This window comes from Phacochoerus africanus, chromosome 10 (genome assembly GCF_016906955.1).
Source record: "Phacochoerus africanus isolate WHEZ1 chromosome 10, ROS_Pafr_v1, whole genome shotgun sequence".
Lineage (NCBI taxonomy): Eukaryota > Metazoa > Chordata > Mammalia > Artiodactyla > Suidae > Phacochoerus > Phacochoerus africanus.
In genome coordinates, this window is record NC_062553.1 from 109,947,506 (window position 1) to 110,191,298 (window position 243,793).

The following is a 243,793-nucleotide window of genomic DNA, read 5'->3' on the forward strand; positions in this document are numbered from 1 at the left end:
ATTCCTCAATCTCAAAAGACCCGGTTACAGTTGCTGCTTTCTTTTGGGGCGATCTGAGTCTAATACTATTAATTGCACTCAGTTCCTGAAATAATATAACATACTGTACTTCATTTTATGGATTTTTTTTTTGGGGGGGGGGGTCTTTTTAGGGCTCCATGCCTTATGGAGGTTCCCAGGCTAGGAGTCGAATTGGAGCTGTAGCCACCGGCCTATGCCACAGGAAGAAGGATCTGAACCACGTCTGTGAGCTACACCACAACTCATGGCTATACTGGATCCTTAAACCCACTGAGTAAGGCCAGGGATCAAAGCTGCCTGCGTCCTCATAGGTACTAGTCAGATTCATTTCTGCTGAGTCATGATGGGGATTCCCATTTTAGGGATTTTATAAAAAAGCGAATGCAGTTATAGACCGAGTTACTGCTTAAATTTGGATATTGACTATATTTGAAATATTTACAGAAAAATAGAATCACGTCACCAAAAAATTGGAATAACTTTAATAAACTTCATCAGGCTTTGCCTGTTGTGCATAATTAAAGTTTAAAATAATCATTTAAACCTATTTGAAAGTAATAAAATATAATAAATTCATTTAGAGTCAAACATGTCAACAATTTTTCCTATTTTACAAAATTTCAGATGAAATAAAATATTATTGAACAGTAAAGCATGTGCAAAAGCTAAAGGACATTTGCATCTTTCCAACACAAGAAAAATAATGATGTTTTTCTTGATCCAGAAAATCATGCACATTAGAAAGAGGCAGGTATCTAAAGGCATTTTCTCGCCCCAAATGAATTACCTCTACAGTCCAAATAACATTTTCTTTGTACTCTCCTTTTATTTGCATCATATGTAGGAGATAAGCCAAAAAAGCAGTCTTAAGTACAACACAAAATACTGCTCTTTAAATATATTTAGAAAACTACTCTTCAGTAGGATTTTTTCATTCTTCTTAATTACTGTACATTTTAATGATGAACAAAACCTGGCCATACATGCTAATTTAATTGCCATCCCAAATATGTGTAACCTTAACTAAGAACTTCCAAAATATCTTAGCAACTGTAAAGTTGAACCTTCAGTAGATTCTTTTCAAGGGATGAAGAGAGGAACAAGGGTGGGTCAGAGGGTAAGATCAATACTGTATTGCAAAAAAAAAAAAGTTATTATAGTTTTATGTATGAATTTATATTTGATGTTTATGTCTTATTACCTGTACAATAGGTATATATGTAATTTTTCTTTTTCATAATTAGGGAAATATATGACTGGATCACTTCGGTGTACAGCAGAAATAGATAGAACAGTATAAATCAACTATAATAGACAAAATAAAAATCTAAAAAAAAGAATTAGTCAGGGAAGAAGTATATAATGAAGGGGGGAAAGTAGTAAATATGACTCCCTATTTATAAATATAATAAGGAAAGACTATTTTAAAAGAAATCCCAGGATTCCAAGAAAAAATTATTTGATCACACATGACAAGTAATAATAAAAAAAAGGCCTCACAAGTCAATTAAAAAGAGCCCAAAGCACCAACAGAAAATGCCAAAGGCTGTGAACAGACATTCACAAACAAGGAAAATATGAATGGCTAATAAACATACAAAAATATGTTTAACCTAACAACAAATGAAGAAGTAAATGTCAACCCAATGAAATATGTTTGGCTATAAGATTGGCAAAGATAAAAAATGAATGGAAATATTTAGCATTGCAAGCATTTGATGAAACAGACATTCTCATATTCCTTAAGCGGAAATTTAAATTTGTGAGGTAACTGTAGAGGACATTTTGGCAATATATTAAAATTAAAGATACACATAGTCTGACAGATATTGGATTTCTAGGATCTCATTCTAAGGATATTATAGGTAACATAAAAACTGGAAACAATGGAAATGTCCCCAAAGAGTAGAATTACCCATTAAATGTAACCCTCTGTAGGCATTAAGTAAATGCATTTGTGCTATTTTATCTAAAATATTAAGTGAAGGAGTTCCGGTTGCAGTTCAGTGGTAACAAATCCAGCCAGTATCTATGAGGACGTGGGTTCAATCCCTGACCCCAATCAGTGGTTTAAGAATCTGGCGTTGCTGTGAGGTGCAATATAGGTCGGTCACAGACATAGCTCAGATCCTGAGTTGCTGTGGCCCCAGTGGCTACAGCTCCAATTTAATCCCTAGCCTGGGAACTTCCATATGCTGAGGCACAGCCCTAAAAAGACAATATAATAATAATAATAATAAATAAATAAAGTAAAATCAGATAAAATATTCAGTGAAAGATATAAGCTACAGAATAATATACATCTACATGTGGTGTTGGTTTAAATAACATACATGTGAAAAAGCTGGGAGACTGTATACTAAGGAAGTTATCTTTAGGCAAAGAACTATAAAAGACTTGTACTTTCCTTTAATATGCTTCTACAGTGTTTGAAGTTTTTACAAGAGTGTATTATGCCGTTACCAGAAAAATACTAATTTTTAAATAAAATTCACTGTGTAGGACTGATAATGATGCAGCAAATAAAGTGACTCCTATAGGAGTCCACTATAATGGACCTATCAGGTATCAGCCATAGACTGCGTGTATTTTCATGTTTCTGTCCCAAATGAAAGAAAGGATCACAGAACACCATTTAAATGCTGAGACTGGAGAAGCAGCCCATTTCCTGACAACAGCATTATTGCTTTTTCAGCCTGAGGAAGATTAAAGTTCCATATTCTTTATGCAAAAGATCAGAGTCAACCTTTGCGCTTCGACCTGATTTGAGGTAGCCCTGTACAGCTCCAAAATCTGTTTGTGGAATTTTGCATCATCTGGCATTTCATTTGAGGGGATGTGAATTCAATATTAGTTTTATCTATTTATTTTTTTTAAGAAGAACCAAAGTAAACCTGATCATGTTACTTCTCTACTTGTAAATCTATTACAGAGAACCATTGTTCAAAGGATAATGCCCAAGCTCTTCCTTATCAAGGCAAACAGGCCCTTAACATTCTGGCCCCAACCTACCTTAATCAGCCTTATCTCGGGTCCACCCAACTCCACACCCAACCTACACACACACACACACACACACACACACACACACACACACACACACTCAGTGAAAAGTTCGATGAGGAGAGTGCTAACATAGGGTGGACTTCATCTCTACTACGAAGCCCTCCCTAAGTTTGTGTGGTACTTAGCACGTTTTATTTCACCTGTCTAAGTGCTTATTCTATGCTCTAAACAGTGACTTACTCAAGTAAAATGTAAGAAAAATGCTTCAAGAATTGTTTGAATAGAACGCCAACTTTAAAGATTCCCAAACCAGCCATCTCACAGGAACTATAATGAAATCCAAATGAAACGGAGAATAAAAAATATAGTTATAAAATTATGTCCAGAACAAAAACCTGACTGTAAATGCTTACACTCGACCATTCTGCAGACCCCCAGCCTTGAGTGAGTGGGCTGTGGCAGGGGACAGCCAGTGGCTCTGCTGCCCGCACTTCCCAGATCCAGCCCTAAGAGAGCATAGACAGAACAGGCTTGCCTTGTCCAGATGAAGGACACGTAAGGAAACAGAAGCTCTCTACCTGCGTCAGACTTATTGGAAAGAAGAAGCCTAACAGGAAAGTGCTTTTGCAAAGAGCAATGCCTATAGGTGAGGGAAAAACCCAGTGGGAACTATTAGATCACTGAACAAAAGGGAATGATGCTCATCTGTTTCTCCTGGGTGTTCATGCCCATGCCTGGGTGAGAAAGGCAGAGCTGGATCTGTGGATAGACAATCACAGATAAATGGTTGTTGCTAGAGAGAGAACAGTTGTCATATGTGATAACAGTCCTTTGAGAATAATGCTCTTGCCACTTTGGTAACAACCATTTGTTTTTGCTTTTCCTTTTCTCCCAACCCTGGACTACAAATACTGACAGCTAACCACATTTAAAAGGAACAGGTTGGTGGTGGGAATTTGAAAAATAAAACAGCCAAGCGAGAAAAAGTAGCCTGCAACCAAGATTTTTCTTTCTTTCTTTTTTTTTTTCTGTTTTTTGTTTTTATGTTTTGTCTTTTTTTTTTTTTTTTTTTTTTTTTTTTTTTTTTTTTTTTTTTTAGGGCCGTACCCACGGCATATAGAGGTTCTCAGGCTCGGGGTCTAATCAGAGCTACAGCTGCCGGCCTACGCCACAGCCACAGCAACACCAGATCTCTGCTGCATCTGCCACCTACGCCATAGCTCACAGAAATGCCGGATCCTCAACCCACTGAGAGAAGCCAGATATAGAACCCGCAACCTCATGATTCCTAGTCGGATTTGTTTCTGCTGTGCCATGATGAGAACTCCAAAAGACAACTTTTTTTTTCAAGATTTTTATTTCTTTTTTTTTCTTTTCTTTCTTTCTTTCTTTTTTTTTTTTTTTTTTAAGGCTGCACCCATGGCATATGGAGATTCCCAGGCTAGGGGTTGAATCGGAGCTGTAGCTGCCAGCCTACACCATAGTCACAGCAATGTAGGATCTGAGACACGTCTGCAACCTACACCACAGCTCATGGCAATGCCAGACCCTTAACCCACTAAGCGAGGGCAGGGATAGAATCTGCATCCTCATGGATGCTAGTCAGATTCATTAACCACTGAGCCACAATGGGAACTCCTAAGATTTTTATTTATTAAGAATGACTTTTGGGAGTTCCCGTCGTGGCGCAGTGGTTAACGAATCTGACTAGGAACCATGAGGTTGCGGGTTCAGTCCCTGCCCTTGCTCAGTGGGTTAACGATCCGGCGTTGCCGTGAGCTGCGGTGTAGGTTGCAGACGCGGCTCGGATCCCGAGTTGCTGTGGCTCTGGCGTAGGCCGGTGGCTACAGCTCCGATTCAACCCCTAGCCTGGGAACCTCCATATGCCGAGGGAGCGGCCCAAGAAATAGCAACAACAACAACAACAAAAAGAAAGACAAAAGACAAAAAAAAAAAAAAAGAATGACTTTTCCCATGAAAAACATTACCATTCATTTAACAATTCAAGTCACATGTATCTTGTGCCGTCTGTGCACCACGCACCATGCTAGAAACTGGGGATAAAATGAATAAGGTATAGTCTGTGCCCTCAAGGATGTTACAGATGTTAAGACAAAGAAATGCACTAAACTCTTAGAGGCAGCAACAAGGAAAGCTTACAAAGGTGGAGGAGGAGCACAAAGAAGGACAAATCAATTCAACCTGGGAGACTCAGAAAAGGGTCCCATAGAGGGGTGACTCTTAAGATGACTCTAGAGGGAGTTCTCGTTGTGGGTCGGCAGTAACGAACCCGACTAGTATCAATGAAGACTCAGGTTTGATCCCTGGCGCTGCTCAGTGGGTTAAGGATCTGGCGTTGCCATGAGCTGTGGTGTAGGTCACAGACAAAACACAGATCCTAAGTTGCTGTAGGCCAATGGCTACAGCTCCAATTCAACCCCTAGCCCAGGAACCTCCATATGCCGCAGGTGCAGCCTTAAAAAAAAAAAAAAAATGACTCTAGAGGGAGAAGTAGACTTTCTGGGTGACTGGAAGGGGAAAACTTGGAATTCAAACAAAGGAATTTATATGAAAAGCAAAATTTGCATGGTCCATTCAGAGACCTAGGGCCCTGCTCAAGAGGAGACAAGCTAGACCCTGAAGGATCTTAGAAGCCTTAATAAGAATTTGGATTTTTTTTCATATTCTTTTCTATTGTGGTTTATTACAGGATATAGTTCCCAGTGCTATACAGTGTGACTTGTTTATCCATTCTATATATAATAGTTATATCTGCTAATCTCAAACTCCCAATCCATCCCTTCTCCCACCCCTCCCCCTTACCAACAACAAGTCTGTTCTTGATTGGACTTTATCTTAAAGGCAATAAAGAATCATTGAATAGTTTCAGGCAAGGAAATGACAGGATCAAATTTGAGTTTTAAAAAGATCTCACTGGCAGCTAAGTAAAGGATAAAACAGGAGTTCCTGCTGTGGCACAGTGGGTTAAGGAAGCGATGTGGTTGCAGCTGCGACAGCTGAGGCTCAGATTCAGTCCCTGGCCCAGGAACGTCCATATGCCACAGGTGTAGCCAAAAAAGATAAAAATAGTCGTCACTAGAGAAAGGCTAATAAGAGATAAGAGAGCAAGAAGAGTAAAAGAACAAAAGTGACATGTAAGAGATGTTACCTCATTATCCTAGCTGGGGGGAAAAATACCAGGATTTAATAAAGGATTAAATGTTAATCTATTGTTTTAGTTTCGAAATGTTTGTATTGTATAGTTCTTCTCCCAGCCCTGAAACACCAAGCATACTTTCCTGATAAATCCAGAAGAGAGTATGTAGGTGTTTTCTGACCCTGCATGAGCATTAATGCTAATTTTGGCACTGGCATCTAAAGTAGACCAGGTTTCGAATTCAGGGCAAACTGTTAGTCTCAGGGAAAGAAGTAAACAGTGAAACCACTAATTGAAAAATGAACCTGACATCTACCTGGGCTTTCTTAGAGCTAGAAAGAATCTCCTAACAGTGATCCAATCCACTGGGAGTATGTCGAATTTCCCACATCCTTCTGAAGAAAATACGGAAACACAAGGTCATACTAATGAGATTGAAGACTATCCTAAGTATCTATCGTTGAATCAACTAGTCAATTGTTTAAACAAAATATTTGAGATATTTGAGACACAAACCTTAAGTATATATAAATATAAAGTATATTTATACACACACACACACACACATACTTATTGGAGTTCCCATCGTGGCACAGTGGAAACAAATCCGACTAGGAACCATGAGCTTGTGGGTTCGATCCCTGGCCTTGCTTGGTGGGTTAAGGATCCGGCGTTGTGGTGTAGGTTGTAGAGGTGGCTCAGATCTGGCTGTGGCTGTGGCTGTGGTGTAGGCTGGCAGCTATAGCTCCAATTAGACCCCTAGCCTGGGAACCTCCACATGCAAGAAAGAAAAATAAATAAATAAAATATATATATATGTATATATATATATACACACACACATAAATATATATTATACACACACACATAAATACATACATACACACACACATATAAATATATATATATACTTTTTTTTTGTCTTTTTGCCATTTCTTGGGCTGCTCCCATGACATATGGAGGTTCCCAGGCTAGGGGTTGAATCGAAGCTGTAGCCACTGGCCTACGCCAGAGCCACAGCAACGGGATCCAAGCCATGTCTGCAACCTACACCATAGCTCACGGCAAAGCCGGATCCTTAACCCACTGAGCGAGGCCAGGGATCGAACCCGCAACCTCACGGTTCACAGTCGAATTCGTTAACCACTGAGCCACAACAAGAGCTCCAAATATATATATATATTTACCAATAAATAAATAAATAAATATGTGTATATACACACACACACACACACACACACACACTTACCAATATTTATTTAGCTCCAATTAGGTTCAGGGGAAATGAACAGTGTGAAACTGTTGTTAACCTGGCATCTTATTGTTTCCTTATGTTCCTTCACCCACTATAGCCAATTCATCAGGAAGTCTGCAGCTGTCTCCCAAATATGTTCAATAATCATCCACTTTTCTCTAACTTCACTGAAAGTACTCTAATCCAAGTTACCATGATCTCTTCCATGGATTGCTATACTATCTTAACAAGTCTTGCTAACACTCTTGTCCTTATTCCATCTAACCTCCACCCAGTAGTGAGTGAATTTTTAAAAAATTAATTCAGACGATGTCTCACCTACATAATATCTTTTGATGTGGTGACTGAGAAGCGACTCCGCATGGAAATTCATCTTGACAGTGGCCTTCTGTCCAACAGGATAAATATTGCAGTTTTAGTCTACTTAATATTTCCATGGATGTGAAACACTACCACCTCTTTCCTTCTTAAGCATTATTCGGTCTCACTTCATTTCCTGTCTCATTATTCCATATTACATGAAGTCTGAAAATGATTCAGCTGCAGGGGATGTTAAAGGTCATAAACTCCAATGGCTTTTCAATTTTGTTTTTAGCTGTATAACTCAAATGAACAATTAAGTAGCAACCTATATATAAAGTGATATGAGCTGTATTTATTAGAATAAGTGTGCTATATAAGTTGAAATTTTTTTTTTTTTGTAAAGACACTTGGTAAGACTTGAAAGAAAGAAAGAAAGAAAGAAAGAAAGAAGAAAGGAAAGAATGTAGTTCCCTTGAGGCACAGTTCAATAAGGATCTGGCATCATTACTGCAGCAGTTCCAGCTCAGATTACTGCACAGGTTCGATTCCTGGCAGAGGAATTTCCAAGCGCTGTGAGCATGGCCAAAAAATACACAAATAATAACTTGGAACTGGCTATGTGCTTGGCTGTACCAGGTGGACAGAGCACACTGGTGCAGATGGGAGCTTGTGGACGTTCTCTCAGTGAATCCAGAGACAAGGTGAGAGTGAGGGTGAAGGAGGAGATATTAGAAGTTTAAGAGAACGGAGAAACGAAATTAGTTTACAAAGTGTAGGGCCCAGACCAATAGCATTAGCATCACCTGGGAATTTATGAGAAACGACAAATCTTGAGACCCACCAGACTTATTGAATCAGAAGCCTTGGAGGTGAGGTACTCCTGCATGTCTTGTTCTAACAAGCCCACCCCTCCCCGTGCCCACTGTGACAGTGCTAGGCTCTGAAATCTGAGTACTTGGGCTGAGGGAAGTGCAGTGGCATTTCTGGGCAGCATTAAGAGCCCTGGAGGTGCAGGATTATGAATCTAAAGGGAGGCATTCCAGTCGTGGCTCAGTGGTTAATGAACCCAACTGGTATCCATGAGGACGTGGGTTCAATCCCTGGCTTTGCTCAGGGGCTGTGATGAGCTGTGGTGGAGGTCACAGACAAGGCTCAGATCTGGGGTTGCTGTGGTGCAGGCTGGCAGCTATAGTCCAATTCTACCCCTAGCCTGGAAACCTCCATATATGGCAGGTGCGGCCCTAAAAAAAAAAAAGGGAATCTGAAGGAAAACCAAGTACTACTGTTGCATACTCTTCTTTGGCAGATTTTACCTGTGGGGTGCAGGCCTGAAGTAAATGGAGATTTTGGTTTACCATAAATTTGTAGTTTCCCATTATTGTACTTTTTATTAATATATGTCAGTGTATGCTTTTTTTATATTTAAAAATTAAACTAATACATTTGAAAAATAAAACCCAAACCACATATTTTCATTCCTAAAGCAGAAATATAGTATGAAACCTAAACTACCAGATCTAATCCAACTTCATGACACAGGTGACTATGCCAAAATAGGTGACGAGGCCCCTATTTTATTCTAATTGATAAGAATTCCTACTTTGAATATGAATACAAAACTGGACAATGGTTACATACATTCAGTGTCCTGCTGAATAGCATAGGGAACTATATCTAGTTACCTGCAATGGAATGTGATGGAGGATAATGGAAGAAAAAGAAAAAATATATATATGTATGACTGGGTCACTTTGCTGTACAGTAGAAATTGACAGAACACTGTAAATAAAGTATAATGAAAAGATGAAAACTATAAAATAAAAAAAGAAAGAATAAGGAGAAAAAGATATTTTTAAAAAATCCCCACAAAGACAATGATGTTTTCAAGAAATATTTTTTTCTGGAAACTTCTTAGCATATTTCAGTTAAATCGGTGGTTCTCTAATATTTTCCTCTGCTAACAAAAGAGAAGGCAACACTGGAGTTTCCGTTGTGGCACAGCGGAAATGAATCCAACTAGGAACCATGAGGTTTCGGGTTCGATCCCTCTCCTTGCTCAGTGGGTTAAGGATCTGGCATTGCCGTGAGCTGTGGTGTAGGCTGTAGATGCGGCTCAGATCCAGAGTTGCCGTGGCTCTGGTGTAGGCCGGCAGCTACAGCTCTGATTAGACTCCTAGCCTGGGAACCTCCATATGCCCTGGGCGTGGCCCTGAAAAGAAAAAAAAAAAATTATAATTTAAAAATTTTTAAAAAGAGAGAGAGAAGGCAACACAGACTTATCAGAAAGAGTGACTGGAGAGGAGGAAGGAGGAAATTGTCTCTCCCCCTCCAGGGACCATAAGGAATTTGGTAATTTAGCATAAGGGGGTGTGGGCAGAGCTGTTAAAAAGCTTTAAAAGCTTCCATCCCATGCATATGTTTTACCTACTTTTCTTAAAAAGTGAAGTATAGTTGATTTATAATATTATGTTAGTTTTAGGTGTACAGCCAAGAAATTCAGTTATACATACATGTATATATAACTCCATGTACATTTGCCTCTCCCTCTCTGGAATCACTTGGGAATTTTACTGATAACCTTAAGGTCAAAGGGTCAATCCCGAGATCCATGAGCATCAAATGCACTCCACTGTGCTTGCTGTTTTGTAAGTACCCACCCATGGCTCTAAGTCAGAGAGCAGCAGAGAAGCAGTACAACCCCACTCCCCATCCTTCACCCCGAACTACTGCTACAGAAAGGAACCACTCACCACTCACCTCACTCACTCACATCCTTGCTGCCACTCCCAGCCCTAAGTTTTTTCAGCCGGAATGCTTCCTCCCCTGCACCTTACCATTTCAAGTGTTTCACATGATTTAGTATCCAGACAAAACAGACTTCTCCTTAGATACTTTAACTCTGCTTCTCTCCTTTCACTGAACTCCTCCTATAGAATGTATTATTTTTTTTAACCTCACAATTCGGATTTTTCCTGAACCGACAGTTAAGATCCCTGCTAAATGCTGGCAGCATGTAGCTCACCATTCTTAGGGCACCCATCTGACCACAAGTCAATAAAAATCACTGTTTAATTGTCTGATGCATGCTCTATTAAGGCAAAGATCTTACATATTTTGTTTAATTGTATATCCCCATTTCCTACTAAAAGCCCTGGCACAGGCTAGATGTTCAAGAAATATCTGTGGGAACAATAAATGAATACTCTCCTATACACCAAGGGTAGTCAAAAATTTCTATTAGATGAAAGGTGTGACAGTCTGTGACATCAGTGAACCCTGAGGAACCACACTTCCTGCTTTTCACATCCTTTTCTCGAATCCAACACATTTTAACCAATACAATACAGCAGAAGATGCTCTGAGCCAGTAACTAAGCCTAAGGCTTAAGAAAATTAGCAGCTGGGAGTTGCCGCAGCAGCGAAGTGGAAACGAATTTGACTAGTACCCATGAGGATGTGGCCTGTATCCCTGGCCTCGCTCACTGGGTCAGAGATCCAGTGTTGCTGTGAGCTGTGTGTAGGTCGCAGATGTGGCTCAGTCCCAAGTTGCTGTGGCTGTGGTATAGGCCAGCAGCTGTAGCTCCAATGTGACCCCTAGCCTGGGAACTTCTATATGTTGTGGGTGTGACCCTAAAAAGCAAAAAAAAAAAAAAAAGTAGGAAAAGAAAGAAAGAAAGAAAACAGCCTATTTGGAAGCTAATCCCCATGTACATAGTCCATCTACCGTGAGACCACCAAGCTAGCGGAAGCCCAAGTTATCCCCATGCTGAGGTCAGTCAGCTGGAACTCAGCTGAGCAAGAACCAAATCTCCTTCCCAGCCAGCACCAACTTCCCAGGCACGTGCGTGGACCATCTTCGAAGGGGCCATTCAACCGCAGTCAAGCATCCCTAGTTGATGCCAAGGGAACCAGGACAAGCTAATAGGCCAAGTGCCCCACAAATGGTAGAATCATGAACCAAAACACCCAACTGCTGAAGTTTTAGTCCACTAGATATTAGAACAGTTTGTTACACAGGAATTGATAACTAAGATAGTTGATAGACACTAAATTTCATACAAATAACACCCAATAAAGAATAAACCCAATAAATAAATATATATACAAGCATACTCAAAAGATGTGCTTCAGTAAAAGGCAGAAAAAATTTACAGGAAAAAAAACGTGTATATTTCCTGGACGGACCTACAATAGTCTGATGTATTGGTTTGTTTTTGTTTTGTTGGGATTTTTGTTTTTGGCTGCCCTGCGGCATCTGGAGTCCCCAGGCCAGGGATCAGATCTGTGCCCCAGTTGCCTCGTATGTTGCAGCTGAAGCAATCCTTTAACTCTCAAGGGATGGAGAGATGCAGAGATGCTGCCAATCCTGTTGTGCCACAGCAAGAACACTCGATGTGGTATTAAATCAAGCATTGTAAAGTGTCTGCACTTTGTAGGCATCAGTTCATCCTCACAACAGCTCTATGCTACACATATTACCCCCAGTTTACAGATGACAAAACTGAGGGTTAGAGAGATGAAGTGAACGGTCCAAGATTACATGGCAAGCAAGATTCAGTGCCAAGATTTGAACCCAGACAATGCATCATCAGAGCCCAAGATCTTAAAAACACTGCAGTGACTTTCATAAAAGAGCCACCACAACCTCCACCCTGACACTCAATCATCAGAACCATTTAACTGTGCTCCTTAAAGGAAGAGAACAGCAACCTGTCACACTAACCACTTCTTTCTCTCCAGCTTCAGCAGAGCTCATCCAGGGCAACTGGTCCAATACTGGTGATATGTTACCTCTAAAAAAAGGGATATGTTACCTCTAAAAAAGAGAAAGAGACTTAACCTTGCCAACATTCAGCATATACGGAAATGATGTGATTGCAGAGAAAACCTGTCTGACTAAAAATGTCTTCCCCAACTGGTAGGTGCCCAAAACGCACCAGCCCAGAGGGGAAGTGACACTGATCCGTCACAGATTTTTGCAAACCACGTTCTCTGGACTCAATTTCCTCATGTATAAAATAAAATAACTTTTTTTTTTGCTTTTTTTTAGGGCTGCACCTATGGCATATGGAAGTTCCCAGACAAGGGGTCGAATTGGAGCTGCAGCTGCCGGCCTACACCACAGCCACAGCCATGTGGGATCCAAGCTGGGTCTGCTACCTACACCACAGCTCACAGCAACACCAGATCCTTAACCGACTGAGCAAGGCCAGGGATCGAACCCACACCCTTGGATGGATACTAGACGGGCTCATAACCTGCAGAGCCACAAGGTAAACTCCCAAAAACTTTATTTTCTAAAGTCTATGGCTCTATATTTTAAATTTCTTTAAGATAAATTTAGCAGCTATGTCATTCAGTTAGGTAAATTAAGTAATCTGGCCTATGTCATTAAGTTAGGTAAAGCACTATAAAACATCATGACTTAATTAATTAATGAAAGCTACTGGTAATACAAGGGGCTTATTTCTATTCTGAAACCTAAAAAAGGGGGGGAGAATTTAGGGAATACTTAGTACAAATGCCTTCCAGACAAATTATTGACATTCAATCTGCCAGCAAATTTAAAATTTGTTGAGGAAAAAAAAATGTTTAAACCCAGGAATAAGAAATGTTACATATAAGTAGCCTTCACGGCTTTACCAGTATGCCTGCCTGACACATATGGGTCAAATCTGAAAATCTGGGAGTTCCCGTCGTGGCTCAACAGTTAAAAAACCCAATTAGCATCCATGAGGATGCAGGTTTGATACCAGGCCTTGCTCAGTGGGTTAAGATCTGGCGTTGCTGTGACCTGTGGTGTAGGTTGCAGACTCGGCTCAGATCCTGCGTTGCTGGGGCTCTGGCGTAGGTCGATGGCTACGGCTCTGATTCGACCCCTAGCCTGGGAACCTCCATATGCCGCAGGAGTGGCCCTAGAAATGGCAAAAAGATGAAAAAAAAGAAAGAAAGAAAGGAAAAAAAAGAAAATGTAGGCGTTTCTGTGTGGCTCAGGGGTTAAGGATTTGACCTCACTGCAGTAGCTTGGGCTGCTGCTATGGCATGGGTTCAATCCCTGGCCCAGGAATTTCCACATGCAACAGGTACAGCCAAACAAAAGAAAATGTACATGACAATATCTTTTTTTTTTTGGCTTTTGTCTTTGTTGTTGTTGTTGTTGTTGCTATTTCTTGGGCCGCTCCCGCAGCATATGGAGGTTCCCAGGCTAGGGGTCCAATCGGAGCTGTAGCCACTGGCCTACGACAGAGCCACAGCAACGCGGGATCCGAGCTGCGTCTGCAACCTACACCACAGCTCACGGCAACGCCGGATCGTTAACCCACTGAGCAAGGGCAGGGACCGAACCCGCAACCTCATGGTTCCTAGTCGGATTTGTTAACCACTGCGCCACGATGGGAACTCCCCGACAATATCTTTCAGGTACCTGAAAATCTGGTAGGAAAGAAAAGATGCAAATGTGAATAATTAAAATCAAGGAAAATATAAATATATGAAATGCCAGTCACATAAAGAGAAATACTATATGATTCTACCTACATGAGGTACCTAGAGTAGCCAAATTCATAGAAAGAAAAAGTAGAATGGTGGATACCCGGGGTTGGGGGAGACGGGAAAATGTGGAGTTTTGTTTGTTTGTTTGTTGTCTTTTGTTGTTTTAGGGAAGCACCCGAGGCATATGGAGGTTCCCAGGCTAGGTGTCAAATAGGAGCTGCAGCCACTGGCCTAGCCAGAGCCACAGCAACGCCAGATCCGAGCCACGTCTGTGACCTACACCACAGCTCATGGCAACACCAGATCCCCAACCCACTGAGCAAGGCCAGGAATTGAACCTGCATCCTCATGGATGCTAGTCAGATTCGTTAACCACTGAGCCACGATGGGAACTCCTGGAGCTTTTTTTTTAGTGGGTATAAAATTTCAGTTTTGCAAGTTGAACAAGTTCTGGAGATGACGGCAAAACAACATGGGTATGCTTTACTGAATTGTACACTTAGCATTGGTTAGGATAGTCAGTTTCATGTTATGAGTTTTTTTAATCACAATTTTTGTTTTAAAAAGGAAAGAGACTATAATTACCTATGAACTATATAGATAGTAAGTAGTACAAGGGGTTAAAGAAATGAGAGATTCATTGGTTTGGTGTGGATGTTAGTGTGATAAGGAAAGGCTTCTTGTAGGAAGTAAAATTGGTGGCAGTTTTTGAAGGTCACTTCAGTCTTGATAGGTAGAGATAGAAAAGATTGAAGAGATGAGAAAAACTGGGGAAACAAATGGCTACAGTGTATTAGGGCATGAGAGGAGAACCATTCTGATATTGCAGAAAGCAATGAGCCTTGAGGAGAAATGCTTAGAGAACTACAACCCAGGGAATTTTAACTTCATTGTAGTTAGAGTTGTATTTCCACTGTGTGGCAATTCATAATTGAGATAATCCATGAGACTGCCCTAGGGAATACACTTTTTATTGCTTCAGTCTAAGATTGATAAGAACACGTGATGATGTATCATTAGTAACAGCTAATAACAGTAATGATTTAATAAGTGTAATGCAATCTAAGACACTTCACAAATAAACAGAAATTAAACCAAACTGGGCAAAATGCCCAGATTACTTCCTACTCACAGCAACAAAGTACCACACAAGTAAAAATGGAAACAAGTGTCTCACAATAATGGTGGTTGTATTTCGGGTGGTACAACAATGGAAGAATTTTTTTTTCTTCTTCCCTATATTACTTTTTATTTCTGTTTTAAAAATAATCATGGAACTCTCTTGGGGCACAACAGGTTGAGGATCTGCCATTGTCACTGCAATGGTTTGGATCGCTGCTGTGTCTCGGGTTCAATCCCTGACTTGGGAACTTCCACATGCCATGGGTGTGGCCAAAAAAAATAAATAAATAAGCATGAACACCTTTTCTAATAGAAAAATATTTAATGAAATAAATTTCCATTATAATAAATGACATTGTGGAGTTCCCTTTGTGGCTCAGCGGTTAACAAACCTGACTAGGATCCATGAGGATCCAGGTTCAATCCCTGGCCTCACTCAGTGGGCCAGGGATCCAGTGTTGTCTTGAACTATGGTGTAGGTTACAGATGCAGCTCGGATCCTGTGTTCCTGCGGCTGTGGTGTAGGCCTGCAGCTGTAGCTCTGATTCAACCCCTAGCCTGGGAGCTTCCATATGCCGCAAGTGTGGCCCCAGAAAAAAAAAAAAAAGACATTGGAAAATGAAAGAAATATTCCTTGAGGTCCTGCAGGGAAAATGATGGAGATCCTCCTTGATAACATGAAGGGACACATTCTCTTGGTCAGATTCCCCAAAAGCTTGCTTGGTTACTCGCTTGCTTGCTTGATTTTTAATGATTTTTATTTTTTCAATTCTAGTTGGTTTACAGTGTTCTGTCAATTTTCTACTGTTTAACAAAGTGAGCCAGTCACATATACATATATGCATTCTTTTTCTCAACCTCAAAAGCTTTCTCAGATCACTCTCTACATCTGTGTATCACCAAGCAAAGCAAGGATTACAGCGGCACGGTGGCAGGTTACTTGTCTTTCATTGATTTTACATATGTCTAACAGAGTTTCTTCCCAACATACTTTCTCAGTAAACAGCACTTGGCGATTAATGACTTTGAACACAGAAGACAGAAAGCATTAAGCCATCCCTGGGGCGCATTTTGGCCCTGAACTTAACTAGAAAGAGGGAACAGCAGGAATGTTCCCATCACTTATCAGGCTAAGTAGAACGTTTTATATAACTTGTCAAGTCCCATCAGTAAGCCAATTTGGGGAGTTAGCTCCCTCATCCAAAAAGTAAGATACGGCATCTCCTTTTAAGGAGAGACTGTGCACAGGCTTACAACTGAACTCAAACTCTTCATCTCTAAAGGAAAGCAATGTTATTAGGTTTTCCCATTTTCTACCAGATTCTGTATATACATACATGCTTATCACATCCCATCCTATAACTGATCTGTGTCTAATCTTCCAACTTCTTTCCACCTCTAATATATTCAACTTATACCCATAATATTAATCCTTATTGGAGTTCCTTTCATGGCTCAGTGGTTAACGAATGCGACTAGGAACCATGAGGTTGCGGGTTCGATCCCTGGCCTTGCTCAGTGGGTTAAGGATCCGGCGTTGCCTTGAGCTGTGGTGTAGGTTGCAGATGCAGCTCGAATCCACGTTGCTATGGCTCTGGCATAGGCTGGCGGCTACAGCTCCGACTGGACCCCTAGCCTGGGAATCTCCATATGCTGCGGGAACGGCCCTAGAAAAGGCAAAAAGACAAAAAAAAAATTAATCCTTATTGATTTGAATTGAAATTGAATCAAAGAAAATATCACTTATTCATTCAACAAATGTCTAATTTGAGCTAGATGCTGAGTCTATACTAGTGAACCAAACAGAAACAATTTCCGTTCTCACAAAGCTTAAAGTCCAACTTTAATTGTGATAGGTTATTAGTCTAAAACCTACCTACTTTGTGCAAAAAATATGCATGAATGAAAAAACTAGAGAAAAATGACCAATGGATTCAAATACTAATCACCGATAGAGCTATAGGTTAGACATGGAGCTGACACTGAGTCTCCAAACATCATGGCCATGAAGCAGACTGGATAGGCTTGGTTAAATAAGAAATTTTATACCTGGAAGACATTTTAACTTTTTTTTTTTTTTTGTCTTTTTCCCATTTCTTGGGCCGCTCCTGCAGCATATGGAAGTTCTCAGGCTAGGGGTCGAATCAGAGCTGTAGCCACTGGCCTACGCCAGAGCCACAACAATGCAGGATCTGAGCCGCATCTGCAACCTACACCACAGCTCATGGCAACACCGGATTCCTAACCCACTGAGCAAGGCCAGGGATCGAACCTGCAACCTCATGGTTCCTAGTCGGATTTGTTAACCACTGCGCCACGATGGGAACTCCTGGAAGACATTTTAGATATAATCAAATCCAAATTATTTACTTTTTTGATGAGGAATCTGAGTCTCAGGAAAAACAGTGAATGCTATTTAGATGCAGAGGGAGATCCAGGCTCATTCCACTCCAGAGTAGACCATACTGTCTGGTTTTGATAAAGACCCACGTAAATGACTTTCAAGAGTACATTCCATTTTGGGATTGGCATGTGCACACTGTGGTATGTGGAATGATTGGCCAACAGGGACCTGCTATATAGCACAGAGAACACTACCCAATATTCTGTGATAATCTATGTGGGAAAAGAATCTGAAAGACAGTGGGTGTGTGTTTATGTCTAACTAGATCACTTTGTTGTATAGCAGAAATGATCACAGCCTTAGCAATGATAATTAATTATACTTCAATTAGAAAAAAAAAAAAAAGAGCATGCTCCAACCTTTAATTGTGAGGCTGCATTCTTTTTTGTAGAAGACACTGCAAGGAGAGAACATCTCTTTGGAAATAATTAACATTGGCAATGCAAAGAGTTCGAGGCCATGAACTGCAGAGTTTGAGTATTCCCTATAAAATCCCTACTCTGCTACTTATCATCTGATTGACCAAGGGCCATTGACCTTAACTTCCCTGGCCTCTGTTCCCTCATCTGTAAAATGAGAATGATAACGGTACCAGTTTAATGAAGTCTTTTTTTCTTTTTAATTTTATGGCGCACCTGTGGCAGATGGAAGTTTCCAGGCCAGGGGCTTGAACCTGAGCCGCAGGTGCAACCTGCAAGATCCTTCAACTCACTGAGCCAGACCAGGGATCAAACCTGCAACTCCACAGTGACCCGAGCCACCACAGTCAGATTCTTAACCCACTGGGCCACAGCAAGAACCACTATGGAGTCATTTGAGATTAACATGGGTTGATACACACCCAGTGGCATGATGGTAAATGTTTAACAACTAATCTGCTGGATAAGGTTGCTTTGTAGAGCTTGCCTACAACATAGAGAATTTCAAGTCACCAGCATAGAGACAAATGGCTCACAGAATTCCTGATATTTTAGAAACTGGCTCTCTCAAGCTGGTACATTGCTCACTGCTATACGTAATGCATTATAAAAGTGTCTGGTACTTTGTAAGCAATATATATGTACATATATATGTATATATACACATATATATTTGTATATAATATGATACCATAGATACTAATGTAATATATATGACAGCATTTTCTCTAATTTAGTTTTTTGTTTGTTTGTTTTTTGTTTAGTTTTTGGCCATGCCTGTGGCATGTGACAGTTCCCAGATTAGGGATCAAAACCGAGCCACAGCAGGGACAATGCCAGATCCTTAACAAGCAAAAGCGAGATAAGGGATTTTTGTGGGTTTGTTTTTTGTTTTTTGTTTTTTGTTTTTTGTTTTTTTTGTCTTTTTGCCATTTCTTGGGCCACTCCCCGAGGCATATGGAGGTTCCCAGGCTAGGGGTCGAATCGGAGCTGTAGCTGCCAGCCTACGCCAGAGCCACAGCAACTCGGGATCTGTGCCGCGTCTGCGACCTATACCACAGCTCACAGCAACGCCAGATCCTTAACCCACTGAGGGAGGCCAGGGATGGAACCCGCAACCTCATGGTTCCTAGTCAGATTCATTAACAACTCCGCCACGATGGGAACTCCCATTTTCTCTAATTATGAATCATTAAAATATGCCATAATTTTCAGAATAATTAAATATATACTGGTGCCTAAAGAGCCCTACTTCTGAGGAGGCCTCCCAAAACATAAAACCTAACAAAAATAGTATGTTTACTATGCAAATGCAGCTCAAGATAAATCTCCCCAGTGTCTCTGCCCCTTCTAGTCAGATTTCCACCCTTATTCCCCTCCTAGACAGAGTAGAGCCCCTATAAATGCATGAATGATTCCTATTTGAATGACGTCATTAATGATAATTTAATAGCAATTAATTGTGTATCCTGTGTGCCTCACTTACAATATCTCAATGAATCCTTACAGCACCCATGCTGGGTGGATATTATTCCCAAGTGAAGAAACTGAGGCTCAGAGAGGATTCATACTTTCCAAAGAGTATATATCCAGTAAATAATATACATATTTAATCTAGTCTTTTGAGGCTAAACCTTAGGCTTGCTCTACTATCACACATTATTTCATAATTAGCATAGGGTTTTGGGGGGAGTTTGTTTATTTTGCCTTTTGGGCCTCACCCATGGCATACAGAAATTCCCAGGCTAGGGGTTGAATCGGAGCTACAGCTACCGACCTATACCACAGCCACAGCAACGTGGAATCCAAGCTATATCTGCAAACTACACCTGCAAACTACACCAAATTCAAGGCAATGCCAGATCCCCCACCCACTGAGCGAGAGCACGGATTGAACCAAAATCCTCATGGATACCAGTCGGATTCCACAAAGGGAACTGCAAGCAGAGGGTTTAGTATCTTGTTTTTTGTTTTCCTTTTACGGCTGCACCTGCGACAGACACATGGAGGTTCCCAGGCTAGGGGTCAAATTGGAGCTGCAGCCACCAGCCTAGCCACAGCCACAGCAACTCAGGATCCGAGCCGCATCTGCAACCTACACCACAGCTCATAGCAACACTGGATCCTTAACCCACTGAGCAAGGCCAGGGATTGAACCCACACCCTCATGGACACTATGTCAGGTTCTTAACCTGCTGAGCCACAACAGGAATTCCCTATAATAGTATTTTAGCAATAACCCTCTATTCTGTCTACTATAGCAACTATATACTGAACCATGTATGTGCTATTTAATTTTTATATGTAAAGTCCATAGTAAGCTATAACAGGATATTTATAAACACTGAGAAAACTCATCTTAGTATATATTTTCTAATGAATTACCCACAATACTGAAATAATAAAGATTATACTTTGATTTCCATAATTTTTAACTTTTGCAATAATGGAATTTTTTTTTTTTGGCCTTTTGTCTTTTTAGGGCCGCACCTGCGGCATATGGAGGTTCCCAGGCTAGGGGTCTAATAGGAGCTGTTGCTGCCAGCCTACGCCAGAGCCATAGCAATACCAGATTCGAGCTGCATGTGCAACCTACACCACAGCTCATGGCAATGCCGGATCCTTAACCCACCGAGCAAGGCCAGGGATTGAACCCAAATCCTCATGGTTCCTAGTTGGATTCGTTTCCACTGTGCCACGATGGGGACTCCTGGAATTCTTAAACTAAACTTAATTTCTGACTCTGAATATATAAACACAATATTAATTCTGTAATTCGAAAATTCTGAGAAAATATTCCTTTAGAAGAATGACAAGAGGGGGCAGAGTTGGGGGCCTGGAGGTGTGAGGAAGAATCATACTGAATATAGTTTAGGGAATGTTTAAGTCAATACAAATGTTCTCCTGTTGGAGTTCCCATCGTGGCTCAGCAGAAACTAATCTGACTAGCATCCATGGGGACGCAGGTTCGATCCCTGGCCTTGCTCAGTGGGTTAAGGATCCGACATTGCCATGAGCTGTGGTTTCCGTGGCAGAAGCGGCTTGGATCTGGCATTGCTGTGTCTGTGGCATAGGCCAGCAGCTGCAGCTCTGCATTCAACCTCTGGCCTGGGAACCTCCACATGCTGCAGGTGTGGCCCTAAAAACACCAAAAAAAACCCAAAAACAACAACAACAACAAAAGACAAAATGTTTTCCTGTTAACTGTAGAGGTATAGAGAGTGAAAACACATTTGATTTAGGTCAATACAATCATATGCCTTCAAACAAACCGACATTGACACCGTGCCTACAATTACAGAGAAATGTAATTCCCACATACATGCTCAGTGTCATAGCCTGAAATACGACCTGTCCATCCCCACTTCTCTGAGATCACATACCTCCACTCTCCTCCTCACCTACCTTGCTTGAGCCACATGGGCAATCTCCCTACTCCTGGAACACACCAAGCTGGTCCTACCTTTGGACCTTCCCATTAGCTTGAACATCTGCCTAAAATGCTGTTCTCCCAGAGGTGTGTCCCCTCCCTCCTCTACTTCATACCTCTGCCCGACTGTCACTCATTAGGAAGGTCTTCTCAGACCTCCAAATACAAAATATCAATCCAAGCCCTCCCCCGGTCCCTCTTTCCCAGACATCCCATGTGTTCCCACACTTGTCTTGTTTTATCTTTTTCATTGCCCTTATCATCACATGACTTTTTTAAACTCTTAACCATTTTTTAGTGTTCAATTCAATTCATCTTCCCAACCTGAAACTTTATATCCAATAAAAAACATTCTCCCCTTCCCACAGCCCCTGGCAGCCACAATTCCACCTTCGGTCTCTATGAATTTGACTACTGTAGGTACTCATATTAGTGGAATCAGACAGTATTTGTCCTCTTGTGGCTGGCTTATTTCACATAACGATATCTTTAAAGTTCATCCATATGGTAGCCCCTGTTAGAGTTTCCTTCTTTTTTAAGGCTGAATAATATTTCACTGTATGTACCATCAGCCCTCAACATCTGTAGATTTCACATGCATGATTCAACCAAACACAGATCGAAAATATTTGGAAAAAAAAAATCCAGAATCTCCAAAAGGCAAAATTTGAATTTGCCACATGGCAGGCAACTATTTACATAGCATTTGCCCTGTATGAGGTATTACCAATATTCTAAAGATGATTTAAAGTATACAGAAGGACCAAAAATAAATAAATAAAAACAAAGTATACAGAAGGATGTGCACAGATGATATGTGAATACTACACCATTTTATAAGAGACATGAGCATCCTCAGATTTTGGTAACCGAGGAGGTCCTGGAACTGATTTGTGCATATCAAGAGATGACTGTATGTATCATATTTTGTTTATCTATTATTCCATTGATGGACACTTGGGCTGCTTTCACATTTTGGCTATAATGCTTCTATGAACAGAGATGTACAAGTATCTGTTCTCTGTTCAAGTTCCTGCTTGTAATTCTTTTGATTATACCTAGAAATGGGATTGCTGGATCATATGAAAATTCTCTCTTTTTTTTTGACTGAGAGGCATGCAGAAGTTCCTGGGTGAGGGCTCAAAACTAAGCCTATACTGGGTCCTTGACCTGCTAAGCCACCAGGGAATGCCTGTTTTTAATTTTTCGAAGAATTACCATACTAATTTCCATAGTGGATGCACCATTTCTCTATATCCTCAAAAACAGTTATTATTTTCTGCCTTTTTTTTTCCTTTCCACAGCTACACCTGGGGCATATGGAAGTTCCAGGGCTAGGGGTCAAGTAAGAATTGCAGACAACACCACAGCCACAGCGACTCTAGATCTGAGCCCCATTTGCGACCTACACTACAGCTTGCGGCAACGCTTGATCGAGGCCAGATATCAAACCCACATCCTCATGGATACTAGTCAGGTTCTTAACCCACAGCCACAAAAGGAACTCCTTCTGCTTTTTGACAGAAGTCATCCTAATGGGGGTGAGACGGCATATATTTATTTTTATGTCTTCGTTTTCTATCTTTCCTACCTGCTAGAATATAAGATCCACGAGGGCAGGGACTCCATTTTTGTCACTGCTGTTGTCCCAAAACACTGCCTGATACATAGCAGGCATCCAAAAAATATTTGTTGAATGAACTAATGATAGCCCACCTTAAAGATTTCACTGCATAACTTTCAAACTGAAAAGATAAGAGAATAGTTATGTAAGAATTATTATATAGACTGTCTCTAACAGATTCCCACAGAAGGTTGATTATAAAATTGAGGCTCATCTCTACTGTTGATTTTTTTTTTTTTAATTTTATGGCCACACCTGTGGCATACGGCATATGGCCATGGATTGAATCTGAGCCACAGCAGTGACCTACAGTGCAGCTGTAGCAATGTGAGATCCTTTAACCCACTGCACTGGGCCAGAGATGGAGCCACTGCTTCCACAGCAGTCAGATTCTTAACCCACTGCACCACAGCAGGAACTCCTCTATTGATATTTTAAAATTTAGAAGCAGGTATAACTTCAGAAATGCAATGCATGTATAACATCAATTGAATAAATTCTTTCAAAACACATTCTCAGCAATTGACAAGAACCATATTTGTTTGTTCCTGTGATCATCTTCTGAACTTGTGCCTTTGCTGGTAAGTTTTAAAGGAATGCTCCTAGATGACAATGTTTTTGATCACCATGAAAACATCAACCATGAAGTTTATATCAAGCCCTCGTAGAAAGAGCTAAACAGAAAAAGAATTTAAAAACAATTTTTCCCTCCATAGAGGTAGATAAATTGAACGTAAGGTTCAGTCTTTAAACCTAATCGTGGCAAATACCCAGTAAATTAATTGCAGATTCAGGAGATCTAAAATTCAATTAACATTTGGAATGGATAAGCAATGAGATCCTGCTGTATAGCACTGGGAACTATATCTAGTCACTTGTGATGGAGCATGATGGAGGGTAATGTAAGAAAAAGAATATATATATATATATATATATATATAGATTTGTGACTAGGTCACTTTGCTGTACAGTAGAAAATTGAAAGAACACTGTAAACCAACTATAGTGGAAAAAATAAAAAATAAAATTCAATTGAGCAGTTCCCATTGTGGCTCAGCAGGTTAAGAATCTGACCAGTATCCATAAAGATGGGGATTCAGTCCTTGGCCTTGCTCAGTTGGTTAAGGATCCAGCGTTGCCAAGAGCTGTGGCATAGGTCAGAGATGTGGCTCAGATCCGGTGTTGCTATGACTGTGGTGTAGGCCAGTAGCTGCAGCTCCAATTCAACCCCTAGCCCAGGAACTTCCATATGCCACTGTTGTGGCCCTAAAAAAACTAAATTAAATTAAATTAAGTTCTAGCTATATAGAAAGAGCAAATATTATTGGTTGGCTACCGAACATCTTTATTTTTTTCCCAACCATTTTGGTTGGATGACTGTGTACCCACCCCCAACACACGGCATCCTTTTCATTTTTAGAGATTGTTCCAAGGGTAGGCAGACACATGATCCAGCTCTAACAATGAAATGTAAGGAGGCTTTGCAGGATGGCTTCTAAGACAAATTCCCCTCCCTTAAAAAAGAAGCATGACCAGACAAAGGCCTGGTCACCACCTGTCACCCTCTCCATACCCAGCTTTTGGCTTTGGATACAACATAAGGACATGATGCTTGGAATTCTGACAGCCATCTTGTGACCAAGAGAAATGACATAACACCCGAGGACTGCAGAGGAGAATGATCAGAGAAGCTTCAGTCACTGGTAACATTATTGAACCAATTAACCAACTATCCTGGGACTAATAATTTCCACCCAATTCGTTCGGTAAATGGTAGATATCTGTATGGCTTAAGGCACTATTAATTGAAACATCTTGACGTGTGTGTCTATTTTAGGTAGATTCTTCCATAAAAGAGCTGTGATTCTACACTACAGCTTAATCATTTGCAAAGAGAGAGAGAGAGACAGAGAAAGGGAGACTATTAGGTGGTTCAAATTTATAAGCCTTGGGGACCAGAATTAAGGATGAGTTAAAAGACAGTTGAAGGCAGAGTTCCCGTGGTGGCTCAGTGGTTAACGAATCCGACTAGGAACCATGAGGTTGCAGGTTCCATCCCTGGCCTTGCTCAGTGGGTTAAGGATCCGGCGTTGCCGTGACCTGCGGTGTAGGTCGCAGACGCGGCTCAGATCCTGCGTTGCTGTGGCTGTGGTGTAGGCTGGCAGCTACAGCTCCAATTCAACCCCTAGCCTGGGAACCTCCATGTGCCTCGGCAGTGTCCTTAGAAAAGACAAAAAAAGAGAGAGAGTCGAAGGCCAAACACAAGAAAAACTGCAACTACATTATATTTGCTGGAACTGTCCCTCCAGCCTTGAAGCAGTTTAGAGCATACCAAAGGGTGGAAGCTAGTTAGAAAGCACTCAAATACTATGTCTGCATATATAGGAATCTGTGGACATAAAAGTAAATAAAGCAAAATCCTTCTGCACCTGTAGTATATGGAAGTTCCCAGGCCAGGGATCGAATCTGAACTGCAGCGTGAACCTATGCCAAGGCTGCAGCAACGCCCACTGGATCCTTAACCCACTGCACCACAGTGGGAACTCCATAACTGCCCCAGGTGTTGTTTTGTTTTGTTTTTTCAGCCGCACCCGTGGCATGTGGAAGTTTCCTGGGCCAGGGATCGAACCGAGCCACAGCAGTGACAACTGGCCCGAAATCTTTAATAAAAGTTAATTTAAAAAACCTTTTATAAGATCATATTTTTTTCTGTTAAATGTGAGGACAACAAATAAAATCCAATAGTAATACATGCAAGATATGCAAATTCCCTCTCTGATGCTTTCACTTCTCTTCTAGGAGAAACTTATTTCAATCATTCTGGATGCCATGAGTTTTAGATCAGTGCGATTCCAGATGAATCACTTACTCAAACAACGGTTTGCTTTTGATATTTTTTCTATTAAAGCTCACAATGCTGCTTCTCTCACCTGCATGCAGTTGCTAGCTAGACAGGAAAAATCCTCACACTTTCACTTCAGGATTCACAATTTGATTGTTACCCTCCCCCTTTGATAAGAGCAGTAGCTTTAGCACTTTTCACTTCTCCCACATTCTAATTTGGAAGCTCACAGCCTTTTTTCCAGGTGTAAAGACATTGCCTTCCTCAGGACACCCAAACTCCTGTTCAGCTCCAGGATGACAAAGGACTCTCTTTTACTTTCATCCATTCTACCCTTTCCTCAGCATCCTTCCTCCCACCCAACCTTTCATGTACCCAACCTTTCGAGTGGCCTGGGAGCATGGCTTTTTAAACATTAATAAGACAGTAAAAGGAGACCCCAAAGCTGAAGGGGTTGGTATGGGTGGTTGTTTGTTTATTTGTTTTTTGGTCTTTTTGCCTTTTCTAGGCCCACTTCCACGGCATATGGAGGTTCCCAGACTAGGGGTATTATCAGAGCTGTAGCTACCGGCCTACACCAGAGCCATAGCAACTCGGGATCTGAGCCGCGTCTGCGACCTACACCACAGCTCACAGCAACGCCGGATCTCTAACCCACTGAGAAAGGCCAGGGAGCGAACCCGCAACCTCATGGTTCCTAGTCGGATTCGTTAACCACTGCAGCACGATAGGAACTTCTTTTTTTTTTTTTTAATACTGAGATAATTCCATAGAACTTTTCAGAAAAACAACAGGTAGGCAAAATATCTTAATTATGGATCTGTTATAGCCTTCATCCCTCACTAAGAGTCACAGCCAGATTTAATTTCTTTTTCAGTACATAATGCTTTTCCATTTGCCATCACAACCTCTAGACAACACATATTTGAGTTATCCATCACATAGTAAAGTGCTCTAAAATACCTTAATAATTAAAAGTACATTATAAAACCAAATTCTATTTTTTCCTTCTATCTGGTCCACATATCTGAGACTTTTTGTGGGGTAGGGAGCCAACAGTGACATTCTTTTAGGCATATTAGGTTTGAAGGATCTGGAGAATAAAATGGAGAAGGTTTACAGAGGTCAGATGAAAATATCAAGTCAAGAGAAGGGTTCATATGGAGTTCCCGATGTGGCTCGGTGGTTCATGAAGAACCCAACTAGTACCCATGAGGACACAGGTTCCATCCCTGGCCTTGCTGAGTGGGTTAAGGATCCGGCATTGCCATGAGCTGTGATGTAGGTCACAGACTCAGCTTGGATCCTGCATTGCTGTGGTTATAGCTGTGGCTGGCAGCTACAGCTCCAATTTGACCCTGAGCCTGGGAACTTACATGCACCTCAGGTGCGGCCCTAAAAAGACAAAAAAAAAAAAAAAGGGGGGGGAGTGAGAGAGAGAAGGGTTGATCCTAAGATAGTCATGGGAGAAAGATCAGCATTTGAGTGGTAATGAAGGCTGTAGGAGTGGATGACTGGGTCTGGGAAGAAGTATAAATACATAAGAGAAGAAAATCAAAGATTGAAAGCAGAACTCTGAGAGACACTAATACCTAGATAACAAGGACAGGAAGAGGAAGTGGTGGACGACAAAAATAAAGAACTGCCTGGGAAAACACTACGAAGAAAACCACAAATGAGTCATGATAATAAACACGGCTTTTTAGGAGTTCCTGTCATGGCTCAGAAAAAACAAATCTGATTCGTATCCATGAGGATACAGGTTTGATCCCTGGCCTCGCTCAGTGGGTCAGGGATCCAGATAGGTGTGGCATAGGCCAGCGGCTACAGCTCCAGTTCAACCCCTAGCCTGAGAACCTCCATATGCTGCACATGCAGCCCTAAAAAGACCAAAAAAAAAAAAAGGCTTTTTATGATCTCTGGCTCTAGACTGACTCACTGGTCTCCTCTCTTGTGATCTCCAAAGTCTCTGTTCCAGCCGTTCAGAACTGCCAATGACTCCTGAGAATCCAATGTGCTTTCTACTTCTGTGGTTCTGCACCTGCTCTTCCTCCTTTAGTCATGTTGCAAACTTTTACTCTTCCTTTAAACACCAGCTTCTCTTTGAGGCCTTTTGCTGAATTCCCTTACCAAATAAAAGCCTGCACTGCATTGGATCATACCTCCATATCAAAAGCATCACCATCCATCTGTTTTCCCTATAATATATACATGCTATATAACTATACCATAAGTTCCATGAGTACTGAGTGTTTTCACCTTTGTATTTGAGGTGTTTTCACCTCTGTATTTCCAGTCCCTACCATGGCACCTGGCACGATGAAGTGGTATCATATGCTCCGTTTAAGGACACGAGTTCTGATGCCTAACACACACGTGAGTATGAATCTCTCACTCTGCCATTTACTAAGCTGTGTGATCTTAAGCAAACTATAAAGCCTGTCTCTTTATCTTTACATTGGGGTAATTATTGCACCCATCTCATAGAAAGGATGAGAGAATGAAATGAAATAATACACGTAAAGAACTTGTCACAGAGCTTGGCACACCCTCAGGCTTCATTAAGTGTGCACCTCATTACTTCGGAAGAGTTCAGTATCCCGTTGAAAATGTGGACGGTGCTCTACATTCCTATAGAGAAGAGATTCAGGAAGGAGAGAAAGATCAACAGAATCAAAACTGAAAAATCTACGAGTTCCCGTCATGGCACATCGGAAACGAATCAGACTAGGAACCATGAGGTTGCAGGTTCGATCCCTGGCCTTGCTCAGTGGGTTAAGGATCTGGCATGGCTGTGAACTGTGGCATAGGTCACAGACGTGGCTCGGATCTGGCATTGCTGTGGCTGTGGTGTAGGCTGGCAGCTACAGCTCCGATTGTACCCTTAGCCTGGGAACCTCTATATGACACAGGTGCGGCCTTAAAAAGAAAAAAAAAAAATCTACTGAGAGGTCGAGAAGAACTAGGGCTGTCAGTGTGCTAAATTCTCAACCAAAGCACCCTTCTCTCCCTTCCACAGCAGCTGGGTTTCCTTAACCTCAACATCAGGCTCACCCGTGCCTCAGTCTCTGCAACAATGAAAAGCAACTCCTGGACAGTCAAGTTCTACAACAGGCAAAAGACATTTGATCAAGGACAGGATAATTCTTCCTCTGAAATAGGAAGGAAGAAAGCAAGAGTATGTGGAGTATGTGAAAACACGATCTTTGGAGACAGAAGTGTGTTCCTGGTTTTCTTTTATAACTGAAGAAGGTGGCCATGAAAGAGACATTCATGAGTAAAATATTTTGTACTCTCAGATGAAAGAATTAAGTCAGTGATACAACAATCCAGGCTTTTATCAAAATAGAGATCGGATTTTCTAAGTCGGCATACAAGGTCTTTTATCCAATTAGTAGTCTGATTTAATCAACGGCCTTGTTATTCTTGTATGTTAGCTTCTTATATTTATAATTCGTGTTTTCTTACAGTAAATATTTATTCATTGGTATTTTTAAAAATGTATGAGAACTTCTAACAAAGCTATAGAAATACCTGATAACTACCATGGACAGGGGATAACACTGAACTTACTGATTTACTGAATATTATTTTTAGCTCAATGGTGCAAATGTATAAAGCAGATATTTTTCTTTTTCTTTTTTTCGTTTTTCTTTTTTTTTTCTTTTTTGTCTTTTAGGGAAGGACCCACAGCATATGGAGGTTCCCAGGCTCAGGGTCGAATTGGAGCTAGAGCTGCTGGCCTACACCACAGCCACAGCAACTCAGGAATCTGAGCTGCATCTGCAACCTACACAGTTCATGGCAACGCCAGACCCTTTACCCACTGAGCAAGGCCAGGGATTGAACCTGTGTCCTCATGGACACTAGTCATGTTTGTTAACCACTGAGCCACAACGGGAACTCCCAGATAGTTCTTTATAAACTGGCATTGTGAAAGTGATTAGTCCATACAATTTATGGGAAATATACCTGTTATTCCTAAATCCACAAGCTCACACAATTTAAGCAATATTAAAATTCCATGCATATAACATTTTTGCTCATGTTTGTGATAGTCCTGTTCATGATAATTGGCCATTTCATGGGGCAAATTGGTCAAACCAGCTCAAATCTAGTTCCAGAAAAGGTTTGACTTTCTTTTATTTATTTATTTATTTATTTTTGTCTTTTTGCTATTTCTTTGGGCCGCTCCCGCGGCATATGGAGGTTCCCAGGCTAGGGGTCCAATCGGAGCTGTAGCCACCAGCCTATGCCAGAGCCACAGCAACACAGGATCCGAGCCGCGTCTGCAACCCACACCACAGCTCACGGCAATGCCGGATCGTTAACCCACTGAGCAAGGGCAGGGACCGAACCTGCAACCTCATGGTTCCTAGTCGGATTCGTTAACCACTGCGCCACGACAGGAACTCCAACGTTTGACCTTCTTGATCCTCAAATAAACTACAGTAAAATAACCTTATGATATTAAAGTAAAGACAGACATCAAAAGAGAAATGCGGTATTCATAAAACCTGTGGGAAGATTGCTTTTAGTTTTATAAGCCTATCCTTTGGGACAGTGAGAAAAAGGTCAGAAAACCCAATTTATATTAGATCATAAACTGTGGATAGACAATGTGATCTTTCTATATTTATTACCGTAAGAGTTGAATAAAGTTTAATGAATTTGAAAAACTGCACTTCCTGGAGTCTGATTTTTAATACCACGTAGTTGCTAAGTTACCATGTATTAAAAAGGAAAACTGTTGAAATAAATAACCTGTATACAAAATAGGGTAGAAGAGTCAATGAGATTTGTTACTACTTTAGGCTACATGAAATAAAACATTTAAGAGAACAAAACTATTTTCAGACCTGCTCAGGTAAAATAAAAGACTGTCTGTTTAGAAGTTCCCGTTGTGGCTCAGGGGTAACGAACCCAACTAGGATGAAAGTTTGATCCCTGGCCCCGCTCAGTGGGTTAAGGATCCAGCATTGCTTGAACTGTGGTGGAGGTCGCAGACTCGGCTTGGATCTGGCATTGCTGTGGCAGTGGTGCAGGCCGGCAGCTGCAGCTCTGATTCGAACCCTAGTCTGGGAACTTCTATATGCTGCAGGTATAGCCATAAAAAGCAAAAGAAGAGTAAAGAAGAATGTCTAATTTCCATTAAAAGAAAAAAATAGGAGTTCCCATCATGGCTTAGTGGTTAACAAATCCGACCAGGAACCATGAGGTTGCGGGTTAAGGAGGATCCATAGTGGACGTGAGCTGTGGTGTAGGTTGCAGACGCTGCTCAGATCCCATGTGGCTGCGGCTGTGGTGTAGGCCAGAGGCTACAGCTCCTATTAGACCTCCATATGCCGCAGGAGCAGCCCTAGAAAAGGCAAAAAGACTAATAAATAAATAAAAGAAAAAAATAAATTTCTGACAAGAACTCAGATCTTGATGCTTCCTCTAATTTTTTTCACTTATGAGATACCATTCTCAATGAGCATGATTGCATCTTTGGCTTCTCATCGGGCTTCCATTCATTCCCTAAACTTGGGCATTTGGGCACATTCCCAGAGATTCTGCATCGGATCATGTGTGACACAAGGTACCATCAGTCTGCCCAAGGGGTTCTGTTAACAGCCTAGCTCTCATCAAGAAATGACCTAGATCAGTCTCTCAAGGCAACAGAAATAAAAAAACAAAAATAAACAAATGGGAATTAAACTTACAAGCTTTTGCAGAGCAAAGGAAACCATAAGCAAAACGAAAAGGCAGACTACGGAATGAGAGAAAATAGTTGCAAATGACGCAATCAACAAGGGCTTAATCTCCCAAATATACCAACAACTCATACAACGCAACAACAAAAAATAAACAACCCAATCAAAAAATGGGCAAAGACCTAAACAGACTTTTCTCCAAAGAAGACATAGAGATGGCCATTAGAAACGTGAAAAGATGCTCAGCATCACTGATTATTAGAGAAATGCAAATCAAAGCTACAATAAGGTGCAACCCCACACCAGTCAGATTGGCATATTAATTTAAGTCTACAAATAACAAACCCTGGAGAGGATGTGGAGAAAAGGGAACCCTCTTACATTCTCAGTAGGAATGTAATTGGTAAAACTACTGTGGAAAATAGTATGGAGGTTCCTCAGGAAACTAAAAATAGAATTACCATATGCTCTAGCAATCCCACTTCTGGGCATATATCCTGACAAAATTATAATTCAAAAAGATAATGCACCTCTATATTCATAGCAGCACTGGTCACAATAGTCAAGACATAGAAACAACCTAAATATCTATCAAGAGATGAATGGATTAAGAAGATGTCCTGCACATACACACTGGAATACTACTCAGCCATAAATAAGAATGAAACAATGCCATTCACAGCAACATGGATGCAACCAGAGATTCTCATACTAAGTGAAGTACATCAGAAAGAGAAAGGCAAAACCCTATGATAGCACTTAGATGTGGAATCTAAAATATGGCAGAGTTCCCATTGTGCTTCAGCAGCTTATTGATTGCTGTAGGCTGGCAGCTGCAACTCTAATTCAGTCCCTAGCCTGGGAATTTTCATATGCCGAAGGTATGGCCCTAAAAGGCAAAAAAAAAAAAAAAGGCACAAATGAACCTGTTTACAAAACAGAAACAGACTCAGAGACAGAGAGAACAGACTTGTGGTTGTCAAGAGGGAGGGAGGAGGAAGTGAGATGAACTGGGAGTTTGGGGTTAGTAGATGCAAACTATTACATTTAGAATGGATAAGCAATGAGGTCCTACTGTATAGCATAGCGAACCATATCCAATCTCCTGGGATAGACTATGATGGAAAATAATGTTTTTTTCTTTCTTTTTTTTTAATTGTTATTTCCCCAATACAATTCTTTTTTTCTACTGTACAGCATGGTGACCCAGTTACACATACATGTACACATTCTATTTTCTCACATTATCATGCTCCATCGTAAGTGACTAGAGAAAATAGCAATTTTTTTTTGTCTTTTTTTGTTGTTGTTGTTGTTGTTGCTATTTCTTGGGCCGCTCCTGCGGCATATGGAGGTTCCCAGGGTAGGGGTCGAATCGGAGCTGTAGCCACCGGCCTACACCAGAGCCACAGCAACACAGGATCCGAGCCGTGTCTGCAACCTACACCACAGCTCACGGCAACGCCGGATCGTTAACCCACTGAGCAAGGGCAGGGACCAAACCCGCAACCTCATGGTTCCTAGTTGGATTCGTTACTGCGCCACAACGGGAACTCCAGAAAATAGCATTTTAAAAGAAAGTGTAGGAGTTCCCATCTTGGCGCAGTGGTTAACGATTCCGATTAGGAACCATAAGGTTTCATGTTTGATCCCTGGCCTTGCTCAGTGGGTTAAGGATCCGGCGTTGCCGTGAGCTATGGTATAGGTTGCAAACTCGCTCGGATCCCAAGTTGCTGTGGCATAGGCTAGCAGCTACAGCTGCGATTAGACCCCTAGCCTGGGAACCTCCATATGCCGTGGGTGCGGACCTAGAAAAAAGACAAAAAAAAGAATGTGTAATATATATATATATATATATATATATATATATATATATATATATATATAAAACTGAGTACAGCAGAAGTTGGCACAACATTATAAATGAACTATACTTGAAAGAAAGAAATTACCTAGGAGCTCCCATCATGGCTCAGCGGTTAACAAACTAGACTAGCATCCATGAGGACATAGGTTCAATCCCTGACCTCGATCAGTGGGCGAAGGATCTGGCATTGCCACGAGCTGTGGTGTAGGTCACAGACGCGGCTCAGCTCCCTCATAGCTGTGGCTATGGCATAGGCTAGTGCCACAGCTCCGACTGGACCCCTAGCCTGGGAACCTCCATAAGCCATGTGTGCAGCCCTAAAAAGACAAGAAAGAAGAAAGAAAGAAAGAAGAGAGAGAGAGAGAGAGAGAGAAAGAAAGAGAGAGAGAGAGAGAGAGAGAGAGAGAGAGAGAGAGAAGAAAGAAAGAAAGAAAGAAAGAAAGAAAGAAAGAAAGAAAGAAAAGAAAGAGAGAGAGAGAGAGAAAGAGAGAGAGAGAGAGAAAGAGCAAACGAATCTAGAAAGCTGTAACTTAAAACATCCTTTCCATCACCTACAGCTCACTAAATGATGATCATGGCCAACTATGCATTCTCAAGACAGGAGACACTGATTAGAAATATCATTAACAGGAGTTCCCGTCGTGGTGCAGTGGTTAACGAATCCGACTAGGAACCATGAGGTCACGGGTTCGGTCCCTGCCCTTGCTCAGTGGGTTAACGATCTGGAGTTGCCATGAGCTGTGGTGTAGGTTGCAGACGCGGCTCAGATCCCGCGTTGCTGTGGCTCTGGCGTAGGCCAGTGGCTACAGCTCCGATTGGACCCCTAGCCTGGGAACCTCCATATGCCGCGTGAGCGGCCCAAGAAATAGCAAAAAGACAAAAAAAAAAGAAAGAAAGAAAGAAATATCATTAACAGGTAAACAGATATATAATAGTAAAAGATTTGCAGAGTAAAGTGACAGAGGCAAAATACCCGAGAAATCAGATGATAAAATTTAGCACTTTAAATAACATTTAAGTTAATTTTTAATTAATTAAACAACTTTCAAATTAAATCACACATTAGCATCAAATAAGATTAATATGCAGATCATGACAATGGCCTTAAAAATAAACTTATCAACCACAGCACAGACATTTCTGGGAAAGATTTGGGATTCAGAATGTCATCAGGCTGTATCTGGAAGAAAGGAAATCCAGACAGGACTGAGAGATAATGAAGAGGCACAGAACTTCATATCAAAACCCCACTGAATAGTATTGATAATTGCAAAAATGTGCTTAACTTGTACCTTTCAACACATGTAATTTTCATTACATACTGTGAGTTCCATTATTCCCTATGCATTCTTTTAGTACCTTCATAAAGCTCTGAATTAAAGAACTGTTTTTTTTCTTTTTAGGGCTGCACCTATGGCACATGAAAGTTCCTAGGCAAGGAGTGGAATCGGAGCTGCAGTTGCCAGCTTAGGCCACATCCACAGCAAGGCCAGATCCCAGCCATATCTTCAACCTACACCACAGCTCATGGCAATGCCAGATCCTTAATCCACTGAGCAGGGTCAGGGAGCAAACCTGCATCCTCATGGATATTACACCGGTTCGTCATACTGAGCCATAATGGGAACTCCCCTAAAAGACTTTTTAAAGTACTGTTACAAAAAGATATCGAGTCTAATTCCCAGAACTTATACAATATTTTGGTTCTCAAATGAGCCAAACCAGATACGAAGTAACTTACAGTGTTCTTTTTTTCCTGAGTTTTCTACAAGTTACATTTTTACAAAAGGATCTTAGTAAGAACAATGATCTGAAATCTATTATTGTTCAGCCTTTGAAATAAATTATTCCTTCAACTAAAATCCCAACATGCAGTGACAGCTCCAGAATTTCTATTCAAGAGAAGGCAATCCGATTAGAAGACAGAAAGAATCTAAGGCAGCATGGCATCAAGTTATCTGTGCAGAGAGTAAACACATTGTTCTTAGATTTATGTTACAAAATCGATGAAAATAGCAATGTTTCCTAAAGTTACTTTTTTTGTTTGTTTGTTTGTTTGGTCTTTTTGCCTTTTCCGGGGCCGCACCCATGGCATGTGGAGGTTCCCAGGCTAGGGGTCCAATCAGAGCTGTAGCCACCAGCCTATGCCAGAGCCACAGCAATGCGGGATCTGTGCCATGTCTGTGACCTACACCACAGCTCACGGCAACGCTGGATCCTTAACCCACTGAGCAAGGTCAGGGATCGAACCACAACCTCACAGTTGCTCAGTCGGATTCGTTATCCACTGAGCCACCATGCAAACTCCTAAAGTTACTTTTAAGCACGGTTTAGTTAAGATTGTGAGAACATGGCTTACCCATGATTAGGTGAGGATGATGATGGCTATTTTATTTGAAGGTATCGGAAGATGAGAGGGAGGTAAAAAATAAAGCCAAACCCTAGTTGAGGTATTTAGATTCTAAAGAACAAAGACCAAACTCTGGTAAACTGAAGACTCTCCATAATGTTATGCCAATTATCTTTCCTGTTTTATCTTTCACTAATCACTCTTGTCTCTTACTCTGTAACCAACCGGGATTGATGCCTAGCCATTCTGCCTACCTTCCAATATTTTCCCATCTCTGTGTGTTTTTTCATGCTGTTCATTCTGGATCTGAAATGTGTTTTATCTAATCTCTACCTGTCAAAATGAAATCCATTCTTCAATATCCCAACTCAGATTCAACTGTTTCACTAAATCTAATATGATTTCCTCCAACCAAAATAAACACCTTTTATCTGTCCTCCCATTGTATTTTGTATTCAATTATTGTACTTACCATATTCTGTCTGTTTTACAGTAAGCTGTGTACACTGCTTGATTTCTTCTTCTATGGGACTCTAAGATTTTTGAGAGCAGGGACAGTTCGAACTTCCTTTCCAGGAAGAATTCTCCAAATAAACCATAATTTATTTTATATAATGATGGGTTTTATTTTGAAAAATCTGAGGAAGTCATCTCCTAAACCACTCAGGGGTATTGTACAGATTACAACTGAAATGTTAAATTTGATTTCTTATTTTAAGAAATAAGAGAGTTCGGGAGTTCCTGTCATGGCTCAGTTGACGCACCCTACTCGTATCCATGAGGACAAGGGTTCAATTCCTGGCCTCACTCAGTGGGTTAAGGATCTGGCATTGCCATGCGATATCGTATAGGTCACAGACACGGCTCGGATCTGGCGTTGCTGTGGCTGTGGCGTAGACCGGCAGCTGTAGCTCCAATTAGATCCCTACCCTGGGAACCCCCACATGCCGAGAGTGCGGCCCTAAAAAGCAAAAAAAGGACTACTCCTCATATATACAAGTATATACTGTCTATATCCAAGTGAAAATGTAAAGGAACATTACATTATTAGCATACCTTCTACCAAATGATGGTTAAAATTGAAAATGTGATTGATCGCTATCTTGTTTTTTGAAGTGAAATAAAGTTCTGTTGGTTAAAGAGCAAATAATTCCTAATCAGGCCTTGTTCAGACTGCCATTCATTTGCTAGGTAACCCTGAGCAGATTATTTATATTCTTTGTGCATCCACTTAACTAATCTGACATCTAAAGACATGGATTATCTGCTTTCCAAGTTGTTACATATTGATCATTAATTGTTTTTAAGAATTATAATGAAAGATTCTGAAAAGTGAATAGAAATAGTACTTGTTGGTAACATTCTGGAACTTGAATAGTCTAAAGTGATCTAAGGAAAGAATCCAGTTAAATGAATAAAAGATTTCAGCCAAAGTACATGTAATCCACAATGAAGCATTACAAGATTATGATGGCTCTTTTCCTAATGTGTTGACATTTGCTCATGTTAACATTTAAAAGTACAGGAAATAAAAAAGGATTAGCAAAATATAAAGCTTGATTGACAAGTATATACCTAAGACCAAAACTGACATAATTGAGATTGCTACTCAGGGTTTTCTACATTGTTGGATATAGTACTCAAAAGTGAGAGGGCGTAAAAAGCAGCCTTCGAGTTCCCCTCATGGCACAGTGGAAATGAATCCGACTAGTAACCATGAGGTTGCGGGTTCGATCCCTGGCCTTGTTCAATGGGTAAGGATCTGGTGTTGCCATGAGCTGTGGTGCAGGTAGCAGATGCAACTCGGATCTGGCGTTGCTGTGGCTGTGGCATAGGCTGGCAGCTGTAGCTCTGAGTTGACCCCTAGCCTGGGAACCTCCATTTGCTGCAGGTGCAGCCCTGAAAAGACAAAAGACCAAAAAAAAAAAAAAATGTGCTCAAAGTCCCATTTATACACACACATATTCTTAAATACAAATGTACGAGTTGCTCACTGCAACAAAATACTACAAAGAAACTAAATGTCTATTCATAAAGAATGAAATCAATTATTATATGTGTGTGTGTGTGTGTGTGTGTGTATTTTTTTTTTTGGCCCACACTGTGGCATACAGAGTTACAGGGCCAAGGATCAGATCCGAGCTGCAGTTGTAACCTACGCTATAGCTATGGCAAACCCAGATTCTTTAACCCACTGTGCTGGGCCAGGGATTGAATTGGCATCCTGGCACTGCAGATGCAGAGATGCCACTGATCCCATTGCACCACAGTGAGAACTCCACTCCTTTCATTTAATAAAAAGATGAGCAACAATGAAAGATGAAGCGTGTGTACCAAATTGGAATGATGACAAGAATAAATTTTTATGAAAGCAGCAGAGTATCGAGCAATATGAATAGTAGGCTCCCATTTATGTAAACAGAAGGGGGAATATGTACACAGATAAATGTTTCTATAAACACTGACTATTTCTAGAGAGAATACATAGGAAGTGGTTGCTTCAAGCGTAGGGGATTGCAGAATTTGGGTTTGGAGTAAGGTTTACTTTTCACATATACCCATCTATAAAAATATAACTTTATTACCACTTCCTTATATGACTTCTTCAATTAAAAAAAATAAACATAGTAGGAGTTGCACTGTGGTGCAGTGGATTAAGGATATGGCATTGCCACAGCTGTGGCATAGGTCCAAGCTACGTCTCAGATTTGACCTCTGGCCCAGGAACTTCCATACGCCACAGATGAGGCCAAGAAAAAAAAAAGTACAATAGAATTATGTTTTTATTTTGTATTTATTTGTTTTTCTTGTTAGGGCCACACCAGTGGCATATGGAAGTTCCCAGGCTAGAGGTCGAACCAGAGCTACAGCTGCTCCCCTACCCCACAGCCATAGCAACACTCGATCTAAGCCACGTCTGTGACTTTCACTGTAGTTCATGGCAATGCCAGATCCTTGACCCACTGAGGGAGGCCAGGGATTGAACCTGCATCCTCATGGATACTAACTGGGTTCTTAATCTGCTGAGCCTTTTAAACTGTTAGAAAAAAGTTCACTTGGTTAACCAAGATGCTTAGGTTGCAAACAACTCAAATCAAAATTACATGCTTTTTCGCAATAACATATACATCTCGGAGTTCCTGGCGTAGCTCAGTGGTTAACGAATCCGACTAGGAACCATGAGGTTGCGGGTTCGATCCCTGGCCTTGCTCAGTGGGTTAAGGATTCGGCGTTGCTGTGAGCTGTGGTGTAGTTTGCAGACGCAGCTCGGATCCTGCGTTGTTGTGGCTCTGGTGTAGACCAGCAGCTACAGCTCCGATTCGACCCCTAGCCTGGGAACCTCCATATGCCACGAGAGCGGCCCAAGAAAATGGCAAAAAAAGACACACACACACACACACAAATATATATATAATTTTGCTGTTTAGAAAGTACTTGCCCAGGCGTTCCCACTGTGGTGTAGTGGGTTAAGAATCTGACCACAGAAGCTTGGGTTGCTGCAGAGGCACAGGTTCAATCTTACCTCAAAGCAGTGTGGTTAAAAGATCCAGAGTTGCACAGCATAGGTTAGAGCTATGCGTTGGATTCAATTCTTAGGAACTTCCATATGTCACGGGTACAACCACTAAAAACAAAAAAAAAAGGTACTTGCCCAAATACTATGTCATTGAAGTTCAATAATGGGTTTATGAGATAGAATGGTAATTATTTGCATTTTATAGATTATAAAACTAAGGCTTAACAAGATTAAATAATTTACTCAGAATTATTCAAATAGCAACCAGTGTAGCTGTATAAGCCTGATTTCTGACTTTCTATGCCTACTCCTCAGGAAAACGAATCTCTCTTCCTCTAGAGCAGTTCCCAGGAAAGGGAAGATATTTGCTAAATATTTATTGTATAACAGCAATAGCTAAAATTTTCTAGTCTTTACCAAGTGCCAGCATTGAGCAAAATGCATTGTGTGTGTGTGTGTGTGTGTGTGTGTGTGTGTGTGTGTGTGTGTGTGTGTGTGTGTGTGCATGTGTGTTTTAAGGGCTGCACCCATGGCATATGGAAGTTCCCAGGCTAGGGGCTGAATTAGAGCTGCAGCTGCTGGCCTAAGCCACAACCACAGCAACACCAGATCCAAGCCATGTCTGCAAGCTACACCACAGCTCACGGCAAGGCCAGATCCTTAACCCAGTAAACAGGGCCAGGGATTGAATTTGCAACCTCATGGATACTAGTTGGATTCATTACCTTTGAGCCACAATGGGAACGCCATGTGTTATTTAATTCTTAAGCTAACTTTTTGCAATGGATACTGCTATGATCCCCATTTCATAACTAAGTACATATAGGTTAAGTCGCTTGCCTAAGATCAGAGGGCTAGTAAATGACTAAACCAGATTTTGCACAAGACATATGGATACCCTAGCCTCACTGTCAGGCTCTGTCTACACCCCTTAAAAACAGGCATCCCTAGGCCAGCAGTGCACACGCTGGCCTCACAGTCTGCCCTGAGGAGAACAGACTGGGAGGAATAGCCCAGTCCAGTCCAGGAAGCAGAGCTGAGGACAGCGGGACCAGACCCTCTAGATGCTGACTTCCCAGAGCATTGTTTTGATAATGATGCTGGCCCAACATGAACAGGGGCCCATGCACTCCTTATTCAGTAGGAAAGGGTACCAGAGTGGGAGGCTCTAGCGTCTTGTGTCTAGCGGTGGTACTGTGTAACGCCCTCCAAACTCCAAGGGCAAAACCCAAGTCCAGGACTATTGAGCAATGGAAAATCAGACAACACGCAGAAGTACAGTGTTTGCATACAGTGGGAAAATATTTTCTGTGAAATGCTTTTTAAACTGGTTCTTTCAAAACTAGTTCTGATCCAATGACAAAAATAATGTGTTGAATATAGCAGTTTTTCTTTTTTGTCTTTTTGGGGCTGCGCTCACGGCATATAGAGGTTCCCAAGTTAGGGGTCGAATCAGAGCTGTAGCCGCTGGCTTACACCACAGCCACAGCAACGCGGGGTCCGAGCCGTGTCCGTGTCTGCAACCTACACCACAGCTCACAGCAATGCCAGATCCTTAACCCAATGAGCAAGGCCAGGGATCAATCCTGCATCCTCATGGATGCCAGTCAGATTTGTTTCCGCTGAGCCACGACAGCTTATTTTGATTAACTTAGTTCTCTGGGGTAGATCATATTTTCAAAAGTGCTCAAATATCCCATCTCACATGCAATCTTACAATGTAATGTTGATAGTCATCCCTCTCATAGAGTAGCGGGGTCTACTCCCCTCCCCTTGAACCTGGCTGAACTTCTGTGGTTGCCTCAACCAAGAGAGTATGCCAATAGTGACTCTATGTGATTGCCAAGACAAGGTCATCGGACATCATTTACCCCTGCTGTGATTTCTGGGAACTCTTACTCTTAGAATCCAGTCACTGTGCTGTGAGGAATATAAGAAGCCACATGAAGAGGACGCATAGAGATGTCCCAGCCAACAGCCCCAGCCAACATCTCATGGACCATGAGACACATAAGTGAGCAAACCTGAGATGATTGCCATCCCCAGCCATGAATCCACCTCCAGCCCTCCAGTAACCCCTGATTCCCAATGTCCTCATCAAGCCCTACTCAAATTGCAGATTAATGAGTAAAACATATGATTATTGTTGTTTGAAACCACTATGTTTGAGATTGTTTGTTATGCAGCAATAGATAACAAACTATATATCACTGCAATAAAAGCTAGGTTACAGACTATTGAAATTAATGCCTTATGTGTCACTAGGCACAGATAATTAGCTCCCTAATATACTATAATCTGGAGTTCCCATTGTTGTTCAGCAGTAATGAACCTGACTAGTATCCATGAGGATAAGGGTTCAATTCTAGGCCCCACTCAGTGGGTTAAGGATCTGGCATTGCTGTGAGCTATGATGCAGGTCACAGATGAGGCTTAGATCTGGCATTGCTGTGGCTTTGGCATAGTCCTGACCCTGTAGCTCCAATTGGACCCCTAGCCTGGGAACTTCCAGTGCAGCCCTAAAAAAAGACCAAAAAAAATTAAATATATATATATGTGTATATATATATACACACACTATAATCTACCCATATAGTAACTTTTTATCAAAAGATGAAATGCTAATCCTCTCCAAAGCCTACAGTGAATGAAGCATAAAGTCCCCATTTATTGCTGATCTCATTTCCATATTCAAAATAGCTGATTTAGAAACTGTTTTCTTAAAGCCTCTGCATGCAAACTCTTTGTATTCGCCAAATAGGGTAACAATGTGACATGTTTTCTTGTCTTTTTTTTTTCTGTTTTTTTTGTTGTTGTTTGTTTGTTTGTTTGTTTGTTTTGGCTGCATCTTCAGTGGCTTTATGTGGGATCTCAGTTCCCAGACCAGGGACTGAACATCGGCCACAATAGTGAAAGTGCCAAATCCTAACCACTAGAGCACCGGAAAATTCTCATTCCACTTTTCTTCTTTTTTTTCCTTTCTTGGCCACCCTTTGGCATATGGAGTTCCTGGGCCAGGGATCAGATCTGAGCCATAGTTTCGACCTAAGCTGCAGCTGTGGCGATGCCAGACCCTTAACCCACTGTGCTGAGCCCAGGATCAAACCCACACCTCCACAGTAAACTGAGCTGCTGTAGTCAGATTCTAAACCCACTGAACCACAGTGGGAACTCCTGGACTTAAATTAAAAACCTTTGCTCTAAGGAAGACACTAAAAAGACAATGAAAAAAGAGAAGAAACAGATTAAGAGAAAATATTTTCAAATCATATATCTAACAAAGAACTTGTATCCAGAATGCAAGTTCTAAATTCAACAAAAAGAACACATCAACCCAATTTTGAAAAGATGGCCAAAAATAAAAAAGACGGCCAAAATATTTGGATACTTCAACAAAGAAAATGTTGGTAACAGTTTCAATATCTCAGTCATTAGAGAAATACAAATTAAAATCACAGTGAGATACCTCTACACATGTAATAAAACAACTAAAGAAGAAAAAGACAATACTAAATGTTAACAAGGATGTGGAGCAATAGGAATTCTCATTTATTGTTGCAAGGAATGCAAAAGTAGTATAGCCTTTGGAAAATAATTTGGCATTTTCTTATAAAGTCAAACATATGCTTACCATATGATTCGGCAATCCTATTCCTAGGTATACACCCAAGAGAAGTGAAAACTTTTGTTTAGGAGTTCCCATCATGGCACAGTGGTTAACGAATCCGACTAGGAACCATGAGGTTGCAGGTTCGATCCCTGGCCTCACTCAGTGGGTTAAGGATCCGGCATTGCCATGAGCTGTGGTATAGGTTGCAGATGTGGCTCAGATCCCGAGTTGCTGTGGCCAGTGGTTACAGCTCTGCTTAGACCCTTAGCCTGGAAACCTCCATGTGCCATAGGTGCAGCCCTAGAAAAAAGACAAAAAAAAACACTTTTGTTTACAGAAATCCTGTACACTGATGTTTAATAGCAACTACATTCATAATTGCCCCAGCCTAGAAACAACTTGAATGTCCTTCATCTGAATGGTGAAACCATGGTACACACATACAATGAAATACCAATCCACAAGAAAAAAGAACAAAGTATAGACAAATGAAAGAAATTAAATGGCTATTAAAGATATTAAGCTGAGTGAAAAAAAAGGTGAGTATCAAAAGATTATATTCTGGATGATTCCAACCATATGACATTCTGCAAAAGCCAAAAATAGGGACAGAGGACAGCTCCAATGGCTGCCAGAGGCTGGAGGTGGGAGGATTTGAGTACAATGGAATTAGCACAAGGGAATATTTCAGGGAACTAGATTGTCATGGTAGATACAAAACTTTAAATATTTATCAAAACTCATTAAACTGTAAAAAATGTAAATTTTACTGCATGTAAATTAAAAAACAAAATTAAAAAATCTAAACCAATTACATCGACATATCTCTATATTCACTTCTTGATTTTTCTCTTATCCCTTCACTGTCTAAAGGAAATCATTCTCTTTGTGGACACTTAAGAACTTTGCATAACATGAAAATTCAAAATATAACTTATCTTGGCAATCATAAAGAATGGAATTAATATTGGAAGAAACTGAAAAACTTGTAAAAGTCTACCCTTTATTTATGCCTGTTCAAGAAGACTCTCCATTAACCCAGCTCATTCTCAGATTTATTTTTCTCAGGACCATCATGGAAACTAGAGGAAGAGTTGAGGAGCTCCCAGTAGAAGCAAAAGCTAAATAAAGGCCTTAGTCTCTCCTCTCAGCAACCATGAGGCTGGAGAAATGCTCTCTTAGAGAATATAGAAGTGGAAATAGAATTTAAGTTATTCTCATTTGATGAATTAAGAATAATGAAAATTATGGAGTTCCTGTCGTGGCTCAGTGGTTAACGAACCCAACTAGCATCCATGAGGACGAGGGTTCAAACCCTGGCCTCGCTCAGTGGGTTAAGGTTCCGGCATTGCTGTGAGCTGTGGTGTAGGTCACAAGTGCCGCTCGGATCCTGTGTTGCTGTGGCTGTGGCATAGGCTGGCGGCTACAGCTCGGATTGGACCCCTAGCCTGGGAACCTCCATATGCTTCAGGTGTGGCCCTAAAAATAAGACCAAAAAAAAAAGGAGTAATGAAAATTATTTCAACTTTGTTGTAAATACTACAGCTAATCAAGGCAACCTAAAGAATTCCTGAGAATGGTTATGTGGCTCAAAGTAGTAAGAGTGCCAAGAAAATCTCCGCCAATAGTCACAAATTAGAAGGGGAAGGAGTTCCCCAGCAGCCTAGTGGTTAAGGATCTGGCCATTTCCACTGCTGTGGTGCAGGTTCTGCCCCTAGTCTGGAAATTTCTACATGCCCTGGGTGCAGCCAAAAAAAAAGAAAGAAAAAAGTTAGAAGGGAAAGACAATAAAATAATAGTGATCATGAAATGAGGCATCAAGATCAAGTTTTAAATCCCTGGGTTGCAACTTACTAGTTGCAACTCACTAGCTTCGACCTTTAGAATGTAATTTAGTTTCTCTAAAACCCCATTTCTCATCTGAGAAATGGGAATAATAATATCTCCTTCATAGAGGACTATTGGGAAAACTGTGCTTCATCACACCTGGCCCATTGTAAGTATGTTATTATTACCATATGGGAGTTCTCTGAGTTTCTACAGCAAAATAAGAAGGAACACTGGTTTGGTGCCATAAATGAAATAACACTAACACCAACAAGATCTTAGAGAAGGATTGATCATGAAACAAGAAAAAGACACTAAATTTTATTGGCACCAATTATAAAGGATGTCTTATAGCTCTCCAATTCTCAAAACAATCAATGCCTTGGAAACTCCTGTCATAGATCATCAGAAAGTTAAGGCCCAGAAAGATTCTAGCAAAGTATCTTAACTTTAAGATACCAATAAACGCTCATTTAATTAATTGATTTAAGTTTTCTGGCAATGACCACAGAAATCATATAGATCCATAATATATGTATAAACTATTTAAAAACCTAGTTGCAAATTTACCTTAATCTTTTCTCTTACAAAGTCAGAAAATGAATAAACACAATGAAATCCAGGAAGTTTGTACTTTGGTAGCTAATTTGACTTAAATGTTTTTTAAAAGTAGTGAAACATCTGTATCGTAATTATCTTGTGTATAAAATAAACATAACCCTTTTCTTAAAAGATGGAAAAATTAAATATCTAGAAATTTAAGAGCCTGAGAAGACAGAAAATATTAACTTTTTTTCTCCCTTAACATGACAGAATGAAGTTGAAGCCCATTTTCCCTTGATCTTTTCATTTTTGAAAACCTAGATTTTTTTTTTTTTTTGGTCTTTTTGCCATTTCTAGGGCCGCTTCTGTGGCAAATGGAGGTTCCCAGGCTAGGGGTCGAATCGGAGCTGTAGCCACCAGCCTACAACCAGAGCCACAGCAACGCGGACCCGAGCCGTGTCTGCAACCTACACCACAGCACATGGCAATGCCGGATCCTTGACCCACTGAGCAAGGCCAGGGATCGAACCCACAACCTCATGGTTCCTAGTCAGATTTGTTAACCACAGAGCCACGATGGGAACTCTGAAAACCTAGATTTTAACTGCACTGTGTAAAGGCATGGAGCTACTTTAGCGATTTCATGCTATAGCAGCATTTTCCAAAAGCTCTAAAAAAAACAACTTGGTCCAAAAGATCAAGTTGTAAAAATAATATATATACAGTTTCTGATATATCATTCTAATAACATTTTAAACAACTAAAGGGGAACAGAAATATCTTGTATATCAAGGAGATGCAAATATTATTTCAGTCATACAGTGACTTTTTTTCCGAGTTCGAACCCAAGCCGCAGCAATGACAGTGCCAAATCCTTAACCATGAGGCCACCAGAGCTACTTTGTAGGTATATGCAAACTCAAGTATTATTTAAACTCATATTAGACGAATGGTCAAAACAAAAAGTGGAGCCGTCCCCAGGAGCCCTTAGAGACCGAGTCCCTGGCAGCAGTGGTGGTGGCAGGGGCAGCGCTCTGGCAGGCCAGTGAGCACCGAGTGGTGGGCTCAGATGCATTTGATCACCTAAAACCTGGTAACGGTGGGCCACACAGTCTTACTGATTTCAGGTGAAAACCATAACTGAAGATGTCAAGCAAAACAACCAGTACCAATAACATCGCCCAGGCAAGGAGAACAGGGAAGCATTAAGAGCGGAAGCCTCCATTGAAAGAATAAAGGTTTCAAAGGCATCAGAGGACCTCGTGTCCTCCTGTGAGGAACATGCCAGAAATGACCCTCTGCTGATGGGGCTACCAACATCAGAAAACCCTTTCAAGGATAAAAAAAAAAACTTGCATCATCTCGTAGAGGAGAAATCAAGTGATTCCTCACCTCTTCTCAACAAAGCAAATTATGAGCCACTCCTTGAAAAGATTTACCTTCAGCTTATTTGGTAACCACTGCTAATCACTAAAATGCTCTTAACTTGGAATCATGGACTCTGAAGTCTTTATTTTTTCCCAGCTGTCCTTTCTCTAAAATACACTTTACTGAATTAATCCAAAATAATAGTCTTGTTTTCCATTTCGTAACTATGGTATCACATTGGGTTACTGCTGAAGGAAAGTTGGTCTGGCCTCTTAAAAAACACAATTAAATATATGAATGATACAGTAAGGACTCAAATTAACTAGGCATTCGTCTAGATTAAAATGTCAAGATAACTTGAGTCCTAAAACCTTTCTGTCATAGTATTTTTTTTTTTTTTACTTTTTAGGGCCGCACCCATGGCATATGGAGGTTCCCAGGCTAGGGGTCGAATCGGAGCTACAGCTGCCAGCCTACACCACAGCCGCAGCAATGCCAGATCTGAGCAGTGTCTGCGACCTACACCACAGCTCACGGCAACACCAGATCCTTGACCCACTGAGTGAGGTCAGGGATCGAACCCACAACCTCATGGTTCCTAGTCGGATTTGCTTCCGCTGTGCCACAACAGGAACTCCTATCATAGCATATTCTTAATAGGGCTGTGCCAATCTGTACAGTATACATGGGTGAGGAGTGGGAGTGTTGTGTATATATATCTGCGTGTTTGTATATACGAATCTCAAAGTTTATTTCCGAACTGAAATGTCTCTCTCTCCACACCATCCATTCCTCAACTCCAGAACTTAAAGGTTTATCTTGAGCTATGTGTAGGTGTAATTAAATTCTTTTCTTGTAGTTATTGTGAAAAAACTCAAGAACACCCTTAAGACTGTATTCATTGTAATTGAGTAATGAAATCACCTGTCTCTTCTCAAAATCTTGCTGACTTTCTAGGCTACAATAAACTGTGCCAATTAAAAATTTTTTCAAAAGCCGAGAAATAAATATATTTTAAAAGAATGCGGAACTGGTCTCTACAAGCAACTCAAATTTCAAATACTTTAATGCTTGTCATCATTAAAAACACCTACACCTCAGAGTTCCCACGTGGCACAGTGAGTTAAGGGCCTGGTGTTGTCACTGCAGTGGCTCTGTTCACTGCTGTGGTGTGGGTTCCATCCCTGGCCAAAGAACTTCTGAATGTCATGAGTACACCCAAAAAAAAAAAAAAAAAACAGAGAGAACAATAATTCAGATTTTAATTCAATTCAGATTCAATGCAAATTCGATCTGAAAAAGAACTACTAAAGTACAAGGAGAAATATGTCAGGGAACAGTGACACAGTTAAAATATACTGGGACTGGAACCTAAAATAGTTCACCACTTTGCCCGAAAACACTGTTATCCCTTCTGTTTTTTTATTTCTAATTTGCTCAAAATCACTTGCAGGAAAGTGGTGATGCTGCAGTCAGAGATTATCAATACTTCTGTTCCACCTGACTAGATGAATCAGGTAGACTGGAATGAGCAATAATTCCAGCAACCTATTTCTACATCCTATGCAAATTAATGCACCAATCATTAAGAGTGCTTCAGTAAGGTCATATAAATGAAAGGCTGAACAGAGGACAGAGGACACCAGTCAATTACTTGAATGTTGCAGCATGATGTCATTTACACAGATTCTAATTATGAGGTCCTCTAAGTAGAGTATCTATTCTGCAAAATAGCAATGACCTTTCATGCCAATTTTTTCTAGTAACTATTTTTATACATACTATTTCTTAGACCAGTAGAATTATCCTAACTACAGAATGAAATTTATAGGTACATACATTCTATTTAAATTAACATTTTATTTCTTCAATGCTTATATAACTATATGCACACACATACATAAACTATATACGCATACATACATACATACATATTTAGCCAAATAGGTATAAAAATGATCTTTCATATAGGACATGACTTTTCTAATTCTGCAAACAGCAATAATTTCACCTTCATTCTTAGACGCATAAAAATCACAAATACAGATATAATGATGACGGCCACCACAATTTTTCAGGAAAAAAAAAATAGCTCCAAGTGCAATTTAAAATGCATTGCCATAAATTAGAGTCTTGGATTCTATAAGAGTTTAAAACACTAACAATTTCATTGAGACAGAGTGTCATTTTTAAAAAAAGTACACATCGATTTTTAGACACTGCATCAAAAATGCACACAAAAGCTCTCCCAAAAATGTGGTAAAGACCTTGTTAAGTGTCAACCAAATTTAGCACAAATTCTAAAGCTTCTGGGTTTTTCAAATTTTCCACAATGCCTTGAAGAAAAACCATTCTGTTGGGAATTATTTTCCTGCTCCATCAACCAAATGTACCCTATTTCTTAACAGGTGTTGGATTCTCTTTGGTAAAGAGGTTGCCTATTTGCAATCAGTGGATCATATTCTCACATCCATACACTACCCTGAACTGGGCGAGCTGACACTTGTGTTACTACCGCAGTACCCTAAAGTGCTAATGCTGTAGCTCCTGGCAATGGCAGGAGAAAAAAAAAAAAAAAAGCTCTTTTAGATACCAAATCACAGATCATAACCAGATGGAGTACTCCCATGTTTTAATATTACCATAAAAACAGAAAACAGGGCTTATTCAGGCAGCCAAGGAAATGTGCATCACCCTCCCTCCCACCCCGCCCCTTGCAGTGCTGGGGAAAACCTTCTCTGCAGACGTCGGGAGAGCAGGAACACATGTTTTCTAGTACGAATGTCTAATACAGGGCTGCAATTGTTGGGTGTGCTCTGTCCGAAAGTTGAGAACTGGTAAGCAACCTCTAGACACGGTTCCTTTTCTCCCATGGGTGAGAAGTGAATGCTTCCAGCAGCCCCTCTCAAGGTCCTCAGGGCTTTGGGGTCTAAGGTGGATTTCCCCCGAGGGCACCACCGGCTCCTTCTAATGGGGTAGCTCCGCAGTGAGTCATGTGACAGCTGGGCGTGTGCCTGTGTGCGGTGGGGGGATGAGTTTGCGGGGTGTGTATGTGCGTGTGCGTGTGTGTGTGCAGAAGTTACACGCCAGGTTTTGGAAAACGTATTTTTCTAGGAGTGTTTGTATGTGTGCGTGTTTCTGTGTCCGTGGGTGAAGCGAGATTGAGAAAGAGGGATTCGGAGAGTGGTCCTGGGCCAGGCGATGCGGCCAAGTATGCCCGTGTCAGTCCCACTCCCAGGTCACTCTCTGCCCTGGAGCGAGGTCCCGGTCCTTGGGGGAGGCAAGGACAATGGGGTGCGGCGCCCCTCCCCGCACTTTGTGCACCCACCTGACGAATCCGCGGCGGGTTCGGCGGGGTGGAGGCCCCGCCTTCCGGGGCTGGGGAGGTGGGAGAAGCCATCTTCCTGGTGCTCCGGTTTCTTCCTGCTGTCACGCCCGGGTCGTCCGGCTCTTCGGCGACTCCTCAGCGCCCGGCCTGCGGCCCGCTGCCCCAGATGGGCCGGGAGCTCCGCAGCTGCCGCGCCCGCGGCCCCGCCCGGCTCCTCCGCCGCAGAGTGCAAGGGGCGGCTGCCCCCTGGTCTCGCCCGACCGGAGCCCTGGCAGGATCCTCTTGCCCCTTCCCGCGCCCACCTACCTCCCGGCGGGGAGACTCGGGGCCATGGCGAGCCGGGGTCGGGCGCGACCTTGGCCGCGGGGCTGGGCCGGCGGCTGCTCCTTCCCAGCGCCGCGCGCGGCGCGTGTGTCTGAATGTGGGAGCGGCGGGGCTTATTCTAGCGGCGCCGGGAGAAATGAGGCTGCTTCCCTCGCGGCTGCCGCTATCGCCCGGAGAAGGATGAGCTCATGGACAGCTCCCAGAAATATGTCTATATGCACCACTGACTGCTGGAGTTTGGGAGGTGGGTGGGGATAAGGAGGCTCCTCGGCGGGCGCTCCCGCATCATAGGCAGACGTCCCCTCGGGAGGCCCCCGGCCGCTGGGGCGCGTCCAGCTCTTCCCTGCCGGTCGCCACACGCACTCGGCGCTTTCCATTCATACCGTGCACACATTCTCTATACACACGCATTCACCCCCTTCGCGTTGTGATAGGCACCCACCCACCACTAGCCTCCACAGACGCACATTCTTTGTTCTGCCAACCACTCCCTCTAGAGAAGGAGGAATTAATTTCTGGAGTGAACGCGGTGTGAAATGCCACTGCGACTTCAACCCATGTCAGATGGGGGCTGGTGAATGAAAGGACTGAAGCGGTGTGTCTTCCAGGCTTTGGGCGTTTCCGCCCACCTAGAGACCCAGCTTCTGCCTCTCCACCTTCTTCACTAGAGAAAGCACCTTCCAGCTACTGGACAGCACAGTGACGGCCCCATCCGCACTAAGGCGGTCAGCAAGTCTTCTGGAGCCCTGCGAAGAACTTGAACAGCAAGACCAGGTCTTGCAGACCTCAGTCTGTGCCAGGTCTCGTGGCAGGAGGGCTGCAACCCCACACAGGGGCAAGCCTCGTGTGCATCATTTTTTCAGGGATGTTGTTGGAGCTGTCATTGACTGAGTGCAAACCACTTTACAAGACCTGGTCGTTATCTCCCTTCATGGGCATTATTATGGCTTTTTACGGATAAGGAGATGACGACCCTCAAGGGATTATTTGTTCCCTCTCTAATGCATTAGTTTTCCCTCTCTTGTGGATCTCCATGTAAAGATACTCTCACCTTTGAAAAAGATTTGATTTTGGAGTCCCTATTGTGGCTCAGTGGTGAACGAATCCGACTAGGAAACAGGAGGTTACGGGTTCGATCCCTGGCCTTATTCAGTGGATCAAGGATCCAGCGTTGCAGTGAGTTGTGGTGTAGGTCGAAGATGCTGCTTGGATGCTACGTTGCTGTGGCTCTGGCACAGGCCGGTGGCTACAGCTCTGATTAGACCCCTAGCCTTGGAACCTCCATATGCCACCAAAAAAAAAAAAAAAAAGATTTTATTTTACCACAGACACCATTCTCCATAGCCTCCCCTCTAGCTAGTGTTCCAGACTGTAACAAGATCTACAAAATTTTAGTATCTCCAGATCCTCTTTTCACATTCCCCGTTGAACCCACTCCATTTAGGCTTTCCTCCACCTACTCCAACAAACTTTTTCTTGACAAGGTTCCCAGGGACACTGCCCCCCATCTATGTTACTACAGCTAATGATCAATTCTCGGTCCTCATTTGGTTTGACCTCTAAAAACAACATTTTTTTTTTTAACTGACTCCTTTCTTTTTTCTTTTTTTTCTTTTTTGGCTGTGCCTGCAGCATGTGGAAGTCTCTGGGCCAAGGATCAAACCAACGCCACAGCAGCAACCTGGGCAGCTGCAGTGACAATGAGTTAACCCACTGTGCCAAGAAGGAACTCCTCCCTTTCCTGCTTGAAAATGTCTTCCCTGGCTTTTGGACATCATTCCCTTTTGATAATCTTCTTACCTCACTGGTGGCTCTGCCTAAGTCACCTCATCTTCCAGACTTGTCAACTTTGAGGTGTCAGAGTTCAGTTCTGGTCCTACTTTTCTTCTCTATCTGTATTCATTCAATTGTTGGGTTTTTTGTTGTTGTTGTTGTCGTTTGTTTGTTTGTTTTGTCTTTTTTAGGGCTGCACCTGCGGCATATGGAGGTTCCCAGGCTAGGGGTCTCATCAGAGCTGTAGCCGCCGGCCTACACCACAGCCACAGCAACGTGGGATCTGAGCCTTGCTGCACCCTACACCACAGCTCACGGCAACATGGGATCCTTAACCCACTGAGCAAGGTCAGGGATCAAACCCACAACCTCATCATTCCTAGTCGGATTCGTTAGCCACTGAGCCACGATGAGAACTCCTCAATTCTATCTCACAGTTCCCCAGCTTTAACTAGAATCTATATTCTGATATGTATTTCCAAATGAGTGACACCAGCCTCAGTCTTCTCCATTAAGTTCAAACTTCCATTGCCAACTGCCTTCACCACTACTTGATTTCTAGGAGTTTCAAACTATGTACAAAATTGAGCTCCTTTTTATCTTCCCCACCAAATTAGCTGATAGAGCTTTTCCCACCTTCGGGTGCTCAGGACGAAAACCTTCGAGCTCTTAATTCCTTGTTTGTTCTACAGAGCACATTTGCTTTACCAGCAGTTCCTACAGAATCCGACCACTTCTGTGTTTCCTTCACACTCTCCAGCCCAAGCCACCGTTATCTTTCACCTGCCTGATAGCAAAATTCTCTAACCAGTCTGCATTCTTCTCCCCTTGCTCCTTGCAGGTGGCTTGCCACAGAGCAAGCTAGCAGCACTCAAAGCCCTCCTGTGTCTTCCCTTTTCATTCAGACTAAGAACTGAGGCCTTTCCATCTTTTTCTTTCCTTTCCATCTTTTAATGAAAGATGAGATCTATGTAACCCCTCCTCCATCTTTGCTTACCATCCTTCTCACCTTATTTCCAGCCTTCCCCTCACTCACTCTCCTGGGCCACACTGGCCTTGTTTCTACTTCTTCAGCATTCTAGGCCTCCTCTGGTCTCAGACTCTTTGCATCTGGACCACCCCTCCCCCAGATATCTGTTCAGATCATTCCCTTACTTCCTTCAACCCTCTGTGCCAATATCACCTCATCAGTGAGTTCTCCCTGGTTGCCCTATATTACGGGATAAACTGTGTCCCCTCCAAAAAAAGTATGCATATGTTGAAATCGTAATCCCTAGGACCTCAGAATGTAACCTGATTTGGAAATAGTTGTTACAGATGTCATCAGTTCAGGTGAGGTCAGATTGGAGCAGGGTGGGTCCCCAACCCAGCATCACTGGTATCCTTATGAAAAGGGAAAATTTGGACATAGACACAGACAAAGGGAGAATGCCATGTGAACATTAAGGCAGAAATTGGGATGAGGCACCTACAAACCAAGGCATGCCAAAGTTTGCCAACAAACCACCAGACTCTAGGAGAGTAGCATGGAGCCGAATCTCCCTCAGAGCCCTTGGAAAGAACCAGCCCTGTAGAAATTGCTCTCAGACTTCTAGCCTCCAGAGCTGTGAGACGATAGATTTCTGTTGTTTATTATTTATTTTCTTGGGGCAGCCTATGGAAGTTCCCAGGCCAGGGATCAAACCTGTGCCACCACAAAGACAACAGCAGACCCTTAACCTGCTGTGCCACAGCGGGAACTCCTAGATTTCTGTGGTTTAAGCTGCCCAGCTTATAGTGCTTTGTTATAGCACCCCTAGAAAATCTCTATAGCCTGTAAGATGATAACCCTCCACCCTTCCTACTCCTCTTGCCCTGCAGTACGTCCTCCTGTACACTTACCATTGTCTGATGGAGTTTATCTATTTACTTGTTTTGGGGGTTTTTTTTGGTTTGTTTTTGTTTTTGTTTTTGTCTTTTTGTCTTTTTAGGGCCGCACCCATGCCATTTGGAGGTTCCCAGGCTAGGGGTTTAATCAGAGCTGTAGCCACCAGCCTATGCCAAGAGCCACAGCAACACAGGATCCAAGCCGTGTCTACGACCTACAGCACAGCTCAGGGCAACGCCAGATCCTTAACCCACTGAGCAAGGCCAGGGATCGAACCCACAACCTCATGGTTCCTAGTCGGATTTGTTAACCACTGCGCCACCACGGGGACTCCTATTTGTTTGTTTATTGACATGTCCCTGTCACTGGAAGGTAAGTTCCATGAGGACAGGGAGGTGCTTTGGTTCACTGTTTTAAACACCTAGATCCTCCAGCACCTTGAACAGTGCCTGATACATTGATGTTCAATACATATTTGTGGGATGAATTAAATATTTTTGTCAAGTTTATTTAGAAGACTGGAGAGACATGATTTGCACTCTAGTTCAAATCTTAAAGCCCAAATTCTACGCTATAATTCAAACACTACACTACCGTTTCTCAAATGTTTGGATAAGAATTCATGTTTGGGAGTTCCTGTTGTGGCTCGTATCCATGAGGATGAGGGTTGGATCCCTGACCCCGCTCAGTGGGATTAAGTATATGGCATTGCCTGTGAGCTGTGGTGTAGGTCGCAGATGCAGCTCAGATTCCACGTTACTACAGCTGTTGCACAGGCTGGCAGCTGTGGCTCTGATCTGATTTGACCCCTAGCCTGAGTGCTACCATATGCCACACCTGTGGCCCTAAAAGGCAAAAAAAAAAAAAAGAATTACATTTATATTCAAATATGAAAAACTTATACTGAAGCTGCATCATACAAAGCGGCCCAAGAAAATGGCAAAAAAAGACAAAAAAAGAAAGAAAAGAAAAATATAGGAGGCTGAGGATAAAGATGGTTAAAAGAGAAACCCTTTATTTTGCAGAATCAGGGAGACCTTTTTTTTTTTTTTTCTTGTCTTTTTGCCATTTCTTGGGCCGTTCCCGCGGCACATGGAGGTTCCCAGGCTAGGGGCTTAATCAGAGCTGTAGCTGCCAGCCTTCACCAGAGGCACAGCAACACCAGATCCCAGATCCGAGCCTCATCTGTGACTTTCTTCACAGCTCATGGCAACGCCAGATCCTTAACCCACTGAGCAAGGTCAGGGATCAAACCTGCAACCTCATGGTTCCTAGTCGGATTTGTTAACCACTAAGCCACGACAGGAACTCCCAGAATCGAGGAAACTTAATGAGGCAAGTAAGTGACAGTAATTCAGCTATGACTTCCTGATCTTCTGTATCATGGCTGGGCACATAGAAATCCAAGTCAGGGTCTTGCATCTCTAGTAGCCTGGTGTAGGTACTTAATTCAGGTCAACAAAGAAGGAACATATCAATATGAAGGGTTTATGTAGACATGCAGGTAAATAATAGAGGCAGATATTGACATTGATAGACATGGATAGATGGATTTATAAGGTAATCTTATTAGTGGGGAAATATTCCCATTCTTACTTTCATAAATCCTGATATCACTTATCACCATCCACAAGAGTGAAGAGCATTCCTGGGAAGTTTTTGCCCTGGTGGGTTAGGTAATGGCATTATTCAGTCCCTGGAATATGAGATATTTAAAGAACACCACCTCCCTTTTTTCTTATCCATCCCATTGAGGATACACAAATACTCTAAACCTGCTCCCTCCTCTTCATTCCGAACCTGGATGAAGCGTCTCACCGTCAACTGAGTGGCTCAAACCAGAAACCACAGAGTCACGCTAGGCCTCTCCACATCTCTCACACTCTGTAACCTCTCACCAAACTCCGGGAATCTTAATACGGTAACGTCCTGCTTCTTTTTCTGCATACCCGTGGCTTTAGTCCAGGCTTTCAGCTACCCTTAGCATATTGTAGTTTCTGAACAATGACCCTGCAGAGCCTTTTCTATCCTGGAACATCTTGAATAATTCAGACAGAGTTATCATCCTTAAAATTCTCTCTTTTCAAAAGGCCTGATGGCTTTCCATTGCCCTCAGGATAAAATCTACATCCCTTTGCTTTGAAATAAAAGCCCTTCTTAATATACATCTTGCATGGAGAAAGATGTTTTTAAGAATGATGGCTATAAAAGAACAAGATGGAAAAGACTGATAGAATTTTTCTACATAAAATTATAAATTTCTTTAGGTTAAAACTCACTAAAGGAGGGGCACAGTGGGTTAATGATCCAGCTTGTCTCTTTGGAGGTGGTCCAGCACCGTGGGTTAAGGATCCTGCATTGCTGAAACTGTGGTGTAGGTTTTAGCTCCAGCTTAGAATCAATCCCTGTTCCAAGAACTTCCATGTGTCACAGGGTACGGCTGAAAAAAAAGCAAAAAAATTAAAAATTAAACTCACTCTATTATAATTTGGGTATAAAAATGTATAATAGATATTAATATGTGTATATATTTATGTGTCTGAGCAAGAAAAGAAAAAACAGGGAGTTCCCATCATGGTGCAGTGGAAATGAATCTGACTAGGATCCATGAGGAGGCAGGTTCCATCCCTGGCCTTGCTCAGTGGGTTAAGGATCCGGTGTTGCTGTGAGCTGTGGTGTAGGTCACAGACACGACTCAGATCTGGCATTGCTGTGGCTGTGGTATAGGCCAGCAGCTGTAGCTCTGATTCAACCCCTAGCCCGGGAACCTCCATATGCCACAGGTATAGCCCTAAAAAAGCAAAAAAGAAAAAAGAAATAACAAGAAAAAGTATTTATGCAGCTTGTATGGACTGAGGGTCTCAATGTCCTTAATATGTGGAAAAGACAAGTACCTTATCGAAAAGGAGGAGGGGTATTAGGAAAACTCACCAAAAAACAGTGATTCCCAGGAGTTCCCATCGTGGCACAGTGGCTAACGAATCCAACTAGGAACCATGAGGTTTCAGGTTCAATTCCTGGCCTTGCTCAGTGGGTTGAGGATCCGGCGTTGCCATGAGCTGTGGTGTAGGTTGCAGACGCGGCTCGGATCCACATTGCTGTGGCTCTGGCGTAGGCCGGTGGCTACAGCTCCGATTGGACCCCTAGCCTGGGAACCTCCATATGCCGCAGGAAGCAGCCTTAGAAAAGGCAAAAAGACAAAAAAACAAATGAACAAAAAAAACAGTGATTTCCAATGAGCAGAGTTAAAACAAAAATGTTTAGACTCATTAGAAATAAAAGGAAGGCAAAGTCAAATGACAAAATACTATTTTCACTTATAAAGAGTCAGAGAAGAGATTCCAAGTAATGAGAACTCCCCCAGAGATTCAGGAAGAATATTCAGACCTTGTTGATAGAGATGTAAATTGGTACAAACTCTTGAAAGGATATTTTGTCACTCTGTACAAAAAAGTCTTAAGGAGTTCCCTTGTGGTAGAGGGGGTTGAGGACCTTGCATTGTCATTGCAGCAGCTCCGATCACTGCGGTGGCGTGGATTTGATCCCTGGCCTGGGAACATCCACATGCTGCGGTTATGGCCAAAAAAAAAAAAAAAAACCACCTTAAAATATAACTTCTGACTTTAAACAAGAGCAAATTTTTTTTTTTACTGCAGTACACTTTTTCATAGTAAAAACATAAACAAATAAACCATAACAATCGGGAAACCACCTAAATAGTCTAAAAGAAAAATTGAGTGCCTACATTCTTAGAGCTTCCATATATTGGGATGTGTAATGGAATGCTATTCAGCCATTCACATATACTTTAGACAATTATTTCAGGTATGGTTGTTGTCCTAATAGAATTGTTTCCAGTTATTACTTCGTTGTCAGCTTTTTTCCCTTTAGTGCCTGCCCTTCCCAACCTCTCCACAACTGGCCTTTTGAGCCTGTCTCCTTCTGTTCCTCATTATTGTTCTGTTCCTGCCTTTCCTAGGATCTTAAAAGCCAGCCTTGCCTGTGACCAGCCTCACACATGCCTCTGTCCAGATGCCCTCACCTCTCTTCTTCACCTATCATCTGTGTACCTTGCAAGACCTAGATCTTGAGAAAGCCTTCCCGACGCTCTCAGGCACATAGAGTTTTGTTCTCTATGTCCCCACAGGAATTTTTCCTAGCTCTATTTTAATACTTGCACATCTGTAATTTGTCTGTCTACAGAGGTATCTCCCCGACCAGACTATGAGCTCCCAGGAGTTAAGACCGAGTTTTGTTTTGATTTCTGAATTCCCAGTGCCTAGGGATTACATTTAATAAGAACTCAATAAAGCTTGTGATTTAAATAAGCACAACTTGAAACAATATTGGATCAAAACCTATCAGCAGAGATAGCTGACTGCATTGAGATTCCACCAAACTCTGTGTGTGGAAGAATGTGTGTGTGTTGGGAGGTATGTGTGTTTGTAATAAGTAATTTGGAGAGACTGTTGCCAAAACTCGACCTCTATCCACCACTGCCAAATAGAAATGCAGAGATGGAATTTGGGGTGAAGGAGAAAAAAAAAATAGCTTTTATTGCTTTGCCAGGCAAAGGAGGCCACAGCAGGCTAATGCCTTAGACTGTGCCCTCCATTGGAAAGAACTGCAGGGGGTTTTCAGTCAAAAAGGAGAAAAACAGGATTTGAGATAAGAATCAGGATTGGGACAGACATGCATTCTTTTTTCTTTGGGGGACTCTTAGTCATCAAAACCAGAGTCAGGAAATCTCAGCATGATCCTGATGGTGGTCTTCTGGGTTATTGCCTAGAATAACAGTACTTGTGAAAAGGGCTTATTGATCAGAGATTAGAACAAACTAGGAAAGTTCCTGAAAAACATCATGTGCTAATAATTTTAACCCATAGGTAATTGTGCTCAGGCTGCCTAATCTTCAGCTCACAGGTGATTGTGTTTAGTTAGGGTGCAATCAAACAACCGAGAGGCACAAGGAAGGGCTCCACGCTGTTCAATCTTAAAATATTCATTTCCAAAAGAAGCATAAGGAATATAACTCTTCTCTTAGATGCAGAAGATGCCTATGTCATTAGGTGTATCCCCTTGAGAGGGAACCAGCACCCTGCCCCACGGCTGTACTATTGTTGCTTGAATGTTCCTCCCTTGTCTCTGTGTCCCCCCACTTCCCTGATTGCAACTGTCTCAACCTGCCTCTTGGAACCCAGGAGAGGCCATGGAGGCTGAATGAGGCCCCTTTCCTAAAAAGGCCCCTTTTGTGCCCAGGAGGCCCACGGAGCCCTGCTCAGTTTCAAGACCATTGCACCAAATCTGAAGCAAAGAAACAACCACATAATTCTTAACCTACTATTCTCAGAAATAGTCAGCACTTCTCAGAGATCCCTGGTGGCTTAGCTGGTTAAGAATCCAGAGGGGGAGTTTCCCTTGTGGCTCAGTGGTTACAAACCCAACTAGTATCCATGAGGATGCAGGTTCCATCCCTGGCCTCGCTCAGTAGGTTAAGGATCCGGCGTTGCCATGAGCTGTGGTGTAGGTCACAGATGTGGCTCAGATCCTGTGTGGCTGTGGCTGTGGCATGGGCCAGCAGCTGTAGCTCTGATTCCAATTCCACCCTAGTTTGGGAACTTCCATATGCCGCACCTGTGGCTTTAAAATAATTTTAAAAAAAAAGCCATGGAGAATCCAGCTGGGTCGCTGCTGTGGCATAGGTTCAATCCGTGGCCCAGCAACTTCCACATGCCACCAGCATAGCCCTAAAATAAAAAGGTCAACCCTTCTCAAAGGTGCATGCTTTTTTTTCTCTAAGAGATTGTAACTTCTTACAGATTAGTAGAAATTTTCATGTTAATTTATGATCTTATATTTCCTTAGTTACATAACTCTCCAAATAGCATTATACACATCATATTATATATATGTTAATGGCATTTTAACTATTATTAACTTTCATTTCGATCAAGTTTCAGAAAACACAGGGCCCCCTGACCTCTCATTTTCCAATTATCTGCTGATCTCTATTTTATAACAGAGGCTCGTTACCAGCATTTCCAGAACACAGGTATTTTTGTGGGTCCAGATGAGTAAAGGTCCCTCTGTGGCTCAGCTGTTTAAAGATCCTGCTGTGGCTCTGGTTACAGCTGTGGTGAAGGTTCCTGGCCCAGGAACTTCATTATGCCATGGGCATGCCCCCCCACCCCCAAAGTCAAGGCTTGTGAGGTGAAATTATATAGGCCCAGCCTGGATGCAGGAGTATAACGGTAACTTTATGAATAGGGTCCGGGATGAGGCTCAGGACAGTCTTTGCCACAGAAAATGTGTAAATTTCAAAGGCCCCATTGCATTTGCATGTGTTATCATTTGGTCCACATGATTCAATTTGAACTTAAGAGCCCAAAAGTGTCGCCTTAAGTTGAAGGAAACCTAAAAGACTTCTGACCTTCTCCACTGGGATAGTTTCCAGCTCATCCAGGGCAGAATGCCTGGTACGGGAAAAGCCAGTGTGAAAACCAGCTATCTGAGTAGGTCAAACGGGTAAGCACTCTTATGGACTCACTCTAATGTTTGAAATAACTTCCTGTTGAAGGACAGGGACTTTCTCAGTGTATTCAGAGAATATGACCCCTTCAGAGCAGTTAGGACACTGAAGGAAAAGGAAGGCTGCGGAACACTACAAATTGAGGGCACATTCTCCTCACAATTGTGGAAACAGCTCTACAAAGTATCTCAGAACCTGTGAAATAACACTGTCAAAAAGCGCTGTGCTAAAAGAGGAAACTAGGATAGAAAACAATTGTACATGTATGTAAGATTCTTCCACATAGTAAAATGTTTTTCCTTAGAGATATTCGTTCTTGGTGAGGTAGTGGAGGGAGCGCAAGCACAGGAAATCAAGTTAGACCTGGGTTTATAGGTGGGAAAACATGCATTTGACCTTTTTTATTTTGTTAATTAATTAAAATGTGATCTAAGGAGCCGTAAATAGAAGTAGAATATTCGTAGGCAACTAGGGAAATTTGAATGGCAAATTTCATTGGGTTGCAGATGGCACATAAATGTGACTTTGTAAAAATAGATCAGAAAGAACAGGAGTGAAATAGTTATTTCAGTGACAAAGAAAATAATGTCTAGGTGCCCAAATGAAACAATTATTTTCCTATTTCTGCTAAATGTGCTTATCTGTTAGCTTTTAATATAAATATCTATTTTTTAAAACTTGACATGCAAGCAAATTTCAGTTTGTGTCCTTGAGATAATTTCTTCACTTCTATGCATCATTTTTTTTTTAAGGGGCTATGAGAATAATAATGAAAGACCAGAATGAAGATAAGACATCCTTTACAGGTCAGCTATTCACTCCCAGTGCACATCTCCAACTCAGCATGTCCGCAACCACTCTGGCTGCTTCTCTGTTCTCATAGCGCAAACCAGAAATTTAGAAATTATCCCACTCTCCTTCCTGTCTTTGTCTACTCATCCCTCACATCGGTTATTAAATTCTCTTCATATCAGTTGCCTTTGTATCAGTCTTCTCTTTCTTCACAGTTGCCACAATCTCGTTTTAGGCTCTCACTGCTTTTTTCTTTTTTTTTTTTTTCCTGTTTTACTGCAGGGACTTGTTGACTGGGACACAGGAAAGGGTTTTGTGCCCAGGATCCCCAAAGAGCCTTGCTTGTTTACAAGAATCTGGCTGCAGTGGCTCAGGTGACTGCAAAGGTGAAGGTTCTATCCCTGGTCCAGCAGAGTTGGTTAAAGATCCAGCATTGTCATAGCTATGGCTCAGATTCAATCCCTGGTCCTGGAGTTTCCATATGCTGCAGGTGCAGCCAATAAAAAAAAAAAATTTTTGTTTTAATTTAAAAAAATAAATTCCTCTGTCTTATGCTCTCATTTTACCTGTTAATTCATTCAACAAATATTTGAGTGCCTACGATGTGTCAGATATTACATTATATTGTCACAATGTGGTGATGATTTATATGTCTATTCTTCCCACTTGAATGTAAACTCCCTGGATACTAAGTTCAATTTGAATACAGGGCCTAGTGGATGGATGGATGGATGGATGGATGGATATATTTAAGGATAGCTGAAAGTGTTCCTTATAAGTACCCACAATACTTTTACATTAATCATCTCATGTGGAAAAATTTCTAATATGCATTAACACCTCCCTGCCTTCTGAAAAAAAATTAAGACTGTATGACAATTCTACATTACTCATTAATATTCTGAGAAGTACTTAAGCTTTCTTCTATATTTTTCTGTTGCCTACGTTGCTGACCTGAAATCACTTGTCATTATTCCTGTTGTCAATATGCCACCTGAGGCAGCTGTTCTTCTTATAACACCATTCTGCCCAGTTAAAAGTTTGCCTTTTTTTTTTGTCTTTTCTAGGGCCTCACCCGTGACATATGGAGGTTCCCAGGCTAGGGGTCTAATCCGAGCTATAGCTGGCCGGCCTACACCAGAACCACGGCAACTCAGGATCTGAGCCTCGTCTGAGACCTACACCACAGCTCACGGCAACGCTGGATCCTTAACCCACTGAGCAAGGCCAGGGATCGAACCCGCAACCTCATGGTTCCTAGTCAGATTCATTAACCACTGAGCCATAACGGGAACTCCTGACCTGTTAAAAGTTTGGAAGACACATCATGAGCATTTCTGTCACAGTATGCAGAACACAAATTCAGAACGAGGTCCTAAAGACTCTCTTATGAGAATGATCATGAACTCTAGGGCTGTAGACTTAAGGACAGCATTTTTGCCTACTCAGAATACTTTCTTCATGATCCTTTGGGCTCTGGGAAGGAATGGTATTGGTGTATAGTATTTAGTAGTGATTCAAAAATTAAAATCCATATGCCGCAGGAGCGGCCCAAGAAATGGCAAAAAGACAAAAAGACAAAAAAAAAATTAAAATCCTCCAAACAGAAATAAATATTTGAACATATACCTATTTAGGAAAAAGTGTTAATGTATGGTATTGCGAAAAGACAAATCAGAAAATCAATTGATTTGTATCTGGTACAGTCTACGTACTCTTCACTATATGGTGAAATGAAAAGAGCATGAGATTTGGAAACAGAGGTATCCAGGCCCAAATCCTTGTTCATTCTTTGGGGGACCTTTGGATAACTCAGCTTCTCTCCCTAGACTTCACTTATAAGATCCCTAGCCTGAAAAATGGAGATAAAAATACTCTTCTCACTGAGTTGTTTGCAAGTCGATTAATAATTTAAATATTCAACAGTAATGTATTATACACTTAAAAATTTAAGAGAGTAGCTCTCATGTTAAGTGGACTTACCACAGGAAAATAAAAAAACTTTTTAAGATAATTTAAGAAGTTCCCTGGTGGCTCTCGGTGGGTTAAGGATCTGGAGTTGTCACTGCTCCGGCACAGGTTCGATCCCTGGCCCTGGAACTTCTGCGGCCAATAAAGAAAGAAAGAAATATTATAATTTAAGAGCAGTTGCCTATTCGGCATTTTCTCTTGCAAAAATGAGCACCTGTAAAAGAAGATGGGAGTACACATAAGTCATTAGAAAAAGGAAGCTAGGAGTTACCACTGTGGCCCAACAGGATTGGTGGTGTCTCAGGAGCACCGGGACACGGGTTCGATCCCCAGTCTGCACAGTGGGTTCAGGATCTGGCATTGCCTCAGCAGCAGCTTAGGTCACAACTGTGGTTCGGATCTGATCCCTGGCCTCAGAACTCCATATGCCTCGGGGTAGCCAAAAAAGAAAAAGTAAAAGGAAGCTAGAGTCTCAGCAAAATGATAGAGCTTTAATGTTTTACTGGGTAAAATCTTATAATCCCTTTCAAATGTGTGCTATCAGCAACCTTGCGACCTTGGCTAATTTACGATTACAGCCTTCCTCAGTCTCCTGTCAGAGGATCTCCCCTCCTCTGCTCTGAGTGGCAACAAGCTCCCCTCTCTCCCTACAGACCACCCAGCCATTTTTGGATAGGGTTTTGCTTTTTTTAAATTCTGCAACTGTGCTAAGCGCTTCATGTATCATTTAATCACTTAAAACAGGTACTGTTTCCTAAATGTTATTATCTTGGTTTAGTGAAGTATAATTGACAAATAACATTATGTTTGTGTGAGGTATACAACGTAACAATCATATCCGTGTATATTGCAAGCTGACCACCACAGTAAGTCTAGTTAACATACATCACCATAGGAGTTCTCTTTGTGGCTCAGTGGTTAACGAATCTGACTAGGAACCATAAGGTTGCAGGTTTGATTCCTGGCCTTGCTCAGTGGGTTAAGGAGCCGGCGTTGCTGTGAGCTGTGGTGTACATCGCAGACTTGGGTACCGCTTGGATACCACTCTGGCCAGTGGCTGCAGCTCTGATTTGACCCCTAGGCTGGGAACCTCCATATGCCGCGGGAGCGGCCCTAGAAAAGGCAAAAAGACAAACAAAAAACAAAAAAAAACACACACCACCATATATAGTTACAAAATTTTTTTCTCGTGGTAATATTTAAGATTTACTCTTTCAGCAACTTTCAAATACTCAGTATAGTATTATTAACTATAGTCGCCATGCTGTACATTACCTCTCATTGACTTTTTTTTTTTTTTTTTTGCATTTTAGGGTCACAACTGCGGCATATGGATGTTCCCAGGCTAGGAGTTGAGTCGGAGTTATAGCTGCCAGCCTACACCACAGCTCACAGCAACGCCAGATCCCTAATCCACTGAGCGAGGCCAGGGATCAAAACTGCAACCTCATGGTTCCTAGTCCCGTTCGTTTCTGCTGCGCCACAATGGGGACTCCTCATTGACTTCTTTATTTTATAACAGGAAGTTTCTACCTTTTCACCTTGTTCTCCCATTTCACGCACCTCCCCTCCGTTCAGATCATACTGTTCCTTCACAGGCTTTACAGGTAGGAAAACTGAGGCAGAAGGTTAAGCCTGCATTATTCAACACAGTAGTCACTAGCCCAGGTGCAATTGAGCATTTGAAATGTACCTTGTCTGAATTGAGATGTAGGAGGGAAGCACACATAAGATTTCAAAGATTGCACAGATTAAAAGACTGTAAAGTGTCCCATTAACATTAGTTTATATTGACTGCATGTTGAAATAACGTTTTGTGTATATTGATTTCACTTGTTTCTTTAACTTTCTTTAAAGAAAGTTTTCTGGCTATCAGAAAAATTTAAATGACTAATGTGTCTGTCTCATTATGCTTATATGAAACAGCTCCAGTTTAAGCAAGTTGCTCCAGATCACTCAGTGGTGTCAAAGGCTGGTTGAGAACCAGGTGGTCTGTCCCAGAGCAGGAACTCTTCACCTCCAGGCTCTAAATTTACATAAAGCTCTTAGTGCTTCCAGGTGCATAGGCATAGCACAAATTCAGTGAATGTGGATCTTTTGATCTTTTTTCTTCTACATTCCCTCATAACTAGTCCCTTTCCTGCTTCTTCCTAAAGTATTTGATAGATAATGTCTTTTTTTTTCTTCTAATTTTTAGGGCTGCATTTGCAGCATATGGAAGTTCCTGGACTATGGGTTGAATTGGAGCTGTAGCTGCCAGCCTGCAGCTTGCGACAATGCCGGATCTTTAACTGAGAGAGTGGCCTGGGGTCAAACCCACATCCTCATGTATACTAGTCTGGTTCTTAACCTGCTGAGGTACAATGGGAACTCCTAGACATTATCTGATTTTCTTACTACTTTCCATAGTAAGCATACTAGTTGCCCACTATTATTATCCCTATTTCACAGACAAGGATATTGCAGTTTCTAGAAATTAAGTCCCTGGCCAAGATCACAAAGCCAGTGAGAGCTAAACTATCTCAGAACATATGCACATTAATAAGGATCATAATAGTAGGTCCATCTAAATCGCCTGAGACAACCGTATGTGGGATGCTCCGTAGAACCAGTATTTCTAGGTAATTATCAGAACAATCTGCAGCAAGGAGGTTGAAATCAAGTTGGAGGTCCCCAGTAGTCATATTCACAGAGACACAACCCTAGAAAAATATCAAACAACATCTGCTGCCATATTTCTTTATCGTAAGTGATATTATCAACTTCTGGATAAATTAATGTTAACCAATATATATTAAATTTTAATGCAACCAATCAAAATATTTCTAATACATTGTAGTACTTTGTATGGCAGATGTCTAGTAATTCTCACTGTACAGTTCAGCTTAACACATTATTTTATTTTATTTCATTTCATTTTATTTTGTCTTTTTCTAGGGCCGCACCTGCAGCACATGGAAGTTCCCAGGCTAGGGGTCTAATCGGAGCTGTAGCCTCTGGCCTTCACCACAGCCACAGCAACTCGGGATCTGAGCCGTATCTGCAGCCTACACCACAGCTCATGGCAACGCTGGATCCTTAACCCACTGAGCGAGGCCAGGGATCAAACCCACAACCCCATGGTTCCTAGTTGGATTCATTAACCACTGAGCCACAACGGGAACTCCTCAACACATTATTTTATAGCACTAGGAAACTTTGGAACCTTTCAGCTATCAAAATTGGAGTAAAGAAGAAATGAATTTAAGGTGCCCTTATTATAAATCTTTGAGATAATTCAGACAGGGGAACACATCAATCATCTCTTGATAGTAATTGTGTTTTAATTTTCAAAACATTAATTTTGTGTACATCAGTGAAAACACATTTAGAAAATCACGTTTCAATGGACTTATGTGTTGTAGCCAAGGGGATAGGAGGAGAAACAGATGTCACAAATGAATATGTATTATTTCAGGTGGTTGAAGGGGTTATGAAAAAAATAAAACAGCAAATGCACAGAGAATGACAGAAGACTGATGGATGGAAATGGTGCTATTTTTAATGGTCGAATCTGGGAAGTTCTCTTTGATATGCTGACATTTACACAGGAACCTAAAGGAAGTGATGAAGCAAGCTTTGCAGTTATTTCAGGGAAGAGCATTCCAGGCAGTGGGAAAGGCAGAGGCAAATGACCTAAGAAAGAAGCAAAATGCTAACGTGGCAAGAAAGGAGTGAACAAGGGTAGCCAAAGAGGTCAGAGAGATGTGGGGTGGGGGTAGTTGCAGAGGGCCTGAGAGGCCTCTGTAAGGACTTTTGATTTCATTTTCATTGACATTGAAAGTCATTGGAGTTTTTCTTTTTTTTTCTTTTTTTTTTTTTTTTTTGCTTAAAGGGCCACAGGTGTGGCATATGGAAGTTCCCAGGCTAGGGATCAAATAGCTGCTGGCCTAGGCCATGGCCACAGCAACGTCAGATGCGAGCCACACCCTCGACCTACACCACAGCTCACAGCAATGCCGGATCCTTAACCCAGAGATCGAACCCACAACCTCATGGATACTAGTTGGGTTTATTTCTGCTGAGCCACATGGGGAAAGGTTTAAAATCTTAACATATATTCCTTGAAATATTTAACGTATTTAACAAAGCTTCTTTCTGACTTTTTATTTCTAATTTATGTATTGTCTGATATATGTAACATAATTGGGCTCAAACTCTATATAAAGTTTTGCACCCAACATTTTTTTGCTCAACATAGTTCTTTTAGCATGTCATTTCAAACTTTTCAGAAATAGTATCTTTTTTTTCTTTTTTTCTTTTTTTTTTTTTTTGTCTTTTCAGGGCTGCTCATGCGGCATATGGAGGTTCCCAGGCTAGGGGTTGAATCAGAGCTGTAGCCACCGGCCTACGCCAGAGCCACAGCAACGTGGGATCCAAGCTGTTTCTGCAACTTACACCACAGCTCACGGCAATGCCAGATCTTTAACCCACTGAGCAAGGCCAGGGATCGAACCCATGTCCTCATGGATGCTAGTTGGGTTCACTAACTGCTGAGCTACAACGGGAACTCCGCAGAAATAGTATCTTTAATGGCTACATCTTATTTTACTTTATGAATATACCAAACATTTTCCTTGACCATTCCCATATATTTGGTTTAGTTCCTTGTGAGAAAAAAATCCTGGAAAAGGATGGAAATTTCTTGAAGCTTTTCAAAAAATTCTTAAGTAGCTCTCTTGAAAGTGTCAAATGCATAACTCTCAGCAGCATATGAGCACTTTCTTCTCATTGGACATTTATCAACTTTAAGTAGTTATTTTATTTATTTTATTTTTTATTTTTGGCCATGTCCATGGCATGTGGAAGTTCCTGGGCCAGGGACTGAAAAGGACCCAAGCCACAGCAGTGACAAGGCCAAATTTTTAACCTGCTGAGCTACCATGAAACTCCAGTAGTAACTTTTTTTTTTGTCTTTTTATTTTTGTTTTTGATTTTGTCTTTTTAGGGCTGCATCTGCAGCATATGGAGGTTCCCAGGCTAGGTGCCTAATTGGGGCTGCCGCCACTGGCCTACACCACAGCCACAGCAATGCCAGATCTGAAATGTGCCTGCGACCTACACCACAGCTATGGCAACGCTGGATCCTTAGCCCACTGAGCAAGGCCAGGGATCTAGCCTGAGTCCTCAGGGATACTAGTGAGATTCATTTCCGCTGAGCCATGACGGGAACCCCAGTAGAAATTTTTTTTAATTGCCAATTTTCAAAGCAAGAGAAAATGTTCCATTGTTGCTTTAATTTGCATTTTCTTTGAACGTTAAAAGTAAATCATATATCATAGTTTACCTGGCACTTATTTTTGTTCATGTCTTTCATAGGAGTTTCTACTGGGGTGTGCAGCAGCAAGTTTGAGAAAGATTGAGAAGATTGGGGGATTGTTGGGCCAAGGAGACTTTCGAAAGGGCAGCACAGGTCAAAGTCAGTTCTTTCTTCAGATCTGGGCCCTTGATATCTTCTCCAAGAATGGCTCAAGTTACTCAAACTCACATGCCATAAACTTTATTATTTATTTGTTTGTTTGTTTTTGCTTTCTAGGGCCACACCTGTGGCATATTGGCAGTTCCCAGGCTAGGGATCTAATTGGAGCTACATCTACCAGCCTATACCACAGTCAGAGCAATGCAGGATCCTTAACCCAGTGAGCAAGGTCAGGGATTGAACCTCTTTCTCATGGATCCTAGTCGCATTTGTTACTGCTGAGCCACAACGCAAACTCCTATAATTTATTTATTTTAAATAAAATTATGTAGCTTACTTGTGAATCAATATATGTCTTATTTGTAGATCATTCTTTTCCCATTGACTAGATATCTAGATGATCTGCTTAATAATAAATTCAACAAGTACAATTAAGGAGTTCTCACTTGGTACATGTGATGTATTAGATGCAGTTCTAAGCACTCCATTATTAATCTTTTTTTTTTTTTTTTTTTTTTTTAGCTATTTCTTGGGTCGCTCCCGCGCATATGGAGGTTCCCAGGCTAGGGGTCCAATCAGAGCTGTAGCCGCCGGCCTACGCCAGAGCCACAGCAACGCGGGATCCCAGCCGCGTGTGCAACCTACACCACAGCTCACAGCAACGCCGGATCGTTAACCCATTATTAATCTTTAAAAACTCTTAAGATAGGTGCTAATATCCCATCATTAGTTTCCTCTCATGGTTGAGGAAACTGGGAGAGGTAATGCCATATTCACACAGGGATCAAGTGGCAGAGCTGGGCTTTAAACTCTGCCACTTGTTACCTGTGTCCAAAAACCGAAACTCATGCTCATATAAAGTAACTCCTCTTGCTCTTGTTTTTCTTTTTCTTTTTTTTTTTTAAGATTTATTATATTCTTTTTTTTTTTTTTTTTTTTGCCGTGCCCATGATATACAAATTTTCCAGGCTAGGGATCAAATCTGAGCCAGAGATGCTATGTACACCACGGCTGCAGCAACGCCAGATCCTTAACCCACTGTACCAGGCTGCGGGCTCGAACTTGTGCCTCCACAGAGACAAGCCAGCCCATTAGCCCACTGTACCACAGCAGGAACTCCTGGAGTTGTTTTTTGAGTGGATTTTTTAAAGATAATTTTTCCCTTTATAAACTACACTCATTAAAAAAAATTGTAAGTTTTTTTTCTTTTTTTCTTAAGAAAATAGAAGGAGTTCCCTACTGGCCTAGCAGTTAAGGATTCAGCAGGCATTGTAGGCATTGTCATTGCTGTGGCTCAGGTTTGATCCCTAGTCTGGGAATTTCTGCATGAGGGGGGCATGGGTGGCTCAGCAGCAAAATCACGCCAATCACTTCTCCCTAAGTTCTATGATTTTTTTTTTTTTTTTCATTTTATGGGAGCACCTGAGGCATATGGAAGTTTCCTAGGCCAGGGACTGAACCCAAGCCACAGCTGTGACCCTCGCTATAGCTGTGATAGTACCCGATCCTTTAACTCACTGCACCGGACCAGGGATCAAACCCGATGCTGAAGTTGGAGTCCTAATTAATTTTGCCACGGTGGAAATTCCCAATGCTAAAATTTTGTATATTTCTTTTCCAGTATTTTGCAAGACATGCTTATTTCTACATAATGACATTATTGGGAATAATCTATTATCTATATTGAACATTCAGCTTTGCCTTTTGTCTACATGGTGTTCAAAAGTAGCATTTATAATGGTCGTATAATGCAGAGTATATATTAATATTTCAATCACTATTCCCCTGTAGCTTCTTCCAATTCTTCCTTATTATAAACAGCCCTGAAGGTGTGTCCTATTTTTGGATTATAATATTAGGTCAAATTTTCAGATTTGGTTTCTTGGATCAAAAATAATGAATGTTTTGTCTCATGTCTTAAAATTCCTTCTAGGAATTCCCGTTGTGACACAGCAGATTAAGAACCCAACATAGTGTCCATGAGGATTTGGATTTGATCCCTGGCCTCGCTCAGTGGGTTAAGGATCCAGCATTGCCACAAGTTGTGGGGTAGGTCACAGATGCAGCTCAGATCCATTGTTGCCATGGCTGTGGCATAGGCCAGCAGTTGAAGCTCTGATTTGACTCCTAGCCTGGGAACCTCCATATGCTGTGGGTGCGGCCCTAAAAAGACACACACGCAAAAAAACCTTATTTGTATTCCTGCTTTAAATATAATTTCATTGGAATGGATTCACAATGAGATCCTGCTGTGTGGCACTGGGAACTATGTCTAGTCACTTATGCTGGAGCATGATAATATGAGAAAAAAGAATCTATACATGTATATGTAACTGGGTCAACATGCTGTACAGTAGAAAAAAATTGTATGGGGAAATAACAATTAAAAAAAGAAATATAAATATTAAAAAAATTCATCTCTCTGTAAAAGAAAAAAAGTAATTTCGCCTTCCAATTATTCATTTAACATTTTTCCACGTAATTAAACAGCTTTCATGTTTTTTTCATGTTTTCATGAACATACTTTTTTTAATGATAGCAATGTCCTATGGAATTTACTTGGATATTAATTTACCTGTATCTTTGATTTTATTTATTTATTTTTTTTGCCACACCCAGGGCATATGGAAGTTCCCCAGCCAAGGACTGAACCCATGGCACAGCTTTGATAACTGCTTTAACCCACTGAGCCACCAGGGAATTCCAGGTCTTTGACTACTGTTAACCCATCCATCAGAGTTTCATCAGGTTGACATATCAAGCTAAGTGGTTGTTTTAGTTTTCCGTTTGTACACCATTAGGGTTCATCCACTGAACCAATTTTCCCAAGAGTCAGCTTGCAGAAGTCTAGATGCTAGATCCTCTATAGGTTTTCCTTAACTGTTCACCTATTATTTTCATTTTCTTTAATTCTACCTTGGTGCTGCATCTGTCCTTATATAGCCTTTCCAATTTATGTATTATTTTCCACTTCTAAATATATTAGTAATTCATCATATATATATGTGTATATATATATATATATATATATATATATATATATATACATATATATATTTGAAAGTAAATGTAATCTTTATTTAAAAAAGCAATAATAGCTGCAGTTCCTGTTGTGGCTCCAAGGTTAACAAACCCGACCAGCATCCATGAGGACAGGGGTTCAATCCCTGGCCTTGCTCATTGGGTTAAGGATCCAGCGTTGCCATGAGCTGTGGTGTAGGTTGATGGCTACAGCTCCAATTCGACCCCTAGCCTGGGAACCTCCATATGCCTAAGGTGTGGCCCTAAAAAGACCAAAAAAAAAAAAAATTAAAAAATAAAAATCAAAACCTGCTCACTTAAGAACATTATAAAATAGACAAGGGGAAAAAATAGGGAAAAGAAATCCAAGAGCTGTAATCTGAGCAACAGTGCTAATTCCTGGCATATATCGTTCTACATCTTTCTTCTTTTTTTAATGTATGTATTTATGCACTTCACCTGTACTTGTTTGTGGTGTCATCAACAATGGAGAATAAACTATCTTTTAGGTTTTTTGGGAAAAAAAGCTGCCTCCTTAGGAGTTCCCTTGTGGTTCATTGGCTTAAAGATCTGGCATTGTCATTGCTGCAGCTGGGGTCACTGCTATGGCACAGGTTTGAACCCTGGCCTGGGAACTTCCACATGCTGTGGGTGCCACCAAAAAAGAAAAAAAAAAAAAAAAAACAAAGCTACCTCCTTGAACTGAAGTATCATATTGTTATAATGTTCTCAAAGCGATTTAGGGAGTTCCCGTCGTGGCGCAGTGGTTAACGAATCCGACTAGGAACCATGAGGTTGTGGGTTCGGTCCCTGCCCCTGCTCAGTGGGTTAACGATCCGGCGTTGCCGTGAGCTGTGGTGTAGGTTGCAGACGCGGCTCGGATCCCTCGTTGCTGTGGCTCTGGCGTAGGCCGGTGGCTACAGCTCCGATTCACCCCTGGCCTGGAAACCTCCATATGCCGCGGGAGCGGCCCAAGAAATACCAACAACAACAACAACAACAAAAAAAGACAAAAAAAAAACAAAAACAAATCAAAGCAATTTAGGAAGCCTCATCCATTTCGTTTAGAGAACAGGAAACTACCAAGTGAGAGAAGGTTGATGCTGGAGGTAAAAGTAAAAAAAGTAAGTCAAGGTCGAAGAGGAAGGATGGGTCTCAGCTGGTGTCGCTTCTCATCTTGCACCTGGCCTCCTGCCGGACACCAGTGCCTGCCTTTTACCCCTGCCTCCATCCTGCCCTTGAGGAGACGCACATTAAGACATGGTAAGCGAAAACTCCCACTCTCATGAGCTAATTGCATGATGCAAGTGCCCACGACATTCAGATTGGTACTGAGTGATTCCTTTGGGTTCCTAATGATCAGCATTACTTTAGGGGACTTTCTTGTGTTTGGATAGCATTTTCACCTCAATGAAAGAAACATCACAGAAATCTCTTGCCACGGAAATACACAATTTAAATACTTTATTTATGTTTAATATTCCACGCACAGAATAATGAAATGATATTCGGACTATAAGCTTGATGTTTATATTCTTTTTTTTTTTGCTTTTTAGGGCTGCACCCATGGCATATGGAGGTTGCCAGGCTAGGGGTCCAATAGGAGCTACAGCCGCAGCAACATGGGATCTGTGCTGAGTCTCCAACCTACATCACATCTCATGGCAATGCCAAATCCTTAACCCACTGAGCAAGGCCCGGGATCAAACCCCAAACCTCATGGTTCCTAGTCGGATTCATTTCCACTGTGCCACGACGGGAACTCCCATATTCTATTTTATAAACGCTATCATGTTTGTAAAACATGGGCTTTGATGTCAGATGAACATGAAACCTTCCTCCTAACTTTGCCACTTAATTGTGAGAGCTTCATTAAGCAATTTAATTCTATCGGCATGAATTTCCTTAGACAAAATGCAGCTAATAACACCTAACTGCAAATCTAAGTATTAAATAATATATTCAAAAAGACTAATAGAGTGCCAGCAGATAGTTTTTTAAACCTTTCTTTTTTTTTTTTTTGTCTTTTTGCCATTTCTTGGGCCGCTCCGGCGGAATATGGAGGTTCCCAGGCTAGGGGTCGAATCGGAGATGTAGCCACCGGCCTACGCCAGAGCCACAGCAACGCGGGATCCGAGCCGCGTCTACAACCTACACCACAGCTCACGGCAACACCGGATCCTTAACCCACTGAGCAGGGGCAGGGACCGAACCCGCAACCTCATGCTTCCTAGTCGGATTCGTTAACCACTGCGCCACGACGGGAACTCCCCATAATTTTTTTTAATGTAAAAAAATATAAAAATAAAAAAGTACACTCATGAGAGGAGGCGTGAGCATCAGATTGGCCACCCAGGGAGGTAAAGGGCATGGAATGGGACAGTCTTGGAGGCCTGAATATAAACTAGTCACTTTGCAGAAGGCTGGTCCTCCTCATTTGGCCAGAAACAATACTGCATTAATCCTGGCAACTGAAGAAACCTTAGACCTCATTTCAGAAATTCCACTGTATTATAAACACTTTTGTGGCCATTTCCCATTCATAGTGATAGGTCTCTCCTTTTCTTCTAAGAGCCATAGAGGAAAAAAAAATTATTTCAAGAGTTTGGAAGGGAATGACTTAACTAAATATAGCCACATCATACTATAAGAAATAAAGATTGTGCAAGTCTGCCAAAATAACCTTCTATCAGCAAGGAACATGTTATGCTGTTTCTGGCTTCAACCTTGAGATAGGAAAGTTTAAGAAACGAAGATTTGCGATTTTTTATTTTTCATATAGTAATTAGAAATGTTAAATGATCTGGTATTTAGACCATCCTTTCAAAGTGCAAACTAGATATTTAAAGGCAGGGGTTACGTGACTGCAGACAAAAATACACTGTATCATTTTGGAAGCCATGTATGTCTTCCCAGCTGCTGCAAGAACATTTGTCATGTGGTGACAGCATTCTTCTCACTTCTGAGAGCCCGCACATTCTCAAACCAGCACCCACAGTCTCTTCTACAGTTTTTGTGTCCTTATGAAATCAATTTTCAAGAACCCTTTAAGATGAGAACAACACAAGGAGGGTCTTAAGTCCCCTCCTACTTCTTCAAACCATTTCAAAGTCAACAGGATCAGTGGAGATTACATTTCAATGATACGCAGATGGGGGCCAGACGTGTGGTGTAACTAAACACTTCTTCAGGCCTGTGCAGGGTCTCACAGCTCTAGGATTAAACATCAGCTTTGGATGCCAACTAAAGCAGAGTCATCCAAAACTGGCTCTGGAAAACTTTTAATTTTAGCTCTCTCTTTCTTGGCAGAGGTGAGTTAGGAAGCAGTGATGTGGGGAAATGCTATTTAGAGGATGATGGTCTTTTTTACTTAGAGGCCTTAGGGGAGGAAAAATTAAGGATAAATGGAGAGCGGGTGTGTTGGAGGCAGACAATAGTTCACCTCAAAGGGAATATGATGTGGGGTTTAAGCAAGTAGAGGAAGCCAAATGACATGCAAAAATATGTTGCGTAAGATAAGAATACACTTCCATGTATAATCATGAGATGATCACAAGAATAGTGGTCCTCAAAGCGTGGTCCCTGGACCAGCAGCATCAGCATCACCAGGGAACTTGTTCTAGGTGCACAGTGTCGGTCCCCCGCCAGGACCGGTTGAATCAGAAATTCTGCAGGTGGAGCTCAGCAAGCTTAATCAGCCCTCCAGGGGTTCCGCTACAGAGTAAAGTTTGAGAACCACCAAACTAGTGACTCTCAGGCCCTGGCGTTGCACTTCTGCAACACTAATGAGCATCAGAATCATCAGTTGCTCATAGATCACAGCCTCCAGTGACCTCCTGCCCAGAATAGGTTCTTCATCAATCCTTGTGGGTTTGTGGAGGAAAGGAAAAGAGGGCAGGGAGGAGCCTATTCCGACATATCAAAGAAGCAGAACTTGTCAATGTCAATCACTCATCTCTTAGGTTTTGGTTTTTGTTATACCCAAGCAAATTTACAAAGAGATACAAACTATGTATAAAATAAGTAACAAGGCTCTACTGCACAGCACAGGGAAATATTGCCATTATTTTGCAATGACTTTAAATGGAGTATAATCTATACACATAGTGAATCACTATGTTGTACACCTGAAACTAATAAAATATTGTAAACCAACTGTATCTCAATTAAAACCGCCCAAATTTACAGAAAAAAAAATTAATCTCTAACACCATTTACATTGTAGGAAGTAAATGTACATAATATTTTACTGGCTTGAAATCGGAATCAGTGTATACATATTATTTTTGCCATACAGTTTTTTTCTGTACCTGGGGCATGCAGAACTTGCCAGGCCAGGGATCAAACCCATGCCACAGTAGTGACCTAAGCCATAGCAGTGACACTGTCAGATCCTTCACCTGCCGATCCACCAGGGAACTCCTACAATTTTTATTTGTTGTGTGTTTATGTTTTACCCTTATTTAATAAGGATTTGAGGCTACTCTTTTCACTTATAGACACGCATCCATGTATTAGTTTAGCCAATATGCGTATCATTTTTACATATTACAGTCTTCTGTGTGTTTCCTTTTTAGCGGCTTAAAAGTAGATTTTTAGGACAAAGAGTGGCAATTGCCTTTGAATCTCGTGCAGAAAACAGCGTTGAGAGCTGCCATGTGCTAAATGCAACTCAGCTAACAAAGAATTGGCCCCAGTTCTGCAGAGACAACCATCGCATGAAGGAATTTAAGGAAATTAGTAAGAAACCCTGCAGAGCTTCAGTGATTAGAAGATACACACGGAAGAAGTGATCCGAATGGGAAGACTCCCTGAAGAAAATTAAGTTTTGGATCAGCACCAAGAGGAAGTGAGGAATATGGATTGGCAGAGAGTGGAAAAGCCATTCCAGGTTTAGAGAATGGCCTTTCCAAGGGCCAAAAGAGAGGAACTAGCAAGTCATATGCTGGGTGCTATCTGCCAATTAACTTGGCTCAAGAAGAAGGTCATGTTAGGGAATAACAAAAGTTGAGGCTAGAGAGTTGACCGTGAGCCCAGAATGAGAAACTGGGAGATATGGTAGCCAGTAAACAGGGGATCTTGAGAGATTTACAATGAGGCACTGATGTGATAAAAACAATAAAAAAAAGGCTGACGGCCAAAATGAATATGGATATAGAAACAGAATCCATGGGTTTATATTGTTGGCAATATAAGCCATGTAAAGCAAGAATTGTTGTAAATAAGACATGTAATAATTATTTGCCCTATTATGACTTTCTCCTCTTGTGTGGATACTTAATGTGCTTTTACAACTCCCTGTCCTATTTCTCCCAGAATCGCAGTGTAAAATAATTCTAATGTAAACCTGTGCTGGAAAAAATAACCTCCAACATACCAAATTTCTGTCATGCAAAAGTAGTTCAGGCTCTTCTGAATCACGGTTTCTTAACTACATATCTGAACCTCCACTTGCCTGTACCACTTAAAACAGTGAGGTCGGCTTGCTGTATCCTCTGCGTATGATGTCAGCTTCATTTAAGGCAACTGCCTCTAGACTTGAATTTCACCTTTAACTGTAGCAGTAACAAGGCTGAAAATAGCTCTTGAAAATCTTGATATTTTAAATATGTCAAAGGTACTAAATGAAAGGGAAAATGGGATGCTCTACTGTCCAGTACTAATCCCGAGTTCTATTTTTCTTTTTAACTTTGATTTTCTCCAAGTACAAGAAGCCATCTATAATTGCCCCATAGATCACGCCAGGGTTCACATAACTCAAGGACACCACGGTGAATGTAAATCAAGGGAAGATTTTATGAATTACAAATCAGTGTAAGAATTTTGCCAAGACTTGATAACCTAGGAAGTGATGATTTCAGAGAGAAACTTTTCCAAACCTGTCCAGGACTCCAAGAGCAAGGGAGAGAGCCAAGTATCGATAAGCAGACCCTGTGGATTTCATTCAACATGTATGAGGGTCAACACTAATTTTTGGCCAAAATAGCAGTAAGTAATGAGAAATGCGAGTAAGTCATTGGGATGGTGAGAAAAGAAGGGTAAGGGCTTCCTACTTGATATATACCCCCCCCCAAAAAAAATCACTACATTGGTTTCTTGCCAGCGGATGCTTATCATTCTTGTATTTTCTCTGTTCCCACTATTTCAGTTGCTATTGTGGTCCTATGGGCCCATCGACTATAGTAGAGTAAGAAAATATGTGCATTGGAATTCTCACTGTGCAACGCAGTTTCCATTCCAGGTCCGGTACAGTGGGTTAAGGATCCAGGGCTGCCAGAGCTGAGGCTTAGGTCACAGTTCTGGCTCTGATCTGATCCCTGGCCCAGGAACTCCATAGGCTTTGGGGTGGCCAAAAAAGAAAATGAAAACGAAAATATGTGCATTGACATTTTTTTGTTTGTTTGGTTTGTTTTGGTCTTTTCTAGGGCCGCTCCTGCTGCATATGGAGTTTCCCAGGCTGGGGGTCAAACTGGAGCTGTAGCCGTCCGCCTCCGCAATGCCAGATCTGAGCTGAGTTCACGATCTACACCACAGCTCACAGGCAACACCAGATCCTTAACCCACTGAGCAAAGCCAGAGATTGAACCCGAAACTTCATGGTTCCTAGTTGGATTCCTTAACCACTGAGCCACAACGGGAACTCTGAAAATCTGTGCATTGATCTTAAATAGCAAACTGCACAAGCTCAAAAAGGGGAGAGTGAAGGATAGGAGAGAGGGGAGAGAAGGCCAGTGTGAGAGCACAGTGATTCGTGTGGAAATGTCTCCTTAATTGGGAAATGAGAATATGCTCTTCCCTGACTTCTTTGTCACACTCTCTGAGTGTGATCCATGGTGCTACACATGCGTGTGGTTAGCAGATAAAGATTCATTTGTCATATGACTTGACCCTCATATACAGTGGAGTCCAGCTGCAGGCACAGGGATTGCTTCTCCCAGTGGTGGGAAAGTTGGCTCTTTTGAGATTAAAGAATAAATTCTCTGAGTTCCCGTCATGGCTCAGTGGTTAATGAATCCGACTAGTGAACCATGAGGTTGCGGGTTCGATTCCTGGCCTTGCTCAGTGGGTTAAGGATCCAGGGTTGCCGTGAGCTGTGGGGTAGGTGGCAGATGCGGCTCGGATCCCGAGTTGCTGTGGCTCTGGCGTAGGCCAGCAGCTACAGCTCCAATTGGACCCCTAGCCTGGGAACCTCTATATGCCGAGAGAGTGGCCCAAGAAATGGCAAAAAGACAAAAAAAAAAAAAAAGAATAAGTTCTCCTGTGAGGCATATTCATGGGGGATTTTTTCCCCTAGGATAAATTTGACTATGCCAGGTGTTGCTCCTTTATGATGTTGATACATAGTCTTCTAATTCATTGAGAGTTTTATTATGAAAGGATGTTGAATTTTGGTTGAGTTCTTTTTCTGCATATTATCGAGAGGACCAACACATCTTTTTTGAAGCGTCCTATGTACCAGGCACAGATCTAGGCCTTGAAGATCTGTTTTGAAATCCCAGCTCGGCCATTTACTAGCTGTATGGCTTTGGACAAATGTTTTAATTTCTCTGATCCTTAGTTTCCCCAGAGGTAAAATGTATCTATATCATAGGATTGCTATAAATTAATAAATGCATAGTGCTTATAACAGTGCCTGACGTAGGAAGCAACTGTAGTAGCTTTTATTGTTGATTAATACAGAAATGCATAAAGTAAAAGCTGAAAATCCAGGAGTCCCCGTTGTGGCTCAGGGGTAACAAACCTGACTAGTATCCATGAGGACTCAGGTTCTATCCCTACTGAAGTTCTGGCTCTACTCTGTGGATTAAGGATCCGGCATTGCCATGTATAGGTCGCAGATGCAGCTCGGATCTGGCATTGCTGTGGCTGTGGCACAGGCCGGCAGAGTGCCAATTCGACGTCTAGCCTGGGAACTTCTACATGCCACAGGTGTGGCCTTAAAAAAAAGGTGAAAATCCGGAGTTCCCGTCGTGGCGCAGTGGTTAACGAATCCAATTAGGAACCATGAGGTTGCAGGTTCGGTCCCTGCCCTTGCTCAGTGGGTTAACGATTCGGCGTTGCCGTGAGCTGTGGTGTAGGTTGCAGACGCGGCTCGGATGCCACGTTGGCTCTGGCGTAGGCCGGTGGCTACATCTCCGATTCGACCTCTAGCCTGGGAACCTCCATATGCCTCGGAAGCGGCCCAAAGAAATAGCAAAAAGACAAAAAAAAAAAAAGTGAAAATCCATACCCCATCCAACTCTGCATACATGACCAGTGTTAAATTGGTTTGTGTTTGTCCATGTTTTTATATGTATATATAAATTTTTTATCTGCATATATGTGTATAATTGCTTTTTTTATATATATAATTTTTTCTCTTTTTTAGGTCCGCACCTGCAGCATATGGAAGTTCCCATACCAGGAGTCAAATCAGAGCTGCAGCTGCTGGCCTATGCCACAGCTCGCCACAACACCAGATCCTTAACGCACTGAGCAAGGGCATGGATCAAACTTGGGTCCTCATAGATACTAGTTGGGTTCTTAACCCGCTGAGCCACAATGGGAACTCCTCATTCTCCTCTTGAGCTTGCTGTTTTTTTTGTTTTTTTTTTTTTTTTTTCCTTTTAGGGCCGCACCTGCAGCATATGGAATTTCCCAGGCTAGGGGTCTAATCAGAGCTATAGCTGCCAGCCTACACCTCAGCCACAGCAACGTGGGATCCGAGCCAAGTTTGCAACCTACACCACAGTTCACGGCAACCCTGGATCCTTAACCCACCAAGCAAAGGCCAGGGATCGAACCTGCAACCTTATGGCTCCTAATCAGATTCGTTTCCACTGCGCCACAATGGGAACTCCTCTCCTCTTGAACTTGTTTTTTCACTTAACTATATTTTATAATCAGAAAGAAATGGATAGGAGTTTCCTGGTGGCACAGTGGGTTAAGGATCTGGCATTGCCACTACTGGGGTGAGGATTCAGTTCCCTGGCCTGAGAACTTCCCCATGCTTCAGATGCAGCAAAAAAGAAAAAAAAAAGAAAGAAAGAAAAAAATGGATATTTACTAGACATTGTGTAGAATTAAATACATTATACACAAATTAAGCCCCTCCCCACATACATTCATAATTGAATGGATAGGGTAATGACTTTCAGGCTGCCTTGAACCCAAGCTGGATAGTTTATGGTTTGAGAGGATAAACATGTAATAGAGGAAATGTCTTTTTGTTAAGCTGGTAAATCTATTTATTCATTGACATTAATTGAGGGCAGCCTTTCTTCTTTAAGAGTAACCTAAGAAATCTTGATACATATCAAACCTGAGACTAATGACAGATCCAGCCAAACCCAATAGATCCATAGAGGCAGAGAGCAGTCCTGAAGGGTGGAGCCTCGGTAGGATCAGTGAGGAATGCAGGTGACTAGCATAATGTGATCAGAAGCTTGCAGACAGCTTATTCTTGGAAGAGCAGTGCTTTTAATCAGATTACAGAAACATGGAAGGCACAATTGGAAAGAAACAGCATGTGTGAGAATTTATGCTGGCAGGGGTGGTGAGCAAGAGTTCAGCTGGTACTCAGAAGCAGGACAGGCATAGGCAGAGCTAAGAAAAATGCAGTGTCTTAGAAATTTCTAATCAGGTGTTCCTTTCTTCCAGTTTATCTTACTGCGTTTTGAAGATGGAAGGTTAAGTTCTTTAAAGCAGTTGGAGAGAGACATCCGCAGATAATTTCAGAATATGACACAGATATCAGCTCATCAGCCATTCCAGTCAAGCCAGTGACGGGAGTTCCCATTGTGGCTCAGCGGAAACGAATCCGACTAGTATGCATGAGGATGTGGGTTCGATCCTTGGCCTCGCTCAGTGGGTGTGGCATAGGTCCTAGACGCAGCTGGGATCTGGCGTTGCTGTGGCTGTGGCATAAGCCGACAGCTGCAGCTCTGATTCAACCCCTAGCCTGGGAACTTCCATATGCTGCACCTGTGGCCCCTAAAAAGAAAAAAAAAAAAAAAGCCTGTGATGAAAGCAGTCCTGTGGGAGAACCACCAAGGAGCTCAGCTTGCCCTCAGCTACCTATCACCCAAGAAAGAAGACAATGTTGGGCGCAGTAGCACACAGACTGGACAGAACTGGATTCCCCCAGGTGAGCCCATACAAGTGTGCCTTTGGCTCTGGTCTAGTCAGTCATGGTCACGATAGCAAAGTAGGTTGTTGACAGGCATGGCACAAACCACGTTACGTTGGAGTTTCCGTCGTGGCGCAGTGGTTAATGAATCCGACTAGGAGCCATGAGGATGCAGGTTCGGTCCCTGGCCTTGCTCAGTGGGTTAAGGATCCCACGTTGCCATGAGCTGAGCTGTGGTGTAGGTTGCAGACACGGCTGAGATCTGGCATTGCTTCGGCTCTGGGCTCTGGCGCAGGCCAGCAGCTACAGCCCCGATTCGACCCCTAGCCGGGGAACCTCCACATGCCGCAGGAAGGGGCCCTAGAAAAGGCAAAAAGACACACACACACACACACACAAAACCACATTAAGTTTACAGGAGGGGAATAAAAAGCTTTTAGAAATATTTAGTGGGGAGTTCCCGTCGTGGCTCAGTGGTAATGAACCTGACTAGTATCTGTGAGGATGCAGGGTTTTTTTTTTTTTTTTTAAATAAAAGAGGTTTGTTTGTTTGTTTTTAAATAAAAGAGGGTTTTTTTTGTTTTGTTTTTTTGTTTTTAAATAAAAGAGAGGATGCAGGTTTGACCCCTGGCCTCACTCAGTGGGTTAAGGCTCCAGCATTGCCGTCAACTGTCGTATAGTTCTCAGCCTCACCTTGGGTCCCACATTACTGGGGCTGAGGTGTAGGCAGGCAGCTGCAACTCAGATTCGACCCCCAGCCTGGGAACTTGCATGTGCTACAGGTGCAGCCCTAAAAAGACAAAAAAAAAGTTAAGAAAAATGTTTCTTTTGTTTTCTAAATTTTTCCCTTTGAATTTGTGTTATTTATGTAACTGAAATATATTAAAAGGGAAAGAATTTTTTAAATAAGAAATTAAAATTATTTTCCAGTACTTTAGATAATTTAAAAGCAAATATATTTTCATTCCTTTATTTAGTCTTCCTCCTTACCCTTTAATCAAACTTTTTTTGTTTTGTCTTTTTTTTTAATCTAGAGAAAGGGCAAATAAAGTTGGTTTCCTTAGTAATAGCAGCTAAAGCTTCCAAACATTCTTTCTTTTTGTTTTTACCATTCCTTTCTTTTAAAACTGTTTGGATTTCCTGGGTGATAGATATGCATACTAATTGTCAGCCCAATTTTATTCTAGGAGCTTGAAAATGATGACTGTGAAATGGCCTGATTCAAAGTTAAAACCAACAATTTTAGCAGCTTAAGTAAACAATTTTAAGTGGGTCACCATTTGCTCCTAGAATATTCAGACACTACAATTTAAGTTCAAGGGCCCATGTCTATTGCATAGATGTTAAGAAGGGGTCTTAAATTAAATGTAAGGACTGTATTTGGAGGATTCTTCAACTTTCTATTGATATTTTAAAAATTAAATACAAGTAATACATGTTTATAAGACAGAAAGTCATAAAAGCCTTTGCCTTTATCTAAGTCCTTCTTCACTGAAGGTATCAGTGATCGATTTCCTGTGTATTATTCTAAAATGTGTTTCATGTATATAACAGCACATATATAATATATGCCTTTTTTTTTTTTTTTTTTGGTCACACCTGCAGTATGGAGAAGTTCCCCGGCCAGGGATCAAACCTGGGCCATAGCTCGAACCAGAGCCCCAGCAGTGACAATGCCAGATCCTTAACCTGCTGAGCCACTAGGGAACACCTACACTTTTTAAAAGGAGATAAATTCTCTTTAATATGTTTACCCAGATGGGCTCATACTATATTACTGGTGTGTACCTGGTTTTTATCCACTCCTATATTAATCACTACGAAGTATTCAATGTATAAATGTACCATAATGTAAACAACTAGTCTCTTTTTGATGATTTAGGAGGTTGTTTTTTTTTTTTTTTTAAGACATAATCCTGGAATGAGCAAATCAGTGATGTAAAATACCATCTCAATGTTTGACTGTTTGTGTTAAGCACAAAATCAGGTGAAACTAATCTATGCTGAGTCCTCTCCTGGGAAGGGAGTGGGAGTGAGTGGAAGAGGGATTGCTAGGGTGCTGATCTGTTTCTTGATTTGGGTGCGGGTTACCCCTGTGTGCTTCTTTTGGAAAATTTCATTGATCTTTATAAGCTATAAAGTAAGGTTTTCAGTCTACACATTGTACTTTTTTTTTTTCTTCTTTGTCTTTTGCCTTTTCTAGGGCTGCTCCCGCGGCCAATGGAGGTTCCCAGGTTAGGGGTCGAATCGGAGCTGTAGCCACCCGCCTACGCCAGAGCCACAGCAACGCAGGATCCCAGCCGCGTCTGCGACCTACACCGCAGCTCACGGCAACGCCAGATCCTTAACCCACTGAGCAAGGCCAGGGATCGAACCCGAAACCTCATGGTTCCTAGTCGAATTCATTAACCACTGCACCACGACGGGACCTCCTATACATTGTACTTTAATACGAAGTTGAAAAGGGAGTTGTGAGGACAATTGCTATCTGTAAGACGTAAACACGTGCTTTTTGCAGCACAATGATTACTTAGATCACTTTCCTTGGGTTTTAATTTAGCTCTGTGCTTTTGCAAATATATTATAGTTACAAATAAGTGATTGACACATGTAACCTTACGCACTTTTCTCCAGAATACTGCTCTAGCACCACAGCTTCAATAGCACAGCTACATGGGGGAAACCCAAATCCCTCTATTTGACCTCTTGCTATTATCTGATCATGGTTCCTATGTGTTCATCTGTAGGACATTTCCACGTAGAATTCCACCCCCAAATTAGCACATATTTAAAAGCTAACACGGAGTTCCCGTGGTGGCTCAGTGGTTAGCGAATCCGACTAGGAACCATGAGGTTGCGGGTTCGATCCCTGGCCTTGCTCAGTGGGTTAAGGATCCGGCATTGCTGTGAGCTGTGGTGTAGGTGTCAGATGCGGCTCGGATCCCGAGTTGCTGTGGCAGTGGCTGTGGCAGAGGCCAGCGGCTACAGCTCCGATTTGACCCCTAGCCCTGGGAACCTCCATATGCCTCAGGTGTGGCCCTGGAAAAAGACAAATAAATAAATAAAAGCTAACAATCACACCTCCATCCCATCAGACTACCTCTTGAACATCGACCCTCATCTCAACCTTTTTAAAAAAATCACCTGCTGTGTTCTGCCATCCAGCCTAAAATCTCAGGCTTTGGTTCTTCATATACATCAACATTTATATCTGATCAGGCCCCAGGAATTGTCAGCTCTTCCTCAGACCTAGACTTTGCACGCCTCATATCCTTTCCATTTTCAATGAACTCCTCTTCCTCAGGACTGAAATAGTCTCCTGGTTTGCTAATCTTGTTTCCCTGATACCTGTTTTTTTTCCTTCTTCACGTCAAAGAGTTACATATTGATATTGGTGTTATTAGATGGATATTTCACGATATCTTTCCTTTGTTTACAATCTTTAATTGCCTGCAGGGCAAAACCGTGAGTTGGATATTCAAAAAATTTCCATAGACCTATCCTTATCAACCTATCCCATTCTTTATCTTCTCCTACTTTCTGTCAATCTTTTCAGCTGTTCAGAGTCTTTGCTGTGTCCCAAACACACTGGGAAAATTCCAAATTAAGTTTTTTGTTTTTTGTTTTTTTGGTCTTTTTTCCTTTTCTAGGGCCGCTTCTGCGGCATATGGAGATTCCCAGGCTAGCGGTCTAATCGGAGCTGTAGCCACCGGCCTAAAGCAGAGCCACAGCAAAGTGGGATCCGAGCCGCGTCTGCAACCTACACCACAGCTCACGGCAAGGCCGGATCGTCAACCCACTGAGCAAGGCCAGGGACCGAACCCGCAACCTCATTCCTAGTTGGATTCGTTAACCACTGCGCCACGACGGGAACTCCCAAATTAAGTATTTTTGTTTTACATATGCTGTTCTCTCAACTTTACTACTATGACAGTAAACTTATTACTATGACAGTAGTAAAGTTAGGGTAATCAGCTAACAACCCTCTTTAAGAAATACTTTCAGGAGTTCCCGTCGTGGCTCAGTGGTTAACGAACCCGACTAGGAAGCATGAATTTCGGGTTCAACTCTGACCTTGCTTAGTGGGTTAAGGATCCGGCTTTGCTGTGAGCTGTGGTGTAGGCTGCAGACTCAGCTCAGATCCCGAGTTGCTGTGGCTCTGGTATAGGCCAGCGGCTGCAGCTCCGATTGGACCCCTATGCCATGGGAGCGGCCCAAGAAATGGCAAAAAAAAAAAAAAAGAAAGAAATACTTTCAGAGGAAATATGGCTCATCAGTTAACAAGTGTGACTAATATGGATACAGGTTCAATCCCTGGCCTCTCTCAGTGGGTTAAGGATCTGGCGTTGCCATGACCTGTGGTGCAGGTTGCAGATGTGGCTTGGATATGGCGTTGCTGTGGCTGCAGCTTGGGCCAGCAGCTACTGCTTCTATTTGACCCCCTAGCCTGGGAATCTCTATATGCCACGGGTGCAGCCCTAAAAAGCAAAAAGAAAAAAAAAAAGAAAGAAAGAAAAAGAAATACTTTCAGAGTTCCCATTGTGGCTCAGTGGAAACGAAGCTGACTAGTTCAATGAGGACTCAGGTTCGATCCCTGGCCTCATGCAGTGGGTTAAGGATCCAGCATTGCCGTGAGCTGTGGTGTAGGTCACAGATGTGGCTCAGATCTGGTGTTGCTATGATCACGGCGTAAGTCAGCAGCTGTAGCTCCAATTAAACCCCTAGTCTGGGAACTTCCATATGCCTCAGGTGTGGCCCTAAAAGACCAAAAAAACAAAAACAATACAAAACAAAAAAAACTTTTCAAATCCATAGTCCTAATGTGAGTACTCAGAAAAGCTACTCTCTGCCCACAGCTGACTGATCTAAGAATGCACCTGACCCAGGCTTTGTTCATCAGTCTCTTGGGAATTGAGAAATTTGAACCAAGAGTTCACGAGCCTGGAATGCATTATTGCTGGGTTAACTGAATGGTAACTTGACATCTCCTTTTTAAAACTCCTACTGTCCTGAGGTCCAGAGCAAGAGGGGCTTCTGCACTTCTTAAGGTTTTACTATTCATCTATTTCTTTCTCAGATTTCATGTGCCCCCCCTTGTATTCTTTTTTTTTTTTGTCTTTTTTTACCATTTCTTGGGCTGCTCCCGCCACACATGGAGGTTCCCAGGCTAGGGGTCGAGTCGGAGCTGTAGCCACCGGCCTACGCCAGAGCCACAGCAACGTGGGATCCGAGCTGTGTCTGCGACCTACATCACAGCTCACGGCAACACCGGATCCTTAACCCACTGAGCAAGGCCAGGGATTGAACCCGAAACCTCATGGTTCCTAGTCGGATTCGTTAACCACTGAGCCACGACGGGAACTCCCCCCCCTTGTATTCTTACAATAATTTTTTTTCTTTGCTTCTTTAATGCAGTTAGTTTCTATTCCTTACAACCAGAAAAATGTGAACAATACCATTTCTTTCTCATTCCTTCTTGCGGGTTTTTTTTTTTTTTTTTTGCTGCACTCTCGTGACATGTGGAGGTTCCCAGGCCAGGGATTGAACCCATGCCTCAGCAGCAACACAAGCCCCAGGAGAGCTCCTTTTGCACACTTATTCTGTAATACGTTGCTGTGTCCCATGCTGACCTAGTCTTACTCTGATTGACAGGCGAAGAGAATCAGTAATCACTGAGTGTTTACTTTATGAGCTGGGCAAATTCCAAAAAAGCTCTGGAATTATTCTTGTGTCCTATACATGGCCTAGAAGTAGTGTAAAAACTATTGGGCCAAGTATACAGGAATACTTAGGCACCTGGGCACCTGGAGTGAATTCAAGACGTGGGACTTCATAATTGGGAGAGTGGTTTCAGATGTATTTCTGGAGACAAATGGTCCCCTCAATTTGGTATTGCCTGAGCCTCAGGAATTTTAACTCAACACCAAGTGCAAGGGATAGAACCCTAAATTGTCTGAGATTAAGAACCTTTGTGGGGATTTTCTGTTGTGGCGCAGCAGAAACAATCCGACTAGTGAACCATGAGGTTGCGGGTTCGATCCCTGGCCTCACTCAGTGGGTTGAGGATCTGGCACTGCCGTGAGCTGTGGTGTAGGTCGCAGACCCAGGGCTCAGATCCCATATTGCTGTGGCTGTGGCGTAGGCCAGCAACTACAGCTCCAATTCGACCCCTAACCTGGGAACTTCCATATCCCTTGGGTATGGCACTATAAAGAAAAAGGGGGGAAAAAAAAGAATTTTTGCGGGATGTAGGACTTTAAATAGAGTTGAATTATAGGAAAACAAAATTATATTTCTTGCCCACCTTAGTTTGTGGGCTTATTTAAACTTCTATAGAAATAATGGATTTTGTAACACTTTAGGTAAAGTACTGTAAGATGTATTATTTTCCATACACATTTGGGGTTCAGAATAATTTATCAATTAAATAATGAATTCACTAATGCACAAGATATGATTATTTTTAAATATTCATCCTGTTTTTGTACATATCATTTTATATTAAAATAAGAATTAGGAGAAGTTCCCACTATGGCACAGTGAGTTAAGAATCCAACTGTGCAAAAACAAAAAAAAAAAAAAAGGAGGAGTTCCCGTCGTGGTGCAGTGGAAACGAATCAACTAGGAACCATGAGGTTGTGGGTTTGATCCCCGGCCTCACTCAGTGGGTTAAGGATCCCGCATTGCTGTGAGCTCTGGTGTAGATCACAGACGTGGCTTGGATGTGGCGTTGTGGTGGCTGAGGTGTAGACCAGCAGCTATAGCTCCGATTAGACCCCTAGCCTGGGAACCTCCATATGCCGAGGGTGCAGTCCTGAAAACACACACACACAAAAAAAATCCAATTGTGGGGGCTTGGGCCCCTGTGGAGGTGTGGGTTTTTTCCCTGGCCCAGTGGGGTGGGTTAAAGGATCTGCTGCATAGATCAAAGCTGTGGTTTGAATTAAAACCCTGGCCCAGAACTTCCACAGGTTGAGCCCATTAAAAAAAAAAAAGAGAAATCCTACTTTTTTTTTTTTTTTTTGGTCTTTTTGCCATTTCTAGGGCCACTCCCGTAGCATATGGAGGTTCCCAGGCAAGGGGTCAAATTGGAGCTGTAGCCATTGGCCTACCCCAGAGCCACAGCAACGCAGGATCCGAGCCGCGTCTGCAACCTACATCACAGCTCACGGCAACGCCAGATCCTTAACCCACTGAACAAGGCCAGGGATGGAACCCACAACCTCATGGTTCCTAGTTGGATTCGCTAACCACTGAGCCACAACAGGAACTCCCAGGATTTCTCTTCTGGCTCAGAGGATTAAAGACCTAGCATTGTCACTGCAGGGGCCTGGGTCACTGCTGTGGCACAGGTTCCATCCCTGGCCAAGGAACTTCCACATGCCACAGCTGGCAATAACAACAACCAAAAAACCCCTAAAAAACTAAAAATTGAATAAAAAAAGGATTAGGCAGGTGTGTTTGAAAGTTTACTTTGAAAGTAACTTCATGAAATTTTCTTCAAGTACAAGAAAATAAAATAAACTCCTTAAATCATGACAATTTTTATTTACTCATGCCACTAGACTCATAGAAATATACAAATCCATATCTATCACAGTCAAAAGATAACAAAGCAAAAGGCTTATCCGTTAGATTCAAGACATGGAGTTCCCATTATGGCACAGCAGAAATGAATCCTACTACGAACCTTGAGGTTGTGGGTTCGATCCCTGGCATTGCTCAGTGGGTTTAGGATCCGGCGTTGCTGTGAGCTGTGGTGTAGGTCTACGCCACAGCTACAGCTCTGATTAGACCCCTAACCCATATGCAGTGGGTGCAGCCCTAAAAAGACAAAAGACAAAACAAACAAACAGAACCCAAAGTTAATTTGAAAAAAAACCCAACTTCCTAACTGGTGAAAGTGACTCAAAAAAATATAAGTGAATAGCATAACTTTGCCACAGGTGCTCTCTTAAATCCAGTGAAGCAAGATTACACAGAAATATGTCTTTAAAAAGACCAGGAGTTCCCGTCGTGGCGCAGTGGTTAACGAATCTGACTAGGAACCACGAGGTTGCAGGTTCGATCCCTGCCCTTGCTCAGTGGGTTAACGATCCGGCGTTGCCGTGAGCTGTGGTGTAGGTTGCAGACGCGGCTCGGATCCTGCGTTGCTGTGGCTCTGGCGTAGGCTGGCAGCTACAGCTCCGATTCGACCCCTGGCCTGGGAACCTCCATATGCCGCGGGAGCGGCCCAAGAAATGGCAAAAAGACAAAAACTAAACAAACAAACAAAAATAAATAAAAAAATAAAAATAAAAAGACCAAAGATGTAACTATTAGCAAGTAGAATTATATGGGATCAAATAGATAAGTCTACCAAGAGTTCCCGTTGTGGCTCAGCTGAAATGAATCTGACTAGCATCCATGAAGATGCAGGTTCAATCCCTGGCCTTGCTCAGTGGGTTAAGGATCCGAAGTTGCTGTGAGCTCTGGTGTAGGTCACAAGATATGGCTCAGATCTGGCACTGCTGTGGCTGTGGTGTAGGCTGGCAACTACACCCCCAATTAGACCCCTAGCCTGGAAACCTCAAATTGCTGCAGCTGTGGCCCTAAATACACACACACACACACAGTCTGCTGAGGTTTTAAGAAGTTATTACTGAAGTCATGAACTCATGAACCTAGACTAAAAAAAGGGTGATTTATTTTTTTAAAGAAGGGTATTGCTAATTAAGGTTGTACTGGCTGCAAAGAACAGACTCACTCATGCTAACTCAGGAAGGATGTCTGCTTATATATCAATAATCTAGATATCAGAAAGCAAGAAATGAAGTACAGAAAGAATTCACAGGTTTCAGACTGGGAAATAATTTTTTGTTAACAGCAGATTAAAAGATACGGCTCTGTAAAAGTATAAAATATCTATGCAGTAACCAAGTTGAAAGGCAGGAGATTGAATGGGAGAAAATATTTACAGGAATGTAATAACTGTTGCTAGCAATGCAAACAGTTTTGGACTATTTCAGATGTGCTATATAAAATATATCTCTTTTGCAGCAATTCCTCCTCTAGAAATCTATCCTATATCCACGTCAACAAAGGTGGTGGAGGACACGATGTGCTTTTAGCAATAAAATAGAGCAGACAACTACAAGCCCAGTGGAAGCACAGTTACATAAATTGCCATACATCTCACCGTCGAAGAAATGCAAAGCACTGGTTGAAAAGGAAGAAATAAGGACGTAGGGAGAGGTTGGGAGAAAAGGTGTCCTAATCTTTAAACATGTGGTTCTATAGTAGAGAAACTGAGTTGAAATCCTAGACTAGCCAGCTACCATGACCTTGAGCCAGTGCTTTAGTTTCCTCATTTTTTTCTTTTGGCTGAGCCTGGGGCAGTTGGAAGTTTCTGGGTCTGGGATCAAACCCACATCATAGCAGTAACCCGAGCTGATGCAGTGACAATGCCAGATCCTTAACCTGCTGCACCACAAGAGAACTCCAGTTTCTTCATTTTAGTTTTTTTATTTTTTGCTTTTTAAGGCCATACCTTTGGCACTGGAAGTTCCCAGGCCGGGGGTGTATTCAGAGCTGCATCTGCTGGTCTATGCCAGAGCCACAGCAATGCCAGATCTGAGCCATCTCTGTGACCCACACCACAGCTCACGGCAACCTACTGGGTTTTCTAACCCATTGACTGATGTCAGGGATCGAACCTGTATCCTCATGGATACTAGTCAGGTTCGTAACCCACTGAAGCACCACAGGAACTCCCGTCTCTTCATTTCGAAAGTGGTGATAATAATGGCATCTACTTCACTGTGATTACAGAGCTAAAATAAGATAAAAACCGACAGGGGAGTTCCTGTCGTGAGGAAGCGGAAACGAATCTGACTAGGAACCATGAGGTTGCAGGTTCGATCCCTGGCCTTGCTCAGTGGGTTAACGATCCGGCGTTGCCGTGAGCTGTGGTGTAGGTTGCAGACTCTGCTCGGATCCTGAATTGCTGTGGCTGTGGCGTAGGCTGGCGGCAACAGCTCTGATTAGAGCCCTAGCCTGGGAACCTCCATATGCTGTGAGTGAGGCCCTCAAAAGACAAAACAAACAAAACCAATGAGGTTTTCTTTGTGAACGTGGTGTCGAGCATAGTTCTGCAGTTAAAAGCAGCAAACCCCATCGACATGCACAAAGACAGGTAGTGGCACTTAAGAGAATGTGGATACTGAGAATCAGCAACTTGGAAGAGAAAATATCTCTTATGCAACTAAATCTATATCTGACCTAGGGGAACATCTTGAGACACACATTCAATTTAACTCAACTGAACAAATATTTATTGAGAAATTACTTTGTGCCAAGTGTTGGATAATGAAGGGAATACACTTAGCCAAAAGATCAAAGGATAGAGACCTTGAAAGGTCATGCCAAATTCTGACTTTGCTTTCAGGAGGCCATTCAGTACCATCTGGAGTAACTTGTTCTGTCACTTACATTGTATTGCAGTATTGCAATTTTATGTTGACTTGCCTGTCTTCCCAAGGCTGTAAATTCCTCAAGGGCAGATCATCTTACCTTTTGTTTGTATCTCTAATGATTGTTGTTGTTTTTTTTAAGGCTGAGCCCGAGGCATATAGAATTCCCCAGGCTAGGGTCACATTGGAGCTGCAGATGCCAGCCTACACCACAGCCACAGCAATGCCAGGCCCAAGCCACATCTGTGACCTACACAACTCATGGCAATGCTGGATCCTTAACCCACTGAGCAAGGCCAGGGATTGGTTCTCATGGATGCTGGTCTGATTCATTACCCCTGAGCCATGACGAGAACTCCTAATGTTTTGGTGTTAGTATATGACATACAGCAGAGGCCAAATAAATATCCTATTAAGTAAAGAATAAATGAATGAATGAATGGCTTTTCTCCTCCTCCACCTAGTTCTGTCCTTAGGGCTTATCTAACAAATCCGTAATTTTCACCTGTTTTTGTTCATTGTCTCTATCTATTGCTGGAACGTAAGCACAAGAGGGATCTTTGATTTGCTTAATGCTGTATTTCCCAAATGCTACAGCAGTGTCTAAACACAGATATTTGTTGAATGAGTGCTTATCTTGTTTTAAAGACGGCCAAGGGGAGAATTTCTGAAATTTTACCTGATAACCTCTCCAGAGTCACCTTAGGACAATCCTCCTTGAGATTAACTGGATTTGTGAGACATACCCCTACTTCTTTGATTATTTGGAATCAACTGGACCATATTTATTCACAATCCTTTTAACAGTTTTTAGCAAATATTTACTGATCATTCCCCACCCCTCAGTGTGTATGCTTACTCTCATGGGGAGAGAAAAACTAGTGAGTCAGTGGCAACCTGCCGGGACATGTATTTTTGGCAGTAATAAGGTCTTGCCATCCCAACTGACAATGTAGCCAATCTTCTTGAATCTCTGGTCAGTAGGAGTGAATAGATTCTTGATCCTCTGCCTCCCACAAGGTACAGAAGGGAAAACCACATTAGGCCCCCACTGCCTGACAAAGCTGATGGAATTAGAAACGGGTGTATAGCCCAAGAAAATGAACCTCATGGGTGTCCAGAGTATTCTGACATCCTGATGAGAGACTGAGAGACCAGTCATGTACAAACATTGTAGGTTCATTTCTAGAAAGGCTGGCAACCCTCCACTCCGATTTTCCTGAATAAAATGACAGACTTCAGCGATGCCTAAGGATGATTCCTAGATTTTTTTTTTTTCCCCTCTGTTCACAGCATCTGGTACATCTTATTTAGTTTAACCAAAATAAAATGTTTAGCTTCATTTATGAAAACAAACTCAATACTTTTAAAACTTACTATTTTAATTGGAAACAGTTCATATGCTCTGTCCAACTGAAGCTCAGAAACATAAAGTACAATGAGCAGAATGAAATATCACACATTCATCTCCGTATAAAGCAACATGAAAAGATATTTCAAACGGAAAAAGCAAGCTACAAAAGTACAGTGAGAGTTTTGTTACATTTTTCCTAAACCATTCATTTATGTATTATTATTTTTGCAAGTATGTTATTGTTTTTATAATACAAAAACAACAAAATTAAGGATACTGTTCAAAACACATTTATTTTCTAAATCACTTTGAGGTTGATTTATATCAGATAATTTCAACAAATACAATGTTTAATGGAAATCATGGTATATAATGTACCTGTCTCTAGAAAAGTCTTATTTACAAGTTAAAGAACAAAACTGTTTCTTCATTAAATGTAGGTTTTAGAAAGACATTCATTATGCATTACTACCATTAAAAAAAAAAAAATTTCTTAAGAAGAGTTCCACTATCCAGTGAAATCTTGGGAGTGAATCAAAATTTCTTTTAATCGTATTCAGAAAATCTAATGTGTTTACTTGCTTGTTGAGTCTTTGCGAGTCTAATCTTTTCACCTTTGGTGATTAGCTAAAGAAAAAGAAATCAGAAATTAGAATGTACTGGATACCTAAAACCAAAAAGAGAATTATGACTAGAAAAAATTTCATAACTATTAGCTTGAATAACATTTTTTAAAAAGGTGATGAGTTAGACAAATGAGATAATTAAGTTTAGGTCAAATCAGTTACAGAGAAAACTGTTTAGATCATGGCTTATTAAATATAATACATATTAAATCTTTGAACTAGCTAAAATCCTCTCACTTTAGTTCCAGAGTACTAAAAAAACCTTTCAATTATTTAAAAAAAAAAAAAAAATTCTGATGGTAATTGTTTTGACATTTTAGGAGGGTTAAGGACCAATATTTATTAGTTGTTTCATATCTGTCTGGGCTTGAGTATTAATTATCACAACACTTCTTAAATGATATGGAATCTTTAGTCATTATATGGTGCTTAAAAATACCTATATTCTTTGTATGAGACAGCATATTTTGGGTTAAGTGCTCCAAAAGGGTTTGCTTAATTTGAAAGATATTCAAAATAAGGATCTGCTATTAAGAATACTTACATTTTACTAAACCCTTACATAAATACTTGAAAATTTTAAAGGTAAATGAAATTATGTGGAATTCAGAAGACGACCATTTAAAATGTCTAAATATTCCAAAAGCTTTCTTGATAGAAAACTGAAAGAATCTAGTTTTGGAGGAAATTAAAATCTTATTCTCTTAAAAACACAGATTCCAATAAGTATTCATTAAAATAGTTTCTTTAAATGTTTGATGATAAGAGGCCATTGGCAGGTTACACTTCTAGATTAAACTAGAAGCCTATTCATCAGTGAGGTGAGTCAAAACGTTAAGTGTTTAAAACTGTCACGTCTATATGCTCTTCACAAATTTTATGAACCCCACCTTTACCTGCTTAATATCTGACATATCAGTACTTTGCAAAGGAAAGACCATTTTGATAAAAACAACAAAAAAATTCAAATATACTTTAAAAGCTAAAAAGAAATAAGAAAAGCCTCACTGTGTCTCCAGTAGCTGTTATCTAATTTTTACCAACGTGCTCAAAGTGAGAGTACACTCCAAAGATTTGGTCTAGCAAGACTGAATGAAGAGTTCCCTGGTGGCGCAGCAGGTTAAGGATCCGGCGTTGTCACTGCTGTGCCGCTGCTGTGGCGCAGGTTCGACCCCGTGGGTGTGGCGAAAAAAAAAAAAAAAGAATGAATGAGACCCCTTTGGCAGATCTTTCCTGCATCTTACTGATCTTTTGACAGAGGTCTTAATTAACCTGTACTTGATTTTTATATGTAAAAATGCCATACACAGAAAATAAAACTTTTCTTTACCAATTCCTTTGTCCTTTAATTCCGTATAAACTGACCAGAGCTTAGGAAACTGTCCCCAGTAGCCTTCTCCTCCACAATGTGAAAATAAGAACAAGGATTTTTTACTTAGTGCTTTTTCTGCACTCAACTATGGACCAAATATAATCCGACCGTGGAAACGGTGGTCTGGCATGTCAGACTTGTTTTGCTGCTAATTTTTTCTAAACACTTCATTTCCATCACCGACATGCTGGCTTCCTGTACCCCAGCTACCCTGGCCTCCTGGTCCAATTATCTCCCTTCAAGGCCTCAGCACTTTATGTTGTCTCCGACTGCAAAGCTGTGCGTCCCAACTTTCCTGGCTCGCTTGCTTGCTTCCCGAGAGTGTGCTGACTGTCACCTTTGCAAACTTAACTTCCCAGACAACCTCGTCTGAGGTAACCTGTAACACTTTTCATTTGATTTTTCTGTACAGCACTTGTCATCATCTGACCTATAGTAAATGTAAGCCTCAAGGAAGTAGGGGATTTTATTATTCGCGGAGATCTACCCAGTTCCTAGAACACAAACAGGCACCAAAATATTAATTAAGTGAATTAATGAAAAAGTAAACTAATTATGGTTTAACCCTTATCTCCTCTGGGGAGCTATTCCGTGTGGTATAGTTTTTTCATTTCATGAGATGAGTAAACTAGTTATTTCCATAGCTTCAGCTAGGACTCCATACTTTCAGATATTATTATTTATCAAATAAATCGTGCTAATGATAAGCCGGAGGTAAATGAAATCAGCTAAAGAACTCTCTGGTTCAGTGATAGAGCTACTCACTGTGTTCTAACTGAATTTACAAAATTCCCTAGGTCAATGTTTATTTCCTTATCTAAAACTAATTTATGGAGATGGAATCTTTATTTTAAAAAAAACTAACTTCTAGCTTTAAAAATATATACAATTTAAGTAGGACTTCCCTGACGGTTCAGTGAGTTAAGGGTCTGGTGTAGTCACTACTCTGACTCCAGATCCATCCTGGGCCCAGGAACTTATGTATGCTACAGCGAGGCCAATTAAAAAAAAAAAAAAAAAACACACACACAATTTAAATGAAATTTCACATCAATTAGAAGGACATATTATTTAACAAAGTGACTTCATTTCAGTTGTGAGTTCTGGATTAAAGATTTTAACATTTAAATAATCTCAAGCAGGCTTTGAAATTAACACCTCACAGACCTGAAAGAGTCCTTAAGAAGGAAGGAGGCCTCCCCATCACAAATTCAGTCTGCATTCAGGGAAATGGAATTAACAAAGACCACTTGGAAACCTCCCCCCAAATCATTACATCCCACTACTTGTGGGCAATGCAAGGCTGATGAAAAAAACTTGATTTTTAAGTTAAGAAAAAGGAATTTTGTAAACAGGACCCCAGGTTATCAAAACCTAGAGCAGAGGAAAAATGACAGGACCCCAGGTTATCAAACCTAGAGCAGAGGAAAAATGACCAATCATAAAAGATGTACATTTATATTTTTATATTTTTCTGATTTTTATAAAATACACCAAAAAACTGATAGTCATATTAGTTACTATGTGCCCGATTTTGTTCTAAGCACATTAGGATGCATTAACCTTTACATGTATAATAATTTGTTTTAAAAGAATAAATGAGACAGCTCACTAGCAACAATAAATATCTGAAAAAATTAGTGACATTTAAAATAAAATTTTTGAAAGAGAGGCTTCCTTTAAATTATTTAATGTATTTATTTAGCTTGTTTATATCACTTGTCAACTTATTCTAGCAAAAAGGAAAGAAAGCTTACCACTGCTATAGGAAATGTTATACAGAGCTTGTAAATCTTATCTGTAGAGCTCATATCTTTAAAAACTACATACTAAATAAATTGTTTTTACCATTTAGACAATCTTTATTTATTTACTTTTGATTTTTAGAGCCACACTCAAGGCATATGGAAGTTCCCAGGCCATGGGTCAAATTGGAGCTATAGCTGTTGGCATACACCACAGTCACAGCCACAGCCACAGGGCATCTGAGCCTTGTCTGCGACCTACACTGTAGCTCACTGCAACTCGAGATCCTTAACCCACTGAGCAGTGCCAAGGATTGAACCCAAGTCTACACGGACACTAGTTGGGTTCCTTACCGCTGGGCCACAATGGGAACTCCAAGAGAATCTTTAAATAATCATTTACCACCAAACTACAAAGAAAGCAACCAGAAATTTAAATTATATCACTAGTTAAAAAAAAAAAAATATATATATATATATATAATTATGTTCCCTTGTGTGGAAAATAATTCTAATTCTGGAAATTCACAATCTAGAGAAATAAAAAAGATAAATATGAATTGATTACCTTATCAGTGCCTCTTCTCTTTTCACGAGGCTGATTAAGTTTGGCCTGCCTATCTACCAAAATCTTCTGCCAATACCTCTGTTCATGATCACCTTAAAAAAAAAAGAAAAAACTGATCATTGATCATAAGAATATAAAGAAACACATTTAAGGCTTTACACTGTCAATAACAGAACCAGATTAGCTGTCTGATTATATATAATTCTACTTTATGCATATTAGAGTACTAAAAACCCAGAAATTATAAAACAATCACTTAACAATAATTAGTTTAAAAAGGAAGGTTTTGTAAAGTTTTACCAGAAAGAATCTCGAGTTTCCAGCAGTGTTTCTTTTTAATTTCCGTATACGCAGTTATTACTGCTTGTGCATCCTCAGGCGTTTTAAATCTAGCATGGCATTCTGTATCTCCTTCCAACAAATCCACATAAACCACTTCTGAGATGGCTGCCAAAGTATCCTGAATTAGTTTAGAAAGATCAAAATTAATAACAAAAAAGTTTCATTCTAATTCTAAAATTATTCCACTGATTGTATCCGAATGTATTATACAATTAAGCCATGTTATTAAAAAGGAATAACTATCCTATATCAAACATTTCTTCTAAAATATATATAAATGCCCTTAAAAATTGACTTGGACAAAGTTGAGAACCAACTTAATATCCACTGTACTAACTTCCTTTCATTCAACAGCATCCTTAAAATCTTAATTGGAATCAGAATACTGAATAAGGAAAAAAGATTTATAGAGCAGAAGGTACAAATACTTCCTCCCAACCCTCCAATCTAGGAATTCCAAGTGTAGTTAAAATAAAAAGTAAAATTAAAACAAAACCCAAAAGGGATTAAAGAAGATGTGTTTCCACTCACCTGTACAAAATCACTTATGACTTAAAACACATGTAAAACATTTTATAACCACTGGTGAAAATAGTTTCAAAAAACCTACAAAGATCTAGGTTTACAAGTAGTCTATGGGAATACAGCTCAAGAGCTTTTACTCTCTGATGAAATACCTAGGGAACCTCTTCTAAACAAGGAGAGTCACACAGCAAGGAAAAGTTTCACCTATAACGCCTGCTGTGAGAGCAAATTAACAAGATTCCTGCATTCCTAGCCATTTTTTTTTTCTCACAGCGGGTTCTACAGTGTATGCAAAGCAATTATGCAGGAATGTCACACTAATTCTTAATTCATCAACTTCCATCTATAAAGCTAAAGAAATAACTGGAGATTCCCCACTTTAAAAAAAAAAAAAAGAAAAAGAGCATTTTGCCTACCTCACCCTCTTTAATTTTAACCCAAAATTTCAAGACACAACTAATTCAGATTACTTTTAGGTGTCAGATTTTTCAAGTCTCAACTACAGAAAGAACTGAGCAATACCTGGAAATATTTCGTAAGAAAAGTTTTTTAGTTAATAATAGAGAATAAGTAGTAAAAACCTATGCATACGTGTTAAGCCAGGGACTAGGTCTTAACCCAGTACTTGGAATACTGCCTATCACAAAATATGCACTTAATAAATGTATGCTAATTCAATGAAGAAGAAAAATTAAAAGAACTGGAGAGAAAACAGACTTGCCAAATCTTCCCATTTCTCTTAACTAATCAACATTAAATTTAGACATAAAGCAAGAAAAATAAGGTACAAAGTGATAAAATCTGAATGTATTTATTGGTAGTAGTGAGAGTTTTATAATTCATTTATCAGACAGAATAGATGGCTACAATTCAAAAGATATTTACTAAATATCCATTATAATGTCAGGCTAATCTTCAGATTTAAAACCTTTCTAAGACTAATTAACCTGATAATCACATGGGCAAGTCACAGACAGCAGTAGCCATCACAGCCCAGTTTTTTTTTTTCCAGCATAATGTAAGTAACTACTAACTTGGTTAATGCAGTTATTTAAGATTTCAGTGACCATAAACTAAGAATTTGTTAATTTACATAATTACCATTTAGATAATAAAAGCTCTGACAAGTATAATAAACTTATGTCAGTCATTCCATATAACTGAGTAATTTTTCTGTTAAATCTTTTGTAATCTGACTAACCACAGCCACATTTACACGCTCAATTTTTTATCTATCTTATCTGAAATTCTATATTCCTACCAAACTATTGAATGCAAGCTGGTAATATAAATCTGGGAATAAGCTCTCACAGCAAGCATTAGAGGTGAAATTTTTCCTTGCTGTGTGACTCTCCCTGTTTAGAAGAGGTTGCTTAAGTATTTTATCAGCGAGTAAAAGCTCTTGAGCTACATTCCCATAGACTATACTTCATCAAATCCCTCATCAATATTGCAGGGAGAATCTAAATCTGTGTTAGTGACAGCTATAGAATTTTAGGATAGGATTTCTAAGATAGAAAGTGCTTACAGGTTTCCCTGGTGGCAGGGCAGGCTAAGGATCCGGTGTTGTCACTGCTGTGGCGCAGGTTCAATCCCTAGCACTGGAACTTCCACATGCCACGGGTAAGGCCCCCACCGATAGAAAAAAAAAAAAAAAAAGTGCTTACAGATGAATGAGCAACCTATGCAAGTTAAAATACATGACTGGTAAGAGTCTATGCAAAATCAAAACAACATAGTACATGATGCTGAATGTCATTATAATAACTTCAAATATACTTGCTATGTTACAGAACATGTTGCATAATTTAAAAGAAAGTTTCTCACCTAAATGGGTGACAAGATTTAAGAGTAAATAAAATAGGGAGTTCCCTGTGGCGCAGTGGGTTAATGGATCGGCAGCGGGTTAGGATCCAGTTCTCCGTGCTGTAGATCCTGTTTGATCCCTGGCCAGGGAACTTCTGCATGAGTAGGCGCGGCCCAAGGGGGAAAAAACATAGTAAATAAAATAGGGTACTCCCACACAAAGGAACACGTGAATAAGAAAGAAATATTGCTGTGCTGGTACAAAAGGATAGAGATGATAAACTATATAAAGTGGAAAAAAAAAAAGAGTAGAACAATATGAAGTGGAAACTGTGTAGAACCATGGATTTATCTGCAAATGCATGTAAAAATTTTAGAGCTATTCAAAATACACTTTTCTATAGTTGTTTCAACTATGAAAAATAATTGGCATGGATTGAATATACCAAAAAATTAAAAAAGGTGGAGCTCCTGCTCTAGCCCAACAGGATCAGCAGCATCTTGGGAGTGCTGGGATGAGGGTTCAATCTCCGGCCCAACACAGTTGGGTAAGGATCCGGCGTTGCTGCAGCTGTGGCTCAGATCTGATCCCTGGCCTGGAGCTCCATATGCCTGTGGGTGGCCAACAACAACAACAAAAATATATATATATTAAATAAAGGCTATTTTCTCCAAAAACCCTGCATTTCTTTGAGAAAAAAATTTCAATTCCTATAAAGATTTTTTAAGATAAAAATAAACCAGGAGTCACTTTGTTATAGAGCAGAAGTTATTACAGCCTTGTAAATTAACTATACTTCAATAAAACTTAAAATAAACTAGGAGTTTCTGCTGTGGTGCGGTGGGTTAAGAATCCAACTGTAGCAGCTCAGGTCCTGAGGAGGTATGGGTTCGATTCCTGGGGTCATCGAAGAGGGTTAAAGGATGCAGTGTTGCCACAGGTGTGGCTCAGATTCAATCCCTGGCCTAGGAACTTCCATATGCTGTGGGAGTGGCAATTTAAAAAGGTTAAAAAAAAAAACAAAAAACATCATAAGTGAAAAGTACATGCATATTATTGCTATTATTCCAAAACAGTACTGACTTCAAGTTACAAAATCTTTAAGATATCTATTGAAAGCTAAAAGCTCACCTGAAAAAAAAATTACAAATTCTCTAGTTAGCTGCAAACTAGACAAACAGATGACTACAATTTTTAAAAACAACTTGAGGAGTTCCTGTTGTGGCTCAGCAGGAACGAACCTGACTAGTATCCTTGAGGACTTGATTCAATCCCCAGCCCCCACTCAGAGGGTTAAGGACTCAGTGTTGCCATAAACTGCAGTGTAATGTTGCAAATGCAGCTTGGATCTGGCACTGCTGTGGCTGTGGCTGGCAGCTGCAGTTCTGATTCAACCCCTAGCCTGGGAACATCCACATGTCACATCTGGGGCCCTAAAAAAAAAAAAAAGAAAACAAAAAAGAATTTCAGACCAACTCTAATGTAGTTGAAATCTATTAAAAAGTTGTAGCAATAAGTATTTTCCTAAAAAAATGAATACTGGGAAAGCATTTGACTTTATCTGCTCTTTTAGTTAATAATGACTATAGGATGGTTTTCTCATACAACCAACCATACAATGACCATTAGGAACACTGAAAAAAATAAGCACAAACTGTAGTCTTCTGATAAAAGCATTAAACTATGTACACTTTAAATGTGATCCAGTGAGGAATTTCCATCTTTAGAATTTGCCTCAGGTCAAACCTAAGGACTATTGTGGAATCAAACCCAACAAACAGTTTACCACAAGAGAACAAACTCTAATTTGATTGGCTTCATTTTCCACGTTCAGAACATTTTCATAAGGCTTAGTCTTTAAGAGAAAAGGAAGACAACTATCTTGGAGATTCAAAAGCATTATTACCCTGACTTGTTTCCTGCCAGGTAGAGGCTCGGTGCTAAGGATCTTCACAATCACACCGCTCACAAACTGAGGTCCTGTTGCATTAACCTTCTCCTGGGGACAACACTCTTCACCGTTTGCTGCAGATGTGAAAAGAAAAAGACCAGGAAAAGTCCTTTACATTTAATCATTTAGCACTTAGGAGGCCCATTTCGAATAGCAATAAAGGTTTTTTCAGCCTGATTTAAAGTTACCATGTTGTAAGTCTTACTACTTATTGCAGATTACCATGAAATACAAAAATTTTTATTACTATAAGTGCAAACTTTTTACTGTTGAGAGCATTTGAAAAAGCTTTAAAAAATGCCCCTTTTCACTGAACCAAGTATTAAAGTGCTTTACTCAATATAAAAAGAAAATAAACATGCATAGGATAATATTTATGAATATTCTATATAAATTACAGTGGAAATGTGAAAATTTCTATTTTCAAACTTATAGAAATTTAAATATATCCTGATATTGAAGATTTCATGAAAATCTTATTTTAATTTGTTCCTGCTTGTAGTTAATACCAAGGAATGAAATGACAGGTGAGAAGTGATGACCTTTGCACAAACTTGCTCAATTCATAAAGTAGGCACTTACTACTAGACCAAAAAAAAGGCATTCAAATATATATATATATATTTTTTGTCTTTTTGCCATTTCTAGGGCTGCTCCCACAGCATATGGAGGTTCCCAGGCTAGGGGTCGAATCAGAGCTGTAGCCGCTGGCCAGAGCGGTATCCAAGCCGCGTCTGCGACCTACACCACAGCTCATGCCAACGCTGGATGCTTAACCCACTGAGCAAGGCCAGGGATCAAACCCACAACCTCATGGTTCCTAGTCGGATTCGTTAACCACTGAGCCATGACAGGAACTCCTCAAATTTTCTTATACTAGAAATAAATAACACGCTTGGACAACTTGACAAATCAGTAACTGTTCTAATAACCATCATTGCATAATTAAGTTTTTAAAGCTGAAGTTTATACTATAATAAATCAAAAAGAGCATTTTAGTATAAGTACAATATAGTGCTACAAAAATACATTAGTGATGTTTACTTTTTTCATTTTTCATCTCCAACTTATTAGGTACTCCATGGTCTGTTTCCATTTCCGATTCCGATTTTATTTGGGATATTCTTTTTTTTAAAGAAGCCATGCTGGCTTTTTGCAGTGCTAAATACTCTTTTTTTAAATCCATCCATTCACTCCTGGAACAACAAAAAAAACCTGTAATGTGACAACAGATCATTAAATAAAAAGTAAATATCTAAATAGAGACATTCACTGTGTGACTTACAACCACTTCTTCTCCCCATCTTTCTTTAAACACATATCCTGAGTTCTAAGGCCATCTGGGAAGCAAGCAAAGTTCCCTTTGCCCCAACATTTAGATTAAATGTTTCCTATTTGCCATCTGAATTCTTGAGTATGTTCCAAATATTTGAATTTATGGAAATAAAAGTATTAAATTAACTAACAAGTAACATTTACTAAAGTCAGTCAGCTCTGGAGAGGGGAGAATGAGAAATTAAAATTTAAAGATGATTTGTTAAACTGCTTCCAATTTGAGAGATAACATTCCTCAGCATTTACTTGAGTCTAAAAGAATTTCTAAGAAGAAAAAAACACCCCATGGAAGCAATTTATTTATTTACATACATTTAACATGTAGATGTTTCTTCAAACAGCTAGAGCTCCTCCAGATAGAAACACAATGGCTCTCCAGCCCGGCAGGAGCACTCATTGTTACCCTAATCTATGCCATCAAACAAGCAGATAGGGGATTTTTTTTTTTTTTTTTTTTTAAAGAGGAGGATATCTGCGGTAATGGTTTTAGCTGTTAACATTGACATGTGTATACTTCAAAAAAAAAAACAAAAAAGGCATCCAGACCCACCCAGGACCATACATTCCCTGAGAGCTGATACATTAGAATAACAAAGAGCTCTTGTAATGATTCTCTGAGATAAAAAGGCAAAAGGAATCCCAGAGTTAAGAATAGTATAAATACAAGTGCCCAAAGTCCCAGCCTTTTAACCTTCTACAGGAAAACTGGACTCCTAGGAAACTGTAATCCCAGAAGGTTAAGAAAAACTTCTAAAAGGTATGCCATTTCCTTTCTCCTACTTATTTCTCACCCCGATGACATGGACTCCCTTTAACTTTAACCTGGGAGTGCTTTCTGTGACTTTTAAAGTAAGTGCTTCCATGTTTTAGTAGAAGTGAATCCAAATTATGCTTCCGCACGCAGATATCTTTTCTAATTTCAAGAAGCCAAGGGGATCCCCTTTGCTTTAACATGGGGGTACCTGCTGTCTAAAACTAAAGTAAGTGCTTCCATGTTTCAGTGGAGGTGTCTCCAAACCGACACGTTCGTTCTGATCCCAGTTTATTTTCTAAATTCCCTTTACAGGCGAAAGGATGATCATGATTTCCCACTGCTCCCCTCCCCGAGACCGGGCTCCCCACCACTTAAACGTGGATGTACTTGCTTTCAAACTCTAAAAGTAAGTGCTTCCATGTTTTAGTGATGGTAAGTCTTACTTTTACATTTTAACTTAAAGGAAACGTCACTGAACTGCTGGTCTCTGGTACTTTCAAGCTGTCCCCTGCAATGTGCTAAGGAACACCCTCTACTTTAACATGGAGCCACTTGCTGTAAATTGAAGAAAAAAAATAAGTGCTTCCATGTTTTAGTGCGGTGGTTCCTTTTTGAAACTTCAAGAGTGTTAAACCAGCTTGAGCGCAGATACTGGCTACAGGCCATGACTGTTGCTAATATGCAACTCTGTTCAATACAAACTGGAATTGCACTTTAGCAATGGTGATGGGGTGTGGCAACTGCCGACGGGAACGTGTTTTGCCACTGACTTACTTCGATAATACTCGCAGAGGTATGACCTCTTCTCCCATTTTATGCCTCTCTTTATGTTTCTTCTTATGCTTTCTTTTGGCTTTCAAGAGGGATCCGTCTTTCGTATCTCCAGTATCCTTCTCCTCTTCAGTAGAAATTTCTAATTCTAAATGAAAGAGAAATAAGACATATAATAAAAGTGAAGAGAAAGCCTCATTTATCTAATCCTAACTTTAAAGCTCGAAATACCTACCTTTGTTTTCTTGGCAAACTTCAGAAGCTTCTTTTATCATGTTGTCTTTCTGAGCCATTTTTTTAATTTTTGATTTTGGAGTTAGGCAATCTGCATCTTCGGAGCTACTTCTCTTCCTTTTCCCTGCTTTGACTAAAGGTAAGCCAGACACTTCAGCTCTTTCCCGTTTTTTCTTTTTCTTCGAGGGTGGCTTTTGGGGTTCGGTAACCTCTACTTCTGAGCCCTCAGATGTGGTCCTCGATCTTTTTACTTTATCGACAGTGTCCTTGCTAGTAGTGTCTGTATTTGAGTCTTTGGTCTGGATGTTGTCGTCTTTCTTCATTCGGCCTTTCTTCTTCTTTTTCTTTTTCTTTTCTTCTGTAAAAATTGTAGCATTAATTTTAGTTTACCTTAACATCATTTTACTTCAACTATATCTACTTTAAAAATAACCAACTTACCCGCCACCCTAAGGGTAGGAATGGGCTTATTTTTCACGGTTTTGGGAAATATACCAGGTTTTCTAGGTGCTTCTTCTGGTGGGTTATTAAGAAACTGAAATGAAATAATGTAGAATTTTTTTGGTTACTGTTTAAAACACTTGGTAATTTTCTTTCTCTTTTTGTTTTAGGTTCTGGACCTACCTCAATAGCTTTTGCTGCTTGTTCTTTTGTTTCAAATTCCACAAAAGCAAATCCCTTTGGGTCTCCAGTAGATTTATAATGTGGAATACTTATATAAACAACGTTTCCACATTTTCCAAACACTCTTTCAATCCAGCTGTGATTAACATTTTTGGGCAATAACTCCTATGGTAAATCAAAGTAGATATTAAATAATAAATAAAATTTTACTTTTAATAACTGAATATTAAAAATGTTTCGGTTCTTTGGGGACAGCTCTGAGCTTTCTTTCCAGGCTTACCACATACACTGTCCGCTCATCCTCATCTTTTGGTCTTTCGCCCAGAGGCTTTTTTCTCCTAATTCTGGTGCCTTCTAAATCCAGCTTTAAAACAGTATATAAGGTTAATAAATAATACAATATCATGTGACATAAATAAGTTGTAACAATTCTTACCTCCACAACAGCGGAACTTTTCAATGCTCTGGCTATTAGCTTTCGATCAGTGGTTAATTTTTTCATTTTGTTGAATGACACAAGAAGTGATATATCAACATCTATAATGAAAACAAGTGAACAAAATTAATATTTTTTCTCATTAAATACTGATACGAATTTGACATTTTTTTCCTTTTAAACGGGTGTTTTTTGAGTAAATGCTTGTCTGAATTCTGCCTTCTATCCTTTGTAATGAGACCCTGCTATATAACAATGGGAAAAAGACTGACCCGGTCACCTTAACTGACAAAACTGTAAACCAGCTATGACGGAAAAAGTAATCATTTAAAAAGTGGGTCACTTTTAAGTTAGGTCAGTTATTATAGAAACAAACTTACATCCATCTCTAGATTTTTCTATTTGCTCTCGGAGAAATCTATCCTTGTGAAGATTTGCATCTCCAAACCAGAAGTCCACTTGTTTTGCAATATCTGCAAGCACCTGTTTGACTCGAGACCGTTTCTTTTTTTCTACTTCTTTTTTCTTTTCAGTGCTTTCCTCTTCCATTGCTTTTTCTAGATTTCCACTTTTTGTTTCCATTCCTGTAAATCAGAAGCAATTCAGCAATATAGGAAAATACGCGCACCTATGACATGTAAGTTCCCAGGCTACTGGTGTAGGATCCAAGCCACATCTGTGACCACAGCTCAGCAGTGCTGGATCCTTAACCACCTGAGCAAGGCCAGGGATACTAGTCGGATTCCCACAACAGGAACTCCTAGAGGTCAGAGTTTCACCATCAGCTGTGGAAATTTTCATTGGCCTTGTGTTTTTTAGGTTTTGTTTTTCAAGCTCTTCGACACTAATTCTCACTTGGCTTTGCTTTTACCTTAAAAAGCAATCTCAAGGTTTAAGTTAGCAAAGGCAAAATGTAAAAATTAAGGAAACTTGGACACTAACATCTTTTACTCTTGATCACCTTATTCCTCAGGTTGCTTAGCCAAACTCAAAAGGTGGGCTTTTTGAACTTATAACTAGTTGCAGTACTGGCCACTGCATTATTTAAAACTGCAATTTCTGGATGCTTTTATCTCCCCCACCTTATTTCTTTCTCCATTGCACTTACAACTGCCTAAAATGCTTTACCCATCACCCCCAGCCCTAATACACAGTAATCACTAAAAAGAATAACCTGTGTCTCCCATAACAGTCTCCTGGGAAACAAGAGTTTAGACAGATGTGGAGTCTTACTGTCTCCCATTGCACTGGGGGTGGGAGCTGCTATCAGTTGGTATGCTGGCCTTGGGCCTGTGACCAGGACGACATAAGAGATATGCAGGCAAAAGGGCTAAAGCTTTTACATATATGTATCAAGGTGCCCCCAAACACCTTTGCCTTTATCTGTAAATGCCATACACATCTGTTGTAGATAAGGGGCAGCTGGGAGGAAATCAGTGGATTTGGGTTAGTGCTGGGCCTGGGACTCTAGACAAAGATACTGTCCCTAAGTATCTTCTGCCCTGTAGCCTTTAAAGTTCTGTAAACAGTTACAGATTAAAGCCTATTTGTGTCTCCTGAGTCCGTTGGCTAGAATCTGTCACTGCCAATAGTGATGCTTGCAGACAGCAACAGAAATAATATGTCTCAAAGTGATATTCAGTAACAGGGTACAAAGCTATTATGCATTTCAAATCCCCAACCAGATATGCATTCTCACCAATAGGAGGAGAATTTTGGCATTTTTAGAATAGGCTCCTTGCTGATCACCCAAGCACCAATTTTAAAAATATACAAGTAATGAAGTATTTGTTTAGCTGTTGCTACTAGCGTACCTCATAAAATGGAACTACAGGTCAAAATTAATCATTAGAAAACAATCAAGTGTAATTAGTGTTGCATTACCACATTCCTCATGTCACACTTTCACCTCAACCCATCCTGGCAGGCTTTCCTTCCCACCACCCTATGAAAAACTATGAAACAGTCTATCTCCTATTATACATTACCTTTCTGTAGCACTTGCTGTCGTTACTCCCTGAGAACACTGCCTTCATTTGGCTTCCGGGAGCGTTTTCTTCCCCTTCAATTCCTTTTTTTCTGGTCCCCCCTACTCTGCTCTACCTCTACCTGCTGCCTAGGATTGCTTTCAGTCCGAGCTCTCTTCTCATCTACACAGACATCCTTTGGGAGGGTCTCTGGCTTCAAGCTCCTTGGCTTGGTTTCACAAATCTCTTTTCCAGGAGCTCCTGTTGTGGCACAGTGGAAAGGAACCTGACTCGGAACCATGAGGTTTTGGGTTTGATCCCTGGTCTCACTCAGGGGGTTGAGGATCTGGCGTTGCTGCGAGCTGAGGTGTAGGTCACAGATGTGGCTCCGATCTGGCACGGCTGTGGCTGTGGCATGGGCCAGCAGCTGCAGCTCCGATTCGACCACTTAGCCTGGGAACCTCCATATGCCGCTGGGGCGGCCCTAAAGAAAAAAAAAAAAAAAAGTATATCTTAAGCTTAAAATGGTGCAAATTGAACTCTCAAATGTTAAAAAAACCTATTCGTTGCCTAATTTTCTCCATCTCAAAACACCAGTGACAAAATGGCTGAGGGCAAAAACACCAGAATTCTCCTTAATTCTTCTTTCCTTATACCCCATAGCCACTTCATTAGCGTTTCTGTTAGCTGTACCTTTACATCCTGAACACGAAGGGTGTACATCTTCATTTCTTCCATAACAATCACCTGCTCCAAACCATCACCAAATCCTGCGTTAACTTCCATAAACACACCCTAATACATGCTGATACTCTTCTTCCATTATTGTCAGTTTCCAGATAGCAGCCAGAATAATCATTTAAACAGGTAAACGAAATATCACTCTCTTGAACAAAATCCTCCCCAGGTTTCTTACCATATTCGGAATAAAATCCAAAATTCTGGAGTTCCTGCCATGGCTTATCGGGTTAAGAACCCGACGCAGTGTCCCTGAAGATCTGGGTTAGATCCCTGGCTTCTCCCAGTGGGTTAAGGATCCGGCGTTGCTGCAAACTGCGGCATAAGTTGCAGATGCTGCTGGGATTTGACTCACAGCCTGGGAACTTCCATATGCCGCAGGTGCAGACCTAAAAAGAAAAAAAAAAAAAAATCCGAAATTCTTACCGTGGCCTACAGGCCTTATTCCATCTGGCCAGGTGATCTCGCGCTAACGTCCTTCATCACTTACATCTTCTTCCAGTTGGGCTGGAACCACAACAAACCACCTTCAACATGCTAAGTAAGGCCTTTCCCACTGCAAGGCTTTTGCTCCTGCTGTTCCCTAGCCTCCCTGTCACACCTGTAAGGATAACTTCCTTGTTCTTCAGGTCTCTGCAAATGTCACTCACTTTCTATTTCTTCTTCTTTTCTTTTTTCAGGGCTGCACCCGCAGCATATGGAAGTTCCCCAGCTAGGGGTTGATTTGGAGCTGCAGCTGCCAGCCTACCCCACAGCCACAGCAACACAGGATACGAGCTACGTCTGTGGCCTACACGGCAACTCATGGCAATGCTAGATCCTTAACCCACCGAGCAGGGCCAGGGATGGAACCAAGCATCCTCATGTAAGATATCAGTCTGATGCGTTACCACTCAGCCACAAGAACTCCCGATTGTCACTTCCTCATAGGGGCTTTCTCTTTCACCCAGTCTAAAATACCCCTTCCTGCCAACCTTAACCCTACACACCCTTTAGGTCACCACTTTCTATACTTACATGCTTTCATCCCTACCTGGAATTATAATTTTATTGCTCATCTGCCTCACTAGAATATAAATACTGTGAATGCAGGGACTCCAGCTTGATCACAACCTCAGCATTTGTTGGTTAAAAGCTAAAAGGATCTAATAAACTGTAAAGTGTTAAGCATTTCAAGTTATTTTGTAAAGAGGCAGAATTATGGGATTATAAAGAAGATACAAATGTAGCTCTGATTGTCACTACAGCAGGATCTAACTTTCCCTTCTGAAAAACTACAAATTATAAAGGGCAGGTTAGCAGCTCTCTAATTCTTTTCATTGTCAAAGCCATCATCTAAGAAAATAGTGGACAGAACTGCATAAGCACAAAAATCACACTTCTCCCAGAAATTAGATTTTTCTGATCATTCTCACATCTCAGCACAAATAGTCTCCTTCTTTCCTTTTCCTAAGGATTTTTTGGTGGCTTAAAGAATTAAGCTCAGAAAATCTTGCCTGCTATGAATAACACTTATCTGTAATTTTCGATCTTAAACATATATTCTGTAGATAACCAAATATACCTTCATTTTAGAGGAAGACATGCATCAAATAGAACATAACAAGCTATAGGACAAGTTAGCTTCCCTACACAATAGCTGCGGAAGATGAGGAAGTACACGGCAGCACTTCTGCTATAATTTTTATCTTTACAGTTTACTTTCTCAATGTCCTATGAATGGTAACAAATGTGTCTACTGTCACCCATACATTTCAAATCAAACTTTTATTTTTCCTACCCATGTCTGTTCTCACCATACTCATTTTATTTAAGGATGACATATTCTACTTAGTTAGCCAATCAAGCTATTTACTAGCTGTATGGATCTTGAGCTAATTACCTCATCTTTCCAAGGTCTATAAAATGTTTATTAAAATTAGACCTACCTAATAGCTTGTTATAAGAATTCATCAAAATAATGCAAATAAAACACTAAACATGGCTGCTATATAGTGCATACTCAGTAATTTGGAACCATTATCATTTTATCATTTGCCAATCTGTCATTAAGTCCTATCAATTCAACCTGCGAAAGGGCTTTTAGCTCCATCTAACGTTTTCCACAACTACTGTCCCCATAATAGAAACAGTTTATAAATTGTTCTAGAAGTCATCCATTCTTCACAGAAGCTGTGTAACATGTCTAAAACAGATCTAATTTTGTGATCCTGATGTTAAAACTTTCAACATTAGAAATTCCTTAGCATCTTCTTATAACTGAATATATCTATATTTTAAAAAAACTGTTAAATAAACCAAGGGACTTCATGGGCTTTAGCAAAGAATAAAAGTTACTGTGTAACAATGCCGTTACTTTACATACATGGTTTTAATCCTCACAACCCCTTTGGGTTGTTTAACTTCTTTATATGAAGGTTCAAAGGTTAAGTAACTTGGCTAAAGCTAGGTAAGTGAGCAAGCTCAGGTATGCTTGACTTCCATACTGCCTACCTTTTAGTAGAAACTCTTGCAACCTGTCACCATGCAGTCAATGCTCTGACTCAGGAACTCTTAATCTGCAGTCTATGGAATTTGAGGTGGGTTTTAAGATTTCTTGTGAATCCCAGGAAATTTTTAAAAGATAAATTTTAATGAAAAGGTAAAATTATGACTCTTGTACAAATTAAGTGACAGTGAAAGGCAGAGATAACCTGGAAGAGTAAGCTAGACAAGACATCCAGTTTTATTTTTTTTCTTGGCCACTTCAATGTCTTTCACACCTTTTCTTTCAAAAAAATTATAGCAAAATGGTTTAATATGTACATGCATTTTCCCCGGAGGCTCAACCGATAGATTTTTTTTTTTTTTTCCCACTGTACAGCAAGGGGATCAAGTTATCCTTACATGTATACATTACATTTTTTTCCCCATCAACGATAGATTTTAACAAGTAAATGGATGCCATAAAGGTTAAGAAACACTAGTCACAGTTGACTATTTAGCGATACCCACACACTTTGTCTCCATGCCTTTGCTTTAAATGAGTCTTCTCATCTTCCTTGCTTTATAAACTCCTATTCAATTTTTAAAGCTCAGGTTAAATGGCATTTTACTCTCTGCAGCTTTCCACTACCACGTGTTCCCTAATTAATGGCCTCATCTGTTTCCCCTTACGTATTTATTAGTGCACTCATACACTGTATTTAGTTCTTACTTGTTGGCTCTTTTCCCTAATTGGACTTTTAGTTCTTCGAATGACAAGGAGCAAAGTTCTAAACGAGAAAATGACTTAATTTTAAATTACAAACTCTCACATTCGTTAGCCTTCTGCCACCAAAAGGCAAACCTGCGAAGCAAAGCTATTTACCCTCTCGTCCTTCCGCGTGGAAGCAGAAAATGCGGGACTGCCCCAAACCTGCCAACATCGGACAGCAAGCGCCCCCAACCACTGACGATTGGAACTACAAAGACTGCCAGAGGACTTTTTGCGCGTGCGCACAGAGAACTAGGACAGGCGAAGTGATGGACTCATGGGAGGGGGCAGGGCGAGAAGGACGACAGATGATAGAATGGACTGCATGAAAAAGCACTGAGGACTTTAGATCTCACCCAGCCAGGGCAACCCCATAGTCCACTTAGAACTTACTCCGTCCAATTCCCAAAATACAGTAGGGCCAGAGACTGCGTCCTTCAATCCTTCCCGTCTCCCGATCCTTAGAGTCGTGGTTGTTTCCGCGTCATAGGATGAGCGACACCGTCCTCCGCTACGCCTCGGAAAAGACAGGCCCAGAGGCTGTGCGTCCGTCGTACACGTCACAGGCGTGGGCTGGCTCGGCATGGGGGCGGGGCCTCGGAGATCGCGGCCGCCTCAGAGGCTCGCATCCAGCAAAGAATTTGATTGGCGGTTTGAAAACGGCAGTTCTGGTTGGGGCAGTGGTGGGCGGGCTAAATAGTGGGTCTTGATTTGGTGTGGTCGCGAGTTGGTGACGTCAAGGGCTTTTCGCGGGAGAGATTCGAAAGTGGATTTTGTGCAATGGCCGGGTGAAATGAGCTGTTTCCCGGGGTTTCTGGGGAGTAAGAGGCGAGAGGCGGTGTCGCTGATTTTGGCGCGACTGGACGAAGAAATTTGCTCCGCCAGAAGCGGACGATAAGGATACCGTGTGGAACAGGATTGGCTCACAGCTTGGTCGAACAACTTGCAATAATTGGTGCCCCGTCTTCCTCGCCTTCACCAATCTCTGCTTTGCAGTTCCCTCATACATGTGAGAACCAAAGACGGTTTTGCTGTTTCTTTTTAGGACTGACGAAGGGTCAATTCTCCATTGTCGTTTGGTTACACAGGATTATGGTAATTAGTGCTCTCAAATGAAATATGGGCTTTTACTTATCTGCACAGGGTGGCTTCTTAACAGGGTATATGATTCGTGACTCTTAAACTCTTAAATCTGTGAACTATTTAGGGATTCGAAAGATCCGGCTTGTTCCAAAACAACAGGACCAAAAACATCTCGTCAAACTTAGCAAAAGAATAGTTCATTTTTTAGTGAAAACACTGAATATATATATATATCTATGAAACAGCGTAACACCTTATGTATACGTATGAAGATATGCATTTTTGTACTTATGTAATTATCACAGAACATCTGGGGTCTCTATGCCAAAAACTTTTTGAACATGAAGTTTTCACCCATTATAGATATGTCAACATTTGAATTGTTTCACAGACGTGGAGAGATGAAGATTTTCAGGATTTTTATCTTTGCATCTCATATATATGATGCTGCTGGCTGAAAACATTTTTCCTATTGACTCACTTTTGACTGTGGCAAATACACCTCTTAAGTATTTTAAGATCAAGTTAGATTTTTTTTAAAGGTTTAATCCTATAATTTTTTTCTTTTTCCAGCACACCTGCAGCCTATGGAAGTTCCTGGACTAGGAGTTGAATGAATCGGAATTGCAGCTGGAGCCTATCCAGAGCCAGGGCAACACCAGATCTGAGCCACATCTGCGACGTACTCTGCAGGTTGCAACCCACTGAGTGAGTCCAGGGATGGAATCCAGCATCCTCATTGAGACAAGGTCAGGTTCTTAATCTGCTGAGCCACAACGAAAAATGCTAATCCTATAATCTTAATTTTCCACTTATGAATCTTTGGACCTTCTCAGTTCCTTTTTTTTTTCTTTTTTTTTCTTTTTAGGGCCTCATCCACAGCATATGGAGGTTCCCAGGCTAGGGGCTGAATCAGAGCTGTAGCAGCTGTCCTAAGCCACAGCCATAGCAACACAGGATCCAGGCCAAGTCTGCAACCTACACCACTGCCCATGGCAACACAGGATCCTTAACCCACTCAGCAAGGCCAGGGATAGAACTGAGTCCTCAAGGATGCTAGTCAGATTTGTTAACCACTGAGCCACCACGGGAACTCCTTCTCAGTTCCTTTTAAATTTAAATCTCACGTATAATATTTCTAATTTAGGAAAACAATGGGGGAATTTATTTTGTAATTCCTAGACAGCATAAAAGTAATCCTAAATTAGTAAATACTGGATTCCTAATCTGTAAATTGATGATAATAACTACTATTCAGGATTATGAGACTGATAAATATTATATATAAAGTATCTAGTCCCATTCCTGCCTGACACAGTAGGTATTAGGTAAATAGTCATATAATGTAACTTTTGCAAATATGAGCTCCAAAATTTGACTACTTAGTTTTGAATTCTGAATCTGCCGTTTATTTACTTTATGGTCTTAGGCAAATTATTCATCTGTTATATATCTCAGTTTTCTTTTTGTAAAATCAATGCTAAAATATCTATACCATAAGGTATGAACATTTTAAGCATTTTAACAGTATCTAGCATATAATTACGCTGAATAAGTAATAACTATTATTATTAAAGAGATCTAATGTTAATAACTGCCGCATGCCAAGTATTATGTTGACACCATGTAGTCTCATCTATGTGTATAGGATGTCTAACTTATTCTGTGGCTAGAGATATGGTGCTGTATAAGCAACAGTGAATGAATATGTTTCTCTGGATCTTTCCGTTATCTTCTGGACATTCATTAGGCATCTAGCAATCCTGTGGGCTGGAGGGGAGGGGTATAGGATATAGGAGTTTTGTTTTTTACTTTGGGGTTTTTTTTTTTTTGCTTTTTAGGGCCGCACCTGTGGCATATGGAGGTTCCCAGGCCAGGGGTCTAATTGGAGCTGCCAGCGCACACCGCAGCAACACCAGATCCCAGCCGCATCTGCAACCTACACCACAGCTCATGACAACGCTGGATCCTTGACCCACTGAGCGAGGCCAGGAATCGAACTCGCAACCTCATCGTTCCTAGTCGGATTTGTTTCCACTGAGCCATGCCGGGAAATCTGGGAGTCACATTTCTGAAAGGCAGTGCCTCTGTAGGTCTAGGTCATGTCCTATGAACTATGTCATAGGGCAAGTTTTCATATCATTTGCCAGCCCCTTATCCCATCCTTTCTCTATTTGTTGGCCAGAGGTATCTTTGTAAAACCCAAGTCACATGTGTAATCTTATTCTTAAAATCCTGCCTTGGAGTTCCCGTCGTGGCGCCGTGGTTAACGAATCCAACTGGGACCCATGAGTTTGTGGGTTCCATCCCTGGCCTCACTCAGTGGGTTAAGAATCCGATGTTGCTGTGGCTCTGGGGTAGGCCATCGGCTATAGCTCTGATTAGACCCCTCACCTGGGAACCTCCGTATGCCGCGGGTGCGGCCCTAGAAAAAACCAAAAAAAAAAAAATCCTGCCCTGGCTTCCTACTGTCCTTATAGAAAGTACACACTACGTAGCATAAAATGGAAGACTCTTTGCATCCTGTTACTGCTCACTTTTTCAGTCGTATCTCACAACTCATTATCTGACACTTGATTGTATTAGAACTCCTGGATTATGCCTTGCTGTAACTTCCACAGGCCTTTGTGCATGTTGATTTCTATTTGGAAATAACCTTCCCTGGCCTTTTTCCTTGGTTAATGGTTATTTTACAGTTTAGACATGTCCTTCAGGAAGCATTGTTTGATGCCCTGGACCAACTTAGGTGCCTGTCCTGTGCTTAACCCTGCTTTATTTTATCGTAATTACTGTTATTACCCTGCTATACTGAAAATTATTTGAGACTAGGAATAGTATTTTGTTCATTTTAGTTTCTTGGCCTAGCACAATGTCTGGTACACAGTAAGTACTAAACATATGTAATTTATAATTACTAAGTAGGTGGCCCATTTTTATATGTTTTGTATGCGTAAAGGATGAATTCAATCCAGAGTGACAAATGGTAGCTTTATTGAATCCTCCTAGGTTTCAAACTTAAGAACCCATCTCTGTCACCTGCAGGACTTGTTAAATTACAGGCTATTGGGCCCCAACCCCAGATTTTATGATTTAACAGGTCGGGGGGTGGGGGGACTCAATAATTTGAATTTCTAATTAGTTTTCAGGTGGTGCCAATGCTGTTGGTCCAGGGATCTGAGGCAGTGGTTTATGAAAAAACATAATAATTTTCTTTGGCATCTCTGCTTCTTCATTTCACTGTCAGTGATTTTTGATTTCCACATTTGCATATGGAAACAGTTCTATCCAATAGTATAGGGAAACTGCAGTACTCATTGCAATGATACTGAAAGGGTTTTTCCCTGGAGAGGTACTATAATGTATACTTGGTTTTAGATACTGTGTAATATGTAGAAGGAAAAATTCGCAACGCAAGGGAGCCATCTTGTGGGGATTGTAGCAATTCAGAGAAGTTTAAAAATTGACATTCTTTCTATAAGGAACCAAGGGGTGGGGATCATATTTCCTGATGCATTTTTTTTTGTCTTTTTTTTGTTGTTGTTGTTATTGTTGTTGTTGTTGTTGTTGCTATTTCTTGGGCCGCTCCTGCGGCATATGGAGGTTCCCAGGCTAGGGGTTGAATCGGAGCTGTAGCCACAGGCCTACACCAGAGCCACAGCAACGCGGGATCCGAGCCGCGTCTGCAACCTACACCACAGCTCACGGCAACACCGGATCGCCAACCCACTGAGCAAGGGCAGGGACCGAACCCGCAACCTCATGGTTCCTAGTCGGATTCGTTAACCACTGCGCCACGACGGGAACTCCTCCTGACGCATTTTTATAGTATCTGGAAAAATGTTGGGATCCTACTAATTATTTCATATATTTTAATTAGGTTTCTCTTTACTTGGCAGTTTTTTTTCCACAGGGTGGTGTCGACTATTTTATTCTCAGTGGCAGATAATTTGATTACACCCATGTTGTTTATCTTGGTAGTAAAATAATCTCAGAACACTTAAATGCCTCTCTCTGGTCAAGAGTTTGTGGGGAAGAATTGTATTTGATACTTACTCTGTTCATCAATGTTGATATTTTTTGTCATTTTTCATTTTAGGTGGTATAAATAGTTGTATGACCACTGATTATTCTCCCGAGACCTGACTATATATAATTTCAGAAGAAACAATGGAAAGCCAGGAATTTATTGTAAGTCTCACCGTTTTTCACTAATTCCTGTTTTCTTCCACACTTCACAAATGTTTTGTCAGATTTAGCAAAATAACTTTTCAGATAAACAGTGAATAATTTTTTAGTATAAGTATGTGTGTCTCAAATATTGCCCTGTATTCTCTCTTGCAACGTTGGTTATTCAGAGTTCCTTGGAACAATTTTTTTTCTCAGAGGACTGGCATGCCTCTTCTATCTAGGTCAGCTGTTCTTAGCCTATTTGGACTCAGGACTCTTTTATGTTCTTAAAAATTATCGAGGACCCCAAAGATTTTTTTTTTAATGGCCACACCCACGGCATATGGAAGTTGCCAGGCCAGGAATTGAATGTGAGCTGCAGCTGTGACCTACACTATAGCTGAGGCAACACCAGATCCTTAATCCACCATGCCACAGCAGAATCTCCCAAGAATTTTTGATTATGGGGCTTATATTTATTCATGTCTTTCATATTAGAAATTATAATGGAAAAATTTTAAATGTTTATTAATTTGCTAAAAAACAGTAAAACCATTCCATTTAACATAAATTAATTAGGTTTTTTGGCTGAGACCACAGCATATGGAAGTTCCTGGGCCAAGGACTGAATCTTTGCCACAGCAGCAGCTGAAGCCACTGCAGTGACAAGGCAGGATCCTTAACCCACTGTGCCAAAAGGGAACTCCCATAAATTACTTTCCAAAAACAGTAACAATGGAAAGGAACATTGTAAGGTGTAGCAATGCTGAACATTTTTTGCAAATCCCTTTAACATTTGACATAATAGAAAACAGCTAGATTCTCAGACATGCTTCTTCATTCAGTCTGAAATTGAATATTGCAATATTGGATGCATATAACCCTAGGAGCCACCGCTAAGCATGACCAAAGGAATGAGATTGAAAGGCAAATACATCATGAAAATAGTTTTTCCTTCATAGACCCCTGAAAAGTCTCAAGGGAGACACCTCCAGGAGTCTGTGGACTCCTGGACTTTGAGAACTGCATAATTTTTCTCATCCTACCAATGACTAGGAAGCTCAAAATTATTTTTCTTGCTCAGTTAATTTTTTGGTGTCTTCCTTAGATTTTTACCTCTCCTTTCTCCCTTCCCTTGCCTTTTACTACTTGGTTTCTTTTTTTTTTTTTTTTGGTCTTTTAGGGCTGCACTCACATCATACAGAAATTCCCCGGCCAGGGGTCAAATCGGAGCTACGGCTGCTGGCCTACACCACAGCCACAGCAACACCAGATCTGAGCCGCATCTGCGACATACACCACAGCTCATGGCAATGCTGGATCCTTAATCCATTGAGTGAGGCCTTGGATCGAACCCACAATCTCATGGTTCCTAGTCGGATTCGTTAACCACTGAGCCACGACGGGAACTCCTTTTTTCTTTTTTTTAATAGATGTTTTGTTGTTAGTGGTATGGTACCTGTGCTTTTATTTTGATAAAAAAATGTCGTAACTTTTTTGGTATGTAGAAAGGGTATAAACACCTGTAACATTTCATGCATGGAAACAGAAACCATGTTTTCCTTTGTATTTTTGTAAATAAGGTCCTATATACTCATCAAAAGATGAAGAAGTCAAAAGTATGGCAAGATGGAATTCTGAAGATCGCTCATGTAGGAAACAAAGTAAGTGCAAAGCGGTTGACGACTACAGAGTCCAAGAGTTGGGCTCTTGCCTTTTGACTGAGTGCTAAGAAAACTCTGTAGATGATAAAATTTTAGATGTCCATAAGCTGATGTGTTGTGAAAACAGACGTTGTCAAATGATTTCCACATCACAGTGATTAATTTGTGCCTTATAAAATGTCAGTTACTACTATTTAATTTGCTTTGATTTTTTGTTGTTGTTCTTATTGCACCCATGGCATATGAAATTCCTGGCCAGGGCTCAAACTCCCACCACAGCAGCTACTCAAGCCTTAATCTGCTAGGCTACCAGGGAACTCTGTGATGAGGATTTTTAAGATATAGTCTCAGCAACTTTCAAATATACAGCAGAGTATATTATAGTCACCATCCTCTACATACATCCCCATGACTTAGTTATGTTGTAAGTGGAAGTTTGTACCTTTTGACCCCCTTCACCCATTTTACCTACCACTCTGTTTCGTTTTTTGAAAACTTTTCAAGTGCTTACTATAAACCAGGGATAATGCTTTAAATGTGTCGACTGACTTAGTCTTTATAACTCTATTAGTTGCTATTTGTGTCTTTATTTTACTGTTGATGAAACTGAGGCACAGAGAGGTGAAGTTGCTTGCCTGCCAGTTTCGCATAGCTCAGAAGTGGAAGAGTCATAAATGAACCATGCCCTAACCATGCTGTTGTCTCTCTTAATATTGCTAATTTAAAAGTTGAGTTGATAACATAGGACACATTGGCAAGATTGTGGCCTCCTGAATGAGGAGGTTAAAGATCTCCATATTCTGTCCTTATTCTAGATGGTTTCCTTATCTATCACTACGAAATTATCATCGAGAAGTTTTTTAACATAGCAAGGCTACTTATTATTTTATTTTTATTTTTTTTGTCTTTTTTGCCATTTCTTGGGCTGCTCCCATGGCATATGGAGATTCCCAGGCTAGGGGTTGAATCGGAGCTGTAGCCACCGGCCTATGCCAGAGCCACAGCAACCTGGGATCCAAACCGTGTCTGCAACCTACACTACAGCTCATGGCAACGCTGGATCCTTAACCCACTAAGCAAGGGCAGGGATCGAACCCGCAACCTCATGGTTCCTAGTCGGATTCGTTAACCACTGTGCCATGACGGGTACTCCTATTTATTATTTTTAAAATTAATTTTTAATTTATTAAAGTAGAAAAGTAAAAGAAAAACTAGGTTTGCCTTAAGGCTTCAAGTTCGTCTTATAGATCTTATTAATTTTTTTGGTTCCTTTCAGGGCCATACCATAGCATATGGAGGTTCCTAGGCTAGGGATTGAATCGGAGCTGTAGCTGCAGGCCTACACCACAGCCACAGCAATGCTGGTTCCAAGCCACATCTGTAAACTGCGTTGCAGCTTGCAGCAACACAGAATCCTCAACCCACTGAGCAAGGCCAGGGATCAAAGCTGCATCCTCACAGACACTGTCAGATTCTTAACCTGCTGAGCCACAATGGAAGCTCACAGATCTTACTAAATTTACAAATAGTTTAACTTTTGCTTTTTTTTAACTTTTTTTTAGGGCCGCACCATGGCATATCGAGGTTCCCAAGCTAGGGGTCGAATCAGAGCTGTAGCTGCTGGTCTGCACCACAGTTCACAGCAGTTCTGAATCCTTAACCCACTGAGCAAGGCCAGGGATTGAACCTGTGTCCTCATCGATGCTAGTCAGATTCGTTAACCACTGAGCTATGATGGGAACTCCTAGTTTAGTTTAACTTTTAGTTGAATCCTAGCTTAATGTTTAGTCATCTTAAGTTGAACAAGCTAGATAATTTTAAACTAATTCAAATCATTTACTGTCCAGTGCTGTTCTGTAAAACTTTTTCCTTTTATGTTTTTCCTATTAAGTTAGGGCCAGGTCTTTATTATTATTATTATTGTCTTTTAGGGCCGTACCCATGGCATATGGAGGTTCCCAGGTTAGGGATCCAATCGGAGCTACAGCTGCCAGCCTACACCACAGCCACAGCAACACAAGATCTGACCCGCTTCTGCTACTATACCACAGCTCATGGCAACGCCAGATCCTTAACCCACTGAGCAAGGCCATGGTTTGAATCCGCATCCTCATGGTTACTAGTCAGGTTTGTTCCACTGAGCCATAATGGGAACTTCTGCACCAAGTCTTTAAAATCTTACTGATTTTGTGTTATGTTAAAAAGACATATGATTGGGTTCTGCCTATCTTTCATGCCTTCTTTTAGTATGAAATCCTAAGTATTAAGGTTGTGCTTGTGGTATTATCTAACTTTATCTTCAAAGATAGCATGTTTGTTGAATATTCATTGCATACTTTGCACTGGTAGGTTATAGGAAAATAAGATAAATTTAAGTTAATTCCAGAGAGATTTTCTGTGATCCAGGGAAATTAATAATCTCATATCCTAGACAATACCCTTCTTCGCGAATATAAGCTATTGCTTACACTCTTTTTCTTGCAAGTAATGCCTTTTCTTTATGTATTTAAATTCTTACTGTCAGTGTTATTCATCTTTCATTAATTGAGTCATCCAGTAAAGATAAATTGCTGGTAAGCAGTGGGAAAATTCAAATAAGACATATGGAAGCAATGTAGGAGAGCAGTTATTGTCAAATAGACATTAGTCTGAATCCTGCTCTTTACTTATTCGATTTGTAATCTTGGCAAGTTATTTAGGCTCTCCGGGCCTATAGTCTCTTCTTTGTAAAATAGGGAAAGTGATACTTCCTAAAATTATCCTAGGGATTAAATAAGAAAACAAATAGCAGTTCCCACTGTGGTGCAGTGGGTTGGGTGGCATCACTGGGGCACAGTCTCTATCGCTGGCCTGGCCCAGTTCAAGGATCCTTTGCAGCAGTGGCTCGGATCTGATCCCTGGCCTGGGAACTCCATATGCCACAGAGTGGCCAAAAATATTTTAAAAAAAGAAAAAAGAAAGCAAACCTCTTAACACAGAAGCTGGCACATTTTAAGCATGCAGTGATTAAAAACAGTTTTTGTCTTCGAGGAACTTTTATCTCATCTTTACCTAAGAGCCTAAGGATTAAAATATGTACAGAGATATGCTTACAGTTCTATGAGATTACAGTGGAGGGACATCATAATCTGGTCCAGAGACGTCTTTCCAGATGAAGAGTGTTTTTTTGAATATTTGTTTTGTTAACAAAATCGATATGTTGGAGGGAGAGTGTCTGAAGATGGTGTCATAGCTATAACAGTGTGGAAATATGGAACAAGATGAAATATTTCTGGGGAACTACAAACAAGTCAGTATGGCTGCAACAAAGGGCCCCTGTTGGGAAACTGTAGAATATACAGCTAAAGAGGTAGGTAGGAGCCCTATTATGAAAGACTGTGTGCTCATCTTGGGGAGCCAGTAAAGAATTAGAATCATAATAAAGAGGCTATAGAGTAATGTCAACAAAAATAGTGAGGGTCTGACCAAGCAGGCATTAGCACTGACAATGGAGAAGGATGATTAGAGAGAACTTTTAAGAATATTATAGAATCTTAAGGTCTTGGACATGGGGGATGGGTAGAATCCAGAATGACTTTCAGGTTTCTGTGTTACAATTATAGTAATGAGATAGGCTGTCTGGAAAAAGAAAAGCAAGTTTAGGGGAAACAGTGAAGATTCTGAGTTCCATTTTGAATATACTGAAGTTGCAGGGTTATAAAAAAACTCAACATAGTTGACTCTAAGGTCCTAGAACTCAGGAAACAGTTCTGGGCTACTGATGTAAATTGGAAGTACTTGGCATTTAGATATTTGAAGCTCTTGGCATAGATTCATTCATTTATTCAACAAATTTTTACTTTTTTTTTTTTGTCTTTTCTAGGGCCGTACTGGCGGCATATGGAGGTTCCCAGGCTAGGGGTCCAATCGGAACTGTAGCTGCTGGCCTACGCCAGAGCTAAAGCAACGCAAGATCTGAGCCACATCTGCGATCTACACCACAGCTCACGGCAATGCTGGATCCTTAACCCACTGAACAATGCCAGGGATTGAACCTGCAACCTCATGGTTCCTAATTGGATTCATTAACCACTGTGCCACGATGGGAACTCCCATTGTAAGGACTTTTGTCTTATTCTTTGGGAGCTGTGGAAGCTTTGGAAGGATTTGAACAGAAGTGTGACATGAGCTGATTTGTGTGGATGATATTGCTCAGCAATGGATTATGGAATGTAAAGAATAGAAGAGAAAGATTGAGCATTAGAAATACCAAATTTTCAAACTGATTTATTGAGATACAGTTCATACATTTTTAAATATACTCATTAAAAGTATACAGTCCGATGGTTCTTAGAATATTCACAGAGTTTTGCACCTATGACCACAGTCTATTTTTAGAATATTTTTGTCACCCCCAAAAGAAATCCCGTAAAGGCACTAACCAGTACCCAACCCTCAGTCCTAACCAACCACCAATACTGTCTCAACACATTGGCATATTCTAGACTTTTCACATGAATGGAGTTATACCGTAAGTGGTCTTTTGTGAATGACTTATTCAATTTAGCATGTTTTCAAGGTTCATTTATGTTGAAACATGTGACAATACTTTATTCCTTTTTCTTGTTAATTCTCTCTTTTATGGATATATCACATTTTGTTTACCCATTCATCAATTGATGAACTTTTTAAGTTGTTTCTACCTTTTGGGATTATGAATAATGCTCCTGTGAACATTTATATGCAAGTTTTCATGAACACTGTTTTCATTTCTCTGCACAATTCCTGGGAGGGAAATTGCTCGATTATGTGGTAACTCTGAGTTTAATATTTTAGGGAACCCGCCAACTGTTATCCAAAGTGATGGAAACAGCAATGCTTAAGGAGCTAGTAGAGAAGACACTTGAAAAATGGCTAGAGAGGTAGAGAGACAGAGGAGAAAGCCAGAAAATGATAATCACCGTATTTTTCTTTTTCTTCCATATTGCACATATTCAATAAGTTTTATTCGTCATGCTTCTTAAACAATAGTCTTATCCCAGTGATCAAGACTTATTTCAAGCACTAACCATCACCTAGATCCTTCAAACCACTCCATTACAATACTTTCTTTACTAATCTTGTTTCTTGTTTTGCCACCTCTAACTCATTCCAATTCTCTTTCTCCCTAATTCCATTCCGAGAGTCTCCTGTAGGGATTAAATTCTTAAATTTCTTTATGTGTGTGCCTTTGTTATCTTGCACATACTGAGTGGATACTTACAAACATTTGAGATAGTTGAACTTTTAAATATAAATTAACAAAGTAGGTAATCCTTTCATTACATGATGTACTTATAAAAGGATCTTTTTTTTTAATGTGGATATCTTTATTTTCTTTTGCTTTTTAGGGCTACACCCCCTGCATATGGAGGTTCCCAGGCTAGGGGTCTAACTGGAGTTACAGCTGCCGGTCTATACCACAGCCACAGTGAAACCAGATCCTAGCTGTGTCTGTGACCTACACCACAGCTCATGGCAACACTGGATCCTTAACCCAATGAGCAAGGCCAGGGATCAAACCTGCAACCTCATGATTCCTAGTCGGATTTGTTTCTGCTGCACCACCACAGGAACTCCTAAAAGGATTTTTTTTTCCTACACCTGTGGCATGTGGAAGTTGCCAGCCCAGGAATCAGAACCCATACCACAGGAGCAACCCCAGCCACTGCAGTGACAATGCCGTATCCTTTACCTGCTGTGCCATGAGAGAAGTCCTATATAACAATTTCTGATTTGCTTTGAAGATGTTTAAGAAAAGCAGAATTACATTGTGTCCCATTTTAATGTCTTTAACATTTGTTTTGTTTTTATTTAGGCCATTTTATATGATGACAAAGGACAGTGTTTGGAGAGTTTATTTCTTAAGTGCCTTGAGGTATTTTAATGTATCTTATTTTTAAGTTATTGTTAAAAGACCTTTTACCTTATGCGTATTATTAAATAGTATAGTAATGGTACTAATACTAATAATTATAGCTGGTATTTATTGAACATTTATTATTAGCCAGACATTGCCAAAAGCTTTTAGGTATTGTTTCATTGACTCTTTACACAACCCTGTGATTCTTACAGATTAGGAGTGTAGTGATGGAAGGTTAAGTAACTTGTCCACATTCACAGAGTTACAGTGGTTAGCCTGGGATTTAAATCAGGAAAGTGACTCTGATTCTATTATACGGTTTTGATAAGCATAGAACTACAGTGGGGTATATTATGTGAGATCATTCCTACTTAAAATATTTTCTCAAATGTTCTGTGTTTTCCTCTGTTGGAAAAAGGAAGGGAATGTAACTAAAAGCATATTTTAGTGTAAAGAATAAGGATCTTAGAACTGTTTGTTCCAAGTTCATTTCCCACTTTCACATACTTCCTAGCTAATCTAACCTCTATGTTTAACTTCTTTGCTATAAAATGTAGACCATAGATAGACTTTATGTAAAGTGCCTAGCAGTTTTAGTACAGTGATTCTAAAAGTGTTAAAATGCCTATTCATATCATCATGTTGATTTTGGCCATGGTACTTACGTTATTTTTAAATTTTATATGACTTTAATAGCGGTCGTGGAATTTTTTTTTTTTTTTTGTCTTTTTAGGGCTGCACCTGTGGCATATAGAGGTTCCCAGGCTAGGGGTCCAATTAGAGCTGTAGCCGCTGGCCTATGCCACAGCCACACAGGATCCAAGCCACGTCTGCAACCTAAACCACAGGTCACGGCAATGCTGGATCCTAATCTGCTAAGCAAGGCCAGGGATCAAACCGGTCCTCATGGATACTAGTCAGATTAGTTTCCACTGAGCCACAACAGGAACTCAAAGTTGTGAAATTTTTACACTTATCAAAAGAAGGTCATGGGATGGAAATCCTATAAAATTGGATTGTGATTATCATTGTACAACTATAAATGCAATAAATTCATTGAGTAATAAAATAAATAAAAAGTGAAGCACACACACACAAAGAAAAGAAGGTCTAGGAAAAGCCCTAATTTAATAGATGCTTAGTTGGTGTTAACAACTACTATTATTATTTAAAATTATTTCATGACTAAAAAACACATTATCTGTGATAATACAGATTTTGTGCAGGTTGATAATCTTATTTTTATGCTGCAGTCAGAAATGGTGGCAAATACTATATTAAAGTGATTAAAAATGCTTTTTTTGAATATGATTTAAATAGCTAGCAATTTATAATTTGTGGTAATTATGTGTGTATCTAATTCACATTAATTTATAGATATATGACTGATTATTTAATAGCTCTAATTATAAAAATTACAGTTAAGTTTTATGGATTCTAAGTGAAGTCCTTGAGAGGAGGCATATTTTCTTGCTTATCTTTGTATCTCTAGCATGTAACAAAAGTCCTCATGGGGTCCCTCATATGTATTGTTGAATAAACAAATTAGTGAATTTTTTAAAGCTTGTTAATAGTTAACTGTACATAGTAATAAAAAATTTAGTTACTGATTCATTTGTTCAACAACTATTGAATATCCATTGTGTCTTTGCTGGTGCTAGAAGCTTGTTGGAACACATAGAAAATTGAATAATTAGATATATATGATGTTGACATATATTCTTTAAAATTTAGGTGAAACCTGGAGATGATTTAGAAAGTGATCGATACTTAATCACAGTTGAGGAGGTTAAAGTTGCTGGAAGCATAGCTGTTAAACAAGATATCATTAAAGGAGCACCTCCATTAAATTCAAAGAGCTTTATACCTTCTGGCCGGTCCCTTGGGTGTCAACCTGCTGGTTTAAAAAGGAAATTTACTGTAAGTTTCTCTGTTGAAAATAATAAATCAATTTATATTTATAAGATTGTTTTAAGAATTAGTGAATTTTGAAGCTACTGTACTGAATTGTTAAAACAGTACTTTATACTATATGCTTAGGTTGAAAGGAAGTAAACTCTAATCTTTTTTTTTTTTTTGTCTTTTTGCCATTTCTTGGGCCGCTCCCGCAGCATATCGGAGGTTCCCAGGCTAGAGGTCGAATCAGAGCCTATGCCAGAGCCACAGCAACGCAGGATCTGAGCCGCGTCTGCAACCTACACCACATCTCATGGCAATGCCGGATCCTTAATCCACTGAGCAAAGGCCAGGGACCGAACCCGCAACCTCATGGTTCCTAGTCGGATTCGTTAACCATTGTGCCATGACGGGAACTCCATAAACCCTAATCTTAATAGAAATGAGAATTTGCATTTTAAGTTAGCAAACTTTACATCTTTATTACTATTTTACTTTGGAAAACATACATATTCCTTTTCTTTTTTCAGACAGTTTATTTCAAACCTTTATAGATCATAGAGTAGCTAATAATTGTTTAATATTTTTAGGGTTTTCAAGGACCACGTCAAGTGCCAAAGAAAATGGCTATTACAGAAAATAGTGAATCAGCTGCTTCACTTGAGGCTAAGGAAGCTGGTCCTGTTTTTCTTTCTCCAGTCTACAGCACACCTCCTTTGTTTTCTACTGTTGGCAAAAAAGATATAAATTATATGCCAACAGACCCTGACAACCAGGACAGAGAGAGAAATGGCATAGCTTTTTCTTCAGTTGTCTCTACTCCATCCTTCAAGATTAACCCAGAAATGCTATGTGAAGAAAATTATTTTTGCTCTACTGTCAGTTCTGTAAATAAGCATTCAGGTTCTTTACTGACCGATGAGCTTATAAAAAGAGATTGTTTGGTATCTCACGATTCAGGAGTTTCACAGAACATTAGAAGTAAAGCCCAGATATTGGCTCTTCTGAAATCCAAATCCACTGGTACATCTAAAGAACCAAATTCTGAGATTACAGGACATTGCCCTCCGATACAGCCACAAGGAAATTTAAAAATTCCTGCTAAACTTGAGTGCTTAATTGAACAGGAAGAGCACACTCAGGTGAAGAGCACAGAAAGTTTATACTGCCAACATCAATCAAAAAATACCATGAGAAATAAAAGCCGGTGGGCCATGTATTTATCCTCACAGCGTTCACCTGCACATTCTTCTGCAGTAGATGGAAATAATACAGGAAAAAATCCTGAGGCCGAGGGAGGTAATATAAATTTAAATTTGAAAGACGCTTTGGTGCAAAAAAGCATGCGGTTTTTAGAAACATGTACTGAAGAGGGAAAAAAGTATAATGAAGACAAGGCAGTAGTTGATAATGATCAATCCTGGAATCAAAAGGTAAAATTAGAATTTCCTTCATTCTGTGAAAGCAGTGCCTTACCAGTTACTTGTGACAACGTAGAAAACGACAGCTTATTATCAGAAAATGACAGCTTATTATCAGAAAATGACATTCAAGAAAATAATAAAAGACTTTTTAATCAAAATGACCGGATGGGCATAAAAGGATCAATTCTCATTACAGAAAAAGCTCAGGAGATAACCATGTATGGAACCCCAGATAAGGAGTATAAACATCTGCAGATTGAATCTTCACTAAGTAACGATTTTAGGGTCTCTAATGGCATTGCTGACATGTTTTCTAAAAGTAATGCTGATAATGAAAATCTGAACAGTATTCATGAACCACTTGTGGAGATTACTTTTAATCTGAACAATTTTGAAACCAGTGACTCTGAGGAGGAATCACAGGAAAGCAGCAGAATTTCCCACGATTCAGAGGGTTGGGTGAAGGAAACTTTAGTTAAAGACAATTCAAGCTGTGAGAATATAAACTGTGCAGAAGTTGGCAGTGACCATTTGCCTCTCTTAACGTCTAGTGGGGGCAGACTTGCAGAGACATTTTCCATGAAAGAGATTCTGCCATCACAATTTTGTGATAAAACTTCTGTAGGTTTTGACACAGGACCTTGGAAAGCTGGAAACACTAGAAAAGAAATAGAGGAGGAGTACGGTGACACCTCAGACAATCTTGACGCATCTTTGGAGTGGACTGAAGATGCAAATGTAGGTAGTAATGAAGGCACTAATAAATCTACCCAGGAAGTCACAGTTAACTATGATTTTGCTTCTCTCTCAAATGAAAGTATAAACACAAATTTACATATCCCTCACTCTTTAAACACAGCCACTAATCAGGATCCTGAAAACAATCCATGGTCACAACAGGCTCAGCCTCAGCCTTTTATTATGGGAACTGACTTACACAAAAATACTGAACAGGTTTTACCATTAACTTCTAGCAGTGACAATGGCACCCAACTATTAAATGCCAGTCAGAATCACTCTGAAGAATTTCTTGCACTTGATAAATCACATACCCAAGTTTCCAATTCTTCGTTTTACCCTCTGGGAGTAAAGTATCCTATATCCAAAGACACAGAATCACATATTCTGGAATCTGAAGATTTGGGAAGGACTAGAAGTTTACCTCCTGACAATACTGACATAGAAACTGCCAGAGAGAGCAAACAGTACTGGAATACTCCAAAAAGTTCTTCAGAACTTTCTGGATTAGAAAATAGCATTTCCCTATTAAAATCATTGTCTGAACACAGTACTGCTTTAGAAGGCTTGGAAATACTGAAAAAGAAACATACCTCCTTTAAGCAACAAGGAACTCTGCAGACGTATGATCCAGAAAGCAGTCCTGAAGGTTAGAATGGCTTGACTATATTGGATTGTTCTCTTTATAGTTCAAAGGATGAGAAGATGTTTGCTCTGGAGGCTACATTAAAGAATTACATAGTATTTAAATAGGTAATATGTATGCTTGGCAAAATCAATTCTAATAGGAGATAATATAGTGAAAAACAAATTTCATTCCTACCACAGTCCTTCAGTCTATTCCTCAGAAGTAACCATTTCTTTCCTTCCAAAAATATGTATATATATAAGCATATGTAGGCACATATAACCAAATATGTGTATGTGTGTGTTTTATAATCCATTCCCGTTGTTATGTATTTTTGGTCAAGTGCTAGGAGATCCTTTTTTTTTTGTCTTTTTAGGGCTGTACCCGCGGCATATGAAAGTTTCTAGGCTAGGGGTCGGTTTGGAGTTGCAGCTGTTGCTGCTGGCCTGCACCACAGCTACAGCAAGGCAGGATCTGAGCTGTGACTTACACCACAGCTCAGGGCAGCTTAACCCACTGAGTGGGTGCAAGGATCGAACCCGTGTCCTCATGCATACCAGTCAGGTTTGTTACCACTGGCCAAGCCTCAAGGGGAACTCCTAGAAGATACTTTTTTAGAAAAAATATTTTTGAGTTCATATTGAGATCTCTTAATTCCAGTTCTAAACCAGATTTCTTCCTTTCTTTCCTTTATTATATAATTGTATTTCTCTTTTCTTACATTGGAGAGGGCCCTGGTGCCAAGCAGCATCAGGGTATTTACTTCTCAGTTCTACAGTGCATACTGAATGGTTAAACTGATATCACTACTGGCAAAAAGAATTTTCAGGAGTTCCTTTTGTGGCTCAGCGAGTTAAGAACCCGGCTAATATCCATGAGGATATGGGTTCGATCCCTGACCTCCCTCAGTGGGTTAAGGATCTGACATTGCCACAAGCTTTGGCCTAGGTCTAGGTTGCAGAGGTGGCTTGGATCTGGTGTTGCTGTGGCTGTAGCCTAGGCTGGCGGCTGTGACTCCAATTCAGCCGCTAGCCTGGGAACTTCCATATGCCACAGAACCCTAAAAAGAAAATATTTACAGATTTAAAGCTTAGAAATTCCTTGGAGTTTTTCTTTGTCTTGAAGTTGTTTTTTTGTGTTTTGTTTTTGTTTTTTTGATTGGTTTTTGTTTGCTTGTTTTTAGAGTACATCCTGAGTGTAGAGTTGGCATATTATGTTCCAAAATTATTGGGTACTTTTATTTCTTTAGCATTATTATGTTATCATTTGATTTAAATATAGTTAAGTTCATTACATTAGGGCCACACCTACAGCATATGGAGGTTCCCAGGCTAGGGGTTGAATCAGAACTGTAGCCACTGGCCTACATCACAGCCACAACAATGACAGATCTGAGCTGCGTCTGCGACCTACACCACAGCTCACAGCAACACCAGATCCTTAACCCACTGAGTGAGGCCAGGGTTTGAACTTGTGTCCTCATGGATACCAGTCAGATTCGTTTCTGCTGAGCCACAACGGAGACTCCCATTATATTCTGTATGAGGGCTTTTTGCCGTCCTTGTTGATTTATTTTTATTTCTGACTATATAAAATATTACCCCTCAAAAATCAAAATTATATAAAAACATATACTCAGATTCTTTTCTTATGCCTTCCATCCTATTCTTGCCCACCTGCTGTAGGTAACCATTTTATCATACCTGTGGTTGGTTGGTTTTTTGTTTTGTATTTTTGGCTGCGCCCCCGCATATGGAAGTTCTGGGCCAGGGGGTTGAAACTGCACCATAGCAGCAACCTGAGCTGCTGCAGTGACAATGTCAGATCCTTAACCTACTGCACCACAAGAGAACTGGTTTTTTTGTTGTTGTTTGTTTTGGGTGGTTTTATTATTTTTTTTTTTCAAAAATAAACAGCTCCATATATAAAGTCTTGTTTCCCCTTATTTAATATAAGGTACCACACTATAATTTCTTTAGCGCCTTGCTTCTTTTCACTTAATAATATATCCTAGAAATTGATTCATATCACTTCATAGAACTCATCCTCATTTTATTTGTTTGCAGCTATGTAATATTTTACTGTGTGAATGAACTGTCATTTATGCAACTAGTCTCCAATATCTTGCTATTACAAATAATGTAACAATAAGTTACTGTGTATGTCTGTATCTGAATAACCGTATGGACAGAATTTTTGCATGTTGTTGGAAGTGTGTCTTCAGGGCAGATTCCTAACAGTAGGGTTATTGGGTAAATATATATCTCTATTACATACTTCAAAATTCCCCCAAAGGAATCATACTGTTTTTCCCTCCAATAACTTATGGGAATGTGTGTTTGTCCATAGCATTGCCAAATTCTGAATTTTTACCAACCTAATAGATGAGAGTATATTTTATCTTATTTATTCTATTTATTTTTTGCTTTTTAGGGCTGTGCCCATGACACGGAATTTCCCAGGGTACGGGTCACATCAGAGCCACAGCTGCTGGCCTACACCACAGCCATGGCAATGCCAGATCCCAGCTGCATCTGCAACCTACACCACAGCTTGCAGCAATACCAGACCATTAACCCACTGAGCAAGGCCAGAGATCAAACCCACATCCTTGTGGATACTAGTCAGGTTCTTAACCTGCCAAGCCACAGGGGGAACTCCCTGAGGGTATATTTTAAATTTGTATTTGTTACTGCAAGTGAAATCGAGCTTTTCCTGTGTTTAAGCATCATTTGTGTGTCTTTTTTCATGAAGTATCTGCTCTACTCTTTGTCTCGTTTTTTAATCATTGTTGGTCCTTTTCTTCACTTTGATGGTAAGAGTTCTTTACATATGTGATATCAGCCCTTTATGACATATGTTGCAAATATCTTTTCAATATGTCATTGATTGGTCTTTTGACTTGGCTTATGGTATGTTGCCAATAGCATTTTCTTAAGAAAAACAGTATTATGGAACATAAATATGTACTCTTAAATATAAATGAAAAATGTATTTTATGATACCCAAAAGTTAAAATTGAACTCTATTTTAATATCTCAAGGAATCCCTGAGAAAAATAGGAATAAATTATTATACCTAGTAAAATATTTCTTTTAAAAGTAGTTAAATTGATCACAATTGTTATAATTTATTTTCTAAAAAATTAAAAATAAAAAACTTTTGAAAAATAAATGTGGGTAGATATAGTTATATAATATCATATAAGGATATAAATTCCTAATGTGAAGATAGAGGAATTACAGAATTTAGTTTTGGGAAATTTATTCTTTTTTTCTCACGTTAGAAAAGAGGTTACTGTTGAGTCTCATTATTTTTAGTAGTTATGTTCTATAAAGTAACTAAGCAGTGAATTAGTTGAAAATAAGCAGTTGCTTTTAGGAGAAATGTAGGGTTAGGTTTCTTCAGACCTCTAGTCAGAACGTTTTCATGAGTTGATCTGTACAAAACTTTATTTTATGTGTTTCCATTTAGTATAGTTGATTGATTAACTTTGAACTCATGACCAACAGCCCTGTAGTTCATGCCTGAATGAAACTTAAACTTTTTTTCTACATGAGAAACATCATAGCCTTCTTGTACTTAGGAACACTAGGCAGTACTGTGCTTAGGGAACATTTTAAAATAGCAAAGTCACCAACAAAAAGCCCCCACATGTGAAAAATGTACTAAATAGACCACAAAAAGGACACTTGTTTGTAGCATGAAAGGCGGAACGTTGCCTTGTCCTACCTCAGTTGGGAATGTGTAGGTCAGGCAACTCTTATTTTGTAGCTTCTGCATGTCTGCAAATGACCTCAAAAACCAGGGTATAGACTTGGGGGTTGCAGATAAACAAGTAGGCAGAGTCTGAATAATAAAGAGTGACTTATTTTCTGATATAAATATTTTAAAATGATTAAATTGGTTTTCTTGAGAGAATCTGAGAAAATGGAGTTTTTTTAATTGGAGTGCAAATGAATGACAACATTGTTAAATACAGAATTAGAGAAAAATCAGTTTTACCACCGCTTTAGGATGTGTGAAGGTTATTTTCTTTGGTATGTTAATTTTTTTGTGAGATGACTTAATATATTTTAGAAATGTTAATTTAGAATTTTTTTTTTTTTTTTTTTGCTTTTTAGGGCCGCATCTACGGCAAATGGAGGTTCTCAGGCTAGGGGTCTAATTGAAGCTACAGGTGCTGGCCTATGCCAGAGCCACAGCGATGCCAGGTCTGAGCTGCATCTGCAACCTGCTTCCCAGCAACGTCAGATCCTTAACACGCTGAGCTGCTGGCCTACACCGAAGCCGCAGCAACGTGGAATCCAAGCCACATCTGTGACCTACACTACAGCTTATGGCAACGCTGGATCCTTAACCCACTAAGCAAGGCCAGGGATCCAACCTGTATCCTCATGGATATCATTCAGGTTCTTAACCCGCTGAGCCATAAAAGGAACTCCATCCAGTGCCTTTTTAAAACTCTTTTTATAAATAACCTCGAGTTCTAAAGTCTAGTTACTTTTGTTTCATTTAGTAGATTCTGAATTTTTACAGTAAAATATTGAAACAAAACAGTTTGCAAAAAATGAAGTTTACACCAGATATAGCTATTTTTTTTTTAAACAGTAATCACTTTAAAATTATAATCTTATATGGAATTACATGGTGGCCTAGTGGGTTAAGGATCCAGTGTTGTCACTGCTGTGGCTGGGGTAGCTGCTGTGGCTCAGGTTTGATCCCTGGCCCAAGAACGTTTGCATGCCATGGGCATGGCTGAAAAAAAATTATAGTCTCATTCGTGACTTTAGAAGACACTGAGATTTAAAAATTTTTATTTATTTATTTTTAGTTTTTTTTTTCTTCTTTTTTGGCTGTATCCATAGCATATGGGAGTTCTTGGGCCAGAAATCAAACCCAAGCCACAGCAGTGACAATGCTGAATCCTTAACCTCTAGACCACTAGGGAACTCCAAAGAAACATTATTTTCTTTTAAGAAAAAAGTCCCATTTTAAACAGATACCTGGTAAATTGGTTTGGCCTAGCTATCCTGTCCTCCTTTCCATTATGCAGGCTTACCAGCTTTTCAGGATCTTTACACTTGTTCTGCCTTTCACCTGACCACCTTTACCACTGCATAGCTGGTTTTTTCTTGTCAGGTCTCAGCATAAATGTTAGGTCCCACGAGATCTCTGTGGATCATCGTACTAAAATAACTATCATATCATCCTATGTTGTGAAACCCTTTTGTTTCAGTCTGAATTTATCTCTATCCTGTGTCTCCCTCCCTTTGCAAGGGAACCTGTTTTGTTTGCTGCCATTTCCCTAGCGCCTGGCATACTGCACTTTGAAAATAATTAAATTATATTCATTGTTTTATCTACTTTTAGAAATAAGTTTTTAAAAACTTTAGAGTAGTAGTATATGTATGATGAATAAGATTTTGGGTTTTGTTCATTATAGCTAGGAAACCATTGACTACAGTAGTTTCACAAGCTATACCAAAGTCTCATCCGAACCAGGATCCTCAACAGGTACATTTTTTTTTTCTATCACTATATTTCTTTATCCTGGTATAGAATGTTCTGTAATTTATAATGATAAAGAAATACAGAGGGTCTGAAACTATCTTTGTTCAAGACCTCCCCTGTATCTCAGCCTTTTTTTAATCACATTGATGAGCCAAAAGGAATGACCTAACAGTATCATTTATTTAGTTAGTAGTATTAGAAATTTAAGTATCATTGGTAAGCATTTTGTTTTTTGTGGGTTTTTTTCTTTCAGTTTTATTGAGATATAATTGACAGTATAACGTTGTATTAAAGATGTACAACACAACGATTTGATATATGCATATATTGTGAAGTGATTACCATAAACATTTAATTTTGTATTATTTGTTTTTTTAAGGTTTCGCCTACGGCATATGGACATTCCCAAGCTAGGAATCAAATTGGAACTATAGCTGCTAGCCTACATCACAGCCATAGCAACAGCAACACCAGATCCAACCTGTGTCTGCAACCTGTGCCACAGCTCATGGCAGCGCTGGATTCTTAACCTGGGCAGGCCCAGGGATGGAACCCGTGTCCTCATGGATACTAGTCGGGTTTGTTGCCACTGAGCCACAATGAAATTTATTTTTTTTCGTCTTTTTGCCATTTCTTGGGCCGCTCTCATGGCATATGGAGGTTCCCAGGCTAGGGCTCTAATCGGAGATGTAGCTGCCAGCCTACGCCAGAGTCACAGCATTGCAGGATCTGAGCGGAGTCTGCGACCTACACCACAGCTCACGGCAACACCGGATCGTTAACCCACTGAGCAAGGGCAGGGATCAAACCCGAAACCTCATGGTTCCTAGTCGGATTCGTTAACCACTGCACCACGACGGGAACTCCAGCATTTTATTTTTAAATAAACACAGTTACTAATGGAATGTGCGCCCTTGGTGGACACTGTCCAACTTCTCAGACCTTGGAATAGATAAGGTTTCTTGGTCCACCTTGATTTGCATGTTCATTGGTTTGTATCATAGCAGTTTCCTAAAACCCAGCTTCATAGATATGTCACTGAAAGAAATGACACGAGATCTGATGTTGAAACAATACTACTTTGAGTTAGTAGTTTGTTCAGTTTATGATAGAGTCTAATGACAGTGTATACACTTCACTTTTTTTTTTTTTTTTTAAACTGCAGCATGCAACTGCTTGATAGGGGATCTCAGTTCCCAGACCAGGGATTGAACCTGGGCCATGGTGGTGACAGTGCCAAATCCTAACCACTATACTACCAGGGAACTACTGCCTCACATTTAAAACATCTGTGGAGTCCCTGTTGAGTTCACTGTAGCACCCCAAATTATTTTGTTATACCAGTTTGGGAAACATGGAAATAATATAAAAAATAATAGTACTTAAAAAAATAGTGCTAATTAGGATGAATTAAAATTCTAGAATAAGTTATTCAGATTAATATGTCTCAGTGGAGATACTTTTAGCATTTTTGGAGGGACAGTTCTTTTATTGTTTCATTTGCGCCCGGTTTGCATCATATTCTATTTTCCATGTTACAGGGCTTTTTCTAAAAAAAAAAAAAATAGTACCAAGATTCTCCTCCTATTTTAAATACAGAAAAAAAGTAAAGAAAAAAATAAAACCTACCGTAACACTTGGAAATATTTATTAACATTTCCAGCCTTTGGGGGACCTATTTTTCAAGATATGGTTAGGTTGATGGGTACAAATAGTTTTAAATCCTTTCTCCTTAGTATCATATTGCATTTTCTCACATTTAAACTCTTAAATATACCTTTTATTTCTTCTTTTTTTTTTCCTGTCTTTTTAGGGCTTCACCTGCAGCACATGGAGATTCCCAGGATAGGGGTTGAATTGGAGCTATAGCCGCTGGCCTACACCACAGTCACAGCAATGTCAGATCTGAGCCTCATCTCCAACCTACACCACAGCTCACAGCAACGCCAGATTGATCCTTAACCCACTGAGTGAGGCCAGGGATCTAACCTATGTCCTCATGGATACTAGTCAGATTTGTTTCCACTGAGCCATGATGGGAGCTCCAAAAATACCTTTTAGAGGTTACTTAGTCCATCGTATATCCAATGCTTTGGACAATCAGTTCCTTATTTTGGATCTTTAGATTATTTCTAGCATTTTTCTGTTAGAAATAAAACTCTAATAGATGTTTTTGCATGTAAATTGTTTACATTTTTAGTTATTAGATTTGATTTCCAGAAGTGGAACTGATAACTTGAAAGGTCAAGAACAGCTTTCCTAGATTTCTTGATATAAGTACAATTGACATATCTTATTATTTTACAATATGAATATTTACTTCACATTTACAAGTACTAAGATCTTTGAAAATTCTTCCTAGGTAAAAATAGTGTTTAATTAACACAGTTTTTATTTCTTTAAATATTAGTAATGGTATTCATATATTTCTTATGTCTAAAAGAAATTTATTTTCTGTTACCTTTGGCTTATATTAATGTTCTATTCTTAAGATGATAAAAGAAAATGAAGTTAAACCAAGTGAATCCCTCACCAAGGTGAGTTAACTTTTAAAATATAAAGTAGCCAGGAATTGTAGATATATATGTAGATATGGCATATAATTTTTTTTTTCTTTTTGGCCTTGCCTGAGGCATGCAGAAATTCTCGGGCCAGGGATCAAAGTTGTGCCACAGCTCTAACCAGGCCATGGCAGGGATGATGCTGGATCCTTAACCTGCTAAGCCACCAGGGAACTTCCAAAATAAATGTCATATATTTTTAAAGCAAAATATTTTATAATTCACACTAATGAGGAATGTCTTACAATCATTTGCAAAAGTAAATGTCTTTTTAGCATTAATATAGAAGTACATTTGTATTTTGTAATAACTTTTTTGTTACAGCTCCTGAAACAAACTGTTCATGTATATTTTCAGAACTTAAATTTAGGGTGGTCTTTGATACTGGATCAAATAAGTTGGATATACTTATTGCCACTTTCACTTTATTTCTGTAAATGTAATTAGCTACACATAGCAAATGAGCTAGAAGATACTATACTAATTAATATTTTTAACTCACTATATTAAAAAATGCTAGTTCTAAAATATGAGTAAATGTTTTTAAGAGCCACTTGGTTGGCAGTTGTGCTTATATATAGGTGTTATAAAAGGAAAGTGACCAGTATTTGAAGAAATAGTTTACCTCTTCTATTGAGGTCAGTTTGTTTGTTTGTTTGTTTTTTGTCTTTTTGCCCTTTCTAGGGCCACTCCCGCAGCATATGGAGGTTCCCAGGCTAGGGGTCTAATCAGAGCTGTTGCTGCCAGCCTACACTAGAGCCACAGCAATGCCAGATCTGAGCTGTGTCTGCAACCTACACCATAGCTCATGGCAACTTCAGATCCTTAACCCACTGAGCAAGGCCAGGGATCGAACCCACAACCTCATGGTTTCTAGTCGGATTCGTTAACCACTGAGCCACAATGGAAACTCCTTGAGGTCAGTTTTTTTTTCCTCCATATTTATTAAATATAAACTATTTCTAGGCGTTTCCTTGTGGCTCAGTGGGTTAAGGATCTGGTGTTGTCACTGCCACAGCTTAGGTCGCTGCTGTGGCTCTGTTTTGTTCCCTGGTCTGAGAACCTTCACATGCCCTGGCGAGGCTCCCCTCAAAAAACTGCTTAATGCAGTTGAGTTCATTTTCTAATGCAGTAGTTTATATTAGAAGTTAAGGCTATTTTATATAGTTACTTGAACTAAAAATGAGTAGTTGCTGTTGTTTATATCTTGTATTTTATGGTTGCTAAAAGATGATTCATTCTGTCTTTTTTTTTTTTTTTTTAGCTGCATTTATGGCATGTGAAATTACCTGGGCCAGGGATGGCACCTTTGCCGTGGCTGTGACCTGAGCCACTGAAATACTGCACTGACAATGCCAGATCCTTAATTAGCTGCACAACAAGGGAATTCCCTCCTTCTTTTTTTGTTTGTTTTTGGCCAGTGGTTCATTTTTCAGATAAACTAGTACACTTTTCATAATTTTTCCTTCTTTAATTTCACACTAATTTTTGAATTAAAAATTTGTATTAACATAAATATTAGTTATAACGTATCCAACCTTTTTTTCTAGTGTTAAAAGAATTCAATTAATAGTTTAGAATTTGAATTTTCTAATGCTGAGTTTTAAAATTAATTATTATAAAACTTTATCTACCATAGCACTCTTTTGCCAGGGGTAACTCGTATGTATCTATAGAGAGAAGCAAAATGGAGATGTCAAGTATTCTTTTTTTTTTTTAACTATGTAATATTACTTTAATAGTTAAATTAGTAGTGAATAATGAGTTTGGGAAGTATTTGGTAAGCTATAAAGACTATACACATAGTTTCTATTTTTATAGGTGATCTTTTTTTTTGTCTTTTTTTGCCTTTGCTAGGGCCGCTCTCGTGGCACATGGAGGTTCCCAGGCTAGGGGTCCAATCGGAGCCGTAGCCACCCGCCTACGCCAGAGCCACAACAATGCGGGATCCGAGCCGCGTCAGCAACCTACACCACAGCTCAGGGCAACACCAGATCACCAGACCTTTATAAGTGCTCTTATCAATTATTATTATGAATCGTAATGCTAGCTATCATTGGTATTTTTTTTTTCTCTTTCAGATTCTTTTCCCACATAGATTATCACGGAATATTGGGTAGAGTTCTCTGTGCTATACAGCAGGTCCACAAGTGTATTTTCAAAGGGCAAATTTTAAGTTTGGGGAGTATTTTCCCATCATACTCATAACCACCTGCAAAATGATTTTAGCTAACACCTTATTGCTGTTTTATCCTAGTTTTTTTCCTTGGGCAGTGAAGAAGAGACTGACTCTCGAGCTCTCATTCCTAAACAAATGGAGAGAAAAACCTGTGACCCTAAGGTAAAATTTGCGCAGAATTGATTTTCTAACCCACTGTATTTACCTGCTGTTTTTTACACAACTGTCTTAGTCTTCATAGGCAGAAGTTTAGTGAGCATAGTGAATGAACATGGGTTTTAAGAGTAAGAGAAACTAATGACTTTGACCTCTTTTTTTAGTTTTGAGGCCTGTCTCTGTTACTAATGAACATCATGCCTTGTGTATACGTAGGATACCTGAGAGATTGGACACAAAGATATGCAAAGTACAGTTAATGAGTGTTCTGTGGAGAAATGAAGATCTTTATAGCTTTTAATTCATTAATTTTATTCCACCAATTTTACTTCAGACTGAATGTATAGAAGTATGTATAAGAGGCTCTCAGTAATGCAATCCACTCTATAGCAAATATGGAAAGAGGAACAGCACATAGATGGTTGGGTTTTGGAAATAGTGATTCTATTCCTAAAACCCAATAGACCTCTGGAAAAGATCTGCGTAGCAGCAAAGAAAGTGAGGCATCTGCTTGTAGAGAATTTGTATTCCCCCATGAAACAAAGCAGAAATGTACAGTCTTTGAAAGTTTAGACTTTAATTGATATGTGTATGTTTTCAAATTCAGAACAATGTTTTCAGTAGAAGCCCTGTTTAAGAGGCATTTTAGATTTGATTTTCCTTTCAAATGTGTGATTTAGAATCTTCATTTTAAAATAAGAGAATATTAAGATTATATATTATTTTCATTTTGTTAAATTGTCAGTTAAAGATAAATTCATCCTTTGTGTACATTCATTCCTTTGGCTCTGCAGCACTCTATTTTTCCTCATTCTGGGTAGACTTTGTCACCCTGTGTAGTAAAAATCCCGGAACCCTCTAGGGGGCAGCAGAGAAAGCCATTTGAAGTCTGAAAGCAGACCAAGCCTCTGAAGGGATGTGGGAACCCCCTGAGGTAGAGGTCTGTCTGGGTACTCTTAGACCTTTGTTCTCAGAGCTACAGGATCAGATCCTGTGGGATGCTGAGAGCCCAGCTTCCCTCTGGCTAATGGCATGATGGTTTACAAAACCCTTAAAGAAAGGAAACAGCTTCCTCTATTCCATCTTTCTTCCCTTCCTATTATCGTGTTTATTGATTGCCTCCTATATTGCATATATATCCTATATATATAACATATATACATATACATCATATCTATGTATGTATATAAAACATATATGTCATGTTTATTGATTGCAAGGTGTTAAATGCAGGTGATACCCTGAGAAGGAGCTTTCAGTACAGTTAGTATACAGATAAGAAGCTGCCTTCAAGGAGCTTGTAGTACAATTAGTATACAGATAAGAAGAAGCTTCACTGGAGTAAAATGTGATGTCTGTCATGGAGAGCTGTATCATGTGTAGTGGAAGCATAGAGAAAGGAGCACCTGTGTCTTTCTGGCTAAATCAGCCCATTATTACCAAACTCCTTATGATTGTAATAAAATAAAATCCTACTTATTAATGTTGAATTTTAATGCAGTTAAATCATTGCACTTTTAATTAGCCTACCTTTAACATGTTTTAGGATAATAGGAATATTTCCTGATTTTTCACTATTAGCCTCTTAGTAATTACTTAAATAAATATTTAATAGCCGAATGATGCATTATGTTCTTTGTCTATATGCACTGTAATATATATACTTATGCAATGCTCATTTTTAATAATTTACTGTAGCCTGTTGAGTTTCAAGGGCACCAAGTGAAAGGATCAGCTGCTAGTGCTGTGATGGTCAGAGGACACAGCTCCCAGCTTGAATGCAATCAATTTCCAGATAGCGTGTATGAAAACTGCATGACAAATACTTGTTTTTTGACACCTAAGTTGCCTAGCACTTGTATGCAGATTGACTTCTTGCAGGTAAAAATATTTTTAAAGTTTCATCTTGCCAAATCATTTTCTTTATGTCAATACCAAATTTTGCAAAGAGAGTATATTTAAATCATTGTACAGTTGTAAATTTAAAAGTTCAGTAAATTGATAAGTATAATATCTCAAACCAAACTAAATAAGACAGAAAAATTTGAAAGATTTTTAGGATCAGGAATTTAAAGGATTACTTTCACTTCAGGGAATACTAGGAATTCATGACAAGACCAGATAGGCAGATAATATATAGAAAATATAGTCCTTTTTTGGACACCCCACAATATATGGAGTTCCTGGTCCAGGGATCAGATCCAAGCTGCAGTTTTGACCTAGTCCTCAACCACAGCAACACTGGATCCTTTAACCCACTGTGCCCAGCTGGGGACTGAATCTGTGTTGTGGCACTGCAGAGACACTGCTGATCCCATTGCACCACAGTGGGGTCCTACTGTATGGCACAGGGAACTGTGCCCAGTCTCTTGGGATAGAATCTGATGGGGGATGATATGAGAAAAAGAATGTGTGTGTGTGTATATATGTATATATGAGACTGGGTTATCCTATACAACAGAAATTGGCACTATATTGTAAATCAACTATAGTGAAAAAAAAGAAAATATATTTAACAGCTAGTAGATTTTCTTTCCGTCTAATATCCACCCCCTCCCCTCTAAGTATGATGCCAAATACCTCTCATTGCTGCCAAATAGAATAAGGTTATGGAGAGAAGATAATATGCATGTATTTAAAATAGTATCTGTTGGAGTTCCCTGGTGGCTTTGTGGTAAGGATCTGGCATTGTCACTATTGTGGCTGGGGTTCAATACCTGGTCCAGGAGCTTCTGCATGCCTCAAATTGGCCAAAATTTAAAACAGCAGTATCTGTTAAAGAGATTTAAAAATTTTCCTCTTTTTTATTAAAGCATACTACACATGCAAAATAAGTGCACAGACTGTAAGTGCACAGTGCAATAATTACCGCAAAGTAGACACGCCTATGCAAGCTCCACCCTTAAGAAATAAGAGCTTTACTAGCATCTCAGAAGTCCCTCTCCTGCCCCTTGTAATTACTACGCCTTCCATTCTCCTCAAAGAAAACCACCATCTTGACTGATTGTACCAAATATTAGTTTTGCTTTTAAATCTTTATATAAATAGAGTAATACACAGTGTATTTTTTATGTCTGGCTTCTTTTGTTCAACATTGCAATTTTGAAATTCATATTGTTGCGTGTGTCTGTCATTTATTCATTTTTATTGTGGGTGTAGGATTCCATTGTGTGAATACACGGCCGTACATTCTTCAGTTGTTTGCATTTGGGGGTTATTACAGGTAATGCTGTCAGCATTCACGTACTGTCATGAATGTGTACCCATATGATATGCTTCTGTTAAAGACACTACCTAGGAGTGGAATTGAGTCACTAGATATTCGTGTCATTACTTTTTGTAGATGATGCCAAACTGCTTTCCAAAATGGTTGTTACAGTTTACATTTCTCTCGGGAATGTGCCAGAGTCCCTGTAGCTCTATATCTTCATCAGCACTTGGTGCTGATAGCTTTTTGTTTTGAATTTTAGCTATTCTGGTAAGATATGTAGTAGTATTTCAGTTTGGCTTTAATTTGCATTTTCCTTCTAACAATGAGGTTGGAAACTTTTCCTATGATTATTAGCCTTCTCCATATCCTGCCTCATAAAGTGTTCGCTAAGCTTTCTTCCTCAGTTTTTAGTTGCTATGCTTATCTTACCTGACTGACTTATCTTTTACTCTTAATGGAAGTTTATAATTTTTAATACAATTCAGTTTTCTGTTTTTTCCTTTCCTTTTTTTTTTTTTTGCCATTTCCTGGGCTACTCCAGCAGCATATGGAGGTTCCCAGGCTAGGGGTTGAATCAGAGATGTAGCCACCGGCCTACGCCAGAGCCACAGCAACACGGGATCCAAGCCCCAAGCCCCGTTTGCAACCCACACCACAGCTCACGGCAATGCCGGATCGTCAACCCACTGAGCAAGGCCTGGGATCTAACCCGCAACCTCATGGTTCCTAGTAGGATTCATTAACCAGTGAGCCACGACGGGAACTCCTGTTTTTTCTTTCTAATTAGTGCTTTTTTTTGTCTTGTTTTACAAGTCTTTCTCTACCCCAAGTTCTTGAAGATATTCTCTATTATCTTGTAGAAGCTTTATTACTTTGCCTTTTACCATTTGACTTATAACTGATTTTTATGTATTGAGGTACAGATAAAAATTTTATAGTTTTTTCACGTGGACATTCAGTTGATCTAGCACCATTTATTGAAAAGGCTGTCTTTTCTCTGTTCCTTCATATTTTTCCTTTGTTATAAATCAGATGTCCATATATTTGGTGTCTGTGTTTGGTTTCTATTCTGATTCATTGCTCTAGAGTTTATTTTGTCCGTTTTTTTGGACTTGCCCGGGTATGTGGAAGTTCCCCAGCCAGGGATCAAACCTGTGCCACAATAGCAACCCGAGCCACAGCAGTGACAATGCTGGATCCCTAACCTGCTGAGTGTTTTAAATCTTCTCATCTTGTTCTTAGCTTTATGCATTTTCATTTATATTTCAGAATTAGCTTAACAGTTTCCATGCATACACATAAGCATGCAGGGAATTTGGAATTTCATTGTGTACAGAGACCTTGGGGAAAATCAACTTCCTTGTTTGTTTTTTAGGGGCGCACCTGCAGCATATGGAGGTTCCCAGGTTAGGGGTTGAATTGGAGCTGCAGCTGCCGGCCTACGCCACAGCCATAGCAGCACCAGATCTGAGCCACGTCTGTGACCTACACCATAGCTCACGCCAGCACCAGATCCTTTACCCACTGAGCAAAGCCAGGGATTGAACCTGTGTCTTCATAGATACTAGTCAGGTTCATTACTGCTGAGCCACAATGGGAACTCCAAGAATCGACATTTTTGCAATAATTGATTTTGCAATTTTGCAGAAATCGATCTATTTTCAATGTTGTAATGATATATCCCTCTATTTCTTCTTTAATTTCTCCCAGTAATGTTTTACAGTTTTGTAGGAATTCTATGTTAGGAAAATGAACCCTTTGTCATTTTTCCTAATTTATTAGTGTTTTGACTTTATTTATGGTTTCTTCCAGAAATACGTATTTAGCATTTATGTAATCAGATAGGTCAATGTTTTCTTTTATGGTTTCTCGAGCCCAGAATTCTTAAGTCTTCATTTAATGCTTTTTATTAATAAATCTTGATAGTTTTATTAGCTATTATCATGGTTTTACACTATCTTTAGCAAGAGCTAATTATCAGAGTGTCTATGTTAAGTAAAATAAGTTAATTCTGAATTCCTCCCCTAGACTCCTACTATTACTATATCATAAATTTTAGATAGATATTCAACATTTTTGTTATTATAAATGTATAACGTTTTCATAGTTTAATAGTTTCATAGTTTAATGTAACTATGGTTATATTTTCTTTTAGAATTCTTTTTCTTTTTTAATTTTTTATTATACTTGATTTACAATGTTCAGTCAGTATCTGCTATAAAGTCACCCAGTTTTACATATATATATGTATGTGTATATATATATGTTCTTTTTCCCACATTATCCTCCATTTTCCATCACAAGTGATTAGATGTAGTTTCCTGTGCTGTACAGCAGAATCTCATTGCTTATCCACTCCAAATGCAATAGTTTGCATCTCCTAACAAACTCCCAGTGCATCTCATATGCTGTGGGTGTGGCCTTAAAAAGCAAGTAAAAAAAAACCCTCAAAAATTCTAAAAGAGTCACTAGTTTTGCCATTTGTAGCAACATGATGAAACTAGTGACTCTTTCAGAATTTTAGAGGGTTTTTTTTTTTTTTTTTTGCTTTTTAAGGCCACACCCACAGCATATGGAAGTTCCCAGGCAAGGGGTCGAATTGGAGCTGCAGCTGCCAGCCTATGCCACAGCCACAGCCACACAGGATCCAAGCTGCATCTGTAACCTATACCAAAGCTCGTGGCAATGCTGGATCCTACCCACCCATCCCACCTGCCCCCACTGAGCAAGGCCAGGGATGGAACCTCCATCCTCATGGATACTAGTTGGATTGTTTCTACTCCGCCACGACTGAAACTCCAAGGTTTTTTTCTTAGTTTACTATTATCTCATTTAAGAAAATTTGCTTAGTGCTCTTTGACTATTAGGGTAAAGAGTTTTCCATACCCTCCAAAGTTTTATAAAATACTCTTCAATACAGGAATCCACACAAATTTATCATATAATCTTTATTAGTTCCATTTTTTCCCCCAATCTTCCATCTGTCTGCCATAATCTACACCATCTTGCAAAAGCCCTTTGCCTCTTTCCTAGCTTGGGTTATCAGTATCTTGAACACATTATCTTTTTTTCTTGTTTCTCTGGAACACATCTTGAGTACCTCTTAGGAAAGGGAGCAGGGAGATTTGGGGAGCTTTGCATGTTGACAGGTTTTTTTTGTTTTTTTTTTTTTCTTTCTCTTTTTTTGGCTATACCCTCAGCACACAGGCCAGGGATCAAATCTGAGTTGCAACTGTGATCTATGCCACAGCAGCACCAGATCCTTAATCCACCGTGCTGGGCCTGGAATTGACCCGTGCTGCCTCAGAGACAATGCTGGATCCTAAACCCACTGCACTATAGTGGGAATTCCTTGAACAGTTTTTTATTCTGTTTGAAAGTTTGGCTGGATACAGAATTCAGATAGGATATGCCTTTTTTCTTTTTAAATTTAAATATAATAATACTTTCTCCATCTAAAAGTTTTTCACATATTTTCTTTATTCCTGGTGTTCTGAAATTTCACTGTGGTGTGCCTTTCTTCAGGTTTATTAACACCTTATACTGGCTACTCAGTCTTTTTATCCCGTAGGTACAAGTTCATTAGTCCTATAAAAATTTTTCTTTTAAATCATTTCTTTGATAATTTCTCCCCACTGTTCTTTTGGTTTTTCTCTTTCTAAACTTCTATTGTTTTCAGTCCTTTGTATCCTTTTTCAGCAGTCCCTGTGGACTCCAGTTTCAATGTGTTTTCATGGTTATTGGGGTTTATAAATCAACTTTTTATTGGTCTTTCTTGTAGTAGGTGCTTGGGTTTGACTTTCCTCCCTATTGCTAAGCCTGTACTCTGTTCTTATCCTCTTCATATATTATAATTCAGGGTTACCATTATTTCTTAGTTTTATCAAAAGTGAGAAGTGTTTCTGTTTCTCATTTCCTATGCATTTTGAGAGGAAAATAGGGATGTATTCCATACTGACAAAGAAATTTATGTCCATTTGTTTATTTTTAATTATTTTTGCATACATCAGTATGGTCTTGTTTTATATCCTGAGTTTATAAAAATATTCTAAGTCAAAATGACTAGGCTTACCAACAGAGAGATGAGAGCTTTTTGAAATAAGTGTGACAGATTGCTCATACACAGTGGCTTCTGAACTTAAAAAATCCTGTATTTCATCAAATTCTAAGATACTATCACTGATTATAAAAAGCACCATTATAATATATACCACTAAGAAAGAAAGCAGTCAATCAACACTACTCAATGATTTTTCACTGCCTTTTTTTTTGTCTTTTGTCTTTTTATTTTGTTTTGTTTTGTTTTTGTCTTTTGTCTTTTTAAGGCTGCACCTGCAGCATATGGAAGTTCCCAGGCTAGGGGTTGAATTGGAGCTACAGCTGCCGGCCTAGGCCACAGCCACAGCAGTGCCGGATCCGAGCTGCATCTGCGACCTACACCACAGCTCATGGCCAAACTGGATCCTTAACCCACTGAGTGAGGCCAGGAATCAAACTTGCGACCTCAAGGTTCCTAGTCAGATTAGTTTCCACTGCTCCACGACGGGAACTCCCTTCACTGCCTTTTTTATTTAAAAAGTTCCCTTTTAAAACTAAAGGGTTCTTTTAGGGCCACACCTGTGGCACATGAAAGTTCCCAGGCTAGGGGTCAAATCAGAGCTGCAGCTGCCTGCGTATGTCACAGCCACAGCAACACCAGACCTGAGCCATGTCTCAACCTACACCACAGCTCACAGCAGTGCTGGATCCTTAACCCACTGAGCAGGGCCAGGGATTGAACCTGTATCCTCATGGATAACAGTCAGGTGTGTTACCGCTGAGCCACAAGGGGAACTTCAAAAAAGTTCTTTTTTTTTTTTAATATGACAAAAAAATACATATCATAAAATTACCATCTTAACCATTTTTATGTGTACACCCTGGTAATGGGATGTATATTTGCAGTGTTATGAAACAGATCCCCAGAACTTTTTCACCTTCACTGGGATTTTTAATGTTATATCTCTTGAAAGAATCTTAGATTTATTTGAGCATAGATTTTTGCAACATATCACACTGCTTTGTTTTCTTGTTTTTCTGTGAACACAGTACTTTTTGTTCGATGCTAAATTTTAGTGTAATCTTTTTGAAGATGTTCAAACAAAAATTTTTCACATGTCTCATGTTAACAATGCAGAAACTCATATTTAAGTGATCATTATGTGAGCAGTCTGACTCCTTTACATGTTGCTACACATGCACAGGCAATGACAACTATGTCACAACTGTTGCCTGTGCTATAGAAATGTAAAAATGTCATTTTTAAGGTGCATCCCAATATCAAAGATGTTAAGATGTAAGAAACCTGAGTCATAAGAATTGATGAAATATAGTGTACTCTGCTTTCCTCAAATGGAATTGATTCATAACGTATTTCTGTCTTCCTATGTCTCAAGTTATAACCATAAACTGTATGTATATGTGTGTGTGTATATATAGAGAGAGATAAAGATATGGATATGGATATGTACACACACTTTTTCTAAACTGATAATTGGATCTGTTTTCTAGTTGCCAGATGAAGAAAACTTGATAAAAGGAGATTTCAGCTTTAACACTGAAGACAATTTTCAAGTGATAGCTGAGCCTAATAAGAATTCAGTTAAAAATGATCGTAAGTAAATTACAAATATTTTAACATTAAAAAGTTATTCTACATTGAAGAAACAATTGTGTAAAGATATATACTTTCCCCCATATACAGCAATTTTAGATTTCTCTCCTAAAGATTCAGAACATTTTTATTTATTTTTATTTATTTTTTATTTTATTTGTCTTTTTGCCATTTCTTGGGCCACTCTTTCGGCATATGGAGGTTCCCAGGCTAGAGGTCGAATTGGAACTGTAGCCACCAGCCTACGCCAGAGCCACAGCAACGAGAGATCTGAGCCGCGTCTGCAACCTACACCACAGCTCATGGCAACACCGGATCCTTAACCCACTGAGCAAGGCCAGGGATTGAACCTGCAACCTCATGGTTCGTAGTCGGATTCATTAACCACTGCGCCACGATGGGAACTCCCTTATTTTGTATTTTTTGTCTTTTTGCCTTTTCTAGGGCCATTCCCATGACATAGGGAGTTTCCCAGCCTAGGAGTCTAATCGGAGCTGTGGCCGCTGGCTACACCACAGCCACAGCAACTCGGCATCCGAGCCACGTCTGGGACCTACACCACAGCTCATGGCAACACCGGATCCTTAACCCACTGAGCAAGGCTAGGGATCGAACCCGCAGCCTCATGGTTCCTAGTCGGGTTCGTTAACCACTGAGCCACGACAGGAACTCCACATTTTTATCATTATTTGGATTATAATTTTAAATCAGCAGACCTGATTTGTGGGAAGTAAATAATGTATAATGTATACAAAGTTTTAGTAGTTGTGAGTGAAAAACTTCGGTTAATTTTAAAACAAAGGAACCTATTAAAAACTAGAAAGATAAAAATCTTAAGACTAGATGATTTTTTTTAACATGGTCAAGTAAGTATATGAATAACCAACCAATAATTATTTTAGTAATGAAATAGCACAGAGTCATTTCTTTTAGAATAAATAACCATTTAAGTTAAATTTTGGAGGTAGAAGCATAACTGTTGCTCGACTGGATGTAGAGAATAGAGTGAAGGAAAGGGAGGAGAAAGACCCCGGCTTTCTGACTTAGTGTGGACTGAGGTGGGCTTTACTGAGTGGGGTAAGGTGGAGGAGTGTATTTGTCAGCTAGGGTTACCATAACAAAATGCAGCAGGATGATGGCTTAAACAACAGAAATTTATTTTGTCATAGCTCTGGAGGGTAGAAGTCCAAGTGTCTGGTGAGAAATCTATTCCTGGCTTACAGATGGCTACCTTCCTACTGTGGCCTCCTTTGGTATATGCACGTGGAGAGAGAGGGGTTGGGGGAGGGAGAGAGGGAGAGACTGTTCTATGTTCAAAGACACTCATTCTGCTGGATCCGGGCACCACTCTTACAACCTCATTTACCCTTTATTACCTCTTAAAGGCCCCCTCTCCAAATAGTCACATTGGGCGTTATGACTTGAGCATATGAATTTTGACGTGGGGGATGAGGGGCACAGGGCTGGGGAGGACACAGTTCCCATGGTGGGTGGAACAGGTTTGGTATGTGGATAGGTGTAGATAAGGCATGCCTGTGAGACAGAAAGGTAGAGATGTTAAGGAGTTGGGGAGTTCCCGTCGTGGCTCAGTGGTTAGTTAATGCATCCGACTAGGAATCATGAGGTTGAGGGTTCGATCCCTGGCCTCGATTAAGGATTTGGCGTTGCCATGAGCTGTCGTGTAGGTCGCAAACAAGGCTCAGATCTGGCGTTGCTGTGGCTGTGGTGTAGGCTGGCGGCTACAGCTCCGATTAGACCCCTAGTCTGGGAACCTCCATGTGCCACGGGTGCAGCCCTAGAAAAGACCAAAAAAAAAAAAAAGAATTTGGGTGCTGGTTCTGGTTCATAGACGTTTACACACAGAAACATTGAAAGTACTGAGAATAGGTGGGTTCATCAAGAGAGAAGAGAGTGTGTTATATCCCACACTCAAGATTCTGGAGGTGGAGAGGGTTAGTTATGTCAGTTACTGAGACATCCCATAAAACGAGAACAGAAACATCCCATTTGGCGACTTGAGGGTCTTTTCAGTGAAATAGGGTAAAAATTAGTTAAAAATGGAGCAAATATTGAATAAGAAAGTATAGACAGTGTGTGTGGGCACAGTCCTTAAAAGGATTAGTCTATTTAGTCAGTCACTCACTTATCAAATATTTCTGGAGTGGTTACTATGTGTTGCACTCTTCTAGATGTTAGAGATAGGTCTGTGAATAAAACAAGCAAAGGTCTGCCCTCATGGAACTTAAATTCCAATGAAAGGAGACTGACGATAAACAAATATGTCGTACCTCAGAGGGTTTTAAGGCTCGGAGACCAAAATATCTGTGCAAGGGGGATAAGAGTGCAGGTGGGGATGGAGTTCTATTTTATATGGGTCAAGTAGGACCTCTGATAAAATGGCATTGGAGGAGAGATCTGAAGGAGGAAAGAGAGAGCCATTCAGATAGCTGGAGGAATATTTCCTGGGCCTGGAAATAGGAAGTATAGAGGTTTTGAGGCAGGAGAATGCTGGCCAGTTGTGGAACAGCAAGGAGGCTGCCATGGCGTGAGTGAGTGAAGGCGAGTGACAGGAAATGAGGGTGAAGAGGCGATAAGGTAATTAAATTACCTTAATTTAATTAAAAAAAAAAAAAAACTTTTGGTTTTTTCAGGGCCGCACTTGTGGCACATGGAAGTTCCTAGGCTAGGGGTCAAATCGGAGCTGTAGCCTCTGGCCTATACCACAGCCATAGCAACACCAGATCCAAGCCGCGTCTGCAACCTACACCGCAGCTCATGGCAATGCCCAATCCTTAACCCACTGAATGAGGCCAAGGATTAAATCTACGTCCTCATGGATACCAATTGAGTTCGTTCAGGTTTGTTACTGCTGATCCACAACAGGAATTCCAAGGTTCCTGATCTTACGGGGCAGCTGCAATAGGATACTATAAGAGCTGCCTTGAACTTTGAAAGATAACAGGAACTGTGAGAGTTTTCTTTTGTTTTTTAAGATTTTTTAAAATTATAGTTCATTTACAATGTTCTGTCAATTTCTGTTGTACAGCAAAGTGACCCAGTTATATATATGTATATATACATTATTTTTCTCACATTATCCTCTATCATGTTCCATCACAAGTAATTAGATACAGTTACCTGTGCTACACAGCAGGATCTCATTGCTTATCCACTCCAAATGTAGTAGTTTCTATCTACTAACCCCAAACTCCCAGTCTATCCCACTCCCTCCCCCTCCCCTTGACAACCACAAGTCTGTTCTCCATGTCCATGAGTTTGTTTTTTTTTTTCCTGTAAATAGGGTCATTTGTGCCATATATTAGATTCCAGATAAAATAGATAGGTTCATTTGTGCCATATATTAGATTCCAGATAAAATAGATAGGTTCATTTGTGCCATATATTAGATTCCAGATAAAGTGATAACATGGTATTTGTTTTCTCTTTCTGACTTAATATGAGAGTCTAGTTCCATCCATGTTGCTGCAAATGGCCTTATTTTGTTCTTTTTTATGGCTGAATAGTATTCCATTGTGTGTGTGTGGGTGTGTGTGTATACCACATCTTAATCCATTTGTCTGTTGATAGACATTTAGATTTCTGTGTCTTGGCTATTGTAAATAGCACTGCAGTGAGCATAGGGGTGCAGGTATCTTTTTCAGTGAAAGTTTTGTCTGGATATATGCCCAGGAGTGGGATTTCTGGGTCATATGGTAGTTCTATATTTAGTTTTCTGAGGTATTTCCATAATGTTTTCCATAGTGGTTGTACCAATTTATATTCCTATCAACAGTGAAGGAGGGTACCCTTTTCTTCACACCCTCTCCAGCCTTTGTTATTTGTTGATGTGTTAATGATGGCCATTCTGACCAGTGTGAGGTGGTACCTCATAGAAGTTTTGATTTGCATTTCTCTAATAATTAGTGATGTTGAGCATTTTTTCATGTGCCTGTTGGCCATCTGTATATCTTCTTTGGAGAAGTGTCTACTCAGGTCTTCTGCCCATTTTTCAATTGGGTTGTTGGTTTTTTTGTTGTTGAGTTGTTTGTATATTTTAGAGATTAAGCCCTTGTCAGTTGCATCATTTGAAACTATTTTCTCCCATTCTGCAGGTTGTCTTTTTTTTTTTTTTTTAATGGTTTTCTTTGCTGTACAAAAGCTTTTAAGTTTGATTAGGTTCCATTGGTTTATTTTTGTTTTTATTTCTGTCGCCTTGGGAGACTGACCTAAGAAAACATTTGTATGGTTGATGTTGGAGAATGTTTTCTTCTAGGAGTTTTGTGGTGTCTTGTCTTATGTTTATGTCTTTAAGCTATTTTGAGTTAATTTTTGTGCATGGCGTGAGGGTATTTTCTAGTGATTTATATGCAGCTGTCCAGTTTTCCCAGCACCACTTGCTGAAGAGACTGTTTTTTTTTTTTTTCCTATTTTATACTCTTGCCTCCTTTGCTGAAGATTAATTGACCATAGGTGTCTGGGTTAATTTCTGGATTCTCTATTCTGTTCCATTGGTTTGTATGTTTGTTCTTATATAAGCACCACCCTGTCTTCATTACTGTAGCTTTATAATATTGACTGAAGTCTGGGAGAGTTATGCCTCCTGCTTGTTTTGTTTTGTTTTTTTTCCTTTCTCAGGATAGCTTTGGCAATTCTGGGTCCTTTATGGTTCCGTATAAATTTTTGGATTGTTCTAGTTCTGTGCAAAATGTCATGGGTAATTCGATAGGGAATGCAGTGAATCTATAGATCACTTTGGGTAGTATGTCCATTTTTACAATACTAATTCTTCTAATCCAAGAGCATGGAATATCTCTCCATTTCTTTGAATCCGCTTTAATTTCCTTAATTAATGTTTTTTAGTTCTCAGTGCCTTTAACTCAGCTTGCATCTCTGCAAATGAATTTTCTAATTTTTCTTGGCTCCTTATATTTTGTAATTCCTTTCTAAAGTAATCTGCATTCATATTTACTCTTAATTCCTTCATATTCGCTCTTAATTCTTGCAGTATTTTCACTATCTCTTTTTTGAACTTGGTGTCTGTTAGACTGCAGAGGTCCGTTTTTGTTGTTTGCGCCCTCAGGGGAATTCTCCTGTTCTTTTAACTGGGAATGGCTCCTGAGTGTCTTCATTTTGTTTATATTTTTCTTATGCTCCAGAGCCTGAGTCTCAGCACCCAGCCCCTGTCCAAGTGTCTCGGGCTGTGGTGTTCCGGGAGGTGGTACCAGTGGTTTGTGCGGCTCTCACTCTGCTTTGCCTTGATCAGCCCAGCTGCTGTGCTTTTCTCTGAGACATTGAGGTCCCTCTGTCTTGGCTGATCACCCAATTGGTTAGGTAGTTTCCTAGGATGTGGGTTCCTTTCTTCTTTCACAGCCCTTCTCAAGGAGTTCTAGTCCCATCCTGGTTCCTTCTCTCTCTCTTTTTTTCCCTTTTGTTCTGCCCAGTTATGTGGGGGATTTCTTGCACTTTTTGGAGGTTTAAGGTCTCTGCCAGCGTTCAGTAGATGTTCTCTGTGAATCATTCTACATGTAGACGGGTTTTTTTGATGTGTTTGTGGGAGAATGTGAGCACCACGTCTTACTCCTGTACTATATTGATCCTTCCCTCTCAATCATTCTTTATTCAACAAATAATCCTTTTTACGTTTTCAGTAATATATCTATTACTAATGCTGCTGAGAGAAGGAATTATAAAACTCAGCTAAAATCTGCCATAACATGAGTTTACCAGAGTTGAACACTTACCACATGACAATATCAAAATAAAGCTAAAAATCTTCTTTATCATGAAGGTTAACGTATTAGTTTATGAGTGTAATAACCATATAAAGGAAGCTATAACACATTGATAAATGAACTTCGAACTTCAGTCTCTGGAGAAGGAATATAAAGTTGAGAACAAAAAACTAGTTCTGGCTTCTTATCTTAACTCTGCCAGTTGGTCATCATGTTACCTTAGGCTTTGGTGGCAGTCTTATCTGTAAAATGAAGTGATCATCCCTCCTTGGTTGTAAAGTACTTTGAAAACTTAAGTATTGTGTACATATAATGTAGTAATTGGGGGGCCGTTGGTGGAAATCCTTAGCTAAGAGGGAAAAGAAAAAGAATATCAATCAAGTTTATCAATCCTAAAAAAAAAAAATTCAAAGTCTGTTACTTAAGCTTTGAAATCTTAATTTTTTTATTTTTTATTTTTGGCTGTACCTGCGGAAGTTATCAGGGCAGGGATCAAACCTGCACTGCACTTGCAACCTGCACCACAGCTTTGGCAATGCCAGATCCTTAACCCACAGCACCACAAGGAAATTTTTGAAATCTTTGTTTTCTTGAGACTAACACCATCACATTTTTCTAGAGAAAATGTGATTTTTTTTTTTTTTTTTTGAGGTGGCGCAAGGCAGCTTGGTATTTTTTGCTGTTTTGTATGGATACTCAATGTTTTCTAGAACCTGGATGATGTCTGTGATACATTTTTATTTAATCAGCTTTTTTTTTTTTTTTTCAGTAATGAAAAAGTCTCTGGAGAATAAGAACCTTCAAAGGCTTTCATTAGTAAGTAGAATCCGAGTTCCACTTATTACTTTGCCAGCTACCAGTGGGTCACCTGACCTAGATTCTTGTTCGTATGTGATCGACTGTGACAGGCAAGAGTCTTCTGATTCTCCCATAGTCAACTTGTATGAAGAGTCAGAGCTTCCTTCTTTCAGCTTTGGATCTGAGGACCAAAGTGAAACTTCTTTCTCTAAAGAATCTAGTGAAATGACTCCAAGGGATATTTCACTTCTCGATAATACATCTACTCAAAGCAAGTGGCTGAAATATCAAAACATAATCCAATGCAAGTTGACTACACCAAACAGACTTGATCAGAAAGTAACAGATGGCTTCTTTGCTGAGGCTGTTTCCAAGATGCATTTTAGTGACACAGGTGAAAGACAGAGTGATACTGTGAATGAAAGCTTAGACTCTGAGCATTTGCAAAAGATAAAATGCATGCTTCAACAACAGCGGCAGGATTTTAGCAGTCAAGATTTGGTTTCCAGACAGAAAGCACTTTCTTTGAATTTAAAGCACACTTCTAAGACTGAGGAAATTAAAAATGTGTTAGGAGAGTCTGCCTGCTACACCTGCAGTGTAAGAGGAGATTTACAGGTGAGGAAATGTACCAGTGCTTCTTGGTGCATTTTTCCAACAGTTATTGTCTGAATTTCAATGGAAGAGTTACTAAAATCATATAGATGCAGTGATTTTAGTCTTGAAGATAACAGCTCTGTTATTTTTTTAGATTTTTCCAGAACTTTTGGTACAATCACATCTTGTTTGACTTAACATCCCTCTTAGAAGTTGTGAACACTAAATGAAATTATACATTTGAAAGTGTCTGATGCAGTATCTGGCACATAATAAGTACTTAATAAAGGAGTTCCCATCGTGGCGCAGTGGTTAACGAATCCGACTAGGAACCATGAGGTTGCGGGTTCAGTCCCTGACCTTGCTCAGTGGGTTAACGATCCGGTGTTGCCGTGAGCTGTGGTGTAGGTTGCAGACGCGGCTCGGATCATGCGTCGCTGTGGCTTTGGCGTAGGCTGGCGGCTACAGCTCCGATTCGACCCCTAGCCTGGGAACCTCCATATGGTGTGGGAGCGGCCCAAAGAAATAGCAAAAAAAAAAAAAAAAGACCAAAAAAAAGTACTTAATAAAGTACAGCTTGGTTTCACCACCACTTCCATCTCTACTACTACTGCGATTGTTTTCTTTCTTTTCTTTTTTTTGCCTTTTCTAGGGCTGCTTCCTGAGGCATATGGAGGTTCCCAGCACAGGGGTCTAATTGGAGCCGGAGCCACCAGCCTGTGCCAGAGCCACAGCAATGCAGGATCTGAGCTGTGTCTTCGACCTACACCACAGCTCACAGCAATGCCAGATCCTTAACCCACTGAGCAAAGCCAGGGATCGAACCCACACGTCATAGGTCCTAGTTGGATTTGTTAACCACTGCGCCACGACGGGAACTCCATGTGATTGTTTTCATTTTTAGCTATCAGCTCAGTTTTGCTGATCAGATCATTTTTAGGGTAAAGGTACATCTTACTATACATTAGTTATGAACAATTCTTGTTGTAGATGTAACCAGAAATAGAGATACATAATGATTCATTCACATCAGTTAGGCAAAAATATTTTAAAACTTATTAAGGGGCAAACAAGAAAAATTAGTCTTATATATCATTAAAAGTGTTGGAATTCCCATCATGGCGTAGCAGAAACAAATCCCACTAGGAACCACGAGGTTGCAGTTTTGATCCCTGGCCTCGCTCAGTTGCTTAAGGATCTGGCACTGCTGTGAGCTCTGGTGTAAGCTGCGGATGCAGCTCAGATCCTGTGTTGCTGTGGCTGTGGTGTAGGCCGGCTGCTGTAGCTCTGATTAGATCCTGGGAACCTCCATATTCTGCAAGTATGGCCCTAAAAAGCAAAAAAAAAAAAGAAAGAAAGAAAAAGTGTCAAAGTGACATGTCATAGCCTTTCTTGCTATACTTAGTTTCTTTCTTTCTTTTTTCTTTTTTTTTCTTTTTTTGTCTTTTTGCCTTTTCTAGGGCCACTCCTGTGGCGCATAGAGATTCCCAGGCTAGGGGTCTAATCGGAGCTGTAGCCACTGGCCTACGCCATAGCCATAGCAACTCATAATCCGAGTTGCATCTGGGACCCATACCACAGCTCACGGCAAGGCCAGGGATGGAACCTGCAACCTCATGGTTGCTAGTCGGATTCGTTAGCCACTGAGCCATGTGGGGCACTCCTATACTTAGTTTCCTATTTAAAATTAGAAAATGAGGGTGTTCCTGCTGTGGCACAATAGAATTGATGGCATCTCTCCAGTACCAGGACACAGGTTCCATCCCTGGCTGGCACAGTGGGTTAAGGATCTGGTCTTGCCGCAGCTGCTGCTTAGATCACAACTGTGGCTCAGATCTGATCCCAGGCCTGGGAACTCCATATGATACAGGGTGGCCAAAAATGTAAAAATAATAATAAAATTAGAAAATGAGGAATTCTCCTGTGGCACAGAGGGTTTGGGATCTTGCGTTGTCACCACAGTGGCACTGGTTTCTGCTCTGGCGAGAGTTTGATTCCTGGCTCAGAAACTTCCACATGTCATGGACGTGGCCAAAAAGCAAATTAGAAGAGAGTTTTCATGGATTCGGGAAATCAAAAGAAATATTTATTTTCTTTAACATATCTGTAGAATTAGCTTACTAGTAAATAGCATTTTTCTGGAGTTGTTATAATAACTTGAATCATTCTATTTCAGGAGATAAGTGACTGTGAGCTGTGCTTCCCAAGTGGGGAGAAAGTAAAATCTGCATATCTTCCCCAAAGGCAAATTCACATACCAGCTGTTTTTCAGTCTCCTGCTCATTATAAACAGATTTTTACATCTTGTCTCATAGGTATGGCTATTACCTTTTTATTTTATTATGATTGATTGCTGGATAATATAAATAATATAACTACAAGGAAGTTGTGAATTTTTCCATTAAATTTTCTATTTGTGATTTGTTATTTTCTATAGATTTAATTCAGTTTTCGATAGTAAGTTTTTTGAGGGTTTTTTTTTTTTTTGTCTTTTTTAGGGCCCCATCTGCAGCATAGGGAAGTTCTCAGGCCAGGGGTCGAATCACAGCTGTAGCTGCAGGCGTATGCCACAGCCACAACAACACTGGATCCTTAATTCACTGAGCAAGGCCAGGGATCAAACCTGCATCCTCACGGATACTAGTCAGATTCTTTTCTACTGAGCCACGACGGGAACTTCAGTTACGTTTTAATTTCAGATAAAAATAGAATTTTAAAAGTGGAAATGACAGCATTAACTTTTTTAACATGTAACTTAAAAAAATTTTTTTTAAACAGACAGTTTTGTTAAATTGAGTAGATTTTTTTTTTTTTTTTTTTGCCACACCTGAAGCATGTGGAAGTTTCTGGGCTGGGGATTGAACTCATGCCACAGCAGTGACCTGAGCCAGTTCGATAATAATGCCAGATCCTTAACTCATTGTGTCACAAGGCAACTCCAAGGAGGAAATTTTAAGTTTGATGTATGATTAGTTATGATACTTTGTTTTGTACAAGGATAAAACTCGACTTTTAGCAAATGGATGTAATTAGGTTATAGTTTTAGCTAAATAGTAAAGTTTAGCTCATGGTACATATCTGGGACAAATGTGGGATTTGTTCTGTACTTAATCTTCATCTGTATTTATATGTTTCTGAAATTTTCTTTAAACATTTTTATAGAACATCTAAATATATTGCTGTTTGGGTTGGCACAAAGGCTGCACAAAGCTCTTTCAAAAGTTGACATATCATTTTACTCATCAAACGGAGACAAACGGAAAAATGTGGAAAATAACGTGCCATCATGCCATCATCATCACCCTGCAAAACTTGTCATGGTTAAAAAGGAAGGTCCAAATAAGGTATTGTTCCCTCTTCCCCTCCTGTTGCTCTACCTACCAATACTTATCCCACCAAAGGCCTAGGCACTATTGATAAAAGCTTAGAGAGAGAGATATGTAAAAGGAATTTTTTTTTTTTTGTCTTTTTGCTATTTCTTTGGGCCGCTCCCGCGGCATATGGAGGTTCCCAGGCTAGGGGTCAAATCGGAGCTGTAGCCACCAGCCTAAGCCAGAGCCACAGCAACGCGGGATCCAAGCCGTGTCTGCAACCTACACCACAGCTCACGGCAACGCCAGATCGTTAACCCACTGAGCAAGGCCAGGGACCGAACCCGCAACCTCATGGTTCCTAGTCGGATTCGTTAACCACTGCGCCACGACGGGAACTCCAGGAAATTTTATATAATACTATAACTGACAAACTAGGAGGGGTATGCACAAATCACAGTGAGAGCACTGAGGCGGGAATATGTCCCTACCTCAGGGCACAGAGAATGCAGAGAATGCAGAAATGAGCCTGAAGGAAGTAAATGTTACTCTTGCTGGGGTCTGTGATCCCCAGTAAGAGTAATGCAACCAATTAACCAGGGGAATAGAAGAGCATAGTGATTTAGTTTACATTGCTGATAATATTATTATGGAAGAAGTTAAGTTAGTAAAATATTTGTAATATTGACTGATGGTTTGTACTCCTTCATAAGACTGTGCTTCCACTCATAATAATGCAACTTTCCTCTATTGTTTGCATATTCCAGTTCATCATTAGTTGAATATGTAAATTTGGATTTAAATTTAGTTGTCAAAAGCAAGAATTCTTAAGTAATATTATGACCACAGAATATAATATTATAGAGCCACTACAAGTCTTTTTTCTTTCTTGTCTTTCTTTTTTTTTTTTTTTCTTTCCTTTTAGGGCTGCACCCATGGCATATGAAAGTTCCCAGGCTAGGAGCTGAGGTGTGGTGCCAGCCTACACCACAGCCACAGCAATGCCAGATCCAAGCTGCATCCATGATCTGTGCTGCAGCTCGCAGCAACGCTGGATCCTTAATTCACTGAGCAAGGCCCTTCTGTGTCAGGTTCTTAACCTACTGAGCCACAATGGGAACTCCGCTTTTTTTCTCTAAGATTATTTGATGACATATTGCATTGCTCATAGTTTGTTTTCGTGTATAAGGGTTAGGTTATAGAATAGAAAATGTATTGTTATCTGAATTTTACTTAATACACACGTGCGTATCCTCATGTGTGCATGCATGCACTTATGTGAGTGAGAAAAAAGGCTGGGAAGAAATGTCCAAGATGTTACGTGTAATTGTTTTTTGGACAGCTTTCAGGCTTTCTATAGTAAAAGTTTTAAATCAGAAATCAATAAATATTATTTTTCAAATAAGCTTATATTCTCAGAATAGTGTAATTTTTGATGAAGAGAAAAAATGGAAAAGTGGTTTTAAGTTTTAATTTATTAGTAAAAAGGTTAAGTTATATAGTGGCTAATTTATTACATTAATGCCAAGTAGCCTTTATAAAAATCTTAACAAACATAGTACAAAAACAGTAAAAAAAAAAAAAAAAGTTATTTTTCTAAGTTTCAATATCTTTTTCTCCTTAGGGTCGTCTCTTTTATGCTTGTGATGGACCCAAAGCTGACCAATGTAAATTTTTCAAGTGGCTTGATGAAGTGACCCCAGGATATTTAACACAGGAAGAATCACTACCTAGCATGGTTTTAAGTGATATAAAAAGTATTGGCTTGTACTTAAGAAGTCAAAAGATACCCCTCTATGAGGAATGCCAACTTTTGGTGAGGTATATATTATGGTACCAAATAACTGCCTCTAATTACATCAAAAAATAGAAAATAGTAACCTCATAGAATTATCATCAGTTTTCAAAGAGATTGAGATAGGGAGTTCCTGTTGGGGCTCAGTAGTAATGAACCTGATTAGTATCCATGAGGATGTGGGTTCAATCCCCGGCCCCGCTCAGTGGGTTAAGGATCCAGCGGTTGCTGTGAGCTGCAGTGTAGGTTGCAAACAAGGCGGGGATCTGGGATCTAGGATTTGGTGTTGCTGTGGCCCTGGTGTAGGCCTGCAGCTAGAGCTCCATTTTGACCCCTAGCCTGGAAACTTCCATATGCTTCAGGTGTGGCCCCTAAAAAAAAAAAAAAGAGAGTTAAGATAGGACAAATATCTAAAAGATAGAATACCTCAGTTTTTGTAACTATAAATGGGACTAACTCCCTAAAGCTAACTTTGGCCTCCTCTACACATTGAGCAGTGTCAGCAATATCAGGATTACTGGCATGAATGATATTTTTTTTATGTACAATCATGTCTATTATGTACAATCATGGTCTAAGGGAAACCCTATTGAACAAATCGCAAGAATAATTTTTGTCAGTGTAGAATAATAGGTAGTGGTCATTCACAAGCCTAAACTACATAATTTATAGGATAATAGAACACTGCTTTTTGGAAACATGTCTTACAAAAGCTGGATTACCCAAAAAATAAATATAATGACAACAACATTTACTGGAAGCTTATATACTCTAGGCACTCTTCTAAGCACTTTGCATGTATTTTTTCATTTACTTGTCATGATAATATATAAGATGAAAATGGGATAATATTTTTAAAAATTCTTTTTTCTTTTTTTTTTCTTTCTTTTTTTCTTTTCTTTTTTTTTTTTTTTTAACAGCTGCTCCTGCAGCATATTGAAGTTTCCAGGCTAGGGGTTGAATCGCAGCTACAGCTGCCAGCCTACATCACAGCCGCAGCAATGTGGGATCCAAGCTGCATCTGCAACTTATACCACAGCTCACAGTAACGCTGGATCCTTAACCCACTGAGTGAGGCCAGGGATAGAACTCGCCTCCTCATGGATGCTAATCGGGTTCTTAAGCTGCTGAGCCATGACGGGAACTCCTCAATCTCTTTTAAAACTAATGATGTTTCTGTGATGATTGCTATTTCCTTCCTTTGACACAGTATATTTTTATTTTGTACATATGTATGAAAGTATGTAAACATATACATTCCCTGTTTTTTTCCTCTTCATACTGTATTTTAAAGATTTTTTTTTAAACTTGTACCTTTAGACTTCTAGTTATAAAATAAATAAGTCCTGCAGATGTAACATACAGCATACCAACTCTAGTTAACATTGCTTTATTGTATATTTGATTGAAAGTTACTAAGTGAGAGTTCTCATTACAAGGAAATATTTCTATTAAAAAATATTTATATATGTAATGAATTCTTCAGTGCTTAGAAAATTTATTTTAAAATAAACAAAAATTATTCACCCATTTTCTTCACAAGAAAAAAATTTCTTTTTTGTCTTTTGGTCTTTCTAGGACCTATGGAAGTTACCAGGCTAGGGGTCCAATTGGAGCTGTAGCTGCTAGTCTACATCACAGGCACAGCAATGCCAGACCCGAGCCTCATCTGTGGCCTGTGCCACAGCTCACAGCAACGCCGGATCCTTAACCCACTGAGTGAGGCCAGGGATGGAACCTGCAATCTCAAGAGTTCTTTAACTGCTGAGCCACAATGGGAACTCCAAGAAAAAAAAATTTGTAACTGTGTGGTGATGGGTGTTAACTAGCCTTATGGTGGTAATTTCACAATATATCAAATCATTATGTTGTACACTTGAAACTGATATGTTACTTGTATCTCAATAAAAAAAATTATTACCTTAATATTCAAATTCAGTTTTGTCATTCATTTTGCAGAAAAGGATTTGATTTTCAAAGAAAACGGTATGGTAAACTAAAGAAGTTTACAACTGTAGATCCTGAATTTTATAACGAACCTAAGAGCAGACTTTATCTTAAGCTGAGTCGTAAGGAAAGTTCATCTGCTTATAGTAAAGGTAAGTTGATCTAGTTATTATTATTATTATTATTTTGTCTTTTGTCTTTTTTATGGCCACTCCAGCAGCATATGGAGGTTCCCAGGCTAGGGGTCCAATCGGAGCTAAGACTGCCACCTACACCACAGCCACAACAACATCAGATCCGAGCCATGTCTGTGACCTACACCACAGCTCACGGCAGTGCGGGATCCTTAACCCACTGAGCAAGACCAGGGATCGAACCTGCATCCTCCTAGATACTAGTCAGTTTCGTAAACCACTGAGCCAGTGGTTCCACCAATTAGGAACTCCAAGTTGATCTAATTATGATGTGACTGACTAGCCTTGTATCTCAGTTACATATAGCTCTATAAATTCTTTTTTTTCCTTTTTTTGTCTTTTTGCCTTTTCTAGGGCCGCTTCCCATGGCATATGGAGGTTCCCAGACTAGGGGTCGAATTGGAGCTGTAGCCGCTGGCCTACACCACAGCCACAGCAACGTGGGATCCGAGCCTCGTCTGTGACCTACACCACAGCTCACAGCAACGCTGGATAGTTAACCCACTGAGCAAGGCCAGGGATCGAACCAACAACCTCATGGTTCCTAGTCAGATAAGTTAACCACTGCGCCATGATGGGAACTCCTATAAATTCTTTATATTAAAGAGATTTTTTTAAAAGTGCTGTTAATAGTGTATATTGTGAATTGTTGTGTAATAAACAATTCACAATTTCTGAAAAGCATATTTTTTAATTAATTAATTTATTTTGAGCTCACCCATGATATGTGGAAGGCCAGGGATCAAACCCATGCAACAGTTGTAACCAGAGCTATAGAGTGACAACAGGATTCTTAACCTGCTGAGCCATGAGCAAACTCTGAAAAAGCATATTTTAAATTTTAGTTTTCCAAAAAAATTTATAGGCTACCAAAAACTGTTTAATTTTGTTTAAAAAGTCACACTAAGTTCTAGTTATAATAATATCAAAAATAAACTGCAAATATAGTGAGTTTCTTGATACTCCTGTCATTGCTGCACAATATGACAACACTGGACCCCAAATTTTGCATATTTGGAAATAAAGTCCTTAAATTTTTTTTTTCTAAGGAGTTTAGATACACTAAATTGGGTAATTATCATCTTTGGTTTCATGACCTCACCTAACTTGCTTTAGTTACTTTAGTTAATTATTTTAAATGATATAAGTAACTGAATCAACAAAGCAAAGCAAAATCTACTATCTTATAGTTACCAACATTTAATATAACGTAACCTCACTAACTCATCTAATTGTCTCTTAGCATTTTGATCCTATGTTCATGAACATATTGCTTTCCCTTGTATATGGGTTTATATAAATGAATTCCTAAAAAGCATATTTAAAAATTTTTTTTTTTAGATGTTATTCAAGTGATACAATTCTGGTGTGGGTGTGGCTATAGCATAGGCCAGCAGCTGCAGCTCCAATGCAATCTGTAGCCTGGGAACTTCCATATACCCTACATGCAGCAGCAAAAAGGAAAAAAAGAGAGAAAATAAATACAGTGTTTACACCAGTTTATACTCCTATTATCCCTACTGTCCTGTGGTTAGTCAAATGGATGTTAAATTATCTCATTTTGGTTTCAGTTTGCATTTCTCTGCTCGTCAGTAACATTGAACAGCTTTTTCATGTATTTATTAGTTATATATATCTCACCCATTTTATTATGTTGCTTATATCTTATTTATTTATAGTTCTTATATATTTTTCATGTTAATCTTTTGTTAATCATGTTTATTGTGATTATCTGGCTCCTAGTTTTTTTCATGTCTTTTCACTTACTTTTTTTTTTTTTTTGTCTTTTTGCTATTTCTTGGGCCGCTCCCGCGGCATATGGAGGTTCCCAGGCTAGGGGTCCAATCGGAGCTGTAGCCACCGGCCTACGCCAGAGCCACAGCAACTCGGGATCTGAGCCGCGTCTGCAACCTACACCACAGCTCACTGCAACGCCAGATCGTTAACCCACTGAGCAAGGGCAGGGACCGAACCCGCAACCTCATGGTTCCTAGTCGGATTCGTTAACCACTGTGCCACGACGGGAACTCCTCACTTACTTTTTAGGGTATCTTTAGGTAAACAGAAATTCTCTTTTAATATAGTCAGAGGTATTAGCCTTTTTTTTTTTTTTCTTGTCTTTTTGCCGTTTCTTGGGCCGCTCCCACGGCATATGGAGGTTCCCAGGCTAGGGGTCAAATCGGAGCTGTAGCCACCGGCCTACGCCAGAGCCACAGCAACTCGGGATCTGAGTCATGTCTGTGACCTACACCACAGCTCAAGGCAATGCCAGATCCTTAATCCATTGATCTAGGCCAGGGATCGAACCCATGTCCTCATGGATCCTAGTCAGGGTCATTACTGCTGAGCTATGACTGGAACTCCTTTTTTTTTTTTTTTTTTACTTTTTTAAAGTTTTTCAAGCTTTCCTTTTTAAAAAAATTTTATTATAGTTAATTTACAGTATTCTGTCAATTTCTGCTATATAGCAAAGTGACCCAGTTATACATGTATATAATTATTTTTCTCGTATTATCTTCGATCATGTTCTACCACAAGTGATTGTATATAGTTCCCTGTGCTATATAGCAGGACCTCATTGCTTATCCACTTCAAATGCAGTAGTTTGCATCTATTCAAGGTTTTCTTAATGGCATAGTACATGAAAAAGTTTTCAATCCATTTGGAAGTTTTTTTGGAATATGGTATGAGATAGGGATACAAATTCATCTTTTTCCCTTTAGTTACCAGTTTTGCTAGAATAGTAATCATTTTTTATTGATGAGTCCCTTTCCCAGAAACTTTGACCCCTAGCCCAGGAACTTGCAGATGCCACAGGTATGGCCATAAAAAGAAAGAAAAAAAAAAGGATAGTTAAATCTCCAGAGTTCCCTTTGTGTCTTGGTGGTTAACGAACCCAACTAGGATCCAGGAGGATGCGGGTTTGATCTCTGGCCTCGCTCAGTGGGTTAAGGATTTGGCATTGCCATGAGCTGTGGTGTAGGTTGCAGACACGGATCGGATCCCACGTTGCTGTGGCTGTGGTGTAGGCCGGCAGCTCTAACTCCAATTCAACCCCTAGCCTGGGAACCTCCATATGCCACAGGTATGGCCCTAAGAAGCAAAAAAAAAAAAAAAAAAAAAGTATCATTGAACAAGGTAAGAACTTAGAACTCAGATCACTTTTTTTTTCCCCTTTACCTTTTCTTTCATGCCCCTCCCCCATCAAGTTGATTTCTGCAGACTGGTTCTGGTCACAGACTGTTACTTGTTCCCAAAGAGGTGAGAAACTGCTCCAGAATGTCAGTCACCTATGTCATTAGCAGACTGTTACTTTCATTGCATTTTGCTTTGTTTTACTTGTATCAAGATTTTTAAAATAAACATTATGTTGATTTGTTGAATACTTAGTACAAGCATCTTGTTGCAGACCAATAACAGTCTATTCAGGACAGGCTGCTTTAAGTAGCAATAGTCTAAACATGTAACTTTTGGGTACCATGGATTTATCTTCCACTGTTTTTTGGATGTAGATGGCTATAAGCTACATCCTTTTTAAAAGATGACTATAAGCTTATCCAAGGCATTTAATTTATCTTTATTTCATGTATCCCTTTTAGTATCTCCTGGATTTTTCTCTCTTACTTATGTATTTCATCAAAAATTGCTTTTGAGGAGGTCCCCTTGTGGTGCTGTGGAAACAAACTTGATTAGTATCCATGAGAACGCATGTTCAATCCCTGGCCTTGCTCAGTGGGTCAGGGATCTGGTGTTGCCCATGGGCTGTGGCATAGGTTGTAGCCACAGTTCGGATTCTGAGTTGTGGCTGTGGCGGCAGCCCTAGCTCCAATTCGACCCCTCACCTGGGAACTTCCATATGCTGGGAGTGCAGCCCTAAAATGCAAAAAAAAAACAACCCCCAAAACTGTTTTGAATATGCATCTTTGAATGATAAACCTTCTGAAGTCTTGAATGCCTGAGACTATTTCTATTAAACATTCACATTTGAATGATAGTTTGGCTCCATGTAAAATTTTAGGTGGTAAGTTATTTTCTTTTAATGCTTTCTTTGGTTTGTTTTTTGCTGCACTTGCAACATATGTAAAAGTTCCCATGGCAGGGACTGAATCTGAGCCACAGCTTCGACCTACGTCACTGCTACACCTACACCATAGCTGGTCAATGCCGGATCCTTAACCCCCTTACCAGGCTGGAGATCAAACCCGAGTCTCAGCAGCAACCTGAGCCACCACAGAGTCAATGCTGGATCCTTAACACTCTGTGCCAAAGTGGCAACTTCTCTTTTCTTTTAATACTTATTACCTTCAGAAAAATGTTGCATATATTTTAGCCTGTTATTTAGTATAGTTGCATATCTTCTTGCTTCCATTGTTGCTGTTGAAAAATCTCATGGCACTCCTGATTCTTACACCTTTGTGTGAAGTTTTTGCTTTTGAGCTAGAAGCCTTAGAATTTTCTCTCTGTTTTTTTGTTTTGTTTTGTTTTTCTGGCTGAAACTGTGGCATATGGAAGTTCCCCAGCCAGGGACTGAATCTGAGCCTCGGCTGTGACCTACACTGCAACTGTGGCAATGCTGGATCCTTTAACCCACTGCACCAGGCTGGGGGTTGAACCCGAGGCTCTTCATTGACCTGAACCTCTGCAGTCAGATTCTTAACCCACTGCATCACAGAGGGAACTCCTCCATGATTTTTATAATCATAAATTTCACTAAAATGTGCCTAACTCTGGAATTTTCCTTTTTTTCCTTTTGGGTGCACAGTGGACCTTTTAAATCTAAAGTCCTCTATCTCCAAACTTATCTAGTATATACATTAAATATGTACAGCTTTTGTATGTCAGTCATACCACTATAAGGTGGTTTAAAAAGTAAAGTCCTTTATTATTTCATATTTTTAAAAAAAATTTGTTAATTAAAAAAATTTTTTTCTTTTTATGGATGCACCTGTGGCATATGGAAGTTCCCGTGCTAGGGGTTGAATCACAGCTGCAGCTGAGGGCTACACCACAGCCATGGCTACTCTGGATCTGAGCTGCATCTGCCACCTGAAACTGAGCTAGGCCAAGGATTGAACCAGCATCCTCAGGGACACCATGTCGGGGTCTTAACCAACTAAGCCACAATGGGAACTCCTGTCTTTTTATTTTTAAAATCTGCATAATTGATCTTCATTATTTCATCAGAATTTTTTCCTCTTTTCTCTCTCTAGGATTTTTATTATTTGGATGTTAGCACTGTTGAATCTATCCAGTAAATCTATTAATGTTTATACTGTCTGGATTTTTATCCTTTCTTCCCCTAAAAGATATCCTCAACGTGGTATTTTGAGGGGCGCAGCCATGCCCTTGGCATGCAGAAATTCCTGGGCTAGGGATCAAACCTGTGCCTTATCTGTAACTAGAGCCACAGCATGGACAATGCTAGATCCTTAACCCACTGAGCCACGAGGGAACTCCTTCAATGTGATGTTCTAAATTGCTTATTCCTCAGATGGTATCCATTCTGCTATTTATCCCATCAATTAAAACTTTATTTCAACTCATGTATTTTTCCAACCCAGTATTTTTTAAATGTATTTTCATATTTTCTTGTTCTTATTTTGCACCATTACTATCTTCCCTTACTGATTTTAGTATCTTTACCAGGCTAAATTTATTTATTTATTTTTATTTTTTTATTTTCCCACTGTACAGCAAGGGGGTCAGGTTATCCTTACATGTATACATTACAATTACATTTTTCCCCCACCCTTTCTTCTGTTGCAACATGAGTATCTAGACATAGTTCTCAATGCTATTCAGCAGGATCTCCTTGTAAATCTATTCTAAGTTGTGTCTGATAAGCCCAAGCTCCCGATCCCTCCCACTCCCTCCCCCTCCCATCAGGCAGCCACAAGTCTCTTCTCCAAGTCCATGATTTTCTTTTCTAAGGAGATGTTCATTTGTGCTGGATATCAGAGTCCAGTTATAAGTGATATCATATGGTATTTGTCTTTGTCTTTCTGGCTCATTTCACTCAGTATGAGATTCTCTAGCTCCATCCATGTTGCTGCAAATGGCATTATGTCATTCTTTTTTATGGCTGAGTAGTATTCCATTGTGTATATATACCACATCTTCTGAATCCACTCATCTGTCGATGGACATTTGGGTTGTTTCCATGTCCTGGCTATTGTGAATAGTGCTGCAATGAACATGCGGGTGCACGTGTCTCTTTTAAGTAGAGTTTTGTCCGGACAGATGCCCAAGAGTGGGATTGTGGGGTCATATGGAAGTTCTATGTATAGATGTCTAAGGTATCTCCAAACTGTTCTCCATAGTGGCTGTACCAGTTTACATTCCCACCAACAGTGCAGGAGGGTTCCCTTTTCTCCACAGCCCCTCCAGCACTTGTTATTTGTGGATTTGTTAATGATGGCCATTCTGACTGGTGTGAGGTGATATCTCATGGTAGTTTTGATTTGCATTTCTCTTATAATCAGCGATGTTGAGCATTTTTTCATGTGTTTGTTGGCCATCTGTATATCTTCTTTGGAGAAATGTCTATTCAGGTCTTTTGCCCATTTTTCCATTGATTGATTGGCTTTTTTGCTGTTGGGTTTTATAAGTTGTTTATATATTCTAGAGATTAAGCCCTTGTCGGTTGCATCATTTGAAACTGTTTTCTCCCATTCTGTAAGTTGTCTTTTTGTTTTCTTTTGGGTTTCCTTTGCTGTGCACAAGCTTTTCAGTTTGATGAGGTCCCATGGGTTTATTTTTGCTCTAATTTCGATTGCTTTGGGAGACTGACCGGAGAAAATATTCATGATGTTGATGTCAGAGAGTGTTTTGCCTATGTTCTCTTCTAGGAGTTTGATGGTGTCCTGTTGTATATTTAAGTCTTTCAGCCATTTTGAGTTTATTTTTGTGCATGGTGTGAGGGTGTGTTCTAGTTTCATTGATGTGCATGCAGCTGTCCAGGTTTCCCAGCAATGTTTGCTGAATAGACTTTCTTTTTCCCATTTGATGTTCTTGCCTCCCTTGTCAAAGATGAATTGACCATAGGTGTCAGGGTTTATTTCCGGGTTCTCTATTCTGTTCCATTGGTCTGTCTGTCTGTTTTGATACCAGTACCACACTGTTTTGATTACTGTGGCTTTGTAGTATTTCTTGAAGTCTGGGAGAGTGATGCCTCCTGCTTGGTTTTTGTTTCTCAGGATTGCTTTGGCAATTCTGGGTCTTTTGTTGTTCCATATAAATGTTTGGATTGTTTGTTCCAGTTCTGTGAAAAATGTCATGGGTAATCTGATAGGGATTGCATTGAATCTGTAGATTGCTTTGGGTAGTATGGCCATTTTTAGAATATTGATTTTCCCAATCCAGGAACATGGAATATCTTTCCATTTCTTTACATCTTCTTTGATTTCTTTGATTAAAGTTTTATAGTTCTCGGCATATAGGTCCTTTACCTCCTTGGTCAGGTGTATTCCGAGGTATTTGATTTTGTGAGGTGCAATTTTAAAAGGTATCGTATTTTTGTATTCCTTTTCTAATATTTCATTGCTGGTATACAGAAATGCAACTGCCTTCTGAATGTTAATCTTATATCCTGCTACTTTGCTGAATTTATGAATCAGTTCAAGGAGTTTTGGGGTTGAGTCCTTAGGGTTTTCTATGTATAGTATCATGTCATCTGCATACAGTGACAGTTTTATCTCTTCTCTTCCTATATGGATGCCTTTTATTTCTTTTGTTTGTCTAATTGCTGTGGCTAGGACTTCCGAAATTATGTTGAAGAGCAGTGGTGAGAGTGGGCATCCCTGTCTTGTTCCAGATTTGAGTGAGAAGGCTTTCAGTTTTTCCCCATTGAGGATTATATTTGCTGTGGGTTTCTCATAAATGGCTTTGATTATATTCAGGAATGTTCCCTCTGTACCCACTTTGGCGAGGGTCTTGATCATGAATGGATGTTGGACTTTGTCAAATGCTTTTTCTGCGTCTATTGAGATGATCATATGATTTTTGACTTTTTTTTTTGTTAATGTGGTGTATGATGCTGATTGATTTGTGTATGTTGAACCATCCTTGTGAACCTGGGATGAACCCAACCTGTTTACCAGGCTAAATTTAAATCCTTTGTTTATCTGTTTTGATATTTCCTTTTCTGTAGGACCTTGTGATCCAGCTTGTTTTTCTTTTGAAGTCTTTGTGCTCCTTAAGTGTTTCATTATTTTGGCCTCTGAACTAATTTTCCCCTGGTGGTATCGACTATTCTTTCTGGCAATGCATATGGGGAGAAGGTGGACCCCAGTCTGGTCAGCTCTGATGAGCTCAGGGAATTGGGTTCAGTCTCAGACCTGCCATTTATTGGCCCTATGTCTATGGATAATTTTTTTCTTTTTTTTTCACCCCCTACCCCCATCCCAACCCCCTCCTATGGATAATTTATTTAGCTTCTCTGGGCTTCAGCCCTACTTCATGTATATAATGGTAATAATAATAGTACCTGTCTGACATTTAAAATGTATGTTAACCCAGAACATAATATAGATTATTGTGTTTTACTAAGAACAAAATTCCCATAAGATACATGACCTACCAGTGGACTGACCTGTTTACCTATCCCTGGTACCAAGTAGTTATGTAGGTTACTCCCCCATTTTTCTCACTCAAAGTCCCTTCTGGTAAGTCTCTGTTTTAGAGGGTTGCATTCTCAAGTTCAGCCTCAGAACACATCTTGGAGTCAGCTGCTCCAAGAGTGATAGGATTTATTCCACCATCCTTTAATGACTGTCACAGCTGAACTTCTACATCCATAACTCCTTGGTTGGTAAAGCTTGGGGTTAATCCAGGAATCTGGTGGTGAAACTGTGTGTATTTTCACAATTCCTTTCTATCATCTGTAAAGGATTAGTATTTTCCCAGCTTTGTAGGATTTTATCATCTTTCTTTTCCCATTCCCTTTGTGGCTTCCTTAAGAATCTCTGAAATGAGTGTGGCTTTCTCTGCCCCACCCCTGGCTATTTTCCAGTACTGTACTAGATTTGTATTTTATATTCCTCCTATTATTTTAATGGGATTTAGAGAGAAAAGAGAGGTAAATGCTTTTTTCCATCAACTCTCTTGAATTGGAGATCTTTTTAAAAATTGTGAATATTGAATAAGATAAATATTTGCAAATAGGAAATGAACTGTTTAAATATGTTTTACCTCAATTGGCAAATATTTTTAAATAAATTAGGTATATAATATACTATAGATAAGCATTTTCTAAAATATTTTCCTAAATATATTTCCTTAAAAAAATAGTTCTATGGGGGTATTGATAAGAGTTAACATAAAAATAAATCAGTTCTGTGTTAAAAAAATAATGCAATATTTTTCAGTCTTATGTGATATGCATTGGACTTTCCAAGGCAGTAATGTAGTTTTCTTTTTTTTCTTTTCTTTTTTTTTTTTTTTGTCTTTTTGCCATTTCTTGGGCCGCTCCCACGGCATATGGGAGGGTCCCAGGCTAGGGGTCTATCGGAGCTGTAACTGCCAGCCTACGTTAGAGCCACAGCAATGCGGGATCCAAGCCACATCTGCGACCTACATCACAGCTTACGGCAACGCCAGATCCTCAACCCACTGAGCAAGGCCAGGGATCAAACCCGCAACCTCATGGTTCCTAGTCGGATTCATTAACCACTGAGCCACGATGGGAACTCCCAGTAATGTAGTTTTCTTAATAGTTTTTTCCTTCATACTCATAATGGGTCAAATAGTATGTGATTAATTTATATAATTATAATAGTAAATAGACCTAGAATAAGTAAGTTTGAGAACAAATGCAGTCAATTCTTTATAAGTGTAAACTCACCTGATAGTAGAACTAGTGTACAGGTATTCTGGAAAGTAGCCTACTAGCCATGTGTGCTTGATGTGCTATGGGGAAGAAACAACATTAATTAATCTGGAGCATCTGTTAAGTGAGGTCTATTAAGAGAACTTGTATTCTATCCAAGGATTGCTGACCTTTTTTGAGCATGGAAACCATTACATGACTGAGCATCTTTTTAGACTAATATTCTGCCTTGGGAAAATCAGATGTTACAGAACTGTTAAAAAAGAGAGAGATGAATTGTTAAAAGAGGAAGATGAATTAGATGGGCTTTTTTGAGTTACTTACAATTTTAAAAAAATAATTATAAAATAACTTTAAAAACATAAAACTGAGTGAAAAACATGGAAATGAAATGTTATGTGTTTAGGTCTTAGTTTGGATGGAATCTTGTTGATGACCATAACCAATTTTGTGTTTTGAGAAATAATATAGGACTAAGCATCTAAGAAGTCTAAGGTGGCTTTGGATTGAACATAGTTCTGAGTTCTTTACAAACATTTGTCTTTTCAGATGATCTTTGGGTGGTTTCAAAAACCCTAGACTTTGAATTGGATACTTTTATTGCATGTAGTACATTCTTTGGACCGTCATCTGTCAATGAGGTAGAGCTACTACCTTTGAAAGGTTATTTCCCTTCCAACTGGCCCACTAACAGTAAGTATTACTATGCCCATTTTAATTTTTATTTTAAAAAAATGAAAGAGGGAGTTCCTGTCTTGGGTGCAGCAGAAATGAATCCAACTAGAAACTATGCGGGTTCAATCCCTGGCCCCGCCCTGTGGGTTAAGTATCTGGCGTTGCCGTGAGCTTTGGTGTAGGTCACAGATGCGGCTTGGATCTGGCATTGCTGTGGCTGTGGTGTAGGCCAGCAGCTACAGCTCTAATTAGACCCCTAGCCTGGCAACCTCCATATGCCGCAGGTGCAGCCCTAAAAAGACAAAACACAGTCAAAAAAATAAAAAATAAATTAAAAAATGAAAGACGTGATGCAAGCAAGAATCCTAACTTTGTGTGGGACTGTTTGATTAAAGCCAACAAAAAGCAACAAGCTCTACTTACTATTACTGTATATACAGTGTTTCTGAAAATGTGTATGAAAAGTTGAATATCTAAATATTTCTGAGAGTTTCCAGCGTGGTGCAGCAGAAACAAATCTGACTAGGATCCATGAGGTTTCGGTTCAATCTCTGGCCTCGCTCAGTGGGTTAAGGATCTGGCATTGCCGTGAGCTGTGGCATAGGTCACAGACACGGCTTGGATCCTGCATTGCTGTGACTCTGGCATAGGTTGGCGGCTATAGCTCCGATTGGACCCTTAGCCTGGGAACCTCCATATGCCAGGGTGCAGGTGTGGCCCTAAAAACAAAATAAATAAAATAAAGTAAAATAAAAATAAACATTTCTGAAGCTCAAGTCCCAGAGGGCTAAAATATTAAAAAGCTTGACCCCTCACTTAAGTATTTTGTTGGTTGAATTTTACATGGTATATACCTGCTTTCTAAGTATTAAACATATAAACATTTTCTTGCATAAGTCTGATTCTTGATTTATTAAATTTTCTTGGTTTATTATTCTAGTGTACATTTAGTAAACAAGTCATTTATTTTTACATCGAGAAGGTCTTGTAGATTTTGTAAGAAATTTTGTGAGTGGTTGAGCAGGAGGGTATGGTTTTCATTTGAGAGCATCATTTTTCTTGAGAAATTCTTAATAAAACAGTAAGCTATGAACCTTATTTTTCTTTTAATAAAGGAAGCCTTAGTAAGCTGAATCCCTATCCAGTTCTGTGAATCTGTAGATTTCTCTATATATTTTGATCTCTGGAATAATTTCTGATGGTTGAATTTGGTCCATAACTAAAGACAGCATTTAATGACTCATTTCAGGTATTTCATAGATATTTCTAACTTGATTCTTTTTCTTTCAGAACTGAATAAACCTAGTCAGTCAGGTTAAGCCTAATTAAGTGAACATTTATTATTTTTTAAATTTATATTTTCCTATTTGTTGCTGTAATTTCCTCAGCAATAATAACATTCTCGTTTTCTGCTTTCTATATATTTCTATAAAATAATCGAGGAAGAAATATAAGAAAATGTTCAAAAATTACACACACACACTACTGTACATTATGCTATGCTGATAAAATTGAACTGCTGGCTGTTAGCGGTGTCACCCCCCCCACTAACTCTAAGCAGTTGTTCTTTTTCATTAACTAATGTGTGGAAATCCAAATTTGATGTAAGTTATGCAAGGTATAAATGAGCAGGTAGTATAGTAGTTTTTTTAATGGCCCATTTTATTTACATTAAATGTTCATTTTCTGCATTCTGTCTACAGCATTGGTCCATGCATTATTGGTTTGTAATGCTAGCACGGAGCTGACCACTTTGAAAAATATTCAGGACTACTTTAATCCAGCTACTCTGCCTCTAACACAGAACCTGTTAACAATGTAAGTCATTATTTACCTTTGGGTCATTGGTCTTCAGAAGTGGTGACTAATCGTGATGATGAAAATGCAGTAAAAGTACATTACATAAATTGTTGCTAACAAAGTGTTTTTTTTTTTTTTTCAGGGGTTATGAGATTACTGTTTATCAGTAGTTAAAAAGATAGGAGTTCCCATCGTGGCTCAGCAGATAATGAACCTGACTAGCATCCATGGGGATGGGGGTTCTATCCCTGGCCTCACTCAGTGGGTTAAGGACCTGGCGTTGCTGTGAGCTGTGGTGTGGGTCGCAGACGAGGCTCGGATCTGGCATTTCTGTGGCTATGGTGTAGGATGGCAGCTATAGCTTCGATTCAACCCCTAGCCTGGGAACATCCATATGCCATGGGTGCGGCCCTAAAAAAAAGACCAAAAAGTAAATAAATAAATAAGAGAAAGGGGAATACACATTTCCCAACAATCCATCCATTCATCTTCCCATTTATTTATGGTGTTTGGGGTAATAAGTGTTACTGTAAAATTTTCTTTTGTCCGGGAACAATTTCATAAGAATCTTTTGAATATTTTAATTTTTTTATTTATCTCTATTTTTATGTCACAAATTATTTAACATTTAAAAGAATTATTTTAAAATCATTTTACAGCTTGAATCTAGTATATATATTGATACAAATTGTATTCTTTTTTTTTTTTTCTTTATAGGGCCACACCCACTGCATATGGAAGTTCCCAGGCAAGGGGTTGAATCAGAGCTGGAGCAGCCGGCCACAGCCACAGCAATGCCAGACCCAAGCAGCGTCTGCAACCCATACCACATCTCACCACAACACCGGATCCTTAACCCACTGAGTGAAGCATCGAACCTGCATCGTCATGGATACTAGCCGGATTCATTTCTGCTATGCCACAACAGGAACTTCGACTAATTTCATTCTTGATGAAATTTTATTTTTAATTTCTCAAGCACCATGCCCCCTTTTTATTTATTTATTTTTCTTTTTCAGCTGCCTCCACAGCATATGGAAGTTCCTGGGATCAAATCCAAGCTTGAGCTGCGACCTATGCCACAGCTGCAGCAATGCCAGATCCTTAACCTACTGCACTGGGCTGGGGATCAAAGCAGCATCGCCACAGAGACAAGCCAGATCATTAACCTACTGTGCCACAACAGGAACTCCCATGCCCCCTTTTTTAAAAATTAGAAGTAACATTATATTGAATTCATGAAAATGATAGAAAAAGCCTAGTTTTTTGGTTTGTTTTGTTTTGTTTTTTGGTCTTTTTGGCCATTTCTTGGGCCGCTCCCGAGGCATATGGAGGTTCCCAGGCTAGGGGTCTAATCGGAGCTGTGGCCGCCCAGCCTACACCAGAGCCACAGCAACTTGGGATCCAAGCCGTATCTGTGACCTACATCACAGCTAACAGCAACGCCGGATCCTTAACCCACTGAGCAAGGCCAGGGATCAAACCCGCAACCTCATGGTTCCTAGTCGGATTTGTTAACCACTGAGCCGAGACAGGAACTCCAAAAAAGCCTGGTTTCTAATTTGGGTTTTTTTTTGTTTTTTTTTTTTGCTTTTTAGGACCACACCTCCAGTATATGAAAGTTCCTAGGCTAGGGGTTGAATCAGAGCTGCAGGTGCTGGCCTACACCACAGCCACTGCAGTGCCAGATCTGAGCTTTGTCTGCAACCCACACCACAGCTCATGGCATCACCGGATCCTTAACCCACTGAGTGGGGCCAGAGTTGGGTTTGCATCCTCGTGGATCCTAGTTGGGTTTGTAACCTCCTGAGCCACAAGGGGAATGTTGTTTCATTTTTTTCACCACAGTGGAGTTCTAGGAAAAAAAAAAATCAATATCCATTTTGTTATTTATCTACTTTGAAATGAATTCAGTCTTAATAGAAATAGAAATAAAACCAACTTATTGCAGTTTTACCTGGAGGCTATATTAATTATCTAAGTTTTAATTGGAGACTATATTAATTATCCAAGTTTTGTTTACTGGAACATGGGCTTTAAAGTCAATATAAAACACTTACTAGCTATGTGCTTTTTGGGGAAAAATGTTAATGTTTCTGTATCTCTATTTGAGATAATTAACTATAGTATTGTCAAGATTACATCAATTGATGTGTAAAATGCTTAGTGTAATGCCAGTATATAGTAGGTTTTCTTTTTTTGTCTTTTTTTTTTGCTATTTCTTTGGGCCGCTCCCACGGCATATGGAGGTTCCCGGGCTAGGGGTCGAATCGGAGCTGTAGCCACCGGCCTATGCCAGAGACATAGCAACGTGGGATCCGAGCCACGTCTGCAACCTACACCACAGCTCACGGCAACGCCGGATCGTTAACCCACTGAGCAAGGGCAGGGACCGAACCCGCAACCTCATGGTTCCTAGTCAGATTCGTTAACCACCGCGCCACGACAGGAACTCCCAGGTTTTCAATAAATGTTAGTTTTCTTCTCTTCTACCCTCCTCCAAATTGGGGTGTATATGCATTTGTATCTGCAAAAAAATGTTCTCTGTGATGCTTATAAAGTGCAGGCTATTATGAATAGATCTACTTCCCTATTTCAAAAGCCCCTTATTTAAGAAAAAATTTTATTTGCTGCCTTTTTACCTAGGTCTTCATCAACTACAGTGAGCAACAAGAGAGTCAATAAGAGAAAATTTATCCCACCAGCCTTCTCAAATATCAATACAAAATTTGAACTGCTCAGTATAGGAGCAACGCTGAAGTTAGCTGGTGAGTTAATTCACGCACACAAGTTAAACAAGGATCAAGCTACAGCCCTAATTCAGATAGCGCAAATGATGGCATCACAAGGAAGTGCTGAAGAAGTGAAGGAACTGGGAACTCACACCCTCCCAATCACGATCATACATGGTAAGAAGCAAAAAAGAAAACAGTTCTATTAAATGCATTGTGTAAGCTTTCGTAACTCTGTCTACTCACTTGTAATTTCCTAGTCAAACAAGATTCCAGAATAGATTTTTCGAATTTGAGCCCCCTTAGTAAACTATTAGGTGGGAGGAGAACTGACCACCCTAAAAGGGAGAGTAGGTGGCATATCTGATGAATGAATAACATTATACTCTCATTATTATCAAAGTATCCACATTCGATCTAGACATCTGCATGTTACTATTATTGAATGAATTAATTCCTAGTCAGCTCACTCTTCATCCTTCATAGTGGCTAGTCCAAACCTTCAGTCTTATAACCCCATCCTTGCCCCTGTCCAGCTCTCTTTCTGAAATTGATCTTGCCTCTGAAACAGGAAATGAAGTTCGTAACAGAAACTCATTTCAGTGTCCTGCCCTTCTCAAACTTAACGAAGTCTGGGCCTCTTCCTACTCTGTTGGTTCTGTCCCAGTGAAGGAGCTTTGCTTTGCCCTCTTCAGAGCTAATACTTTTGTCTGGAATTGGTTACCTCTAATTCATTTTGTTTCACAGACTTCTTCCCCAAAGCTGATCATATGTTTTGTCCTATTTTATTTTATTATTATCTTTCTTTTTTTCTTTTTGGTCTTTTTGCCTTTTCTAGGGCTGCTCCCACAGCATATGGAGGTTCCCAGGCTAGGGGTCTAATCAGAGCTGTAGCCGCCGGCCTGCGCCAGAGCCACAGCAACTTGGGATCCGAGCCTCGTCTGTGACCTACACCACAGCTCACAGCAACGCTGGATCCTTAACCCACTGAGCAAGGCCAGGGATTGAACCTGCAGCCTAATGGTTCCTAGTCAGATTCATTAACCACTGAGCCACGACAGGAACTCCCGTTTTGTCCTATTTTAAGTATTCGTTTCATTTCTATTCTATTGACCAAGCTAGACACTTGGGAATCATCCTAGATAATTCTTTCTCCTTAGATTAAGTGACTTTCTCTTAATCTTCCTCCATCACTCTTGCCCCCCCTCCCCTGGGCAGCAGATCACTGAGCTGTCCCTTCCAGTTTCTACCTGTTTTTCATATTGATTCTCTCCTCTCCAACTCATTTGCTCCTCCTCGATCCAAGACTTCACCACACCTCCCCATAGCCTATTGAGAGTGTGAGTTCTCTTAGCTCTAATTCCCTACTTTGTAAAATGGGGTTTGTAATAGCATCTGTCTCATAGGTTTGAAGTATTAAATGAGTTAATATAGGTAAAGGGCTTAGAATGGTGCCTGGCACATAAGAAGCACTTTAAGTAAAGTTAGAGTGCATTATTGTTATGATTATCTCACACAGATTTCGAATTGCTCTACCTTTAGTTTTACCTTTCTTTATATTTTCACTCAAGTAGTTTTTCTAAAACAAATCTTTTTTTTGGAAAATTTTATTTTTTACTACTCAATGAATTTATTACATTTATAGTTGTACAATGATCATCACAATCCAGTTTTATAGGATTTCCATCCCACAACCCTAGCGCATCCCCTCCACCTCCCTAAAACACAAATCTGATTGAAGTCAATTCCATTGCTTAAAGTTGTTCATTGATTTCCCCTGGCTTTTAAGATACAATTCACACTCCTAGTCATAGCAAGCAGAACTCTTGTGATTTATCCCTTTGCCTACCTTGTCACATACCTTGTCTCTTGCCTATTTATTATACGCTGTAATCAGGGAGTTCTCTTGTGGTGCAGTGGGTTAAGGATCCAACGTGGTCACTATAGCAGCTTGGGTCATTGCTGTGGTATAGGTTCGATCCCTGGCCTGGGAACCCCATAGGCTGCACGCATGGCGAAAGGAAGGAAGGAAGGAGGGATGGAGGGAGGGAGAGAGGTCCTGCTGTGGTGCAATGGATCGGCAGCATCTTGGGGGCACTGGAATGCAGGTTCTATCCCTGGCCTGGGAACCCCATGTGTCTCGAGGCAGCCAAAAAAAAAGAAAGAAAGAAAGAAAAGAAATACTTGTCAACTACATGCTTTGTCATACCTCTGCATGGAATGACCTTTATTTTTAGGAAGCATTCCCATGTCCACCAAAGCAGAGAGAGATGTTCTTTTTTTGATACCCAGCAACGTTACTATATTATCATTTTCCTTTACTTGTCTGTCTTCCTAAATACACCATGGCCTCCTTAAATGTGGAGGTCTTTTGAATATTTATTTATATATTTATCCATTGTACTAATTAAGAACATAATAAGCATTCAACTAATATTTTTGAGTAAATCCAAGGAGAGAGCAAGATAGGTGGATAAAATACTTGTTGTACTTTTCAGAGACTTATTTATGATAAAATTGCTTTTATTTTTTTCCCCCTTCCTTCAAAATAATTAGGTGTTTTTGGAGCAGGAAAAAGTTATTTGCTGGCAGTGGTGATTTTGTTTTTTGTTCAGCTATTTGAAAAGAGTGAAGCTCTTGCAGTTGGAAATGGAAGACCTTGGAAACTTCTGATTTCTTCTTCTACTAATGTAGCTGTTGACAGAGTACTTCTTGGGTAGGTATGGCGGGTGTATTTAAGTACCTAGGTTTTAGGTTGTTTTTGAGAGAAGCAGTCCACCATGGGCCTTGCTCCTTTTTACTGGGTCGGCCAAAAATGCAAGGCCTTTGTCTCTGATGCAAGAACCAGCATCCATGAAACAGTAACAGGCTAACTTACTAGTTTTTGTGAGTAGGATATACTCAAATACAAAAACTGACAATTTTGGCACAAAGATGGGATCTCATGTGAAAATTTGAGTCCAGCCAAGAATATGTATTGCTGGGGGAGGCAATCTACCATGCAAGGCTCTGACCACTCTTACTCAGCACATTGCTTCGGATTGTATTTGCAGTAAGCAACCTTGACCGGTGAGGTAATGTCTCCCCCCAGGACAGAGTGCAGGGTGCTTACTGCTTGTTATAAAAATAGTGGATCCCCGAGTTCAGTGTTTTTTCCTACAACTCAGTCCATTGCAGTGTAAGCATTTGTCTTGCGGACCACTGTTGAAATGTTGGTGCTTATGCTGCTTCCTGTGCCATGAGTAAAAGTCCTTTGTCCCTGACCCAAGAGTTTGGGGTGGTTACCTTGGAAGTAGGCTAATATTGTAGAACCAAGTTATATGTTATTCTCTTTCCACCTGCCTGTATAGTAAAATAATAGTAAAATAGCTGAACAGTTTAAATTATGTTCTTGGTCTCAATTAGAGAGATCTACTTTTAGTATTATTTTGATCCCATCCTTGTACCAAAATCATCAGGTTTTGTGTTTGATTTTTATCCTACTTACAAACTAATAAGTTAGTCTGTTACTGTTGCATGGAAGACAATGAACAATCTCTTCTACAGGTGTAAAAATTTTGTGTAAATTTTATTAAAAATGCAAAGAAAATACAATATTATAATAATATTTTACCAATATTCCAATGTTTAATGATAAGCGTTTCAACATAAATTATGAAATTTGATTAGGAGAAATCATTCATTATTTATAAAAGTAAGATTTTTTTAAATGAACTTTTACAGTTACATAAGTTAACGCTTATAATAGAAAATATGCAAATAATATTTATATTTATTTATAGACTATATATATATATATATACACACACACTCATTTTGTTTTCTAAACTTGGTATTCAATAGTATATATTGTTTTGTGCCCTGTTTTTTTGTTTTTTTTTTTTAGGGTTGCATCTGTGGCATATGGAAGTTCCCAGGCTAGGGGTCGATTCAGAGCTGCAGCTGCCGGCCTATGTCACAGCCACAGCAACAGCAACACCAGATCCAAGCTGCATCTGCAACCCACTCTGCAGCTTGTGGCAACCCTGCATCCTTAACCCACTGACCAAGTCCAGTGATCGAACCCACATCCTCATGGATACCAGTCAAATTTTTAACCTGCTGAGCCACAATGGGAACTCCCCCCCCCTTTTTTTTTTTAACTCAGATTGTTTCTCTATGGTATTAAATCTTAGCAACTAAAATTTTTTATAGCTCTTTAAGTTCTTTCCAATTTTTTGCCATTATAAATAATATTGCAACCAATATCCTTAAACATAAATTTTTGTCTCCATTTCTGATTCTCTCTGAGGAAAAAGTCTAGACCTAGAATAAAAAATATGAATGAACATTTTAAACCTTCTTAATATAGAAGGTTTCTGTGTGTACTCTTCTAAGTAATCTAAAACAGTGGGTGAGGACATTTTTTGATTCAAGTAACTTCAATGCGAAGTAACCTGGGGACTAAGCAGGAAAGATCTTTAGATTGTTTAGCCTGAGATTAAAATTTCATTGTAGACTGTTAGAAAAGAAGAATCAAGGAGTTCCCGTCATGGCACAGTGGTTAACGAATATGACTAGAAACCATGAGGTTTCGGGTTCGATGCCTGGGTTAACGATCCGGCATTGCCGTGAGCTGTGGTGTAGGTTGCAGATGCAGCTCGGATCCCGCGTTGCTGTGGCTCTGGCATAGGCTGGCAGCTACAACTCTGATTCAACCCCTAGCCTGGGAACCTCCATATGCCATGGGAGCAGCCCTAGAAAAAGCAAAAAGACAAAAAAAAAAATTACAAAAAGAAGAATCCAGAAGCTAGAAGAAAAGGGCAGGTAAGTACTGACTACTGAAAGGTAAAAGAAAACATTTAGAAGATATTCTTTAATGTTCAGATGCGGACCTGAGGAATTCATATCTACGGTTACATAGAACTGTATGTACTGGACCTGTACATTTCTTCGCACAGAGCTACTAGCATTTAGCCGTGCACTTGGACAATGCATTTCAATTGTAATGGACAGAACAAGACAGAGTTTCTTGGGAAAAAAATGAAACAGTTTTTTGCCCCATGGTATGATGGAGGATACTGTACATTAGCAGAGAATTAACACAAATTTACACTGAAAAAAAGGTAAACTAGTTTTTCAGACTGAAACATAGCTGATGTTTTTCAAGATGTAAACTGAAAAATTCAAAAATTGAAATCTATTCATGTATTGACAGATACATTGCTTCAAAATTATTTGGGAAAAACTGTGTTGGGAGAGCTATAGTTTCTTTAGTTTTCCACTCTTTATTTCCCACTTGAGGTGGTAGAAGATGTTTGAGAAGATCAGATGTTCACTGAGCTTCTCCTCTGTTCCCAACCTAGAGCTTAAGCTCTAAGACACGTGAGAGGGAAGGGCAGGTGGGGGCCCCTGCTTCACAAAGCGCTCCCTGGAAGTAATGCACACAGAACCATCACTGATAGCCTCTGAGGTAGACTTGCCTAGGTTTGAATCGTGGCTGACTCCTCCGCTGTGTGGCCTCAGCCAAATAACTGACTTCTAAGTTTCAGGGTCCTCATCTCTAAGATGAGATATTGTGGGAAACCGTAATGAGTATTTAACAAGGTCATGTATGTAAAAAGGCTGACACCCTTCCTCTTAAGTCTTGATGCTAAATATGATAGCTCTTACTTTACATGTTATGTCTACAGGGGCACTTTCATTTGTGATAAATTCTAACGTGAACATTTAATGATCCTTCAACACAAAAATTCTCTGAGATACATTTTATGTCTATTTTTATTTTGCTTTTTAGGGCCGCACCAGTGGCATATGGAGATTCCCAGGCTAGGGGGTCCAGTCAAAGCTACAGCTGCTGGCTTATGCCACAGCCACTGCAACTTGGCATCCGAGCCATGTCTGTGACCTATGCCATAGCTCTCGGCAATACTGGATCCTTAACCTGTTGAGCAAGGCCAGGGATCAAACCTCATGGTTCCTAGTTGGATTCATTTCCACTGTGCCATGACGGGAACGCCTGAGGTACATTTTATAAAAAGGTCTTCAGCTGTATTGTATTTACTTTGAGTTTAGGCATTTCACATTGATCTATGTAACTATAAAATGTACTGTTATACAAAGCTAACTTTAATAATGTATATATTATATGAACTTTGTTCCATATTCTAGTATCTAAATTATCAGCGTCTATTTTACCTTGTTTTCTTCAAAGGCTTCTTAGTCTTGGGTTTGAAAAGTTTGTCAGAGTTGGGAGTGTCAGGAAGATTGCCAAGCCAATTTTACCTTACAGGTAAGAACGCTAAATTCCCAAAGTCACAGAATGTTCACACAAGTATACTAATTGTATATAGCTCTTACTTTGAAGTTTGGTTATTGAAGACGAGTAGAGAAAGCCTTATGTTTCTCCTGGTTAATTTAAGGAAATCTATATTTTACTTTTTGGTGATACGATGAAAACGGAATAAAAGGGTGTTCTTTTATGTAATCATTTTTTAAGTTTGCATGCTGGCTCAGAAAATGAAAATGAACAATTAAAAGAACTACATACACTCATGAAGGAAGACCTGACTCCTGTGGAAAGAGTCTATGTGAGAAAAAGTATTGAGCAACATAAACTGGGGACCAATAAAACCCTGCTGAAGCAGGTGAGGGGAAACAGCTTCAGTCTGTTTATTTAATTTATAATATTCAGATTCCTTTTGTTCCTATTGTTAGGGATATTATTCCTGTTTATTACCCTTAAATAAAACAAATGACTGAGATAGTTTAGAATCAACAAAAGTGCATGTCTATGCAGTGCACCTTTTATTTTTTTTATTTTATTTTTTCTTTTTAAGGCCGCATAGGGAGGTTCCCAGGCGAGGGGTCAAATCAGAGCTACAGCCGCCGACCTGTGCCACAGCCACAGCAACGCCAGATCCGAGCTGTGTCTGCAACCTACACCACAGCTCACAGCAATGCCAGATCCTTAACCCACTGAAGGGGGCCAGGGATCAAATCCCCATCCTCATGGTTAGCAGTCAGGTTCTTAACCCACTGAGCCACAACAGAAATTCCTACACTTTTTATTTTATTGCAAGGCATTCTTCAAATTTGTGAACACATCCAACTCATCAGGACAGAGGCATCTTTTCTTTCTTCTTATATGTGTATCTTTTTATAGACTTAAGAGGAGAGTGAAGAGGTGGGAATAAATTCCTGGCAAATTAAATGAAACTTGGATTTTTTTCTAGGAGAAACACAGGAAGAGAAAGTCTGACACCGGGCAGAATATCCGAGCGAAATTTATTTTTGGTGCTTTCCTAGAAAATCAAGGCTTTCAGGGTGTGTCTGAAATCTCTCCCAAGAATCTAGGAGGCTCATTTACTCCCAGGTATTGGGAGCCAACACTGGACACATAGGATCCCCAGCTAAAACAGATAGCATCATCTCCTTTATCAAGTTCTGATCCAGCCAGCCTGGGCATCAGCTGGGAGGAGAGAAAGAAGTCATTTAGTTGCTTTCTCCTGTGCAAGGAGAGCATAGGGGAAAGAACAGCTAGTGGAGGAGAAGAGGTTGGACCAGGTGGACACTGGTCACTTTCTGCAAGAGATTTCAGACAGTCGACCTACTTGGGACCCTGTTTTGATCAGCTGTTGTTGAAATGCTGCTTAAACAAAATCTCAAAAATTTAAGACAAGAAATTTAATCATGCTACCGGTTAATTGGTGTGGCTCAGCTTGAAGTGATGGGTCAAGCCTCTGGTTCTGAGGACAGTTGTGTGTGGCATGATGGCTGTCTCCTGATAGGTGGCAAAAGTACAGCAGGGCAGGCTAGGTCACACAAATAATGGAACATTTCTATTCCTATCATGTCCGCTCACATTCCTTTTGCTGTAACAGGTCCCATGGCCAAGCCCAGCACATTAGGGAAGGGAAATAGACTCCACCTGCTTCTCTGGCGGGACGTACTGCCAGGTCATACAGCAGAGGCTGTGGATGAGCAACACTCTCGGGAAGGAGGGAGAGTTGGAAATAGTAACCATTCTCCAACAAGTTTTGGTGCTAGAAGCCCTCAGAAGGCTTCAGACTAGCTTTTTTTATCTCAGTTATGGATATGACTTTCTTCCCTTCTCCCCAACCAAATTAGTTTGACTGTGTTCGATTAATGCAAGTTAGTCATTTACGTGAACTACTTACCATTTTATGTTCTTATCCAACATACTGATATGTGAGAATAATTACTACTGGTTTCTTTAATACTTTTCTAAGTGGAAGCCCAGTTACTATTGCTCACTGGTACCACCTGTTCATCAGTGAAAACTCTCTTAGAAGAATTTCCACTGCTTATGTGAGAATAATGAAAATGTGGAGGTAAAGTGGTCTATGACTTCTGATTGTGAGTAATTACGTTAAGAGTAGCTCATTTCTGGAGTTCCCATTGTGGCTCAGTGGAAACGAATCTGAGGACACAAGTTCCATCCTTGGTCTCGCTCAGTGAGTCAAGGATCCGGTGTTGCTGTGAGCTGTGGTGTAGGTCGCAGACGTGGCTTGGGTCTGCCGTGGCTGTGGCTGTGGCATAGGGCAGCAGTGTAGGTTCAATTCGACCACTGGCCTACTTCCATATGCTGCAGTTATAGCCCTAAAAAGACCAAAGAAAAAAGAGTAGCTCATTTCTTATTTTAGCCTACAAGTTGTTTGGTAAATATATTCTCTTAATTTTTTTCCTGTTTTTTTAATTTTAAAATTATTTTTTAAATTTATTTTTTATTGTTATTTCCCCAACACCCTTTTTATTTCCCCCCACTGTACAGCATGGGGACCCAGTTACACATACATGTATACATAATTAAAATTTTTTTTATTATAGTTGATTTACAATGTTCTTTCAATTTCTGTACAATGTTCTCTCAATTTCTGAATTTTTAAAAATAGTTGTTAATAATATTCTTATTGTAATAAAGGTTCGAGTAGTTGGAGTTACCTGTGCAGCCTGCCCGTTTCCATGCATGAATGACCTTAAATTTCCTGTGGTTGTACTGGATGAGTGTAGCCAAATAACCGAACCAGCTTCTCTCCTTCCCATTGCAAGGTAACCCATAAGATTCTTTCCCAAAGGCACTCAGATGTTATAATTATGTCAAACATTTCCTCAGTTTAAGCTTACCAAACTTTTGTGAAAATTCCAAGCAATGCAAGTGCTTAGCTGTTTTTTTTTTTTTTTAAAGAATGCAGAAGAAAATTTGGGGGGTTAATATATCAAAATTTTGTAAGATCACAGTTTAGACATTTGGATCACATAATTCTTAAAGCCTTGAAAGTTCTAGTACTAGGATTCTATTGGAACCTTGAAGATTTCTCAACCAGATTAAAGGTGCCTCTTTTCTTTTTTTACTTTCTTTGTTTTTAAAAAATTTTATTGAAGTGTAGTTGATTTATAATGTTAATTTCTTCTGTACAGGAAAGTGACTCAGTTATACTTTTTTCATATTCTTTTCTATTATGGTTACATAACAGGATATTAAATACGGTTCCCTGTGTTACATAGTAGGACTTTGTTTATCCATTCTGTATGTAAGAGTTTGCATCTGCTAACTGCATACTCCCAATTCTTCCCTCCCCCACCCAGTTCCCCTTGGCAACAAGTCTGTTCTCTATATCTGTGAATCTGTTTTTGTTTCATAGATAGGTTGATAAGTGTCATATTTTAGATTCCACATGTAAATGACAGCAAATGATATTTGCCATTCTTCTCTTAGTATGATAATCTCTAGGTCCATCCATTTTGCTGCAAGTGGCATTATTTCATTCTTTTAATGGCTGAGTAATATTCATACATATATATAATTATTTTTTATTTGCAAATATAGGTGGAATACTTGTGGAGCACCTCTGTATACTAAACAGATTACATACTTTGTTAAATCCAAAATTATGTAAAGGATTCTTCACTGCATAATTTTTTAAAGCCTTTTAGTGCACTTATTAGCATTATAAAGCCTTGTTAGTTCTCAGAATGCTTCATGATATTCAAATTCTTTGAAATACATTTTAGAAAATAGTGCAATAAATGATGTCAATGCATGTTTTTCTTGTTGCTTAGATTAACATTTAGAATTCTGTTTTCAGGTTTGAGTGTGAAAAGCTTATTCTTGTTGGAGATCCCAAACAGCTTCCTCCTACTATTCAGGGTTCTGATGCAGCTCATGAAAATGGACTGGAACAAACTCTTTTTGATCGACTTTGCTTAATGGTACTATTGCTGTCTTAATGGGTGTGAAGCCGTGTCTCATTGTGGTTTTCTTAATGACTAATGATGTTGAGCATCTTTTCATGTATTTATCTTTGGGAAATGCCTATTCAAGTCTTTTGCCTAATATTGAATTGGGTTGTTTGTTGCTAAGTTGTAGGAGTTTTTCATATATTCTGGATAGTAATCCCTTATCAGACATATGATTTCCAAATATTTTCTTCCATTTGATGGGTTGTATTTTTACAAATTTATGCCCCAGAAGAGTTTTGGGGATAGATTTTCTCACATATTTTCCCCCATAGAAGATATTTTGTTCATGTGATCACTAATCCTGCATTTTATCACATTTATTATTATTAGAGTACCTTGTAACTATTAAAAATGTTCAAACAATGTCATAGAACATTTTGCAAATAAAGAACATACTCTAGGAGAACCCTAAAGTAAATGGGAGTTGGTTTATGATGTATTAACAAAATCAGAAAGTTCTTTGAAAATTCAGGAGTTCCCATCATGGCTCAGGGGTTAATGAATCGGACTAGGAACAATAAGGTTGCAGGTTCGATCCCTGGCCTTGCTCAGTGGGTTAAAGATCCAGCGTTGCCGTGAGCTGTGGTGTAGGTCGCAAACGCGGCTGGGAGCTTGGATCCCGAGTTGCTGTGGCTCTGGCGTAGGCCGGTGGCTACAGCTCCGATTAGACCCCTAGCCTGGGAACCTCCATATGCCTCAGGAGTGGCCCTTCTTAGAAAAGGCAAAAAGACAAAAAAAAAAGAAAGAAAGAAAGAAAGAAAAGAAAGTTATTTGAAAATTCAGAATGAAAAATGACTTGTATTCAGGGAGGAAAGTTAATGAGTTATCAAGTTTTTTTTGTTTTTGTTTTTGTTTTTTACAGATTTCTTTTCAACTTAGTGTTAGGCCAACTCTGTTTAGATTACGAAAGCCTAATGTTAGCTACCAAACTTATTAGATGGTTAGAGTTTACCATGGAAGTATTTTTAGTAATTAAAAAAAACCTTTTAATTTATAGTCCATTTTATCATAGTTATAATTATTTACTAAGAGCACAATATGGCATTATTTTTAAACTTTAAAATACTATTTTGGATTTTTTTCTCTTGAGAAAAAAAATGCTATTTTCTTTTCTGCACTTAAATTTCTTAGGGTCACAAGCCAGTTCTTTTGAGAACCCAGTACCGTTGCCACCCTACAATCAGTGCTATTGCTAATGATCTGTTTTATGAAGGAAACCTCGTGAATGGAGTTTCAGAAACAGAGAGGAGCCCTTTATTGGAATGGCTTCCAACCCTGTGTTTCTATAATGTTCAAGGGCTGGAACAGGTAAATGGCATTAGCGTTGATGAGAGTCAACACAGTTTAGTTTCCTGGTTTAATTTTATGTTGTGTTTGTGTGATTATCTTGGTCTTTCCGTAGCAGTTCTGGGAAATATAATTTAGGTTCTGTTTCTTATTTCAGATCGAAAGAGATAACAGCTTTCATAACGTAGCAGAAGCTGCTTTTACACTCAAGCTGATTCAATCACTGATTGTGAGTGGAATAGCAGGCTCTATGATTGGGGTGATAACATTATACAAATCCCAGATGTACAAGGTTTGTATTACATATTATGGTATTTATATTACTAAATATATTACAATACTTGCTATTACATTTGTAGAGTAGTTTGGTTTGTGTTGGTTTGGTGCTTGAAAAACTTTTGGCACTGTAGTTAATGTAGTAAAAGAGAAGCATTCAGAGTTTTGCCTACTCTGGCTTTTTTTCTATATAATTAAATGTAAATCTAACAAGGTTTAATTAAATTCCATTTACAGCTGTTGGGGCAAAAATGCAAATAAACAAATTAGAAGGAAGGAAATATGGTGTATGCTTTGTGTTTTGGGACAGATGGGATTGAATCTATTTTCCAAAATATTATTTCATTATTGTTACTTTTTATCGGTAAATCAAAGATACCAAATATTAATCTACACACAAGCCAGTTACTTCTAACTACTTATATTTTAGTATTTTTCATTTGCTTCATATTAGTTTATCAGCTCTAAATTGGCATATCCAAATGAGCTTCCCAGCAACAGATCAATCATCACTTTAATTTTGTTTCATAGCTTACATTATCATCTAGTTATTAACCTGTTATGTCAGAAACTAGCCAAATCTCTGTGCCTCATAACAAAGAAAACAAAAATTACCCACTCACCATTAGTTAAATGATAAGGGCCACTGCGGGAGGGTTGAGAGGTGTGGGTTCTTCACCATCTCTGCACCTCATGACCTTGTCCTCTTTCCTCCGCAGCTTTGTCACTTACTCACTACACTGGACTTTGACCATCCTGATAATGTGAAAGCTGTGCAGGTGTCCACAGTAGATGCTTTTCAGGGCGCTGAAAAGGAGATCATCATTCTGTCCTGTGTGAGGACAAGACAAGTAGGATTTATTGATTCAGAACAAAGAATGAATGTTGCATTGACCAGAGGAAGGAGACATTTGTTGATTGTGGGAAATTTGGCCTGTTTGAGGAAAAATCGACTATGGGGGCGTGTGATCCAACACTGTGAAGGTAAAATAAAAATGTATTTATAAGTAAATGTATTATAAATAATTTATTTTTGAATGAATACTGACCTTGGGGTGGTTCAGGTCGGAACTGCTCTGAATTTGCCAGTGTAGGAGATGACCAAAATGAACCCTGAAATAATAATATGGAGACCACTGTAATATTTGTTTTTCTCATATTTCATATCTTTTTCAGGCAGGGAAGATGGATTGCAACATGCAAGCCAATATGAACCATAGCTCAACCATCTCCTTAAAGATTATTTTGAAAAACAAGCAGAAGAAAAACAAAAGAAAAAGAATGAAAAAGATAAATCCAAAGATAAATCTCATTTACAAAAAGAAACAGTATAGTTTGTATTTGTATAAATTCAAATTAATTTTATGCTATACATTTTTATTACCCCCAAACCCTTGCTACTGGAAAAAAAAAAAAAAGTTAAACATATATAAAATTTGCTCTTCAAAAAAAGTATGATTACCTATGTTAAGATAGATGTAGAAGGTAATATAAAATCTCAGTAATAAAAGTAATTTTCTTCTGGAGTTCCCGTCATGGCTCAATGGTTAACGAACCCGACTAGCATCCATGAGGACTCAAGTTCAATCCCTGGCACCATTCAGTGGGTTAAGGATCCGGGGTTGCCTTGAGCTGTGTTACAGGTCGCAGATGTGGCTTGGATCTCGCGTTGCCATGGCTGTGGTATAGGCTGGCAGCTGCAGCTCCAATTCAACCTCTAGCCTAGGAACCTCCATATGCCGCAGATGTGGCCCTAAAAAGATAAAAGACAAAAAACCTAATTTTTTCCTAAAAATTATGGCTTCTGTTTGCTAAAGAACTGAATTTTATAAGGAGCAGGAAACAGCCTTCATGGGGAACACCACTGTTACTTCATAAGTAAGTGAATTTCTCAAAAGCTTATCTGTTAAAACACATCTACCCAGTTATACCAACATATTCCTTCTGAACTATAGTATTTAAAATTAGGAGTTCTCGTCGTGGCGCAGTGGTTAACGAATCCGACTAGGAACCATGAGGTTTCGGGTTCGGTCCCTGCCCTTGCTCAGTGGGTTAAGGATCCGGCGTTGCCGTGAGCTGTGGTGTAGGTTGCAGACGCGGCTCGGATCCCGCGTTGCTGTGGCTCTGGCGTAGGCCGGTGGCTACAGCTCCGATTGGACCCCTAGCCTGGGAACCTCCATATGCCGCGGGAGCGGCCCAAGAAATAGCAAAAAGACAAAAAAAATTAAATAAATAAAATTAAATATAATGCCATGTCATTTTATATAAGTGAAAACACATTCACAGTAAAGCTTTTAAGAAGTACAAAAGAAAGAAGAAATGTGAAAAGTTCAGTCCCAGAGATGGTAGTATTCAGCACTGGCCATGACCGGTACCCAGCTCCATACCTGGTATTATACATGCTCAATGAGTATCTATTGAATGAGCAGATGAGAGACTTTCCTGTGCATTTATTTGCACAGTAGTTATTGATAAATATAGTATACAATTGATTTTATTTTAAAAAATTATTCGTTGGCCGCACCCATGGCATGTAGAAATTCCTGGCCAGGGATCAAACCTGCACCACAGCCATGACCCAAGCTGCTGCAGTGACAACACTGGATCCTTAACCCACTGCACCATAAGAGAACTCCTAATAGATTTTAAAATACTATAAAAAGAATACATTCTCCTTACAGAACATTTGCAAAATACAGAAGAATATAGGAGTTCCCGCTGTGGCACAATGGGAATACCAGTGTCTCTGGAGTGCCAGGATGCAAGTTTGATCCCTGGCCCAGCATGGTTAACGATACAGTATTGCCATAGTTGCAGTGAATGTTGCAACTGTGCCTCAGATCTGATCCCTGGCCTGGGAACGCCCTATGCTGTGGGGCAGCCAAAAAAAGCAAAAAAAAAAAAAAAGAGTATATAATGGAAAATAAAAAGCATCTAGTGATTCACTACCCAGAGATGATAATTGCGTCAGTCTTTTTCCTGTACTTATATTTTATACATATATATGTACATAAGTTAAACCATTTGTTGTATGGCTTTTGTTCATTAACAAAGGAACATTTACTTATCCTACATGGAAAAATGACAAGTGCTTGATTATAATTTCGATGAAATAATTTTTACCAATTAAAAAATCTTGGTGACTCAAGTCACTCAGCATTTATTTTAAAGGTGCAGAAAATTATTTATTTGAATTCACTATAAAAAAATGACCAGTCTAAGTAATGGAACTCTTCTTTTGTTTGGGAAGAAAATTAATCTAACAAAGAAAAGTTGTAATTCTCCAAGCCTTGTCCTATGTGTGTTAATGATTTTAACAGCAGTTGCTCTGTTAAGCATTCATCTAAACTGTAAGTGAAAGATGTGACTGTCAAATTCTGGGCAACCCCTGACTGGATAGGAGATGCCCCAGAAGTCACCCACTGCCCCTCAGAGACCCTCATAGATTCCAAATACCCGGGGAACCCAGCACATCCTCAGTAGATTCCCTAGGACAGAGACATAGGCCTAGAGATAGCATGTGAGACACCACCCACAGGCCAGAGAGGGCATGCACCAAACCGAACTCTGCATCACCATCTGGGAGAACAGAGGGGAGAAGCCTTTAATGGTCAGTCATCACCCCAAAGAGGCCTTGCTTAGCCAGAAGTTACTATAAAAAAGAAGAGAGATGCTTAGGAGAGAGGATTAAGAAGACGGAATAGAAGGACTGGAGCTCAGTTTCTCTCCTAAAAACAACAAAACTCACAACTAAAGACTGGGCAATCTCCACCCAAATGGACTGAAAACCTTAAAAAAGATATCCTGCTCCAGATGAAAAAGGGGCCACATCAAGAGGTAGGAGGGGCGATTTCGTGATATAAACAACCCCATACCTCCCTGGTGGGAAGCTCCACAGATGGAAACTAACTGGTTCACAGAGACGCCTACAGGAGTGAGAGTTCTGAGCCCCACATCAAACCCTCACGTGAAGGGATCCAGCACTGGGAGAAAGAGCCCCTGGAGCATCTGGCATTGAAGGCCAGTGGGGCTTGTGTGCAGGAGCTCCACAGGACTGGGGGAAATGGAGACCCCATTCTTTTTTTTTTTTTTTTTTTGCTATTTCTTGGGCCGCTCCCACGGCATATGGAGATTCCCAGGCTAGGGGTTGAATCGGAGCTGTAGCTGCTGGCCTACGCCACAGCCACAGCAACGTGGGATCCGAGCCGCATCTGCAACCCACACCACAGCTCATGGCAATGCCAGATCGTCAACCCACTGAGCAAGGGCAGGGACCGAACCCGCAACCTCATGGTTCCTAGTCGGATTCGTTAACCACTGTGCCATGACGGGAACTCCACGGAGACCCCATTATTAAAAGGCACACACAGACTTTCACGTGCACTGGGTCCCAGGGCAGAGCGAGGTCTCCATAGTAATCTGGGTCATACCTGACTGCAGTTCTTGGAGGACACCCTGGGAAAACAGAGGTGAATGTGGCTTGTTGTGAGGGAAGGACAATGAAAGCAAAGCTCTCGGGAATATTCAGCAGCTGTGCTTTCTCTGGAGGTGGCCATTTTGGGAAAATCTGGTCCCACCGGTCAGTGCTGAGAAGCCCCAGGGCAAACAATAATCCAGGTGAGATCACAGCCCTGCCCCTCAGTAAACAGGCTACTTGAAGACCCCTCAGGCACACAGCTGCCTCTAATCCCATCCAGAGACTAAGCCCCACCCACCAGAGGGATTAGAATCAGCTCCACCTACCAGGGGGCAGGCATCAGCCCCTCCCATCAGGAAGCCTACAGCAAGCCCCCATACTGACTTCAGCCACAAGGGGGGCAGACATCAGAAGTAAGAGAGGCTACAACCCTATTATCTGTAAAAAAGCCAGAAGTTACTATTCTACACTGGAATTGTGTGTCTTACAACTGAAAGACTAGGAGTAGCCTTAATAGACAGATTTACTTCCTACCTCTACTTAGAGTACAAGTGTAAGCACATCATGTAAACTATACGGACAAGAAAGGAGCCACATTTTCACAAGATGCAATAAGGTGGTGGGGTAGAAGGTCCTTGAGCTCCTCTCCTCTCAGAAGCACTCCAAAATCACAACTACCTGCTGAACAACAGTTTAAAAAGACTGGAAACTGCCAAAAAGATAGTGTATACCCAAAGACATAAAGAAGAAAGCCAATGAGATGATAGGGGGGTGCACACGCAAAATAGTGAAAACCCATAACCCCCACCCCCAAGTGAGTGACCCACAAACTGGAGGACAATTGCTGAAGTTCTCCCATAGGAGTAAGAGTTCTGAGCCCCATGGTAAGCTCCCCAGCCAGTGCTTCAGAGCACTTGGCTTTGAAGGCCAGCGGGGCTTGATCCCAGGAGCTCCACTCCTGGAGGATGCACACAAACTCTCATGCATATCAAGACCCAGGGCAAAAACAAAGATTTCATAGGCGCCTGGGCCAAATCTACCTGCAGGTTTTAGAGGGTCTCCTGGGGAGGTAGAGGGCTGTGGCTTACCATGGGGACAAGGACACATGTTGAAAGTACCAGGGAGCATCCATGGTGTGAAATTTCCTGGAGGCTGCTGTTTGGGGGACTAAAACCTGGCCTCACCCAACACCCTGTAGCCTGTAGGCTCCAGTGCTAGGGTGCCTCAGGACAAACAACCCAGAGAGTGAGAACACAGCCCCACCCATCAGCAGAGAGGCTTCAGAAAGGCTTCCTGAGCTTACAGCCGTCACTAGATGTGCCCCTTCACTTGGCCCTACCCACCAGAAGGCCACCACCCAGCCCCATCCACCAATGGGCAGACACTGACCCCACCCACCAGGAAGACTGTACAAGCCTCTAGACCAGCCTTACACCAGAAGCAAGACAACTATACTCCAGAAGGCTGTGGAACTGGGTCCACAAACCCAGGTTAGGACCTACACTGGCACTAGCTGGTCAGTGGACCTTGGGAGACAAGAGGTGAGTGTACTGCTGGGACACAAAGGATGCCCCCTACACAGGACCATTTCTCTTGAGAAACATAAGTTTCCACATGCAAAAAATATAAGCCCCCATAAGACTATCAGCTGATTTCTCTACAGAAACACTACAGGCCAGAAAAGAGTGGCAAGATATATTAAAAATTCTGAAAGGGAAAAATCTGCAACCTAGAATACCCCACCCAGCAAGATTATCATTTAAAATAGAAAAAGATCAATGGATGCAAACTATTGCTCATGGAATGGATTTACAAAGATCCTGCTGTGTACACTGAGAACTATGTCTAGATACTTAACATCGCAGCACGACAATGGGAGAAAAAACTGTATGCATGTATGTGTAACTGGGTCCCCCTGCTGTACAGTGGAGGCAAAAAAAAGTGTGTTGGGGGAAATAACAATAAAAAATAAATTTAAAAAAATAGAAATAATTTCTCAGAAAAACAAAAACTAAAGAATACAGCAATACCAAACCCATTTTAAAATAAATATTGAAAGGTCTCTAAATTGGAAAGACGAAAGAAGATACAGGATGGAGGAAATCACAATTGGAAAGTAATCACCTATGTAAGCCAGTACACATATCAAAAAAAAAATGTGAAAGCAATGATAAATATAAGGAACAGCAAAAGAATAAACATGAAGATGTAAAAAAGGATATCAAAATCACAAAAGAGGGGAAGGAGAGTAAGAAAATATAGACTCTTTTTAAAAAGAATGTGTTTGAGGAGTTCCTGTCATGGCTCAGGGGTAATGAACCCAACTAGGATCAGTGAGGACATGGGTTCGATCCCTGGCCTTGATCAGTGGGTTAAGGATCTGGTGTTGCTGTGAGCTGTGGTTAAGTTGCAGAAATGGCTTGGATCCTGTGTTGCTGTGGCTGTGGTGTAGGCCAGCAGCTGTAGCTCCAATTCAACCCCTAGCCTGGGAACTTCCACATGCTGAGAGTATGGCCCTAAAAAGCAGGAAAAAAAAAAAAAAAGTGTTTGAGCCTATATGACTATCAATCTAAAGCAAGCAGATAAAGGAAAGGGTTAACATACTTGAAAAACAGGGCAATCATAAATCAAAACCAAACAATACATTCAAAAAAACTAAAAAGAGGGGACACAAGCCATAAAATAAGAGGAAATCATCCAACCAAAAAGAAAGGAACAAAAAAGCAAGAAAAATCCCAAATCAATAACTTTTCCTACCACCTATAAGAATTAGAAAAAGAACAAACAGAACCTAAAGTCTGCAGAAGGAAGGAAATCATAAAGATGAGAGAGAAAATCAACCAACCAGATTTAAAAAACAGAAAGAAAAAAAACCAGTAAAACCAAAAGCTGATTTGGGGAGGGTTTGTTTTTTTGGTTTTTTTTTTTTTCAGTTGCTTCTTTTTTCCTGGAGAAGTTGGCAGGATAATTGCATCCCAGGAGATTCTCTGTGTTGAATCTGAGAAAGTGGAACAAAAAGAAAGTAGCCTTTTCCAATCCAAATCATGGAGGTAAAGTGTAGAAAAGAGATGTCCACGTTTTGGAGTTCCCATTGTGACTCAGTGGTTAGCGAACCTGACTAGGATCCATGAGGATGTGGGTTTGATCCCTGGCCTCACTCAGTGGGTTAAGGATCCACCATTGCCGTGAGCTGTGATGTAGGTCGCAGACGTGGCTCGGATCATGTGTTGCTGTGGCTCTGGCATAGGCCAGTGGCTACATCTCCGATTGGACCCCTAGCCTGGGAACCTCCATATGCCGTGGGTGCGGCCCTAAAAGACAAAAAAGAAAAAAAAGAAATATCCACATTTTAATGGGGAAGGTGGCCCAATAAAAGGAGCAAGATCACCTCACTCAGGAGACAACACAGAAATACCTCAATTCCAAACTGAACTTGAATAAAATAATCTCTTCCGGTTGAAGACAAGACCATTTTGACTCAAAACCTCGCACTGGCCAGAAGAAGAACTCAAGCACCTGGGGGCCGCCCCCCAACCCCACCCCCGGCCCAACAGCCATTGAGCTGTGACGCACCTCACTCTGCCACCTTTGCTCCTTCTCAAGTCCACCCAGAAGCTGGTTCTTTGAAAGGGTAAACTGCTGAGATCAGCTCAGCAGGATGGGGTGGAAGAATGGGTGCTGTGGAACTTAAGGAAAAAAGTTAACATAAAACGAGACACAGAGACATTTTTCTTAAGTAAAGGTGGGAACTGGGACTCGAGGTCTCAGGGACCAAGAGCCCCACCTCAAGAAACCACACTGCTTTCATTGGGCTCTTTAGGATGAGATCAAGTGAGGAGGGGCTATTGGTGGAGGATATAGGGTTTGTTTATTATTTTATAAGTTCTTTTACTATTTTAATAGCCACTTTGGTAGAAGGTTAAGCTTTTACTCTGACCTTTAGGCACATACTAGCTTATGCCTTTAGGTCTTTGTTCTTAAGCTTAAGTCATTTACCAGCACTGTGACTGTTTTTCAAGCAAGAAGATGGGATAAAGTTAAGAAGGACAAGATGGAGTTTTCAGCAAAGAGGCTAAGAAAACATTGTAGAAACATGTCTTGCTACAGTAAACAAAATTGACAAACCTCTAGCCAGATTCACCAAGAAGAGAGAGAAAACCCAAATAAACAAAATAAGAAATGGAAAAGGAGAACTCTCAATGGATACTGCAGAAATACAAAAAACCATAAGAGAATATTATGAACCCAGAAGAGGACAACTTTCTAGAGACATATAGCCAACTAGACTGAATGAGGAAGAAATAGATTATTTGAACAGACTCATTACTAGAAACGAAGTTGAATATGTAAAAAAAAAAAAAAACAAACAAACCAAAAAAACCACCCCCTACAAACAAAAGTCCAGGACCAGACGGCTTCACAGGCAAATTCTACCATACATACAAAGAACTTATACCCATCCTTTTAAAATGTTTCCAAAAGACTGAAGAAGGAATACTCCCAAAGACATTTTATGAAGCAACCATCAAAACCAAAGATACCACCAGAAAAACTCATAAGCCAGTATCTTTGATGAATATAGACACAAAAATTATCAACAAAATTTCAGTCACCTGAATCCAACAACATATAAAAAAGATCATACATCACCACCAGGTGGGATTCATCCCAAGTTCACAAGGATGGTTATGTTTTGTCTTTCTAGGGCCGCACTCACAGCATATGGAGGTTCCCAGGCTAGGGGTGGAATTGGAGCTGTAGTCTCTGGCCTACACCACAGCAACGTGGGATCCGAGCCGCATCTATGACCTACACTACACCTCACGGGATCGCCAGATCCTTAACCCACTGAGCAAGGCCAGGAATCAAAACTGCATCCTCATGGATACCAGTCAGATTCTTTTCCGCTGAGCCACAGCGGAAACTCTCAAGGATAATTTTTTGCTTTTGGGGGGGTTTTTTTGGTCTTTTTGTCTTTTTAGGACCACATCTGTTGGCATATGGAGGTTCCCAGGCTAGGGGGCAAATCAGAGCTACAGGTGCTGGCATATGCCAGAGCCACAGCAACGCAGGGTCAGAGCCATGTCTGTGACCTACACCACAGCTCACGGCAATGCCAGAGCCTTAACCCACTGAGCAAGGCCAGGGATCAAACCCTTGGTCCTCATGGATGTTAGTCGGGTTTATTAACCACTGAGCCACAATGGGAACTCCCCAGGGATGGTTTTATCATATGCAGATCAATCAATGTAATACACCACATTAACCAAAGAAAAGTCCAAAACCACATGATCATCTCAACTGACGCAGAAAAAAACGTTTGACAAAAATCTAACATCCATTCATGATAAAAACTCTTACCAAAGTGGGTATAGAGAGAACATATCTCAACATAATAAAAGCCATCTATGATAAACCCACAGCCAATATAATACTCAAAGAAGAAATGCTGAAATTCTTCCCACTAAAATATGCAACAAGACAATGATGCCCATTCTCACCTCTCTTAATTCAACATAGTACTGGAAGTCCTAGCCACAGCAATTAGACAAACAAAAGAAATAAAATTGGAAGAGAAGAGATAAAATTGTCACTCTATGCAGATGACATGATTCTGTATATAGAAAACCCCAGGGACTCCACACAAAAAATACTCAAACTCATCAATGAATTCAGCAAAGTAGAAGGATACAATATGAATGTTCAGAAATAGGTTGCATTTCTGTATACTAACAATGCAATATTAGAAAAGGAAATAAAAAACAATATTGTTAAAATAACATCCCCCAAAATAAAATACCTAGGAATAAACCTGAGCAAGGAGGTGAAAGACTTATACCCTGAGAACCATAAAACATTAATCAAGGACATTAAAAAGGATTCAAGAAAAGGAAAGATATTCCATGCTCCTGGATTGGAAGAATTAATATTGTTAAAATGGCCATACTACCCAAAGCAATTTACAGATCTAATGAAATCCCTATCAATTACCCATGACATTTTTCACAGAACTAGAACAAATAATCCAAAAATTTATATGAAACCATAAAAGACCCAGAATTGCCAAAGCAATCCTGAGGAAAAAGAACAAAGCTGGGGGCATAATTCTCCCAGACTTCAAATAATATTACAAAGCTACAGTGGTCAAGACAGTGTGGTACTGGCACAAAAACAGACATATAGATCAATGGAACAGAATAGAGAGCCCAGAAAGAAACCCAGACACCTACAGTCAATTAATCTTCCACAAAGGAGGCAAGAATAAACAATGGGGAAAAAGACAGTCTCTTCAGCAACTGGTGCTAGGAAAAACTAGACAGCTGCAATGAAACTCTAACACATTCTCACACCATGCACAAAAATAAACTCAAGATGGCTTAAAGACTTAAGCATAAGATATGATAACCAAAAAAAAAAACCACTAGAAGAGAACTTAGGAAAAACATTCTTTGACATAAACTGTACAAGTGTATTCTTAGGTCAGTCTCCTAAGGCAATAGAAATAAAGAACAAAAATAAATCAATGGGACCTAATCAAACATACAAGCTTTGGTACAGCAAAGGAAACCATAAACAAAAAGATAAGAAACCTACAGAATAGGAGAAAATAGTTGCAAATGATGCAACTGACAAGGGCTTAATCTCCAAAATATACACAACAACATTAAAAAACAAAGAACCCAATCAAAAAATGGGCAGAAGACCTAAATAGACATTTCTCCAAAAAAACCATATGGATGACCAGTAGGCACATGAAAAAATGCTTAACATCACTGATGGTTTGAGAAATGCAAATCAAAATGGCAATGAGGTATTACTTCATACTGGTCAGAATGGCCATCATTAAAAAGTCTACAAATAACAAACGCTGGAGAGGTTGTGGAGAAAAGGGAACCCTCCTACACTGTTGGTTGGAATATACATTGGTACAACCACTATGAAAAACATTACAGAGATTTCTCAGAAAAGTAAATGTAGGGAGTTCCCGTCGTGGCTCAGTGGTTAACGAATCCGACTAGGAACCATGAGGTTTTGGGTTTGATCCCTGGCCTTGCTCAGTGGGTTAAGGATCTGGCGTTGCCATAAGCTGTGGTGTAGGTTGCAGATGTGGCTCAGATCCCACGTTGCTGTGGCTCTGGCGTAGGCCAGCGGCTATGGTTCCCATTCGACCCCTAGCCTAGGAACCTCCGTATATCGAGGGAGCGGCCCAAGAAATGGCAAAAAGACAAAAAAAAAAGAAAAAGAAAAGTAAATGTAGAACTGCAATATGATCCAACAATCCCACTCCTGGGCATATATCTGGACAAAACTACAATTCAAAAAGATACGTGCTACCATTATGTTCATAGCCCTACCATTCCCAACTGCCAAGATGTAGAAGCAACCTAGATGTCCAAAGATATGGTATTGGAGTTCACGTTGTGGCTCAGCAGTAATGAACTGGAACAGTGTCTATGAGGATGTGTGTTCGATCCCTAGCCTCGCTCAAAGGGTTAAGGATCTGGTGTTGTCATGAGCTGTGGTGTAGGTTGCAGACGTGGCTTGGATCTGGCATTGCAGTGGCTGTGGCTTAGGCCAGCAACTGTAGCTCCAATTTGACCCCTAGCCTGGAAACTTCCATATGTCGTGAGTGTGGCCCTAAAAAGACCAAAAAAAAAAAAAAAAGAAGAAGAAGAAGAAACAGTATCATATATATACAATGAAATACTACTCAGCCATAAAAATGAACAAAATAATGCCGTTTGCAGCAACATGAGGCAGCTAGAGATTCTCATCCTAAGTGAAGTCAGAAAAAGACAAAGACATACCACATAATATCACTTATATGTGGAATCTAAAATATGGCACAAATGAACCTATCTACAAAACAGAAACAGACTTACAGACATAGCGAACAGACTTGTTGCCAAGGGGGATGGGGGAGGGTGTGGGATGGACTGGGAGTTTGGGGTTAGTGGATGCAAACTGTTAGAATGGATATGCAAACACTTAGAATGGATATGCAATGACGTCCTACTATACAGCACAGGGAACTATATCCAATCTTTTGGGATAGAGCATGAAGGAAGATAATATAAGAAAGGGGGAAAAAAAAATATATATATATACACACACATACATATGACTGGGTCACTTTGCATTACAGCAGAAATGGGTACAACTATATTGTAATTCAAAAAAGAAAGAGGAGTTCCTGTCGTGGCGCAGTGGTTAACGAATCCGACTAGGAACCATGAGGTTGCGGGTTCGGTCCCTGCCCTTGCTCAGTGGGTTAACGATCCGGCGTTGCCGTGAGCTGTGGTGTAGGTTGCAGACGCGGCTCGGATCCCGCGTTGCTGTGGCTCTGGCATAGGCCGGTGGCTACAGCTCCGATTCAACCCCTAGCCCGGGAACCTCCATATGCCGCGGGAGAGGCCCAAAGAAATAGCAGAAAAAGACAAAAAAAAAAGAAAGAAAGAAAAGGGAAAACAAAACTTATAAATGAAGTGCAAGTACTCATCTCATTTTGAACAGCAGGAATAAATTTTTGTATCTGAAATAAGTAATGGGTACAGAAGGTGGTTAAGGGATTGAAAATATGGTGTATGGTATATTACTTTTGTTAAGGGGCAGCTCTATCTTAGCAATTATATACCTTTTTTTTCTGATTTATAGTATATATGTATTTTTTACTAAAGCCAAAATCATTTTATTTGATAAATTGACATTCCGATTTTTTTTCTTTTTACCTTTTGACCCCCTTCACCCATTTCTCCCACCTTGCCCTCTATTTTGCAACCACTGATCTGTTTTCCGTATCTATGATTTTTTGTTTTGTTTTGTTTAGCTATTTTGGTTTTTTTAGATTCCACGTTTAAGAAAGATCATATTGTACTTGTCTTTCTCTGTCTGATTTATTTCAGTTAGCATAATGCCCTTGATGTCCATCCATGTTGTTGCAAATGGCAAGATTTCCTATTTAATTTAATTTTATTTTATTTTAGCTTTTTTAGGGCCGAACCCTTGGCATATGGAAGTTCCCAGGTTAGGGGTTGAATCAGAGCTACGGCTGCCAGCCTACGTCACAGCCACAGAAATGCCAGATCTCTCTCAGTCACATCTGTGACATGCACCACAGCTCACGGCAATGCCAGATCCTTAACCCACTAAGCGAGGGCAGGGATTGAACACGCAAACCTCATGGTTCCTAGTTGGATTTGTTTCCGCTGTACCATGATGGGAACTCCAAGATTTCCTTTTTAGTTTGTTTGGTTTTTTTAAATGCCTGAATAACATTCCAGTTTGTGTGTGTGTGTGTGTGTGTGTGTGTACGTACAGCCATCCTTTGGTATCCAAGAGGTACTGGTTGCAGGATTTCCACTGGATAACAAAATCCATGGATGCTTAAGTCCCTTATATAAAAGTGTGTAGGATTTTATATAACCTAAGCACATCCTCCCATGTACTTTAAATCATCTCTCTAGATTCCTTATAATGTCTAGTACAATGTACATTCTGTGTATGGAAACAGCTGCTAGAGTGAGGCAAATTCAAATTTTGCTTTTGGAAACTTTCTGAGATTTTTCTTCAAATGTTTTTGATCCTTGGTTGGTTGAATTTGTGGATGCAGAACCTGTAAATCAGAGGGCCCACTGTGAACCACAATTTCTTTACCCATTCATTTGTTGATAGACACTTCAGTTGTTTCCATATCCTGGTTATCATAAGTAATGCTTTAGTGAACACGAGGTTGCATATATCTCTATAATTTATAGTATATTGAAATTAACAGAGGTCTAAAACCTAATTACAGAATTGTAATTGGTGTTGCAGAATTGCTTCTGGGCCAGCCTTTTCAGTTTTTTTCTAGCTCACATGCATAATTTACCATACTAAACACTCCTTTACACCAGGCACTTTGGAAAAGAAAAAGAAGAGTGGTGTGGGAGGGGGAAAAAAAGGGAACAGATAGAAATGGCTCAGGCTCTCTTCCGTTGCTTCCCTCAGCCCAGGGTGGAGATTTGCCATTCAGGTTTGCTTCCCCTCTGGGTAGACATGACTTACAGTGGATATGGTGTTGCTAGTTTTTTGTCTGGTTCTCATCATCCCCATGCTGGAGAAAGACTATTTGGACTGGATCACAGAGCATCATCCCAGAACGTAATGTCTGCTACAGAAGGTCTGGCGCATATGCAGGAGTCAGATCCTAAACAGCGCTCCTGCCTCAGCCCGTCCATCAGAGACAATCAGGCTTCCTCCATCCCTTCTTCCCAAGGCTGTTACAACAGAAATAGGCTGAGGGACAGTTAGCTGTCATTTCCGTCCATCCTTCCAAGACTCAGTAAGAGGAGCTGGGGAATCTACTCTTAAAGATTAATTTAATAAATCAAAAAATCTTCTGATCGGGGGTTATTGACCCCTGTAGAGTTGTTTTTGGTTCACGATTTATTTTGATCCAAAAACATACTTTCCCAATCCTGGATAATAGTATTTTTATTTTCAAGAAGAAAAAGGCTATAACAATTCCTGATATAGAAAAATCTCCAAACTTCCAGACTAATGCCTGCTTTATCTTTTTCATCTCAAATTCCAAGATTAAACACAAATTGAATTGTAAGGAGTATCCCACTCAATAAACAAATATTAAAATGTCTCATTATTTTAGGGAGTTCCCATCGTAGCTCAGTGGAAACCAGTATGACTGGTATCCATGAGGATGCAGGTTCGATCCCTGGCTTCGTTTAGTGGGTTGGGGATCCGGCATTGCCATGAGCTGTGGTGTAGGTCGCAGACACGGCTCAGATCCTGTGTTGCTGTGGCTGTGGAGTAGGCTGGCAGCTGCAGCTTCAATTCGACCCCTAGCCGGGGAACTTCCATTTGCTGCAGGTGAGGCCCTAAAAACAAAACGAAATAAAACAAAACAAAAATTTCTCATTATTTTACACTATGCTCAAAATAATAGGCCAGTTTTATAGCTCGAGCAATCATATATCTACAGATAGCAATTAATATTAAAATGATATTTCCCACGTGTTCAGTAAGTGATTGAGTTAAATAAGAATGTTCTCTAGATTTTAATTTTTAAAAAAGGTCTTTGAGTTTACACATCACATATTGAAACAGAATGAAATTTCTAGGCTTTAATCCACACACATCAATTGCCTTTGCTTTACACAGGGTATGTGTTTTAACTTTTTTCCAAGATTTCTTCACAAACATCACGCTGATCACAAGGAGAAGACAAGGCATTTTCCCCACTTTATAAATGACAAGGCCAAGAGTCAGAGAAATTAAAGTGATCCATCAAACCTTCCACAATTAGTACAAGGCAGGGCTGGAACCCAGACTAATCCAGCAGAGGCTTTTCTGCTACACTGTACTGTCTGCTTAGTAAGTCACTTCACTTTATCAAATGGTGAAAGACACTGAAACCCCAAATTCTACAATCCTGTTTGACCAAACCAAACCCTCAATTCCTGATGATTTAACTTGGTTAACTGATTATGCAACATTTTATTAACAATTTATTTGTTCGAAAAATCTATACCTTCCTGGTGAAAAAAAATTTTGCTAGAAAAAATGGGTTCGTTGATTTTTCTTTGAAGTTCTTCAAGGTGTATACATTTGCTACTAGAAGAGCAATTTGGATTTAATGTAAGAGGAACTGATTATTAACAAAATGCAGGAATAGCTGAGTTGATAATTCTTATTATCAAAAGTTGGTAAAAAGCTAGTAATTATGTTTCATATTGTTCCACTCTGCAGCCAACCTCTATCCTTGGAAACATACCCTTCAATATTTAGTTACTTGTGAAAAGTCACAAGTTAAAATCTGAGATTATGAAGCCCCTCTTAAAACTTCCAATTAAAACGTAACAATTGGTATTATTCTTTAATATCTGAGAAAAAAGAATGTTTGATTTGGAGATATCAAAGAAATCCCAAATGCTGCATGATCTTGACTTTGGTTTAACTGAAAGACAGCTGTGAAATAGCTTTACACTAATTCGATTTTTTTATATTAAATAAGAATGAAATGGAAATTGGTGATTTGCTCGACAGATATTGGACCTTGAAAATTAAATAATTGTTCTAAAAGCATTAGCTCAACGCTCATTTGAAATGCCTGCTTTGTAATTAGTCATGATTGAAATGTGTGTTTAGTTCAAGTTGTGTTTTTGGTTTATATTAGCATACTTGATTATAAAGAAAAGGAAAAACACAATCCAGTATCTCTGCAAGCCTCTGAGTTCCTTTCATCCTGAAACTCTAGTTAGGTTGATTTTTTTTTTTAATTTTCTCATTAGTCTCTTAATTATCAATATTTCTTTCTTTTTTTGTGGAGGGGGAACCCACCTGTGGCAAATGGAAGTTCCCAGGCTAGGAGTTGAATCAGAGCTACAGCTACCAGTCTATGCCACAACCACAACAACTAGGGATCCGATACGTATCTGCGACCTACACCACAGCTCACGGCAATACTGGATCCTTAACCCACTGAGCAAGGCCAGGGATCAAACCCACAACCTCATGGTTCCTAGTTGGATTCGTTTCTGCTGCACCACGACGAAAACTCCAACAATATTTCTTACTATTCTACTTTCCAGTTGGGCAAATTTTGGTCTTGATAGTATGGTAAATGAAGGGGTGTGTGTATGTGAAAAATTAGGGAGCAGGGAGTTCCCGTCGCGGCTCAGTAGTTAACGAATCCGACTAGGAACCATGAGGTTGTGGGTTCGATCCCTGGCCTTGCTCAGTGGGTTAAGGATCCGGCATTGCCGTGAGCTGTGGTGTAGGTCACAGACGTGGCTCGGATCCTGCGTTGCTGTGGCTGTGGTGTAGGCTGGTGGCTACAGCTCCGATTAGACCCCTAGCCTGGGAACCTCCATATGCCATGGGAGCAGCCCTAGAAAAAGAAAAAAAAAAAATTAGGAAGCATCCAACTTTCCAGTTAAAGAATTAGTAGAGGAGACTGTCTAAGGGAAAGCTTTAAGGTATCTATTACATCTTTTTTTTTTTTTTTTGCCACACTGTGGGCATGCAGAAGTTCTTGGGCCAGGGATCTAACCAAGCCAAAGCAGTAACCTGAGCCACAGCAGTGACAACACCAAGTCCTTAACTGCTAGGCCACCAGAGAACTCCTTCATTTTCCCTGCTACTGCTCCTTTTAAAATAAAATCTTCAAGTATATTGATTTTATTGGCTGAATTATGATGGATTTGTGGCTTCTTGGAATAGAACTCATTCTTTGGTTCTTTGGTTCAGTGCATTTTCTGAGCATCTACTCTGTGGCGAGCCCTGGGCTAAACGGAGAGTACTCTGGCTCATCCTGGAACAGATACGTGCAGCTTGTTTTATTTGTCATCCCGGGCATGGAGTATGGGTGAACTAGTTACATATCACGCTATCCCCCGAAGCTCTCCCTGATGGAGAAACTTAGCAGAAATCTTGAGGGAAGAAAATCAGGCTTCTTTGGCCATTCTTTTGGAATGTGTACTTCTAAATAAGCCAAGAACTAAGAGGGAGTTCCCATCATGGCTCAGTGGTAAGGAAACCCAACTAGTATCTATGAGGACGTGGGTTCAATCCCTGGCCTCGCTCAAGGGGTTAAGGATCCAGCATTGCCATGAGCTGTGGTGTCTGTTGCAGTCATGGCTCGGATCTGATGCTGCAGTGGCTGTGGTGTGGGCCGGCAGCTGCAGCTCCAATTTGACTCAGAGCCTGGGAACTTCCATGTGCTATAGGTGAGTCCCTTAAAAAAAAAAAAAGAAAAGAAAAAAGAACTAATCAGGCCATGATGTGTTGGGAGCTCAGATGCGCCGTCCCCTACATCCTCAGGTTCCTTATTTCTAGAGTCTGTGTCAGGCTTTCAAGCTTTGGGTTGTGAGGCAGAGGCCAGACCTTTGAGGATCAGGCCAAGCAGTGAGAAGAGAAGCAGGATGGATATGCATGGGGAGGAAGACCGATGGTGGACCAATTCTGCGGTCTGAAAAGTTCATAGGCTTTACAGCACAGATGGGGTGTGTGTTAAACCAGATGACATCTCCCACTGGTCTGTGACTTCTTTTAGGTCTCCCAGGCCCTATACAGTGTTTTTGTTTGTTTGTTTGTTTTTGCCTTTTTGCCATTTTCTTGGGCCGCTCCCATGACATATGGAGGTTCCCAGGCTAGGGGTCCAATCGGAGCTGTAGCCACAGCAACGCAGGATCTGAGCCACGTCTGCAACCTACACCACAGCTCACGGCAACGCTGGATCCTTAACCCACTGAGCAAGGCCAGGGATCAAACCCGCAACCCCGTGGTTCCTAGTTGGATTCATTAACTGCTGAGCCACGATGGGAACTCCCTTATACAGTGTTTTGAATGGATAATGAGGACATCCCTGACCTATGTGGTAACATCACATGAGTACAGGAGGAGGACATCAGACAAAGCATAACTGCTGAGTCTAGATGTTGTATAAACTGGCTTTTAAGTGCTGGCATGCTCTATAAGCAAGCGGAATATAAAGGACCAAGGACAAAATAGACAACATATTGTGAAGAAGCTACTCACATAACTTTTTGTTTGTTTGTTTGTTTTGCCTTTTCTAGGGTGCTCCCACGGCATATGGAGGTTCCCAGGCTAGGGGTCGAATTGGAGCTGTAGCCACTGGCCTACGCCAGAGCCACAGCAACAAGGGATCTGAGCCGCGTCTGCAACCTACACCACAGCTCATGGCAACGCCGGCTCCTTAACCCACTGAGCAAGGGCAGGGACCAAACCTGCAACATCAATGGTTCCCAGTCGGATTCGTTAACCACTGCGACACAACGGGAACTCCAAGAAGCTACTCACATAACTTTAGTGCCAATGGCTCTTCAAAATCCTATTTTGCATTTCTAACTTTCAATCAGCACCATCACAGTAGGCACTAAGTGTTTAACCACTGGATAATATAATCTGGAATGTCCAGTGACCTGTTTTTATTTTTTTGATTGCCTTCTTTTAAAGCATTTTCTTCTATATTTTAAAGCAAATCAAACAGGGCTTGCTTCTCTTACCATCTATTATTGGTGCATATATGTGTCCAAGCATGTATATACTTGAAGCATGAATACCTCACTTTGTATTGTTTTTTTTCTATTCTTAGGGCCGCACCCATGGCATAGGGAAGTTCCCATGCAAGGGGCTGAACTGGAGTCGCAGCTGCTGGGCCACACCACAGCCACAGCAGATCCAAGAATCGTCTGCGACCTACACCACAGCTCACAGCAACACAGCCTTAACCCACCAAGAGAGGGCAGGAATTGAACCTGCATCCTCATGGATACTAATTGGGTCTGTAACCCGCTGAGCCATGACAGGAAATTCCCTGTGTTCCATTTTTATTCATTATATTATATATGTTTTCTTTCCCGTTGTTTTGTGTTTAATTTGATTCATATATTTTAATAGGTACTAACACACACCAGTCAATAGTCAAGAGGAACAGAAGGGATGCGAGTACCAAGTCTCCCTCCTTCCTGGGTGCCCAGCTCCGCAGTTCTCTTCCCCAGAGTCAAGTGATGTGATGAGGTTCTTACATTTCCTTGTAGAAATGGTTTACCCACATGCAAGTACACACATATAAATGGTCTCCCCTTTGACATGGCAGCCTCATACACATCTTCCTGTACCCTTCTTTGCCTTTCTCACTAAGCAGAGTATCTTAGAGTTCATGCCACGTTGCCTCTATTTTTTAAAAAGTTGCCTTGGATTTGTCATCACCTAATTACTCCAACATGCCGCCAACCACAGCCTCCCCCTCACTTCCCCTTGCGCACGTCCCAGCTCCATCATGATCCCCCATCTGCTGGCCTCGTATGGCTCCACCAGCCTCCTTTTGATCTTTTCCTGTCTCCAGACACCGTTGTATTTAATCATTCTCAAATGCCTGGCTGCACTGCCTCTTTGCTGCATGGTTTTTCCACGGATTGGCCCAAACCTCCTTTTCTGTTTTGTTACGGCTGGCCTGCTGGGTGCTCAAGAGAAAATTACACTAATGTGCAGATGGGTGCCACAATCATTTATGATAACAGATCTCATAGGTCCCACAGGCCTGGAAGTTATCCGATCCTAATAAGCTCTTCAACTTATTGTCCCCAGTCTCTCTTCCCACCAGAATGATTTTTCTAACATGCAAAAATCATGAATTCAAATAACCTCTCCTCCACTCTGTCACCATAGATGAGGTTTTTTTTTTTTTTTTTGGTTTTTGGTCTTTTGTCTTTTCAGGGCCGCACCCACGGCACATGGAGGTTCCCAGGCTAGGCGTCAAGTTGGAGCTGTTGCTGCCAGCCTCCGCCACAGCCACAGCAACGCCAGATTCAAGCTGCGTCTGTAACCTACACCATAGCTCACGGAAATGCCAGATCCTTAACCCACAGAGCAAGGCCAGGAGTCGAACCTGCAACCTCATGGTTACTAGTCACATTCGTTCCCACTGCGCCACAGCAGGAACTTCCACAGATGAGTTTTGCCTACATTAAAACTTCATTTATATTGAATCTCAAAGAATCTACTCTTTTGAGTCTTTGTACCCAGCATGTTTTCAGGTTATTACATGAATATTATACGTGTAATACATAGGATATATGTGTAATATCCATGTTATTACACATGTCAGCAATTCTTTTAATGCAGAGTAATATTCTATTGTATGAGTTTTGTTGTGTTAAATCTGTTCACCAGTGCTTCACTTGTTTTTTTTTTTTTGTTTTTTTGTTTTTCCTTTTTAGGGCTGCACCTGCGGCATATGGAAGTTCCCAGGCTAGGGGTTGAGCTGGAGCTATTGCTACCGGCCTACGCCACAGCCACAGCAACGCAGGATCCGAGCCATGCCTGAGACCTACACCACAGCTCATGGCAATGCCAAATCCCCCTACCCACTGAGCAAGGCCAGGAATCAAACTCGCATCCTCATGGATACTAGTTGGATTTGTTTCTGCTGAGCCACAATGGGAACTCTTACATATTTTTAAATAACATTATAATAATAGCCACAGTCTACATTGAGGGGAACACAGAGAATCTTTTCCTTTCCAGAAGGATCAACACATTACTCAAAGAGAGGGTACTGGCTTGGAGATGTCAAGCCTTTGTGAAGAGTGTGACAGGTCTAGACTGAGATCAGGGATTTCCTGTCATGGTGCAGCGGAAACGAATCCAACTAGGAACCATGAGGTTGCAGGTTTGATCCCTGGCCTCGCTCAGTGGGTTAAGGATCTGGCGTTGCCATGAGCTGTGGTGTAAGTCGCAGACTCGGCTCAGATCTGATGTTGCTGTGGCTGTGGTGTAGGCTGGCGGCTACAACACTAATTGGACCCCTAGCCTGGGAATTTCCATGTGCCGTAGGTGCGGCCCTAAAAAGAGAAAAGAAGAAGAAGAAAAAAAGCACTCTAGAAAATGCTGCCTTCTTTGACCACTTACTGCAACCTAAAAATAGAGGGAAAGAATACATAAGAAAAAATTGCAAAAGAAATCGCTCCTTTAGGAGACAGTTTTGTCAAGAGCATGGATGTTGATCTCCACTTCCCTGGCCCGGCCTTGAACGGTGTACCATGCGATCAATATTAACTCATAAAGAGGAGGTAATAGAAAAATTCCTGTGAATGCCGTATTGGCCTAAATTTTGACTGGGCTCTCCTACTATGATTAAATTCACTCTGGGTTTTATAGATACAGATTTAGTTCTTCAATATTGCGTTAGAATTTTCAGTTGCCAGCAAACTGTGAGTGAAATCACTCTCAAGGTATTCTTTCTTGGCCAAATGCTTGGAACCAAGAAATGTATTGCTGACCTCTTATTAGACTGTATGCATATGTTTTTATTTATTACTATTTTAAAATTCAAGCCTAAAAAAGGTGGCTCAGCGGGTTAAGGATCTAGCATTGTCACTGCTGTGGCTGGGGTTACTGCTGTGGCATGGGCTTGATCCCCAGCCTGGGGAACTTCCACATGCTGCAGAGTAGTCAAAAAAAATTCTGTATGGCATATTTTATTTCTCCCCTATTTTGTGGGGAAAAGAGAAACACTTTGAGCTTTGGGGATAAGAGGGAAGGAAAAGGCTGTTATTTTAATGAGATTATTTTGTAATTAACTTATTTTGAACAAATGAATTGTTTTCAAGCATCAGCACAGGGTAAAGTAAGCAACGTTAATATCGATTTTATGAGACTGAGAGCCAAAGGAAGATTCAGAGAAAAATCAAAATACCATGTGATTCTTTGGGTGTAGCTAGCAATTTACTCTCAGGAATAATTCCCTTAGCCCTAAAACAATGTCCTTAACCATATGAGGACTTGTTTTCTAAAAAATGTTGGTCTCAAATCCAATGTAACTCAAAGAGTTTGTAGTACAAGAGTAGAGGTCACTAGATTCATGAAAATAACAAGACTACTTTCCTCTAGTTTTGGGTGGCAGATTAGATTCTCCACATCTGGGAAATTTGTAAAAAGCAAAGGAAAAGCTATGTTCTACTTAGGGCAGGAATAGGAGTTCAAGTTTGGGTTAATATTGATAGAAAGTCTTAGTTTTTATTTTTAGCCTGTTTTATTTTTCAGAATGTCTCAATAGACATTTACCATGAAACTCTCTCTTGCTTTTTTGGCATAATATTGCATTGTGAGACTATACGTTCTTTTCCTTCAAGAGAAAATGAACTCTCAAATCCAAAAAAAAAAAAAAAACCTGGACAAAAGGGAATTTGCTGAGAAGAATGCCATTATTCTCTTGCAAATCCTTTTCTTTCTCTTATTCCACTTCCTGCTGTCTCATGCCCAAGACAATGATACAACATAATTTCAGTGTGGTGACTGGTGCTATAAAAATGCAGAGTTAAACAGAAACCTGCAGTACCTCCTTCAGGGTAAAGATGGCTCTGTCAACAGAGAAAGCCAAAAGCCTAAAAAGCATAGGAGGAAAGCAAAACTCTGAATTAAACATTTTCTGGGTCCTGATTGTTTTTAAAATAGAAGCATTAGCTGCTATATTTTTAAGCAAAGAATGACAAAGAGGAAGGTTTTTAATCACTACTGAGGACTAGTCAGCCAACACATTTAAGAAAGTTAGACACAAATAATTTCCTATTAGCAAATAGTATTAAATAAGGGAATATACTACTTTGTGACACTGGGTAAAAAAAAAATCTTTCTTTAGAAATCCATCAAGTCCCTGGGCTGTGCTCTCATCCTTCTGGTAAAACTAGATGTGTCATTTATCAAGAATAGAGAAGACAGGAGGTCCCGTTGTGGCTCAGCAGTAAGGAACCCAACTATCAGCCATAATGATACGAAACAAATCTGACTAGTATCTGTAAGGACATGGGTTCAATCCCTGGCCTTGCTCAGTGAGTTGGGGATCCGGCATTGCCTGTGAGCTGTAGTGTAGGTCACAGATATGGCTCAGATCCCTCACTGCTGTGGCTGTGGGGTAGTTCAGAAGCTGTAGCTCCTATTAGACCCCTAGCCTGGGAACCTCCACATGCCGAAGGTATAGCCAGGGATCAAATCCAAGACACAGATGCGACCTATACCACAGCTATGGCAATGTGGATTCCTTAACCCACTGTGCCATCGCAGGAACTCGAACTCGTCTATGTAACAATGTTTCCATTATAGCAAGAGCAACGTTTGTTTGTTTGTTTGTTTTGTCTTTTTTTCTTTTAGGGCCCACCGCACCTTCATTATAGGGAGATTCCCAGGCTAGGGGTCCAGTTGGAGTTGTGGCCTCCAGCCTACACCAGAGCCACAGCAACTCGGGATCCGAGCCGCGTCTGCGAACTACACCACAGCTCATGGCAAGGCCAGATCCTTAACCCACTGAGTGAGGCTAGGGATTGAACCGTGTCCTCATGGATGCTAACTGGGTTCGTTAACCACTGAGCCAGGATGGGAACTCCCAAGAGCAAGTGTTAAATGTTGGTTTTTAAGTTATATTATCCCATGTCAACCCAAATGGTCCAACACCTGGGACCTTAATTTTGACTGTGACAGATTCTGTGACATAACTCACCATCCCACTTCAGACATCTCTGTTCTAAAATTTACTCCCAATCTTTAATGAAGACAGAGCACTTTCCAGATGGCCAGTGTTTTTTTAAATAACAATTTCTGGAGTTCCCATCTTGGCACAGTGGAAATGAATCCAACTAGGAACCATGAGGTTGCGGTTCGATCCCTGGCCTCACTCAGTGGGTTAAGGATCCCCTGTTGCCATGAGCTGTGGTGTAGGTCGCAGATGTGGCTCGGATCCTGCATTGCTATGGCTGTGGTGTAGGCTGGCAGCTGTAGCTCCGATTCGACAGGTGCGGCCCTAAAAAGCAAAAAACCAAAAACAAACAAATCCCCCCCAAAATTTCTGATTATAAATGTTCCAAAATTTACTTGGAAAACAAAATAGAGAATTTTTTTTTTTTAGGGCCACAGTAGCAGCATGTGGAGGTTCCTAGGCTAGGGGTGGAATCGGAGCTACAGCTGCCGGCCTACACCACAGCCACAGCAATGCAGGATCCGAGTCACATCTTCCACCTACACCACAGCTCACGGCAACAGGGGATCCTTAACCCACTGAGCAAGGCCAGGGATCGAACCCCCAACCTCATGGTTCCTAGTCTGATTCGTTTCTGCTGTACCATGACGGGAACTCCTGTAAGAGAGAAAATTTAAATCACCACTACCCAATGACAAAAAGATAAGCACCATGAATATTTTTCTCTCCAGGATGTGTGTGTTTATATTCCTCTCCAATCAAAGGTATGTATTATCTGAAAACTGGGGTCACAACTAAGCATTATATGATTTTTAAAAATTAAATACCCATCAAAAATGATTTTAAAGTCTGCATGACATTTTGTCATTGTGGCAGTTTTATATTTATCATTGCTCTCTACGGTTGGTACATGTGGACAGCGTAAGAGATTCACAGGTCAAGTGTGAAATAACAAGTCCTTAGGTTACCTTAGGCGCATGCGAAAGCACAATTTGCCTGATAAAGTTAAGGACAAGCAAATTTAAGCAGGAAAGAGATGAGCACAGGGGTTAGGAACGTGGGTGCCTGGATCCAGGGGACGAGGCCTAAGGGGATTGGCACTTTGCGCTTCACAGACCTCGCATTTTCTTTTTTCTTTTGTCTTTTTTACCTTGTCTAGGGCCGCTTCGGCGGCATATGGAGTTCCCAAGCTAGGGGTCTAATCGGAGCTGCAGCCACCGGTCTACACCAGAGCCACAGCAACGTGGGATCCGAGCCATGTCTGCAACCTACACCGCAGCTCCCGGCAACGCCGGATCCTTAACCCACTGAGCACGGACAGGGATTGAACCTGCAACCTCATGGTTCCTAGTTGGATTCGTTAACCACTGAGCCACGATGGGAACTCTTTTGTGTGTGTGTGTGGTGTGTGTGTGTGTGTGCGCGCGCATTTTCTATCCCTGACATCTAGCTAAACTGAGCATCAAATGGCAGTTTGGAAGAGAATAAAAAATACCAGAGGAGTGACAAGCAGTCTGGAGAATGAATTTGGAAGCCGCTCTGGGTGCGTGAGGGGCAACACTGATCTGTACGGATAAGGCATGGACCAGGTGAGCACAGACGAAGTCCTCTGAACAGTCTGGAGTCCAAGTCTTTTTCCCAATCGGTTGAGTCTTGGCATCACTTCGAGCTGTTGAATTGTTCAATGCTCAAAACAAGTTTGGGGGCCCGAGGCCGCTCAAACTTGGCAGCCGTCAGAGCTACCGGGGGAGGTGTCTTACATGTTTGTGGATTTTGACTCGGAAGCCACATTTCTGACGCTTTGGAGCCTGAAGGTTGGGAGGGGCCGTTTGTAACCCGAGCCGCAGGTGCAGGCCCCAGAGGGTGACCCAGGAGGAAATGCGAAGTGACACCTAGTCCAACGCGGGGGCCGCGACGGGCGGGCGGGGTAAGGGGCTCGGGGCTCCCGCCAGAGGGCGCCAGGACCTCGCCGCGCGCCCAGGGGTCCCGGACGTCGGGCAAGACCTGAAAACGTTCAGGTGCGATGGGAAGGGCGTGTGACCTTGGGGCCCCGGCGGGCTGTAGGGGGCGCCTCCTGCAAACCCATTCCGTACTCCGGCTCCCTCGGCTACCGCCCCAGCGGAGCGAGGGCAAGATCTTGTTTTGTGTTTTGTTTTAAAAGCCTTCTCCACCCCCGTACGGGCTCGGAGGCTTAAATGAGAGAGGGTGGGAGGGGTGAGGGGGGCAAGTGGAGAAAAGAGGCGCTGGAGGACTGAATGCCTTCTTTAAATTACTGCTGACACCTCGGTTCCAGGCCCCTAAAATCTCAATCAACAATCCATTAGAACTCAACAGGAGTAAAACGAAATCCTCGTTTAAGTGTATTTATCCGATCTCCTTTCTCTCTTTCAAATGCTAAATCCATTTCAGCATATGCCCCCTTCTTTCTCTCGCCTTTCTCTCAAGACTGGCAGCCCATACCACTCTTGTAAATATGAAAGATGCTAATCATATGACATATCACGTCTCCGTCGGAGCCGGAATAAAGCCTTCAGATTTGGGATCATTGCCTCCAGACAACAGCTTCATCAGCCGGAAAGTTGGTTTTTTTCTCCTTTCCTTCAACTCTCAATCCCTTCTTTGTCTGGAGTAAAATGCAGCCGACTCGAGCCACCCAGGCCATATGGTTCACTCTGTATTTTCTTAGTTGAATTCTGAATTGTTTCTGTGACTTGCGAAGTTTTTTTGGAAGTGCATATAAAGACATAGAAGAGCTACTTGTGCAGGGAGCGCTGCCTGGGCGCGCCGCGGCCGCCCCCTCCCGGCCTGGAGCCCCGGACGTCGCGGTCGCGGCTCAGGGTTGTGTGTGATATCTGCAACGGCCTTGTCGCACCGCCCGCCGGCCGTTAGGCCGCCCCTGCGGGGACCTCTGGCAGGGCATTCTCCGTGGCTTGCACCGCGCCTGGCATGCAGTAGGCGCTTGAGAAATATTTGGGGAGAATGAAAAAAATAAATAAATCAGCTACGAGGGTCGACCGGAATAGTTTGTGTCCTAATGGATCCATGAAAATAAAAGGTGGCCTTGCCATCTTCCAGCCGTGTTACATTACACTGCTTTATTGTCTACATAGCACAGGGTTTTCTGACATGCAACTTTTTTTCCCCTTTAATCTGCACATTTGAATGTAAGCTCTCTGGGGGTAGGAATGGTGCCTGTCTGGTACACGGCGCTGTTCCCAGGGGGCTGGTGCGGTGCTTGGCACACACTGGGTGCTCATTAAGTATATTTTGCATGTGGAAGGGAAGGAATGATTGAATAAATGAATGAAGGAGTTAACATAGAAAGATGATACTGTTTCCCCAAGGTACAGATTAAAGAACTTTTTCTGCGAAATATTCGAACTTATTTACCCAACCTCACCCTTTTAATTTGTATCATCAACAAACAAGAATTTCCAGACAAGAATTCAGTGTTTGGGGAGGTTATGTTTTTCCCTAGTGAGGAGAGGGGAGGGAAAATCAGCTTTCAGATCTTTATCCGTTGCTTTGAATAAGTTTTGTGTTTTTCAGGTTCGGGACTGTCCGTGAGAGGGAGCAGGCTGCCAAATTTCCTTTCTCTCTGTCTAACTCCTTACACAAACCCCAAAGGGTCCTTTCACCAAATCATTAAATTCTACAGAGGTGGTCAAGCTCGCACTGCTTTTCATGAAACGGAGAAAGAAAAGGGTCCTTGAAGTTTAGAAGATGCCCAAGGAAAACTCCTTGAATGACATCAAAAGAATGAGTTTCCATAGCTGTTGAAGCACGAGGGCCGTGTATCCGCACAAAGAGGGACGGGGCACCGGGACGGGCCCACCGCTCTGTCCCAGGACAATTGGGTCACTGAAATAGGGAATTAATTACCATTGGAGAGTGGGCAGCCCATTCACCACTGGCTGAGTTTTATTAAACGCCAATATAAATAACAAAACAACTCTTGTGGCTGCACTATTCCTACACGCCAAAGGAAGGATTATGCTGGGGATTAACATCTTAAAGTCTATGAGACTTTCTGACTCAAGGCTCGGAGCTGGTAATCGTGTTTGTCTCCTGGTTCAGCGATTAGTGCTCTCTTTCTTGCACTTTCCCCTGGATAGCCAATGTCCCTTTTTGCAGGCACAGAGGGGTGGAGGTGGGGGGCTTCTTCTCTAGTGGGTCCCCAGCCCCCCATTCACGCGCCGACTGTTCTTTTCCCCTTACCTGAGGAAAACAATCAGAAAGCTGGCAGAGACTGACAAAATCTCCTACAGTGATTTCTTTCATTCGTGGGAAAGAAGAAGGGCGCTTGGGCAGCGGGTGGCGTAAGGAGTGAAGGGAAGCCTGCGGGGTGCTGCCTTTCGGGAGCGGGCGGGGGAGGCGGGGGGAGTCGGGGCAGAAGGAAGGGAGCCTTTCAGCACCTGCCGGGAGGATTTCGCCGCCATCAAGACGACCTTGTGTGTCAAACTCATTCCCGGAATGTTTGGCTTGGGGCACCAAAGCACATTATGCGGGCTTAGGGCAAGGGTCTCAGGAATGGGGGTCCGGCCGGGGGTGGGGGCACGTTACGATCTTCTCCGCCTCTCGTCTCCTCTTATAGATTCATCCCCGCCCCCGCTTCTCCCCAAATACGGAAGAGGGAGGGGCTGACGGCAGGAGGCGGCGGCACCGCATGCTAGCTCAGACCTCTGCAGGACTAGATTGACAAGTCTTCCTGGGACGGGACCCCACGGGAGTACCAGGGTGACAAGGAGGATTCTGTGCAGGGGTCCACTAAAAAGGTGGGGTGTGAGTTTGCGTTGTTGTTGGTCTTGACTTCCTTGGCTCCCCGCAAGGGGGCCGCCGGAAAACCCGAGCTCACACTGGCTTCCCGCGCTCACCATCACCAGCAAGAACTCTGGCCCGGTGAGGGGGCCCCTGCGAGAACGGCGAATCGTTTCCACTAAGGCCTCCCCAGCTCTGGGAAACTGCGTTTCTAGTCCCAAGCGGAGAACTAAACCTACTCAGGATTGGCTTTGTCTCTCCATTTCTCGGCCTTTCTGGGAGCTCACCAGCGGACTAGGACTCAGGCTCCAAATCTACTCTGGGCAGACGAGTCATCCCGTCCTCTTAGCAGCGCGCAGACCCTCCCTCCCCTCGCGGGCAGGAGGTTTACTGAGAACTGGAGGCCGAGCAAACTTTTGCTCTTTTACCCTCGGGGAAAAGCGTCCTTCCCCACCCCCACCCCGTCACTAATTCACCTGCAACAGCAAGAGGGGGGCGTGGGGACTATTTGTCTCCTTTGGCCACTTGTGAGGTCGAAGTGTGGATGGGATGTAGCCTATGGCCCCACAGCAACACCTACCCTAAACTTTAGGGCTTTTGGGTCGTCTCAAAGTTCAAGCTTCTTAGAAACAACAAAGACTTTCTAAAGATCTCCACCCCCTTCCCCCCTCCCCTTACTTTTCTCTCCCTACACGCACTGGGGCGGCTGGGGGGGCGGCGAGGAGGGCTTTCTTTTAAGGCTTGGGGGTGAGTTTAAATCACTGGGCTCCCATTTCTTGATAACTGCCTGCTTTGAACTTTTGTTCTCTTAAAGTAGGATTGCACACTGAAAGAGGGGCTGAAGATGAACAGTTTGACCCTGTAGGACAGTTCACGCAATGGACAGGAGCGGCCCTCGGCCGCCAAACTCACTGCCGCTATTGACGCGCTCCCCTCCCCCTTCGCCTAACATTTCAGCCTCGTTTCATCTGGACAATCTTTTAGACCACACAAGCGCCTCTTGAATTTATTTAGGATAAAAGAGTGCTAGAAGAGTCCAGCTAAGGAGGATATTTGGCATTAGCCACGTCTTCGCAAATCTGAGTACAAATCGAAATGGCTTGCTTTCAGCAAAATCCAAGCAAGATGCTGAACCAATAGAATTTTGCAACTGAGTGTGAATGGCTGGTTTCTGGATTGCACTGGGGTGTTAGACTGTTCTTGGGGTTCTTCTCTTTTAAAAAACGATACTCTTCAAAGGGGAAATGTGTCCAGGAATATTACCAAGAGTGATGTTTCTCTTGAAGACTACAATGCAAACACACAGCCAAAATTCTTAGAATTCCAAGACAGTATAGAGGGTGACTTTTTAAAAATGCCTGTAGTTTGTACATCACTGCAAACACACACCACTGTACATACCCAAAGAAGCCCCAATTTTAAAAACAAAGTTATATATAAACTCCATAATATCTTTATATTTATATAGAGATCAATTGATGTCATTTGAATGTGTATATAAGCTTAAGTTTCTTGGCATACTTTTTCCTTTCAAAGGAAATTTCCAGAATCAGAAATGTGCAATTTACCCTCATAATATTTTACTTTTACTAGATAACTACACAGGATACACTTAAATAAGCATTATTAATGTTTTACGTATAGTATAAAAAGTTTGGGTTTTGACAAAGGAAAGCATGTGCCCTTTCAGCACACCATAAACACATAAAATCTTGGGAGAACATAAAAACTGGGGAGTCAGACACCCAAATACTGTTAAAAATCAACTAAAAAAAAAAATCCATTGTGTTTCAAAAGCACTAAGTTAGACCCAGCTTGATCTCAGTGTTCATTTGGAGTTATCCAGTTTTCCTTTAGGCCTCCACTTAACTGGATCCTGATTCTGTTCTTCCCCCAATATATTTTATCATCAAATCAACCCAGCACTTTCTAGCCAAATGAAAAATTTAAGACCTGTCCAAAGAAGTAGGTTCCTGCTGATACTAAAATAAACTTTTTTTTTTTTTTGCCTTTTCTAAGGGCCGCTCCCGAGGCATATGGAGGTTATCAAACTAGGGGTCTAATTGGAGCTATAGCCGCTGGCCTACACCAGAGCCACAGCAACTCAGGATCCAAGCCGAGTCTGTGACCTACACCACAGCTCATGGCAACGCCGGATCGTTAACCCACTGAGCACGGGGCAGGGATCAAACCCGCAACCTCATGGTTCCTAGTCAGATTCGTTAACCGCTGCGCCACTGTGCCACGACAGGAACTCCTGAAATAAACCTCCCTTTGCTTGTACTACGTTAACCTATTGGCTTTTCTTTCTTTGCAAGCTATCCAAAGACTGGCACTCCATAATATGTCCCATCACTTCAGTACGTGCTCTTCAGTTATTTCCTCAGAAATTTCCTTTCTCGCTCTGTTTCTTTCAAAATTAACACCCAAATCCTGCATGCACTCCCATGTGTTTCTTCCATTTTTATGCCCACTAAGTCAAGACCTTTGAGGGTTTTCCTTTAGCAGGGCTGTAAAGAGTATTTCTTTGTTTGGTATCAGTGATGGTCACCTATAAAATAATGCCACTGTGTGTGCATGCAGCCGAGGTAAGCACTTCTGGTGTCCACTACTGACACATCTTTCGCTTGATCCAACTCTTTTATGAAGTTCTTATTCTGCAAGTTCACACAGAGACAGAGACTCAAGGAAGTGTGCACGAGGCAGATGCCGTATTCTGGAGATACTGGACGTTTTTGTCATTTCTTTTTAAATATCTGCACTTCTGCCAGGAGAAATGAAGCTGTTCTGAAAGGACTGAGGAAGGAACTGGGGAAATAATGCTTTTAAATTAATAGAATTTGTTTTTTAAAGGGGAGGAGATGCCAAACAGAAACATGAACCAGCAAGGTGACCATCATGGCAGTTTTCAAATAATTTCAAGACAAGAGGAAGTCTGAAGGTTGGGAACCTGCCGTGGGTAACAGTCTCTTTCACCGGTTTCTAATTTTCATTTTCTTTACTTTGTGTCTTCCAAGCCTGCTCATTACCTCCCTGCAGAAAACATTAAACAAATTAAAACCACGCCAAAACACTTTCATCATCCCTGTCTCTGAAATACAACTTGTTTCCAACGTCAATGAGCCAGAGATCACAGACACTATTCTTTTTCTCTTGCCGCTTTTCACGTTCTAACATTCCACCTGTGCCTTGCTTAAACCTCATTTGCAAAAGGGACTCCTCTCCAATCTTCTGGAGTCCAGATCCACCCCTGCTCTCTGTGTACCATCTAACACTTGGCCCAGCACCCACTTCTGGGGGCTCGGGTTCTGTCCCTAAGAAGTCGGCCACTCTGACAAGAGGGTGGGCGTCAAAGTGAGGAGGAGGAGGCGTGAGGGAGTGCTGCTGAGCAATTCTGAACAAGTTCCCACCGAAGTCCAGTAGCCCTTCAGCTCTTTTTTCCCATTGAAAAGCCGGGGGAATCAAGAGTATGGGCCCCATGTCCCTACAACGCCCCCCAGCGCGGAGCAGAGGTCATGGAAATGTCAGTGCAGCCCATTCGCTCGAGGGAGGTGCTGGCTGCCACCCAGGCGGGATGCCTCCTTGCTGTACCGCCCAGCCATAAACGGGTTAACCCCTACCCCAAACTAAAAAGCCGTAGCAGTGCTCAGAGCCTCAGTTTGTCACAGTAAAACGAGGAGTCCCTTTTAGATCTAACACGTGAGCGCTTTTCTCCTCACACCCTCTGAAAGCCCATCTACGGCACCCCCCCACTCGATCTCTCCTGGCAGGAAACACCTCTATGAACCTGCCAACTGCCTCACTCTCCCATGTGAGTCTCTCTGGAACCTAAACACGCTTGCCCACCAAGCGCCCACAGCTCGCCACCCACACCCCATTCCTCCTTTAACTAAATGAATGCATTTTAAAATCGGTCACCACTTGATACAGCTCCTAAGAAGCTTTGCCAAGACACGTCCGGCAGCACCAGAGGGCTAACTGCTTTCCCCGGGATCCTGACCCCCATTAACTAATTCCTCGGATCCCAACGTCCGGGAGCTAGGATGCTGGGCAGCGCCGGGTGCGGTGCCTGTGCGCGCGCGGCGGGGGCGGGGGGTGGGGTGCAGCCTCGAGGATCCGGCGGGGGCTATCGCCTTGGTCTCCCCAGCGGCCGCCAGCGCCCCGGCCCCTAATGAGCCGCTGAAAGGGAGCGGGCTCCGGTGCGCGTGGCTCGCAGGCCTCCCGGAGTCCCGGACGCCGTGATTGGCCAGCTGCGCCTCGCGACCTCCATTCATTAATAAATTAGCGGCACGCTCCAGCCGAGCGCGAGCCACCAATCACAATGGGCAGCGGCGGCGACAACAGCCGCAGCTTGAGCTGAAGCCGCCGCCACCGCTTCAGCAGTCCGACCGCAGCCTCCAGCTCCAACAGGAGCTTTAGAACCATTTTATGCTGATTAGATAAAGGGGGGAAAAGAGAGGCGGGGGGCGATGGGAGGGGGATGGATGGCAGGGCCTAGGGGAGGGGGGGAAGGGGGTGAAAAAAAAAGAAAGAAATGAATGATGATAATGCAATGAAAAGAGTAAGCCGGAGAGGGAAAAGCGGGGGAGAAGGGGGGCCGGCACGGGAGTGGGGAGGAGGCGGCGGCGGCCGGGGGTGGGGGGAGATGGGGGCCCCGGGGGCAGATCTGATTGTTTTCTCGGTGGTATATAAGGGGTTTTAAGGAGAGTCGTGTGCCAGACACGCAGCCACTGAACCACAAGCAGCTTCGCTTTAACTGGAGTGCCTGAGAGTCGCGTGCCGGGAGCCGCACCGCCGGGGACTGACTGACAGACAGACACGCACCACCACCAAAACACACGAGACCCAGGCGGGTCACCGCGGCCGCCGAGGCTCTTGGCAACCTCGCGGGTAGGAGAGGTCCCCCGCGGAGCGGCGCCGCAGTAGCGCCAGGTCCGCAGGGTTCCAACCCGCAGAAGGCGCGGCGCTGTGCTCCGAGCTGCGCGGAGAATCGCAGCACAGGCTAAAGTAATAGCGACGCTGAGGCACATTTAGAGAGCCAAGTAAGTAAGTATCCGCGCTGCGCCTTCCACTCTGTCCCACCACACCCGAAAGCCTCTTGCTCCCGCTGAATCGGTCGCGGGAGCCGCATTCCCTTCCCGGGAGGGAACACAACCGCCAGGGCGGCCCGCAGCTTTAGGAACCCACTTAGCGGGCGACAGGGTCGCAACGAGGGGCGCTCCTGAGCTTGGCGGGCGCTGGCGGGGTTTCCTCCCCAACTTACGTTACTCCTTGGCGCTGTTCGGAGCCGGTCTTCTCCGAAGCGCGCAACAGGACGTCCCGGTGACACCAAGAACTTGCCTCTGCTTCTGTATTTACACTTCGTTCGGTTCTTTCTCCTTCACCGCTCTCTCCTCCAGGATGTTCGTCAAGTCCGAGACCTTGGAGTTGAAGGAGGAAGAGGACGTGTTGGTGCTGCTCCGCTCGGCCTCCCCCGCCTCAGCAGCTCTGACCCCGCTGTCTTCCAGCACAGACGAGGAGGAAGAGGAGGAGCTGCGCTCGTCGGGCGGGGCGAGTCGGCCGCGTGGAGCAGAGGCCGGGCCCGGGGCGCAGGGCCGCTCGCCGGGAGGAACAGAGGTCTGCCGACCCGCGCGGCTACTGGGTCTGGTGCACGAGTGCAAGCGGCGCCCCTCCAGGGCGCGGGCAGTTTCTCGGGGCGCCAAAACTGCCGAGACAGTGCAGCGCATCAAGAAGACCCGTAGATTGAAGGCCAACAACCGCGAGCGCAACCGCATGCACAATCTCAACGCGGCGCTGGATGCGCTGCGCGAGGTGCTCCCCACTTTCCCGGAGGACGCAAAGCTCACCAAGATTGAGACCCTGCGCTTTGCCCACAACTACATTTGGGCGCTCACAGAGACCCTCCGCTTGGCCGACCACTGCGGGGGCGGCGGCGGAGGCCTGCCGGGGGCGCTCTTCTCCGAGGCAGTCTTGTTGAGCCCGGGAGGCTCTAGCGCCGCGCTGAGTAGCAGCGGAGACAGCCCTTCGCCTGCCTCCACGTGGAGCTGCACCAACAGCCCCGCGCCGTCCTCCTCCGCATCCTCCAACTCCACCTCCCCCTACAGCTGCACTTTATCTCCTGCCAGTCCGGCGGGTTCAGACATGGACTATTGGCAGTCCCCACCTCCCGACAAGCACCGCTACGCATCTCACCTCCCCATAGTCAGGGACTGTATCTAGAGCTCTGCTACACACGCCAGGCTTTAGTGGGTACCCTTTCCTGCCCTCGATCAAGCCCTCCTCCCACCCCTTTCCTGCCCCGCGCTCCATGCCCTAGAAACCGTCTCACTACTCAGAGCAGGTGTAGCCGTTCTAGTTCCTCAGCTGTTTGTTGCATTCCTAGGCTAAAGGCTTCCTTCATTCAGACAGGCTCCCTAATTTATTGGTATGATGGAGCTTACTGTCAAAGAAAATAGTAGAGGTGCGGGGGGAGCATTTGTTAAGGCTAACAAGATGCCGGGAAGAGATGAAGGGGGCTTGTCTAAAGAGTTCGCAGAGCCGACCGACGCCCCTCCCCTCTCTCGGAGCAGTTCGTGTGAATCTCCCAGGGGGAATGCAACTGGTTCCTGTGATCTCTTCACCTTTGCTTCTACATAGAGATGTTAATGTCGAGTAGAAAGAAATGTATCTTAGCATCTGAATGATTTTACTGGTAATAATATTATCCACTGATTTGCAATGGCTGGCATCTGCTTTCTTCCCAGTGCTGTCTGCGGGCTGTGGGAATTTCACCTGTCAAACCAAACTTTCCCTCTCTGATGTGCACTTTGTTCTGTTTCCCAGATTCGTCACAATGCCTATTGTCCCGCCCTTCTCTTTCCTTTTTCTTCTCCATTTTGCCATCTGTCTCTTATGATTTATAAGGGGGAAAAAGTTGTTTTGTTAGAGGGCCAGGTTAGAAGTCATTGTATAATTTGTAGGCTTTGTAATGATTGAATGCAAGCGTGGAAATTTAGGCTGAACTCTCTATCAAAAGGAAAAATGTGGAGGAAAAGGGAAAAATCAGGAGGGAGGACTGCTTCATGCATTATTTATCTCGACCTTTTAGGGGAGAAGGAACTCCCCCATTCTTTCAAGAGATTAAAAATAAATCAACAGACTGAAAACCTAAGCAGACACGGAGCATTATCAGAATCAGCCACACACGTGTTTCCTTCTATTTATTATAAAGAAAAATTTCATGGGAAAAGTATGTATTTTTTGTATATTCTACAGAGTTTATTCTAGTATGTATTTACATATTGGAAGAACAAGAAAATTGTTCTTGTGATTAAGCTATAAATAAAGTATAATTTTCATAATTTTTGTGGTTGTATTATAATTTTTTCCTGCTTAGGTGGTTTTTAGAAGAATGAGTTGCATTTTTCTGAAATTCTCCCCATATCAAATTAAGTAGATGACTTGTGTTTTTCATCTGTTTGTATGTAGAATTTCACTGACACACAAAGTCTGAGCGATCATAGGAAGCTGAACTCTACTCGAGACACTAACATTGACATAAAAGTAACTCTCAATACAAACCAAACTTGGTTTTTAAGAAATCAATTTCTGAGCAAGCAAGATTAGTGGGAAAAAAGGGGGGGATTTAAATGATAATTAAGTCATGATAAGCACCAAAGTTCAGAAACTTTGATTTCAAAAAGTGAAGTTGAAATTTCTTGGTAGAGTGAGCAGAAATTTGGTTCTTTCACTTCTCAGAGCTTGGATTATTTGTGAGCTGAAGCAACTGGACAGTGATCTCTAAGGTGGCTTCCAGCCCTACCATCTGTAGTGTAGCAGTGTTTATAAATTCATTACTGGAAGCTGATTTCATATTAGCCAATCCAATCTTTGTTAAAATAGTTACATGGTCAAAACTTCCTCAAAGAGAAAGCAAAGACGATTTCCAATCTTCAGGATACATAATTCTGTAACTTGCACCCCAATCTCCAAAGCAGAAATGAATGACTTTGGCCTTGGGTGAAAGTTGACCAAGTGAAGGTTGACCACATTCTAGGTTTAAGCCTCTTGGGGGAAGGGTGATCAGGACAACACAAGCTAAAAGGTCAGATTAGCAAAGAAATGTTGGTTGTGCAGTCTCCCCCTCCCTCATGAGTTTTATATCTGCTTACAGTTTGAGCTAAATCCTCCACTCTGCGTGAAGCAAGGATAATTCTTCTGAGGTGTTCATCTGAAACTCCTCCTCCTATCCATCCATATGGAAAATACTAAGTGTTGAATATCTTAATAACTTCACTTTCAATCAAAGGAAGAACTAACTCAGGGTTTGTTTGGTTTTCATCTCTGGAAGACCTGTTGAAACTCCCTGTTGAAGCTGGAAGCCTTCAAGATTGTATTATTCTTAGTCACTCTTGATTAGCTAATATGAAGAGAAAGTGATACTTCTCTTACATTCACCTTAGTGTTTTAGTGTCTTGTTTCTACTGTTTAAAAAGCCAAGCCAGCAAGCAAAGCACCTGTAGTATGAGAGTTTTAAAATATCACAGTTTTGATGCCAAATAACGGTTCTTTTAGTGATGATCATGTTTATGGTGATTATAGGGTGCTTTTTTTGAAAACTTGCCGAGGAAACAGCTCATGGCACAGGTCTGAGGCGGAAAATCCTCAGCTGCAGGTGCTTGAGAAACTTCAACGGATGAGGGGATCCCATAAACAGGTGGTGACCTCAACGGGCTTATTTGGAGAGGCTGGGATGGGGAGAGAGGTCAAGAATCACAGCTTTGAGTAATGGTGATTCAGCTAAGCACTTAAGCTGCAACCTAGTTGAATCTAGCAGCCACTTCTACACAATTTCTCCAGGATCAGAGACCCCTTCAATGCAAGCTTGCACGTCCCCTTATACACCAGCAGCACGTCTCACACGGCAGAAATTCCGTCTACCTTCTGTAATTTTCACGCACGCTTTCCCTTCCCTACCTCCTTTATTTTACACTAAAATTGGTGCAATTACTTTTTATGGCGACTAATCACTTTTAGCAGTTACGAATGTTCTTTCTGCCTCACTTCTCGCTGGGAGTTCTCTTCCCCAACCCCCAGCAACTCCACAGCCTGTGGGCTGAGGCCCAGTCGTCCTCTCCCCTCCCTCCCAGGAGTGAGAATTAAAGGGCAGAAGCTTCAGCTGTAGGGAATATAGCCGCTCTTCGATTTTATCCATTTCCCTCACCGCCTTGGGACAAGGTGCTCTGTCTGCACCCAGGGGTCCTTCTATTTCTGGAGTTCTCTGCTGGGCGACGTTTCAAGCAAAGTCATAGAGATGTTCTTCCCCCAAGGGTTGCCGGATCTTTTCAGACCAGGGGCGCGGCGGGCGTGTTTACCGAAGTGCGATGAGGTGCGAGGGCTGGTCCTGTCCTGGCTGGGTCTTCGCTTCCACGCCGCCAGGCTTTGGACATCGATTGCGTTTTTGCTGTTCTGAATTACCCAGGCCTCGTTAAGGGGGATTTTTCCTTCACTAGATTTAAAAGAAATCCATCAGAGGGCGAACAGGGAGAAAAAGAGGCAGGGAGGCGGGCTACCAGGCGAGGTGGGGGAGAGGAGAGCTCGGGCATCCAGAGCATCCCCCGCCCCCAACCAGAGCAGAAGCCGGGTGGGCGCCTTCGCCGCAGAGCCCTGCCAGCCGGGTGGAGGTGAGGTGGTCGGAAGGCCCTGGGCAGCCTTGGCCAATTGGAGCAAGGGTTCGGTGGCTCCTTCCTTAGGGTTAGCCCGTTACCCGCAGACGGCATCTAAGCCCGGGGCTCCCGGCCGCAGCAGGGCCGGGTCTGCCGGAGAGGCTGGGAGTGGCAAGCCGGCGCCCGCCCACCGCGTGCACCCCCTGCATCGCACAGCCTTGGGCAGGTTGTGACTTCTGGGCATCGACACCTGGAACCCGTTAAAAGCGCCTTCCCCTCACGCCTGGCCTCGGCCTCCCCCCACCCCGAGGCTCTCGGGTCCCAGGCGAGCTTTGAATGTATTAATTAAATAAAGCAGGCAGCCCTTGAATCGCGCCAATGCAGGGCGCTCCCGGGAGCGTGAAAGTCCCGGCCTCAGAATCCGCAAAAGAAAACGTGTGAAAAGAGAATTAGTGAAATTAGGTTAGACCAATAAAACGTGAGGGCTCCAGCACCCCCTTTTTAGCTCCCCCAGCCTGGGGCTAGAAGGGCTATCTGGTCTATTGTTTCCTACCCCGGCAGGGGGTTCATTGTGTGATAAATAATTCCCCGTCCATTTTAGTCTTTAAAAAAATGGGTATTTGCATAATCACTGCTTTGATGTGGCCAGAAATCGGAGGCTTGGTCTCCCCAACTCTGCTATTGGTAGCGAAGCAACAAAGCTCGATCCAGATCTTTCATTTCGCTGACAGTGTGTGGGGCAGATTGTCAGAAACTGCAGCATTAAGCCGCTGCCTCCTTTTAAAAAAGGATCCACTTTAATGATTAAACCTAGGGAATGTCCCCAAAAGGGGGAGGGGTGAAAGATGAGGGTTCTCAACCCACCCCCCCCACCTCCCTCTGTCCTCCGGGGTTCATTGTTCTTAGTAGTTTCTTTTCCAAAGTCCTTGTGTGTGTGTGGGGGGGGGGGTGCGCCGGTCTTGGGGCCTCCCCACGTGGCTCGCTGTGGGCGCCCGCAGGGGTCCGGAGGCCGAGGAGGGGCGAGGTCTTCAGGAGCAGTCCTCCTCGCCCCGTACCCATTTTTCTTTTCCCAGTTTGGTTTATCCAGCCTGGAAGGGGTTCGTCCTATGAAGGATGCCGACATGAGCTCCTCTTTGGTCCCCGAATGGAAGCCAGGCGGGGAGGTCCCCTGGGAACGCAACTTGGGGGCAGTTTCAGATGGTCCCCGACAAGAGTGAGGAGCAAAGAAATTCAGTCATCCGGAAAGCCGACCGGGAAAGCCAGTGTGGCCGAAGCTATTATTTCCCTGCAAGGTGGCAGTGAGTCGGAAGACGGAGTGGGAAAGAATCCTGATGGTGTTGCGCTACAATAAATAACTTTTTCTTTTTTTTCCTCTCGGTTCCAGGGTCGCGGGAGGAGGGAAGGGGATGGGAGCGCTCCTGTCTGCTTTCGCTAGCACCCGGCCTCTCCAGCCCCTGGAGCGCCAAGGGGGAACAGCCAGCTTGGATTCTTAATTAGGAACACCACGGGAAAGGCTGGGGCTGCCTGAGCCTCCGGACAGGCGCTGGCTCTGCGCTCCAGCCCGGGGTAGGTCTCACCTGTGGGAGAAAAGGCTCAGCCTCCCCGGACCTGAGAGGGGGTGGGGACGGGGGTTGGAGGGAGCAGGCAGGAAAGGAGGAAGATTAGGAAGCACCTGAGCGACCTGGGTCCCATTCCTGTGGCTCTTCCGAGCCCCCACATCTTACCGAGCAGCACCCCCCCCCCACTCCCGCCGGGGCCATTTGACTGGTGTTCCAAGAGCTTTTGGGCGCAGAGCTTCCATGGTTGTTTAGCTCCTTATAAGTTCTCTTTTTACTTATCTTTCCCTTTTACTTTTCAAGGCTGTAACTTTATAAGCAATTGGCTTTCTTCATATCAACTTTCTCACAAAAGCATACTTCTTAGGAAATAAAAGGACTTGGAATTCAAGATTTTTCCCAATGGAGGCGTACCTTTAATTTTGTTTGGACCTTTGAGAGTAGCCCTTTAGAGTCATGTTACCTCGGTAAACACTGTAGGGTGTGCTGAATCCCAGAGACGTAGGAAGTCAAGAGACAAAAAGTTGTTTCAAAGGACATATCTCCCAGAGAGGCCGTTTGGACTGTAGCTGGCCTTTCAAAGATTCAATAACAAATGTATGTCTTTTCTGATGTTGTTGAATTGTAGAAAAGCCTGTGCCACCAGTACTTTGCTTCATTTCTCCTTCCTTTCTGATGATTCCATCACCACCTTCTCCTTTCTCTTCACTCCAGGACCTGGAACTATAGCTGAAGACATTAAACAATGGGGTGAAGAAACAAAACCTTTCACTTGTCTTAAATGATCAAGAAACTCAGCCATAAAAAAAAAATGACATAATGCCATTTGCGGCAACATGGATGGAACTAGAGACTCTCATACTGAGGGAAATGAGTCAGAAAGACAAAGACAAATACCATATGATATCACTTATAACTGGACTCTAATATCCAGCACAAATGAACATCTCCACAGAAAAGAAAATCATGGACTTGGAAAATAGACTTGCGGCTGCCTGATGGGAGAGGGAGGGAGTGGGAGGGATCCGGAGCTTGGGCTTATCAGACACAACTTAGAATAGATTTACAAGGAGATCCTACTGAGTAGCACTGAGGAACTATGTCTAGATACTCATATTGCAACAGAACAAAGGGTGGGGGAAAAATGTATACATGTAAGGATAACTTGATCCCCTTGCTGTACAGTGGGGAAAAAATTAATAAAAAGCTTAAAAAAAAGAAAAAGAAACAATTAAGGCAAAGAGCTAAAGTCCATGTTAAATGGGAATAGGAACCTTCAACATAAGCAGAGAAAACTGGGAGCTGGTTTCCATGGCAGCAGGTTGCAATAAAGCTTAATTCCTTGTGACAAAGAGGTCATCTTCCTTTTCAAATGTTTTTATGATCCCTTTGTGCATTGTATTTTGGCATAAAAGCTTCTTTGCACCGTCAGGGCTCCACAGGCAGCTCTGTGACTCTCAAGGGGGTTTATTGCCTCCTTGGTATAAGAATAGCAGAAAGGAGCCAAACTAGTGCCAGTGTGACAAAAGACAACCCCAGAGGCTTGCCACTGCTTTCTTTCTGTAAGACATAAATCTTGCTATGCATTAAAATAATTTTAAAAATGAGGTATTTTGGATAATTTCAATTTGATTTTGTTTCTTCAACTTTTCACACATATTGAAACACTAAATGCAAGCACAGATAAGAAGATTGATTCAATGTGAGAATATGGTTAATTTATTTTTCGCCTTACTTTCCAGATAATTTTGGAGAAGAAATCAAATGAAGTAAAACCTGGAACATACCTTTGAAACTGTGTGGAGAAAGCCTAACCATAAAGTTTAGATAACTATTGTATTAATGCATTGATACTGCTTTCATATCACTGTGTCTAGAACATGATCCAAAAAAAAATTTTTTTTTAAATCAGACGTACCTAAACATCTTTCTTAACTCTAAACTGCCATGGCAGCAGCTTGGCATAGACAAGGAAAAACATATGATTTTTCTGTTAGAAGAGTAAAGCAGTTTTCTTTTTTTTTTTTTTTTTGTCTTTTCTAGGGCCACACCTGAGGCATATGGAGGTTCCCAGGCTAGGGGTCTAATCGGAGCTGTAGCTTCCAGCCTACACTAGAGCCACAGCAATGCCAGATCTGAGTCATGTCTTCGACCTACACCACAGCTCATGGCAACGCCGGATCCTTAACCCACTGAGCAAGGCCAGGGATCGAACCTGCAACTTCATGGTTCCTAGTCAGATTCATTAACCACTGAGGCACAATGGGAACTCCAACACAAAAGTTTTGAGTTCAAATCTAGTGTTTTTCTTGAATTAGAAGAAAATGATGTCACCATATCTGCACAACATGGGTGCTACACAGGCAAGCTTGCCAACAGAGCTCTCAATGGCTTCGCAGAGGAAGCTCCTATCATTTTCAGCAGACCTGGGGGAGCCCTTCTGACATCTTCAATCTGGGAAGAATCAGAAAGTAGCGAAAACTGAGTTTTATTTTTCTTGAGCAAATCATTTAAAAGAGATTTCAATTCTGTTTGAGTGAAATCTTGGACTATTCCGCTCTTGTACATTGGGGAGCGTTGTATAGACCTTCTAGAGGTTTGCTTTTTTTTTTTTTCCCCCAGAGCAGAATGGTTCTGAACTATAGTAGATGAAGCTGAACTGATGATGAAGGCACAAACCAGAGGTACCCCCATCACCTTCACATTACTCTGAATTCTCAATACTCATGTCTTGGATGATGGTAATGATAATAATACATTACAAAGTGGGCTGGAGCAAATCCCTATGGTGACAACTACTGGTCACAGCTCTCCAGATAATGGCTAGTTCCATATCTTTCCACTGAAAAGACACCAAGGTTTAATTTTCTGCAATGGCTCCCTTTTCCTACCCCAGCAAAATAAGTGATGTTACAAGACTGTTTGTAAGGGACTAGAAGGAGAGGATTCGGAAATGGGGGGCTCCTCTTTTTGGTATTCATGACACACTTTAGCATTTCGATAGCACATTTGAAGGGACTGGGAGTCTCCAAATAACACTAAACAAGCCAGCTATGCTTACACCACACAGTATCTTCACGGTGTCTCACAGAATCTGTAGCATTCACAACCGTCAACCTCTGTCCTTCAGCACTGTATCACTGTTTGGGTAGAACTGACTCTTGTCCGGACAATGCCTTCCAAACACTAGGCAATATTACCGCGTGTTTCAGGAAACAGAATTTCATTGGTACTATTTTTATCCTACACTGGAACTGTTCTTCAAAGCCCATGATTTCATTTCATTCCATCTGGACAAATTCCGGCTGCCTGATACTGTGGAGGACGTGTCTAGCTTCCACCAATATCTGATGTTTTAACCCTAATGCGCAGGCTCAGGCCCCTTACAACAGGGTGGAGCTCCATCTCTGTTCTCTCTTCCTCTTCTCTTGAGAGGGTGAGATCAAAATATCAAAGCCGGTTGGGTTTCTGAGGGACCATATGAAGAACGGTTTTTGTGAGTCACCTCAACTCACAGTGGATTATTACATGAAGTGGAAAAAAACTTGTGATTTGAAAGCTGCTAAGATTTGATGGTTTTTACTGCATTGTAACAGTCTATTTTGATTAATATGGATGCATATTTATTTGAAGACTGTATAATTTTTGGGTAGCAAAAAGAAGTCTGTAAAACTTGGTAGCTTAACTCTGAATAGTTTGAAGATTCCATTACAAAAGGTTTTTTTGTTTGTTTTGTTTTGTTTCTTTTTAGGGCTACACCTGTGGCATGTGGAAGTTCTGGGACTAGGGTTCATATCGGAGGTGCAGCTGCAGGCCTATGCCACAGCCACACCAACACCAGATCTGAGCCACATCTATGATCTGCACTTCAGCTTGCACCAATGCCAGATCCTGAACCCACCGAGCGAGGCCAGGGATTGAACCCTCATCTTCACAGACACCATGTCGGGCACTTAACCCACTGAGCAAAACGGGAACTCCATTTTTTTTTTTTTTTAGGGCCACATCCAAGGTATATATATGGAGGCTCCCAGGCTAGAGTTCAAATTGGAGCTACAGCTGCTGGCCTACACCACAGCCATAGCAAAGCAGCATCTGAGCTGTGTCTGCGACCTATACCACAGCTCACGGCAATGCTGGATCCTTAACCCACTGAGTGAGGCCTGGGATCGAGCATGCGTCCTCATGGATGTTAGTAGGGTTCACCGCTGAGCCATGATGGGAACTCCCAAAAGCCATTTTTATTTGTATTTGGTTTTCCCATGACAGAAAGTTTTATGCCTTAAATTCTATAGCCATCCTAAGAATGATTTTTTTTTTTGTCTTTTTGCCATTTTCTTGGGCTATCGCATATGGAGGTTCCCAGGCTCGGGGTCTAATCAGAGCTGTAGTTGCTGGCCTACGCCAGAGCCACAGCAACGCGGGATCCGAGCCACGTCTGCAACCTACACCACAGCTCACGGCAACGCCGAATCCTTAACCCACTGAGCAAGGGCGGGGATCGAACCCGCAACCTCATGGTTTCTACTCGGATTCGTTAACCACTGAGCCATGACAGGAACTCCCCTAAGAATGATTTTTAAAAGCCATCTTAATCATTTTTACCTGTACCGTTTAGTGCTTTTAAGTATACTCACATTGTTGTGCAAGCAATTTCCAGAACTTTTTCGTCTTGCAACACTGTAATGCTACGCCTATCAAACAGCAACTCTCCCTTTCCTTTCCCTTCCAGCCCCAGGAAACCACTATTCTTTCTATTCCTAGGAATTTGATTACTTTACATACCTTATCTAATAAAAGCTATTTTTATTTTTAAAGCATTTAGAGTCGCTGTCCCCATTTTTCACCTATTAAACTTTATTTCTTCATACTTCTGATGATGAATTAAGCATGTATAAAGTCTTGCCATTCACCACAACTAGCATTTCTGCTATCCTGTGGGAAATAATAATACGGAGCTGTACTCTCCTTTGCATGGTGCTATGGATTGATTAGAAGTAGTTTTGCAGGCAGGTACCCTTATCTTAAGCCATCTATTCTTGAGAGAGCCCTGCACATAATTAGGTGTTTACCCCAGTCTATTCAGAGTGGGACTGAGGTGGTTCCATAGGTTCTGGAGGCTAGATTGAAGAGTAGATTCCTGGGATACCATGGATAAAACCCACTGTGATGTTATTTGATCCTGTTGGACCTAAGCCCATAAGGGGACAGTGTACACTATAATTACTTTATTAACTTAGAGTATGTCATGAGGCTTTTCACTTGGGGGAAGCCAGAGCACTGGATTGAGTCAAGAGGCGGAATATGTGGTGAGGGTCCTTTTTGTTACTGATGGGCTGTGTGACCATGAGTAAATCTCTCAGCCTGATAAGCCTGATAAAACTAGCTATTTCTAAAGTCTCCTCCAGCTCTGAATTTCAAAGTTCTTATAAAATACTATAGATTTGTTTTTAGAAACACTTTTGGACCAACTCGAACAGGTGTATGTTGATACATATATTTTCAGAAGATCTAACTTCAGAAGGAGAGCTGTGCTGATATTCAAAAATAGATAGGAAACCTCTCACTGGTCAGAATGACCATCGTCAAAGTCTACAAACAATAGATGCTGGACAGTGTGGAGAAAAGGGAACCCTCCTACACTGTTGGTAGGAATGTAAATTAGTACAACCACTATGAAGAAAAGTATGGCGGTTCCTTAAAAAACTAAATAATAGAACTACCATATGATCCAGCAACCCCATTCCTGGGCATCTATCCAGAGAAAACCATAATTTGGAAAGATAATGCGCCCCAATGATCACAGTAGCACTATTTACAATAGCAAAGACATGGAAGCAGCCTAAATGTCCACTGACAGAGGAATGGATAGAGAAGATGAGGTACATATACACAATGGAATACTACTCAGCCATCAAAAGAACGAAATAAAGCCATTTGCAGCAACATGGATGGACCTGGAGATGATCATACTAAGTAAAGTGAGCCAGACAAAGAAAGACAAATATCCTATGATATCACTTAAAAGGAATCTAATTTTAAAAATGATACAAATGAACTTTACAAAACAGAAGGAGACTCACAGATTTCAAAAACGAACTTGTGGTTACCAAAGGAGAAACATGGGGGAAGGGATAAATTAGGAATTTAGGATTACCATATACACACTACTATATGCAAAACAGATAACCAACAAGGACCTACAGTATAGCACAGGAAACTCTACCAAATATTCTGTAATTACCTATATGGGAAAAGAATCTGAAAAAGAATGGATATATGTATATGTATAACTGAACCACTCTGCTGTACACCTGCAATTAATACCACATTGTAAATTAACTATACTGTAATAAAAATTTTTTTTAAGTCGTGTTGGAAACAACTCTTCCCCATGCACCGTGGGAATAACGAAGGAACGCGCCATGGCTGCCTGCCTAGCCATCAGTAGAGTCTACCATAGGAGTTCCCGCTCAGCAGAAATGAATCTGACTAGTATCCATGAGGACACAGGTTCAATCCCTGGCCTTTGTCAGTGGGTTAAGGATCCGGCATTGCCGTGAGCTCTGTTGTAGGTCGCAGACGAGCCTTGGATCTAATGTATCTGTGGCTGTGGTGTAGGCCGGTGGCTACAGCTCGGATTTGACCTCCGTGTACTGTGGGTGCAGCCTTTAAAAAAAAACAAGATCAAAAAAAAAAAAAAAGTCTGCGATAAATCGGAGGACAGGACTGATGTGTGCTGTGACATGAGAGACATACATTGAGCATCTATGAGGTTATGGACATAACTCTAACAGTTCCTTCACAAATTTGACTTGACTCTTTGTTTACAGAACTTACTTCTTGAATGAAAAACAAACATTTGATCTTTTTTTTGCTTTTGCTTTTTAGGGCCGCACCCGCAGCATATGGAAGTTCCCAGCCTAGGGGTTGAATCAGAGCTACAGTTGCCCGCCTAAGCCTTAGCCACAGCAACAAAGGATTTGAGCCACATCTGTGACCCATACCACGGCTCATAGCAATGCCAGATCCTTAACCCACTGAGGCCAGGGATCGAACCCCCAGCCTCATGGATACTAGTCAGGTTTGTTACCACTGAGCCATCATGGGAATTCCTTTATCAATCTCATAAATGAATGAATGAATGAATGAATGAATGAATGAAAGAAACAGATGGAGAAACCAAATTTTAAGCCGCCTTTCGTAACTGCATCTTTAAAAACAGAAACTGGAGGCTGAAGGAAGGCAACTGAAATATCCCTCAAGCTAGGCTAATATTTAACACTGACTTCTAAGACTTGCCATGAACTTTGAAACCGATCTTGCTTTTCATTCAGCACTTGCATTGAACAGAAAAAGTCCATCATTTTAGGTAGGGAAGAAAAGCAAACCTTTAAAAAAGATTCTCGCTCTCAAGCCGCCTCCAAGCAGAGGATGACTATTTCTCTTCTTTAGAGACATATTTCTTCATGTGCTTCCTTTCTCCCTCATCTTTGAAGGTGTCTCTTGATGTGGGCATCATGGATCCACAAAACAAATCACACAAGTGATTTAAAATTGTTCTTCTTGGGAGGAAAACAGATTAAGTCTCAGCTCCCCATGAATAGCTCTGCTCTCTCCTTTTTAATAAAGAAGAGTTAGACTGGACCAGTGCCGATGGCATATTTACCTTCATGAGCTAAAAAAAAAAAAAAAAGAAAAAAGAAAAGAAAAAAAGAAAGAAAAAGAAAAGAAAAAGAAAAAAAAGAAAAAAAAAAGTTAATTACTGCTCGGAGCAAGTTAGTCTGGCTGTCCTGAGCTGTCTTTTATTAGTTGTCCCCTTCATTAATTTCCCTCACTGGATTTGCTGCTAATAGCCCCCTGGTCCCAGTCAGCTGAAAGCCACATCTGTGCCATTGAGCAGAAAAGTAGGAGCCTGGCCAAAGGGGGGTGGAGATGGGGTGAAGGAGACGCTATTTACAAATCAACTCTTATTAACATGATGGTCTGGTTTGCTGACGAGGGGAGAGGCTGGGCCTCAGAACAGAAAATTGTGGGGCAGAGGAGAGGGAGTGAGAACTGAAGTGACTGAATTAACCCCCAGTCTGGTAGTTTGGATTTTTACTTCATTCCTTATGAACCAGTGTTCTCCTGGCTTCACCTTAGAATGAAACTTGTTTTTCAAAGGCTGGAGGAAGCATGCAACTCTGTCACTGAACTGCATGACAAGTAGCAAAAGTAGGGCTCTTTTAGTAAGGTGGTTTGATTTCCTCTCATGATTTAGACACTTTGAGAGATCCACGTCAACAAATGACCTGTTTTCCTTTATAAGTTTATAGCTTATTTTTATTTATTTGTCTTTTTAGGGCCGCACCCATGGCATATGGAGGTTCCCAGGCTAGGGGTCGAATTGGAGCTGTAGCTGCTGGCCGACACCACAGCCAGAGCAACGCAGGGTCCGAGCCACATCTTCCATCTACACCACAGCTCATGGCAATGCCAGATCCTTAACCCACTGAGCGAGGCCAGGGATTGAATCTGCATCCTCAAGGATACTAGTTGGATTCGCTTCTGCTGAGCCACGACGGGGACTTTCTCAATAAGTATTTGGTGAGTTAAATGTTGATGAATGAAGGAATTTTCTTTTTCTTACACAAAGAACAATCAGTTCTAAATTCCAATTTATATGCATATTCAATTAAGATCCATCTTGGAGTTCCCTGGTGGCCTAGCAGTTACGGATTTGGTGCTGTCACTGTTGTGGCTCGGGTTCCAACCCTGGTCAAGGGACTTTCACATGCCATGGGTGTGGTCAAAAACAGACATCTCTCAAAGCTCCCCTCTTTTTTTGATAAGAAAGTAGTGTGTTAAAATTTTAACCCTTTTCCTAACCCCTGTCATAGATGGATGTGGGTCTGCCTGAACGATCCTTTTTAATAGAATAATCCATCTCCTCCAGCTGTACCCAGAATCTTCCAAAGCTGCGAAGAGCTGAGAAGTGAGGTGTTGGATGAGGTGGGAGTTAGGGGTTCAGGATATATTCTATATAAACACAATTGTTTGAACAAGAGGTGATAGTAACACCTGTCTGGATACCTTGTAATATCCTTGAACTTCCATTCACATTGCTCTATTGCAGTAAAAAAGTTAAATCTGAATATACTGAGTGTCACACGCCTGGACTTGGGGATCAGTAAGCTTGGGTTCAAATCCCACTTCTAATATTTATTAGGTGTGTGGTCTTAAGCACTGTAATTTTGGTTTTAGCTCCCTATTTCTAAGTAGAGTTAAATGAGCTAGAACATATAATGTGGTCTGCACAAAGTAAGTCCCAACAAATGGTTGCTATTTTATTATTTTTTAAAAAAGAGGAATGCCTTGGAGTTCCTGTCGTGGTGCAGTGGTTAACAAATCTGACTAGGAACTCTTGAGATTGCAGGTTCCATCCCTGGCCTTGCTCAGTGGGTTAAGGACCTGGCGTTGCTGTGAGCTGTGATGTAGGTTGCAGACGTGGCTCGGATCCCGAGTTGCTGTGGCTCTGGCGTAGGCCAGGGGCTACAGCTCCGATTAGACCCCTAGTCTAGGAACCTCCATGTGCCGAGGGAGCGGCCCAGGAAATAGCAAAACAAACAAACAAACAAAAAAAAACCAAAAAAAAATGCCTAATGTGAAACCAAGGGTAGTGACCAGTTAGATCCTTTGAAGTATAAATTGCTTAATAAAAAATGGACTATGGAGTTCCCGTTGTAGCTCAGTGGTTAACGAATCTGACTAGGAACCATGAGGTTGCAGGTTTGATCCCTGGCCTTGCTCAGTGGGTTAAGGATCTGGCTTTGCCACGAGCTGTGGTGTAAGTTGCAGACACGGCTCAGATCTGGCGTTGCCATGGCTCTGGCGTAGGCTGGCAGCTATAGCTCTGATTCGACCCCTAGCCTGGGAACCTCCATATGCTGCAGGAGCGGCCCAAGAAAAGGCAAAAAGTCAAAAAGAAAAGGACTGTAACCTGCTTTCACTGATAAAATCTGTTTTAATTAATTTTACAAAAACTTTCATGTCCTCCAAGTGTCATGTAGCCTGCAGAATGTTTATCCAAGTTGTTCTTTCAGGAACTTGGAGTTGGCTGTGTCTAGTTTGAGCCAATATTGACTGGTCGAGACCACTGATCCTCCAACTGAGCATGTACCAGTGTCCACCTGGTGACTTTTTGACATCAGAGGGCCAAAAACTCTATGTTCAGATCGCGCCAATGCTGTCATTTTTCTCCCATGAAGAAGGTTGTAATTGAGTTGCACTTGTTGAGTCTGCACACTTTTTCATTGTTTTTTTTTTTTTTTCTCTTTCTTTTCAAGGCCACACCTGCAGCATATGGAAGTTTCCAGGCTCGGGGCTGAATTGGAACTGCAGCTGCAGGCCTACACCATAGGCACAGGATCCAAGCTGGGTCTGTGACCTACGCCACAGCTCAAGGCAACGCCGGATCCTTAGCACACTTGAGTGAGGCCAGGGATCAAGTCGACATCCTTGTGGATGCTAGTTGGGCTCATAACCTGTTGAGCCACAATGGGAACTGCTGCTCACCTTCTTCTTATCTTCAATCATCTTCCCCACACTCCCCAGACTCCCACCCCGAGCCTCAACCTTATCCATAAATATCCCGAGCCCCTCACCTTGGGGGAGGCAGATTTGAGAACTGTTCTTCTGTCTCCTCACTTGGCCACTTTGTGCATAAACTGTTTCTCTGCTGCAAATCTCTGCATCGTAGAGTTTGGCTTGCTGGACTTTGGGACAAAGTTCAGTCACAAATATACAATGCATTTTAAGTATGAAAATTATATAGGCTACAGACTTTAAGTTATTTCAAAAATAACATGAGTTCCACAGATATAGAGAACTAGTGGCTACCAGGTTATCAGTGGAGAGAGGAAAGAGGGGAGAGGCAACCTAGGGGTAGAGGAGTAAGAGGTACAAACTATAAAATAAAGCTACAAGGATATCTTGTGCAACTGTGGGGACTAGAGTCAATGTTTGATAATAACTATAAATGGAGCATAACTTTAAAATTGTGTATCACTATATTGCTACATCTATAACTTATGTAATACTGTCTCTCAACTTACTTCAGTAAAAAAACGAGAAAGGTTAAAAAAAGTTCTATTGAACTACCAAAGAAAGAAATCCAGATTAGTAAAAATCTAGAATAATCATAACTATTGACTTTAGAGTGACATTATTTATAGGTTTTTTGGTTTTGTTTTTGTCTTTTTGCCTTTTCTGGGGCCGCTTCCCACAGCATTTGGAGGTTCCCAAGCTATGGCTCTAATTGGAGCTATAGTCGCTGGCCTACACCAGAGACACAGCAATGTGGGATTCAAGCTTCGTCTTCGATCCACACCACAGCTCCCAGCAACGCCGGATCCTCAACCCACTGAGCAAGGCCAGGAATCGAACCTGCAACCTCATGGTTCCTAGTCGGATTCGTTAAGCACTGCGCCACGATGGGAACTCCTAGAGTGACATTATTTATAGTTTATAATTGTAATGAATATAATTATTTGGATAATAAAATAGATACTTCATCCCTTGATAACACATCGTGGAACAAGAGAGGAGCCTATATGACATGGTTTTGGAGGAGTTATTGCAAAAATGAAAAAGCATGTACTCCTTGAACGTGAAATTCCATTTTAAAGAAGTTACCCTACAGAAACTCTCTTATTCTCTCTCTGTATTTACACACACACACTCAGATGTTTGTTACAGTGTTGCTTGTAAAAGAAAAAGGTTGGATCAATTTAAATGTTCATCAACAGGGTGTAAGTTAGATAAGGCATAGAAAATTCACATGATAGAACCCTGCACCATCGTAAGAGTGGAATATTGCTAAGGGAGCTGACTTGCTGTGGTGACAAGCTCATCTACCACTGATGTGGCTAATGGGGTCTTCAGGAAACACTGATGGTTCCATTGTGTCCAAACTAGGCTGATCATCAGAACCACTTGTATTTTATTTAATAAATCCCTAGCTTCTTTTCCAGACTCATTATTCTAGACTTATCACATAGAAAAGCTAGAGCTCAGAATCTGCATTTAAAAAAAAATAAAGAAAATTAAAATGATTCTGATATAGCCAGCTTGGAACGAGTTCTGGGATGAGCATTCAGGAACTGTGGAGTGAGACAGTACAGACACTTATGAAGGATTATTTCCAGATGGTCTTGGTTAAGATACATATATATAATTTGGAAAGTTTTTATTTTTTGCAAGGGGGGCTATATTAAGGTAATGTTTCTTATTTACATTTGTCCTGATAAAGTCTACCTTGGACAAAACTGGAAAGAGGTAAATTGTGAACAATATTTTAGTAAATGAAAATATCAATTTCTAGAACATTATGTATAGAATAATTCAATGTTAATAAAAATGTGAATCTATTTTTATTTTTACCCACATGTCCATATGAGCATAGGAAAACATATGAAAGAATGAAAGAGTACATGCTAAATAGGAATAGTAGGGGCTGGGGAATGGGATTGGATTCGTGGGGTAAGGAAGGCTCTTTTCCTTTGTATCATATACAATACAACAGAATATGAAGTTTTACATTTGTATTAGCAGTTAATTAAA

At 40.9% G+C, this 243,793-nt stretch overlaps 4 protein-coding genes, 2 long non-coding RNA genes and 1 pseudogene across 14 annotated transcripts in view; 3 read left to right on the plus strand and 4 right to left on the minus strand.

The window, feature by feature from the left end:
- ANK2 (ankyrin 2) overlaps window positions 1-50,797 on the minus strand; it is a 722,246-nt gene extending 671,449 nt beyond the window's left edge. The window contains exon 1 of the mRNA XM_047799241.1: window positions 50,181-50,797. Within this exon, the coding sequence (XP_047655197.1) occupies window positions 50,181-50,252 (72 nt within the window). The 5' untranslated portion in view covers window positions 50,253-50,797. The remainder of the gene's footprint in view (window positions 1-50,180) is intronic.
- Window positions 46,631-46,941, plus strand: LOC125138108 (guanine nucleotide-binding protein G(I)/G(S)/G(O) subunit gamma-12-like; annotated as a pseudogene).
- Window positions 50,798-93,835: 43,038 nt separating the features above from the next.
- On the minus strand, window positions 93,836-113,408 carry LARP7 (La ribonucleoprotein 7, transcriptional regulator). 7 transcript variants are annotated; one of them, XR_007137482.1, is made up of 14 exons: window positions 113,252-113,407; window positions 107,299-107,502; window positions 106,919-107,019; window positions 106,763-106,846; window positions 106,483-106,647; window positions 106,300-106,393; window positions 105,860-106,216; window positions 105,628-105,772; window positions 103,809-103,960; window positions 102,720-102,838; window positions 98,440-98,599; window positions 98,140-98,231; window positions 95,463-95,605; window positions 94,103-94,455 (listed from the first exon to the last, which is right to left on the minus strand). XR_007137482.1 is itself a non-coding variant. In XM_047798627.1 (13 exons), exons 2-13 carry the CDS (start codon window positions 107,498-107,500, stop codon window positions 94,375-94,377), a joined length of 1,752 nt encoding a protein of 583 aa, XP_047654583.1. In that variant the 5' UTR covers window positions 107,501-107,502; window positions 113,252-113,407; the 3' UTR covers window positions 93,836-94,374. The 7 variants fall into 7 exon arrangements, 4 of the variants coding, with proteins under 4 accessions (XP_047654583.1, XP_047654584.1, XP_047654587.1 ...); XR_007137481.1 differs by having other exon boundaries at window positions 95,463-95,608; XM_047798627.1 differs by lacking the exon at window positions 95,463-95,605 and having other exon boundaries at window positions 93,836-94,455.
- A 207-nt stretch (window positions 113,409-113,615) lies between these two features.
- ZGRF1 (zinc finger GRF-type containing 1) lies at window positions 113,616-192,249 on the plus strand. Of its 2 annotated transcripts, XM_047799036.1 has the most exons (28): window positions 113,616-113,867; window positions 118,038-118,129; window positions 119,692-119,772; window positions 125,609-125,668; window positions 127,388-127,573; window positions 128,140-130,360; window positions 135,786-135,856; window positions 138,346-138,390; window positions 140,672-140,755; window positions 142,448-142,630; window positions 149,511-149,613; window positions 156,115-156,161; window positions 158,917-159,055; window positions 159,903-160,084; window positions 161,676-161,872; window positions 163,806-163,945; window positions 174,363-174,506; window positions 176,192-176,306; window positions 178,935-179,197; window positions 181,577-181,736; window positions 185,214-185,291; window positions 185,499-185,646; window positions 187,944-188,071; window positions 189,109-189,232; window positions 190,394-190,570; window positions 190,707-190,841; window positions 191,545-191,809; window positions 192,002-192,249. In XM_047799036.1, exons 2-28 carry the CDS (start codon window positions 118,109-118,111, stop codon window positions 192,043-192,045), a joined length of 5,541 nt encoding a protein of 1,846 aa, XP_047654992.1. In that variant the 5' UTR covers window positions 113,616-113,867; window positions 118,038-118,108; the 3' UTR covers window positions 192,046-192,249. The 2 variants fall into 2 exon arrangements, with proteins under 2 accessions (XP_047654992.1, XP_047654993.1); XM_047799037.1 differs by lacking the exons at window positions 185,499-185,646; window positions 189,109-189,232; window positions 190,394-190,570; ... (1 more) ...; window positions 191,545-191,809; window positions 192,002-192,249 and having other exon boundaries at window positions 187,944-188,011.
- LOC125137909 (uncharacterized) lies at window positions 191,523-225,541 on the minus strand. The gene is made up of 3 exons (XR_007137533.1): window positions 225,254-225,541; window positions 191,875-191,938; window positions 191,523-191,657 (listed from the first exon to the last, which is right to left on the minus strand). It is a non-coding gene; the product is annotated as an uncharacterized LOC125137909 (long non-coding RNA).
- Window positions 224,705-227,330, plus strand: NEUROG2 (neurogenin 2). Of its 2 annotated transcripts, none has more exons than XM_047799039.1 (2): window positions 224,705-225,036; window positions 225,390-227,330. In XM_047799039.1, the coding sequence occupies exon 2, from the start codon at window positions 225,391-225,393 to the stop codon at window positions 226,207-226,209; it is 819 nt and encodes a 272-aa protein (XP_047654995.1). In that variant the 5' UTR covers window positions 224,705-225,036; window position 225,390; the 3' UTR covers window positions 226,210-227,330. The 2 variants fall into 2 exon arrangements, with proteins under 2 accessions (XP_047654995.1, XP_047654994.1); XM_047799038.1 differs by having other exon boundaries at window positions 224,727-225,032; window positions 225,390-226,373.
- A 13-nt stretch (window positions 227,331-227,343) lies between these two features.
- Window positions 227,344-242,006, minus strand: LOC125137910 (uncharacterized). The gene is made up of 3 exons (XR_007137534.1): window positions 241,837-242,006; window positions 238,582-238,868; window positions 227,344-231,919 (listed from the first exon to the last, which is right to left on the minus strand). It is a non-coding gene; the product is annotated as an uncharacterized LOC125137910 (long non-coding RNA).
- Between the last annotated feature and the right edge of the window lie 1,787 nt (window positions 242,007-243,793).

What these genes read in the sequence shown, in the direction of transcription:
- LARP7 (XM_047798627.1), bottom strand. Translation starts at nt 107,500, where the DNA reads ATGGAAACAAAAAGTGGAAATCTAGAAAAAGCAATGGAAGAGGAAAGC. An exon ending in AAAGTTCCGCTGTTGTGGAG is followed by an intron (nt 106,847 to 106,918) that starts GTAAGAATTGTT and finishes ACTGTTTTAAAG; the next exon opens with CTGGATTTAGAAGGCACCAG. An exon ending in CCTCTGCGAGTATTATCGAA is followed by an intron (nt 103,961 to 105,627) that starts GTAAGTCAGTGG and finishes TTGTTGTTCCAG; the next exon opens with GAGTGAATGGATGGATTTAA.
- ZGRF1 (XM_047799036.1), top strand. Translation starts at nt 118,109, where the DNA reads ATGGAAAGCCAGGAATTTATT. An exon ending in TGGAAAGCCAGGAATTTATT is followed by an intron (nt 118,130 to 119,691) that starts GTAAGTCTCACC and finishes TTTGTAAATAAG; the next exon opens with GTCCTATATACTCATCAAAA. An exon ending in TTCCAACTGGCCCACTAACA is followed by an intron (nt 174,507 to 176,191) that starts GTAAGTATTACT and finishes TTCTGTCTACAG; the next exon opens with CATTGGTCCATGCATTATTG.
- NEUROG2 (XM_047799039.1), top strand. Translation starts at nt 225,391, where the DNA reads ATGTTCGTCAAGTCCGAGACCTTGGAGTTGAAGGAGGAAGAGGACGTG.